The 228,389-nt window shown below is 39.9% G+C and overlaps 7 protein-coding genes across 13 annotated transcripts; 3 read left to right on the forward strand and 4 right to left on the reverse strand.

Moving 5' to 3' along the window:
* The first annotated feature begins 20,868 nt into the window (after nt 1–20,868).
* Nucleotides 20,869–50,901, forward strand: LOC119728278 (exosome RNA helicase MTR4-like). Its single transcript, XM_038200451.1, has 23 exons — nt 20,869–20,978; nt 27,668–27,769; nt 29,508–29,637; nt 31,676–31,788; nt 32,621–32,795; nt 33,382–33,472; nt 33,935–34,059; nt 35,302–35,400; nt 35,632–35,740; nt 36,739–36,953; nt 37,568–37,780; nt 38,749–38,874; nt 39,550–39,700; nt 40,164–40,336; nt 40,951–41,148; nt 41,920–42,030; nt 43,343–43,435; nt 44,544–44,639; nt 45,431–45,594; nt 46,140–46,302; nt 47,476–47,638; nt 47,880–47,984; nt 48,953–50,901. Exons 1-23 carry the CDS (start codon nt 20,872–20,874, stop codon nt 49,003–49,005), a joined length of 3,075 nt encoding a protein of 1,024 aa, XP_038056379.1. The 5' UTR covers nt 20,869–20,871; the 3' UTR covers nt 49,006–50,901.
* A 1,809-nt stretch (nt 50,902–52,710) lies between these two features.
* Nucleotides 52,711–77,449, reverse strand: LOC119728279 (erbin-like). 2 transcript variants are annotated; one of them, XM_038200453.1, is made up of 20 exons: nt 77,346–77,449; nt 73,031–73,226; nt 71,830–71,947; nt 70,954–71,032; nt 70,622–70,768; nt 70,183–70,246; nt 69,094–69,168; nt 68,544–68,688; nt 67,541–67,743; nt 66,616–66,801; nt 65,966–66,068; nt 64,881–64,984; nt 63,984–64,133; nt 63,135–63,236; nt 62,549–62,674; nt 60,396–61,919; nt 58,588–59,407; nt 58,143–58,288; nt 56,920–57,012; nt 52,711–55,832 (listed from the first exon to the last, which is right to left on the reverse strand). In XM_038200453.1, exons 2-20 carry the CDS (start codon nt 73,184–73,186, stop codon nt 55,650–55,652), a joined length of 4,524 nt encoding a protein of 1,507 aa, XP_038056381.1. In that variant the 5' UTR covers nt 73,187–73,226; nt 77,346–77,449; the 3' UTR covers nt 52,711–55,649. The 2 variants fall into 2 exon arrangements, with proteins under 2 accessions (XP_038056381.1, XP_038056380.1); XM_038200452.1 differs by having other exon boundaries at nt 63,135–63,239.
* A 1,784-nt stretch (nt 77,450–79,233) lies between these two features.
* On the reverse strand, nt 79,234–85,966 carry LOC119728282 (TM2 domain-containing protein CG10795-like). The gene is made up of 6 exons (XM_038200462.1): nt 85,890–85,966; nt 84,114–84,404; nt 82,636–82,712; nt 81,809–81,908; nt 80,796–80,961; nt 79,234–79,856 (listed from the first exon to the last, which is right to left on the reverse strand). Exons 2-6 carry the CDS (start codon nt 84,308–84,310, stop codon nt 79,749–79,751), a joined length of 648 nt encoding a protein of 215 aa, XP_038056390.1. The 5' UTR covers nt 84,311–84,404; nt 85,890–85,966; the 3' UTR covers nt 79,234–79,748.
* Nucleotides 85,967–86,157: 191 nt separating this feature from the next.
* LOC119728284 (multiple PDZ domain protein-like) lies at nt 86,158–146,124 on the forward strand. The gene is made up of 40 exons (XM_038200463.1): nt 86,158–86,330; nt 93,879–94,021; nt 96,220–96,799; nt 97,377–97,455; nt 98,236–98,373; nt 98,900–99,052; nt 101,886–102,134; nt 103,525–103,624; nt 103,961–104,052; nt 104,450–104,585; nt 105,819–105,980; nt 107,392–107,471; nt 107,696–107,872; nt 108,345–108,761; nt 109,506–109,751; nt 110,483–110,657; nt 111,443–111,687; nt 112,571–112,832; nt 113,951–114,146; nt 114,948–115,010; nt 115,324–115,502; nt 117,837–117,946; nt 119,196–119,306; nt 129,343–129,477; nt 129,975–130,041; nt 130,539–130,617; nt 130,927–131,038; nt 134,453–134,611; nt 135,039–135,125; nt 135,553–135,654; nt 135,983–136,090; nt 137,021–137,456; nt 138,421–139,166; nt 139,854–139,937; nt 140,689–140,939; nt 141,538–141,685; nt 142,100–142,211; nt 142,707–142,852; nt 143,808–144,052; nt 144,907–146,124. Exons 2-40 carry the CDS (start codon nt 94,006–94,008, stop codon nt 145,175–145,177), a joined length of 7,254 nt encoding a protein of 2,417 aa, XP_038056391.1. The 5' UTR covers nt 86,158–86,330; nt 93,879–94,005; the 3' UTR covers nt 145,178–146,124.
* Nucleotides 146,125–152,920: 6,796 nt separating this feature from the next.
* On the reverse strand, nt 152,921–171,973 carry LOC119728285 (glucosidase 2 subunit beta-like). Of its 3 annotated transcripts, none has more exons than XM_038200465.1 (13): nt 171,706–171,973; nt 168,149–168,265; nt 166,739–166,834; nt 165,798–165,979; nt 165,270–165,333; nt 164,835–164,985; nt 163,441–163,519; nt 162,343–162,435; nt 159,470–159,770; nt 157,779–157,938; nt 155,615–155,689; nt 154,454–154,553; nt 152,921–153,997 (listed from the first exon to the last, which is right to left on the reverse strand). In XM_038200465.1, the coding sequence occupies exons 1-13, from the start codon at nt 171,869–171,871 to the stop codon at nt 153,848–153,850; spliced, it is 1,734 nt and encodes a 577-aa protein (XP_038056393.1). In that variant the 5' UTR covers nt 171,872–171,973; the 3' UTR covers nt 152,921–153,847. The 3 variants fall into 3 exon arrangements, with proteins under 3 accessions (XP_038056393.1, XP_038056392.1, XP_038056394.1); XM_038200464.1 differs by lacking the exon at nt 162,343–162,435 and adding an exon at nt 162,505–162,600; XM_038200466.1 differs by lacking the exon at nt 162,343–162,435.
* A 4,552-nt stretch (nt 171,974–176,525) lies between these two features.
* On the forward strand, nt 176,526–189,910 carry LOC119728286 (monocarboxylate transporter 13-like). Of its 3 annotated transcripts, none has more exons than XM_038200470.1 (7): nt 176,526–176,764; nt 177,394–177,808; nt 183,050–183,346; nt 184,039–184,505; nt 185,396–185,621; nt 186,640–186,786; nt 188,551–189,910. In XM_038200470.1, exons 2-7 carry the CDS (start codon nt 177,661–177,663, stop codon nt 188,712–188,714), a joined length of 1,449 nt encoding a protein of 482 aa, XP_038056398.1. In that variant the 5' UTR covers nt 176,526–176,764; nt 177,394–177,660; the 3' UTR covers nt 188,715–189,910. The 3 variants fall into 3 exon arrangements, with proteins under 3 accessions (XP_038056398.1, XP_038056397.1, XP_038056396.1); XM_038200469.1 differs by having other exon boundaries at nt 176,526–176,710; XM_038200468.1 differs by lacking the exon at nt 176,526–176,764 and having other exon boundaries at nt 176,803–177,808.
* A 15,644-nt stretch (nt 189,911–205,554) lies between these two features.
* On the reverse strand, nt 205,555–216,498 carry LOC119728287 (monocarboxylate transporter 13-like). 2 transcript variants are annotated; one of them, XM_038200472.1, is made up of 5 exons: nt 216,207–216,498; nt 208,639–209,066; nt 206,998–207,223; nt 206,682–206,828; nt 205,555–205,919 (listed from the first exon to the last, which is right to left on the reverse strand). In XM_038200472.1, the coding sequence occupies exons 1-5, from the start codon at nt 216,463–216,465 to the stop codon at nt 205,753–205,755; spliced, it is 1,227 nt and encodes a 408-aa protein (XP_038056400.1). In that variant the 5' UTR covers nt 216,466–216,498; the 3' UTR covers nt 205,555–205,752. The 2 variants fall into 2 exon arrangements, with proteins under 2 accessions (XP_038056400.1, XP_038056399.1); XM_038200471.1 differs by having other exon boundaries at nt 208,609–209,066.
* Nucleotides 216,499–228,389: the final 11,891 nt, after the last annotated feature.

Genomic DNA, 228,389 nt, shown 5'->3' on the forward strand with positions numbered 1-228,389 from the left:
GATAATTCCTTTCTCGTTACCGATTTATCTTTGAATTCCGGATTTCTGCGAAAAGTTATCACGGTAACGCGGTATCGAGGAACAGGTATCGCTGAATTCAGGATTTCTGTGATAAATTATCACGGTAACGCGGTATCGAGGAATACGTATCTTTGAATTCTGGATTTCTGTGATAAATTATCACAGTAACGCGGTATCGAGGAAGAGGTATCTCTGAATTCCGGATTTCTGTGATAAATTATCACGGTAACGCGGTATCGAGGAAGGGATTATCTTCCTCGCAGTGCCGCGCCTGGCCGCACATCCCCACCGGCCATCGCCACGGTGCACGGTACGGCCGGCCATCGGCACTGCCTTTGGCAGTGCCGCGCCTGGCCGCACAGCCCCACCGGCCGTCGCCTTGATGCACGGCCAGTGCAGGCCAATGATCTCTATATAAAGACTGGATAGCGGATATGCATACAACATTCACACAGTAGACTTTGCATATTGACCAATTCGCCCCCGGTCTCACGAAGATGGCCGCGTATATACGAACGTTCTACGCGTAAATACGCGCGCGTTGTATCAACAGTTGACGCGCATTTTGGTCACGTACACATATTATGATGTTCTAAAAAGGACACATTTCCGTGGTGGTTATTATTTCAAAAACGCCGAGAAAGTGATTTGCGGCATTATAAAAGTAATCACGACGTTAGAAAAATTGTAGTAAACCTTGGTCAGTTGGTCAGTGGTGGTGGCCAAAATATAAGTCAAGTGAGTGAACCGCGACGTTACAAAAGAAATCATGCTGTCTATAAAGATGGCAACTTGTCCTTTGTAGATCACCAGCCGGTCTCACCAATATGGCGTCAAATTCGTACATTGTGCGGCTCTTTATTAGCTATCCAGTCTTTATATAGAGATCAGTGGTGCAGGCCGGTGACAGTGCCGCACACTATGGCGTGTCAAACGTTGCAATATTCAATGTTTTACAATATATATATATGTTGGATGTTCAATATGTGTTTATCTTTTACATTTATGTGCGATGTTCAACATAAGTGTGTGATGTTTTTCATTATGTGTGCGATGTTTAATATATGTGTGCGATGTTTTACAATATGTGTGCGATGTTCAATATATGTATGCGATGTTTTACATTTATATGCGATTTTCAATTGATATGTGCGATGTTTGACGATATATATGTGCGGGAAAAAAAAACTGCGATGTTTTCAATATTATGTTCGATGTTTTGCATTAAATGTGCGATGTTTTTCGATACAATTGTGTGTGATGTTTTGCAATATATTTGCGATATTCTCAAATATGTGAGCAATGTTTTACAAATATGTTCGACATTTCGAGCTATTTGTATTCGATGTTTCATCGGTATGTTTGCATTCGATCTTTTGCAATATGCATTTGATGTTTCACTTTTCATTCGATGTTTCGTTAAGAGTCACATTCTGGTTACTAGACCGCGAAAGTTTGACTATTTTGCCTAAAGTCAGTGTATGAGACGTCAGGGGATCGCGTAAGTAATTAGAGCCAGACCTAAACGGTAAAAACCGGAATTGTGGGTAATTCGGCATACGCAATGCGTTCATTATTGTTTGGGCAGTACCCCTAGCTGTGCCTGTACTACCCATAGTGTTATGTGCATCATCTATGCATTGAGGAGTGCATGACATGATGGTCTGCTCCAAGGCCGATGTCCACCTGTCCCGTTTAATGATCCAGTTTCATGATAATTTGTTAGCATAAGCTGATAGGCAACAAACGCAGTTATGTAATTCATTGGCTTATGTGGCACACGATGGAAGTTGTGTGACATTTGGGCCGAAGATAGATTTTTTTTTTTAACTTGACAATATTAATATTCAGTGCAAGTTTAGTGAAGTACCAATTTAGACTTATCCTCAAGTTGCACTCTTTTTTTATAGTACAACATGTCGAATATCCGATCGACTGTTGTAAATTCGAGCCGGGAACGGCACTGAGAGGGATTATAAGGCCATGATATAATACGGCCGATACTGACTACAACCACCAAAATGTTAATATGTCTGAAAAATTTCATCATTATGATTGCTTACATCATTAGCAAGGGGCTCTGTGCCTATCGGCAAAATGGGTGCGTTTTGGGCGAGCACTGTGTTCGGGTACAAACCCTAGTCCGTTTGCTATTTTTGCAATATTTTCCCGTCCAAAACAATACTAGCTGAACCCGTTATCGGCCGCCGCTGCCTCATCAGACCTCGGCGGTGTGCGGGGCGCAACGAACGTACGTGCACTCTGATCAGCGGACCGCGCCTGTCAGCACGGGCCGGGCACTCTCATCTCTGGGCCCTCGGCCTCAGAACGTGGCCCTTCCGGACCCAATTGCACTGTGGATTTGAAGGAATTTCAAAAGGGCTTGCCACTGCGTCGATTTTTTCGGGGCAGGATTCTATTTCATTCCCCTTTCGTAAGATGATTTAACAAAAAAAATATTCCTGGATTTTAACCTCAATATGAAATTAGTTGGACTGAGACTGTTTCGATACCGAATTATTCGGGGCGCTAATAAATTAAACTTTAGATGTGCCTTAACCCATCGATCGAATCTGGACATTTCTGAAATTAGCGATGGAACAAAATCGTCTGACTGAATTACTGGTTTTCGTTTCACCCAATGGCAGTGAATGTTGAAAAAGCCGAATCTCCGTCTCATCATAGGCTAAAATTAATCGGGCTGGGTTTACCAATGCACCGATTTTCTCAAGGCACTAATACATTCTTTTTCCTTCCCCTTTCGTAAAATGATTTAAAAACAAATTAAAATTGCTGTCATTAACGACGGACCAAATTCATTCCAAAGCCGGAAATCTGTTCTATCCGCGATGAAAAACGGGTGTTCAAGTGCATGGATGTAAGCCTCGATGTGAAATGAGTTGGGCTGAGACTGTTTTGATACCGAATTATTCGCAATTCGGGGCGCTTATAATTGAAGTTTGGATGTCTTTTCTCTATGCTTTACCCATCTATCGATTTAGTGAAATTTTGCAGATATAGGCCTTATGGGAATTTTCTTTTCTTTGTCGGCCGTATAATGGTCTCAATCCCTCTCGGCGCAACCGTAATCCTCCCGGCTCGAATTTACAACACTCGGATATTCGACATTTTGACATTTTACCCTTTTGTACTAAAAATGACTGAGAGTAACTTGAGAAGAAGTCTAAATATGTATATTTCACTCCTTGCACTAAATATTAATCCGTAAAGTTTTAAAAAGAAAACGTTTTTTTGCCAAAAAATATATCCTCAGTCTCTCACCATAGAGCAAGGAAGCCGGCCTCGCGTGCCACTTTTAAAGCCAACGAATTCTGTAACTCTTTAGGCTAAGCCGTGTCAAGCGAAAAACATGGCAAAACTGTACTACTGGAATTGCTGAATACCTCACGTGACAGGCACAACCTCGTATGTCACGTGTCGTCCACCTCATCCAAAAAAACCCCGACAAAACCACGGTCATCTTTGTGGCTTCCAAAACTGCAACCTGTCTTTCCCAACAGCATATCAGCTGGCAAAACACAAGAAAACTGAAGGTCACCAGTGCAAAAGAGGAAGACCGATAACTTCACGCCGTCACTGAACTAGACACACATGTAGGGCCTACAGGGGTATATATGTCCATGTTCAAGTATGTATGCAAGTGCATGTACATGTACATGTTCAGTTTTTTTTATTAATCGAAATTAGGGGTGGGTGGGTGGGTCAAAATAATTTGGAAAAAAAGTCGAAATTTTAAAACATTGAAAATTCTGAATGGCCCCTAAGGGGTGAACCTTGTATATTTAGCAAAATTTGTCAATATCAGATTTGTATGAAAAATCTAAAATTGTAAGGAATTAACCTTGCTTTTTTAGCAAAATTTTGTGCATATTTTACTAAAATTGGGCAAAATCAGATGTTTCTCAAAAATGGTCTCAATCCCTCTCGGCGCAACCGTAATCCTCCCGGCTCGAATTTACAACACTCGGATATTCGACATTTTGACATTTTACCCTTTTGTACTAAAAATGACTGAGAGTAACTTGAGAAGAAGTCTAAATATGTATATTTCACTCCTTGCACTAAATATTAATCCGTAAAGTTTTAAAAAGAAAACGTTTTTTTTTGCCAAAAAATATATCCTCAGTCTCTCACCATAGAGCAAGGAAGCCCTCGCGTGCCACTTTTAAAGCCAACGAATTCTGTAACTCTTTAAGGCTAAGCTGTGTCAAGCTAAAAACATGGCAAAACTGTACTACTGGAATTGCTGAATAGCGCCCTCAATAGACAATTAAAGTCTAGTTGGGCTCAGCCCACCTGCCTTGATCGATCCCTGTCACCAGTCCCGTGTAGTGCTAGTTGAGTAGGTATTGGGGTGACCCCTACATTAAAATTCCCATAGACACTGGGGTTTACTTAAAATGCCTATACTTTTAAAAAATACTCAGATCTCGCACAGGTATTTAAAGGGAATATACATCATTTGCTTTTGCTGTAATTTTCAGAAATGGATGGAATTGGGGGATTGGAAATATAAAGCAAATATAGTTACACTGACTTTTTGGAGGTTTTGGGTTCGAAAATGCTATAAAAACCAAGAAAAACGATCATTTACCTGTAGTCTGGTTCCCTGACTCCATATAAGAAGAAACAGAGCAGTTTACATACATTGGGGAATTGTAAGGTCAGGGAACCAGTCTAGCTGGCTCGTACCCGTTCATAGGTTTGTAATCGATTGCAAACAAGTGCAATAGTCAATTGGGGCCAGTATTTGAAAAAAAGCCAGTTGTTTCCAACGCTGATCGGCCGATCAGCGTTGGAAATTGATACAAAAATACCACTCTTCTTGAAAATGACAGTATACCAGGTGCCATAATTTTACAGGATGCTTTAGACTGTCATTTACCAACGTCCTATTAAGGTATTTCGCAAAAACTTGGTAGTTTTATTTTTCGATGTTTGCAAATGTTGTATATTCCCTTTAAGCTGCACAGCAAAATGATGATCAACATGTCATCTTTCATTTTCTTTTCATTTTTTGTTGGGTTGACCATTGACTTTTTGAGGAATTACTACCCAAAGAAGACAACCCCTATTTTTCCCAAAGCGGAAAAGTAGCCATCTTGAAAAAACGATCCCTCCACAACTTAAAATAGTGCCACTTTCGAACCCAATAATGCATCCAAAGTGCTCAGAATTGGAACCCCCAAGTCCGTGCCAGAAGTTCATTGCCACAATCTCCCATTCATGGCTCTCAGAACTCTCTAATGTAGAATATTTTGACGGTACCGGTATAATATGAGGTCGGCGGATGGGTTTAGGACTATTAACCGGTATGCGCCCATAGGGGGTGTTGGGGAGGGCGCTCTTTGGCACGCCCTCTCCAAAAACATGTTTGATGAATATTCTCTGGGACCATTAAACCAGAAAAGCACTGGTACGCTAGTTTTCAACAACAACAACAACAACAACCGAATGCTAAATTTTGGCAAACCTCGGGATGGCCTGGGCTTTAGTGGTCAGAATTTAGAACGATGCTGTATAGGTACATTGTTTACTACGCATATGTCTACGCTGTCCTTCACAATATATTATTAAATGTCAAAGGATAACACATTTGCTATTTTAGGCTTCAAATGCTTGTGTATTCGTCCGAATGTGACAAGTTATACTAAGCACAAGCGGCTCACAAACATTTTTTTTTATCAAAAATACTTGTGAAAACCTCTTCACCAAATAGGTTACTTTCTGCCTCCAATTAAATCATACAATAATTCGTGCCCATGACTGCAGCGATCGCAAAGCCTCAAATCTCAAATCGGTGTTTTGAAGTTGCTGTCCTCGTGATTAAAACAATTTCTTTTTTTTCCCTACGTACCTTCACTTTATTTAGTTTATAAAACAAAAACTAATTTTTTCCCCCTATCTGTTGGGCGTCTACATCCCTTCGTAACAAGTATTTTTTTTTTCATCCAACTTGCACGTGTCCGGATCCTCAAAAAAACAAAAAAAACAAACCCGGACCCTTTGAATTGCGCCCTCAATATTATGTATATATGCGGTATCTTAATGAATTTTAAAAATGTGTGCCTTTATATGTGTCTGTAACATTTTCGAGCCTCCCCCCCCCCAGTATGAGAATATTAACAATCCATCAGCTGACATGTTCGGGCGCCTCTACCTGGGTCTGGGGGCAGGGTCTCCCACATCCCATTTTAAAGCATGTACTTGCATTTGTATGAATAAAAAAATGAACCAAGAGTATTTACTTTTACTTGTCAGCTTTTACGGGCTATGAACGCGGGGTTTTGGACAGCGGTGTTTACTTTTTACATTTTTTCTTATTCCCTCTTCCTTTCCCCTTCCTTCTCCATTCTTCATTTTCTATTTTGCCGAAAGCACCATGATTTAGCCGACAAAACTGACAAGGACAATTTGAAATTTTTCATAAACATTAAAATTTTTCCCAACTTTGCTAAAAAAAATTACAATTTGTTTTTTTTCATGAACAACTAATTTTTCCCAATCTTATTCAAAAAGCAAGGTTAACCCCTTACAATCTGCAATTTTCTAAAAACATTTGATTTTTTTTCCCATTTTCGCTTAAAAAAAGCAAGGTTAATCCCTGACATCTGAAATTTTTCAGAAACATCTTATTTTGCCCAATCCGATTTTTCCCAATTAAGCTGAAAATGCAAGGTTAATCCCTTACAATCAGAAAAAAATTCATAAACATCTCAATTTGCCCAATTTTACTAAAAAGCAAGGTTACTGCCTTACATCTGAAATTTTTCAGAAACATCTGATTTGCCAAATTTCGCTAACATATGCAATGTTCACCCCTTACAATATGAAATATTTCATAAACATCTAACCCCATACAATCTACAATTTTCCAGAAACATCTGATTTTTCCCGATATTTCTAAAAATGCAAGGTTAACGCCTTACAATTTGAATTTTTTCATAAACATTTCTTTTTGCCCAATTTTGCTAAAAATACAATGTTAAGCCCTAACAATCTGCAATTTTCCAGAAACACTTGATTTCGCCCTATTTTGCTAAAGAATTAATGGTTAATCCCTTACAATTTGAAATTTTTCATAAACCTTTAAATTTTTCCCAACTTTGCTAAAAAAAATGCAACCTTAACCCCTTAAAAATCTTTTTTTTTTAAATATGCAATGTTCACCCCTTACAATATGAAATATTTCATAAACATCTAACCCCATACAATCTGCAATTTTCCAGAAACATCTAATTTTGCCCGATTTTACAAAAAAAAAACAAGGTTAATCTGTTACATCTGGAATTTTTCAGAAACATCTGATTTAGCCCAATTTTAGTAAAATATACACCAAATTTTGCTAAAAAAGAAAGGTTAATCCCTTACAATTTTAGATTTTTCATACAAAACTGATTTTGACAAATTTTGCTAAATATACAAGGTTCACCCCTACAATCTGCAATTTTCCAGAAACATCTGATTGTGCCCTATTTTGCTAAAAAAGAAAATGCAAGGTTAACCCCTTACAATTTGAATTTTTTCATAAACATCTAATTTTGCCAATTTTCACTTAAAAAGCAAGGTTAATCCCTTACGTCTGAAATTTTCCAGAAACATCTGATTTTGCCCTAATTTGCTAAAAAAATGCAAGGTTAACCCCTAACAATTTGAAATGTTCATACACATCTAATTTTGCCAAATTTTACTAAAAAAGCAAGGTTAATGCCTTAACTATAATTTTTTTTAGAAACATCTGATTTTGCCCAATTTTAGTAAAATATGCACCAAGTTTTGTTTTGAAAGCAAGGTTAACCCCTTACAATTTTTATTTTTTCATACAAATCTGATTTTGCCCTATTTTGCTAAAAATAGAAGGTTAAGCCATTACAATCTGCAATTTTCCAGAAACATCTGATGGTGCCCTATTTTCCTTTAAAAAAAAGCAAGGTTAACCCCTTACAGCTTGAATCTTTACATAAACGTCTAATTTTGCCCAATTTGGCTAAAATATGCAAGGTTCACCCCTTAAAATTTGAAATTTTTCATAAACATTTCTTTTTGCCTAATTTTGCTAAAAATGTGAGGTTAAACCCTTACAATCTGCAATTTTTGAAAAACATCTGATTTTGCCCTTGTTCGGCAAGGTTAATCCATTACAATTTTTGATTTTTCATTTAAATTAGATTTTGCCCAATTTTGCTAAAAATGCAAGGTTAACCCCTTACAATCTGAACTTTTCCAGAAACCTGTGATTTTGCCCTATTTTGCTAAAAAAATGCAAAGTTAACCCCTTACAATCTGAAATTTTCCATAAACACCTGATTTTGCCCTATTTTGCTAAAAAATCAATGTTTAATCCCTTACAATTTGAAATTTTTCTTAAACATTAAAATTTTTCCCAACTTTGCAAAAAAAAATGCAATCTTAACCCCTTACTAAGGTTAATTCCTAACATCGGATTTTTTTCAGAAACATCTGATTTTGCCCAATTTTGCTAAAAATGCAAGGTTAACCCCTTTCAATCTGCAATTTTCTAGAAACTTCTGATTTTGCCCTAATTTGGCAAAGGTTAACCCCTTACAATTTTTGATTTTTCATACAAATCTGATTTAGCCCAATTTTGCTAAAAATGCAAGGTTAACCCCTTTCAATCTGCAATTTTTTCATAAACACCTGATTTTGCCCTAATTTGGCAAAGGTTAACCCCTTACAATTTAAAATTTTTCATAAAAATCTAATTTTGCCCAATTTTGCTAAAAATGCAAGGTTAACCCCTGGCCTTTCAATCTGCAATTTTCTAGAAACTTCTGATTTTGCCCTAATTTGGCGAAGGTTAACCCCTTACAAATTTTGATTTTTCATACAAATCTGATTTAGCCCAATTTTGCTAAAAATGCAAGGTTAACCCATTACAATCTAAAACTTTTTCATAAACACCTGATTTTGCCCTATTGTGCTAAAAAATGCAAGGTTAACCCCTAACAATTCGAAAAGCAAGGTTAACCCCTTACATCTGAAATTTTTCAGAAACATCTCATTTTGCCCAATTTTGCTAAAAATGCAAGGTTCACCCCTTACAATTCGAGATTTTTCATAAAAATCTGATATTGCCCAGTTTTGCTAAAAATGCCAAGTTAACCCCATACAATTCTGCAATTTTCCAGAAACATCTGATTTTCCCAATTTCGTTTAAAAAAATGCAGGGTTAACCCCTTACAATTTGAAATTTTTCATAAACATCCAACTTTGCCAAATTTCACTAAAAAAGCAAAGTTAACCCCTTTCAATGTGCAATTTTCCAGAAACATCTGATTTTGCCCTAATTTGGCAAGGTTAACCCCTTACAATTTTTGATTTTTCATACAAATCTGACTTTGCCTAATTTTGCTCAAAATGCAAAGTTAACCCCTTACAATCTGAAATTTTCCATAAACACCTGATTTTGCCCCATTTTGCTAAAAAATGCAAGGTTAACCCCTGACAATTTGAAATTTTTCATAAACATTTAAATTTTTCCAATTGTACTAAAAAAGCAAGGTTAACCCCTTACAATTTGAAATTTTTCATACACATCTTATTTTGCCAAATTTCACTAAAAAAGCAAGGTTAACCCCTTACAATCTGAAATTTTCCAGAAAGATCTGATTAAAATATGCAAGGTTCACCCCTTACAATTGTTTCATAAACATCTAACCCCATACAATATGCAATTTTCCAGACACATCTGATTTTTTCCAATTTTGCTAAAAATGTAAGGCTAACTCCTTGCAAACTATTAAATCAATACATGAAGTGTCCCATTTGACTTTTTTTAAAACAAATTATATTTCCAGTTTTTAGGGTAAAGGAATTTTCTCTTTTTCCTTTCTCTTTTGTTGTTGCTATATTTTGCGAATTAACTCATTCGTATGGAATGCTCATAGTCAATCAAAGAATATTTCACACATAGGGGCCTAAATTATATTTTTTTTAAATTTAATAGAGACGCAATGATCGTGCTTTCATATACCATTCTATTACTATTGCGAATTACTGTATTGTTTGGAATGCTCACAATTAAAGACACGTTATTTGAAAAATGTATATATAATATTTATATTACAATGTACATCTTTATTCTTTCCCGGTATAATTTATGGCGTTTCTTACGTCAATTGGCAATCGCGTCATTATAGGCCTATAATGATAGTCAAATTGATCAAACGAAACTCCGCTTTGATTATAGTCAATTATGAAATATTCATTGATTTATGACATACACCTTTGTTTCAATTTTGATACTACCCGTAGACCTGCCGAGCAGCTGTAGATATCAAACTAAACCAACGTATAAAAGATAGAGGGTAAAAAATATCAAAAAGTTATGTGCTAGTCAAGCTTTCAGGGATCGGTCTGAGCCATAACAATGCCCCAGCCGATCCCTTAGTTCTCTTCCGTGGTCTCGGCGTCCCCGACCAATACACACTTCCTTCCCTATCCATCCATATAACCCCGGAGGGCCAGGCACCATGTAAAAGCAAAGAGCTAAGGGAGGAACAGGGCGGCCCCTAAGCCCTGATCCTCCGAGTGGACCACATGCCCTGAACCTGTACGAAGGCGCCAACCTGGAACTCGCGGACAGTACCAGCAGCAGTGCTTACCGATTAAGCTAAGGTACTGTTGGTACTTTACGACGGGAAATTAAATCTCTTATAGTAAATGATTGAACTCATACGTTCAAAACCAAAAAGACACCAGCGGGATTCGAACCCGGGACCCCGCTAACTGTGGACGACGAATCGTAACCACTCGGCCATTTCGTGACCTTAGAATTCTCTTTAAACTGAGAAAAGTTGTCTTTATAGGTGAGCAAACGCGCCAGGAAGATTACTGGGTCCATTTGCTTTAGCTCCATGGGCGAAAACAAGTCGAGTATTTGAGGAATAATGAGCCCAGTGTGTTTGATTTGTTAGGAAGTTGTATACCGCAGCCTAATGTGCAAAACAACCGTGTGCTAGGCGGATCATTACACAACAATGAACACTGCAATTGTGTATTTCAAAAGGCAGGCGCGTAGATTTTTACTCTTTGTATCTCGGCACATATAGATTCTCACCTCCGCCTTCAACTACTTCGACTTTCTTAAAAAGAAAAATATAGACTGTCAGCGAATCTTCGGGAGTTCGATAGACTCAGACTCAGTAAAGTTCGACATCGGGCTCTTTTTCAACAGCTGTTTTCGCGGAAACTTTCGATTAATATTGTCAGAGGAGACGAAATTAACAGTTTTTTATGATGAAAAAGTTATGCAATAGTTTCACGGACTTAAAGCATGCACACGCAATACGTCGGCATAATGTATGCCCAAGACTGTAATTATGAACATGCAAGGCTGTCCAGCCCCCCCCCCCCCCATCCACCCCTACCCAACCCCCGCGCTTTTCGAATTGGCAATATTAGTCCGGGAGAGGTTTAATCATAATTTCGAGTGCAAAAGGTTTGAAGTGTGGGATATGTAGGAGTGACTGAGACAACTGCAAAATGGGATTTCTTAAGTTGCTTAAGTTCTTAAGTAAGATTCACGGACTTAAAGCATGCACACGCAATACGTCGGCATAATGTATGCCCAAGACTGTAATTATGAACGTGCAATCATGTGTTTGTCCTCCCCCCACCCCTACCCACCCCTACCCCACCCCGCGCTTTTCGAATTAGCAAAATCAGAGCACTAAGTTTATGACTATTATATCGTCATGTTCCCCTTCTCTACACAAATTTACGCCACTGCTTGATTTAGTATAGGCATGGGCGTCGCCAGGGAAAAGCACATTTGCTCCCGAAATACCTGTACTCTTCCAGCATATTCTCGAGTTATCATTTTTCGAGGGTGGGCAGGGACATTTACCCCCACGCCCCCTCCGAACCAGTTAAATAAACTGCAGTATGACTTCGCGTCTCTTTTACTGATCTTTTTCTCCTTTCTCCCACTTCGGTTGCCCGTGCCCCCGGATGCCCCCCCCCCCCCATTTGAAACCTTGAAATGAACAAAACATTATACACCGCGCTATCGAAATAAGCGCTTGGACTATATGCACACGTAGATTGGCCTTTATGAGTCCAAAAACGAAAAAGGCAAGCGGCAGTTTTTCGTTGCCCTCTCGAACAAATGTGTGCTTGCCCAGGTTTCCCCCAGATGTTTCACCCCAGTTACGCCCCTGCCCCCCTTGCCCCCCCCCCCGCGACGCCCATAGGTTGTACAAGGGCTCTACCTAGAACGTCACATTATATGAACATGACGGAGTCTGTCAAAAATGTTTGTTGTAGTGGTCGTTCGTTGTAGTGATTGCGAATTATATAGGTTTTCCCGGCTATTTTAAAACATGTTTCATTCAAATTCACCAACTGTCACATTCAATTTCGTCCGAGAAAAAAATAGCACGCTTTTTGCAAACCAATTTAGTCATTTGCCATTCAATTTCAAAATTTGGTCACCCTCTTTAGTCATAGGGTCGCAAATATTCGTCATTACAGATCAAATTCGTCTAACATTTTCTGAATGGCAGCATTCAGAGATCGAATTCGTCTTAGCCTGTATAAATCAATTAGACGAATTTGATTTCTGAATAACAAGGTTTGGCGTAGGCGAGACGAAATGGAATACTCCGGGACGAAAACGTGTTTGAATTTGCTTGAAGTGCATTTGAAATTGTCTGACAAAGGACGAAATCAAACATTGGAAGTGCACTAAATCGATGTTGATGGATGCATTTGAATATTTGAAACGGTGAATTCGAATGATAAACATTTTAAAATAGCCTGGAAACCTATAAAACAATTTAATATACACATTAAAGGGAATGTTTGTGGTAGCCACATGATTGTTATAGCGGTGTTCGTTGTAGCGTAGTTTTACTGCATTATTGTCTGATAATTCGAAATTTTCAAGTAGGTCCAGGCCTATATAATTATCACAAAACTAATCATGAGGGTAACTTTTTGATGTCTCATTGAAAGGGAAATGACGTTCGAACTTCTGGGAAAAGAAACCGCAGGAAAAGGGTCATACGATGATGGGTGGGTGTAGTTACAAGTAATACACTTATTTATTGCCATAATTACAAAACACACACCAACAATCCAAGGTTAACCCCTTACAATTTGATTTTTTTCATGAACATCTCATTTTTCCCAATCTTATTCAAAAAGCAAGTTTAACTCCTTACAATCTGCAATTTTCCAGAAACATTTGATTTTTTCCCATTTTCGCTTACACAAATGCGAGGTTAACCCCTTTCAATTTGAAATTTTTCATAACATCTAATTTTGCCAAATTTCACTAAAAAAGCAATGTTAATCCCTTACATCTGAAATTTTTCAGAAACGTCTGGTTTTGCCCAATCTGATTGTTCCCAATTAAGCTAAAAATGCAAGGTTAATCCCTTACAATCAGGAATTTTGCATAAACATCTCATTTTGCCCAATTTTACTAAAAAAAGCAAGGTTAATGCCTTACATCTGAAATTTTTCAGAAACATCTGATTTTGCCCAATTTCGCTAAAATATGCAATGTTCACCCCTTACAATTTGAAATTTTTCATAAACATCTAACCCCATACAATCAGCAATTTTCCAGAAACATCGGATTTTCCCCGATTTTCCTAAAAATGCAAGGTTAACCTCTTACAATTTGAATTTTTTCATCAACATCTAATTTTGCCCAATTTTACAAAAAAAGTAAGGTTAATCTATTACATCTGGAATTTTTGAGAAACATCTGATTTTGCCCAATTTTAGTAAAATATGCACAAAATTTTGCTAAAAAAGCAAGGTTAATTCCTTACAATTTTAGATTTTTCATACAAATCTGATATTGACAAATTTTGCTAAATATACAAGGTTCACCCCTTAGGGGCCATTCAGAATTTTCAATGTTTTAAAATTTCGACTTTTTTTCCAAATTATTTTGACCCACCCACCCACCCCTAATTTCGATTAATAAAAAAAACTGAACATGTACATGTACATGCACTTGCATACATACTTGAACATGGACATATATACCCCTGTAGGCCCTACATGTGTGTCTAGTTCAGTGACGGCGTGAAGTTATCGGTCTTCCTCTTTTGCACTGGTGACCTTCAGTTTTCTTGTGTTTTGCCAGCTGATATGCTGTTGGGAAAGACAGGTTGCAGTTTTGGAAGCCACAAAGATGACCGTGGTTTTGTCGGGGGTTTTTTGGATGAGGTGGACGACACGTGACATACGAGGTTGTGCCTGTCACGTGAGGTATTCAGCAATTCCAGTAGTACAGTTTTGCCATGTTTTTAGCTTGACACAGCTTAGCCTTAAAGAGTTACAGAATTCGTTGGCTTTAAAAGTGGCACGCGAGGGCTTCCTTGCTCTATGGTGAGAGACTGAGGATATATTTTTTGGCAAAAAAAAAACGTTTTCTTTTTAAAACTTTACGGATTAATATTTAGTGCAAGGAGTGAAATATACATATTTAGACTTCTTCTCAAGTTACTCTCAGTCATTTTTAGTACAAAAGGGTAAAATGTCAAAATGTCGAATATCCGAGTGTTGTAAATTCGAGCCGGGAGGATTACGGTTGCGCCGAGAGGGATTGAGACCATTTTTGAGAAACATCTGATTTTGCCCAATTTTAGTAAAATATGCACAAAATTTTGCTAAAAAAGCAAGGTTAATTCCTTACAATTTTAGATTTTTCATACAAATCTGATATTGACAAATTTTGCTAAATATACAAGGTTCACCCCTTAGGGGCCATTCAGAATTTTCAATGTTTTAAAATTTCGACTTTTTTTCCAAATTATTTTGACCCACCCACCCACCCCTAATTTCGATTAATAAAAAAAACTGAACATGTACATGTACATGCACTTGCATACATACTTGAACATGGACATATATACCCCTGTAGGCCCTACATGTGTGTCTAGTTCAGTGACGGCGTGAAGTTATCGGTCTTCCTCTTTTGCACTGGTGACCTTCAGTTTTCTTGTGTTTTGCCAGCTGATATGCTGTTGGGAAAGACAGGTTGCAGTTTTGGAAGCCACAAAGATGACCGTGGTTTTGTCGGGGGTTTTTTGGATGAGGTGGACGACACGTGACATACGAGGTTGTGCCTGTCACGTGAGGTATTCAGCAATTCCAGTAGTACAGTTTTGCCATGTTTTTCGCTTGACACGGCTTAGCCTAAAGAGTTACAGAATTCGTTGGCTTTAAAAGTGGCACGCGAGGCCGGCTTCCTTGCTCTATGGTGAGAGACTGAGGATATATTTTTTGGCAAAAAAACGTTTTCTTTTTAAAACTTTACGGATTAATATTTAGTGCAAGGAGTGAAATATACATATTTAGACTTCTTCTCAAGTTACTCTCAGTCATTTTTAGTACAAAAGGGTAAAATGTCAAAATGTCGAATATCCGAGTGTTGTAAATTCGAGCCGGGAGGATTACGGTTGCGCCGAGAGGGATTGAGACCATTATACGGCCGACAAAGAAAAGAAAATTCCCATAAGGCCTATATCTGCAAAATTTCACTAAATCGATAGATGGGTAAAGCATAGAGAAAAGACATCCAAACTTCAATTATAAGCGCCCCGAATTGCGAATAATTCGGTATCAAAACAGTCTCAGCCCAACTCATTTCACATCGAGGCTTACATCCATGCACTTGAACACCCGTTTTTCATCGCGGATAGAACAGATTTCCGGCTTTGGAATGAATTTGGTCCGTCGTTAATGACAGCAATTTTAATTTGTTTTTAAATCATTTTACGAAAGGGGAAGGAAAAAGAATGTATTAGTGCCTTGAGAAAATCGGTGCATTGGTAAACCCAGCCCGATTAATTTTAGCCTATGATGAGACGGAGATTCGGCTTTTTCAACATTCACTGCCATTGGGTGAAACGAAAACCAGTAATTCAGTCAGACGATTTTGTTCCATCGCTAATTTCAGAAATGTCCAGATTCGATCGATGGGTTAAGGCACATCTAAAGTTTAATTTATTAGCGCCCCGAATAATTCGGTATCGAAACAGTCTCAGTCCAACTAATTTCATATTGAGGTTAAAATCCAGGAATATTTTTTTGTTAAATCATCTTACGAAAGGGGAATGAAATAGAATCCTGCCCCGAAAAAATCGACGCACTGGCAAGCCCTTTTGAAATTCCTTCAAATCCACAGTGCAATCGGGTCCGAAAGGGCCACGTTCTGAGGCCGAGGGCCCAGAGATGAGAGTGCCCGGCCCGTGCTGACAGGCGCGGTCCGCTGATCAGAGTGCACGTACGTTCGTTGCGCCCCGCACACCGCCGAGGTCTGATGAGGCAGCGGCGGCCGATAACGGGTTCAGCTAGTATTGTTTTGGACGGGAAAATATTGCAAAAATAGCAATCGGACTGGGGTTTGTACCCGAACACAGTGCTCGCCCAAAACGCACCCATTTTGCCGATAGGCACAGAGCCCCTTGCTAATGATGTAAGCAATCATAATGATGAAATTTTTCAGACATATTAACTTTTTGGTGGTTGTAGTCAGTATCGGCCGTATTATATCATTGCCTTATAATCCCTCTCAGTGCCGCTCCCGGCTCGAATTTACAACAGTCGATCGGATATTCGACATGTTGTACTATAAAAAAAGAGTGCAACTTGAGAATAAGTCTAAATTGGTACTTCACTAAACTTGCATTGAATATTAATATTGTCAAGTTAAAAAAATATATATATCTTCGGCCCAAATGTCACACAACTTCCATCGTGTGCCACATAAGCCAATGAATTACGTAACTCCGTTTGTCGCCTATCAGCTTATGCCAACAAATTATCATGTAACTGGATCATTAAACGGGACAGGTGGACATCGGCCTTGGAGCTCAGACCATCATGTCATGCACTCCTCAATGCATAGATGATGCACATAACACTATGGGTAGTACAGGCACAGCTGGGGGTACTGCCCAAACAATGATGAACGCAGTGCGTATGCTTAAAGAATTACCCACAATTCCGGTTTTTACCGTTTAGGTCTGGCTCTAATTACTTACGCGATCCCCTGACGTCTCATACACTGACTTTAGGCAAAATAGTCAAACTTTCGCGGTCTAGTAACCAGAATGTGACTCTTAACGAAACATCGAATGAAAAGTGAAACATCAAATGCATATTGCAAAAGATCGAATGCAAACATACCGATGAAACATCGAATACAAATAGCTCGAAATGTCGAACATATTTGTAAAACATTGCTCACATATTTGAGAATATCGCAAATATATTGCAAAACATCACACACAATTGTATCGAAAAACATCGCACATTTAATGCAAAACATCGAACATAATATTGAAAACATCGCAGTTTTTTTCCCGCACATATATATCGTCAAACATCGCACATATAAATTGAAAATCGCATATAAATGTAAAACATCGCATACATATATTGAACATCGCACATGTATTGTAAAACATCGCACACATAATATTAAACATCGCACACATAATGAAAAACATCGCACACTTATGTTGAACATCGCACATAAATGTAAAAGATAACAAACACATATTGAACATCCAACATATATTGTAAAACATTGAATATTGCAACGTTTGACACGCCACAGTATGCGCCCGGCCGCAATAAATAAGTCTGTAATCGTAAGGTCTAGGATGTCACTGACAGTGGGGTGTGGGTAGTGAATAACGGCAAAGCAGCATTTAAATATTTTTCATGTTGGGCCCTCTGTGGATTTCTTCCTCCATGGTCCACGCAACCTCAGCTCAGCGGGCGAAGGGATGGGCCGCCTAAATACTATCGGGATGGGATCGCCTTGTTACGGAGCCCCTAAAGGGACATCCAAAATTATTTTTTTATCTCGTGCGCACGACATAATATCTCGTGCGCACGAGATAATTATCTCGTGCTCACGAGATAATTATAAGTATTAACGGAGCTTGCTGCACGTGCAGCGGACGAGTTTGTGTGTAACGAAAGCAGCGTGTCAGGCACTATAAGCTATACATTTCAAGTCATATCAGTTAAAGGACGGGGATGGGTTTTTTAGGGGGGCCCACCGGTGATTAATTTTGTCAAGTTTTGCCTTTTTCTGAGAGAGAAGTGTTTTATGCAAAAAAGATCCGGTACGTGCTGGCAAAAATCAGGGAATCGGTGGACAATAACAAGAAAATTGCCAACGTGAATTAAAATTGATTTAAAGGGGAAGGAAATGAGGATTTTTTTATCAGCATCAGCAGTTTGAATGGATGCGAGTCAGACGGACTTACTCTCCCTCCCATTTTAAACGAAGTCTCATTATGAAGAATGAGTGGGAAGTAGCGAAGGATGGTCGACCTTTAAGGTTTCTAAGGGTGGGAATAAAGCTAAAGCCCCTGCCCAGAGCAATCAGTTCAATGATTGACAGCTTTTTAACCTTCAGCAGTGATTTTCTTTGCCTCATTTTTACGCTTTTTTTGCAAATTACGGGACTGGTCAGATCTTTCTCCGGCTGCTTTTGGTTGGCTTTTGTTGATTCTCCTCGCCATGCCCAAGCAGACTCTGATGGGTGTGTTTATAGTGGGGCTGCTTAGGTCCATTTTTTGGCCCGATTCGTGCACTTTGTTTTAAAAGCATGGAATTTGGCATGTGGGGTCAAAATGGGCTAGAAATCATTTTAAGGGTGCAACCTTGTATTAAAATTACCATAGACACCAGTGCTAAATGCCCATAATTCAAAATTCTTTTAAAAGTACTCAGAGCTCTCACATGTATATAAGCTGCACAGAAAAATGATGATGAACATGTCATCTTTCATTTTCTGTTCATTTTTTGGTGGGTTGACCATTGACTTTTTCGAGACATTCTCACCCAAAGAAGACGTCCCCTATTTTCCCCAAAGCGGAAAAGTAGCCATCTTGAAAAACGATCCCTCCACAACATGGCAAAATAGCGCCACTTTCGAGCCCAATTGCATCCAAAATGCTCAGAATTGGTAACAAGATTTGGAGACCTTTTCGAAAGATTTTTCCACGACTTTTAGGTCAGCTTTACCAGTGACCAGTATTGACGTTTCGGCATCAATAACTCGGAGGATATTTTTTTCACAGACATAAAGTTTAGAATTTCTTCTTCTGTTATAATTTAACATTTCAATCATACTAGCAGAAGTAAAAAAAACAAATGTAGCACTTTAATGACTGACTAAAGAAAAATTTATGCATAAGCTTTCGTAGCACCAACCACTCCATCAGATGCAATGAAGAAAAAATACTGGTAAAGCTGACCTAAAAGTCGTGGAAAAATCGTTCGAAAAGGTCTTCAAATTCTGAGTATTTTGGATGCAATTGGGCTCGAAAGTGGCGTTATTTTGCCATGTTGTGGAGGGATCGTTTTTCAAGATGGCTACTTTTCCGCTTTGGGGAAAATAGGGGACGTCTTCTTTGGGTGAGAATATCTCAAAAAGTCAATGGTCAACCCATCAAAAAATGAACAGAAAATGAAAGATGACATGTTCATCATCATTTTTCTGTGCAGCTTATATACATGTGAGAGTTCTGAGTATTTTTAAACGAATTTTGAATTATGGGCATTTAGCACTGGTGTCTATGGTAATTTTAATACAAGGTTGCACCCTTAAAATGATTTCTAGCCCATTTTGACCCCACATGCCAAATTCCATGCTTTTAAAACAAAGTGCACGAATTGGGCCAAAAAATGGACCTAAGCAGCCCCACTATAAACACACCCATCGGAGTCTGCTTGGGCATGGCGAGGAGAATCAACAAAAGCCAACCAAAAACAGAAAGATCTGACCAGTCCCGTAATTTGCAAAAAAGCTTAAAAATGAGGCAAAGAAAATCACTGCTGAAGGCTAAAAAGCTGTCAATCATTGAACTGATTACTCTGGGCAGAGGCTTTAACTTTATTCCCACCCTTAGAAACCTTAAAGGTCGACCATCCTTCACTACTTCCCACTCATTCTTCATAATGAGACTTCGTTTAAAATGGGAGGGAGAGTAAGACCGTCTGACTCGCATCCATTCAAACTGCTGATGCTGATAAAAAAATCCTCATTTCCTTCCCCTTTAAATCAATTTTAATTCACGTTGGCAATTTTCTTGTTATTGTCCACAAATTCCCTGATTTTTGCCAGCACGTACCGGTTCTTTTTTGCATAAAACACTTCTCTCTCAGAAAAAGGCAAAACTTGACAAAATTAATCACCGGTGGGCCCCCCTAAAAAAACCATCCCCGTCCTTTAACTGATATGACTTGAAATGTATAGCGTAAAGTGCCTGACACGCTGCTTTCGTTACACACAAACTCGTCTGCTGCACGTGCAGCAAGCTCTCTTAATACTGATAATTATTTCGTGCGTACGAGATAATTATGTCGTGCGCACGAGATATATGTCGTGCGCACGAGATATTATGTCGTGCGCACGAGATAAAAAATAATTTTGGATGTCCCTTTAGGGGCTCCGTACCTTGTCACAAACAAATGCAATCTTTTTGCGTACATTTTCCCGTAGGGACCGAGCTGGTTACGGACCGAGTTGGTTACGGACCGAGTTGGTCACGGACCGAGTTGGTCACGGACCGAGTCGGTCACGGACCGAGTCGGTTAATACGGACCGAGTTGACTCGGACCGAGTTGGTCACGGACCGAGTTGACCTGAAAGCAGCCTAGGCATCGTAAAGACAAGTATACTGGTTTCCTGCCTCATATAGCTCATGGCACACGGGGCGGCCCTCTCGTACGTATCGTGACACCAGTTAAAAATCTCGCCAATATTTTACACACGTGTGCAATCGGCTCGACAGTTTTTACTTAGTAAAATTTTTAGTCATGGCAGATGCGTTCGGAGGGGATCTTTTTGCTGTTTTCGAGGAACGTGATGACCAAAGCACAAAAAAACGGAAACACAACCCAGCATCTAATGATCCTGAATCGAGGTAAAAACATAATTAAGGCGGTTGCGGTATTTTAAGATAACTTTTAATAGTTGTACAGTAGGCCCCTACCTGTCGTGCCTGTGTAATGCGTTGCACTAATTTCATGAGAAAGAATAGCCATACTTTAATGGCAGTGTATATTTTGCCGGAGACGGCAAACCTTTAGTAAACGTTAGTTTGCCGGATATGCACTGAACATGCGCAGTTACTGTTTTTTTGTACTTGAAACATTTTCCGGTGACAAGTTTTAGTCTGGCTCCATGCCAAAATTATCATTGTTACTTCATGTACTTCGTATTCACAAGATGGGATTCAGACCATTTTATAATTTCGGACTTTATTTCCCTTTTAAAAAAATCCTCCAGAGCCACAAATCTGAAAAAGAAAATGTAATACTCTGCAAAAAATGTTTCAGACATGTTAAAATAATAAAAGAAGAATATTCTTATTTATTTGGGGATGAGAAAAAAAAACTTAAAAATGTGGTGCGGTCGGAATCGAACGCGAGTCATCCCGCTTACTGGAGCCTTTGCTTAACCATTACACCAAACGTGCTACACAACTTTTGGTGGGAATTTAATACATCTTATAATTCAGCCCTATTTTAAAGAGTACAGCGCCCTCTGTTGCTATGGATTGCCGCCGGCAAACCTTTAGTAATCGTTAGTTTACCGTCATTACCTCCGGCAAAATATCCACTATCTACTTGAATACAAAAGTACAGTCGTTTTCCCGGTATTTGGTAATCCTTATCTTTAGGACACCTCTATTTTTACGAGTTCTGTTCAAAACTGATTTTGCAGATGACTGTCCAGTACCAAAGTGGGAGCAACTATAGAATGCAGGGCCACGCCGGAAAAGGTTTTTTTTTGTAGTTGGATGTGCCCCAAAGTGACTTTTGCAGGCTAAAGCAGTCTCTGTTCTTCAGATAAACTCATGTTAGTTGTAATTTGTAATTTAAATCAAAGAAAATGTGACTTTCCTACCTTTTTTGCAGTTCGCCATCTTCCTTTTTTATTATATTTTCTGTTCAGTCATCATCGTCTTTTACCCCTCATAAAGCCCTGCCCTCTTTCCACAAAATTAAACGTGCTGATATTCAAGAAGGTGTCATTGCCAACTGTTCAAATGTGTCAAGAAATATCAGAAAGAATGTCACTGTTGAGTGTCATTTTAAGTCGGCTGTTTTGGTGAGTCTTTATACAGGAACGGGGTCCTAAAGATAACGCAGTGGCTATTGTTACGGCAGCCGTAACGCATTTCCCATTTTCTATCATTACGGTAGACTGCAACTTTTATAAAAACATGACAAGAAAATATAAAATTAGAAGGAAAAAAGTGCATTTGAACTTTATGAAATTCGGACTTTATTTCCCTTTTAAAAAAAATCCTCCAAAGCCTCAGGTTAGAAAAGGAAAAAATTCGAGTGCAAAACTGAGTTTTGAACCCGCAACCTCGCGGTGCAAAATCCTACCCTCTATCGACTGAGCTATCGCACTGGTCGCTAAAACGCGTGGAAACAAATAATTATATACCTGCGTGCGTATAAAAAAAGTATCGTAGAGGGCGCTAAACAACGACTGCTGTAACAATAGCCACTTCGTAAAGGTAAGGATTACTGTTTTCCTTGTTCCGGATAGCAAACTTTCAGGCTGCAGCTGCTTTTGGCTCAACTGCTCCACGAATTCAAGTGACATTGGTTAAAAAGTTTACCTTGAGTGATGCAGATACTACAAAATAATTTTCTAAATTTAAGCTCTTTTTATTTTGACTTTACGACGTCAAAACTACTGATGCCACTTTTCCTTGTTCCGGATTGGTTCAATCAGTTCCGAATCGATCAAAAACTGCTTCACGCGAAAAAAAAAAAAATCACTCGAGAAAATCAATTTTTCAGCCAGAACCATGACAACTGTGACCCACTACCAACTTGGACCCACTACCAACTCGGACCCACTACCAACTCGGACCCACTACCAACTCGGACCCACTACCAACTCGGACCCACTACCAACTCGGACCCACTACCAACTCGGACCCACTACCAACTCGGACCCACTACCAACCCTCTTTATTAAAGCGATAGAAAATTAGTCCCCCCTTTTTCAGACGTCCATTTTTTATGTAATTTCTTGTTGGAATTTAGATACGCTAATATGCAAAAATGAACATGGAAATTACACTATATACATGAGAGAATATAGATGTCTGAAAAAGGGGAGACTAATTTTCTATCGCTTTAGGCCAAATAAAAAAAAAAAAGTTTAGCTTCCCCGCCCACTTGCTTTTTGGAGGCTGCCTCCTTTTTATAAAAAAAGAAGAAAAAAAAGAGCCAAAAACAATTATACATTTTGAAACAGTGACATCATTTTGGCCTCTTTGTCTGTTGCATCTAGCCCATATAAAGCTGGACTGTCATTTCCTGAGTCAAATGGCAGCGATTTAACAAAAAAAACTGGCGGCCATCTTGAAAAATAACCTGGTCAGGCGGCCATTTTGGAGAAAAAAAAAAGGCCTCTTGCTTCCTTTTTTTTCAAAAATGCAGGACGCTAAACCTGTTTTTAAATTTTTTATTTGGCCTTAAAGAGGGTGAGTGTGCTCCTAAAGCGTAAATAAACTACAAACAAAGTCTAAATGTGAAAATAAAAACTTGATGAAGTTCTACATTTTCGGGTACATGTTCCAAGTGTGGCCTTTATTTATGGAGGTAGTCCAGTAAACTGGCTACATTTATGGGGCTAAGCCCTATATTGATTCAAGTACCTTTATTTGCTTTCATTAAAAGAATTGCAACATCGTTCATGCCATCTTTTCTTAATTTAACAACAATCTGAGATTAATCAACTGTAAACATAACAAAAACACAAATATACATGTAGTTAGACCCTAATAGAAAAATGAAATTGGAACTATGAACACTGAAATATATACAATTCCAAACATATTATTATTAATCTTACACATAATACTGCATACAAAAAATACTATTTAGACAAATTTAAAGTCAATAAATCATTGTTGACTCTTGAGTTGGTCATTGTTGGGTCGGAGTTGGTAATGGGTCTGAGTTGGCATGGATCCGAGTTGGCAGTGGGTCCAAGTTGGCGTGTGTCCGAGTTGGTAGTGGGTCTGAGTTGGTTTGGGTCCAAGTTGACCTGATCCCCGTAAATAAGTGCCACACTTGGAACATGTACCCAAAAATGTAGAACTTTGTCAATTTTTCATTTTTACATTTAGACTTTGTAGTTTATTTACGGCGCTTTAGAAGCATACTCACCCTCTTTATAGCGATAGAAAAGAAGTCCAGCCTTTCTCAGACGTCTAATTTTCGTGTAATTTCCAGGTTCGTTTGCACACATTTGCATAGCTAAATTCCAACATCGAAAAGATCACACGCTTGCTTGATCATTTCTGCTGTCAGTCACGTAGACTTGAGTCAAGGGCGCACGTGGTAACCCGGACTTTATGAACTTTTTATGCCCCGCGGCGAAGCCGAAGGGGCATACTGTTTCCGCCTTGTCCTTCCGTGGGTGGGTGTGTGGGTGGGTGTGTGGGTGGGTGAGCTTGTCTTACATACGCAGTGTGGACTTCCGAACAAAAGACGTCCACATAATGTAGGTAGCACCGACGTTGTGTGGACTTACCCCACGTCCACACAGTGTTTCCCCATTTCTGGAAAACAGGTTTAGAGGCATTTTTGGGTTAGGTTTATCTGTAGCAGAATGAAGAGAAACACTAAAGGGAATCATAGAAAAAAAATTGGGTTGAAAGAGTTTTCACAGTTTGAGAAAAATGAGTTTTTTCACTGGTTTTTCTTAACTACACGAAAGCAATGGAAAGTCCACACTAGTCATGTGAAACAAGTATGGGTGGGTGTGTGGGTGGGTGTGTGGGTGGGTGGGTGTGTGTGTGTGTCCGGACAAATCTTGTCAGCGCGATAACTTAAGAAATACTTAACATATGAACTTCAAATTTGGTTTGTGGATTGTTCTTGGTAATCCTAAGAAGCCTTTTGCATTTGGGGCCAAAAGGCCAAAGGTCAAGTTCACAGTGGCTAAAACAATAGAAATCTTGTCAGCGCAATAACTTGAGAAATACTTAACATATGAACTTCAAATTTGGTTTGTGGATTGTTCTTGGTAATCCTAAGAAGCCTTTTGCATTTGGGGCCAAAAGGCCAAAGGTCAAGTTCACAGTCGCTAAAACAATAGAAATCTTGTCAGCGCGATAACTTGAGAAATACTTTACATGTGAACTTCAAATTTGGTTTGTGGATTGTTTTTGGCAATCCTAAGAAGCCTTTTGCATTTGGGGCCAAAAGGCCTAAGGTCAAGTTTACAGTGGCTAAAACAATAGAAATCTTGTCAGCGCGATAACTTGAGAAATACTTTACATGTGAACTTCAAATTTGGTTTGTGGATTGTTTTTGGCAATCCTAAGAAGCCTTTTGCATTTGGGGCCAAAAGGCCTAAGGTCAAGTTCACAGTGGCTAAAACAATAGAAATCTTGTCAGCGCGATAACTTGAGAAATACTTTACATGTGAACTTCAAATTTGGTTTGTGGATTGTTCTTGGCAATCCTAAGAAGCCTATTGCATTTGGGGCCAAAAGGTCAAGGGTCAAGTTCACAGTGGCTAAAACAATAGAAATCTTGTCAGCGCGATAACTTGAGAAATACTTAACATATGAACTTCAAATTTGGTTTGTGGATTGTTCTTGGTAATCCTAAGAAGCCTATTGAATTTGGGGCCAAAAGGTCAAGGGTCAAGTTCACAGTGGCTAAAACAATAGAAATCATGTATTTATTCTGAGATTATAGGGATTAGGGATTAATTCATATAAAACCTACAGAAGACACTAATGCTGTCAATGAATGTTCCATGTGACCAAGGTACATGTAAGTTGATGTTAAAAGAGTGGTGTTATGTCATGGGAACTGTCACCGTTGCGGGGCATTTGTGTTTGTAAACACACCTGACTTGTTTATATTAAGTTTTCGCGATTTACCTTAATAAATGCAGTAATTTTTGCGCAGAGTTATTTGCTTTATAATTTCAAGGTTGCCCCAACCCAGCCTTGAAAAATGACGAGTGCATATTTGAAATTTGAAGCATTTACTCCTTTTTATTCATATTAAACGAGGTAAACGATTATTAAATTCTATATTTATTTCTGGTAATGAAACCAAGGATTTCTCAATAGTGCATGCCCCATTTACAGGCACCGTAGCTCGCAAGCCAGAAGAAACCTGTGGAGAGAAGACAATGAGAAGAAATTACAGTTTTAGAGTTGGGAGGAAAACCAGAAGAATAGTCTGGGGAAAACCCACAGAATCTCATCTGGTAGGGACTGAAAACCTAGTCTAGGGGCTAGACGTTGTTATGGTTTGATACGCGATAACCCGCCGCCGCGATAACCCGCTGCCGTGAGAGGGCGTTATCACGACCAACCAATATCACCCACGAACCTGTTGAAACAACGTCCAGGAAAATGGGGGAAATTAGTGCGCAGGTGCTACTTCTGGAGGAAAATGTGATTTCAAAAATCATTGTCACAATTGTCTTCAAACATCACCAGCGATAAAACCTCAATGTAAAAAAGTAAAAAAATTTCAACAAAGTCCTTTTAAAGGCCTGTCTTTTAAAAAAAGTGGATTTTATAAATCATATTGTTTGCCTAACCAGGGTTGTTAATTAATAAAGATATACTGCAATACAGTTGTTGAAACAAGTATTCTGTGTCATTTTCTTTGTTGTTCCAAACAATCGGAATACACAAACTTTTTTTTTGGACGAAACAGGTTTTAGGGTCATTGCGTTTAAATGGTGATATTCTTTGAATGGATTGAGCAATTTCAGTAAATTTTCTTCATCTAAAAGTAGCTTATGAAATTGGCTTTCCAGTCATTATTATTTTTTTGGTGCTGCATATTTTTTTAAATATGAAATATATTTTTTGGGGTTTCAGTTCCGCTTTCTTTGACTCACCCTGTACAACCAGTTTTTCTTTATAACCGATTACATGTGATTGTCTTTTCTTGAACACTAGTTCAATGCTACTTGTCAAGTGCTGCACTTAATAAATATGGAATACAGCTTTTGCTTTAGGCTGTATTTGCACGACACAATTTTGATATTCTGACAAGAAGTCGTTACACCACAAATTACGAATACATACATTTTATATCAGTGTCGCTGGATAATGAATACATGCTATTTAGTGTTGGACTCTGTAAGAGAACATACATGTACACTCACAATGAACGGTAAATTTAGTTTGAAAGGAACATGACAAATCAGGAGTGAACTTCTGTACATGTACAAATGTATTTAATGAACGGCAGCTTTGTGACAATTGAAGAGACAAATTTCATGCAAAGAAGAAATCAGTAAATTGCACGCTTGGGTAAGTGAACCTAATGTGGAATATCGGGTTGCATGGTGGCCGTTTAAAAAATGAGAAGTTTTACATCTTTTTGTACACACGTGTATGGCCAAGGTAAAGGGGATAGTTTAGTTGCTTGGCCTTTGTTTGGGACTACATGTACGTTCACACAAGCATTGGTTTATTGTGGAAGAATTAATCAATGCTGTGTAAAACCCAAAACTTCTACCTCGGTGACATCAGTCTATTCTTACTAGTACACAGTGACAACATGAAAGTATGATGGTTATTTTTGTTTTGTTCAGCACTTCAGATAGTTCTAAGCACCCTCGAGGAGATGATCATGAGGTGCCAGAGTACACAACAGGAAAGAAGCCCAAACTTGCCCTCACAGCAGATGAACTCAAGTAAGTCAATACAAACTCCAGCTCCACTCAGTCATTTCTTGCACACTATATTTACCAAGACTTGCTGGCATAAATTCAGTGTACCAGTAGGTTAACAAGATGCTGAAGATTTAAGTTGGAGAATGTGAACCAATGTAAATGCTTGCTTAAGAAAAATTGTTTGGAAAAACACCTATGCGCTTTGTACTTTTAGCATGTTTAGACTTAAAGCCAGTCCATCATTTGCAGCTATCCAAAAAGTAACTGGCCTAATTATTGTTGAAAAGCAAACTTGGTTGAAAGATAGTAAGGGGCTAAACTCGCTGTGAAATTATTCTTTCTGGCAAGCTGTCATTTTGAAGAAATCAAGGAAAGAAGGCCTTTCAACGGTGCTTCTTAAGAAGCACCGTAGGAAATTCAAATTAGTCGTTCGTTTTGTTATTCGGCAAGCGGGCGCAAGCATTGGCACGACGCACACGTGTGCGCGATTGCTATCATTCGTCTGATCAGTGCGCGACATTGCATAGCTGCAATCGGCTAGTGAGAACGTGTCTCAGACGCTGGCTTCAGGCCCAATTCAAAACATGATTCAGCAACTTTTGATTTGAAATCGAGATCCTAGAATGTTGTTTTTCTAAAAAAATGCAGCTGAAGCTAAGCTGAAACTTCATCAGATTGGTAGTTCAGCATCTTTCTTCAGGTATTGAGCACTTTTGTTGCTTCAAACGAACAAAATGCACAAATTACAAATGATGGACTATACCTTTAAACTGACAATGTTGTCATGGTTGTCAAACAAAGTTAGTTTTCCTGTGAGATTTAGAGGCCCAAAACTGTCGCTTGTATGTGTTGGTTGTTCATTTCTTCAATGAAAATCAGTGATCCTATATTACTATACCTCATACATATTCATGATCGAGAGCCGAATTCTCACTGGTCCATTCACCATCACGTGCCAGATGCTATTTTTGCAGTTTACCAAGCGCGCGTACAAGTATTCACGCACAGGGTATTCACGCACATGCATGTAGGCTGTTGCACAGGTTACCTGTGCGACAGTCTACTACGCATGTGCTTTACAAAGCAATCGTGGAACTGTTGCACGGGTGTAGTACTCTACACACGCACGAACATCACCCTAAAGTTACTCAATGATGCCAAACTGGAGAATATTGTGAACAATAAAGATGCCTCCTCTACTGAAAAAAAAAGTTGTGTACAATGCAGTATAAACTCGTAGAAGTTAATGTATTGCAAACAAACTAAAATTGTCTGAGGTGGAACAATAATATTCTTCTGGTGAGCTGGACAAGTTTCTCCGAAGATTTTATGCCCGCGAGGTGCATACTGCAAAGGGAAAATTCGGCAACTGAATATGTATGAGGTATAGTAAACAAATATAACATGGTTTATTTTGGGTGGATTCGCCTCAGGAACCTTGTCAACTTCCAAGTTTGTCAACTTCCAATACCGAAGGGAGCTCATATCAACTATGCACCCTCAAACCATGTTATATTTGTAAATTACTTCATTCATTGTGGGTAGCAATGCATCACTTACTTGTTGCACTACCAGGTTGTAAAAAAGATGCCTCGTGCTTCAACTATGTGTCCATAGTTCATTTTTAAATTTGATTTGTAATGTGTTGTCTAGTATATTCAGTACTTTAATTAAAGCAATTTTTTATAAGGACCCACTTGCAATAAGCCCTATGACATGAAATGAAGTGACCTGTTTTCTTTATCGCCATGAATGTTAGTCTTGCAGAAATCCTACCACAGGTGAAGTCTCAGACAGTAGAATCCATTGAAGGTTGTACCCATGAGGTGGCAATACCACATGATGAGGAGTATGTACCACTCAAACCCTCAGGGAATAAAGCAGCCAAGGTAAGAGTGGCAGTCAGGGTGCTAGACAGACTACTTAGAAGACATTACTGAGGGTGGTACCTAAATAGCATGTGAGCAATTCCACACTAATGGGCCCAAAAGTGTGACATTTGAGAAGACCTTTAAGTTTTGATGATAAAAGTACGATCTTGGTCTCTTAGTTTTTGCTGTAAACATTGCAAGCTTCGAACAAATGAACCTCACCTGCAATATAGTGGATATTGTTTTAAAAAGTGTTATGTACGTAACGAAGGACAGACATTTTAGATAAAGTCACAAAGTAAGCATAAAATTTCATGATCCCCTAATGTTGACTTATTTAAGAAGATGTACCCTGGAGGAATGCTGTCAGTCAAAACCTAGAAAACTTGGAGTCAATGTGAAGAATTATTTGATATTATATAATCACGATTCATACGTACGAACAGACTGGACATTTATCACAAAAAGTTTGTCCCTGTTCGTTCGTAACCCTAATCACATAACTTTGAAGCCAGTGTGAAAACTGTTATATTTTGGTTCAATAACAATGTAAAATGGCTTAATAATGTCACTGGAAGTGCCTATTAGAAATTGAATTTGTCCTAAGCACCCTTTTCATTGCAGTGTGTCTGTCCATGTTACATACATATCACACAGAGAAGATGCCTATTATGTTCTCCCCCCAAAAAGATGACATCTTTTGTCTTGTCTTGTCCTAGTCACTTTCAACCTAGCAAGGTATAGGAAAAAACAGAAGAAAATACTAGCTCATCTTTTACCCTCAATATGCAACATCCATAAACTCATCTAATTGGCCCATTAGTGTGGAAGTGCCCACATATATGTACCTGTAACTGTCCGTACTGCTTCTGGCAGTAGACATTCGTCATTGGGAGCATGGTGCATGGTGCCACTGCAGTAATGTCTTTGAAAATACACTTCTTGGATTAGTGTGTGGACTCAATGCATGAAAAGAACATGGCTGTTCAATACCACTCATGAGACCTCCCGTGTGCTGGTTGGAATGCATGTTACATACATATCAGATACCTCGGCTGCGACATCTGTTCCGAAGGTCACTCTTCTCCCGACATTCGCCGATGGCTAGGGCTCGCCTCTTCAACCTTTGGCCAGTTAGATCGTGTGTGGCGGAACAAGCGCCTCAACCTCAAAACCAAGTTGAGGGTGTACACAACATGCGTTCTCCCCGTCCTACTCTACGGGTCAGAAACCTGGACACTACTGGTAGAAGATGGACGTAGGCTTCAAGCATTTAATACCAGATGCCAACGGCGGATACTCGGTGTCCAATGGTTAGACTTCGTCTCCAACGAATCAAATTTTGGAAACCACTGGTCTCGAGGACATCCGTGTGACCATCTCGCGGACGACGCCACTCCCTCTTCGGCCATATCCGTCGACTCCCAGAAGACACCCCAGCTCATGCCGCCCTCAAGCTGTGCGTCGATGTTCGAGGGGGACTCCCTCCTGGCCCTGCCTGGAAGAGACCCAGAGGACGACCACGCAACACCTGGATGCGCCAGCTAGAAGCGGACCACGACTCACCGGCACAACAGCTGTGGCAGTCTGACGGACCACAGAGAATGATGAATGCATATAGTGCAAATAATTGTATTCTGAATGTGCACAAAGTCTTGGTGTCTTTGCTTGAGTGCTGGGCATATGGCAACAATTTGTTCTTGAGTGCCACCTATGAAACTCCTTGTATTTTGATGGGGGGGGGGATACTTATGCACGATGTTCATAAGGTCTTACAATTACCCTTACACATTAGGCAGTATGGCTGCAGCTTCTTTTCGTTGTACATAAATAGGGAATATGCGTGTAAAGAGGACTGTTGAATTTTGAATGAAATTGTCAATTGTTAGGACACATAACATAAAAGAAATATCAGTCATTTATTTGAGAAAAACGTGCTTTCATCTGGCCAATAATATCATATTCATAAGATTTCATGCAGTTTCGGTTGGGCAATTCTATTTGTAAACATACACATGTATGTGTGAAGTGAATGTATTCTTCCTTCATGTTGTAGGAGTATCCATTTATCCTGGATCCCTTCCAGAAAGAAGCGCTGAAATGTCTTGAGAATACCCAGTCAGTCTTGGTATCTGCTCACACATCTGCAGGGAAGACTGTGGTGGCTGAGTAAGTACTTATCATGGGTAATAAACAAGTATTTAATAATCTCAAGGATAAGATAAAATAAGATTTCAACAACAGTTGCAGAATTAGAATGTGAATTAGAAGCGAATGTGACATAAAAAAACATTTGCTGCTTTAGTTAAAATGTGTTCAAGTTTTGCGAATACATGTAGTGACGTCACAAATTCGCATACGCGTTTGCTTTCGCGCTGAGTTTTTGTTTGGCCTTGAGGCACAGTAAATTCAGAAAGAGTGTGATTAGTCCCAAACTTACACGACTCTGAAAAAAAGGCTTGCAAACAATGTCACTTGCAATACTGTATTATCACCACAGCAACCAGCAATGCATAATGGACAATGTGCTAGTAAGCAAGCAACGGTTTCCCTCTTGACATGTTTTCGCTGCCATTGATTCATTACTACAAATGCTATTATTATTACTAGTCAAGCAGTTGAATCCTGTTTATGCATAAACAAGACAACCTTTGCGACATAATCGTCTGGTTTTGAAAATGATTTCCTACATAGAATCCATTATATACATGTATTTTATGTTTGGTGAACCGTGCATGGCAAATATCATTTTGCTGTCTGTAAGATTGACACAAATGAATGTTTGCTTTGAGTTAGACCATTTTATATGAGTAGAGGGACGAAAAAGTCCAGTGGGACCATTGGTTTAGAATAAACAAGTTTAATATTGAACACTGTTGTGTTTTATGTTTCACCATTTAATCGCAGGATTGTAGTCAGGTTAACACTTGGTGTGTTCTACTTTGTTGTTATTTAAACAGTGAGGTAGCTTAGCCATGTATTCTTTTGTATTGCCATACAGGTATGCCATTGCAATGTCACTGCGTGACAAACAACGTGTTATCTACACCACCCCAATCAAGGCACTCAGCAATCAGAAATATCGTGAGATGTATGAGGAATTCCAAGATGTAGGATTGATGACGGGTGATGTGACCATCAATCCTACAGCAAGCTGTCTCATCATGACTACCGAGGTCAGCTAATTCAATACTAGACACAGATACCTTTCATGTTGAAGGATGCCATAATCCAAAACTTACATCTGTCAAGCCTTTCAGTACTTGGAATCATGCCTCTTTGTTCAAATTCCTATCCATAGACCTTATGCCGTAAGGTGAAGATTGAGGGCAATGAATTTGTATTGCTAGGTCAGGCATGAGAAAACTTTTGCATTCATTGTTAATTAAATGCAATAACAAAATACCTCCCTGGATTTTGTTAAGACTGGCATGGTATCTGTTTCACAGATTTGTTATGTATCACACTCACACTACATTTTTACATCACCGTTATACTATAAAGTACAAAAGGTGTGTGTGTTCACGCGTTGTTCACGAGTAGATTGCGCGCAGTGCGAGTAACTTGACTGCAAAGCCGGCAAAAGACCCTGCGTAGCGTGCGAGAAGAAGCCTTATTTATATTATTGTTGGACAGGGAGAGATAATGGTGATAAATTGGCATAGTAGGTCACAGTAGATTGAACAGCTACTGTGACCTCCTGTATTAAAGTTTAATATCATTTTGTATGACAGTTTATTTCAATATTTCTCTTTCTTAAAGATTTTACGGAGCATGCTGTATCGTGGCTCGGAGATTATGAAAGAAGTTGCATGGGTTATATTTGATGAAATACACTACATGCGAGACAAAAGTAAGTGCATCATTGGTCAATCTATTGGACCCATTACAATCAAGGAGGTCCTTTATGACAGAAAAATGACAGAAATGCGAAATTCAATCAAAGGTTGTGTTAAATATTTAAATGTGTTTACGGATCCAGAAAACTCTAGAACACATTACCAAGCATTCAAGCCTGCTATTGGGAGTTTCCCTAATTGGTTATTGTCTTTGTTCATGAGGTACTATTCAGAAGCAACTGGGCTGGATAGCTCAGTAGGGACAACACTGATAAAGTGATCTAGAGATTTCAAGCACAAAAACCTTGTTGGTACTCGAGACCTCGCAACTTAGAGTGACCATATCTCCAGTGTTGTCTGGTCAAGAGTTGATGTTGTGTCCCTTTGAAAACATCTTTTCCATTTTGACAAGTCCAATCTTTTAATTTTGTGTAGATGACCACAAAAAATATATATTTTTAAAATGTTGTATCCAGACAGAGGTGTAGTGTGGGAAGAGACTATCATTCTTCTACCGGACAATGTTCACTATGTGTTCCTATCAGCCACAATACCCAACGCTAGACAGTTTGCAGAATGGATCTGTCACCTACATAAACAGGTCAGTTAATACAGAAACATCACAAATACAGTAGTGTTCCATCCATTGGCAGAAATGTTCAGAAGTTTTACACTTAGGGGTCTCACCATAGAGCTATATTAAATTACTAGAGTGCTGACTCATGTAAGTGATGCCTGCTGGGCGCATCCATGTTTGTACGGCTATCTGCATATCTGCGTTTGTATTCTATACAGGTGTGTTATTGAAGCCAATACGCCCAAAACCGAAACGCACGATCAGCAAATGAGCGTGTCATTTTGCTCTACGCGAACAGCGGAATGTGTGCACGTATCCACTGGAGATGGTTACTGTCACGTGTTTTTTAAAACCGTAATGACACGCTTAAGGTGTTTGCGTACGTTCTACTTGCATGTTGCATTTAGAGTACACTTTCACTTTCAAAATTCCATCCATCTAATTTTATTATGTTCTACAAACACGCACATGAATTCAAAATGTCTGTGCCCAGGACGGCTTCAAAGCATCTTCGCGCGCAAGAATGAGACCCATATAGCTCTAGGTCTCACCCAGTTTAGTTTTATGATATGTTTGGAAGTATTTCTCAACCAAAAAAAGCCATTTGATTTGGAAGTGCCACTGACTACTTGTCTATCCACCATCTTGAATAGGTACTTATTAGGTACATATCTCAATTCAGTTTGAATTGAGCTATAAACGTTTATTTACACATTGACATCTTAAGTGACAGTACATAGCAGTTAAATTCACAAAAGTATTTCACATAAAAATTATTGAAATATACAAGAGCTCAAGAATTTAATTAAATTCACCAAGGGGAATGAACACATAACGACGCTAACCCAAAGATAAGATGTAAACCACATTTCTTTATTGTGCAATAATTTGACTGGTCATTGCAAATGGCTTTTAGGATTTCCTTATCCCTCGGGGAAATGTACAGTTTATCTTAAACAAGACATGAATGTCTGAATGAATATTTGTAAATACAAATTTATGCTGATTAGTTCAAAGGTAGTCACATTTTAGTTGACCTTTGCTAACCAATCTACATCTGTGGTTGTTTGATGCTGAATTTTACCCACGTAAAATGTTCAACTAGATAATTTATTGTATGTGTATCACATTTGTCATTGTATCACAAGAAATATAATGGGGTAACATTGTGTAGGTGCTATGCGTCCTCAGGGGTTAGAAACGCCATCAAGTTGATTTGTTGGAGTGATGTATAATACAAGCATTTCTTGTCTTGATTTCTTGCAGCCTTGCCATGTAGTGTACACTGAGTACCGACCTGTTCCTTTACAGCATTATATCTTCCCAGCTGGTGGGGACGGACTACATCTTGTAGTGGATGAAAAAGTCAGTAGCAATTCCATCTTCAGTTTATGCCTAGAGTTCTGTGTACTGAATTTGAAATGAAGATGAGTGAACAGGAGGAAACATAAGATATATCTAATTGCTTTCTGAATTTATAAAAATGTTTTGTATGGACTCTGAATTTTCTATTTTATTTGATCTACACCAGAGTTCTTACATGTTTGAAAGGGGAATATTAAAAGAAATGTATATTGACTTTGTTTGAATACACAGGGAGAGTTTCGTCAGGATAACTTTGGGGCGGCAATGTCTGTCTTGAGGGATTCTGGTGATGCAGCTAAGGGAGACTCGATGAACAGAGGAAGAAAAGGAGGAACTAAAGGTAGCATGCTTCTTGCTATTGGAAAGACCCAGGCTTATTGTGTATGTGTTGAACTGTTATACCTATGACATTAGCTCTTTGCTCAAATATATGTATGTCATTGCCTGCTGAATGATGAACAAACGAAATGTTAGTTGAGTTACTTGTAGTTGAGGGCATATAACTGTCCTTTCCATCAAGCACTCAAACACAGTTCTTTTCCTGTCATTCATGTGTTTGGAGTTACTTTGATATACTTGATTGTAAGAATTAGACCATTGCACCCTTGACAGTCCCTGTATGGATCCTGTAGACAGTACTCTAGTAAAATGACATTGCATGATAAACACAAAATAATTGTTGTACAATTTTGTCTGTTGACAAAGTTTGGCATATGTTTATGATTTTTGTAATCATAGTAGTGGGAGAAGTAACTAAGGAGGAATTTTGAAATGACAGTTTAAATCTTGTACTCGAGTGGCTGCTGAATTTCCAAACTAAATGTTGACTTTGTTGGTTTGAACTAGGAGCAAAAACACAAACTACATGTACTTTATCATCTTACACACACACATTTGTTTACATTATTTGCTATATTCTGCTAACGCTTAGCTCACATAATTTGAAAGCATTTAAAGAAGTGAATAGCAGTGTTGACGCTGAGCTTTGACTGTGTTGGTGTGTTGGTATGCAGTGTACAAGTGCTATGTTACATCATGAAGGAGGAGTAGGCCAGTTATGAGCGATTTTTTTTAAATTAAATGTATATATAATATGTGGTACTTAGCTGGAGGTTGCTGACACTACTCTTGCACTGTTCCACATGATACAGTAACCTCTGAGGAGTACTGAAAGTGTTATAACAAAAACTCAGTATACTGGCCATTTTTTCAAATTCAGCTGACAAATGACACACTCACTGTTTTGTGAATGGAATATGTTTAAACCCCTTTTAATTAATTGATCCTTGTATAAAATGTAGCTATCAATTATATTGGATTCCTTTCATGTTCCTGCAGGTCCCTCCAATATCTTCAAGATAGTCAAGATGATCATGGAGCGCATGTTTCAGCCTGTGATCGTCTTCAGCTTCAGTAAGAAGGAATGTGAGGCTTATGCCTTGCAGATGTCTAAACTAGACTTCAACAGCTCACCTGAAGAGAAAGCCATGGTGACTGAAGTCTTCAATAATGCGATTGATTGCCTGTCAGATGATGATAAGAAATTACCACAGGTAAGGGTTTATTGAAAGTAACTTAAATGGCAAAACTTAGATTTCTGTGAAGATTAATTGCTTGAAATTGATAACAACAACATTGGACTACTACATTTTGAATATTCATGTATGCTTACAAATCAGTATAGAACAATCTTAAGCTGTGTCCGAATTACTTGGCTACAGCTTGAGATTATACAGGGGTCTATGAGAAATGACTGCAGTCGCTACCATAGACACCTGTATAATTTAAGCCGTAGCCAAGTAATTCGGACACGGACTTACATCAGCATGTCACAAAGTAGGCCCCATATGTCTAAAATGATACTCGTTTACTGGCCCATATTCCATGGCAAAGTGAAGCAAATATTGGCAATTTGCATGCTCCGTGTTCATGGGTTTTCAAAAACTGTTATGTTTGAAAAGTCTTCTCTCATTTTGCTAAAAATAAGTCTTTACAGATATTTAATTTCTGTTTAAAAGTTATAGGCCTATAACATTTTGAGGTTTTTCTTTTGTCATTGGAAATAATAAGTCAATGATCCTGTGGGCCATAAGAACATGGAACTTCTTTTTGATAAGTTTGTAGTGTTACAATGATCTGTATTGTAATGCCTCATCTTTATTTCCAGGTGGAGAATGTTCTTCCCCTATTGAAGCGAGGTATTGGCATCCATCATTCAGGCCTTCTGCCAATCCTCAAGGAGACCATTGAGATTCTCTTCTCAGAGGGTTTGATCAAGGCATTGTTTGCTACAGAGACCTTTGCTATGGGACTCAATATGCCTGCCCGCACTGTGGTATTCACCAACGCACGCAAGTTTGATGGCAAGGATTTCAGATGGGTACAAGAAATTGCTCTTATGTTGGCTTGGGCTTTTCTAGGCCTGAGCATTTGCGAATAATTTAGTATTTGATATTCCAACTAGGACTTAATAGAATATTCAAGTATTTGATTTTGAAACGCACTGATCAAGTTAAACATGACGCCAATCAGGATTTGTGTGCACCTCCAATTGTTGAAAATTCACAAAGGGCTTATTTAAATAATAATGATGGACTACAACACTGACCAGCAGTGGCAGACTGAACAACAAACATGGGCTTGTGTACATATAAGTGAGATTCATTAAACTACAGTTGCCTTTTATTTCTGGTGAAATTTCATCACTATCACAGAGAGAAAAAAATGTTTCAAATCATGTTCAGGTTCTTCTGAACATTTAACAGATTATAAAAGCCCATTTGTAGTTTCTAACCATTTTGAATAAGCCTCTGTACTGATGACGTCACACTTTGTTTACATGTGCACTTTCCTATGGAGCCAGTGGGGGCCCACGGTCCACTGAGCACCATAGGAAAGCACACGCATAAACAAAGTGTGACGTCATTAGTACAGAGGCTTATTCTCCTGATAACGAACAGAGCACACTGTTTGAAACAACTGGCTCTTCTCAGAACCAAACAACTCAAAAAGAGATGTTATTCACATGGTGTTTTGCAAACCTTCCATTCATTATTTTTTTATTGTATTAAATATTGTACTTTTTAGTGTAGCAATTAGTATTTTGGGTAGGTGTCCCTCTTACCAGAGAGAACACTGTTTCATTAATAGTTCCCCTGAAAAAAGGGACAAAATTAGATAAATCTATTAAACTGTTGCCTTAAAATGGAGCTGATCTCACAAAATTCTATTAAACTGAAGAATAAACTGAATTCAAGGGTTAAGGACCAGAGACTTTGCTTGTCATGTTACCTACAGGGTCTTGTACTATGTTAACATTTCTGGGTTTTATCAAATTGTTTTTGCCAGATTTCATCCGGGGAGTATATTCAGATGAGTGGCCGAGCTGGCAGACGAGGCTTAGATGACAAAGGTATCGTCATCTTGATGATTGATGAGAAGATGAGTCCTGGAGTAGGCAAGAACATCCTGCAGGTAAGACCAGGATTCAAATCTCCTCCTTCAACAACATACTTTCAAAGGAATTTTACAAGCTGCTGTTCATAATGGGAATGCTAATAATAATAATAATAACTGAGTCTTATAGCGCACATATCTACCAACAATAAGGTACTCAAGGCGCTGGAAATTATTGCTATTATTAAAGAAAGGTAAATAAAGTATATGAGAAATAAGAGACCCATTATGTAGCACCTTATAAGGGTTGACAAGGTGCTGCGGCGCATATTACAGCCACTGCCAGAAACACCGGGGCAAACCCCTTCTGTTAGCGATAAGTGTTACTGGGTTCTTTAACGTGCATTACACAACACACGGGACCTACGGCTTTACGTCCCATCCGAAGGACGAAGCAATAATGGTAAAGTGCCTTGCTCAAGAGCACAAGGACCATGTTCCCACAGTCGGGATTCGAACTCATGTACCCGTGGCACACAAGTCGAACACCATAATCATAGGACCAAAGCACCCCACGTGCTAAGATGTGTAGCTATGATTACAGAAGCACCGATGGTACATATTCACTGCTAGTGGTTCATTGTAAGCCACAGTAATATCTATCCTGAGAAAAAGACTTGGAAGAACCAGCAAATGTGGGAGGCTATATGACAAGGATGAAATACAATTCCATTTTCTTGTTTGTCTATGTAGGGCCAGCCAGATGCACTCAACAGTGCCTTTCATTTGACATACAACATGGTTCTCAACCTACTGCGAGTGGAGGGTATCAACCCTGAATACATGCTGGAGAGATCATTCTATCAGTTCCAGAACTACTCTGTCATCCCAGAACTCTTTGAAAGTAAGTTTGTTGTAATTATGACTTGTAGGTAAAAAACAAAATTGCAACCCAGATTGGATGGCACTTATGTATTTGTTACAGGGCTTTGCTGAGAGTCTTTCTTCTTTTTTCCCAAAACATAATGGACGTTAGATACAAAGTCGAAGTGAAAAAACATACATAATGCAATGGAAACAAGACACATAATCCTGTAAATATCTGGAATACGAATTATCTACCTCATAATCTTTTGGTCATACCATATTTTGCGACTGCTAATGTTCAAAGGGTGATTTACTTCATATATAGTCCCAGTATACATACCTGGTTTGTTGTCTGTTTTGGCAGGCTCTTGAAGCATTTCTTTGTAAACGTGATGACTTGAAGGTGCACTCATTGGTTTAACATGCTCTATTACTCAAGTGTCTTTTTTACATGGATTACACTGTTTATATTTTCATCTGGTGTTTTTTTTCAACTGCAGAATTGAAGAGATTGGAGGATGAGTACAACCAGATGGAGATTCCTCAAGAAGAGAGTGTGGAGGCATACTATAAGATAAGACAACAACTCAACAAGTTGGGTCAAGAGATCAAGGCATTCATTACCAAGCCTAAGTACGCCTTGCCATTCCTGCAACCTGGACGGCTGGTCAAGGTCAGAAATACAGGCTCATTCATGTCCCTAAAGTATTGAAACATGGCAGCTGAGACAGTGGACTCACTTCACCCTTATGTGGTCTGCAACAAATTACAGTATTTTGGACATATTGAGAATCATAAATGTGTACAATATTGATCAATAGAAACAAATCGTCCTCAAACATGGTTTTAATATTAAATGGAAGGGGGTTGTATCTCCATTTTGAGCCCTGGCAATAAGATTCTGGTTTTGACAGAATACAACATAAATACCAAATAATGTCAAAACCCAGCCTCATGCTTCATATACCATGTTCAATTTCTGATTATTAAAAGATTTTGAACATATGTGCTGAGTCACGCATGTGTTATATGCAACGTTACATGTGCTTACAATTGCCCAATCAGAATCATGTACTTTGCCACACAATTTAATATCAGTAGACCAATCAGAAGGTCTAAATCTCGCTTTAAGTACTTCAGAAATGTTCATGAAAATGTGACAATCCTGATATCTTTTTATGCTATTTGACGGGATAGTCAACCATTAACCAACCTGTGTTAGTCAATCAAATTTGCTGTTGTATTTCTTGTCTTAGTGTCTTTGTACTGTCCTTTACATCCCCTCAGGTCAAGAATGAAGATGATGACTTTGGATGGGGTGTAGTCATTAACTTCAGGAAGAAGGCAAACCAAAAGATGAACACGCCAAGGGATGACCCGCTCTACATTGCAGAAATCCTGCTGAATTGTTCCAAAGAGAGCATTAAGAATGCTGTGACTGAATCTGCCAAGCCCCCAAAGACAGGAGAAAAAGGAGAAATGGCTGTAAGTCGTAAGCTTGAAATCAAGTCTTGATTTGATTATTTGAAATACTCTGCTTACATTCATCTAAAACTCCAGAGTCCTCCGAAATCAACCACGCAGTGATAAGGGTTAACCTACACGTGGTTCTTTAACAGTGCTTAAAGCCAAGACTCTTTGCAGTATTTTGATGGAATGTAGATTACGTAGTCTGCAAACCATTGCTAAACGGTGGGTTTCAAATCCCAAGTTATTGTTTTCTTATCAGCTAAGCTACAAAGATTGTGTAGTGACTTTTTGAATAATGGTTCAGGAAGGTAGAGTGCTAAAATAGCTGAGGTAAATGTCTCGGGCAAATGTCAAGGTTTTCAAGTTAATAGCAATAGTGTGATGTTTTAAATGTGAATTTGAAATCAAACAAATCTATTATTTAATTGTCGTCTTTCATTGCCTGTGACATACTTCCCTAAATCGTTTGATTCCCTGTCCTTAATAAATCAACTGCATGCCTTTGTATATATTTTTGTCATTCTCTTTCCCCCTACGTTTTCTTTTTGTAGTTTTCTTTGGCTTAACATGCTTAAGGGCCTTTCAGCCTTTTCTACCCTGACAATATTAAACATATGTTACTTGGAAGAAAACCGTGAAAACTAAATTTCCTCGATAAATGTCAACACCCTCAAATATTCCTTCTACCAGCAGAGCTATGTCTTTTGGCCCATGTACATAGGGCATTGGACGTTATGTTTTAGTCTGTTTTACATACTCAGCAATTCTTTCCTTTTATTTTTACAGGTTGTTCCAGTGTTGCTTAATTTAATCACACATCTGAGCAGTGTGCGGTTATACTTGCCCAAGGATCTCAGACCACTGGATAACAGGCAGAGTGTGGGCAAGTCAATCCAGGTAAACATATACTATGTCATGGCAGGGTCTAGGTCGTAGAATCTCTGTATTGTATGCAAATATTAACCACTTCAAGTGATGTTGTATGCCTTGCCAAGAAAAGAAGAGAATGCTCCATGGATTACCAAGGGAGGCTAGTTTTACTATACCACAAGATAAAGCAGTCAATATATGTTTTATAGTGCCTCACATAGAGATCCTGCTAATTGTTATCCCCCTGGCTGTAAGCCAGAGGGGGATATTGCGATAGTGTATTCCTTCTGTGTGTATGTCTGTATGTCTGTGCGTGTTTATGGTGTAAATCGAGGACACACACGTGCCACATCATCGATGAATTGAGGACAGGAACTAAATCGAGGATGACCTCGATTAGAAAACCTTTACAAAACCAATGAGAGCTGTTGCAAAAAAAGTTAGAGTATAAACAAAGGAAAAGGGAAGAGGAACAATAGAAAATCCTCGATTTACACCATAAACAAATGTATTAAGCACGTGTGTGTTATGTTTTGGTTAGGTTAACCCTTGTCAGCATGATAACTTGAGAAGTACTTTACTTAGGAACTTGAAATTTAGTTTGTGGGTTGTTCTTAATAGTCTTAAGAAGCCAATTGATTTTGCGGCTGACAGGTCAAAGGTCAAGGTTACTATTGCTAAAACAGTAGAAATCTTGTCAACGCGATAACTTGAGAAATACTTTACTTGGGAACTTGAAATTTGGTTTGTGGGTTGCTCTTGGTAGTGTTATCAAGCATATTGATTTTGGGGCCGACAGGTCAAAGGTCAAGGTCACAATTGCTAAAACAATAATCTTCCAATTTGGTTAGGGACACTGACTTTATTTAAAAAAAACTGCCAGAATGCCAGGGGGATTGCGCAAGTCTCACTTGCAGTATTTTTGAGATATCTAAACCAAAATCCAATGAAAGTTGATTGCTATTTCAGTATGAAACTGTGTTTATCCTAGCTATTCCTTCCTGTAATGTGCGTACTTCATGCTGTAGTGTGTGAGAACAGTACCGCATTGTACACACCCGCATGCACATACCCGCATGCACATGCACATTGGTTACTCTGTGTACGGTCCTTTTTTCACAAGAAGGCTGATGTATCATAGGTTAAATAGTCATAAAAGCGAAAACCATTTGACGCACTCTCGGCCAATCAAGAGACAGAATCTGTGTGTGAGATGTCATATGAAACATCACAGAGCAACATGCATGCTATGATATATTGCATTATTTTTGCATAATTCATATTTTCTTCAATGATGACTCATTCTTGCAATACGTATCTTCTGTGTTATTTTTCATAGGAGGTTCAAAGAAGGTTCCCAGACAGTCTTCCCTTGCTAGACCCAATCGAAGACATGGGTATTAAAGATGAAAATCTCAGGAGAGTTGTAGAGGTATGTACTGTCTCTCATAACCCCATGCATCCCATATCCATTCTATCCACAACTATTTGAAGATGTTTTTTCTCAGTCTAGGAATAAGTTCTGTCAGCAGCCATTGGTTAATCATCAGTTAGTCCTTCAGTTTCCACGCACCACCACCAATCCTCCCAGTTCCAATGACCACAAGTCAAGTTGTAGTAAAACGTCATCATGCACGTAGCCCCCTGCTGTACATTGCAGTTTATACGATGCCTGAATAAATCCCTGTCATCTGATTGGTGGGTCGTTGATCATGTGTCATTGAATTATTCATCCCAACGCATGGCGCAGCCACATAGCAAACAGAGAAGTTCCATTCAATGATACTTTGTAAATGGAAGTTGCATTGCACGGTCACACTATTGGGGGCTCTGACCAATCAGATGACGAGGATTTTTTTCAGGTGTTTTATAAAACAAATAATGAATGTTTCACATTCGTGCAATGGAAAGAATTATTTCATTCGGTAACAGATAGAATGTTTCATTCCACTCGGCTTGGCGTGGTGGAATGGAACATCCATCTGTCAACTCATGAAATTACTCTTACCATTGCACTCGGAAACATTCATTATTTGTATTACATGGGCTGCTAGCACAAATGCCCCCTCAACAGTAAGAATGGGTTAGTAGGGGAGACCACCGGGAAGGACATTGAATGCATTTCTGAAGACGCCTGACACTCACGCAAACATATTATGGCTAACTGTACATTCTGAATAAAATTAGTTGTGCATACTTCGCACGCATACGTGCGCGAACCAGTCCACTCAAGTGGAGTGTCGCATCTTACTGAAGCTCTCGAAAGTGGTAAAAACACGGCCCTCTCTTGTTCACGCACGGAGCCCATAGAGCTGCTGATGACTAGATACATGATCAACCCTATGGGACTGGTTCCGGATTGTCTACTTGACTCTTCTTAATGGCCCCATCAAAAAAAGATCAAATGTATATTTTCCTCTAACTGTTATTCATGCAATTTTGAAGCGCATTGCTGATTTTCATGTGTCATTCATGCGTAATATACAGGCAGTGTGCATCGTATGCATATGGTCAGTACATCTTGTTGATTTTTATTGTAGAAAGTGGAGGCATTTGAGGAGAGAATGTACAGTCATCCATTGCATAAAAGCCCTGATCTCCAGAAACTTTACAGCCAGTATGAACAGAAAGCAAAGGTAAGAACATTGAGATTGTACCTACAGTCTTAGACGACGTGCGTGTATAGCTTGCGTATCCGTGATGCGTACTCTGAAATCCATATGTACTTATTTCTACACATACTCGACAGACTTAAAAGCTCAAACAGAGAGCACGCAGCAGTTTTGCGGGTAGAAAAATCAAGTCTCAATCAAATTTGGATTAACTTTGTCAAAGTATACTTTTTACAAAATAAACATTGACAAGATTAACTTCTCAATAAAATACAAAGGGTATAAATATTCAATGTTTTATCAACAGAGGATTTGAAAATTGTGATTGATGCAGGCCCTAGTTTGTTTCAATAAGATTCACATACAAACTGCTTCATTTTAAAGCCAACTATAAATAGTTATCTGTGTACCCCACCACTACATAAGAAAACCCTTATGAGGTGTGGTATGTGTCATCCGTTTTAATCGATACCCAAAGTGTACAAAAGTTCAATGGATAGCGCAGTTTGAAAACAATACATGGACGTATGACCGTTGCTTTTCGAACAACTGATTTTTTTCAACATCACTCGGTGCGCACTATGCTTAATGCATGACGGACACGTGGATTTTTGGTCTTATCCACGCCGAAATAATGTCATATGATCATCAGATGACTGCATACATCACTTAGAATGTACCAGAATCACAACTAATAGCTACATGTTCATTTTTACGGGTAACATTACTTGATGTACTATATTGAAGGTGTCAAAAAAGTCCATACACAGAAGGAAAAGCCACCAAGCACCTGCTTGTTATAAATCTTTCCCCAGATTGCGTCGGAGGTCAAAGCTGCTAAGCGTGAGCTGAAACGAGCTAAGACTGTGATTCAATTGGAGGAATTGAAGTGTAGGAAGCGAGTCATACGTAGATTGGGCTATGCTACAGTAGCTGATGTCATAGAGATGAAAGGAAGAGTAGCATGTGAAATCAGCAGGTAAGCTGTCAGGGTCTGGGCCTAATCCCAGCAAACTGGTTTGCTTTTAGCAGAATCTTTGGCATGTTTACTTCAGAGGTTAAAAGCACTTCAAATAGCGATCAAAGTCATCCAACAGTAGACATTTTTATCAATGCACATTGAGTAAAATAGGGCAATTTTTCTGCTTTGGTTAGCAAAGCAATGGCCCACATACCATGTATCAATGTGTGCGCGCCTTGTCTTTAAGAACGCATGCAGCATGCACGTGAGCGTGGGACCACTGCAGTAACAGCTTCTAATTCTGGTCGCCAGATTCCATATAAGCTTCCATTCACAAATTTGATGTTAGCAATAAACAACGTCCTCAGTTGATTCTGTTTTTCTACATCACCACAGGTGGTCATATTGGTGTTAAACCAACGTTTGTGGTCAGCATCTCATATGCATCCTTCTGCTTTTGTACCTAAACAGGATGATTACAATTGTTTTCTTTGATTTAGACAACACCTTTCATTCAAGTATCTGATATTGTTAATTAGTTAACTCTTGTTGTTTGTTCTCAGCGCTGATGAACTACTTCTGACTGAACTCATCTTCAATGGTGTCTTCAATAGCCTGAAACCTGAGCAGATTGTTGCACTCCTGAGCTGTTTTGTATTTGAGGAGAAGTCCAAGGAGACACCCAGGCTATCTGAGCAACTGTCAGGCCCACTCAGGCAAATGCAGGTAACATCTCTAGACATGCAGCATTCATTGCATTAGCTCCTGGTCATCAATGCCAAACACTGGATCAGTTGTTCTGCATCTTGGAGTTGATTGTCTTATTTACTTGCCGAGATTCGTAGTTTTTTATCTGTTTGAATAGGATTCTGTATGAAGTCATAAATCTTATTAGGAAAGGAAGACTTCCAAGGGAGATTATAATTAAAAAGATTAAAGATTAAACAGTTTGGAGGTGTTTCAATGCTTGGTATGCACATGGTTCTTCAAGAAAACGCTGAGTTGAACATAGTGAAGGATCAAGTAATGTGTGTGGTTGAGATGGGCACTTCCTCAGCTTACACTGCAGATGTCTCTGCCCAGTGTTGCTATGTAGTCCCTTGTGGGAATAGTTTGTGTTCCTACTTAGAATAGGCAGGTACTGTAAGACTTTAAACACACCATTAACATTACCCTGTTAAAATAAGTTATGAGTACATTCATGTAAATGTATACAATTCATATGATGTGAAGTGGTGACATATTGTGTTAAGTACTGCTAGTTGTGACATTGCAGTAACCTATTATCAAAGTTGTATTTTTTGATGACAAAAATATGCCTGGGTTTTCCATTTTGCTCAAAAGCATAACATTCACTTGGCTGAACTTTAATTGGGTATGTTTTTAAGTTGCGTTTGCCCATGCTATTTTCGAGTTTCATCTTGAAAATAGATTTTCGGGAAAAAAATTGGCCCATGTTTAGTAACTGAATATTTCTTTTATATTGAATTATTACAATTTCGAAACTACTAGCTGCCAGACAATAATTTCATTCTTGCAGGGTAGGCTGGTTCCTGCCCCACAATCAGTATCGATAATGTACTGACAGGGAGCCAGTCTGCTCACAAAGCGGCTGTTTGTTCCCAAACCAAACCCATTTTTTTCAGAGGGTTGCAGACGTCCAAAAAGGAACATAGAGGGTTGTTTTGTTGAAATAAAACCTACAAGTTGAACATTTATTAAAAGATAAAACAAAATCAAAGTTGTTGAAGAGCATGGGGAATGCAACTGTAACATTACATCCCCCATTTTGATGCTGTATTGAAATTAAATAAAAAGAAATTCATGAAGAAATTATTCACAAATTTTAGGAATATTGTAAGGCTTAAACTTGACGCATTTATGTTGATGTTTTACCAGGACTCAGCTCGTAGAATAGCCAAAGTCAGTAGTGAGGCCAAGCTAGCCGTTGAGGAGGAAGACTACGTGGAATCCTTCAAGCCACAGATGATGGATGTTGTCTTTGCTTGGGCTAATGGTTCAACATTTGCAGAAATTTGCAAGATGACTGATGTTTTTGAAGGTAAAGATACACAATGTTCCACGTAGCATGGAATTAGAACATGAAAATACCAACTTTTGACTGTTTCATCAATGGTTGAATGAAGTGGAAAATAAGACAATTTTGTCTACACAGTGCACATACCTAAACACAGTATATCAGTCAATAACTTGAGCATCCAATTGGAAGTCTTTATTCAAGTGGTTACTTTTTATCCTGTCAAACATGCTAGTCTGTTTTTGCCTTTACCATGCAATGACAGGCAGTATCATCCGCTGCATGAGAAGACTAGAAGAGCTGATGAGGGAGATGTGCCATGCTGCCAAGGCCATTGGAAACACGGAGCTGGAAAACAAGTTTGCTGCGGGTGAGTGGGCACACCCTAATGATACTTCATTGTGCATCTATGGAAACCAAAACGGCATTACGATTTTCAAGATGAATGACAAAACAAGTAAAGCATGCTCTTTAGTGAGCTTATTATAGATTTCAAATGATAATTTATAGGATGACTTTCAGTTACTCCACAACAGATCAATTAAAAAATTGAGAAATATATTATATGTAAAGACTGGATACATTTAAAACACCTTGTGTGAGATTATTCCCTCTGACATCTGACATGCCGTCATTTAGAAGATACTTGAAGTTTATGTTGAAAGTTGACTTGTCATATATACTGCAATCAGTAAAGGTAAAGTGCAGCTGCCCCTGGATTGAGTGATAGATTCAGATGCAGCACCATAGTAGCTTTGACAAATACTAAGTGGAAGCTGCGTGGTGTGTTGATGTTTGATGAATCCAGTACTGAATCAGTTTCACATGGAAAATATTGTTAATGGGTTTTTCACGATTTCTCAGAAACTGAAGCTTCTGTTGGTTTGAACTTTCCTTAGGCTAAGTAGGGCAAAAATGCTTTGTTCCCTATAACTTAATTGACCCTCAATTGTTAGTGTTAGAATTTATAATTATGTTTTGTTTGTTAGTCTGTGTTTAATTTTACATATTAGTCAATTTTTAAAATTCAATTTGTATGTTTTGTTAAGTTAAAAAATTAGAGACAGAGACTGGAATAAGTATGAAGGAAGTAAGAGAACAATTATGTCTGCCTGTTCTCCAACATGTATATGTAAACAGTACCAGTACCATACTTGCTTGACCTTTCTGGAGGGCAAAGTTACCCGAAACACATTTGGAGTGGCCTTTTTGACATTTAAATTTGAATGCTGTTACTTGAATCCGGGAAGAGTAAATGGAATGCAACTAATCAAGCCTTTATATCTCCCCTTTCAATGAATACTTTTTGATAGAGGAAATATCTCTCTATTGTTTCAGGTATTGTCAAGATCAAGAGGGACATCATATTTGCTGCCAGCCTCTACCTGTAAGATGATTTGAACTTTGACCTCTGATCTTCACTTCACAATTCACCAGCAGACTTATCTGGCTGACTTTGGCAATCTGCTGCATTGCTGGTATCTACTGTTTGCGCCAAAACATTTGCAATATCCTGGTTTAAAGATGTGTAGAAAGATGCCACATGTGTGTACTAGGTGTGTGTGCAAGAACACTGGAGAGATGGCCTGGAGAGGAGACTAACTACTATGTATGTGCTATTGGACCTATCAGCAAGAGACATGGTTTGCATTTAGACTGGATGTCATTCAACATCAAGCATTTGGTGCAGTCTTCAACATTAACATCACATGAATGACAGTGACTAGTCTAGGAGAGTTTATGTACACAACTTGTCTCAAAATGAAAGAACAATCAAAGTAACAATCTATAATGCGAGCACAAATTTCAAAGAGTCAAATTGTAATTTCCGAAAGAAATGGCTTCACCAATGCAGTGTGTCTTTATTTGGAAGAATGTAAAGGGATATTCAGACTTATTTGATAGATCTTCTTTGTAACTGCTATCTTTGAAAGTGTTTGGTGCAGTGACAATGATGCACAAAAGGTCTTTTCATGCCTTTCCCATTAAAACAAAAGCAATTCTCCCTTGTGTCAAAAGTCTGTGGGATGAGGGTTCCCCCCCCCCCAAAAAAGACTGTTTCCTGAATCCAAATGAATACATAGAAAGGGATTACATTATTAGTTATCCAGCTAAAATGTAGAATAATGTAGTGCGTCTGTGTCCCACACTGGGGGACACAGATGCACTACATGTTCCACGAGCGTGAGTGGGATAACAAATTATCTTCAATCAAACTTGACACAAAATTAGTAAAGATGGAATATGCACCGTGGGCTGTACAACGTGCGTGCAGCAGGAATGGCACGGGCATCTTGGAATAGCGCGATATACGGAGTGCGGTATGGACCTTGCTACATGGGATAATGTAGCCAGTTTGTTTCCATGGATCGACCAATCAGCATCGCGGATTCAAGTTTGCTTGAAGACAATGTCATCATATCCTGTCATTGTGGTTTCCTTGTAACTTTTCCTTTTAAGATATAATTATTTTTTTATGGTTTTAAAGTTATTTGTGAGTTTTGAATGTAGAGCTATATAAAATTGCTAGAGCGCTCGCTAACTTGCAGTATGCACTATGCAGTGATGCTTGCTGGATGCATCCACGTTTGTGCACAAACCTATGGGATAGTTGTATGGCTGTTAAGTAGCAATTTGTTTCTGCATTTGTTACCTCTAGAGGTGCATCTAAAAGCACACGAGTGTTTCCTTTTGGGTTGTGGAAATAACAAACACATGTGCGTATGCACTTCTGATGTTTTGTTTGATCATACTAGTGGACAATGCCCCTATGCTGGCTGGGTTTGTTGCACTTGTGCACTTGGAGCATATCATGTGAAATGCCTCTCCATTTCAATATATTCTACGCACATGCACATGAATTCAACATGTGTTCTGCACAAGGAAAGTAGGAGTTGGCTCTTAAGTAATTCTATATATAGCCCTATATGTGAACCGACCTTGCTGTTTCAGACACCATCATTTTTCAGTTCAGAGGAGAAGTAAGGAATGAGGATATTTGTGATATTTCATGTGTCCAACGTATGTTTAATTTGTAGATATTGGTTAACAGTGTGTGTCTATTTTATCACCACCCTCTAGGTGCCCAGTGCATACTGCTTTTAGCAGAAACATCCTGTGAATAAATTCACACTTTTGAAAGCAAAAAAGTCTGTTGCAAGTGTATAACTATTTTTACTGGGACATTTTCATTTATAGACCGTCACACTTGATACATTGGCTTCTGTGGTAATGTGATGCCAACTTTCACTGGATCAAATCAAATACAAATCAAGCTGTATTCTACATTGAATGTGTATCACATACTATGACTTCAAATCTGGGTGGGTATATTTTGAAGATACAATGTGGGGGATGAGGAAAAACATGTGGCTTTTACTCATCTCGGTGTGATAGCAATGAAAATTGAAACTTTGAATGTTGATCTTTATAAATGTCCCATTTACATGCACCCCACTAAAAAAAATTGAGCAATTCTGTAGCCTTGACAGAGAAACAAAATGCACAAGGAGGCAGTGGCGTAGCCAGGAATTTTTCAGTGGGGGGCGCTGGGGGAGGGGGGGGGGGGTCATGTAGATCAATGATAATTTTTTTAGAAACTCAAATTCTCAGTGGGGGGGGGGGGGGGGGGGCGACAAGGTTTCATGGAAGGGCTGTCGCCCCTCCCCCCACGCCCCCCGTGGCTACGCCACTGCAAGGAGGTAATGATCTTATGCACTCTTAACAAATGAAAGCTTCACAACTTGAACAGAATATATTCTTGCCTTCAAGCTAAATAGGGTTCATATTCCAGGGCTGTGCAAATACTGGTCCTTGTCAAAGATTTCAAATTACATTGTACAATGTACATGTATTTTTCTCGCCTCCATTTTGACGAGCTGAACAATTTATGAATGTAAATACTTCAATTTCCATACATAAAATAAAAATCAACAAATTTTTTACAAATGTAGTCAAAGAATGCACAAAGATGGATTCACTTCACAAGTCAAAAGCGTTCATTTTTTCTTCAATATTTGGATAATAATACTTGAATACAAATGTTACAAAATTATATGAAAGTATGAAATTCTGTACATGAAAGAATATACGTTTGGTTCTTTTAATATAAATAACTACATTTACCTAGAAGTGGAAGGTTAAGTTAAATAAATATTTATCAGAAATGGTGGATTTATTGAACAACTTTGCTCATGGATTTTGCTTTCAGCCAATATGGCTGTCAATAATGGTCCAAATACTTGACTAAATGTCATTTATAACAATTCAAAATGTATTTCATATTCTTGGTAAGAATTAAAGAGAAAACATCATAACACCACAATCACACATAATCAGCCTTTGTACATTCAGCAGAGCAGTAATTTCAGCTTATGTGCAATGGTGTAAATACATCAAACAATGAACAAAAATATCAAATAAACAATGGAAAACTTGAACAGGTTTCCTTTATAAATCAATATAAGCTTAAAGGGAATATACAACATTTGCAAACATCGAAAAATAAAACTACCAAGTTTTTGCGAAATACCTTAATAGGATGTTGGTAAATGACAGTCTAAAGCATCCTGTAAAATTATGGCACCTGGTATACTGTCATTTTCAAGAAAAGTGGTATTTTTGTATCAATTTCCAACGCTGATCGGCCGATCAGCGTTGGAAACAACTGGCTTTTTTTTCAAATACTGGCCCCAATTGACCATCGCACTTGTTTGCAATCGATTACAAACCTATGAACGGGTACGAGCCAGCTAGACTGGTTCCCTGACCTTACAATTCCCCAATGTATGTAAACTGCTCTGTTTCTTCTTATATGGAGTCAGGGGACCAGACTACAGGAAAATGATCGTTTTTCTTGGTTTTTATAGCATTTTCTAACCCAAAACCTCCAAAAAGTCAGTGTAACTATATTTGCTTTATATTTCCAACCCCCCAATTCCATCCATTTCTGAAAATTACAGCAAAAGCAAATGATGTTTATTCCCTTTAAACGAAGAAAACTACTGTTGTAGGATTTGAACCCATGACCTAAGGACCACCATACTGGTGCTCTACCGACTGAACTATCAGCCCTTTGGCAGTCTCCCAAGTTGTCAGTGTCTTTGTTAAGGAGGTGCTTAATCTGAAGCCATAAACACATTTATAAACACATCTCTTGATTCTTTTATCATGGTTGGCTAAAACACAGATCTGGTACACGGTACCCTGTGGAGACATGTGCACAATAGGGAACAGAAGATTGTATACGTCTCCACAGAGCAATTTCTATAGGTGAATACGTCTCCACAAGATTATCATGAAATAGATACCCCGGTATATGGATTTTACTCAAAAGCTAGGCATTTCCAAGGTGTGTTGATCCGTCGCAAATTGAAATATTTTATGTAAGAGAACAAAGAAATGACTCCACAGGGATACAAATTCCAGTATGGGTGTTCGGTGGTGTTCACTAATATAGTCTAGTACATACATGTAAAATGTGCATCAAGCATGATCTAGCCTGTGCATTGATTTCCCCTTATTTGCATTTTTTTTTTAAAGTACATGTATAGTGCCTGTTCAGGCACTGTATTCAATTTTGATTGGATACAGCATCCAATGCAAGTCATCGAGGCTTATTTGTCATAACACACAAAAAATGGGTGTTATAAAGCACATATTCACAGGCATGATTAGGTGACTAGTGCATGCCAACTCACTATGCCTCCAGCCTATGAGTGTCCTGTGAGGTGCCTTTTCTGGTCACTCACAGACCCCTGGGTTCATAGATGTACACTAGTGACCTCGTTACCAGTTAATATAAGATGCCATGTTGCCCAAACTCTCTTCTCATTTTTTTTTGTTTAGTCTTTGTTTTTGCATCCGACTCGATTCAGTAAAAAAAAGTTGATACATATATTACACGGCCACACAGTATTATGTCAAAAGCCTCTTGTACATGTACATGGCAATGTATACTGATATCTTGCTCTGAAACTAATACACAAAGTAATAATGACAATTTACATCCAAATACAACCTGAAGCCACATAGCAAAAACGGTTCATTCTTAATTGGTTACATTGACAATCTTCCATTACTTATAGCACACTAGGCACATGCATGCAAAGGACAGCTAATTGTGTGATAAAATGGAAACAAATGGATTTACCTGTCTTGGTCGTTTCAGCCACACCCTTTCCCAAAGTTACAGCTACTCATTTGCGGCTACTCGGAAAGAAAAGAGTGCACAAAAGCTAGTATAAAAGTTTGCATAGATCATAACATCTTGAATGACCAACTATAAAAATGTAACTCCTAAACAAAATCAGAACTGTTCTTTTAAATACATGTATGTTACATGACTAACTGATCCTTATTTGAATACATTTCTAGAAATTCTTGAGTTGGACAATATATCATTTGTAAAGCCCAGGGTCAGATGCACTTACGGTATAGAATATGTGCAAACAAACACAGTCAACAGTCAAAAATGTTGCATTACCAACCATAATGTCAGCCTCTGGCACAGGACTTGAGGTTAAAAAGAGGTTTGGCAGTTTGGACTCTTTTTGTTTGTTTGTTTGTTTATAAAAGTATTCTCTCTGTGATAAAAAATCTTAAATTAGCCTCATTGCAATATCATGCAGCATATCCTCAATATTTGATCGGATGGAATACATGTATTAGCAACACTTTTATTACAGTTAGTTGTGAATACATTATGACTCTTTTGTTAGGCACCATGTAGAAATTAGATTCAGGAAAGGGGAAAAGTTGTCCTTTTTTTATAGAAATCTGCAAAACTATTTGTTCTTAAAATTTCAAATTGGAGAAGAAACCCTTTCATTTTAATTGGATGTTATGAAGATTGTTAGGGTCAAGTAAACTGTTAACTGTTTAACATGAATCATGACATACAAAATATGTCCTCTTTGTGTTTAATTCTTAAATATTCTACGGGGGGGGGGGGGGGGGGGGGGATGTCGCTTGGGTCCTGACTCCCATTTTGGTTCACTTCTTTTACCTTTTCACAAAAGTTAAAGTGTCCTGAATATTTGTTTTTGTGTTGTACATCTAGGCAGCACCGTTATGCATTCAAAATTAAGGCCCTTTTTTTTATAATCTAAAAAAAAATATAGTTTACTAGTTGTGGCAGCTCCCGTTTCTCAAATCCAGGATTTATCCCTGCTCTGTGCACATATTAATTTATGATACGGCAAAAATACCAACTTTTTCAAAGATTCTACATAATACATACTTTTTTTTTTCTTTCACGGTGATTTCTTCTGTAGGAACAAAAATAGTACTTAAATGTCAAAACCAGTTGAACTATTGTTTAAGAAGACTGTAGAGAAGCTTGAATACTGTCTAGCATCAATCAAAGTGTAACTGTAGAATCCTGATTAAAAAAAAACAGTGGTTTTCGAATGAGTGCATATCAACTTTTAAATTCAAATTTTTTTTATTTTATATTTAATAAACAAATCAAGATATTTCATAACCAAATTGATAATTAATACAAAATAGAGTTCATTTCAGCTTTACATTCAGCACTGTTTGATAAGCTGTTTTGTTGTTGTTTTGTTTGGAAATACACTATGTTTACAAAAGTCAAGATTTTATAAAAGTACGGCTGGTTGGTTTTACCTCTTTCAAACCAGAAAAAAACAGCTTTGTCTGTGGTTCTGGAAGCATTTGTAGGCTTTCAATGTTCAAAAGAAATGAAAAATGCCAAATGTTGGCCATGTATAGATGCACATTTGGAAGCAAGTACTGTGCTCCATGTGCATGCAGCTTGGCTACAATGCACGACAATTCGTCTGTGCAAATAAAGTGGCTCTAATTGTCTCTCCTGAGTAAGCCCACACTACCCCTGACGCTGTCTATGTCTGTATAGGCTAACTTGTACTGTCTGTCAAACCTTAAGGTACTAGTAAAGGTATTGTTTCTTAAAGAAAACTTCTACTATTACAAAGTCATGTCCATGCATGTATCTACCAACCATCTTACTACCAGTGTAATAGTTTGAATGCAAGTGATAAATCTCTACTCATCAGTTGTCAGCACTGGTCCGATGAACCACTATAGACACTGGGTTGCTTTTGCGTAGCAATTTGACCGCATCATCATGTAGGATACTGTCAAAGCTTCGACCGTTGACCTCCAGGAGTTTGTCCCCAGGCTTCAGCACACCATCGGCAGGTCCACCAGGCTGAATCTTGGTCACAAAAATGCCCTGCATGACAATAAAAACAATGATTAGTAGTCACACAACTTTCGTCTTCGGCATCAAAAAAGTGAGTAGTACATTATGAGTTTGTTTGAGTTACCAGAACGTTTTTCAATGACTCTTCTGTATATGGGCAACTCCACGCAAAGTGGACATGGCTAAAAAGTGGAAAATTGATGAAATATTCAGAACTACAAGAATCACAACCTCAAATGTGGTACCAAAACAAAAGGGGCAAGACCTTTTATTTGAGTTGTGCATCAATGACATAGAAAGTGGTTAAATGTATGTTTGTCAATAAAACTTTTTTTTGGGGGGGGGGCTAAATTTATAAATTTTAGGTTGTCATATTGGAATCTTGTTTTAAATGCAAAATGCAAGTGTTACTGTGAGGTTTGATTTTTAAGGCAAAGAGGAAGGTTGATATATTTATAAAAATAACACACAGAACTTATAATATGATTAAATATTTTTTTATCATGTAGGTGAAGTTGATTTCAGACATGTAACATCTGTAACGTTTTAATGTAACATCCGCCACAACAAAAAGGTACTTTGATGTTTCCACAACATCAAAGTACCTTTTTGCAAAATGTCATTGTTGTTTTTAGAGAGTGAAACCAGATCTACCACATCATATTTATTTCATTCTTTTATCATTGCGTACTTATTCAGCTAACACTACATTAACAATCTCATGTACATTAAGACCCAAGCTAGAGTTGCGCCAAATATATAAAACTTGCTTTTGCTGCAAGTATTTTATGTTGTTTGAAATTGGATTTTAGCTCTGAATTCAAAGTCCGTAACGGTGGAATTGCCCACATAAAGGTCTTAAATCATCTGCTTTAAATTGATGATTTGTTTGAAGATCACAATAATAAGATCACAGGATACGCAAAATGAATGGCTAAGTTTGTCCACACAAGGACAAATGTACATACGTACAATGTACACCTACTGTGCACTCCTTGGAATGTGTTGTGTTGGCCGACTCACATGTTACAGACAAGCCAAATACAGATGATAATGACATGAGGAGTATATTTTAAGAGTAAAAATTCTCAACATAACACATTTTTTTTTCACTCACCCAGTCAAATGGTTGGAAGGGGTTGCCAGGGGCATCTTTACCTCCAGTGATGCTGAAACCAAGGCCTGGGTTCTTGTAGATGACCACAGGAATCTTGGGATGGAGGAGAAATAGAACAGACACTCATAAGAAAACAAGAGCTATGAAATATAATCAGCTGCTAATTATTAAACAGCACAACCCACACTGTAATCCTCCTAGCATATAAAATGATTTAAAACCCCAAGAACGACCCATTATTTGGTAAGACAGACTGCTTCATGCTCTGTACCTTAACCATACTTACATCCACTACAGGTTTGTATTCTTATTCAGTTGAAAATTAGTTGCCTGTAGTCTGCACCACAAGTGTGAGCAAAGTAATGCAACGATCAATAGAATGGTCTTTATTCTTCATAATAATGAAACTGAATAAAATTGTTGCGAATTGCTTGCTGACTGGATGGACCTAACATACACAAATCAAACAAAATCAAAGGCAATATACACATGTAATTACAAAAATCAGTTCATGTTTTCTCAAAACTGACTTAATCTTTCAAGTTGATCAACTCAAAATTGTCAGTCAAATTGTATGTAATTTGCAGTCAATTCAGACCATGGTCAATTAACCAAACACAGGATAACAAGATAAAAAAAAACCCTGTCTTTCTACCCTCTACTTCCCAGTTTGCGCCACAGTGTTTACAGTCAACTCTCGTTCATAAAAACCTCAGCCGTACCTAGCCAAAACGTTTGTTATATCAGAATTTTGTATTAAGTGGAGTGCCTTTCCTGTTCACTGTGCACATAGAGCACAGTGGGGACCGAGACTTTATGTTTGCTATAACCAGAATTTGTATTAACAGTCTTTGTATTAACACAAGAGTTGACTGTAAATGCCAACATTAACCCTCCTGATGTCTGAACAGTCACAGACAGACAACAAAATCAATCCTCTTCCCCTGCCATGCCTTTTACAAAGGCTAATCACCAACAGTCAGATCATATTTCAAGCAAGCACTGTGAATATTCAAACTCCATCAACAGATGAAATCAGGTTACTTATAAATCACCTACAGTCAACGCAAAGCTTTATAACACAGCCAGTCAATCCAGCTTTATGTAGGCAGGACGCTCTTAACTGTTAAGAATTGACTGACTTGACCACTGGGATGGCTTTGCTGAACTTGCCAGTCAAAAGGCGGGGGGTGGTTAAAGAGACAAAACTGAAAGCCTTTTACCCTTTTAGCCGGCGGGGGCTGGTCTTGAGGATCTGATGAGGGATGTCTGGATCGGTGATTGGGTGGAGTGATATCAAAGCCTGGTCTCCACAATGGTGGAGAGGATGGACCTTGAAAGACAGAGGATGTAGGCGTGCTGGAAGAGGCTACAGGAAAGGAAACGGGAATCATGCAAGATAGGTCAGGGAGTTACTTGCACAATAAATCACAACATTTTAGGAAACTTGTACTGGTACTTTAGTACAATAGAGTGTCTCCTAGAAGAACTGAATGCTAAAATAGAACACAGTTCGTGAGTAAATCAGAGATGCAAAAATTCCATGTGAAAAATGACTCTGTGCATCCTCATGTCTCACAAATTTCCTGATTTATATTGGTTGAGAATGAACAATTCTAACCCATGAGAGTTAAGTGGCTGTGTATAATCAAGTAGCTGTTTGCTTACCTCTCTTCCATCCCAAATCATTCTGGTCGCTGGCATATCCTGAGGAATCCTGAGGCCATAGATCTGGGCCGGGTACACTAGATGACTGACTAGATAGACCCTGGTACTGCATGGACCGTGGGTTCAGCTCAGGAGTATAGATATTGTGCATAGTCTGATGCTGGTTAGTACCCACTATAGGAGTAGGTAGTGCCCCACGCAGACTGTCTCTCAATCGGCTGTGGTAGGACATAGGGGCATTGCTTGGCTGGCCAACCTTTGACTGTTGTGCCATGAAAGAATCTGAGCCCCTGCGGTTATAGTTGGGTTTATCTGAGGCATAGTCACTGTTGTACTGCCTTGCAAGTGGGCGCTGTGGGAGCTTGTTGAGCTTGTCAAGATGACCATTTCTGAAGTCTCTGTGCCGGTTTGTAGGATTGAATGATTCATTTTCAGAGAAGTGGTTTGGTTGCTTAGATTGAGATAAGTCCGTTGGGGAGCCAGGTCTACTTCTACGATGGACGGTGTTGATTGGACTATGAGGTCTTGAGCCTGTGGGGCTCTGTGGTCTAGAACCACCATCTACACTAGGTGTAGATGAGGTTAAACCATAAGGGAACCTGAAAGTTTCACCTGAAGGACCCTGATCTCGGTTCTCAAAGACTGGACTGTGTGACTGTCTTCGTTCCAGCGTCCTATCCCTGGGGTGTCCAGTAGGTCTATAACTGGGCTGAGCCATGGGCGTTCCTGTGGGATGCTGTGGTTGGTAAGACTGTCTGAGTTCTGGCTCTGATGCATAGTTGGGTGCTCCTCCATCCAGTCTCATCTTCATTTCACTTCTCTGATTAAAGAGACAGAAACATTTAGAAGTTAAGATAAACATGGAATCACATGATTCAAAATGACAATCTAGAAATTATAATTTTGTGAATCAGGTTGAGGCGAGAATGAATGATTTTCCTACAACATGGCATAAAAGAATAGGGAAATGTCAAATAGCATCATTTGCAAATGCACTTTTCATTCTGATTCAACGCACTCATATTTGAATGTAGAACATTTTCAAAACTAATATATATTGCAGTTTCAGCTCAGTGAATATTATACAAAAAGTTAAAACTCCTGCAACATATTTTTTTGGAAAAACATTTTAATTTTCGGTGGCAGCAAGTTGAAGCCGACATTGTCATCCAACACACTAGATTCAAATCTATCTCAGTCTAAGACTAGAGTCAGCTTCATACAGACACATTACCAAGGTGGTCCAGATGGTAGCTTGATTTGGCATTTATTCATTGATAGCAGTGCCAGACCTTTTCCGAGACCTCGCATATTGGCTAATATTATGGAATGTCAGATTTGAGTCAAGTTTTATTGACTCTCAGGAAAGACTCAGTGCCTTGACTTTGAACATACTCAACTTTTATTTTGTTTGAATATTATCGTAGAGTTTGAATTAAACATTTTATAGGAAAATTTAACTTTAAAAGGTCTCAAAAAGCTCTCTGACAAATGTTGACTCTCAATAAGGCATATTTAGCTGTACTTCAATGTTGATCTCCAAAAAAAATCTCAGCCTTCTTTCATCAAATAATGACACTTAGTAGCACAGCTATTTGACTTATTTTGTCTCTGAATATTTAACTACTACTTGATAAAACGAGTGAGGCCTTGGAAAGGTCTCAACTACAACACTGATTGACAGTTATATTACTTCTGGCAAACTTCTTATTTTCAAAGTAAAATGCAATTTATTGTATTCTAAATGTCAGCATACAGCCATAACAACTAAATCTGATAAATTAGTTTTAAAGACTACATATACTTACTCTAGTATTTGTGTGACGATCAGTCAAGGTGTCATGATCCCTGTCTCTTCTGATGCCATCCACTACAGCCTTGTAACCTTTAACCTCTGATCTTGGTAGAGAGGATGATTTCGGCTGGTTACCGGCATCACGGGTGGACGCATCACTAGGTTGTTGCGGGTGACCAGCCACATCTCTAGGCAGGCTGTGGCTTCCTCTTGCATTGAGATGTACTGATGATGGTTGTTGTCTGTCTTCATGTGAGTTGACATAGTCTTGGTTGCCATCTTCTGTCACCAGTGTCTGCCAGTTTTTCTGTTCAGGGAGAGGTCTATTCCGAGGGTCTGTTAGTTTCTGATGTTGCTGACTCGACGGCCTCATGTTACTGGTTGATGTGAAGTCTACTGACCTGGAGGATTGTTGGTTGGAATCAGAGTATGGTGCTTGGGAAGTAGGAAGGTGTTTACTGTGATCAAACACAGGGGAGTTCCTCTGTCTACCCTCATGGAGTAGTCTGTCATCTCTTTGCCTGTTCTCCCCATCACTTTGGGCATTTTGCTGGTCCTTATTAACTTGCGATACTCTGTCATTACTTTGGAAACTTTTCTCTCTTCTTAGTTGGTACCCAGACTCGGCATGCTGAGTGACTTGTTCCTTGCTGTTGCGATGTCTGTCAGACTCTCTTTGATATGGCTCTACATACTTTGGTTGGTCTCTTCTTGGACCCGATGTCAGTTCTGTATCCGAGTAAGCAGATGGATGACTCCTGTTTCTCATTGGTGGTGTCCTGAACGGAGGGTTCCTACTTGATGATTTGGATCTGAACTCTGTGTTTGGATCATGGTTTGTCTGAGGTCTAGCAGATACAGCCTCAGTCTCTGGTGTGGAAGGCAACTGACTATCAATCCAGCCATAATCTTTCAAACTTTGTGGTTGATCTTTGAAAGGGTGTTTACGTGGCACAGACCTGGACTGAGCACCCATCCTCAGTTGACGCACTCTGTAGTATGGAGGAGGCAACATTTCATCTCGTTTCTGTTTTACATTAGCCATTCTTGATTGTCGATCCTCCGAGGGTGACATTGTGTACCCATGTTCAGGGTCAGTACCATAACCAGAACTACGCTGATGTGACAACCGCCATGACTGGCGCCCATCCATGCTGGTACTCGCTGCATTGCAGTTACGGTTCTTTTCCAAATCTGTTTTGGTTCGTGTTTGTACGTATGCATCAAGTGGTGACCGGTTTGTACAAACTTGATCTGACTCGTAGCCTCGGCTGTATCCTACGCTACTGCTCCGTGGTGCCTGACTGTGACGTACTTGCATCTGAGGCACTTTCGGGGATCGGATAGGTGTCCGGGAATTGTCAACTTGATCGGACTCATACCCTCGGCTGTGATTCTTGTTAACAGGGCCAGGTGACTTTGTAACATGATTCTGTACAGTCCGTTGTTTGTTTGTGTTTATTCCTCCAGTGTGGCTCCAGACTGGGCTCTGTATCAATGCTTCTGCGTCACTCATTGCTGCTCGGTCCATTCTGGCCTGCAGTTGAGACAAGGAAAGCAAATCTTGAGACTATTTACTAATGTAACTAACAATATGAAAAGTCATTTCAAACAAACAATGCTTACACAACTAATCAAATAATGGTCCCTAATTAATTCCTGTTGAAAACAAGAACCAGCCTTAAAGCACAACAAAACCTGTCAAGTGATTCTGTAGTTGCTTCTCTTGTGTCACCTAAGACCGGTTCTGAAAACTGGGGCTTTTTGTTGAATTGATAATTTGCAAGGCAAAGAAAGGTTTTGTTAAGAAACTATAGCCACCAGTTATAACGTTATGTGATGTTAATAATGCAGTGTGACTGCTTTCCAGCTTAATTTGTGCAGCAAGAAAATTTGATCGGTAAATATTTTATTCCAATAATGTAGAAAATGTGCCTCTGGTAGGACAACTGCTCAATGTCCATTGTGTTGCTAAACATCATTTCTGTCTTCTGTAGTATTGATCTGGGAGTGTTTCACCAAAACTTTCAAATAATTAATCTTAGTCGTCAACCTTAAGTCAGAGTCAACCTTAGGAGGATACATGCAACTGATAAGATTCAATGGAAATCGAATGATGGAAGATTAATTGTTTTGAAGATAACATTGCATAGAGCAGTTTGTTACCCTCATTTCTCTTCGGCCAACAACTCTCTCCTTTGTAGAGGATGCTACAGACTCAGTGTCACTGTCATGACGACTGACGGATGACATACTCCCTCGCAGACGAGCTTTATCCTTAGCCATCTTCTCCTGAAGGACAAAATAGCACAGCAAGAGGCAACTATTAGAACAAGGATTGAACATGGGATGACCCAATCTTTCCTAAGTATAGAATATATAACAAGTGTAAGCTACATTACTTAGAGATGGCACACAACATACTGCATTCCTTGAATATTGTGTCTCTGATTTGGTTCCTTAGCAAAGATCCGAGTCAAAGGAAGCCAGTGTAGTGCATTATAACTTGGGAGAAATGAAAAACAATCAACACAACCATCTTATGTTGAGAGCGTATATAGAGTACTACACAGTGTGAGCTGTTGGCAGACTACTATGCCTTGCAGTTGGGGGCAGGGGATGCATGCACGAGGGCTTACTGACTGGACCTAGACTAATTAGCCAAGTCTAGTATAAAGGGTTTGTACCTATATCAATTTGTAAACCTCTGACATTGAAATCCTGTTACTTAGGACAAGAGTAGAAATCTAACCTTGTCTGCTTGGAACAAGTGTAAGCTGTCTGCTATAGGAGAGCCGGGGGATCGAGGCCGTCGAGACTTGCTGTCTCTTGGACTCCCTGGTTGACTATGTCTCTGCTGAGATATAAACATCACAATCTCTCAAATCACTGATATTGAAACTTGGTGTTGACAACACAACCTGAGATCACACAAAAACCTGTATTCATAAATATCTGAGACAGTTTACCCATTCCTATTGGTCGAGAGCCCGTCACGTGGCCGGTCTTAAACAGATGATAAAGATATGGCTAGCTGCTCTTAAACACCTTTCCAGTGTCACATGTAATTTGGACTCCTAAAAATCCAGTACCTCTTACCGTTTTATTGGTTGAACGTTCACAATCCTCACGTAGGCATGCGCAATACTACCAGTGAGCCAGTATTTTATAGTCCTAAATTCACAATGCATGCCCCAGGTGCATTCTGCACGACATCGCCTACGGCTCGGGTAATTATCAGCACCCAGACTCCAAAGCGGTCTTAAACAGAGTGATTAAAACTTCCCAAGCACACATTTATTCCCTAAGGAAAAATCCTATACGATAGCACTACCTGGCTTTCTTCACCAGCCAACAACAAGGCTAAGGATGTGTCCGAAATACTTGGCTATGGTTAATCAAATTACTCACAAGTCTATGGGAAGTGGCTGCAGCTGCCTTCCATAGACACGTTTGTAATTTCAAGCCGTAACCAAGTAATTCGGACACGGCCTTAGTTACAAGTGACAGTCAGTCAATCAGTCAGTCAGTCAATCAGTCAGTGAGCTAAGTACAAAGAGGACCTTTGGTCCTCTGAGACCAGCAAATCCAGGTCACTTACTGAAGTATCTACAGATGGATAATTAGGGAGAATGTTGCTTGCTTGACTACGTGATCTACTGGCCTTGCCGCTACCCCCACGAGATGTGGCAAGGATCTTCCTTTTGACGCCTTCCTTGGGGTAGGGGGTAGGTGTTCTTTTCTTCTTGTGCTGTATAGAATGGAAAGATAACAGATAACTTGTCAAGGATTTCTGAATTATATATGACTTGAAGCTTTGCATGGCGGATGCGATAAATTGTAATGTTTGCGGGTAACACCATGTGGAAAGATATCTTTTTGGAAGAAGTGTTGTTCTGAAAAGAACCGGTTGGTTGAGTGTAGAACTCGACGTTTTGGATATTGTGCTCTATCCGTCCTCAGGAGGTTGATTTCTGAATTAGCAGTGTAATGGATTTCTAAATTCACGTCTGGTCCAAGATCAAGAGCTGCAATGAGTTGAACTCTTGCCAGAATTGTTTAAATTACTTCAATATGACGTCTACACAAATGAAGTTTGGAAGTTTTGCAAAAACAAGTTCGGAGAAAATTGGCTTTACAGTCAAACATATCCAAACCACGGACAAAACATGTTTGTTCTTTTCAGTCTTCTAAATAAACAGCCTTGGCGTATTTGAAATCCTGAGAACTGCAGGCCCAATGGCCTTGCCTATAATGTAAGGTTTAATGCCTGATACATACATTCACCTGAATGTCATATCCTATCATTAATGAACTTGAAAATGTGCAATTCATTTGGATTTATCTATCCAGTGATCCTATTCACAACTATAATACCATTCAATGCCAGGAAAAAAACCTCCATCAAAAATGGACACTAAGGACTTTCTGTTAGCATCATTAGGGGATCGCTTCTCCCAAAACATTTAGTCTATGTTATCTACAGTTCCATGCATACCTCAGAATCAGACTCGGACACATCAAAAGCGATCTGCCTGCGACTCAGTCTCTGTTCCTCCCAGATAGAAGCATGGAAACTCTCTCCATCACTCTGATAGACAACTACAGATGAGACCCAACAAAAACAACACTCAAAATATTGGAAGCACTAGGGGACAAGAACTAGAAAGTGAACAAAATGCATAATGTTTGCATGCTTCAAAAACTGACTGGTGGCTCAGCTTGACCAGTACCGCGAAATAATCTGTAGTTAAACCAAGCATATTGACTGCAGTGGGATTTGAATGTGCACCCTTTACAATACCCTACCAGCTCTACATGTGTATGTATGTTTGCCGTGTCTAAATTCGTACGGGGATGTAAGTTAACAAGCTCGATCGGATCTCGGAAGCTGCGGGCCAACGAATGCTTGTTCATGCATGAGTCAAGTGATTGTGCCATGTAATTTCTGAAAGTAGTGTTTTGAGTAAAACAAAAATCAGCTTTTTGACCCCAGTGACCACATGATGACCTTTGACCCCAGTTTGGTCATGTGACATGTTGGGGCTGGGCTACTGATACTTTTGACAAAGCTAGGTTGAAATCAGTCTAAAGATGTAGGAGCAATAGACAATGTCAACGTTTGTTACTAACTAACGAACTAACGGAGAGACATGATGATTTGTTGAGCTGCTATCCTGCAGGTAAAAACTACTTAAAAACTGTATTAACTGCCAGCATGGACTCCATACATGAACAGTAAATGGCGCTACATTACCATCCGTGAGATCTTCATGGATGGCAACAGTGTGTGCACCCACTGGTTGCATATATACATATAGTGTGCTAAGTAACCACAAATAAATTTACTCTGATTTTACTTGTGCACAGTGTCCATAGGTTATGTACATGCAACCATCTCATAATATAAACATAACCAAAACATTTGGGAGTACCACGCATCCTACCATCCCACCATTTAGTTCATCTATTTTATTCCTTTTAGGAACTGTCTCAGCTATCCAGACACATATGCTGAGGTATTTCTCTTTTATGGATTATTTCCTCTTGACAAACTTTCCTGATGAGCCTGCAATGGTTTACCTTCATCGGGATCTTTGTGTTGCTGTGGAAACAGGAAGCAGGTCAGTACCCTCTTACCGAGGTCTTCTCTCATCTCAGACTGGAGAGGAATCAAGGGCTTAGACTAGGGCAGAAAGAAACACACACAGACAAAAGCAGATGAAAAACCTAATACAAGGGGGATGCTACAATGATGTCATGTTACAATATATTCCAAAACCACCTTAGATCTTGTAAATTGAATCAAACCCATGAAAACAGATGAAAAACTTAATACAAGGGGGAAACTACAATGATGTCATGTTACAATATATTCCAAAACCACCTTAGATCTTGTAAATTGAATCAAACCCTGCACAAACCAGGTCCATGCCACTTTACACATGAATTCATTATATTCAGATGATGCCTCATCATTGAGATTCCTTTTAATGTTAGCCAAGACAGTCTGGTTCCTACTTTCTCACTAACAGCAGTAATGCATGCAAGCTAACTAAGTCTAGAGTTCAGTCCGGGAGTCCCTATACATTAACACATATTTCTCCTCAAATAGGACAATAATATATTAAATTCTGCATTAACTATGGCAGCATGGTTCATGTTCATTGCTGCATACTGATCCCCATGTCCACAAAAAAACACAAGTAGCTGCATTTGACATTATTGCATACCTGGTTTTCTGACAGCCAGAGTGCCTGAAGCTTCTTGAGTTTGGTGAACTTGTAAGGAAGATACCGTAGCTGATTGTTGCAAAGATTGACGACAGAGAGGTTGCTAATGTGACCAATCTCATCTGGTAGGGTCATCAGGAGGTTGCTGTGAAGGGACAGAAGGCTGATGGTGCTACAGCTTCCAAGCTGAGTGCAAGACGGAAAAAACAAACAATGATAAACGAATCTCAGCAATAAAATTAATGTTATCATTTTGCAAACTTCAATTAAATGTCCCAAACTGCAGTATCTGCTGCTACATTGACTTTGATTGGCCAGTTGACCCCTGCAGCAAGAGCAATGGTCAGTCGGTTCAACATTCCTAGTATGCAGGCAATCATGGGTATACCTCACAATTGAACCAATTTGTAAAGTGTTTTTGTTCTCACAAGCTTCCTGAAAGTACTGAACACACAGAATTAATATTAATATTCAACATTTTCCAAGTAAAAGCTTGTCATTCAGTATTATTTACACCAACCAACGAATAATTTGGATTAATCCTTAAACGTTTAGGTATTTCTGCACAGAACAATTCTGAATTCTCCCAAATCATACTTACACTAAACATGTCAAGGCCATATAGAGATCTTGGCTTGTTTGTGTAGATGTACTACCTTACCCAGGCAAGTACATAAAGGTTGTGCAGGTCCTTTTTTTCTTCTGTTTATTTTTTCATGAGATGTACATGTAAGTATCAATTTTTTTTTTTTTTTTAAGGTATGATTGCAGCTGGAGTCATTGGGTTTATGTCTAACAAACAAGCGGGAAAGTGAATGTAACTGACATACAGGCTTGCATGGTTTAAGTGGAAAAAGTTCCCATTATAAATTGAAAAATAGATATCAAAGTGCTCTCTGGAGACAAGTATGAGTTTGTGACTCACCTCCGACGGTAACTCAAGCAGCATGTTCTCATCAACATTGAGATGAGTGAGTTTCCTCAGAAGTCCAATACTCGGAGGTAGCTCCTCTAGATCATTATAGGTGAGTATGAGTTCCTCTAATGAGACCAGACCACCGATGGAGTATGGCAGGAATGAGATCTGATTGTAGTCTAGCTTCAGGTTCTGTAAGGTGCTCAGTTGTCCTGAAGAGGTCAAAGTAAGATGTCATGATACATGATGTGCCTCTTAGGCTGAACAAAAATAATTGTGTTTACAGCAGCCCGACCTACCTATGTTTCTTGTGGCCAAATTGCCGACCTCCAATTTTACAACCACATTTGGCCAAAAATTAAAAAATAAAGTATATTTGAAAATAATATAAGTCTTCCCATGTGAGTTTTTGTGTGTGTTATTGGTAAATTAAAAAATTAAACAATTAAACAGTTCAATAAACAGAATACCGTTAAGTTACCCTGAAGTTAACATATTAAGTGTAATACACCAACACACAAATACCAAAAATAGTTACAAAACAAAACAATTTTCCTACCTAACAAGTATGCGCATCACATACTAAACGCATCATTACCCCATTAGTGCAAGTGGATCATGGAAATTGACGTTGTACTATGACTAGGCATGTGGGATACTGACATACAGATTTCACACATTTCAAGAGTGTGTGTTTACATGAAGATTTATCTTCAGCAAACTTGTTTATTACAATTTTTGTTTGAATAAGAAAGAAATTGATACTCATTGTGGAGAATATAATCCAAGGCAACTGTATGCCATTCTGACTGATTTTAATACCGAAATAGCTGTCAAATTGAAATACATATTGAATGAATTTTTTACATTATCTTTCCTGTACCATTGAAAATCATTTTTGTATGAGACATTCCATTTTAACCCTGTCAAGATGAGCCAACCATTTCGGAAGAATAGCAAAGGATCTCATAGTTTGTTTGTCCAATGCCAGACTCTTACATTGTAGCCTTACCAATGGTATTAGGAAGTTCCTGCAGGTAGTTCTTGGATAGATGTAAGTCAGTCAGGCTGTCTAAACTGTCTATCTCTGATGGTAAACTCTCAATACGATTACACGATGCATCCAAGTAACTCAGCTCCTTCAAGTGGCCAATGATCTGAAGCAAATTAGTGGATGATGCCTAAAACTATCAGGAACAAACTCCTCATACAGGAAACAGCATGGAAATGCAAGGTTTTCACATATACTTGCCCCTGCATGGCAATGCTCATCTGAGAATGGATAGATACAGTTGGAACCCCTCAGGAGAGTTTCTATCGCCAAAGCACTGTGTTTCCTCATGTAATGTTTGCCTCAGATAATAACCCATTAGTCACTGTAGGGCCCCAAACTGACCTGCCTATTACTCCCTGTGATGCCCAAAACTGCCCGAGCACTCTGTGGTTTTATGGTTTCATTCGTGAATAAACACAATGTAATACAATGAAGCGCAATTGCTAATGGGTTAACGTTGCTACTTCTTCCAATACGCTCCAAATAAATGTGTCAACCATTTTCTTACCGGAGGAATGCAAGTCAGCTTGTTTGAATCGAGCCATAGCTCTGTCAGTTTAGTGAAGAACCCGATCACTTCAGGCTGCAAAGATAAACAAAAACAGAACCAAAAAATACATTGTGATCTCACAAAAGAAACTTTATGACTTCAGTGGTGTTTCATTCTTTACACACAACAGCTGAATTATGTGTTCATGGAATAGCCCTGCTGTTCAATGTCAGCATAAATTCATTGAAGCTCAAAATGATAAATTCTACCTTCAGCAATACATGTAAGAGAGGTTATGGGTTGGATACAGGGACTATATAGGATACCTGACAATACTAGGGCTGTCCCAAATATACCGAATATCAATCCAATATTCAAATAGCTTTGTGCCATTTTGAATATTCCAAAAAAAAAAAACACCCCAAAACTACGCATGCACACACACGACTGTCATGTTATTGTAATCGTAAGTTGCAGCACTTTATTGTCAGATGTCACTTTCTTGTCAACAGTGGTTCACTGTTCCCATCCTTTTAGCAGGTTAAAGCCGTTGACAGTTATAAAACACTTGCTGCAAAACACTCCTGCTAACCATAATATCGATTGCTGCACGCACATTTTGACTGGCGCAGCACGCAGTTGCACCTGGGTCATGTAAAACTTGATCGGAGAGTTTCAACTATTTGAATATTGGGTCAACTGCATTTTCAAATATTCGAATACTAAATGGACAGACCTAGAAAATATGCTAAGAATGTAATTTACATATGCACATCAGGCATAAGCCTCAGCTACTCCACTACACAAAGATCATTCATTTCTGGACATGAGGCGTAGGTAGCAATGATGACTGTTTTCAGGGTACTTCCTCGATGCTGATGAAGCATACTGACTGATTTATGCCGTCAACAAATGATACACATCTAATATCCTACTGGGTGATTATAAGACCAGCGTCCCCTTCTATCTGTCTCAGAGGAATGCACCTAGATGTGGGTTGACAACAGAAAATGGTGCACAAATGCCCTCACCTGGGAGTCCTTTTGCATTTTTCACTGGTTCAGGAAAGATTCCAATAGAGAACATAATATCAAACAAGACACTTACCACCTTTCTGAATTCATTCATCCCAAGATCCAATCTCTCTAACTCGGTCAGCCTGGCCATGGACCTGTCCGTTGCAAGACAATCATGTCATTCAATGGTTATCAAGGAACTCAGTTCCAGTGAAAAGAGTTTCAGTTTACAACTAGGAAATACTCATTTATTAGAATTCAGCCGAGTCTGTGTGTTTGTTTGTAATGTTGGCTGTTCAACTGAGCAAAGATGGTATGCCCATACCCAAACCACCAAAGAAAACTGTTTGTAGGTTAATACTGCATGCTGTATTCCTACTACTACATGCAGTGTTTCATTGCAAATACTGCAAATATCTAATACAGAATATTTATCTTGACAATTTGACAACATGCTTTTCTCCTCAAGTTTGGAGGGGCAAACATAACTTGTAGCATTATGTCTGTCAACTGTCAAACCATGTACGTACTTTGGTAATGCCTTGAGTCTGTTCTCTCTCAGTTCTAGGACAGTCAGCTTGACTAGCCGGCCAAAGTTTGCTGGTAGATAATTCAGAAGGGTGTCATTCAGATATAGCTGGGTAAGGTTGACGAGCTGAGTGAACCCTTCTGGTAGCCTGCAGCAAACAATGGGAGAGAAAACATAAACAAATCGGTGTTTTATTAACTAGGCCCAATTCTGCATGTCATGCTGGGTAAGCATTACAAATCTGAGTATCTAAAACTTCAAAACAATGGCAAAAAAGTACATTTATAACCAAAACTTTGTCAAAGACAAAAAATATATTATACTTGCACTTACTTTCCCAGTGGGTTGACGCTGATTTCAACCATGCTGAGGTTCTTGCAGCATTTAATGCTGTCTGGTAACTCAACAATACCTGTTGGAAATTTAACATCAATATTACATTTTGACACAGACAGTCAAAAAAACAATCCTCTTCCCCTGCCATGCTTTTTACACAGGCTAGTCACCAACAGTCAGATCATATTTTAGGCAAGCACTTTGACTAGTCAAACAAATCAAGGAGTTATCAAAGCAAAAGTGAGTGTGCTGTCTTTAAAATTCAAAAATTAAAATAAAAAAAACTCTTCAACTCACATCTTGACTTTAATCAAAACAATGATTTTGGGTAATTATGCAAAACCTACATGTAAGTTGAGTCGATGGTGATGAAGTAGGGGTGTTTGAATGTGTTAACAACATCTTACACTTTGTGATTAAGTGGAATCACTTGATTTAAATGATTAAATGACCCTCAATCAATTTATTTTACTAAAAAGTGATTTCAATCATTGATTTAAAAAAAAAAATCATTTGATTTGAATCGCGATTTAAATCAGTGATTTAAATCAGCCTACCCTGCCAGCATAGGTATCTCAACAATGGTGAGAGATACGAAAAAGAGAACCTGATAGAATTTTGGAATGCCACTGTCACTGTGAATCCCAAGCTATGCACAGATGCTTTGGGTTTGCACACATTTAGCTGACTAGTAGTAGTGCATACTTGGTGCGAACCATGTGTGAACCAGGATGCACATGCAGTCTTACAATGGATGTTACACATCTACTGTTCTCCAAGAGTCCATAAGCACAGGGTTGGTCTAGTACAATTTTTTCTACAGTTTACAGGTTCAAACCATGTTCAATTTTTTTTTACACAAAGTATACTTGCCATTTTTACTGATGTCAAGTTGTTCCAAGTTGACAAGAGTTGCCACAGCACTTGGTATGGCACACAGGTCATTGTCACAGATGCTAAGCTTCTTCAGGAACTCACAGTGAAACAGCGACTGAAATGACACAGAAATGAATGCCCAAACTTAAAGCTTTGATCACAATACACCCATCACTATTGATGTTATGCAAAGGGAAGAAACAATTGCAACACTTTTTACAGGTTTCAGGTACATCAGTAAGGGAATACATTATGTGCTTGACCAGTATTGAACAAGTACGTTTAAAACCAACTAGGGGCCTGGATGCGGATAATGGCCCGAGCCAAAGGTGAAGGACATTATCTGTGTCCAGGCCCCAAGCCAGTTTTAAACATATTTGTTTAACCCCAACAATCCCCATCCAGTCAAACTCCAACACCAGGGTTTGTTGGAATCTGTTAGAGTGAGTACTGCACTAGCAGACTGATTATGCTTTTACATGGTGTCAGGCATACCAATTACCACAATAATCACAGTCCAAAAGTTTGGGTGTTGAGTTTACCATATGGTGTTGGAATTTGCAAGAGTGTGGAAGGTTCCCAGTAAATCACTCAAGGGGGATTAGGGTTAATACCGGCCAAGCACATATTTATTCCCATTCATAAATACCTTTTGGTGAAAAAGTCAAAACAAGTCAAAAATTCACAAATTTCAAAAAATCATTTTGTTCAACAATTTTACTGCATGTTTTGTGAAACACCCCTCTTGCCAATTGCCATGTCTTAGCGGTATGTGCCTCGCGACCGTAGAATTCCTAAAAATCTCCATATATGAAAATTGGCGCATGTGGCGTGTACTGCACGAGGTGGTGTTTTACCGGCAAGTGATGGGCTCTCGACCAACTAGGAATGGGCTGTCTGTCTCAGGTATTTATGAATGACGGTTTTTATCAAATGGCGACTGTTTATAATTTCCAATGATTTACACTAAATAAAATGTGGTCACTCTTTTGCAATTTCAAGTTGAGCAACTTTTGCTTTCCACCCATTTCCTTTCTGCCATACTCCTTTTGACCAATTTTCTTTACTCCATATACTATTTCTCATATTCATAATGTGTCAAGTAACTTATATTTAAAAAAATATAATCCACATGTGGCCTTTTTCATGGAGCTTTATTTAATATTAGTGGGAAATATTGATCCAAATGTCTTATTACCCTTGGTAGATCTTTGATGTTGTTGGAGTCCAGACACAATTCCTCCAGCGTTTCCTCATACTCATAAACCTCTTCAGGTATGAAGGCTAGACTGCAATGTCTGAAGTCTAAGGTCTTGACGATGTCCTTCTGCAGACGAATGCAGAAGCATGACATGGCTGCTGCTTGCTAGGCTTTCATGGAAACATAGAAAAACCTATGGAAAAAAAAAACCGAGGGGTACATTTATGAATTTCCCTGCTCGGGTCATTGAAAAATGGAAAGATTTCACTAAGATACCCCTATACATAGATCACCTTGTGTATGTTGGTACACTCAGTCTAACTTTCACATTTTGTCACCAAAAAAAATTTAAAATTCTTTTCCCCAATATTTGCAAAATGATAGACCTTCAAATTGGTGGAAAAAATCTTGGAAAAAGTTTGGTTACACTTGATTTAATTTTTATTTGATCAACAAAAACAAGTCGCGCTTTATCAACGACTGTTTTGTGTAATAATACGTGGCTCTGATCTGTGCTGTACTACGGTATGGGCACTGAATATCGGAGCACGTATCATTACACAAAACAGTCGTTGATAAAGCGCGACTTGTTTTTCTTTGATTGAGCGACGACGGTCACGTCATGTCAAGCGACCTCATTCATCAACTCGGTGCAAGGGACTGAGCAACACGGCAAACACATTGAGCGGTGAGTTTTCAGACTATTTTGCTGTTTTTTTTCCAAAATTGTCGCTGTTTGGGAACAATATAAGGGGTCTGATGGAATGTCATGAATGTGTAGATCTATCCAGGGTAGCTGTCTCTCTCTTTTGGATTCTCTTTAACGTTTTTTTTGGTCTTTTGTCCTTGTTACGCCCCAACTATCGCATCGGTCCCAACTATAGTTGGGACTGTCCCAACTATAGTGCGGCAGTTGGGTCGGCCCAACTATAGTTAGGACTGGAGTTGTGCCGGACGCTCGATACAGGGTGTTAATGTTCCGCGGCGCTGGCACCCGATGTATTCGTGCATGCATGCCGCAGGGCTGGCCGGCCACGTGGTACTGCCTTGTTGGATGAGTTGTCCAGCTGGGTTTTATAGTCCAGCAACATTTTTTATGCAAAATTCAAAGATTGGCGTGGCCCAGCTAAAGATGGGCCCCACCCATAGCTGATTTCATTGACATTGGTCCCAAGTAAAGTCAGACATGTATCAGAGCTGTCATGGCTGTAGGGAATGTTTTGTACATTTGTAGTCGTACAGTAGCGTAAACTATTATTGGGACTGCAAAATAAAAAGATTGCCATGGCCCAACTATAGATGGGCCCCACCCATAGCTAATTTCACTAATAGTTCCAAGTAAAGTCAGACGTGTATCAGAGCTGTAGGGAATGTTTTATGGTTGTACATCAATGTAAACTATAGTTGGGACCGAAAAATAAAAGATTGGAGTGGCCCAACTATAGATTAGCCCCATCAATAGCTAATTTCAATGGTCCTAAGTAAAGTCAGACGTGTATCTGAGCTGTAGGAAATGTTTTATAGTTGTACATCAATGTAAACTATACAATGTAGTTGGGACACTGCAAAATAAAAAGATTGGAGTTGCCCAACTATAGATTAGCCCCATCAATAGCTAATTTCAATGGTCCTTAGTAAAGTCAGACGTGTATCTGAGCTGTAGGAAATGTTTTATAGTTGTACATCAATGTAAACTATAGTTGGGACACCGCAAAATAAAAAGATCGGAGTGGCCCAACTATAGATTGGCCCCATCAATAGCTAATTTCAATGGTCCTAAGTAAAGTCAGACGTGTATCTGAGCTGTAGGAAATGTTTTATAGTTGTACATCAATGTAAACTATAGTTGGGACACCGCAAAATAAAAAGATTGGAGTGGCCCAACTATAGATGGGCCCCCTTGATGACTCCCAACTATAGTTGGGCCAGCCCAACTGTGGAACTACAGTTGGGACCGATACCATAGTTGGGGCGTAACATCCTCGCGTGGGTAAGTACAATTTGCTACCGTGCATCCGTCACCAAAGTATGGTAAATCGGTGGAGCGTTAGTACGGGGGGTGCCGTAGTTCAACGCTCCACTCAGTAGAGCTAAGTTGGAGGCACCTGGCCATAGTGAATGCAATACGTCATTATGAATATTTAATTTCTCCTGAAAATTTAGTGTATTTATTATTCGTTCGTCTTATTTCAATGGATACTTCAAATACGTCCAAAGATTGATTATTGCAACAGCGATCGTGCACGGCCTAGTGGTAAAAGTCTTGTGTTTTAAACAAGAGTCCGAGGTTCGAATCTTGATGAAGTAAGTGACTGATTAATAAATAGGAATAAAGGAAAGGAGAGGGTGAGAGTAGAGGAGGGAGAAGGGGAGGGAATAACCATAAAGGATCCAACTTTTTTGGCGTTTGAAAATTAATTGAAAAAAGTGGTGGCCCAGTACTACTAGCCCCATTAACCCTTACCCTACTAGACCCTCCAACGCATGCCAATATGTGCCTCAAGAAAATCTCCTATGTTTTTTGCATGGCCCTCCAATATCTGCCATGTCATTTCAAGGGTAACTGGACAGGCACTCCAATACATGCCACAGAGAACAATGAGAGTCCTCTGATAACAAAGTGAGTGCCCCCAGCTGGTCAGTATCAGGCACCCTCCAGGGCCTCCAACTCCTGCCAATTGGAGCCTTCACTGTTAAGACAAACTATCTGCCAATAAACTGCAGCTGGAGGGCATTGGCATAACCAACTGACATGCAGTAAACTACCCTCAGAGATAGCCCGACTGCGTCTGGCCGTACAGTACTATCGCAAGCTCTGTAGTACGGCCAGACGCTGAATGCTTCCAAAAAGACTGAATTTTTTTGGCCGCTGATGTAGCGATTTTGCTACATCTTTTGATCGAGATTATCTTTTCATCCAGGACAAAAATTTCCACAGTAAAGGTTCTTAGTCGTAGAGCAACTCATACCTTTTCGAAAAAAACGTTCTTTGGTCTCAATATTTTCATCCATCTGGCCAAAAGACGACTTTCAGTCATCATCTTCCACAAATATCGTCCCGAAAATGCTCCCCCATGCGATTTCAAAATGGCGGCCGCGCTGTAACTCATGAATATGCATAAACAGTCTGTGACGTATGACCTCGTGTTTTTGGACGTGCGTGCGGCGGGGCCGTACGTACATATGTACGTGCATGCACACCGCCGCGCGGACGTACGTGTGCATGCACGTACTGGGCTGTTGTCTACAAGTAATATACATATACGTACATGTACGTACGGCGCCGCCGCACGCACGTCCAAAAACACGAGGTCATACGTCACAGACTGTTTATGCATATTCATGAGTTACAGCGCGGCCGCCATTTTGAAATCGCATGGGGGAGCATTTTCGGGACGATATTCGTGGAAGATGATGACTGAAAGTCGTCTTTTGGCCAGATGGATGAAAATATTGAGACCAAAGAACGTTTTTTTCGAAAAGGTATGAGTTGCTCTACGACTAAGAACCTTAACTGTGGAAATTTTTGTCCTGGATGAAAAGATAATCTCGATCAAAAGATGTAGCAAAATCGCTACATCAGCGGCAAAAAAAAATTCAGTCTTTTTGGAAGCATTCAGCGTCTGGCCGTACTACAGAGCTTGCGATAGTACTGTACGGCCAGACGCAGTCGGGCTACCTCAGAGAGTAAGGGTTAATGTGGCTAATATTACTAGACTACCTCCGTAAATAAAGGCCACACTTCCACCATGTACAAAAGCATGTCGAACTTTGTCAAATTTTGATTTTCACATTTAGGCTTAGTTTGTAGTTTATTTTTGCTTTAGAAGCATACTCACCCTATCACTAGTATCAGCCTATAGGCTAATCAGAAAGTGCTGCCTTTTTCAGATGTCTATTTTTCGTGAAATTTCCAGATTCATTTGCACACGTTTGTGTATCAAAATTTCAACATGAAATTGCACGAAAACTAGGCATCTGAAAAAGGCAGCACTTTCTGATATTATAGCCTTTATTAAAGAGGGTGAGTAGGCTATGCTTCTATTTCTAAAGCAAAAATAAACTACAAAGTAAGCCTAAATCATGTGAAAATCCAAAATTTGACAAAGTTCGACATGTTTTTGTACATGGTGGAAGTGTGGCCTTTATTTACGGAGGTAGTTCAGTAAATTGGCCACATTTATGGGGCTAGCCCAGTACGGAATTTTTTCCATCATATTTTATCACGAAACAGATTCAATGGTACACCAGTTAGATTGTAATGTAAACAATGTCATCGAACGTCTTCCTGAGAATGCATTAATTTACGTACCTCTCCCGCCAAAACGACCAATCTGCATCCCTCGAGAATTCCCGCGGAATCTTTATAAAGATCCTGTCATTACAACAAAATCATTCAACAGATGTGTCTAAAAAAACCCAGATAAATTCCATGCGACTCCAAAAAGTCCAAGCTCCACAAATGTTTGTTCAGATTTCAGATCCAGATGCGACCGCAGAAATTAAATAGCGCCACCTATTGGTGGTCGTTATAAATTCCAATTTACCACATCACAGACGATGCCGCTTGTTTCATTCTTTGTAATACTTGACATCCACATCCCCATGAGATTACTTAACTCAGTGACTCATCACTAAGTCAGTCCAGTCAGTGACTTAGTCATTCATAGCACCATCGTCTGGCTCTTTGGGTCCAGTCCCCCCCCCCCCCCCAAAAAAAAATAAATAAAAAATAAATACTGAAAATGTTTTAATAGATACAATGAACTACTTGTGTACTCTTCGAAAAAAAAATCAGCATAAATTAAATTTTATATATTGGTAAAATCTATTCAACTAACTTGTTAAAATACCACAAAATAAAATGAGGACACAATAACAGCCACAACCACAGGTTACCATTTATTTCCTTTATTAAGAGATTGTTTGCAATACAGTATAATACTTTATAACTAAGTTTGTCCAAAAATTTGAATAGGTGAGAATTGTGCAGACTCCAAATTGAATATTCAATCTTTTTTGTAGAAACAGGGAGTCGGTCGGTGACCATATCCTCCCCCCCCCCCAAAAAAAAACCAACAACCTAAAAACTTAAAAGGAATGATCTGTCCAGTCTCATCAAACTTGTCAAGTATTCCCCAAAAAGCAATTTTACAAGACATGGCCCTCCAAACTATATACATGTATAAAAGCCCCACTCTTGTAATCTACAAATAGGGTCTATTACCACATATCTTGGATTTTGTATATTTATATATTGCTCAAAAGCTGTTGCAAGCTTACAAAATACCATCACATGGCCACGTCTAAAAAGAGATGAATTCAATTTAAAATTCAGCCCTTTCTCTTTCTAGAAATTCTCTGTTTTTGTTGAAGTATTGACCAGGGAGGTCTGAATTGATGAGGAGCATGAAACTTTGATCCAACACGTGATATGGAGGTTCAACTGCCACTTCAGTTATTTTAGTAAATACTGCAACCATTTTCTCTGATACATTTACAAGTACTGTACTTTACATTCCACTTCGGCACCATGGATTAAAATCATATGTACAGGGTGGTAAAAAAAAAAAGGACACCCAAATTTGACAGCCATTTTGACCTATTTTTAAAAATTATTTTTAACTGTTTACGAGTAGCTATTAAAGTACTGGCCTTTAAGCAAATGTGACGAAAAAATCGTTGCATTTGCCATTTTGTCATTGAGCTATGCTAATTTGACCATTTCATGTGCCAAACCTGTTTGTCCACGGAGGTATGCATTCCCTTCGCTTGACTGAGCTCAGCTATCGGAGCTTTATTTGAAAGGGCATGACATTTGATTATGTTATGTAATGTTATGCAACAATGAACTTAAGCTGACAGCTCATTGAGTAAATGATCTTAACACTGACATGAATAATTTGACAGCTTCAATAAAAGTTACCAAGGCAAAATATATTTTGGTGGGAAGGTTTTTAAATTTTTATGAACTACGAAAACGTCCAAATAACCTGTGGACAAGACTGATTTTGGTGACTTGTATTCAAATTAGCATAATATCACTATTTATGCGACTTTTACTAAGCTTTTTTCACCATGCATGGTTAAAGGCCTATACTGTACTACTACCGGTATAAGAAAAAAACATTTAAAATGAGTTCAATAAGTAGGTGAAAATTTCTGTCAAATGTGGGTGTCCTTTTTTTAACCACCCTGTATGTGGATATGACTGAGCCCCAGTCTGTCACTGTGTGGAGGTCATGGTTTCACAGGTAGCACTTTCATTGGTTTCACTGCAGCAAAATGGGTTCAACTCCTACTCATGTCACTCAATCCTTTGTTCATTGCTGATCATGCCTATATCAAGATCACAATGTCATCAAGTTCTATGACAAAGATTCCAATCTATCGTGGCTCATGGGCTAAGCTGAAGTTCAGATGTTCTCATCTTCAGACAAAATTGTCCTTGTTGTCCACACAGGGCCCTCTTCAATGTTATTCCCCAACTGAAGATCTTATCCTCCATTGTATTGTTCTGAAGTTTATTACCTTGAAAACTCAAAAGCGTGTCTTCTTTTTTTCACAAATATCTCTTATCATTCTCTGTCCTGTTGGAAGTTTTTTTTCACATCCCAAACACAGAGGGAACATCACCATATGGAGGAGTCTTGAAAATAAGACGATGCAGTTTCCATGCCATCCTTGGCTAGTTTCCTTGACATGTTGGCACGGTTCAGTCAGTGTTAGGCATGTAATATGTATAATTGTCCAGATTTGATTTCTGAAGCACAGGTCCATAATAATCAAGGATGTAATCTGAGCCATCAGCCGGGCCTACAACCTGCACAAACAAAGAAAGGCAACATTATATTCAAACATTGTTATAATTAGTTTCAACTTCAGGCATATTGCACATTTTGGTAAAGGAATGATGTGTAACTGAAAATAAGTGCCAACTGATGCTAAAAAGTGATTTTTGTGTGTGTGAAATTGTGTAAATGTTCATGGAATATACAATTTAGGCAACTCCCCTGCTTTCTAGTACAATTATCAATTCTTTTTCAAAAACTGCCCAATTAAATTAAGAAAGTAACTCCCTTTACAAAATAAATTCTCACTGTGCGAATGAAAGCAACAGAATTAATCTGACTTATGCATGAACATGCTCTCAAACATTTGATGCTCAGACATGTTAACGGACATTGTGATTTTTCTATCGCATATTTTTTTCCTGCATTGATGACAATGATTGATGACATTGATTGTGTGCCAAAATAACATATGCCTTTATTGGCACAGAAGCAAATGCCAACATAAATTGGAGATTGAACCCAGTATTTGTGCTGAGAATCTGCAAAAGTTGAACACATTTAAACTCCAGCAAATTTCACATTTTAAAATTATTTTCAAACTTTTAAGATGTCAAATTTGTGATGTTGCAGAATGTATTTGCAGGAATTAGGAACCAATCTTTCTGCAGTTAGACCAATATTGTGAGAGCTATGATTTCTGAATTCAATAATAGAGAGGAGATTAGATAGATGCAATTTTATCTACAGAAGTGTCCAACATCATGTACCCTCCCTCCAAATAACATCCAAAGCGTACAATCTATTGTGCCGTCTTGACATGGGATTCGACGTGGCTCATTCGTTAGCCAGTTGGTCCTAGGCTTTGGGTGTGATTCAGAGAGCCTCCTATTAAAATCACATCTACAGTTCTTCTATTTATTTAAGAGTTTTATAGTGTCACTCTATGGGATGGATTCAGGGATACATACCTGCAAAGCTATAAGTATGACATCTAGGAAATGGCCAATGAAGAGAAGACCCACAGTACAGAACTTGAGTAGAGCTAGGGCAGGATAGCCTAGATACAGACGATCTACACCAAACATGCCCAGGAATATGGACAACAGCAGCGAAGTATTGTAGGAGTAACCAGTCCTAGATAGACAGGACGAAAAGGGGATACTATAACACAGGCTGACATCACATCGATGCACAAAATCTACCACATGCCACTCAGCCAACCATCCCCTGCATCCACACAGCCAGCTGAAGTGGTTTGATATTAGTAAGCAGTAGGTCTTGGATGTCAATCTTGCATTGTCTTTGATGAGATTTGCATCTAATCCCAGTAAATGTTCCCATGAGCATGCATTATCAATGTAGGACGGTGAAACGTGATTGTAAACATAACATCTAAAAATAATCAAGTGTATACATCAAAGTAATCATTTAGAAGTTTGAGGGAATCAAAAAGCATTGATCCCAGTTTTATTCAACAATGAGGAAGATATTCAGAAACTGTAAGGATGCCTGGACAGATGATGGGGAGTCAGGCTGGCGTAGCAGTACTTTCCTCGCTTTCCACCGCTGTGACCCGGGTTCGAATCCCACCCGGGCCAATATGTGGATTGGGTTTTCAGTCCCTACCTGATTCCGTGGGTTTCCCCCAGAATATCCCTCTGGGCTTTTCATCCCACCTCTAAAACTGTAACGTCTTCTCATTGTCTTCTCTCCACAGGTTTCTTCCAGCTTTCGAGCTACAGTGCTTAGGGCACTTTTGAGGAATCCTCGGTTTCATTACCAGAAAGAAATAAAAAAAAAAAAAAAAATGATACAGGGAATAACAACATCCCTCCAGCTTCACATTACTACTACAGTGTAAAATATGGATATTGACGGCCCAGCCAACATTATGAGTAACTTTGTTAAACTAAATCCCATTTCATAAGTCCCAAGTGAACAGGGTATGACAGCATTGTACTTCAGATACATCATGACTTACGTGTATCGACAGGGAACCATTCTCTTTAAATCTGGTGCAACTGTCGAGCCATTGTAAATCTCCCCATCACATTGGGTACCAGCCACTGGCATGCAGCTAACTGTGGACACAAACCAAAAAGTACACACTTTACTGTTGATTGCTATAGCCTCAAATGAATCCATTCAGAATAATAAGTTGAAAGTGTTGAGCTTGAAACAGGATTCTCGGGTGAGTAATGTGGTGCTGACATATGTACATGTACCTTATATTCTTTTACAATGACTGACATACAGAACAATACATTCCTATATCTCTTTTAATGAAGCAGTTGCTACTTCCATGTGATAAAGCTAAAGAAATGAATCATTCTACCAGGTCTACTGGGAAAGCAATCCTTATCTGCAGCCTGGCATGCTTCAATTGGCAAAATCAACACACATTTCTGGCATCAGAACAGGGTTGAGCTAGCCTGCATGGCATCCAGCCCTATCCTACTAGTGTGACCCTAGTAAGTCAAGCAACCACATCCCTAGGTCTCATGATCATCCAGATCTATCTGATCTTGAACTCTAACTTTAGAATGAGAAAGACCATGTACATCTTTGAAGAGGGAAAGTTGTGGCTTTTTGGCACACACTGATCAGATGCTCAAGTGACATCAGTGTGTGGGCCTTTCCTCTAGGGAAGAACTTGGTGTAATAATGCATAAGGTCTAATTCATGCTACTGGCCAGAAACATTCATGCCTCTAGTTTAAAATACATCAAATGCATGTAGACCCCCAACCCCTTGTCATTCTCCTACCTCCCTCCCCCCCCTCATGGTAATAAATCTACACCCTTGTACCTGTGACTAGCCTCTCTGGAAGACAGTTGACTGCAGCTTGTGTCTCTGGGTCTATGACTGGATCCTCACACACATACCTTGCAATATGTCAAGGAGAAGACATTGACTGTTGGACTGTAAATTAAAGCTATACTGCCATAATCTGGGGAGTAGTTGCAGCTCATAAAATTAGATCCTGTGGTCAGCACTAGGTTGGGACAGATACGCATGTACAAGATACCCAACCAAAATGGTGGGTACCTGGTCAAGGTTGAATTACCTGGAACCTTCTTGCAGATTTCGATACAGCTTTTCTGAAATTGGGGACAAAAAACCTCTTATTGATAGTTGCTGGTAAAAACTAAAACCCGACCGTTTCAAATGGTCAAATTACAGTTGATAGTATTCTCTGATAGTGATAAGTTTAATGCAGGTTTCTATCGTTTTTGAAGTAGTATTCACCAGAAGAAGTAGGGAAAAATACACTATTCAATACACATACTTGGTGAGGCTGTGATGAACATTGGGATACAGAGAAAATCACAAGAGTAGATGAACATGATGAAACCGAGGGGAGCTCACCACTGCTTGGTTGGAAAAAAAACTCACTTCCATTTTTTCAAGATTGGGAAAGAATTCCATACCTCGACATCACTTGTCACTCTGTGCACAAACCCCATGAGACTGGTCTGAAAACGTCTAAGTGTTTTCTCAGTAAATGCTTCAATATTTTCCCTGCTAAATTTTCAGGACATGTGATGGCCAGGTATGGGAATCTTTCCCAAGCTGGAAAATAAGGTACCAAGTTCCACAAATACCTGTAAAGGTCAACTCCTAGTAAAAACATGCAATTCAATCGAAGAATCTACTTCAGGCAGAGCTGTGTATACATGTAAACTGTGCCAATTATGTATTCATTCTAGTGTCATTATAGGTAACGGACACCCATGGTCGGCACAGGAAACACTTTTCTTGCCTCTAGTGTATACATGAAAGTCAGTGGTTTTGGGCCAAACTCAACTCATGCAGATTCTGAGCAAATTTCAAGATCTGTCCAGAATTGTATTCCCCCCCCCCCTCCATAAACCATGGGTCAGGGGTCAACAATAATACAAATGTGACCAACAGTGTAACAAATCCCGTAAATTCATTTTCTCACACAAAATGTTCTCGATGCGCATGTTGAAAACAGGCATGATCATACCTGAGGTAACCTTTTTGGGAAGAATTCTATACATGGACATCTCTACTATTTCCCTGCGGTGACCTACAGGTATCAGCCGTAAGAAAGTGATACAATGTCCCAAAAAGTCAAATTTAGCAGGGAAAAAACTGAAGCACTTACTGAGAAAACACTTGGAATTTTTCAGACCAGTCTCATAGGGTTTGAGCACGGGGTGACAAGTGATGTCCAGGTATGGAACTCTTTTCAAGTTTTTGCTCATTTGGAAAGACTCAAGATGCACACAATTTTCACTGATTGTTTTGAAAAAGGATACTGTCCTATTTGGAGATTGTTGCACTTGACATTATCTTCAGAGCCTTCAGCAAATGAACACAGGAACAGCCCCATCATAAAGGTTGCAGCAAGAAATTGTCTGTATATCAGTTGAACACTCATGGAATTCACACCAAAGTAAGGTTCAGCTACATGAACAGTCTTCCTTCTGACATGCTGGATATCTAGTGACTCCATGGTAGCACATTTAGATGAAGAATAACCAGTTGCAATGAAATATATCTTGATCACTGATGCGTGTTAGTGAAAAATGCAGCACACAACTCCACACCTGAAATGAAAAAAGTCAAGATTTAAAATTTAGGCCTTTACATGTAATTTGGCATTTTTTCCCACACCTTTTTCTATGTAGTACAGTACAGTCGAGTCCCATAATGTGGTGCACTTTGATGTTTCCCACATTTTCCTCAGGCAGTGTTGCCAAAACTCTTTGTTGAAAAACTTCAAATTCATTCAGATAAACACTGGTACTATAGTATTTTATATAACCTACATACATATCCTTATCATTTGATTAGTGGAACTCACATCACGTGACATTCGTTATTGATCCTTGCGCAATTTTCGAAAAAAAAAATCTTCCAAATTGAGCACACATTCTTAAGAGTAGTGGAAAGAATTCTGATTTTTTGGGATAACAAAAGGGGGGGGGGGGGGGGGGGGGGGGGGGGGGGAAGGGGGGGGAACAATGGTGTTAAAGGAAAACACTACGAGAACCTATGGAGAACCTAAGTGCCTTCCATCCACACAGAGTGATAAATATTTGTGTTGGGGTGCGTGATGTTATTGGTTGAAATACGATGTAAAATATGCGAACTGCCCTGGTTTGCATATGATGCAGGGTCTAGGCTAAACAAAGCACTTTCCAGACTAACTAGGACTCTACTAATCGCCTTTTTTAACATTTAGACATGGGCGGGCGATAGTAGAGTCCTAGGTACATAGCCTTATTGCGTTACTAATAACTTTTTTTGACCATTTTCACTCGTACCCCCAATCAAAATCTACAGTCTTCAAACTGCCTGATGGACCCCTGTAGGCTTCAGTGGGAATTGGAGAGTCCTAGTTTAAAACTCGGACTATTTCCAGACTAGTTCCCAGTCCTCCGTTATTACAAAACTTCCCTTGGGGGAGGGGGGGGGGGGGCAGAAAAAAAGCAATAATAACAGCTTTAATTTATCGTCATCGTCAGACCCCCTGAAGCTACACAGTCCTCTTTCTACGCATTCACCTTAAATTTGTGTGTGATAATGCGTGCGCATTGCAAGCGTTACCTCCGCAGATTATGGAGGGTCGAGGATAATTCAAATTATCATATTTAAACGCGTACAGAAGCATCTAGCCCTAGGCCCTAAATCATTTTCTTTTCTCTTTAGGCTAATTATTTCCCCAGGCTTTTTTTAATATTATAGCAATACGTTTATGCCGAGCAATGTTTTCAGATTGCGCAAAATTCTTTAATTGGGCACGTCATATGCCCACGCAATCTTAAGAATGAGCACACAATCTTAAGAATGAGCGCGCATTCTTAAGATTGCGCAAATTGCAAGAAAGCGCACAACATCGAAATCACACGTTCATTGCTGAACTAGACTATGTGTGCATCACATCAGCTAGGCCTAAAACCGTTACGTTCGTTCAGACGAAGATTTGATCATTTGATGAAATCAGGTAAGGGATTACCATAAAACGTTCAGGAAAAAGTTAAGGATAAATACACTGCAAAAAAAGTTAACGTAATCAATCGCATGGATACCTGAATGGTTAGGTGTAATGTAGTCCCACACCTGCATGATTCATTGACCGGGAATGTTTACACGACTATCTGCCAATGTCTGCCATACTATTTAATTTTCACCGTACACGACTCCAGATCAGCTAATCGATATCTTAGTGTATTCGGTCTTCCGGCATCGACAACGTTAAAGTATGACCATTGGTAGCGATTCTTGTTTTTAATCGGCTACTAGAATCGAAAGTACAATAAGTCGATACCGGACCGGAGCTACTCCCCAGCGGCTAGATCGCGTAATTTGCCCCTCAGTCAAGCATTTCCTTCTATCAGTCCATAGGCCACCGATCATGCCGATTGCGCCCAACATTCAAATTGAAAATTAAATTGACATACACAGACCGACGACTCCGAGTGACATTTACTATCTGATAGTCAGCCATAATAATCTGCTGGCAGTAATTGGTAAGTTTTGTTTTGAAAATGTTGAACTTGTTCCTCCCATGGAGGAAGGAATTCCTCCTATCTGCCTAAGTATTTGCGCAGATAAGGCTTTGCAACCAACATGACCAAGAAGTAACTAAGCCCATAAATGTAACCAATGCAATTTACTGGACTACCTCCGTAAATAAAGGCCACACTTGGACCACGTACATGTACCGGGACAGGAAAGAATGTTGCAACCTGACGCTGCCTTTTTCTTCATAATCATATATCATCTCAATGAAGGTCAGTCATAGCAAAAATGATGATAAGACATGAAATGAACCTGGGAGTGGACTGAGAAACATTTCCAATTTTGTTTGGAAATACTTAGATAATTTTCTTGACTCTCCATTGACTTTGTACACAACCACTGAAGTAGCATCAGGTTGCAATATTCTTTCCCCCGAACATGTAGAACATGTAGAACTTTGTCAACTTTTTATTTTCACATTTAGACTGTATTTGTAGTTCATTTACACTTTAATAGAAGCACACTCACCCTCTTTAAAGCGATAGAAAATTAATCCCCCCCTTTTTCAGACGTCTGTTTTTTGTGTAATTTCGTTTCGGAATTTAGATATGCCAACGTGCGCAAACGAACCTGGAAATCACACGAAATATAATTTTCTTGACTCTTCATAGACTTTGCACACAACCTCTGAAGTGGCGTCAGGTTGCAACATTTTTTCCCGATTAACAATACGAAATCTCTTTATTTGTGGCGACAAGCGGGGAATTCCAAAGCGTGCAGTTTTGGCATTGCAGAAAAATTCCTGCCTAAATCTAGCTACGCAGTGGACGCTTCATGCAAAATCTATGGTGTCCGGGCCATGCAACTCAGTACAAAATGTTTTTATAAATGAGTTAGACTCCTTGGTTTTAGGAAAATATATTTCCTTGAGCTTTTCAAACATATTTCTTTTTTTTCCCTTTCTTTTTTTCAATGCCAATTGATACTCTTTTTCGTAATTTTCAAGATTAATTTCATTATAATGGTTGGATCCTCAATAGATAATTGTTAATAATATATACAAAGGCCTATATAGTTTACATAAATTCAATTTAGATATACCTATTAACCCCCTAGTACATGCAGTTCCTCAGGACTACCCTGCTAAATCCAACAGAGTCCAACCGGAGTTTCCTGTTCAATCCACTGTGCCTCATTTTCAGTTGTCTGCTGAACCCAACGGAGTCCAACATGGTGTTATAATGCGGTTCAGTTGCCTGCTGAATCCAACATTTTGTATCAGGAATGTACACAAGGGGTTTACTGCTCAATCCAACAGGCTCCATCGGGTATATGACATAGTTGGATCCTGTTGAATTCAGCAGGCCCAGAAGCATCCGCCTGCATTTGTACTTAGTTATTAGATGTAAAAAAACAGATTTTTTTTTCATTTTTTGCCTGATTTACTGGTAAAACATTCACTTTCCTCATTTTTTGGGCTGCTGGTTAAAAGTTCGTGCATTAAACTCAAAGGATACGATCCAAGTGATGGTACGTCATACGGTCATTTGTAAGACGCACGCGTTGCAAAATTCAAATTAAAGGTGAATGCGTAGAAAAAGTTGTAACTTGTAGGTCTAATCTAGCTTTCCACTCCAGCTCCAATGCTCATCAGGTATTCGACATATAGATCAAATTCCTGATGAGCATTGGAGCTGGAGTTACCGGTACTCAAGCTAGGCCTTACCAGCTTACAGCTAACTTAACATTATTCCCCCCCCCCCAGGCTGCCCCACCCAAGACATTGGGATTGTTAAAAGTTAAATGACAATCTCTGACATACATGTATCGTCAGACCCCCTAAAGCTAAGCTACCTGCCCCTACCGGTATTTCTACGCACTCGCCTTCATTTTTCAACGCTTGCATCCTAAAAATGACGTACATGTACATGTACTTTCACTCGGATTGCATCCTTTGATGCACAAACTTTAACCAGCAGCTGAAAAAATGTGGAAACTGGAAAGTGAAGGTTTACTAGGATTTCAGGCAAAACATGAAAAAGTCTGCTTTTACAGCTAATTACTAACTACAACTGTAGGCTGATGCTTCTGGACCTGCCAAGGTAGAAAACATGACCGTACAGTGCAGTGACCTTTCTTAAGTGATGTCCCACTATCGTCACTTCGTCAGTATTATAGTTAATGTGTCATTGATAAAACTTTGCAGCTCCTACATACTAAAACTTACAGTGCAAAAAAAAGACACGTTTCTTATATTATTTTTGAATTTTTTCCCCATAACTATTAAAATCTAACATCTTGACAGTTGTCACTGCTGATTGGGATGATCAAAATAAAAATATAAAAGTGGAATCTACATTAAATAGGTAAAATGTATGTAAATATGCCTTTGTATAAATTAACAATTATCTACAATGTATTGAGGATTCAACCATTATATTGAAATTAATCTCGAAATTATTAAAAGTGTATTGGTATTGATAAAAAGAAAGGAAAAAGAAGGAAAATATGTTTGAAAGCTCAAGGAAATATATTTTCTTAAAACCAAGGAGTCTAACTCATTTATAGATAAAAATGTTATGGCCCAGACAGCAAAGATTTTCCATGAAGCGTCCACTGCGTAGAGTTAGACAGGAATTTTTCTACAATGCCAAAACTGCACGCTTTGGAATTCCCCGCTTTTCACCACAAAGAGATTTCGCTTTGTTAAATAAATCGGAATGGTGGATGATTGTAAGCCAACAATAGCCTATAATTTTTGTTGAGAAAAAGAGTGGTTGCTTTGCTATTTTCAAGCTATTTGGTTGTAAAGCCTTATCTGCGCAGATATCCGGTTCGTTAGTGTGACGTCACCTCCAGCACTTTCTGCACGATTGGAACCGGAAGTTAACGCAGCTCGAGCGTTTGCAGCCAATGGGCGCTAGTAATCAGTGGTGTGCGCGCGTGTATGACGTTTTTACTAATGAACCGGATAGGAGGAGAAGAGGATACATACATGTACGTGAACCGGGCACACTCACTAGTGATTGCCTTTCCAATACATGTACGCCAATGGTAACAGTTTTATTAAGTGACCGAAATCCCCAACCTGGGGCATGAATAAACGTGACCCAACCCCGACATTGGACCTGTGGGGGGGGGGGGGGGGGGACATCTGATAGACACATAAAAGAAGACTTAGCACACTTTACCAAGGTCCACCCTAAAATGAAATATTCTAATGTTTTCTTGGAAGTCTTTTGGGAGTTAGCCGCAAAACTTGCCTGCAAAGGCTACAAATGTTTTATGCTTCAGTCTCAGAATCAATGCCCATGTTGGCCGATTTTGGTGTAGTGCCATTTGATATGGCCGTAACTTGGTTTTGTTTTAAAGGGAAAATACAACATTTGCAAACATCAAAAAATAAAACTACCAAATCATTTTGAAATACTTTGCTGGACTGTTAGTGAATGACAGTGTAAAGCATCCTGTAAAACCATGGCACCTGGTATACTGTCATTTTCAAGAAAAGTGGTATTTTTGTATCAATTTCCAACGCTGATCGGCCGATCAGCGTTGGAAACAACTGGCTTTTTTTTCAAATACTGGCCCCAATTGACCATCGCACTTGTTTGCAATCGATTACAAACCTATGAACGGGTACGAGCCAGCTAGACTGGTTCCCTGACCTTACAATTCCCCAATGTATGTAAACTGCTCTGTTTCTTCGTATATGGAGTCAGGGAACCAGACTACAGGAAAATGATCGTTTTTCTTGGTTTTTATAGCATTTTCGAACCCAAAACCTCAAAAAAGTCAGTGTAACTATATTTGCTATATATTTCCTATCCCCCAATTCCATCCATTTCTGAAAATTACAGCAAAAGCAAATGATGTATATTCCCTTTAACATAAAGTGTTCAGTCTTCTTTTAGCCAACTGAAAGCTGAACAATGGTCGTAGCCAAATCGTTCTATTGGCATGGTCTTCTGAAAGCAGGAATGCAAATGGCCTCTTTTCGGCCGCTTAACATGCTTAAAGTAAAATCTGCTTTTCCAGTGTCTGAAAAGCAGAAATGTACTACACGGTTGTCAAAATGTTTGATCTGCTTTCTGCTTAAATTCTAAAATGAGAAAGTAGTTTGAATTGATCCAAGGTGGGAGTGTTTTTGATATGGTTGAGGAAATCATTCTGGGAGCAGTGAATTGGAAGGCATGTTGACCACATGATTTGGTGATATAACTGGATATGGAGTGAGAAGATCTCCATAATGTCGGGAAAAGATACATCTCCTAACTCAGCACTCCTAGAATTGACTCCTCTGCCCATGATTAATTAATGAAGGAATCTCCAGTGCCCCACCCCTCCCTTTCTCATATAGGTTGACTCACATTTTCAGCTCTCATTTACTTAACAGACAAGATTTATAGCATGCAAAATGTGGTATGGTAATACACCACGTGCAGTTTACACATATGTGTGCATTTTGTATGATACATCTGTACCAGCTGGTATCATGCACTCTCTGATTTGTCTTTGAATTGCTAATGCTGCTGAGCCTCCAAACTTAATCATGATAAGATTACAGGGCGGTGGTCCTGTAACTAGTTCAAATCTCACATGATCCAGCCAGGATTTAGTCACCATCCTGAGTATTTCCCATCCTATGAGAAGAGGATGTTAAGCATTGATCACAAGTGCCTTTCAGTGGGTTATTTATGCCATGTTCAACTTATCTTTGTGTTACCTACATGTGAACTTTTTTGTAAAACATTGTGGGGCTAAAAATAATGAGTATGAATAATGTTCAGGCAAGGCTTACACTCTAGGCTGCATTTTATTGAACAAAAATAATTATCCTAAAGTTTTCAATCCATTAAATTAATTTCTTGTTGAATGCCATCAGGGTTTGTGTGCTTCCCTAAAACCTGTATCTTCTGCTAAATTAAGTACATGTACAGGTGGGGGGGGGGGGGGGGGGGGGCAGAGAAACATTATGTAGCATCAAGAAAAATTGTGACTGGTTTACAAGCCAATTAAATAAACTACTTTTAGATGAATACATTACTTCAATTGCTCAATCAGTTCAAGTTACCGGTATATAAGAAATGACCCTAAAATCTGTTTCGGCAAAAAATACGATACCAAAAATTGTTGTTACAATTGTCTTCAAACATCACCAGTGATAAAACCTCAGTTTAAAAGTAAAAATATTCAACAAAGAAAGGCAAGTGCACAATAAGCTCTTCCCTGGTTCCGGAATGTCTCACTTCATATGTGCAAAATTGACGCGCATGCGCATCGATCGAGAGGACTTTTTTCTGCTGGTGGTAATGATAACGTTGTTTATTTGTTTTAAAGTTGCATTTATTTTAAAAAAAATTCAAAAATTCAAAATTAGTTGTTGGTGTTCTTCTAATATGCCTTAGTTCATGTGGTTATCCTGCTATTACCTTGCTAGTGCATGAACACATTATGTACATGTTCCTAGTTTTATTACAAAAGTCAATACAATGGACTCTACTTAAGAACAAGAGGGTACATGTAGCAAACATTTTGGGTGGGATGGACGCAAACATGTACTTCACTGTTCATATGCGGGCTCAAGTATCATTGGGTAGACTAGTCTCCAGGGGCCGTATTCACAAAACGACTTAAGTCATAAAAAAGCAAGCACCCCACTTAAATATGCGACTTAGACTAGTTTTACAATTTAAGCAGTATTCACAAAGCATTTTCACTAAGCGTCCCACTTATTTTCATGACTTAAATCTAAGTGCGGTCGGACCTGTCTTAAGCCAAGTTAAGTGGGGTACTAGGGTGTCATGGCGGCTTTATTCCTTTCCGTTGGTTGGTATTTTTAGGCACAAAATTGGACTTTCTAGGGGTAGAGGGAAATATCGTCAATAACGAATGATTGTAAAAGGAAAGGCAAGTTGAAATTAATGTGTGACAACCCTAAGATTGTAGTTCGTCGACATTCTGACAGTCATTTTCGAACGATTTGTTGATTTTTATGCGGGCGGCACGGGTACGATTGTCGAAACCAATGTAATGGCATGCACAGTCCTACCACGTGACTGCCGAAAGGCTATTAATTCAAATGAACTGTCTTACCTTCCAGCGCGTATCACATAAATCATCATGACAATTTCTTTCATACTCGATAGTAAATCAAATGAACAATTCACTTGTAGTTTAGTTCAAATGACCGTAAAAACTATGGGAAATAACTACATGCACTGAGAGCATACGATGTGCATGACGAACTAGGTGGACGCGCGCGTGACGCAGAAAAAAATTTGTGTATTAAATTGGGCTTGGAAACTGCGTCGCAGAATATGCGCACGCATGATTATGTTAAGGAAGCACGCACATTATTGATTGAACTGCTGCTGCGTAGGAACGTTTATGACGTACATATTTTGTGCATTGAGCAAGAGTGACTGTTTTGAACACTTAAGTTAAGTTGAGCACTAATATAATTGGGGTGCTTAGATCTTTCGTGAATACCATATTAAGCGTCCCACTTAAGTTAGTAGGGTGCTAAGATTTAAGTCTGGCTTAAGTTATCTCTTAAGTTTGAGTTTTGTGAATACGGCCCCAGTCCCTCCTTTATATTGTGACTTATTTTTGCAGGTAGACTCATGTATGTTTGAACACTCAGTCTGTTAACACCCACATTGTGATTTGCAGGCAAAGTGACATTTAATGGTTCTCTTTGCCTCTCTCTTTGTAATTGTTGTTGATGAGGGGTTGAAGATGTGTATTTGTGCACAGAGTCCATAACCCTTAGCTTTGCTCCGGTATGTAATGTATGTGCTAAACTATACCATGCAAGCAAAGTTTTGTACAGTTTATTTGTAGTATTGAAAAAATCGATATCAAGAGATAAAAAAATACTGTTTTAACCATAATAGGCCTACATGTACCTGCTTCCAACAAGATCCAACAGCAAAAAAGATTTGTTGGATAATTTTATAAGGTGAAAAGGGCAAATCCCTAACTCTGTGGGTTTTTTCATAAAATGTTGTCAATGCTTAAAAAAGGCTTGACCACATCATGGAGGAACCGTGTGTCCACGTTGAAACAGTCTGCATGTACATTGTATATTAAATGGTCGTGCACAAGTGTACATCTTATTTGAGTGCTCATGCTCATGCACTGCAGAGTGCTTTCAACACTGCATTTTCTGAGCAATTGGGTGAAGTACCTGGGCCATCAACATTCATGATATTCTTGAACCTGTGATATATGTATAAACTTCAATACACATGTGATAGGCCTGTGCCATCATACTGTTTTCAACCAATGAAAAAACAAATGGTAATAATGTGTTGAATAGCTGCATGAATAAGCCATGCAGTAGGATGTCACCTGACTATGGATAGTTTTTTCATGAGTGTGCTTATTGCTCGCTCTCCTCTCTACACAAACTTCTGACAATCAATGCTTACACATAGATGGCAAGTGGCCAACATGGATGAAATCTGACTGGAACTTCAGGTCTATATTTTCTTAAAGATGGCACTGGCAGTAATAAGTGTTAATCTGCTTTTGTTTCCTATTAAATACAGGTACATGAACAACTACAAGACTTGAGGTGACTGCAGACGCCAACTGCATGTGCCATCCAATGATCAGCCTCAGATGATCTATTGAGGGATATAACTAGACGTCATTACTTTCAGCTTTGTAATCAACATGGCACTTGTTGCAGGTAGGATGTCATTTTTTTCACCCAGTTGTGCCAGTTGATATTGTTTATAGCGAAAGTTGGTATTAGTTACTGGTATCTCGAGACAGTGAATGAAGCACAGAATGATGTAGTGCATCTGTGTCCCATGTGTTCAATTTACTCTTTGTGGGTTTTCCACAAGCATGAGTGGGATAAAGTATCTTTAATTTAAGTACACCTGATGGTCATTACATATTCCACACGTTTTCCTATTGCATGTATAACATGTATAACACAGCATATACGATGCTATGTAGACAGTGAAATGTTAAATATTGGATGGCTTTGAGGGGATACAAGAATATATTGCACGAGCTATGACAACATTGTACGAGTTGAAGACGAGTGCAGTATTGTTATAGCGAGTGCAATATATTGCACGGGCTATGACAATATTGTACGAGTTGAAGACGAGTGCAGTATTGTTATAGCGAGTGCAATATATTCTGCAGCATCTCAAAAATCCGTTGATAGTGTCCTCTCGGCTGGATTCTCGGAATATGCTGTCATCTTGGTTGCTTTCAAGTTATTTTCATTATCTTAAGATCTTTAATTTTATTGAATTATTCTTCGCTTACCGCTCGAAGCTGACTTTTTTTGTTTTGACAAACAGTGTGTACATGTACGTACCCTGCGTGCGCGTGCAACTACACCCCACTTCATTCTGTTGAGTTTCTACACTCTTGAGTGGGAACCAGCAAAATGTGCGTCTTGACCAATTATAAAAATTCCTTTCTTTATATGTCAAAAACATGTAAACGTGTAAAGGACTTTGCTATTTACAAATTGGAGTTGAATTCCAAAGTCAATATCGGTCATGTGTGTTTATTTAATGGGAGGTTCCAGCATGTTGATGTTTATGACATCTAAAGTGATGTTGGACTTGTTTATTGATTCATTCCATCGAGGCATTCATACATGTACATAGTATACATGTATTTCTGTAGCACTGAACTTTGGTCTTGCAATCAAAGCTCCAATGACTGTTAACAATGTTGGTGTTCCCATTTTGCCACGTCCTCTACAGTTAAATGTTTGGCATGTCTGTGGAATTTTGATTGGTTAAACTTTAGTTCCCTTGATAACAAATTCCAATTTTAGAGAGATGTGTGTAAGCCAGTAATATCTCAGTACTATGCAGTTATATCTTCAGATAATATAAAATTAAAGGTACATTGTATTTTTTACTTCAAAGTAACATTGTCAAATTTATTCATACGATGTATTTAATGCAGTTTACTTGTACATATATCTTGAAGAAGTTATACCTTAAATTTTCTTAAATTTCCAGAAATTGTAGTGCTCTTTGATTTTATAAGCAATATTCTGGCAAGTTATAACATGTAGAATAAATGTGGCTAAACAAATTACATGTTCTTAAGCCAGACAGTCCGAAGTCTTCCAATTTTAATATGATTTTGCAAACACCTGTTAATTAAGAGTCCTTAATTTTTGCTGTATGGACTGACCAAAATGTTGAAAGATGTTGTGTTTGTAGGATATGATGCATTGGTGTATTGGAATGGCAGTACCTGGGTGCCAATGAAGGCACAACAGGAAGAAATGCAGCAAAGAGGAATTACAACGTAGTTGGTACATTATTTCCATTGGACATTCTAGGACTAGGGGGATGCTAATTGCTGAGTAGCCTACACCCGTATGTGACCTGCATTCTTGAGTCATGCTGAATCAAATTACATGCAGTCTTAAGATTTGAATATATTCTGATGTTTTAATCAGTGAGCTGGTGAGGAGTGACTGCATGCGTAAGTCGTCGAACATTTGACTGTTTCAGAATGACTTCACAGTCTTGTCAATGGAACATTTATACCAAGTTCACTCATCTGAAACCCAAATCTATTAGGGTTGATCAGAGTCACTCCTAAAGCATTTTGGTTTGGTGCAACTTTGGAACACATGTCCGAACAGGTGTAAACCAAGACTGATGCAGTATGTTCTTTTTAGCATGCATAAATCAAATCTTTACTTCTAGGTATAGTATACCTAGAAGTAAAGATAACGCCATGATATAAATGTGTTTGTTTGGAAGAGGTTAGACATTTTAAGATTTTAAGAATTTTTAAGAAGGAAGAACATTTATGATTCCCTGTTGAGATATTTTCTTAATTTCCTTTTGTTGAAATTACTACCAACCATCTATGTTTCTTTACTTTGGTCAGATACCCAACATGCAGTGGAGCTGCTGCATAGCATGCAGAATGAGCTGCAACAGAAGGGAGACATGGAGCTAGACCAAGATCTGACTGATATGATTGCTATGATGGAGAGTCCTCTCTTCACTCAGCTCTTGACCCTTCAGCAATCTATGCGTCAGCTGAGAGATCATGTAGAGGCCACACCCCCAGGACAACCTATTGGAGAGTTTGACTTCACACCTAGTGGAGAGCTCCTGATAGAAGAGCCAGCCAAACCTGAACCAGGGTCTCCCGATAGCAGCCAAGCAGGCCATCCATTTGCCTATGAGAATAAGATTGATTTGGAAGATGAAGCTATTACAGTCGAGTCAGCCACTGCAGAGCAGAGTGCTCCACCCCCTGCCCCTCATTCAGACACTGATGAAGTAGACACTCTGCTGGATTCCATAGCAGAGTTGGCTATGGGCAGAGAGGTGCGGACAGTCAAGCTAATGAAGCCAGAGAAGGGAGGTCTGGGGTTTAGCGTGGTGGGGCTAAAGAGTGAGAACCATGGAGAACTTGGCATCTTTGTTCAGCAGGTTCAGCCTAATGGGGTGGCAGACAAGTGAGTTAGACTGGCAAATCCATTTGTTAATACATCCAGGAAGTCTAAGTGGCTAGGCTAGTTTCTACAGACTTTGGCATTAACTCAACTACCGGTATGGCATTAAGTCAAGCAGAACTTACTTCTGCAAACACATTTTAAAAGTAAATTGTGCTTCTGGACTGTTACATGGTTGGACTGTTACGTGGTTGCCCGGCCTCCACCTCAGGTAACCCCAGTACAAATCCGAGAAACGATTTTCACGCTGTACCAAATTGTGTGTGTCATATGCACTCATAGTTCTCTTTCAGCCAATTTCTAAAATTGATATTTGTCTATTCTCCAAGTTCAGAAAGGGACATGTATGGTAAAGTACTTTTTTATTGTACATTGCTAAAACTTTGAAAATCAAATTCTCGTAAGTTTCGTTTAAAAATGCTCTGCTTGTAACCACATCACATCGTATCTTAAAAAGTATGATGTATTTTTCCTATTAAATTTAAAAGTATGAATGTATTAGATATATACTGTATTCAGGAGCTTGAGGTTTTTTTCTCTCCAAATTCACATTACTTTGTTTTGGCTGTGTGCATGACAGGAATGGTGACCTTCGAGAGAGTGATCAGATCCTAGCCATCAATGGACATTTACTGGATGCTAGTGTGTCACATCAAGAGGTACTGTATGTTCATATGACATCACTTTTATAAATATTAGTCTTGCAACCAAATGCAAACTTCACACTTTTCTTTCTTGATCTTAATCATTCAAGTCATACCCCGGTAGTTGTCCTTTCTCTTGCAAACATTTCGGTTAATTGTTTTCATAAGTAGAGAGAAGATTAAAAGGACTGTTTTTTTTTTCTTCCAATTTTGGAAAGCAGTTTGCCTTGGCTCAGAAAATCTGTGTCCATACTCCTTTTCATGTCAGGCTTAACCCTTACTCCCTAGCATGATTTACTAGGAACCATACCCATCTTGGCACATTCCAAAACCATATATGGGAAACTGCACACACATATTTCTGACTTTTTCCTGGAGGTGTGCCAACCCAATGTAAAAGACTGTCAGTTTAGGGGCACTGTACCCATCCTGACAGATTCCAACAAAACGTTCCGTTGGGGTGTGATGGGTTGAGTTCTGTTAGTGTTAATTCATGTACATGCATACTTTATGACAAGTAAACATGGTTCACTTCTCACCAACATAAGTTTGTGGCTAGAACCAAATGCCTTTATTGTTAGAGTAGGCAAAATTATAGATAATGCCATCCCATAAGATACCGCAAACAGAAACCACAAGAATTCTAACTTTTGAAAAGAAGGTCTTCGGTTTGTCTTTTTGGAAAAATTTCAATAAGGAAACGCCTTTGCAATCAGATTGCTCATTGCATGGCCAGGTGACTTTGCTGCATTTTCAGATAATTTTTGTTTTCTTTTCCTTGCTTGATGCCACCAGGCCATAGTGATGCTACAGAAGGTCAGTGGTCTGGTGGAGTTGGTTGTAGCCAGGGGTGTCTTCCAAATACCTGTGGGTGCTAATAGTAGTAAGGACTCGGCAGAGAATCAGAACAATGAACCACACTCTGGCCCAGAGGTAAGTAACATACTGCACATCTTCATTCATCACCAGTGGATCTATGCGCAGTCACATTCAATTTTCCTTTATCGCAATCCTACACAATTGAACGTTGGGTAAATTAATGTCGATTGCCCAAATGGGTTAAACTGGCCTCCTCAGGTGATCTGTGGAACCATTCTATTTTTATAAGGTAAAACAATGGAAAACAGGATGTTTTCATTTGACTATTGACTATGGGATTCTGGTTGAAATGTAAACGTTCAGTCAATATTTGTTTTGTAATTTTCTCCAACAGATTCTAATTCTAAAAAAATTTAAGAGATTAAACAAAGGTGCATGTACAGCAATGGATGTGGAAAACTGGTGCAGTTTTAGCCCTTTGAGTTTGAAACATAATTTCTTTTCTTGAACATGTCAACAAATTTAAAATTCAGGTCCATTCAAATCCTGTTTGCTCCTTTTCATCTTGGTACAGTACTACCTCATACAAACCCACACAAATTGTTCCTAACTCATTCATTTTGACTTAATGTTGGAATAGCCAATGATCTCTGAGGATGATGCTGAACCGCAGCACAACATTGAGCAGATCGACCTGTACAACGATGGGTCTGGCCTAGGCTTTGGGATTGTAGGAGTTCAGGATGTTGGCATCGTGGTGAAGACCATTCTACCAGGAGGTACTGCTGATAAGGTGGGTTCCTATCATATTGGTTGCTGAATCAAAAGACAGTTGCACTAATAATAAGACTGACATCTGATGTGCATGCAGTGCACAAGTTGACCTGACTAAATGCAGAACAATTGCAGGACATCTACATAAATGTATATATCCAAGCTGAAACATATGCATCATCCTTTTTTCTCCTCTTTTTATGCCCCGCGGCGAAGCCGAAGGGGCATACTGTTTCCGCCTTGTCCTTCCGTGGGTGGGTGAGCTTGTCTTACATACGCAGTGTGGACTTCCGAACAAAAGACGTCCACATAATGTAGGTAGCAGCGACGAAGTGTGGACTTGCCCACGTCCACACAGTGTTTCCCCATTTCTGGAAAACAGGTTTAGAGGCATTTTTGGGTTAGGTTTATCTGTAGCAGAATGAAGAGAAACACTAAAGGGAATCATTGAAAAAAAATTGGGTTGTAAGAGTTTTCACAGTTTGAGAAAAATGAGTTTTTCCACTGGTGTTCCTTAACTACACGAAAAGAAAGGAAAGTCCACACTAGGTATGTGAAACAAGTCTGGGTGGGTGGGTGGGTGGGTGTGTGTGTCCGGACAAATCTTGTCAGCGCGATAACTTGAGAAATACTTAACATATGAACTTCAAATTTGGTTTGTGGATTGTTCTTGGTAATCCTAAGAAGCCTTTTGCATTTGGGGCCAAAAGGCCAAAGGTCAAGTTCACAGTGGCTAAAACAATAGAAATCTTGTCAGCGCCATAACTTGAGAAATACTTAACATATGAACTTCAAATTTGGTTTGTGGATTGTTCTTGGTAATCCTAAGAAGCCTTTTGCATTTGGGGCCAAAAGGCCAAAGGTCAAGTTCACAGTGGCTAAAACAATAGAAATCTTGTCCGCGCGATAACTGGAGAAATACTTAACATATGAACTTCAAATTTGGTTTGTGGATTGTTCTTGGTAATCCTAAGAAGCCTTTTGCATTTGGGGCCAAAAGGCCTAAGGTCAAGTTCACAGTGGCTAAAACAATAGAAATCTTGTCAGCGCCATAACTTGAGAAATACTTAACATATGAACTTCAAATTTGGTTTGTGGATTGTTCTTGGTAATCCTAAGAAGCCTTTTGCATTTGGGGCCAAAAGGCCAAAGGTCAAGTTCACAGTGGCTAAAACAATAGAAATCTTGTCAGCGCGATAACTTGAGAAATACTTTACATGTGAACTTCAAATTTGGTTTGTGGATTGTTTTTGGCAATCCTAAGAAGCCTTTTGCATTTGGGGCCAAAAGGCCTAAGGTCAAGTTCACAATGGCTAAAACAATAGAAATCTTGTCAGCGCGATAACTTGAGAAATACTTTACATGTGAACTTCAAATTTGGTTTGTGGATTGTTCTTGGCAATCCTAAGAAGCCTATTGCATTTGGGGCCAAAAGGTCAAGGGTCAAGTTCACAGTGGCTAAAACAATAGAAATCTTGTCAGCGTGATAACTTGAGAAATACTTAACATATGAACTTCAAATTTGGTTTGTGGATTGTTCTTGGTAATCCTAAGAAGCCTTTTGCATTTGGGGCCAAAAGGCCAAAGGTCAAGTTCACAGTGGCTAAAACAATAGAAATCTTGTCAGCGCCATAACTTGAGAAATAATTAACATATGAACTTCAAATTTGGTTTGTGGATTGTTCTTGGTAATCCTAAGAAGCCTTTTGCATTTGGGGCCAAAAGACCAAAGGTCAAGTTCACAGTGGCTAAAACAATAGAAATCTTGTCAGCGCGATAACTTGAGAAATACTTTACATGTGAACTTCAAATTTGGTTTGTGGATTGTTTTTGGCAATCCTAAGAAGCCTTTTGCATTTGGGGCCAAAAGGCCTAAGGTCAAGTTCACAATGGCTAAAACAATAGAAATCTTGTCAGCGCGATAACTTGAGAAATACTTTACATGTGAACTTCAAATTTGGTTTGTGGATTGTTCTTGGCAATCCTAAGAAGCCTATTGCATTTGGGGCCAAAAGGTCAAGGGTCAAGTTCACAGTGGCTAAAACAATAGAAATCTTGTCAGCGTGATAACTTGAGAAATACTTAACATATGAACTTCAAATTTGGTTTGTGGATTGTTCTTGGTAATCCTAAGAAGCCTATTGAATTTGGGGCCAAAAGGTCAAGGGTCAAGTTCACAGTGGCTAAAACAATAGAAATCATGTATTTATTCTGAAATTATAGGGATTAGGGATTAATTCATATAAAACCTACAGAAGACACTAATGCTGTCAATGAATGTTCCATGTGACCAAGGTACATGTAAGTTGATGTTAAAAGAGTGGTGTTATGTCATGGGAACTGTCACCGTTGCGGGGCATTTGTGTTTGTAAACACACCTGACTTGTTTTGAATTATTTTTCTTGCTGAAATTAGCTGGGAATTAGCTGGGAATTTTTTGCTTTTTGAATTTCATTTCAATATGCCCTTGTAACCTTTACAATATCTAAACAAATTTATGCCATTCTGTTTCCACTGTTTTACAATAGTAATACAATTTGATGTGACAGGACAGCGCAAAGAAAAAAAACCCCAAACCACCAAAAACAAAACTAATTTAACAAACAAAAATGACCTGCGAAATGCAAATGCCTCAATTCCAATTTGCCGCCATAATCAACATTTTGTTAAGTAGCCAAGGAGTCCAAAAACTTTGTATGAAATATGCTCTTGGGGTTTTAGTTTAGCTAAATTACAATGTGTTCAAATGTGAATATGTTCTCCCAACTACAATTAACTTATGAAATAAACAATCAATAGGCGTTTTCACACCCATATTGACAATCTCAGCAATTCCCTTCTCTTCAATGCAGGATGGACGCCTACAAAGCGGTGACATTATTCTCCAAATCGGTGAGACGCCCCTGCAAGGCATGAACTCTGACCAGGTTGCCATGGTACTCAGACAAGCTGGTAGCCATGTGCATCTGACTGTAGCTAGGGGGACATTTCCTGCCCAAGAGCCTGTGACAGACACCCAGAGAACTGCCCAGCCGGAACCTATGATACAGGCACAGCAAACATCAGAGGTGCATTCTCAACCGCCACCACAATATGCCGTGGTTCGTACCAAAATCCCATGAATTCCATTAATCACAGCTATGGGCTCTTTGCACAAGCACCCCATCAACAGCCAGAAAAGGCGAGTTGGGGGAGACGTAGACTGGTTCCGGGTCATCCACTGCGTATTTCGAATGATCCATGTCGGCAGGGAATAGTCTGGGAGACCATCGAAAGAGAAATTTGAATGCATTTGCGCGCCGATGACGCCTGACGCTCACGCAAAGAGGCTGTGGCTAATAGCTTTGGCTAATTCAGGGAGTCGTGTGTACTTCTTGCGCAAACCAGAGCAGTACGCACACGTTGTGTGTCCCGTCCGCAGGCCTCTCAAAAAGGTTAAAAAAGCGCCCTCATTTGCTGACACACGGAGTCGATACAGTAAAGTCACTTTCTGTGTGTAAGGTGTATGTTGAAGGTCATCACTTGCTCATGTAAATGAGGCTGCTTTACTTAATTTGCTTTTCCATGTGTATGGATTTTCCTTTAGACTGAAGACTTGGAACAAACCTTTACCTGTGGACAATTACCCTGAGGTCCCAAGCCCCAGTTCATTTTTTTTTTCATGTACAATGCTTGTGAGATATGTCAGGAACAACTTCAAGTCGAAACAATAGGAATGAAATGATGGGAACAGTCAGTATCCGCTTCGTTCACAAGTACCCCCTCACCGGCAAAGAAAGTACAGTTGGGGGTGACCGACCGATGCCATCTTTCCTGACTGCAATATTTTGTTGCGAAGCGCAGCCACTGCGTGTTCATAGTACAAATCCCCTGGTGTACTTGCGTCACACACAAGGAATGGTGAGCGCGTCAACCAGCGAAATGTATGTGTCCCGCCCATGGGACGTCTTTGCTAGGTAAAAGGGCGCCTTCTTTTGTTGGCGCACAGAGCCCATAGGTCCTCAGTATTGTAATTGACAAGACTGATGTGTAGTCCTTTATGTCTGAGGACTTGGAACAATGGGTTTCCTGTGGTAACAATAACCAGAGGACGTGAGCCGAGTTCTCAGGAGCTTTTCGTGTACTAACCTCGTGGGACATGTTGAGAAAAAGTCAAACAATAGAAACATAACTTAAGTATAGGATAGCATGACTGGGTGCATGTATGGGTTTGTTTGCATTCAATAGTGGATGTTGAACAATAGAGGACAATAATCAGTTCTGTAAATTATTGAAACCAATAGTCTTCTACCATATAAAGCTCTAATTTTACAAGATTTAAATTTAAGTGATTCACCCCAAATGAAGTACTGCATGTTGGTGCATTCCTTCTAATGCTTGCAAAAATATATACCCAAATTAATTGTCTTAGACAAGATTGGTGAAGCGACATTTCTTCTAAGAGACCTATAAGATATCTTGGTTGATGAATCCTTCTTTTCTTGTCCTCAGGACGAGGTGGATGGCCTGCAGGTATTTGATGTTGTCTTAGAAAAAGGAGCAGAGGGATTGGGATTTACCATAGCTGGCTATGTGCGGGATCTCGGCACAGGTATGCAGCACGGCTGTCTTAATATGTCTTGCACAAGACTATGTTATGTCTGGCTTTTTTAAATATAATTTCCAAAGTTACAACCTATTTCTTATCTGATGTAAAAAGAAACTGCAGTGTAGTTAACCAAATAAACTTGTCCTTACTAATATCTTCTGACTTTAACAGTGAGTGGATTAACATTGAGTGTTTTCACTAGTAATGAACGTACACTTATAATGAAAGTGTTACAATTTTCATTCAAAATTACTTGTCACCAAAACAATATGTAATACCTATTGTTGGATGAAAGAACTGACCACTGCATTTATTAACCAATTGAATTGATTTTGACAGGGGAAGTGTCTGGGATCTTTATCAAGAAGATTGCAGAGGGAAGTGCTGCTGATCGCAATGGCAAAGTCCAAGTCAACGATCAAATTATTGAGGTAAAATTTGATTGAATTTGACCATAGGTTTCGGTTGATGTGAACTTTTAAAAAAACTTTTTAAAACATTTAGAAATTTATATGAAAATCTCGATGAAAACGATGTGTGTAACTTGATGACATGGCAAAGTCTTTTCTAAGTCTGCAACAAATAGTGGTTTCAAAGAAAGATTATCATCATTCTATCTTGGCTTTACATTTGAAACAAATTTCCCTTACAAATTCCCTTTCAGAAACATTGAATATTATCAACCTGGCCAATGAAACATATGGGTAGATTTCTACAGAAATAATTTTTTTGAAACAACATTGTTTTCCTGTAAAATAAATGATTCCAGTCATTTGAAAAGAAGAGTGATTTAAAAGATATTGTGCTTATTTGTTTTTTTATTGTCAGGTGGATGGGCAGAGCCTTGAAGGATTCACTAATGTTGAAGCAGTTAACTTACTTAAAAGCACTGGGAGTGTAGTTCATGTCAAACTAGCCAGGCACCCACCTGGCACTCTGGATATTTCAAATGTCAGCATGGACCGTAAGTTCACAATTCATGGTTTATGAAAAGGGTTTCATTAGGTTTCATTACTTTGTAACACGTTCCATGAACTTGGATCTACAGGTTGAGTCAAAAAGAAAGTAACTGAATTAGACAAAAATATTTTTAAAATATTTGGCTCGCTCTATTTTATAAAAAATAACATAGGGATAAAATACATGTTTTTGACTAGTAACTGTGAAAATTTCACTTAATTTGCGTAATCCAGAGATGCCAACGGGAATTCCGTTGGTTTTTTTTAAATCTCACAAAATTCTGGTTTTTCCAGCTGTCAAAATAAACCGGAAAAAGAGAAGAAAAATTGTAGAAATGCATTGATTTTTACCTCGTTAACGCTCTCAATTTAGTACATTTAGGCGCATGCATGGCACAACGTTGTTCGTTGAAGTAGTCTTAAAAACAGTCTTTGTTGTTGCCGAGCCTGCATGCGATACGGGCAGCCAACGTACTTGCACGCAGTATACAACGGCGCCTCGCGTGCTTCATAGCGTGCGGGCGGTGTTGTGCACTAAGCACATGAAGCAATCAGCCTGGAAATCAAGTCTATCATTTCAAATATCGGTGGTTCCTGCAGTGATATATGTGAATACAAAAAACGCCGGGTACCAACCATGTTTTCGTCGAACGCATCGCGTAGTGCAAAGGTCATGTACACTGACAGTGTTGTGGGATCGTCCATGTTTCGTGTCGAATATTACGTTGGAAATTTGGGTAGGCAGAATATATAATACATTTGTAGGAATATGGAAAAAGTCAAAGTGATTGAACGAACTGACAGCTTAAAAGGCCATAGAAGCAAAATTAAAATATAAACGGAACTGGGCTTGGCTACAAGATAAAGATGACAACGGGGACTTTGCATGCTTTGTGTCAGACTCCGAGTGGCTTTTTCACACACAAAAAAGTCCCGTTTTTTTTTTCAAGCAGCCGTTCCGTTTTTTTCAAGCACACCCAGTTCCGGTTTTTTTCAAGCAGACCCTGTGGCATCTCTGATAATCTATTTCCAAGTTATGACTATTTTAATTAAAATGTTACAAAATTCAGTTGTCCACCACTGATCATTTACCGTTCTACGAACTGATGAATACCCATTACATACACTGTACAGTGAAACATGGACATTTTCCCACCTCCATGAATGAACGAAAACTGGTTATTTATTAACTTTTTTTTAAAACAAAACTGATGATTTCTTTGTAATATCCTTTGTAGATCCAGATATTGCTGCTGCAAGAGATGCTGAGGAACACATTGAACCCCAGCATATTGATAATGAAGAAGAAGCCCCACCCATAGCGCCACCTGCCTACCCACCCCCTGCTGGTGTCATACTCATGGAGCCTGGCCAAGCGGATACTATGAAGGATAAATATGGTAAGCTCAACAACCTGCTACAAAAAAATGTTTGTAGTTCAGGTCAGAAATTCCAGACCTTCAAGGTGCAGAATAATTGTTGCTACATTTGTCAGTGTTGTGTTTGACTTGATGTCCTCATACTAGACAGTAACAGCATATAGGTAGACCTTTATGCTTACAGGCCCGTGTCTAAACGTGACTTGAGCCCTGGCTCTAGCCAGGAAGTGATTGTGGATTCCAGCATACCTTTATGAGGTTCTAATTGTTTAAGTACACTGTGTCCATGCTAAGTCCAAGCCCATCATGACATTATAAATACAGAATCTACATCCAGATTTGATCAGTTTTACCAAGACCTGTATTTTTTGGCCTCTAATAAGTTGGATCCAGCTAAAACAATGACACTTGTGTGCATCTAAGCATGCATTCAAACAAACATCACAACTCAGCACAGACAGGTTCACTTGGTTGATTTTGCTCTCAGTTTTCTTCAGTGCCATCATGTGTTTGTTTGCTGTCGATAACATGTACAGGCCTATTGAACTGTGTATGACACTGTGCTCATTCGAGTGCCCATTCTGGTCACATTGGTTCATGCGTATAAATAGCAAGGAGTGCACAAGATCTATTTGAATCTGAATATGCGTAGTATATTCAGTTGAGAGGAATGCACCATTTCCATTGTGTACAAACACAATGGAAATGGTGCTAACCATTAATAGCCGTTATTATAACACCTCACCCACAGATTCTGTGTCTTGATTGGCTGAGAGCGAGTCACATGGTACTTTCTATTTTTGCTATCTTTCAGTGCACGGCCAAAAGTACTATACCCGTAGCAACCAAAGTACTATACCATTAGCAACCAAAGTACTATACCCATGGCACGGTATTTGTTTGCAAATGCATGCTGGTGTGCACGTTGAGCGTATTGTTCCCAAGAGAGCGCGCCACAGAGTTGGGTTCAACAATTTCGTGAAGGGGTGGTTTTGAAGAGAGAAATAAATTTCCCACCAATTTTGTATTGAAATTGAAGTTTATTTTAACTGTGTTCAGATTTAAATAATTTAAAATATTAAAACCAAGCAGAATCTGTGGGTGAAGTGTTATAAAACAAATATTGAATGTTTTATTTCGTGGTGAAGTAAAACTAGCCTCCCTTTGTGATCCATGGAGCATTCTATTTTCCCTCGGCTTCGCCTCGGGAAAATAGAATGTCCATGGATAACCTTGGGAGGCTAGTTTTACTACACCACTCGAAGCATTCAATATTTGTATACTATTAATAATACATAAATTAAGCACAGTGTCCATTTCAAAGATTGTTTATAGATTTGTGGAGGAGAAAACCGGCCAACAGTTTTCTCTGAAAGGAAACACAACACAGTGTCATCATGCAAGAATGTTTTTCCTTTGATGTTCATTCTAGAAGGTGAGCTTGATCCAGAGACAGAAGCCTCCATCGTTGATTTATGGCAAGATATTCTGGGAATGGAAGTCATTATTGTGGTGAGTGTTCTCCATTGAGCTATGTACAAAACACTTATCAACAGTTAGGTTATATTCAAATATATTTTGTTCACAGATATATATACAGCTAAAGTATCATAACTTAAGCTTTTTGTAATTATTATCTTCTTTTAATGGAGGACATTTTCAAATCTACTTTGTTCTTAATATAATTGTCAACAATTGTTATGCAAGTGCTTTCTTCAACCTTGTTCCCATCCAAGGTGGCACAGTTGAGCAAGTTCCGTGAAGGAGGTGGGCTTGGTATAAGTCTGGAGGGTACAGTAGACATAGATGAAGCTGGGGATGAGGTTAGACCTCATCACTATATTCGCTCTGTCTTACCTGGTGGACCGGTGGGACAAAATGGCCGACTTCAGAGTGGAGATGAGCTATTGGAGGTAATCATCGCTTCAAATCCTAACATACAAACATCCTCATTTAGTAATATAACTGACATTGGTCTTCTGAAGGTTCTTCATACATGAACTGCAGCATTTTTATCCAAATAGTTACGGCAGGCACTTATTTTCTAAGTAAATAATACAAGATCATTTTATTGAAAAGGTGATCAAGTTCCATGGAGGCATATGTACACAATGGAACAATTCCTGTGGCCAGGTGTCATCAAAGCAAACTTCCTTAAATATCACCAGGGGCCAATTTCTGGCAAATTCAAACAACTGGTCACATATTAAATGGTACTTATAATCAGTTCATATAAATTGAACCACATGAATTCTTTGTATTTGTAAATACTTAAGGGTGTCAAAAATAAAGTACATTCTTCAGTTCAGTTTTCTGTTCATTATAGAATTGGACATATGCATCTATGCCTTGTATTTTACTTCATTGCGTGCATTGTCTCCCCAGGTGAATGGAGATAGACTGCTGGGTCTCAACCATGTGGACGTTGTCAAAACTCTCAAGGAACTTCCTATGCATGTACGGATTGTGTGTGCACGTCACCCTCACCCTGTCTTCCCTGAGACACAGGCTGGTGAGGAAGCTCAGGTTGCCTCTAGCCCACAACAAGACAGCCCTGATGCCATAGAAGAAGTCATCGTATCCAATGAGATCAGCCTGCGGGAATCAGTTCCCTTTCCTGAGGTAGCTGTTGCTGGTGCTACGTTGGTGGTACCTGGTGAGGATGAGGGTACAGGTGATGCCACAAGATCCTCACTGTCTAGAGACTCTGTGAGTGGTCTGGCTGTATGGGATGACCAGCTACAGACAGTGGAACTCATCAAAGGAGATAAGGGACTAGGCTTCAGTATTCTGGATTATCAGGTGAGGGAAACTTTATGTATGACTGGCTTTCACACATTAGCCATTCAAAATCTCCCAAATCTGGTCTGAGATTTTAAATATTGTTCACCCATTTGCACCTATACTACATTGTATGACATAGTGTTTATTCACTAATGAATCCTAAAACCATAAGAATGCGTGGGTGGTCTCGGGCACTACAGTGAGTAATAGGCAGGGCAGTTTGGGCTGTACAGTAACTAACAGGTTAAGTAAAGCAGCCTATCAGGGATGGAATGTTAGTCTTGTAATTGTTGGAATTATCTGGACTTTAAAAACAAATAAATTGTAAAAGAATGTCTAAATGATTATACAAGACTACCAAACTCACATATTGTGGTTACAGGGCAGCCATAGCAATTATTCTCAAAGTAATAACTGCTACTTTTAAGGAAGCCTTATGTGTTTGTTGTATGAGAAAAGAAAGTTGTATGATTAAAGAAAGTAATGAAACTGAGTAATGAGCTCTCCCAACCTATGCATCCACCACTTGTTTAACTGACATAACAGTTTTGCATCCCATCCTATCAAAGACATACGTTTAGTACAAGGAACATCAGTGATATAAGGCTTTTGAATATATTGGAATGCTTGCCTGCTCAAAAGGTCAGTTCATGCTTTACATGGAAAGTGAAAGCGAAGCAAATTTGGTAACATCGCAAATTAAGTTTCATTGTTTAATTGACTTTCAAATGGACATTTGTCTGGATTTATATCTGTTCATAGGATCCCCTGAACCCTTCCAAGACGGTGATAGTAATCCGTAGCCTAGTACCTGGTGGTGTGGCAGAGCAGGATGGTACGCTGATCCCTGGTGATAGACTAGTCTTTGTCAATGACAGTAACTTGGACAACTGTTCCTTAGAGATGGCTGTACAGGCCTTGAAAGGAGCACCACAGGGTCCGGTCAAACTCAGAGTTGCTAAGCCGTTACCCCAACCTGCAGATGATAGTGCCTTTGATGGAGAAGAGGTTTGTTTGATTCTTTACTTTGAATGACCCCCTCCATCCTAAAAACCTCCCTGAGATGTTGAATTTGGTTTTGGTTTGTGTTGCTGTAAAGTCTATATGTAACTCAGCAGCACAATGCACCAATTTAATCTGCGCCCTCGCTAATCTTTATGCTACCAGACCCAATGCAGCTGACCTGGGGCACCTTTATTTATTATGATGTAGTAATATGATGTGGTGTACATGGCTGTCTACGTTTCTTTAAATTTAACACATTCGGAGATGTTGGATTGTACCTTTAAGTTTTCTTTACTCCCAGTCACCTTAAGATGTGTCAATAGTCATAGTCTTCTATACCCCAAATATTGCAATTTACTTAGGGTACTGGTAGAGTATATAATGTAATCCGTTTATTGCATTTTGAAATTCTCAAGTTATTCCAAGTTGCCTGCATGTTCAGATTTCGGTAAGATCAAATGGCTTATTGCCATATTTCAAGAGCGAGAATTCTTGTTGAAGTTAACTTTACTCCAATTTACCTTAGTTAGGATTTGTCATATTAAGTCATATTAATTTATACCCCTATACATGATATAATGCGATTTACTAAGGGCACTGCTAGGAGAAATAAGATAAAATCCCTTTATTATTCCATGTGTCAAATTCTAACATCATTCCAAGTTTTCAGATTTAGGTAATATCACATCGCATAATGCTATATTTTGAGATTGAGAATTGTTTTTATTCCCTAGCCCATGATAATGGCACAACAGGTATCGTCAGTCCATCAAGCCCCGCCCTCAGGCTTCCAAGATATCTCCGCCTATGCTGAGGAGCTGCAGCAACTTCAAGAGATGCAGAAGGCACTTGAGAATTCTCAGAAACCACCGTCTACCAAGATGGCTCCCACGGGACCAATTGTAAAAGGTAAAGGGTGTTGCAATGTTGATGAATTCCCTTGCTTGCTAGCTCAATAGTACTCATAGTGTTGTGGCACTCCTCTTGCCAACTATCCATTTGGAATCCTTCTGTAGGCAGCTTTTGGATTTGTACCTGGTTTCAGTTTGGAATCCTTGCATAAATAAGATCAGGTGTTTTGTGGCCATTCATGAGATCTCCAGTGTGTGCCCTGGCATAGAATTCTGCATCCACACCCTGGTACAGCTCGGAATAAACGCAGATTTTTTTTTAATATGCACAAGCAATGGTCAAATCTGTAAATACTGTAGTAAGTGACGTATACGGCAGCAGGGATGCCCAAGAGTCTGCCTAGCTGCCATCGTTGAGGGAGTACTTGTGTAGGAATACTTCTTCCGTAGGAATACTTCTTGTTTGTGAAGTGATCTGCGAAAAACTTTTGAATGCTGAAAGTATTTTCATAATGCATGCAAGCTTAGACTTCAGCTCTCCCAGTAGTGGTTTTCTTTCTATTCCCCTGAACTTCCTTTACTTTGAAGCTTTGACTTGAAGCAAGAAATACCAGGTGTAAAAGCCATTTTCTCAAAGCCTAAATTTACCATGACGGCTAATCTTTTGAGGTACTAGAATCTCATTTATTAATGCCAAAGCGTCTCATTCCTGCCAAAGAGTAAGTACATGCTTGTCATCATTTACAGATCTTAGAAACTTAAGCATTCATTTCAATTTAATGAGACATTTCATCTTGAGGAAGACGGCCTTACTCCTAGAATGTGCATGTTTTGACTTTTCAGAGGAAGCTATTAGTGCCAGCATTGTTGCTGATGTAGAATCCAGCATGGATTTTGGTCAGATACTGAGTGACAGACCAAAGGACACGCCTGCCGAGAGCAAGACCACGCCTTCTTCTAGCAAGACCACGCCTTCTTCTAGCAAGACCACGCCTTCTTCTAGCAAGACCACACCCCCTGACCTAGTGCTGGCTTCATCAGTTGCATTGCCTGCATCAAAGCCTGCAGAGACTGTCACTGCTACACAGGTAGGTAGAAAAGAAGGATGGGGTACCAAATTTACAAAGGGTTGTTTGCCATATCAAGTCAAGGTGACTGTTAGACTTAAAATTGTGGCTTTTTGTTCTGCTACTTTTCAGGCACAGTTTTAAAAAAAGGCCACGAAAAAAAGTATTTGTGCCTTCTCCAGTAATTAACATTACATTAGCCATATAAAGACAAATTTGTTTTTGTCAGGTTTTTTTTTAAAGCATTTTTATTCCCAGAATATTAGCCTTTCTAAAGTCAAAGTGCAGTGACCTCAAAAGGACATCAGACATCTCCTCTTGAGAGGGTAAAGTTATGGTCCAAAGCATTGGATAGATTCTTCTCATTTAGCATATTTGATCGGACAAAAAGCAGAACTGTTGCCTGACCAATTGTAGAAATGACGTATGAACGTGTTCAAAGTCCTGGTGGAACAATGTTTCACCTTTTGCATTTTTGTTTGTTTTCATTTCCTTCTTTTTGCATTTTATTTTGGCATTTCATTGGGTTTTTGGACTTGACTTTTATCTGACACTGTCCGTGACAGCTCATGTTACTTGAAAAATGGCAGGTCAAACGTTGATATTGGCAGGAAAAAACTGATTGTGCCACTATTTTTTTTTGTGCCAGCAGTTTTTGGTCTTGTTTCACCCTTCAATTGAATGCAGGTGTCTCATCAAAGATGCTTCATGGCCTGGAGTTAGAGTTGAAGTTAATTTTTTAATCCTAAACATTCATCCAAAACAAGTTGGACTTTCTTTGAGCATTTGTGTTGTAACCTATGTGCATAGTGGCATTGTAAACCTAATTGTAGTCACAATATTCACCTTGCTAGTCTGTTCTTTGATGTGTTCTAGTCTTTGCTGTGTGTATCTCATATTTCAGGTGACTGCAGTCAAGAGTATTCCACCTGAGCCTAAGCGTCAGCCGCCTCCACCCCCACCCAAACCCAAACCCAGTCCACGTAACAGTGCCGTGATTGCAACCACAGCAGCCGTAGTGCTAGCCAGTGGAATATCTGAGTCCAATGACCCTCGTATCACAGCTGTCTCAACAAGCCATTCACCATTAGGGAAACGTGGCTCAGTGATACTGCCTACCAGCTTGGAGAAAAGGATTGACCTGAAAAAGGGAAATGCTGGCTTGGGTAAGATCCTTGTGGACAAATGCTTGTTGTATAGGCACTGGATATTATGCTAATTTGTATGGCAGGTAAAGGCTTACAGTGCACCAGAGTTGTAATGACTCGAGTCAATGACTCGACTCGAGTCAATGACTCGACTCGAGTCCGACTCGAGTCACAATTTTTGGTGACTCGACTTGACTCGAGTCCCTAAGGGTAAATGACTCGACTCGACTCGAGTCACTGCGAGCAAATGACTCGACTTGACTCGAGTCCCTCATCAGAAGACTCGACTCGACTCGAGCAAAGGCTAATAAGACTCGAGTCCCAAAAATAAAAGCACAACTTTGCGAAAAGTATTTGCAATGACTTACGGTGCAAAAATTATGCTCACTTCACTTTACAAATAGCAGTCATGTATAAAATATACAATGTGTCACAGACTCCCACCTCATGGTTCTAGAAAGGACAAAATACTATCCAGGAACCAGATTGTTAAACACATTTTCTAATTCGCTGTTTCATCATTGTTTTGGGGCGATTTCTTGTAAAGCTCTTGGATTCGAACGCTGGCTAAACTTATGGCCTCCTTTTATAAATTTTGGTAAAGTGTTCAAATATTCGTGACTCGAATTGACTCGAGCTAAATATTTGACTCGACTCGACTGCACGTGTGTGCACTGCAGAGTTGTAACGAGTCACTTCTTTAAAATGACTCGACTCGACTCCAGTCACTTCTTTAAAATGACTCGACTTGACTCGAGTCACAAAAATCAGTGACTCGTTACAACTCTGCAGTGCACACGTGCAGTGTAGTGTGTGCAATCAATTATCGGAGGCATGGGGACTAAACCATTCATGGGGACTAAACCATTGGGTATTCATGCACACGAAGAACACAAAAGAGAGTTCTGAACTCAAGCCCAGCCATGGCGTGTTGTTGCTTGTATCCTTGAGCAGAATTTGCTGAAATTGGAAATGTGCATGCCGTATGTGAGAGTTGCTTATTGTGTTCAGTTAATTACCAGCAAATGCAGACACTAATATATTTAAAAAAATCATTTTCATGTAAGTTACAGGAGGTATATGTCGTGTTTGACCTTATGAATATTCATGTTTCATTTGAATGTTTCGTTCTGCAGGCCTGACTGTCAATGCAGACAAATCCAATGGTGTAGTGGTTAAGAGTATTATCCGTGGAGGCGCTGTTCATCATGATGGACGCTTGGCTGTCGGGGATTACATCACATCAGTCAATAGTAGTTCCATGCGTGGTATGACCAATGCAGAAGCGAGAGCCATGCTTAGGAGGGCCTCTTTGGTAGGAGATGAAATCAGGTATTCCTGTGTTCTCATTGTAGTTGGTTCAATTTTATTTCCCCAAAATGACAATGCAGTAGTTCTGCAGCCAGAATTTAAAAAAATGGTAGTAGTATTACAGGTGGAAATTTGGAAAATCCTATAAAGTTTAAGCCCGAAAGAGTGTTTACCACGAACATCTCCAGGGCCCAATGTCATAGCACTGCTAAACAGCCGATGTGCTCAAAAAGCTTCCATCTATTTCATAGACCATTAAGCAGTAAGCACAGCAAAAGTATGCTTAACCCCAGAAAAAAACTTGCCTATATCAATGACTTCACAATATAAATATCCTTCGCGCACAACTGTGAAACCATAAAATAGTGTTTAAGCAGCAGATTAATTTCTGCTATAGTAAGCACAACTTTTCTGCTTAGTTTTTAAGCAGCGCTATGAAATTAGGCCCAGATGGCCAAAGGGTCATACAACAGTAAACTTGTGTCAACCCTGACCCAATGGCCTGTTTCTCTTAATGTTTTGCCAAGTCAGAACCATTTACCTTTCTCTTATTGGCCATCATTTTCAAGTAGCACAAATGAATTGGCTCAGATCTCAAGTCTAATGCACATTTTGATTGCAGTGTAGCAGGTGATGTCAGCATTATGTGACTATCATTGGCTCTTGTGTATTTGGCCACCCAGTGCCATCCACAGTTGCTGCATTGAGGTCATGATGGCATCCATACTATGACTCCTCATGCATGTTACCCAAATGTTTATACCTATGTTACTATTGGTCAGTGTCTTGTACATTTTTGTGTTATTCCCCCACTGTATCTAGTATGACTTACATCCCTGCTAGCGAGGCATCAGCTTACCGTGATGACCACGCCAATCAACCAAGGTCAGTTCTGTCTTCAAGTTCACAAATATTTCCAGTTAAATCTCCTGCCACAAATCAATTTTCTGATGTCTCTGATGTTCATGACAATTGACAATCTTGGTAGATTCAGAATTGTTAAATTTAATTATAAATTTCTGATTTGTAGTTTTGCATTTTAAGTGATCACTGCTTTTCAGTAGATACAAGTTTAGAGGGCTGTTAAGTCTTTGAGAGAGATGCCAGGACTGAAGTGTTAGGACCTCTAACTTCAAATGATTCAAGCAAATTATTATTTGACAGCAGTTACTGATTTGTATTTTTATATTTCCTACAGCTCCCAAGATGATAAGTTTGCCTTGCCTCTCAAAGACCAACACACCGAGTCTGTCAAGCTTGCTTCTGTTGCACTGTCCCCTGTCAGTGTTGCCCCAGGGAGTGATAATGAACAAGAAGTACGCACTGTACGACTTACTAAGGAACCCAATAAGAGCCTGGGCATCAGCATCGTTGGAGGTGAGCACTGAATTACTATTTACTCATGTCACTGGCTCTGTTTCTGGCTACTCGCATGGTTCCCTTCCAAGTCTCCAACCTATTGTGTTCCTTTCCTTCTCGATGGTTCGCCTCCACGTTGTTGTAGGGCGACCAAGTTTTCTCCTTCCCTCAGGCTGCCAAGACAATGCTGTCATGCAGTGACTGTTAGTGAGCATTTCTCCCTAACTTGCCAGGAAAGTAAAAAGTAAAGGCCTTGCCACGTGAAAACAAACAGAAGAAACAAGAACAGCATTTGCTGCAGGCCTTTCTGGGTGAAAGGTTTCAGTGCAATAAACTTGGAAATTATAGTGACTTTTTTTGATAGATAATCTTATGTTAAACCCAGGGTGGACATGGTGAGTGAGATTCATCATTACTGATTAGGCCCACCTATTCTGCTGAAAAGCGGTGCTGCATTTTTGATCAGTAAACCAGTCCTCTTCAACAACAAGAGTGCCTTTTCGCAAAAGAGCCCTTAAACCTGGATTTCATTTGACTTGGGAGTTGAACTATACCTGGGATATGGCAAGATAGTGATGGTTCACACTTGTGCATCTCGAGGCAGGAACTTTAAACACATGTATGTTCTTGAAAAAAAAAAATAACTTGAAGGAGTTGAACAGCTCTTCCACAATTTGCCAACCCTAACCCTGCTTGAAGCAACACAGTGCATCAGGTGTACAAGTATGTGAGAACTTGCTGCATTGAGCCATCAACACCAGTGCAGGAATAGCCAATGCTGAAACAATGAGAGATGGTCCCATTGAGCAATGCCTCAGTTGTATCCTGCTGCAGTTGGTGACTACAGACCACTGATCTCTATATAAAGACTGGATAGCTAATAAAGAGCCGCACAATGTACGAATTTGACGCCATATTGGTGAGACCGGCTGGTGATCTACAAAGGACAAGTTGCCGTCTTTATAGACAGCATGATTTCTTTTGTAACGTCGCGGTTCACTTGACTTATATTTTGGCCACCACCACTGACCAACTGACCAAGGTTTACTACAATTTTTCTAACGTCGTGGTTACCTTTATAATGCCGCAAATCACTTTTTCGGCGTTTTTGAAATAATAATCACTACGGAAATGTGTCCTTTTTAGAACATCATAATATGTGTACGTGACCAAAATGCGCGTCAACTGTTGATACAACGTGCGCGTATTTACGCGTAGAACGTTCGTATATACGCGGCCATCTTCGTGAGACCGGGGGCGAATTGGTCAATATGCAAAGTCTACTGTGTGAATGTTGTATGCATATCCGCTATCCAGTCTTTATATAGAGATCAGTGCTACAGACTCTGAGGCAGTATGGACTTGAGAGACTTTTGACCTGTTGCATGTTGCTGTGTTTAGCAGGGTTTCTAGCCAAAATACCCTAGGGGTTAGTGTTAATACTCTACACAAGCAAATCAAATAAAAGAAAAATATTTTGTTCTTTTATTTCTTATTGTGTAGTATCAAGCAGACACGGTTAGTATTCTCAATTTCTTTTCCTATAAAAGAATGAATTATGCATAGGAATGCTGAAATGTTTAATTTAGTTTGATTTAAAAACTTTGTTTCTGTTGTCAATTGCATTATTCAATAAGTTGTTTCTTTGTTTTTTCAATTTGTTAAACTCATATTTTTCTGTTTTGAATTAAATACTTAAGTTACATTAATACGTTTGTTTTGGTTGAATCCAAACATTCACTCGCCAACACTTGTTTGTTAAAATGCTTGTTGATTTTGATTTCATTGCCATTTTGATTGTATATGATTGATTGATTGATTATTGGCTGATTGTTCAGTTTGTTGAAATTGCTTAACAACTTATCCTGTGTTTATTTATTAAGATATTTATCATGATAACACTATGAACTCCATGCATGCACAGTAGATTGGGCTTCATTATAACTCAGAGCTCCAATGGGAGGGACACATCATGTATGTTGTGAATGTACACAAACCCATAGTGTATTCACGTGAACATCAAGTGCTGCAGCAGCGAGCTCAAGAGTCATTCCTAGTGCTCCCTCCTAACTTTCTGGCTTACTGTATAAAACTGTCCTGAAATTGATTTCTTTTGGTCAATTCAGCCTAATATAAATAATTATCATAATATTAGATCGCTTTTTGGGGGATACAAGCATATATTGCACTGGCTATAACAATATTGCACGAGTTAAAGCTCGTGTAATAAATTCTTGTATCCCCCTCAAAGCCATCCAATATTTTATAAATATATCCTGGGCATGTGAGGGAAAGGGTTAAGGAACTGATAATGAACCATCTTAATACATGAATGTTATTATTGGCTTATAGGACGTGCTAGTGATGGTCAACCAGTGGAAGGTATCTACATCAAGCATGTCTTGGATGATAGTCAGGCTGGTAGGACTGGGGCACTCAAGACAGGAGACCGCATCTTGGAGGTTAGTCATACATTCATGTACACAGCTACATGGTCAGTATTGACTCTGTGCTTGGACAGTAGATGGCACTTTGTGACCACTTTGAAGAGCCTCAATTTGGAGGGATGCAATGCGGCACTGGTTCCCGTACACACTGCTTCACGCATGCACTGAGTGAAGTACTTTGTAATTGTTGAGGCCAAGGGCGTGCTTGTGCACAGAGTCCATACAAGTGTCTTACATGCAGGCATCCATTGAAGATAATCAGACATTGTTGTGCTGTTCAGTCAATCGATATTTTCCATCTTAGCCAAATTCCTATGTGAAGGAAATGTATTTTTCACTGATTCTCATAAAAACAAAATCATTCATGCACTTTACAAGATCAAAGGAATTGAATGGTAAATGATACCTTTTTTTGACATCACCTTCATGTTACATTTGCTGGCTAACAAACCTTGTTTTAACACCCCCCCTCCCCCCGTTTAAACAGGAATTCCTGTTTTTTTGTTGCCCAAATTTCCATGTTTTTATTTGTTTTATGCCTGTTTTGGTTTTTTTTTGCCTTATTTCACATCTTTTTTGCTGTTTTTGCACAAGTCTCCTGTGTTTTTTTTTCCATTGAAATTCATTCGCATGCCTGACAGACAAAAGCAGGTGCCTGGTAGGTACAGCTGGCTTATAAATCTCCTACAGTCAAAGCATAGCTGTATCGAGATACCTAAATAGTCACAAATAGTAAATCCTGCTTTATCTAGGCAGGGAGCTCTTAACTGTGAAAAACAGTCACTTGATTGATAATGACAGCTGGGACGGCTTTGTTGAATTAGCCAGCCAGAGAGGGAGGGTTAATGTGATCAGATGGAATTTTGCGTCGGGTGATATAAATCAATTGAGGTTTTGCCCTTCACCGACGTTTAAACACTGTATACTCAGTGTGTTACCTCCTGAGTGAGAGTTGGAAAAAATCACTCGGGTGGGACTCGAACCCTCGACCTCCTGCTTTCTAGTGCAGATGTCTTACCACTCCACCACCGAGCTAATGGGATCGGTTGGCTGGTACGAATCTGATTTACATAGCAGCGGTGTCGGGGTAATATCAATCAAAGTAGGTTTTGCCCTTCACCGACGTTTTACACTGTATACAGTGTTTAAACGTATGAGTATACAGTGTTTAAACGTCGGTGAAGGGCAAATCCTAATTTGAGGGTTAATGTGTATAGCAACTTAATAATGGTCAGCCCATGTAATAAGTTGGTATTGTGTACAGGTGAATGGATGTGATCTACGAGATGCTAGTCATGACTATGCTGTAGCCATCATCCGCAATGCTGCTAGTCCTGTATGTTTCATTGTGCAGAGCTTATCACCTGGAACCAATGTAAGTCCACCAATCACCAGTCCGGTCCGACCGGCTTTTGCTTACAGTAGTCGGGTCAAGCAGATTAGTGGGCTCTTTCAAAACTCACAGAGTTAGTCTCAGAGTGTGCTTCATTAATATGTATTCCTTATAGTGGGCTGTATTAATCAACAACTGAAAATGACCACGTCCAAATCATACATCCGATTTGTATTTCTTTGGCATAGAGCTTTTGTACTTTGAGTACAAGAGCTAATGCGAATGCGAATTTGGAGTAAATTTGACATCAATATGTACGAGAGTTGCAATTTGTTTGACTTCTGCAAATTGACAATGGAAATACTTATCACACATTCGCAATGTGTTCACACCAAGTATGAACAAGCATGATGATGTTATTGCCAACTGATGGAAAACATTATATTTATTTAACCTGATTTTTTTTTTTCCGAACCCTTGCTTCAAGCCATTATTCATGGGCCTATGTCTAGACTGCTGAGAGTTTTTTTGGGAAAACCACTCCAGAATAAGTCTTAATTGATGGTGTTTTAGCCATGAACCCTCTTGGCCTTCGGTTGAAACTGTTTTCTTCAAAGGAAATAACACATAATTTCACTTGGTCATTTTCAGTTTGAAACAGTGTGAATTTAAAAATAAATCCAATGGTGATGGGTATGCCTTAATACATGTTCATGCCTCATAGTTTGCCAAAATGCTTTGAAAGTCCATAATCATTCAGTGGTAATGTGTGACATTGACAAAACCATTGTAGAAAGAATTGTTTGGTGTTGTGTGGGAGTGTCATTAATTACTTTGCTGTCATAGCTACATTTACATGCTGGTCTGATTCCTAGAAGAAATATCATTGTGAACTGATCACCTGATCCTTGGCACCAGCTTATGTCTTACAATTTAATATGATGGAAGTTGGTGTTTTGGATATGTAAATTTAGCATTGTTTTTGCCCTTCACCAATTAGCTTTATAATGACTGTTTTCTCAATGCTGTCCAAGCACTTGGGAGGAAAACATCCCAAGCTTGCCGTGGTGGGACTCGAACCCACTTCACCTGCTTACTAGTGCAGACCTCTGCATGGACTTTAGTGAAGGGCAACATGCAATATTACATCTGACCATGTGCCTTTGTTATCCTCAAGGGTGGACTTAAATGTAAAAATATTCAAATATCACTATGAATTTGAAAAAAAAAAATTGAGTTCATTCAGATATGAATCCAATCAAAGCCAGAAGCTAAATCATGATCCAAGTTCATAGCTTAATGGTTTAGTAGGAACGTCTTGCTAACTATATCAGAAAAATTGTGCTCACCTTAAGCATATTTCATGGCGTAATGGCTAACTATAAGCTTATATGGCCTAGAGCTTAATGTTTATGGGTCTCAGTGAAATGGAGGAAGTAGCAAATGTTGTACCTAGCAGCACCATGGAATGTGGCCCTGACAAATTGGAAAGCTCTCGTCAAGAAACAGTCAATTTCTAAAAAAACTTAAACTTAACAGTCAGTATTTGTTCATATTTTCTCAGAACAGTAAAACACAGGGATAAATGATGTGAATAACCTTATTAAGACATCACTGGCTAGTAACAGCTACCATACTAATACTTCTAGATATATGTACATGTATGGGATCACATCAAATGGGCAAAGAATTGTATTATTATGTATATATAGTTAAATAGTAACCACAGGAATAATCCTTTGCTGTTTTTGACATGAAAGTGTGTTTTTGAAAGTCGCAGTGAAACTGGTGTCCTGCCTGATATTAAGTATTAGCATGATAGACCGGACACCAACAGGACACTGAATTTTGAGTGCCTTTTGAGTGTACATTTGTATAAAAGTGTATACTTTTTGCATTTTCATAGATGACAAAATTGGATTGGTGTTTTGACACAGAAAAGACTATTTATTACAATGTTTAACAGAGTTTCGTAACAATTCTTTTGTGACGACAGCAGCAGGCCTGCTTCAGTCTTTGTTAACGTGTTGGTGTTTGAAACATTTTTCCTATTTCTAGTTGCAGTGCTTAGATTGCTGAAACTGAAAGGACAAACATACAGTTTCATCAGACTCAAATCTGAATCACATTGACAGTAATGTAGGTTAACTTTACAATGAGTCCTAGACAGGATCTTTGGTAAGGTGATGTATTCCTCCTATGTCAAGTGCTTTACTGGCAGGGTTCCTTGGTCAAGTATGCTCACTGTTGCAGACACAACGTTACAGCAAGGTCAACAATGACCAATCTCTCAGGTTGAGCATTTTCATCCGGTCAGTTTGCTTTCTTACATCCTAATAGTCACAATAAACCCATAACATGAATGTGTAAAACACAACTTGGAGGTTTTTGGAATGTGTAGTGGAGACAGTGTCAGGAATGCAGTTGGGACGTACTAAGTTTGATTATTTCTCTCTACATTTTTGTGTGCAACTATTTAAGTTCTACTTGTCATTTAAAACTACATCCCAGTTTTTGGTCTCATGGTTCTGGATAAATTTCGTTCAGTGAAAGCAAATCGGAAATTGACCTAAGAGCGGCTTTAGAAAGCTCTCTACAGACATGCTTTTTTTGCAATAGGTCCTCAGTGCTAGCAAGGAAGCATTATGTGTATATTAAAGGAATGTTCATTTCATTCAAGCAGAAATTTCATGCACTGATGCAAATGGAGAACTCGGTGCCAATAGATGAAATGCAGCGTCACAAATTGTACAGTAAGGAAACTGTAGGTTATGGATGTAGATGGCACTATTCGTGAGACTCAATCAGGAGGAATTTAGGATGGGTGCACAGGTTTGTGCACATTAATGGTGTAGTGTGCATGTATCAAATGCCCACTGCATAATCAATGCATGAATAATATGAATGGACCCTTGCAGCTTAAGTATAAATTTCATCTCATGTCACATGTATATTTTGCCCAAAATGCATGACCTATAAACTGATGATGTACATTGCCATGCTAGGGATGTGCTGTAGGGATGTCATTTTAAATGGAATTTGTCAACCACATAAAGCCAAAGACTATTCTAGATGGCGACTACAATGAAGGATAGAGAGTAACATGCTAATGAGAAAGAAGGATTCTGTGGACAATTGGCCTAAACTGTGATAAATAGCGCAGAGGGGAGGCATGATGTTTGCAAGGGGGATATTGTCAGATTGCAGCATCTTAGAAACGTTGATGCCAAGATTTCATATCACTAAATATTGTTGTTCACTGTGTTAGGATTGTGATATTTTTAAAAGAGTCCTGATTAATAATGTAGAGCGATTGATAAGGAGCTAGCATCTATGGCATCTGGACTTCTTTTAGTGCTTTGAATTGCAGGAATCAGGCAGTAAGCAATAGCTATCATCCAGTACTGTCATTTGATCAGTCTGTATAATGTTATGGAATGTGGCAGTTGGCATGCATTGGTTGCATAACATCGATAGCGTCTGTGCATGATTCATGGGGATAAGATGTCCAGGACGTTACACCCTTCTACAAGTTATTCAGAATGTCTTGTCTTATATCCCTGTCATTAAAAATCTGTGGATTCATCCGTTGATTCATTCTTGTGAGGTTTGCAGTATATTTTTGACACTACACCAAGTTTCAGTGCAGTAAGATGCAAAATATAGAGGAGGTGGTGGCAGTTTTTACTGACGATGCCATATTTCTACCAATTCGCCATCTCCCAGTGGTCCCTTTGACTGCCATTTGACTACTACTGCAGCCTTTCCCTGAATGTCGTTCCATAATTTATTTCGCTTAACATCTGTACATGTAGCTGTTTGCCACAGCATATCTAACAGATAATTCTAGATACTTTAACTTTATGACTCTTCAGTTCAAGCTTTTTCCTTGCGTTAATAATCATGCAGCACCCATCGCTCATTGACATTTGACTTCTTTTTGTTGTTGTGTGTTTGACTTGTTTACTTTATTTCTCACCAATAAATAATTTATTTCCTCTCGGATGAAAAATCTAAAAGAACTTTGGTTTTGAATTTGTATACATGTGTAAACATTGTTATCTTCAAAAATGATCTAGAAAACATTTTGAAAGTTACTAATTAGTCAATCATAACCATAACTTTCCCTGTTTTTTTCTGTCTTTATTTTATCAGTAGTTTGTAAATGAAAACGCTGATTTATAATATTTGCAATGCTCCATGAATAATTGGCCGTTGTACTTCTTGTTTGTAATTGCAGCCATACACCATTGACACCAGCACGAATCAATGATCTCACATGAATGTCTTTGCATGACCAATCACTCACATTTTGTTCGTGGACTTGTGGATTTTGTTGGGTCTACATAGACGTGTATGTCTCCCTGCATGGTGCATGTGCATTGGTCATTGTTGATTCATTCATCTGCTTATTAGATCTAGATATTTGATGGAGACAAGATAATCTCAATTTGCACACATGCTTTATTTAAAAAAATATTTGTTGTTGCATGCATCTCATGACTGATATGGCTAATAATGCCTGTGTATATATTTAGCTGTAGTTTAATGTCAACAACATTCTATGGTTATCAACAAATTGGTGATGGGTCAACACATGTATACTACAAAGACTTATTCAAATACTGACTACCGGGTAGAAAATGTAACTAGTGAATAAGAATGAATATATATTTATTGATAAACTGACGCGTCCAGAGTTCACACTTAACATCCACCTACTCAGTCAGCCATCCACTACCTCATATCCCACTAAGTATTTCAACAAATCAAATTCATAATTACTACCTAGTCTTACAGTTTTTATACAACGTCAGTCTCAAATGGCTTTTTTTCACGCACCAACATGTACTGCCTGCTTGCATTAGTTCATGATCACCAAATACATTTCGAACATTCATTTCATCCACTTGTGGTGGACTTGTGTTTTTACTGTAGTTCTCTATTTCAACCAGTTAATATGTGGCTTCTTGAAACCTTAGTTTGCCTTGAAAAAAGTTTAATAACAAACTAAATTAGTCATCATTTTGTCCACGTAAAATGCACTTTGCACTGTGAATTAATTATGAGTTTGTTGGATTTGGTATTGTTGTATTAACTCAAATTTCAGCTCACTTTTTATGGAAAAGTTACTTCAAAATGCTCAAACCATTTTTAAACAGTATAATAATGCCTTGCAAGTTCTACCTCTGTTTTTCTGTGTATACTTGATAACTGCATTTCACCGTTGTGGGCCCAAAATTTGATAGAACAAATACATGTGTTGTCCCTTTCTAATCTTTTATATCCAAAGTTATTTGAATTTGTACATGTACGTGCAGTTGTCATTCAGAGATCAGTGTTTCGAGGTAACCCACATTTTGGTCAGTTTCATATCGTTACTATGCACATATCCACTGAAAGGTTACCAGTATTGATAGTCAACATTATACAACACCTGAATAAATCCCCGTCATCTGATTGGTGGATCGTTGATCACATGCCATTGAATTGTTCGTACCAACGCACGGCACGCGCGTGGCGCGCAGCGCACAGTGCAATGGAAGTTCTATTGCACGGTGAATAGAACTTCCATTGCACGGTGTCACTGCTGCTGGTAGTGGCACTGTTTTAAATCGAGATAAATTGAATATGATTGTTCTCAACCTGTTGAACAGTTTGCATTAATAAAATACATATGTATGATGAACTTGTCGAACTTTTTAAAAGTTTTTAACCTTAATAAATTGGCTATTAAAAGTCAACCAACCAGATGACAAGGATTTATTCAGGTGTTATATAAAACAAATAATGAATGTTTCACGTTCGTGCAATGGAAAGAATAATTTCATTCGGTGAAAGATGAAATGTTCCATTTCACTCGGCTTCGCCTTGTGAAATGGAACATTTCATGTGTCACCTCATGTAATTATTCTTACCATTGCACTCACAAACATTCATTATTTGTATACTAGTAACCCTCCAGAATGACTGATTCAAACCTGTTGCCCTTGCTAAGGGATATTTTTTGCATACCAACTGTAAGAAATACGTCTCTCTTAATTGACATCACTGCCAACAGATTGTCACATGCGTCGGCATTTTCATGATGCGCATTGGCTGTGCCGCGCCGTATTTTGAAAAAATTTCGAGCAACATTTTGCACACTGCGTGCACACGTACCTGATGGCATCTTATGAGAGGGGTCTATTGTGCCATGTCTCAAAACTACACACAACTTTCATTTCAGTATACAGCTATAGATGTATATAAAGTAATTCTGTAACAGGTGTTAAGGATGCACGGGATTGTAATGCATACAATGTATGTACATGTATTCATGAATTACGTGATGTGTATTCAATTGAAATTCATTATATTACTATTATATCTTCGCATTCATTATACAGGTTATTGTAGATATAAAAGGGGTTTACTTATGCATTTATACTTGTATGAATTAATGTTTTCCTTACATAAGCAAGATTCTTGATAATGTGCCAAGCCGTGGATGAGATTATAGCACTTAGAAAAATGAAACTCACCTCCTGAGGTCAAGTCTTTGGTGCAGGAATGTCTTCCAGTTGAAAGTATATTTTATTTATTAGCTGGGTAGATGAACTGAATGTGTATAGATGTCTTACACAGTTGATGGCATCAATAATTAATTTTCATTTCATTAATCTTATTTTATTTGATATATTGTTTGTTTACACATTGGTTTAAATGTACTTGAATCACACTATGTACAGTGTTCCTGATCACCCTGCTGCGTATGTATGAGGTTTAGCGAGAATGTCTGTGGCTATTCAGTTGAAATGATTCAACTTGATGCGTATTATTCATTCAGTGGGCTATGTTTGTAAAGATTGCATTGAATAAATGCATTTACCAATTCATTTGTTATTACATGTATCGCGTGTCCATATATTCTTCATTTCATTCATTTCTTGAAATGACAGTCTACTAGCAGAGTTCATAAGCACTTCCTTAGTAGATGCAGATGTAGAACAGTTTGGCTATGCTGTTTAGCGCATATTTCTATACTAAATAGTCCTTACTCTGTGCTTTTTGGACTACTGCCAGGATTTTATTCTTGCGTGCAAGCCTGCAGTCTTTGACTATTCACATTAGTGTGTTTGTGATGCTATCTGTGAAACCTTTCATGTTGTGATAATAATCACTTCTGGATTTTGTGTTCATTTTAGGGATGAGTTAAGCTACATGTCTTTCTAGAAGTGTTTAAAATCACTCTAATATTTCTGACGTGTTTGATCAAATGAATATAGTTCTGGATAATTAGGTTTAATAAAGTTGATTTACTTGTTTAAAGTAAGCAAGAAGACAAACAGAATCAAGACGAATTCACATACTGTTACAAAATTAAGTAAAGGAATATTCCACAACAGTATCAAGCACATACAAATAAACCAGTTTCTTGCTATTGCTAACTTGTAATTACGTTTACTGAGATCATGGATTATTGATCCGTAGTAGACGTTGCACCTTTCAAGTTTCATACATTGAGCAAAGTCATTCATTTATGGCCCTTATACATGAACTAGTGTCTTGGACAAATAAGCTTTCATATCACAGTCATATGACTGGATGAAGCAATATTACAAAGGAAAGTCAGGCAGCCTACAGAACAGACAAACCTAGCATTGGTAAGTGAATGCCTCATCCATTTGTCAAATTCATGTTGTTTTTATTCAACATGTTGATTTGGACAAAATCTGCAAATAGTGTAAATATATGTAAAAGAGATTTTTAAATATTTTCTTTAATAAACTCATCAACATTTCATTTTTTAAATTGGTTGAAAGCTACAAATTATGTTTACAGTTACATTAGTTAGTATAAGAAAAATTGTGGGTATATTTTTTTCTCAAATTCATGGAAGTTAAATCTTTAAATTTGCAAATTCACCGTGCTTGTATTCCTAAATATTGGTTTGAGTTCATTGTCACACTACATATATATTCTTCATTTCACTCCAGTTTATTATCCTTGTTCTCATTTTCTTTTGCCTAAATATTCCCCAAATGAGCTACCACCTTTCCTTGTACAAGATTTAGTTGGTTGTCTACATGCAGCACATGAGATCTAGTTTTAGCCCACGGATGTTGAGTAAGCAGTGATGATGGCACCCTACCATCTGACATGCCTTCATCAGTCTGTCATGCTACACCGCCATCTTTGTAGTCTTCTTCTCTCAGTACTCGTAGCTTCTGGTAGGATGTCACCATTTTTTTCATTTTGCTGCAGTTGCCATGGTGCTCCCCTCTCCAATGAGTTGCATGTGCATGCTTATTTCTCCCTAGCTTGAGCTATTGCTTAGCTTTCATGGCTTTGCTGTCATGCAAGTGGCTGCTTATGTTGTGTGCTGATGCTGCTCACTGCTTTCACCATTTGGCATCCTGGCTCCTGAGTTTTCACATTTGGCATCCATAGGATTGCAATATTTGTGTTGTACTCGTTGGTTACTGTTTTTGTCAGCTGTTTTCCTTTTCAGTTTCTTGCCTAATTGATCAATAACTGATCAGTTATTTTGTATTTTGACATTTTGCTATTTTGCTAACTTGTTGAGTTCTCTTCTTTGTGCAGTACCTATTGGGAGCACCTTATTATTTGTACTTGCATGATGTAATAGAAAGTCCAGTAAAATGTTTGTGTGTGTGATTTGATGTACTTACTTACTTGGTTGTTGTGTAGTGTTGTTTATGGATACATCTATTTATAGGATGAATTTGCGTCGGGGTGACGTAAATCAATATAAGGTTTTGCCCTTCACCGACGTATAAACACTGTATACTCAGTGTGTTACCTCCCAACTTTCACTGGAGAGGTGGTAACACACTGACTATACAGTGTTTATACGTCAGTGAAGGGATTGCCTTCTGGTCAACATCAGAAGTACTACCTTTGTCATTAACACATTTTGCATTTTTGTTTAGGATTGCTTCATACAAAATATGCTTTTTAACCATTATTTATTTTTTTTTGGTGCTATTTTTTAAGAATGTCAAGGACGTGCGTACAACTAATGACTTTCTTTTGGTTTAGGCTTTTAATCAGATTTACCATGTATTGAAAATGAAAATCCAGTGAGTGTAAACATATTTTAATATATATACTGGTGAATAGAGATGCTTACAACCAAGATAGGATGTTCTGTGATATTTTGGTTTGATTTGTTTTACTAATTGGATATTTTAAGGTGTTTGCAAAAAAACATAAACAAAATTGTTTTTAGTGAATAAATCTTTCTATTTTTAAAAATGTAAATGAGTCTAACTGTATAAAACAATTATGAATTGTAAGTGCAGGGAAGCTTTCTGGCCATGAATCTGGTGGAATTGCAGGTCATTTATTGGGCATGGCATGCTGAATCCCACCCTCTTTGGTAGACTTGCCACTGGTCCTTTGTTGTGTAGTTCTCCAGTCAGTAAATACATACTTTCACATTAAGCATACTGGATGGCTGATTGCTAAAACAAATGGTTACTCCTTCAAGAAACAAATGGTATAAATGCGTCAACACAAAGACATGGAATACCATAATTGCCATGTTTAAAATGTGAAGGTAGGCCTGTCAGAACAGAGGCATGTGGCAAGTCTACTTTTTTGGGGAAGAAATCACCCAACTTTCTCAAATGTTCCAACTAATATGCAAGTCCCCTATATCTGCACTGTATTGGTATCTGGCCTTGCTTAATATGGGCTATTTCCTGGACATTGCACTAATCAAACATTCACACAGGTGGTGACACTATTTTAAGAAATTTAGCATTTTAAAAATTATTTGATGAGTAGTCATTTTTGAGAAGGTACTTCTCCAACTTGAAATGGAGAAGTGTTTTACAAGCGCTATGACATTTACGACATTACTCAAATTATCAAGTCGTCAAGTTTTGAATACAAATTAATTTAATCCTCTTACTGATGTGAAGGTTTTTCAGAGTCCTGAGTTGATAATCTGGCCAAAACTTAACGAAAAAAGCATGGGAGATTCTATGTTGTAATTTAAGAATTCATTTTGAGCTGCGTAAACTCAGACATTGATCTAGTCTGGAACCAATTTATTTTCTTTGAACAGATGCCAATGGGCAAGGTCTCTGTCATTCCAGCTGCAGAAGAAGAGATAGTTGCCAAAGTTACCAAGGAGACAGAGGCAGCCCCTACCTCACTGGATGTAGCTGACAGTCATCTGGTTCCTCTGTCACCTCTCAAGGTAAAGTGCAGCTCAGAGTCTTAGAAAGTATCACTAATTGTCATCTATGTGACCAGCCTTTGAGTTTGGCTTCAATTTGACCTTGATATTATATAGTTGATGGCAATTCAATGCAACTGCCTTTGTTTAAGAAAGAGAGACAGAAAAAAGAAAGATACAAAAGCAATCAGGCAACACTGGTCATAGGCTGTAACAGTGAGGAACAAACTCCCATAATTGGCTTTGACATTCTTATTCATTTATTTTAATTAATCTATATGCTCAGAGCACATTTGTTACAAATAGAATAATATGAATATGTCACTCCAGTATTATTATGTCAAATCCCAAAATCTCAACTTTTTAAGCTCTTGATGGAATGTCCACATACAATCAAACAACATAGAATAAATGTACTCTTGTAGAATCTACCCAAGTCTCATTGGACTCCCCTGCCAGTTCCACTTGTAGCTTGTAGTGAGTACCTGTTTATACTCCATTCATATTTTCTGTTGCAGCATAAATTGTCTCTGAGTGGATCTGAAGATGAGGATACGCAAAGCAAAGACGGAAGCTCCAAGGAATGTAAGTTTTTCTGCAATTGGCTTTTCTCTGTGGTTACGGAGTGTTTCCAAACTTGGAATTCTTAAAATGTTCCATTTGGAATATCCACTGTCCTTCTTTGCTATGCTAAAACCCAGGAATGCTCAAGAGTGTTCTATTTATAGAAACAGTTGTCAATACGTCTTTAGCTATATCAAGAGCAGCCTTGTTCCAGCTGGGACTAATAAGATGAGAACTATACTTGTGCACACTTGAAATGCACAGTGTTCCTAAATGAGCATTTTGAATTCAAGAGGCATTATTTAAATCCCTGTATACAGAGCCAAAAAAGGAAGTACCAGTATGCATAGTACATGATATTTATTATAATGATGACTAATATCACATCTGAGTCTTTTGGAACTGTGAAGAAGTTATCCATCAAACATTGGTTGGCATTTTCTATGGATATTGTTAATATTTGCATAGACGTTGATTTTCTACTGAACCGAATGGCCTGGTATCTGATTGTTTTTCAGTGGACGGTAACTACGCTGGACTTGCAGGAGAGATCTTTGTCATCCAGCTGACCAAGTCATCACAAGGTCTTGGCATCAGGTTTGTGTTTAAACAGTGGCAATACAAATGAGATTTGATGAAGAATTGATTAAGAATTAATGCATTCAAGTAATGTAAAATATATAGCACAAAAACTGGAGTAAGTTTTTCAAAGTATCTGTTTCAGTGTATCACGTTAAACAGATAAAAAAATTAATATTTGTTTTTTCACTGATTTTGAAAAGGATACATTTCCTAAAAATAAATCTGGATAGTTAAAAAATGATTGTAGGGAGCATGAGTTTTTGTGCACAATTTGTTCAATCTTGTTAACATTTGAAACTGTGAATTGCTTGAATCTTGTTGTAGTTTGGCTGGTAATCGTGACCGTTCTAAGAGAAGCGTGTTTGTTGTGGGTGTGGATCCCGGTGGTGCTGCAGCACAGGATAAACAACTTCAAGTTGCTGATGAGATATTGAGTGTAAGTCATGATCATAAAGTACCCTGCCATGTATCTGTAGGAGCTTAGCCTTGTATAATATTAGGCATATGAGATCCTTGCGATGCTTGTGGTAATGGTACTATTACTGAGTGTGAGTCTTGCCTGAGTGTTAGCTGAGTTTCTTTGTGAAACCGAGTCTTATAGGAGCTTGATGGCTCTCGTCCCAAAATGGCTCCCATAGGAAAGCGCCAATGTAAGCAAAGCAAGACATCATTATGATTCAGATATATTAACTGTACCCACAAGCTTCACCATAATTCTTCCAGTGCAAAAGTTGATACCTGCTACTGCTATTTTTCATTTACTCTCCCATGACACTAGTTCTTATATCTTGAGCTGTGGTTGCTCATTCAACCATGGATCAAGGGTAATTGCAAATGGGCAATTCCACGGTTATTCACGTTACATTTTTGATGTACTTTTGAGTTTCCTTGGGCTGTAATTACCTTACTGAAAAGGTTTAATAACTGTTATCCCCATGGTAGATAGAGTAGACCTAGACCTACCTAAGCACCAAAGATGACATCCAGAAAAATTTGTTAAGTATGATAAACAAGACGCACAAAATCGGTTACTCGCATTACGAAAATGTAACGTGAGTAACCGATTTTGTGCGTCTTGTTTATCATACATAACACATTTTTCTGGATGTCATCTTTGGTGCTTAGGTAGGTCTAGGTCTACTCTATCTACCATGGGGATAACAGTTATTAAACCTTTTCAGTAAGGTAATTACAGCCCAAGGAAACTCAAAAGTACATCAAAAATGTAACATGAATAACCGTGGAATTGCCCCTATGATCTCAAATTGTTGTAACTACACTGATAGATCAATTAACTGTCATTATGTGGATGTTTATGAAAGTAGGAAGTGCACAGAATAGCCACAAACCTAAGTGTGCTCACTGACAGTTGTGTGGCAAGAACTTGTGATAAGATTGGTCCTGGTATGTTGGTAAGGTTGGTCCTGGTATGTTGGTAAGATTGGTCCTGGTATGTTAGTAAGGTTGGTCCTGGTATGTTAGTAAGGTTGGTCCTGGTATGTTGCTAAGGTTGGTCCTGTTATGTTAGTAAGGTTGGTCCTGGTATGTTGGTAAGGTTGGTCCTGGTATGTTGGTAAGGTTGGTCCTGGTATGTTGGTAAGGTTGGTCCTGGTATGTTGGTAAGGTTGGTCCTGGTATGTTGGTAAGATTGGTCCTGGTATGTTAGTAAGGTTGGTCCTGGTATGTTAGTAAGGTTGGTCCTGTTATGTTAGTAAGGTTGGTCCTGGTATGTTAGTAAGGTTGGTCCTGTTATGTTTGTAATGTTGGTCCTGGTATGTTGGTAAGGTTGGTCCTGGTATGTTAGTAAGGTTGGTCCTGGTATGTTGGTAAGGTTGGTCCTGGTATGTTGGTAAGGTTGGTCCTGGTATGTTAGTAAGGTTGGTCCTGGTATGTTGGTAAGGTTGGTCCTGGTATGTTGGTAAGGTTGGTCCTGTTATGTTAGTAAGGTTGGTCCTGGTATGTTGGTAAGGTTGGTCCTGGTATGTTGGTAAGGTTGGTCCTGGTATGTTGGTAAGGTTGGTCCTGGTATGTTGGTAAGGTTGGTCCTGGTATGTTGGTAAGGTTGGTCCTGGTATGTTGGTAAGGTTGGTCCTGGTATGTTGGTAAGGTTGGTCCTGTTATGTTGGTAAGGTTGGTCCTGGTATGTTGGTAAGGTTGGTCCTGGTATGTTGGTCCTGGTATGTTGGTAAGGTTGGTCCTGGTATGTTGGTAAGGTTGGTCCTGGTATGTTGGTAAGGTTGGTCCTGGTATGTTAGTAAGGTTGGTCCTGGTATGTTGGTAAGGTTGGTCCTGGTATGTTGGTAAGGTTGGTCCTGTTATGTTGGTAAGGTTGGTCCTGGTATGTTGGTAAGGTTGGTCCTGGTATGTTGGTAAGGTTGGTCCTGGTATGTTGGTAAGGTTGGTCCTGGTATGTTAGTAAGGTTGGTCCTGGTATGTTGGTAAGGTTGGTCCTGGTATGTTAGTAAGGTTGGTCCTGGTATGTTAGTAAGGTTGGTCCTGTTATGTTGGTAAGGTTGGTCCTGGTATGTTGGTAAGGTTGGTCCTGTTATGTTAGTAAGGTTGGTCCTGGTATGTTGGTAAGGTTGGTCCTGGTATGTTGGTAAGGTTGGTCCTGGTATGTTGGTAAGGTTGGTCCTGGTATGTTGGTAAGGTTGGTCCTGGTATGTTAGTAAGGTTGGTCCTGGTATGTTGGTAAGGTTGGTCCTGGTATGTTGGTAAGGTTGGTCCTGGTATGTTGGTAAGGTTGGTCCTGTTATGTTAGTAAGGTTGGTCCTGGTATGTTGGTAAGGTTGGTCCTGGTATGTTGGTAAGGTTGGTCCTGGTATGTTGGTAAGGTTGGTCCTGGTATGTTGGTAAGGTTGGTCCTGGTATGTTGGTAAGGTTGGTCCTGGTATGTTGGTAAGGTTGGTCCTGTTATGTTGGTAAGGTTGGTCCTGGTATGTTAGTAAGGTTGGTCCTGGTATGTTGGTAAGGTTGGTCCTGGTATGTTGGTAAGGTTGGTCCTGGTATGTTGGTAAGGTTGGTCCTGGTATGTTGGTAAGGTTGGTCCTGGTATGTTGGTAAGATTGGTCCTGGTATGTTAGTAAGATTGGTCCTGGTATGTTGGTAAGGTTGGTCCTGGTATGTTAGTAAGGTTGGTCCTGGTATGTTGGTAAGGTTGGTCCTGGTATGTTGGTAAGGTTGGTCCTGGTATGTTGGTAAGATTGGTCCTGGTATGTTAGTAAGGTTGGTCCTGGTATGTTGGTAAGGTTGGTCCTGTTATGTTAGTAAGGTTGGTCCTGGTATGTTGGTAAGGTTGGTCCTGGTATGTTGGTAAGGTTGGTCCTGGTATGTTGGTAAGGTTGGTCCTGGTATGTTGGTAAGGTTGGTCCTGGTATGTTGGTAAGGTTGGTCCTGGTATGTTGGTAAGGTTGGTCCTGGTATGTTAGTAAGGTTGGTCCTGGTATGTTGGTAAGGTTGGTCCTGGTATGTTGGTAAGGTTGGTCCTGTTATGTTAGTAAGGTTGGTCCTGTTATGTTAGTAAGGTTGGTCCTGGTATGTTGGTAAGGTTGGTCCTGGTATGTTGGTAAGGTTGGTCCTGGTATATTGGTAAGGTTGGTCCTGGTATGTTGGTAAGGTTGGCCCTGACACCTGTCTGATATCTTTGAAGAGGAAATCTTGATACAAATGTTGCAGGTGTGTTGGCACTTACAGAAAGTCAAAAGATACTATTGAGAAAGTCTTCACGGCTAAGATTCAGCACTGTTAATTCAAGTATACACTAGGGAATAAATGATTCATTTGGTTTGACTGATTAAAATTGGAAAACTTTGATTAATTTCTTTGTTTGAATTTCCTCTGTCCATGACAGATCAATGATGTGTCAGTTTATGGCAGATCTCACCAGAAAGCATCAGCCATCATTAAGGACATCCCTAAGGATGGAAATGTGCAACTGATTGTCAGACGCCACCCCCAGGCAATAGATCAGCTGGCTGTTACGCCTCTCACACTTACCCAGTCTGATAAGGTAACTTCAGTAGTTTGTAGAATATCATGGTCCACAGTAGGATGCCATGCAACAAGTGATTCATCACTCACATTTGTGATAACAACATCCACCACAGTTTCCACCTTGCAGAGATAAGTGTATGAGCATATCACCTGCAGAATTGGAGTACTTACTAATGATATTATGTGCATTCAAACCCATGTACCTGCCAACATTTGACAATTAGATCAGATGGCTGTTATGCCTTTCACACCTACCCGACTGATACAGTGGAAATCTGTCATTCACAGTTACATCTGTCATTCACAATGCAAACAAAAAACGAGTTATTTTATATTTTGAACAGTTTCATATTTTCGTTTACGTTAAAAAAAGGCATTGTTTTCTTCAAATTTATAGGAATTGTTATTTTTCAGACCATATCACATTTGTTGAAATTTTACAGCAAAGACATTTCCAGTTGCCAGACCTCACCCAATCGGAAAGTGAATTTTCTTCCTACCCAAATGTGCACACCATCACTATCAACAAGGTAATGTCAAAAGTAAATGTTGGTCAATTCTACACAATTTATTTTCAGCAGTAATAAGGCTATGCAGCTTGTTGTGTTATTGTGTAAATAGCTCTTGGTTTTCCAGGCATGCAACAATAGAACTTATGGCTATTGCATCACAATACTATGTTGAGAGTATACACATATTTTCTGCTTTGAGTGATTCAGTGCAATAACTTTGAAAGCTCATCTGCAGGGTTTTTTTTCTGATGGAAAATAGAACACTCCACAGATCACTAAGGAAGGCTAATTATTTCATTTATAGTATACCTCACAGATAAGATCAATGAACTTGTATTTCAATGTCAAATTTACTGACTGTCCACCACACAATTGTCTTAAGATTTCCAGGGTTAACTAAATGTGTGGCCATGAGTTATTGGCAGTGTTTCTTCCCTGTGTGCAGGGTAAGAGAGGGCTTGGCTTTGCTGTCTATGAACAACAAGATTCCATGGGAAAGTGTGGCATCTTTGTCAGAGATGTCACCACGGGAGGAGCTGCTTATGAGGTGTGTGTGTAGTACAGATTAGTCTAATGTCCGCTCCAATGTACTTTGTAGTCTTCTTATAGTTATAATTATTATAAAATTAAAAAAAAAATAATAAGTGGCGATTACTAGTGCAAAGTTGATACATCCCTGATTCAACTTCGAATAGCTTGTGTTTACCATCTTAACTAGCAAAATATGGACCTTAAGATTCCATTGCTAGACCTGATTGTGTTTAGAGTGAACTTACATGTAGTAGCATAGGCCTTGCATCTGCCGATGACTTGCACAGGATAATTATGCAATATTGGATATAGTATGAACAGTGATCTATGTCTACTCATATCAGGAGGGAAGCCTACGTACTGGTGATCACGTCTTAGCGGTCGATGGAAACAGCCTTGTTGATACCAAGAAAACTGAGGCTATACTGGTGCTCAAAGCCACAGATGGACAGGTAGGTTGGCCAGGTTGGGTATGAGGTGGGGTGTGTAGAAAAATGGATGTTGGAACATGGAGTCATATTATTGTCAATGCTAAAGTTCATCCATCATCGTCATAACATTTCATGCAGTGTGTGTTTAGTGATTTATAGGTGGTCCTTGTTAGAGAGAACTTTCCAAACTTTGTTGAATTGGGACTCAAACCCACAACCTGTGTTATATCACTTGGCACAATATTTGATTAAATTTCAACTTATTCTTAAACCACTGTTTTACTTGGATGGTCAACATTTTTTAAAAATGAGTTCCAGGAGGGTTCTTGGACTTTGAATAATTGTTTCTCCATTTCCATGTGTGGTTTCTTTACTGATAATTTGGATAAACTTTAGGATTGTAATTTGTTTTATGACATGTAGAATGTTATTACTTGTGCTTTGGTTTTTGGTCTCTCAGTGATACATAAAAACATGTTAATCCATCCAGAAAAAGCAGCCCCATTCCCCTGTTGCAAAATCACTTTGATTGTATGTGTCATCTTGCAAAAGCTTGTTCAATTAAATGCTTTATTTCCTGGAAATTCCACAAGCAATGTCCTGGCATAACGGATGTGATCTATGAAAAGCCTTCACATTTGCAATGTGAAAAGTAACATGTTGAGATCGTGGCCTTCAGATTTGGTTTTCTGTTTTCGAGCCATTTCATCACAATGGAATCTTTCATCATCAACTCATAACCTTTGATGTGGAAGTTGTTAAAGAATGTAAAAAAAAAAATTGTGGAAAGAATCTGAATTATAGCTTTACTGCTCACTGTATGAAAAAAAGAAATTTAGTTGACGAGACATGAGTATTTTCAAATATTCCAACTCGTATTTATGTGGAGGAAAACGTTTTGCTAGTTTTCAAGTGATTAAGTAAGAAATTTCAACAAAATCTGTTCTTTAGGTTACACTGACCGTCAGCTCAGAGCATCCCTTCATTCAACCTCAAGCTACTGGAGAATTAACCAAAGTTGATCATCAAGATGGACCAGTTGAAGATGTCATTACAGTGTCAGCAGTCAGTGAAGAACAGTCTGCACCTCCATGGTTGATGGAAGACAGTCCTGCGCTGGATCTGGCTGCAAGAGGTGGTAGTAAAGAGGTAAGGCACTCGGGAGAAGATGAGACCAACCAGCAAGAGGCAGCGAAAGATGAAAGGAAACAGTCTGAGGAGAGAAGAGATGAAAATGAGAAAGATGAGGTGTCAAAGGATAAGGAGGAGGGTGCAGATGAGGTTAGAGAAGTTGAAGGAGGCAAAGATGAAGAGAAGACAAGGAAGGATAAAGACAAGAAACAAGATGAAGTCATCCAATCATCTGTGGCGGAGAAACAAGAAAATGGTAAGTCTGGTCCTTGCTTTGGGCCATATGATCATTTCTTATAACTTCATATGTGTTTGCCAGTTATGACAAACTATATCACAGTAAAAGAATTTTGTTAAAGTTACTTTATTGTGAAATTTGCATTTTTTGGGCAAATCTACAGGGTTCCTATACCCATGTTTTTGTGCAAATAAAACGAATCTAAATTTTTTAAAGCGAACTAAATTGTGAGTACTAAAAACCTATAGGTCATGTAGAATTGAATCCCTGTGACAAAAGCACTCAGAATCTTGTGTACAATGTTGAAACAGTTTTCATCTTGTGAGAAGGGAATTAATAAGTGAAAAGCCTTCTTATCACTGAAAGGTAATTTCATTCATCAGTAGAGGCATTATCTTAACTAGCAGTGCAGTAAAGGTAGTTGCTGGACCACAGATCAAGAATCCAATTACTGGCATCGTTATGTGACTAGATAATATTGACCAGGATAGGGGCAGACTAAGTTTCAATATAAAAAAATTCACACTGCTTCTGAGTGACAGCATGTCAGGGAGAAACATTCAGCATTGCATTTTGTACCAGTCCTAAGAAAACTTTTCTTTGACACCCAAAGAGAAGTTTGTTAATACTTCAGTAGTTTATGGGGTCATTGCATGGACAAGAAAGAGAGCGCTTTTTTACCACTTTTTGAGAGCCCTGAGGACGGGAAAGACCACTTGCATACTTGTTCGTGCGGGTATAGTGCAAAGTTTGCATGACTAATTTTATGCTGAATGTGCACAAAGCCATAGCGTCTTTGCGTGAGCGTCAGGCGTCATTGCCAATGCGTTCCAATGTCTCTCCAAGTGGTCTCCCCCAACTCTCCCTTTCTTACCATTGAGGGGGTACTTGTGCACAGATGCCCTTGCAAATGATTCCATGGAGTAAAAAAAAACACATGGCAATATTGAACTAGTCACCTTATAAAACCTGTTTATTACAGAACCCACCAAGAAAGTCCCTGCACCAGACCTGCTGCCTTCAGATACCCCTTCAGCCCCTGTCCAAGCTCCTGAGCCTGCACACACTACTACCCCTGCACCCACTACTACCCCTACACCCACTACTACCCCTACACCCACTACTACCCCTGCACCCACTACTACCCCAGCACCTACTACTACCCTTGCACCTGCTACTACCCCTACACCTGCCACTACCCCTGCACCCGCTACTACCCTTGCACCTATTGCTACCCCTGCACCTGCTACTACCCCTGCACCTGCCACCACCCCTACACCTGCTACTACCCAAGCACCTGCTTCTCCCCCTGCACCAGCTTCTACACCTGCACAAGCTTCTACCCCTGCACCAATTACTGCCACTGCACCTTCTACTACTCCTGCACCCACTGTTAGCCCTGCACCCACCGTTACCCCTGCACCCACTGTTACCCCTGCACCCACTACTACCCCTGCATCCATTTCTACCGCTGCACCCACTACTTCCTCTGTACCCACTAGTACCCCTGCACCCACTTTTTCCCCTGCACCTGCAACTGCCCCTGCACCCACTTCTACCCCTGCACCCACTTCTACCCCTGCACCCACTTCCACCCCTGCACCCACCCCCAGTGGGCCTGACCCCTACACATGCCCCATAGTGCCTGGTGCACAGACAGACATCATCATTGACAAAGGGAAGACAGGTCTTGGACTGAGTATTGTAGGAGGAACAGATACACAGCTGGTAAGCAAACCTTATGATTAGATATCAAGTGATTTTAGGACAGTATGGGGGAGTGGGCTACAAGTTTGGCTTTGACCAAAAGCCTTTTGTAGTTCGCAAATACATGTACTTGCTCAATGTCATTAAATGTTTGGAACAATATTAAGATTCTAAATTTTTATGGAGCATTCCAGAATTTTGAATGCCCGTCATCTGAAACCAAATTAAAATGTAATACATCATTGACTTTTTTAACTAACTAGAAATTTTTCTGGGTTCTCTACATTTCAATACTTTGAAGTAATCCATTTTTACATTCATTGAACTTTACCAAAAATGGAACATTGAGCTTCGTGTCATGCAGTTGAGTCGAGGCACAGAGGTCCTGAATTCAAATTTAGGTTCACGATTTTGCAGATTTTGAGAGTTGGGCCTAATTTCTTTTTAGCATACAGGCAATTCCAGCGTCATGTAATGTCCATGACACAGCTTTTGAAAACTCAGTGAATGAACTAAAAGTGTATTTTTGAAATCTTATATATTCATCATCTAGTAATGATCAAGAAGATACAGACTATGAGTTTTGGATTGTTTCTTTGAATTTTAGATATCCTATTTAATTGGCTCCATCATGGACATTCCTTTCATAATGCTGTAATTGCCCAAAAACTGATCATGATAATCCATTTGCCCCATTTTATCTTGTAGAATATCGTGGTGGTTCATGAGGTGTATGAGCATGGAGCAGCCGCAAGAGACAACAGACTGTGGCCTGGAGATCAGTTGATTCAGGTACACCAATAAGTCATGATAATAAAGTGTGCTTATGAAGTGCACATATCTACCATTATCATCAAGCAAACTTGGTCGATCCATGGCAACAAGCCGTGCTACATATAACCATGTAGCACGGCCACGGTCCATACCGCACTCCGCGTATTGCGCTTTTCTAAGATGCGAGCGTCATTCCGTACAACACGCACGTGCAATAGGATAACCGCTGAAAAGTTTGTGTACTGCGTGCGTGTTCCATCTTTACTGTCCGTCAAGTTTGCTTGAAGATAAATTCGTTATCACGCTCGTGTTCGTGGAACACGGAAAATGTAGTGCGTCTGTGTCCCACATTCGGCCTCGTGGTATGTGGGACACACACGCACTACATTTTTCCGTGTTCCACTCGCGCTTACGGGATAACTTATGATATTGGTGCACAGTGTGCAATGCTATCATTACCCCTGCTCATCAGTACTTTTTAGCATTCCCAAAGACAAGTTTAGCTCACAAAGTATACAGTTAGTATACATGTACAGCTCAGGGCTGCTGTGTTAGCACTAGTATTTGAAAAGTTTAGCCGTGCCTACCTTCACAGGTACCCATCATTGCTGGATGGAGAAAAGTCAGAAGGGACAGAGTGTCTAGCCCATGGGTACTCCATGCATTGCAAGGAATACTACTTTGATTGGACTCATAACTCACAAGATTTAGATTTGAAACTTTTGGACTTAAACATGTTTTGAAATTGTTTTTTCCGTGTATGCACCAGGTGAATGGTATAGATTTAACTAACACAAAGCATGATGGTGCCATTGCTGCACTGCGCCAGTCTCCTAACCATGTTTGCCTGAGAGTGTTCCGTGATCATCAAGCTATCAGTCAAGGAGCAGTAGATGAGGACGGGGAGGAGGAAGGGGCGGAGTCAGAGGAGAAACCGGAGGATGAGTATGATGAGATGCTGAGTGTGGAACTCCAACATACACGAGGAAGGAGTCTTGGGCTGAACATTGTAGGCAAAACGTAGGTGCATAGGGGAGTAAAGTATAGGGTCCAGTGGATCCAATGTTAAGATATCGGGTTTAAACTTACTATGTGAAAAGGCAAGAGTAAATTTGGACATGATGTTAGCATTCTCAAGATGTTAAGCACGTATGCAAATGAGCATGTAACAACCCAAATACCTTATACAGGACAGCCATTTTAGGGAAATTTATGATAATTTTCAATTTGAATGCAACAAGTAAATAAAAAGTCTACTCATTTTATCATAACAGAAAAAAGCATTCAGCTCTTGCACGACTGCTGTGTGTTGGGTCTGTTAAACTTGAAGATTTCCTTAGAGTTATACCACCTATTTGCTGATTAGTCCAAACGGGAATAAAGAATCTGCAGTTTACTTCAGACTTTTGAGCAATACCATTTGACCAAATTAATCAAAATATTCAAATGAACAAAATTGCAACATAATGTAAAATATGTATGTTTGTAGTAATAGTGCTTCAGGTACAAAGACATACAGCCCTTACTAATGAAATATTGTATGACCGGTCATCGTGAGGTCAGTGATATTGAAGCATTCTTTTTGTAATTGTGTGGATTATTTTGCTTTGGTAATCAGGTCAGGTCGAGGTGTAGTGATTTCCATGATTCTTAGAGGCAGTGCTGCTCATGCTGAGGGTTCAATGAAGGCTGGTGATCATATCTTATCTATCAATGGGCAAGATGTACAGGAGGCTACACGGGAAGAAGTAGCTGCAATACTCAAGGTCAGTAGGAGTTATGCTGCCACATTATGCTACTAAGATCTGCCATATGTGACATGATGGTTTGGTTGGTTGGGGGGTCTGCTAATTGGACAAACCTTCATACTCCAATCTGAAAATGTCATTTTAAAATTCAGAACAGTAGGATTTCAATTTATTCAGCAATTTGGGCCTAGAATTGGATATTGCTTCATAACAGGAATAACTAATATACCACCCCTCCCCCCAAAAAAAAAAGGGGGGGGGGCAAACTTTAAAACCCTCAGGAACAAACTGTAATTCACTTGTTTTGCAGACAGACAAAATAACATTGAATTTCAAGAAGTAGGTGGAGTGTAACAGAAATTAACTGATACAAAACTTGCAGTTTTTTTCAATCAAGTCGCCACTGACAGTAGAATATGTTTGATATTACAGGCAACTGATGGCCATGTGCTGTTTGAAATCGGCCGAAAGAAGGATTTGGGCAAGACAAGCAAACAAGAAGATCAAGTCGCTAAGACCAAGAGCCAATCAACTTCCAAACAAGGTGACATCACGTTAATCATCTTCTATATCCTTCATCCTCGTCCTCCTCTTAAATCCTCAACACCACACAATCTCGTGGGGGAGTGTGGCCGAATGGTTTAATAGCGTTTGTGATCATGATCAAGGGTTCAAAGGTAACCCCATAAAATGCTCTACCAAAAAGCTATGAAATATTGCTGATGCTCTCAAGCCAAAGCAAAATAGTCTGGGTTGCCTTGACAACCAAAACCTCACCTCACAATGCACTCAGTGCCTGAAAGGGATATTTGCATAGCAGCATCATTTATGGTTCTTACCTCATGGGCTTTTTTCCAACCACAGTTATCAGTTGCTTAAAACTGTTTGTGAATTTTGCCTGGAATTATATTGAAGGAAACATAAACAGGCAGGTACTGCAGGCAAATGGCAAGGGTTCATTAACATGGCTGGGTAGGATGAATGCTTCAAATCAAAAAGTCTACTCCAAATAAAGAGTTTTGTTTATTCTTTTTTGTAGTGCGACATGTGGAGCTGAGGAAGGTACCAGGAGAGTCCTTAGGTCTGAGCATAGCTGGGGGTAAGGGCAGCGATATGGGAGACATGCCGCTCATTATAGCCTCTATCAATCCTGGCAGTCAGGCAGACAGGAACAAACAACTCAAGGTAACTCTTTAGTTGGCTGATGTTTTCAGGGCTTGCAGCCCTTTATGTCCATTTTTATGGTCAGTTTATCCAAATTATCCCTCACATTGCTGTGAATCTGGCAATCTTTGCCTATTTGCCTTTCCTCTTGACTATCAGACTTTTTGTAAACTTTCTTTGTAAAACATATATTTCTTTTGTTTTCGATATGTATAGATTTGTGATTATTTTCAAGTTGCTTGTTGGCTGCAAGGTTAGATCCCTGACCTTGGCAGACCTTTGAATCATTGTCTACATAAAAAAATGAGACTACTACTCATCATATTGTACTTAAAGAGGTAGAATTTATGGCAGTCTTCAAAGTTGTGTTTTGGATGGTGCTGCAGCACCAGATGAACTGAACAACATGTCATTGAATGTGGCACTTCTGAGCAATGCATATTGTAGCACTGCAGATGTCTGTTAGCTCGACCTACAATATCAAAACTTGCACATAAAATTATCAAACTTGTTTTCATTAAAAGAAAACAATAGTGAAGTTTGTCAATACTAACAACAAATGAAGGGACTTTGTATGTTATGGACATGCATATTCATTAACAGCCAGCACACTATGTGATGTCCTGTATTAGCATGCTCGGCCTGGGTGACTAGCAACCATGTGTATGAACTGGGGAGGCCAAGCAGAAAATCAAGCAGCAGAAACACTACAAATCTGAGTTTCATACTTGAAAAACATGAAAACAAAAAAGACAAGAATCCAGTTTTGTGAAATGTTCAGTTTCAGATTGTTTCAAACCATGTTTGGAATGATGTTTGCCTCACATTTGTGTAATGCTGTCATTGCCAAATAGGCTGGTTCCTGGTAACCCAGTCGTCCATTACCCACTTAACTGTCATCGTCAATTCAGCAATAACCAGTCTACTTGTCTAGATAATGATTCAAACCAGCGTTACGTTCTGTCTTGATATCCAGGTGCTGGATTGTATTGAGAGCATCAATGGCCGCAGCGTGGCTGGTCTGAGTTACGCTAGTGCCATCAACCTCTTGAAGACGTCGCAAGGAGTGATTCAGCTGGATGTGAGTGAGCTCAGCCCTAGCAAGAAGGACTGGTATCTGAGAAACCAGAGGAGTAGTAATCCTGCAGATAGTATGGTAGCTGTCAAGGCTAGTGTCAAAGCACAGCCTGCTATACATGCAGCTAGTGTGGAGGAGGCTAGGTGAGTAGCTGATATATGACCTGCTGACTGCTAGATGTGGAAACATCCTACCCATGTCTCTGTAGGCTGTTAGTATTTGCCACTTCTCACCAGAGGTGCATTCCAGTCATGTGAATATCTTAGGTTGGTAGCTAGGCCCTGCAAGCATGCCAACCTCAAATGGAACCATTATTCTATCGAAAAAACTTTTGACAAAATTGCAGAGCCTCAGTATGCCAACCCTGGCATGACAAGTGTCATCGTTCGGATAAAATCCTCGAAAAATTGATTGTGACCAGAAGTGAAACGTTTCCAGTATATGAACTTACTTGGGATGTTATAAATACAAATTGCAGCCCAGGTAGGATCATTACGTTTAATAACTGTTTGTGTCTGCCATTTTGGAGAACATAGCTAACTATTCAGGGAGACCATTATCGTTTGTTGATATTGTTCGCCAACGGTGGTGGCAAACAGTCAATCCCACTTGCTCAAACAATGCCAATGTTGGCAAGATTAGCAATGTTTGCATAAGTGGAACGTACCCCAGTTATAGCCAGTGCTTCTGTTCCTAATGGCATAGTGTTGTCATGCTGCATGTCACAGTGTTATCTATTAGAATCTCTTTATATCTTGTAGCTAATTATCACAAAAGACTTTAAACAATTTTCTCCCTCACAAATTTCAAACCCTCTCCCCCCCCCCTCGCCAAAAATAATGGTCTTTTGAATAAGAAAATTGAGCAAAATATGACTTTTTGTAGAGTTCACGGGCATCACAGTGTGACCTCAAATAGTATTGAATACAAGTGCTTATTTTCAGCCTTGTTATATTACTAAAGTGTTTCATTGACTTTGTTGATTCCATAACTGCAGTGCTGGACGTCTGAAGCATATTGAGTTGCAGCGTGGATTGGATGGCCTAGGCTTCAGTATCGTTGGTGGTCATGGCAGCCCTCATGGTGATCTACCTATCTATATCAAGACAGTCTTCAACAAAGGTGCAGCCGCTGTGAGTGGTGAGCTCAAGAGAGGAGATCAGATTATAGCAGTCAATGGAGAGAGTCTGGAATCAGCTACTCATGAACAGGCTGTGGATGTACTCAAACGAGCTAAGGGAAAGGTGGTCGTTACAGTCCTGGCTTGAGCACATGACAGGCTGTATTTACTTATCCAGGAATAAGTACAATACATCAGTGTGTGACAGTGTTTTAGTTGATTCCATCACACGTTCATCACAAGTCACTTTACAAATCCAGTCATACGTAAAGTAAGAATGCACAAATTAAACAAGCCAAACCTTGAGGTTCAACCCCAAGGCACCTTGTGAAACCTCGTAGCACGTTAAGGTGAACCACGAGTTACAGCCTGTTTAATTTCACAGTCTCCTCTAACAGGGAATAAATAATTAACAAATGCTTAGTCACAGTTCATTTGAATAGCTTATGACTTGTCTTGAGACTGAAGGACTAGTGATGGACTTGTGATGGAGTGGACTCAAGACTGGTGTGTGGCTTCAGATGAGAAGAAGAAGAATTTATGTCTTTGGCATAACTTTAGGGGCAATTAGGTTGTGGTTTTTGGTTCAGTGGCAGTCTAGCCAAAGAACAGAAGTAGCCCAAAAGAAATAACGTCTTTGTTTAAGAACTTGAAACACTTTGAGATCAATAGGCCTGTGTTTCTTTTCCATTAATAAAAAGCTTTGTTTTTTTGTGGCTTGTTGAATTTCTCCTTGTAGCTTCTCTCCTTAAAAAAAAAAAAAAGCTCCCCCTCGAAAATATTTTTTTGTGTAAAACATGAAGAAGGGAGTTAAAGAAAGAAGACAAGTGCCATAAATATGTGCAGTTGTTGCATAATGTGCATTTTAAGATTTGAAGTTTGTACATTTGTTTATGGCTTATAGTAGTTCCAATTTGATCAGTTGCTGTGAAAGATGATTATGTTTAGATTTTAACGTACTTAGAAATGAGCAGTGCAAATTTAAAAATGGTCACATCAGCTAACAGTGTTTTAATTTTAAAAATATGTTTTAAAGCAAGTGATTTTAGCTTTTAAGTTGTTATTATGATGTTGTTATATTTACTATTGATTTAAGAAAATTTAATTGATTTTATGTCGAAATAAAACTAATGATTAATTCTTTTATTAATTTTAAAATGTTTTTGTAAATATTTCCATCATGTTAAGGATTGTAAATCATATGTAATATTTTTACTAATTTTCAAAAAGTGTTGCACCTTGATAAATTATTTTTTTTCAACTGCTAAAAATGAAGGGATTTGTTAATCAGAGTTTGTTCAATCGCTCTTAATTGAAGTAATGACCTGTTCTTTCATCAAGCAGACTTGTTTTAAAAGTAGAGTCCATCATTTGCAGCTATCCAAAAAGTAACTGACAAAATTATTATTGAAAAGCTTACTTGGTTTAAAGATGGTAATGGTACTGAACTCCCTGTGAAATTATGCTTTCTCGCATGCTGTCATTTTGAAGACAACAATAAAAGAAGGCCTTTTCCAACGATGCGTCTAAAGACACATTTTTGAAAATTTCCTTTAGTAGTTCGTTTTTAATTCGGTGAGCCATGAATGAGTGCGCGCAAGCATTGACACGACGCACACGCGCGGTTGCTATTATTTGTTAACTCATCTTGTAGCTGCAATCGACTGAATGAGAACGTGTCCCGGACACTGATTTTGGGCTAAATTCAGCACATGATTGGGAACTTTTGAATTGAAATGGAGATCCTAGAATATTGTTTTCTCAGACTAAACAGCGTACACTGAGACTAAACTTCATCAGGTTAGTTGTTAAGCACTCACCTTTAGATTTTGAGCACTTTTGTTGCTTCAAACGAAAAAAAAAGGCACAAATGACAAATAATGTACTCTACCTTTAACCTAGTATAAGATTTACTGTTTGTTAAGCTGTTCATAGAGTAGAAATGTGGAAATTGTTACAGAACTCATTTTTTTAAAACTAAGCGATATTGTCTATGAAATAAGAAGGTGCTATAGCTTGTTGATCTTTTCTATTTCAGCAGTAGTTTGTTGAAGACAACTTAGCACTAACAGTTGCCTAGAGAATGCCTACTTAACTATGGCATATTACATGTATTTAACCACCTGACTAATGCACTTATCCCATAGGTTACTGGGAAGAAACCTAAATCATCTGTGTGTTAATCAAATGGTGAAAGAGCATCGTGTACAACATGTACAAGAAATAGTATGACAGTGTTGCTGTCCATACAAAATAGCTGCTCCTGCTTTGACACTTGCTTAGAAACCGGAGTAATTGATTAAAATGAAGGTGTCTTCAGGTCATAGACTAGATTCTTTCTCATTGCCACAGTGCTTCACCCCTTTAACTATGGTCAACACGTACTTGGAAATGTGTATAAGGTTACGGTCTATAGTTATGTTTGAGTTATTCCATCGTCTATACTTTGTTCAAATTGAACAGTTGAAAACCTCCGCCACACAGGCCTTTTTGAAATCCCAACCCTCGAGGTATTTATAATGATAACCTCCCTGAACCCCCCAACCAGCCATCATAGTCCAGTAAAGACAATGTGATATGTCACTGACACCTAAGTAAGGTAGCTGAGCTTCACAGTTTTTAATCTATTAACACGATGTCGATGGATTTTGGGTAGTTACAGTACATTTTCATACTGATGTGCATGATATTTAAGTCTGCATGTTTTGTGCATCACTGAAATTTGCATCAGACTCGTGGAATTACATGCTAAAATTGCCTTACACGGTTTTTTCATACCAACTCTAAAAAGTGAGCAGCTCAAAAAATTCTTCAAGCTGCCCAAACGTTTTAAGAGCTTTGCCTGCTTTGTTCACCAAGTTAAAATTATTTGGTGAATACTTTAGTCGCTTAAAAAATAACAGTGTGTTAATCAATCATCTTGACATGTTTTCTAGTAGTCTATGGAATTGGTCAACAATGAACAATAAGTATTATTGTATGATTCTTCTGTATATTTCTGGAATGATAATCTGTGAATAAGTAGAACAACTTTAAATATTAAGTGCCTTTGTACTTGACATTCCCTGCTTAGTGGACATATATTTGACATAGTAGTTTAAGAAATGTACCAGTTATGAAATCCATGCACTTGCACCACCTTTATGACAAAATTGACAGTGGACAAATATATTGGAAGATCTTTAGCTTTCGGGATTTTCATTTAAAAAATCATTCAAGTGTGAGTCAGAAGACATTTTAGAAGAAATGGTACATATGAATCGATTGCCACTTTTAAAATTAGAACATTTCTGTATATTCATACTGACAACACTCCAAGTTTTGTAAATGGGGTGTACTATACATTTAAGTCCAAAGTGCGACATTTTCCTGTCCATGTTGCCTTGGTACTTTGTACTTGGCCATTCAAGTATCACCAAGAATGACTTCAAACAATTTTAATTTGTTGTGTAGGTAGGGTGCTATTCATAATCACTCTTGGAGGAAGACTGCATAAAGGGATTGCATCAGAATTAAAAAAAATCATAGATGTTTAATAGATGTAACAGGGACAGGGAAAATGGTGGATACCAAATGTATAGAATGACCCCAATCTACAGGTGTATGTGGAATAGATGGATTGCATTCAACAGCCATCTTGAAGGTGTGATGGTGTGTTTAATTCATTAACAATGAACGCACGAGAGGTCTACTCAGTGTGTATCCCTGTTGAACAAATTCAAAGATGGCTACAGTGTCAGTTCAACTCCTGCCAACACTGAAACTGCTAAAAATCATCTGAGACTAAATTTGGCATCATATATGGCTTCAAAAACGGGGTAAAGGTTTCATAAACATTAAATCTGACAGAAAGCCAGATTAATAACTTCAAGCAATACAGGAGACATGTAGAGTACGTAATAAAATAGAGTTTATTACAAGCCAAGAGGATATCGAGTGAATCTGTTACAAGTTTATCCATCTTTTATGAAAGCTTTACGTTAGTCATTATTAGCAATTACATTTGTCTGCATTAGGGGTCATTATATAGAGGGGGTAATTATATGAAGAAGGTAGCATTTTATGGGTGAATTCAAGTCTGGCTAAACCGCCCACACCAAACAATAAATTACTGCCAAATGTGTGAATATCTCAGATAAAAAGCAGCACCGAGGTCATATTGCCCCGGCTCCAACATAAATACACAAAATCAATAAATTGCTAAACTATCTTGGATCAAAGGGTGAGCTGCTCTTATTGATTTTGGTCCATGTGCTATCTATCCGGTTCGTTAGTGTGACGTCACCTCCAGCACTTTCTGCACGATTGGAACCGGAAGTTAACGCAGCTCGAGCGTTTGCAGCCAATGGGCGCTAGTAATCAGGGGTGTGTGCGCGTGTATGACGTTTTTACTAACGAACCGGATAGCAATGAAAATACATTCGTAAGAGGGTCCCTCCCTCCCTGACTTAGTACAAAATTATATCACAATGCTCTTATAAGATCATTAACTAAAATAAGGCTGGAACCATATTTAATTGCAATTTTGAATTGCATTTTTGTATCATAATTACGTCTGTTTCATTTGGTCTGAGGTTAGATTGGAAATTTGTAAAGCCTAGTTGCCATATCGACATAAGAAACACAGACATATGGAAACATTTCATCCGGAAATGTCACCGACAACCCAGAAAGGCTATCGGCAGACGGTTCTGTGCACTGTGCACAATCTGCATAAGCTTAACGTTGATATAGAAACTAGGCTTAACATTAACCTAACAATTCCCAACCCTTCAAAATCCAACTGCATTTTTTGTTGGAATCTGTTGAAGTGAGTAAACGGATTATGCTTTTACACAGGCATGCAACTCTGAATTAAAAATAAAAATTAAAAAACGAGGAAATTCCAAACCACACAAGACTTTGTACAGTGTTTTTCAATTTGTAATGGCATTCATGAGAAGTACAAAATAAGGATATCAGCGGCTACAAAGAAAAGTTGCATGCCTGTTTACATGGGGTGAGGCATACCACCATACTCGGAGTCCCAACAGTTTGGGTGTAGAGTTTACCATGGTGTTGGAATTTGCAAAAGTGAAGAAGGTTTCTAGTAAATCACTCAAGGGGGTTAGGGTTAAAAAGCACAAGAACCATCACCAACGATGATAAGTTAATATTTTGGTTTATCTCGGACTCCTTTTTTTGACGTGGATATTACTTTAAGTTACTCTCCCTGTGCTATTTTCAAGTTTCAACACAGAAAAATAGATTTTGTTTTTTAATTACTATTTTTCTAGCAATAGAAAATGAAATCACTTTAATGAGCAAAAATAAATTCGCCCCAAAAATGGAAAAGTAAATTCGCCTCGAAAATGGAATAATAAATTTCAGTCCGACAATTATTTTCAGTCCGACAATAATTTCGTTGATCTCTTTTTTTTTTTAAAATGTATTATGAGAGCAAAAGCACACCAAAATAAAAGCATATTCTCAGAGGGGTGGAAAGGTCCAAAATAGAAAATTATTTTTAAATAAACAAATAGAAAATTCATCAGGAGAAAAAAAAAAGGAGTATGCTTCAGACCATGGGTGGACCATGGGTGGACCATGGGTGGTCCATGAATTGACCAATTTTATGAAGAATAGAAATTACCCGAAAGTACAGAAAATCATAAAGAAATACTGACATTTGTGTAAGCTAGGCTATCAGCAACCTGTTCAAACATATGGAGAAATCGCACAATGAATAAGTAAATATGCAGTCATGTAAACCCCAGAGTTGCTGACTCGAGTCATGTGACTTGGACTCGAGTCGGACTCGAGTCGCTATTTTTGTGACTTGTGACTTGACTTGTAAATACCAGCTTTGACTTGTGACTTGACTTGGACTTGCAAACAATGACTTGTGACTTGACTTGGGATTGCAAAAAATGACTTGTTACCAACCCAAGTCAGACGCTAGGTCTGCTGTTTGTAAAATATGTGGATCCACTGTCACTGATGGCCCAAACACAACGAGCAATTTCGTGCGGCACCTTAAAACCCACGATGAGCGGTGAGTAGTCGCGCTGTGACTTTTTTTTCGGGGGGGGGCTTAACCGCGAATGGATTTTCGGTCATTCTGGGCTGCGTACAAACTCTTGCTTCATATGGCTATTGAATCTAAATAACTTCTAGCCTCTAGTACTTGCAAATCTGTCCTAGACAGAATGTGATAAACTACAAGAATAGTAATTGCAACACACTGAAAAAGGGGAATTAAGGAGGCATGTTCAAAATAACTCTTAAGTTGACGCCAGGTTCTTTTAGCTTATTACAGCTGAACAAAATAATGTGCAACTTGACGTGTTCTTGGACAAAGATACTTGTGACTTGACTTGTGTTTAGACCAAATGACTTGTGACTTGACTTGTGACTGGACCTAATGACTTGTGACTTGACTTGTGACTGGACCTAATGTCTTGTGACTTGACTTGGACTTGCAAACAATGACTTGTGACTTGACTTGGCCTTGCAAAAAATGACTTGCTGCCACCTCAAACCCCCCCCCCAAAAAAAAGACGTGACTCTACGATGTCCACCCTCAACTACCCTTAAGGGGCCATCCATAAAGTATGTATGCACGAGGGTGGAGGGGTGGAAGAGGGAGCTTTGTTAACACTGCGTACACCATGCGTACAGAGGGGGAGGGGTGTCCAAGCCAATGTGTACACACGCAGAGCAATAATGTGCTTTTAATAAATTGTCTTGAAATCAATGTACTTTCTCACATTTAATGCCTACCGGGACCAGCTTTCATGCATCGAAAAGCATCATAACACTGTTCCCTTCTGCCACCATTTAGATTTGGCCAATGCCACTGCCAGCCAACGCCTATAGAGGTCATTACAATTCAGAGACATTGACATTACTAAATAAAAGACTGCTTCAATTAGCCGCTGTGGTAAGCGAAGCGCATTCGTAATGCTTTGTAAGGTACATGTACAATACATGTACATGTACGATACATGTACATGTACATGTACACCGGAAATGTACAGTGTATGAGAAGTGGGTTGAAACTGTAGTACATACAGGGGGAGTCTACAAAGTCAGCATTTTGGTATACATACTCTATGGATGGCCCCTATTAGACTGTGAAACTAACTAATGATTCCTAATGTGTCAATGTCTAGATTGAAGAATTACCATCCAATCTAAGCAAATCAAAGCAATCCCAAACTGGACTACAATGCAACGATTTTCAATGAAGATAGAAATACATGTATTGCAATACAAAATTAGAAAAACTAATTTACATGATTTAAGACACTTACATATTCACATTGTACATGTATTTTGAACATCCATTTAGTGTCTAAAAAAATCCTTTCACATGATGAGACATAAACATTTTCAAATACATGTAATTTAGTAACGGTGTGCAATTCAGCCTTTAAGTAGACTTGACTCAAGTCGGAATTGCTTTAAGTCGGTATCTTTAAAAAAAAGTAGCAAAAATCACTTAGTTTACGTCTTTCCAGATGCCCAACAAGGTACACTTCAGCGCGTGTTCCACTTCAGTGCCGTATAACAATGCGCACACACTGTATGTACACTGTACAACACGCGTATTACACGTACATGTGTGTGCATGTATTGCAGAATATGTGCATACATGTGGTGCAAAAGTTAGCAATTGCTGCATCACTTGAAAATAACATGTACATGTACGTTTTTAACATGATGGTCCGGATTCGACGCATGAGGGCGCGCGTTATGTACTGTAAGGACATATGCGATATGCGATGTGAGTGGATTTAACAGACCGAGCACAACCCAGACTTGGCCAAGTCTAGCCTTTAAGCTGAATGTAGATGGGTCGTTCTATAAATTTTAGGTCTAAAGTGACATTTTTCCTGACCCTGTTACCTTGGCACTTTGCCATTCAAATATCACTAAGAATGACTTCAAACTAGTGTAAATTTGTTGGGTATTACTTTGCTATTTATAATCACTCTTGTAGAAACTACCCATGTAGGAGTGCATCCCAACTTTACAGAAGTCTACCAATGCCAAGAAAATCTTCAGCAACTGGACGGCTATTCCCAGGCACCATGCCATTCAAGACAGGTCATCAATCTTACCAGAATTCGGACTCGTAGCTTAGCAAGCTGCAAGTTCTTGGGTCATGGTTGTTTACACATGGGATACAGGGTATTAACCAGTTCACGTTGGATGACATGTATACACACACAAGTTTTGCGGTATTCGGAACGGATGACGGATAAACACACAACGAGCGAGGCCAGAAATATATGTCTGCGACCTGCTCACAGCGAGCGAGGCCAGAAATATCAGGGTGTGCTACCCCCAGATGATGACCTGAGCCCATCTGGCACCGAGGTTTGTGAAAAACAATCCTGTGCCTGGGTCCGGTCAATGTCAAAATAATCCCAGCGCGAACTGGTTAAAAATACAGAGAAAATAACCATTGAATGCAATGTGAAGGTTCAGAATTACAGTTTTGCTTCGCAAATCCCAGCAACTCACTTGACAAACCTTAAACGACACCCCATTCCAACTGGTGAATATAGCTCATTTAACCTTGGGTACATTCCTCAGCCTGTAAATCTCCCATTGCCAACTTTTTCGTTCGCAAATAAGCCTCAATATCCAGTCCTTGTTTCTTCCATTATCAAAGAGGCTAATCAAGTGGGCCAACCAATCACCAAAAGCTCATAAAATAACCCCTAAAATGATTCCAAACACAGGCACGGGATATCAATTTCAACAAGTCTAAGGACATCTAACAATTTCTTTACACCCAGACCCCCACCCCGATTGACAATACCCATGGTTATAGCTCATCATGGCTATCTATTTCTCCTGTCTCCACGTCTGTTTTTGTTGTGCATAGTGATGGAGTTTCAAACTGAAATTCATAAGTGCAACGTTCAGGTTCACTGGCTGACACAAGCTTATTTTCCAAGCCGCAACGTAGAATGACCTGTAAGGAAAAAAAATGAATTGTAAGCGGCTGACATAATACATGTATTGTACTGGTCAGGAGATGACAGTGAAGCACCCTGATCATATGTGATTGGAATCAGCAAGCTGAATCTAGAAAACTTGGTGGGGAAGAGGATCGTGGGCAGGGATGCAAGTCTCACACAAGTCAGCTTAAGAAGCTGTAGCTTTTTCTCACAAGCTACTGAAAGTACTGGGCACAAAATCCTTGTATTATTCCAATGCAATTCATTCAATGATATTGTGACCACCAGAAAGGATAGTGTGTCCCTCAGCAGGACACTTTACTGCATTTGCTTCACTCTTGCTCTAGTGACCTTAAAAAGAAATGTTTCAGGAGGAACACATACATCAATAGTCTGAATTTCTAACATTACCTATGCAAAACTCAACAAGCTATAGACCTGGTTCCATCAATATGTTGAGTGAATCTTACCAGTGTGGACCTATCAGGGCCATTCCAGCAATTCCTGCCCCTAGTATACTTCATCTTGCTGTATTTATTCTCATCAGGCCCTTCCCACTGGCCCCAGTTCCTATAAGGAAACCAAAAACAATATTAACATAGGTATGCTTGAAAATCTGCCCTGCCATACTGCAGCTGTGGGGATGTCTTCCGTGAATCAGTGTTATTTTTTTAGACTTGTTAATTTTTAATTCTGTGGTTCAGTAAGACCAGCCTAACATAGCTAAGTAAGGTCAAACTTCAGACTGCAAATCAGATGTAGTTAATAGTATGCAATACTGATTTTGCATAGCAGTTGCCTATCTATGCATCCAGATTTGTGTAGATGCAACTGCCCATACATGCACTTATGAAAGAAATGTTCAGTTGCTCCAATCTTTACTAGCTAAAAACCCTCATTACCCATCTTTAGTAAGCACCTAAACTTAAAAGTCTTGAGCACAAACAAGTAGAAAGGAAAAGGAAGCCACAGTGTTTTACTCTCATTAATTAATACATGACAAAGTGGACATTTATATAAGTTTGTCATTTGGGAGTGTAATGATAAGTTTGGATGAAAGAAAGTGTAATAGTGGAGTCCCCAACAATGATTTCCCTGATTTTTCTCAAGTATTACTGCCAAACTTCTTTGTTGAAAATATTCATTGAAATGTGTTCCCACACATGGGGATGTTGTCAGACAAACTGTCAAATTGCATTGTCTTTACCCGTCTCACGTCCAAAACTTGTGGCATGTGCAGAAAAACCAGTAGGGGGAAGAAGTTGCGTGTTACTCCATACTTGACACACGGATCCTCTACACAAGGACAAACGACTCATCTGAGCTTGTGTACAAAATGTACAAAACGGTTTGTCTACATGCGTGATATGCCGTGTCCGCACATAGAACATGTAGAACAATGCGCGCGCGCCATGATCGCCAACAGCTGGCGTCCTGACAGAAATTTGACCACTGAAAGACTGCAGTTGTGCGCCAAGTCTCGCGCACGCACGATGCGAAAGTGCCATATCACACCTCTAACCAAAAATTGGAGGAAGTTGTTTATCCTTGTGTAGAGGATCCGTGCTTGACATAAGAATGACCAACATGACAAAGTTGACTTGGCATACATACATAATTATGACACTTACCCTAGCTGGGTTTCTGAGCCCCCAGCTTTAGGCCGCTGTGATGTTTTGTCAAATGGACATAATTTATAAGTATACCTAAAAACAGAAAGCAGAAATCAATACATTGTTAACTTTGCATATAATTTAAGTAACACAAAATTAAAGATTTTTGGTCACATCGCATTAAATCAATTATACACACTTTATCAGATTATCACCACACCTTATTTCCATACTAGTTGAACATGTCTGCATGCGCATTATTTAGTTGGGGGTGTAACAATTACTAGACAGAATGTACCCAAAATGATTTTCAAAAATACTCATTTAACTTTTCTTAATATACAGTTTTAAGTGTGCCAAAAAAAGGGGAATTTTGACTACATTTTGTGCTGAATGGTGTATTTCAGGAGAGATGACATGCAACCTTGTTGTATATAGAAGACATTTTAATGAGGCCCACTTAAAATGGTGCTCCACATACAATAAACTCCGGCTAAACCGACATCGTACAACTCGTCAAATCGCTCAAGTCGGCCATCTGACTAAAGTCCCGATTGTCCGTAATGCATCCATTGAATTTTGTATTTCTAAGTCGGCTTTTATAAGTCGCCATTTCGCTCAAGTCGTTGTGTTACTCTCGATCCCCTTTCCATAAACAGAACTACAAAATCCTTTGTGTAAGTCGGCATTCAACAAATCACGCATTGGCATCGACTTCCTGTACTGCGGTTGGCAAAGTGTCGAGTGAAAAGTGGTTTCGCACGGCCCGTGATTGCTGCATGCATCGGTGTCGAAAAAGGGTGTCCTACTGCATACATCGCATATGCATTGAGAGCATATCAATACCAGTACCCTCTCTAGGCAGTACGCATGTGCTGTCCATTTTGGGGGTCCTCTTATTGAATGACTAGTGCTGCAGTCAATGCGTGCGTGGTATATACCGGACCACGCACGCATTTAATTTGTTACTGTGCACGTGCATATGTATCGTGGTCTCCACTATCAATACCCCAAACGTGATGATACAATTCGAGGATTAATTTGCTGGATTCAACTCAAGCATTAAGGAGATAATCCAGGGTAAATTGAAGCCAATTAGTGCAATTAATCATGTGTGCAAAAGGCCATTCATGTAAGTCGGTCAAAATGATGACTTACAGCAGATATCAGCATTCGCGTAAGTCGTCACAAATTCTTGGGTCCCGAGTGTGCCGACTTAGCCGGAGTTTACTGTACTTTATTTGCAGGTTGAAGAAAGTCAAATGGTGTACCTACAGCTTGTCCTATTTACAAACTGATTATCAATGCTGTATATACAGTGCGAGTCAAAAAAACTATACACTTTTAAAATTGGCCATAGTTTTATTCTGTAGCAATAAAGATAAGATATTTTCATATGTACTTTTAGAGTAACTCTTCCTGCTTCGTTTGGTGACATTTTCACTGGATTAGTTTTCATGCATGACTGCACAGGAGACAATTAAAGGGGTCGGGTGAAATCTGACTTGCGACAACTAGTCAGGGCTGTATAAGAATGAGACACAAGCATTGCCTTGGTTCTGGTCATGGAATGCATAATCAGTTCAGATTTGTGGATATTGCTTGCAAGAGTTTCAGTAGGCAAATCTGGATGGCCTCCAGGAAAGGATAACTCGTGAAATTGACATTCTCAGACAAGACAGGGAGGTGATCCGCCGTGCTGTTGCAGGAATGATGCGCCGAGCCCAGCTGTGCATTGAACGAGATGGTGGCCATGTTGAGGACTAAGCCACCGTGGAATTCAATTGCCTTTTTAATTTAATTTAAATGTTTTAAATAAACACGAAGTTTAAAAGCTAATAAAATCCTGTTTTGTCTCTTTGCTAGACAATAGTTGTGTTCTTTAAAATTGTCTCTTTTTTATCCAGCCCTGACCAGTTGGCGCAAGTCAGATTTCACCTGCCCCCTTTAACTGTCTCCTGTGCAGTCATGCATGAAAACTAATCCAGTGAAAATGTCACCAAAAGAAGCAGGAAGAATTACTCTAAAAGTACATATGAAAATATCTCATCTATATTGCTACAGAATAAAACTATGGGCCAATTTTAAAAGTGTATGTATTTTTTTGACTCGCACTGTATAATGAACACATAACTGCTTGTTTCTGCTGGTTTCACTCATGGAATCTACGACTAGGACTTACTCTCTATCTGTGTACTCATAACATTGTTTCTGTAATGGTTCAAACTCTTGCTGTGGGCCCAGGTCCACGTTCATCAGTTTTTCTATATCTTCAATTGATTTCTTGAGGTCGTTGACTTGCTTCTCAGCCTCCTTGAATTCCTCTCTGGCTGCATCCGCAACTACAGGGGAGAAAACAAATAAAACAAAGTAAATCACTGAAGCTATATGTAACCTAATGAAACTCATTTTTGTATCAACAAAATTTACAAAAAAAAGAGCTTGGTTTTCTTATTCACGTTGCAACACGTTGCCATGTTTTATCAGTCCATGATAAAAATGGGAATTATGTAGGTAAAATGTCTCAAGTATTTGCTCCAGTCCAAGGTGATATGTCTTAGCAAATCGTTACACATATTACTTTAAGTTCAAGGTAACATGGGTTTAGGATAAACTACTTCTAGTGAGAAATTGCAGGAAATTGTACAGTTACTGGAAATTGTACATTTACTGTGACATTGCTATCAACATTTTAAACTTTAAACCAGATATCAATTACAAATTCAGTCCTCGTATCAGTCTACACAGCCATGGTACTACAGCTAACAGGCCCCAAGAAACCAAATGAAGGAACAGTGTGGGGAAATGAGGTTGGAAGAAAACCCCTTACATAATCACTCTTGAAAACCGAATGCATGAAGGAGTACATCCAGCATTTTGTAAAAAAAACATACATGTCAGGTGTAAAAGGGACAGAACAAACGTGGACCCCAAATTGATATAATGACCCATGTGCACATGTTGCGCAGAGTACCGCCAAGTATCCGCACAACTCTGTAATGTCAACCTGTGTGGGTGCCTGGCAGCAATGACACTCAAGTTTCCTTTTTCTCTCTCACATTTTCACAATCAAGACCAACATTACAGATCAAACACAAACATATAACAGTGAGGATTATATTAGAGAGTCTGTGTATAACTACACCCTCAAGCAAAAATGCCAAAACGTCACTGTAATTGAAGGACACTTGAGCACCATGTCACCTAGTCCGAAAATCAATACTGTGTGTCCCAAATTTCAGGTATTGAAAACATGCAACACAAGAAAATAGACTGGCACATGAAACAACCAGTCCAACACCCTTTAGTACTGCATCAGTCAACTGTTTCAAAACTAACGTCTGGTACCTAGCTCTATTGCTACACATTCTCTATGGTCATGCCACCAGACTACTGAAGGGTCAATCTTTGCAAGAAGTTGAACATGCACCAGTCTAGTCTTTATCTTCAAATTGAAATCACTTGGCTTCACTCCCAGGTGCAAGATATTAAAGAAAAGTCTCCTTTAAAAATTGAATAGAGACCCCAAACTTGGCTGGTGAAATACTGAGGATCTTGTCTTTGCCTCATGAAAATTTAAAAAAGTTTGTTGGCTAAAGAGCAAGTACAGTTGGTCTGATCTTGTTTGCATGTTTTTTTTTTCTGCACTCAAGGTCCAGTCTACATGTCAAGCGCGTACTTTAATAGGTGCAATGGGATCACCCATATTCTGTTATATAATAGATCGTTCTGAAATGACGTCATTTCCTACAGACCAGCCACGTGCATCAGCATTTTGAGCGTCAACTTGCATAACGCGCATCTTGCATAGTGCCATCCAAATTTCCTGTGAACGATCCATACTACTACCAGCCCTTGACCACATTCAGATACCTTCTATAAGTTTCTTTGTGGCTTCATCATATTCTGGCATTTCTTCTCCATCCTCCCCTTTTCCCTTCACTTCTTTCTTCTTCTCATAATCCGCCCGATGCTTGGCATATTTCTCCATCAATTCTCCCTCATCCAGGTCATCGTCAAATTCTTCATCCTCATCATCCTCATCAGCAAAGTCCTCTTCGTCTTCATCATTCATGTCGCCATGGTCACCCATGTCTAGATCCTCCTCTGATGCATCACCCTCATTGACATCTTCTGGAGGTGAGGGGACAGGGGATGGCTCCTCTGGGGTCACCTATGGCAGGCAAAGTTAGACAAGTCTGACGTGTATGAAGTGTTCACTAGGCTTTACAAACAAACTTGAGCATTCCCCAATGTTATAGTCAAGTCCATCACAAGCCATCTAGTCCCAAGTCAAGTCACTAGCTATTCAAATGAACTGAAATAAAGGCATTCCTTTGTTACTGTTCATCCCCTTACTTGTGACTAGAATTGTGATTTACTTTGGACTGGACTTATGATTGACTGGACTAGAACAGTGCTAAAAATGTGCAATTTACAGCCAATTGAAAACGCTATCACACTGCAAGCTACTCTGTTCAGGGCCTGATTTCACACAGTTGCTACAGTAGACATATTTACAACAGTTCAAACCAGCCCTTCAAACTCAGAAATAATCTATGAACACAAAATATTTTTACAGAAAATGTTTCTCTGCTGAGTGTATCTGGATGCTTTGTAGTATTTTGATATTTATCTCAAATCAAAAAGTGATACAGAATGCTTGTATATCCGGCAAACAGTTTAGATACACATACAAGTGAATTGTACTCAAAGCAATAACATTGGAAGTTTTGGGGATTTGGCACAGTTTCTCGGAGTTAAATTCTTAACAGTGCATTTTCAAACAACAGCACCTTTCAGTTGTCAGAAAGTCAGGGACACAAATTAGCTGCATAATAATGATATTAGTTAGCTACACAAGGATAAACGACTCATCTGAGCTTGTGTACAAAATGTACAGAATGGATTGTCTACATGCGTGATATGACATGTCCACGCATAGAACAATGTATAGAACATGTAGAACAATGGGCGCCCGCCCGACAGCTAGCTGGCGCCCTACAAATTTGACTGTGCAGTTGTGCGTGTGTGCGGGTCTCCCATACGCGCATGCACGACACCCAAGTGCCGTACCACGCATGTAACCAGAAATTTGGGGAAGTCATTTATCCTTGTGTGCAGGATCCGTGGTTAGAGGAATTCTAGGTCAAGCACCTAGGCCAAGCAACGCTGCATCACTGAGCTCAATTCCACAATGAACATTTTCACACAAAACAAGTGTCAGTTGAAAGCCATGAATTAGTGGCGCAATTCTAACAATCTTCATCATAGGGATTCTGAGCCAACTTTCATTTTTACACAAATCCCAGCACAGAATCACTGTTCATAGGAGCCCCGTTTTGGTGGGTACACTCTGCCAGCAGCTGATTTCACAAAACGCAATGACATAAGTCCACTTGCGCCACAATTTATTGTGCAAGATGCACAACATTTCAATGCTGCACAACATTTTAGTCATGAGAATCTCACGAAAGTTTCATGGTGCGTAAGTCTGTGACTTGCGCAAAAATTATGGCAAAACTTGGCAGTCATTTTGGGTGGCATATTTTGGCAATCATTTTGGGTGGCGTAAGTTGTGACGTAGCGACTGAAAACTATCTATTTTACCAGCAAATCTTGATCGTCATGGAGCCTGTTATTGCACAACTTATCAAGGTTGATACAAGACACTCACAGCTTTCTGTCTGAAGTAAAAGAATTGCTATTGTACTCATGACAGAGGTTTTAGAGTTGCCGCACGATTCCAAAGAAAGTCGGACAAAAACATTTTCAAAATGGCGGGTGGAGATGATTCAATAACTGTTTCATGACCGAACAAACTCATACACAAACAGCCATCGTAAATGCTGTTATTATCCTCGTCCAAGGTGTTTAGATTATTTAAAACGTTGCGCAGCTACGCCAAGTTTCATGAAATCGATGGTAAGTTTATTGCGCAGCTATGCAGTACATTTGTTGTGTAAGTCCTAAGCATGGCGTAAGTTACACACTGTTTTCGTGAAATCGGCTGCAGATTTCATACAATACAATCCACTTTAGACCTTCATTCTGAACAACAGCAAGCACAATGCTTTTGCCATTACTGGGGGTGGGGAGCTGTTATGGGTATACACTGATTCTACCTCAAAAGGATTGTGTGCTTTGTGTGATATATATGCAAAAGTTGCAAAATTTGAAAATGAAAGAGCAAAAATATGCAAATGTGAAAAAAGCACAAAGACATGCGGAGGTTTTGAAGAACAAAGATAAAGTGGTGACAACTTTCACATGCGATGATGAGTATCTTTTTCAAACTAGCAAACCATAGCACTACTGCCACAAGCCTCAACATGCTTTCTACTGCTTTCAAAACTTAATGCAACATTCCCACTCCCCCCCAAAAAAACAAATTTATAGTTTGGTAGTAAAATGAGCTTTGTAATGACTGGTATTTGTGCCAAGGAATGGCACTGAAATGTGCAATGAAACTGTGATTGTCAAATTATTCTTCATTTTGACAGGGTGGGGGACATCCAATAGATTAAAGGTTTGCACTTTTGGTTATGGTTGTAGGTGCATGTGGTTCTGAAAATGAACTGACTATCTCAATGTGCCAAACTATGTACTCTGTTGATCTAAAGGAGAAAACAAACAGAAGATATTATGAAAATCAAACTTTCATTGAAGAAGAAACAAACACGTCACAGCATCAGGTTAGTAATGAGACGCGGACACATTAGCAGCCAGATGAATTGAGCGAATACCTTGGGCAGTGATTTGAACTTTTCCTTGATATTTTTCCAGATAGGGCCAATGAATGTAGCTTTAGGCAATCGATCAATGCCGATTAAAACTGCCTGAAATGAAAACAAAAGCCATGCAAACATAGGGGGAAAAGCTTGTAAACTGCAAGAGAAAAGAAATACCTGGTCTTTCTCAGACTTATACTTGTCCTTAATGACAGCCCATACTGACGCAGTGAATGTGGGTTTGATTACTTGATCAACACCACCCAACACAACCTGTAAGTTATTCATATTGTGGAAAAAGATGGTATTATTAGATAGTGGATTGACATGAGTAACATTCTCATAACTAACTTCAATACCATGAAGGCCCTAGGTTTGAATGCCTTTAGACCTGTCTGATACCACTGAATATGCTGAAGGTTTGAGCACATTGAAACGAAAAACAGTTATCTGTACTTCGCATCATATGTGTACGAACCATTGCACGATTGTGGTGTGTCCAACATACTAGAGATGTTATGAGCACACAGCAAAGTTCTATACTGGCAAAACATGATTCTGTGGCACACAATTCGACCATGGCACATCATAAAACTTTCTCCTCTACAAATTAGTGGGCCTGGCATTGATCCTAGTAGAATCACACGGGGGGGGGGGGGGGGGGGGGGGGGGGGGGGGGGGGGGGGGGGGGGGGGGGGGGGGGGGGGGGCCTAACTTGTCTTGCAACCTTTCAAATGTATTCTACTTGGAACCAAATGTCAGTCCTTTTTTTTTAATGTATAAACGGATGTATTTCAGGTCATACCAGTCGGTAATCAAAGTGAAGCAACTTTTTATTTCTTACACTAAACATGAGACCAACAAGTTGAAGTACAATATGCCAAGTGTTCCAAAAGTGTATGCCAAAGTTCAGATTTGGTAGCAGGTATATACCTACAATGCCCAGTGACGTGTACATGCCAGTGATGACTTAAATCACATTGTTCAAACTTGCAGACTGACAGACTTGTTAAAGAGAACAATGACTAAAAGTCAAATGTTAAAATATTAATCAATACAATGAAACTACAGGAAGTGTTTCAACAGAATATCCGAAAAGATTGTTCTGATCACCTTTGCTTCTTCTTCTGACACCTCCCCATCGCCATCCGAATCAAATTCTTTGTGGTCAGCCAGTTCGTCTGGAGTAATCCTGCATAAAGACAATAGAAACTTATTAGTCACTTGTCATAGTCCGGTCTGAACAAACGTAACTGGCACAGAAGCATTGGCTAGTTGGACACAGTGTGAAAGAATACACGACTTGAGCAATATCATTAATGGTATTTTAATCCAATAATGCATACATGAAACAGAATTAAGTTATGTAACTTATCATGTCATAAACTGTAATAATGTGGTGCTTATACAGGGTGGTCAAAAAAACAAACGGCATACTTCCACTACCTTGAGACTCAATCCACCTGTACCAATTGATGGAGAATCCTTTTAGAAGAATTATGATACCAAAATATCCCGATTCGGTCTAGTAGTTTTTACTGCAGAGCCTATTTTGTGAAGCACAGTTCTTTCATATGGGTATTACTACATAACAATCCCTCTATCAATTACAATGTAAGTCAAATTCCCGGGCATGGTTTAGTAATTCATCAGGACAAAAATGACCCCCACCTTGCTTCACTAAATAAGGTCTATAACTAAAACTACTGGACTGAATCAGGCGATCTTGGTTTAACTTTTCTTCTAAAAAGATTCTCCATGCATTGGTAGATGTTGTTTGAGTCTCAGAGTAGCGGACGTATGCCATGTCGGTTTTTAAGGACCACCATGCTTTATACCAAAGGTCTCAAAGCGCTTCACAATTATTACCCCTGTTCATCAGGCCATGAGACCATATTGTTTTTGCTGCAGCTTGAGATCAGGGCTATCTGGTCTCTACCCTCACTGATACCCATTGATACTCCTGGGTGTACAGAGGCAATTGTAGTAAAGTGTCTTGCCCAAGAACACAAGCACCATGAATTGTTCCCCTTGTCAGGGTTTGAGCCCATGTACTGTCACACATGAGTCGAACAACGTAACCATTGGACCAAGGCACTCCACAAACTGTGATCCTACTGATGTAACTACAATACTTTAAACAATGTTTTTGAAGTTGATGAGAATAGGATATCAAGTTGTACCAAAAATGGATAGGCCATCTTTTGCATAAGTGTACGACAGTTTTATGTTATTTGGGTTTTACATGTGAGCAAAGTTGGAATGTTTTCTGGTCTCAGAGTCTTTGTAATTTAGTCTCGGAAATGTATACCACGTGCACCAAGGTTTACATGAGGTTTCTGTTGATATATATCGTTATGTACAAAATGTTGCTAGTCTAAACCTAAGTTTCCATTACTTTCTAATATTTATGAATCTCCACTTTCAGAAAATACTGAAGAGTCAAATCACAAAAGTAAGCAGATGATGACACAATAGTGATGTCTATAGAATAGCCCCCTACTCACAGCCCATTTCTGTCTGCATCTAGCTCATCAAATGCCTCATTAGCTCGTTGTTTGTCCCTTTCTTCTCTCAGGACGGCTTGCTGTGCATCCCATACTGCCTTGTGTGCATCCTTAGCCTCTTTCTCAGGGCTTTCTGCCTCTTGCTTTAACCCTGTTTTTGACAAGAAGTTATTTTATATAAAACTGTGAGGCATCAAATGACAAGTAACCACAAAACACAATCACAATGTGGGCAGTCAATATAAAATAAACAAAAGCTACAGAACTCTTTACTATTTAATACAATCTTTTTTGCAATCTTGTTTGCAAATTATGCCCTTCAAAATCCAAACCTAATTTTAAACACATAAAAATGTCCCTCTTATTAGTGATGCAACTTGTCTTTATAAGCATGTTTAATTCCTGCTGACTTGTCAATAGTTTGGACTGACTTACTCTCTTTTTCATCTTTAAGCTGATCAGCAACTTCCTTCTCCTCTCTGAGTTTTTTAAGTGATTCCTACAAATAAACATTCAGACATATGGAAAGTAAAGATAAAATGGACGTTTTCTGAAATCACTAGTTAATGTCAATTTTTTTAATTTTGTTGAGACAGCACTTGCTCATTTCATTGCATATATTTTATAAAGTATTCTCACTGTGTAGGAGCATATCACATGTAATGGTTAGTTTGGATTTTCTTTAGTTTACATGGAGATACGATTGGTGCAGGGGTTCTGTGATGACTCTGATTCCATTGCTGCAAGAGCCACTATGTGGAACTGTTTTTCCTCAATTGTTTTCGCCAGGGTTTTCCTCATTTAAAAAACTGGATTCAAGGCTCAGACCCGACAGAGAACAGTATTAAAACTAAATCACTGTTCAAGATACCCTGGATAAGAAAGAAGCTTACATATTGAGAAAACCTGACGCAAATTGATACACAATGAAAGAACAATGCTAGATGTTCCGCTGTTGTGTACCTCTCTCTCGGCTTTCTTCTCAATGCCCTGTTTGATGTATTCCTGTCGGACATCAAAGCCCTGGTTCATCAAGATGATTTCCTGCTGACGACGCTCAAGATCAGCTCTACCCAATTCCCTGCAATTATTGCTGCATTGAGTAGCTCCTGGTCCTTTGTATTCATCTGAGGCATCACAGCAGTCTGCACACACACACACATAATTAAGTGAAGACTTTTCTTCATGCTAAACTGGAGGAGGGGGTTAAGTTTACGTCTAATGCTTGTCATCATTATGCAGGATGACATTTTAAGCAGAACAACTTCCCTGACTTGAATTCTGCTTTAGTGGCGCCAAGTTTCAAAGGCCAGTTTATAGCCGGTCACTGGATGGTTGCACATCTGACAACTTGATGCATAATTATCTGAAGTATGGTTTCAATTCAGTGACAGTCACCCAAGGACATTAATGACATCACTACAGAATTCAAATAATCATTGACATGGTTGCTGACTTCACTTTTGCTCACTGGACTTTTAGAACTGCTTGACTGGTAAGAAACAATCGATATACAACTAATGGTGAGAGAAATAATCACGATATTTCTCTCCACCTGGGAGTCATCTCAATAATTATCTCGGATAAGTTGCAGAAAGTTTATCTGCAATAGGCCCATCACATCACGTGTTTATCGCAAGATTCTCAATAATTATCCCCAATTTTCACGTAACCAAATTATCAGTTTGTAAACAATACTGATATCTCTATCGCGGGAAGACTCTAGGGAAATTGTTCAGAATCCTACAAAAAATACCTGATACAATGGGCCTATTACAGATAATTTCTTTCAAAATTTATCCGGGATATTTCTTGAGGATGTTCCTTACTGTGATTTGGCAAAATAGAACATATTGGTTCCAGCACAGTACAAGGCATAGTGCAATGAATGAATAAATACCTACCACAAATACCATCATTTACTCTTGATGAAGGAATGTACTTGGGTTTGAATCCTCTGTTGTTGCAATGGAATTTACCCTGTGGGCAAGCTGAGGTTCCTTCAAATGCAAAGAAAAAATAATTATGTCTCATTATTACAAGTGGTTACTTTGTTTGATTAAGGGAATACATGTAAATGTGGGCTTGGCTGGTTTTAAACACTATGCTTAAGACCGGTTTGGAGTCTGGACGCTGATAATGACTCGAGCCGATTGATTTTGTTGAACAAGTTCACTTCATGTTTTTTTAAACAGCCCTCTAGCTATGTTATGGTATGTGCCTCTCGCAAGTAGTCGTAAACAACTCCTTACATGGAGATTGGCGCACATTGCGCGTACTGCGTGATGTGGTGCCGAACGCAGCTGTGCCAGTGTAGTGTGAATTTAGGGATCTATTATATGTGTAACCGAGGATTTGTGAACGTTCAACCAATAAAAGGGTAAAAGAGACCGGATTTCATAGGAGTCCAAATTTCATGTGACACTGGAAAAGTTTTTAAGACCAGCCAGCCGGTGTTTTATCAACCGTTTAAGACCGGCGACTTGACGGGCTCTCGACCAACAGCAATGGGTAAACTGTCCTAGGTATTTACGAATGGTATTTAAATGTTTAAACTCTAAAGAGGCTGCTGCCTGTCACTGGATATCATTGTGGAGATCCATGGCCTCACGGTAGCTATGTTGAGCTAGGCAAGACACTTTGGCATCACGTCTTCCCTCCGTTCATTATTTAAATGTGTACCTAAAAGGGTAGAGGTGGTTATCAAGTATGTGGCAAAATGACAGCTTTGTACTGAGTTGAAAAGGCCTACAGAGTGTTTTGATGGGCCCAAAAATGTAGTACCTTGATCACCATTATTGCCAGGTACTTGAAATTATAACTAAAACAGAATGTTCTTCACAAAGCACAAATATCAGCAGGTTGCTCAATAGTAAAATGTATAAAATGACCACTATAGTGACCACTATAATGTCCCCTGGGTCACCTTTCACCTAAACCTGCAATAATTTCCTCTCAATAGAGGTGTAATTGACCACATGTGGCTGAAATAAGTCACAAAAATGTAGGAAAAGAGCCTCTTTGCATGTTTTTCATAAAATGGCCACTGCTGACCACTGGCAATGGTGACCTTTGACCCAAATATACAAATAGATATGTGGGGTTCTCGTAGATCAATACTTTCTTCTTTCAAGTCTGGGAAAACTATGTTTATTCAAGAGACTATTTTCATTCTCAAAATTTAAAGTTGGGATAGTTTTTATATATTGATAAGGGAAAATAAGAGTCCGAGAATCTAAGTTTCTTGCAGTGATTCCATTGAAACTACTTTGATCTACTGTTCATGAGCAGAACCCTTGGGTGCAGTAGCTTACCTGGTTCATCTGAGGAATCCATGCAATCACAATAATCATCGTTGACTTGACTTTTAAAGATTTGTCTTGATCCATCTAGGCAAGTAAACCATTGTGAATCTCGGTAGAATGGCTCATCTGGTCAGCAAGATTACAAGGGGAAGGAAAAGAGAAATGGCCTTAATAATGAATACCAAATAGTCTTCAAGCTTCATCTGCAAAATTACATGTATGAGACCATTATGGCCTTAATATTTTTGTAAAATTGTATGGAACTGCTTTTTTTAAAAAGACTTTAACCCTCCTACTTTCTGGTCACACAAAACCAACAAATTTCACTCTGCCAATTTTGCCCATAGGATTAGCAAACACCATACCACCACAGTCCTGTGGCAAGTCCATTGACCATGCGTTGCAGTATGGTCAACAGACTTCACCGTGATGTGCACTGTGTAGTGTATGGTTTTGTAGGGTCAGTATAATCTGCTGTGTAATAATTTGTGCATGGTTTTGTAGGGTCAGTGTACTCTGCTGTCATGGGCGTCACAGGGGGGGGCAAGGGAGGGTGCTTGCCCCCCCCCCCACCTGGAAAACGAAAAAAAAAAAGGAAAAAAAAGAGGGAAAAAAAAGGAAAAGAGGTGTGAAGCCACATTGCTGTTTATTTGATGGGGGAGGGGGGGGGTGTAGGGCAAATGCTTTCCTGCTCAAGCTTGGAAAAATGATAAATTGAGAATAAAATGAAAAAGTTAAGAAATTTTGGGGAGAAATTTGCTTTACTTCCTATCGTCACTATCGAAGAAAAACGAGTTGCGCTGAATCAACGACTGTTGCGTGTAGTGATATGTGCCCTGCGCCGTATGGGCTTTTTGCGCAGAGCACATATCATATCAGAGCACATATCATATCAACAGTCGTTGATTCAGCGTGACTCGTTTTTCTTCAATAGTGACGTCACACGCACTCGACGATCTACCAAAAAATGGATGGCACAACTCGGTAGACACATTTAATTGTAAGTGGTAAGTTTATCAGAATATTTCGTTATTTTTTCAAAATTACCGCTTGTTGGGAACAATTTAAGGGGTCTTTATATGGCATGTCATGAATGTGTAGATCTGTCCAAGGTAACTGTTTTTTTTCATTTGTATTCTCTTTACCAATTTTTTGGGGGCCTTTTCTCGTATCGGTGATGTGTAGTCAAAGTATGCCGATTCGGTGGAGCGCTTGTAGTTGTACGGAGGGTACCGAAGTACCAGCGCTCCACTCAGTAGAGCTAACCTGGGCTAGAGTAGCCCCATATTGTGGCCAATTTACTGGACTACCTCCGTAAATAAAGGCCACACTTCGGCGATCGTGAAGTGCAGGGCCCCTGTTTTGTTTTGATCAAATTAAAGTCAAAATGTTTTTTATTGCTCAAAAATCACCTTTACAATCAAAAGCAGAATTTTCTCAATTCTAATGACGGTTTGTGCCTTGCGATGCAGAGCGCCATTCGTGCTCATGGTACATCGCGCAGTGATCGCCATATTTAGTTTTGGGTCGCGTGTTGTCGTCGTGCTGTCATCGTCATTTTACCCCCAAATTTCCCTCAAAAATCAAAACCCTGCCCTCTATCTATGACATACCTGTTTATTGAGAATGTCGCCAACTAGTTTGGTAGGTCCAATCATTTTAAAGTGGATTTTGTTCCCTTATAGGAACCGGGCCCTACACTACACGATCGCCCACACTTCCACCATGTACAAAAACATGTCGAACTTTGTCAAATTTTGATTTTCACATTTAGGCTTAGTTTGTAGTTTATTTTTGCTTTAGAAGCATACTCACCATAGGCTAATCAAAAAGTGCTGCCTTTTGAGATGTCTATATTTCATGAAATTTCCAGATTCGTTTGCACACGTTTGTGTATCAAAATTTCAACATGATATTTCACGAAAATTAATTAGACATCTGAAAAAGGCAGCACTTTCTGATTAGCCTATAAAGAGGGCGAGAATGCTTTTCTAAAGCGAAAATAAACTACAAACTAAGCCTAAATGTGAAAATCAAATTTGACAAAGTTTGACATGTTTTTGTACATGGTGGAAGCATGAAGTGTGGCCTTTATTTACGGAGACGTAGGCTAGGCCAGTAAAAATTGGCCACTTTTACGGGGCTAGGGCTAGAGTAGCCCCATAAATGTGGCCTATTTACTGGACTGCCTCCGTAAACATAGGCCACACATCCACATGTACAAAAATCATGTCGACTTTGCCAAATTTTGATTTTCACATTTAGGCTTAGTTTGTAGGGTTTTTTGCTTTAGAAGCATACTCACCCTCTTTATAGGCTAATCAGAAAGTGCTGCCTTTTTCAGATGTAGGATGGAACGCCGTATTATCGCGGTACTTATCACGTTTCTCGTTCGGAATAGAGATTGCCCACTAACCTTCCAGAATTTTCCTGTCTTATGTGTAGTATAACTCTTCCTTTTTAAATTAATATAAAAAAATCTGACGGGTGGTGTGGTTTATTCCGTGTACGATGCCTGTATGCGGGAAGTGGTTTTTATAATGATCCCAACTTTTTTGTTCACAGTTTATGTTTGACCAAAACACCCCCTGAATAAAGTCTGATATTTTCCCTGTAACGTTCAAGTTGATTAAAGACAAAATGTCTGCAGGATGATTTCTTAAGACCCTGCCCTTCCCCCGAAAGGAGAACACAAATATTGAGGCAAGTCTACTGATCGGCGATTGAGGGCGCCATTCACTTTACACGGTGTGCCGTTTTATTTTCGCTAACGCGCGGTGCTTATTTTGATCCCGTAAAAGTTGTTACGATTTCCCGCTGCAAATATCGTCGTTCGACTTCATTTTACATTTGCAGCTGAAGAATGGGAACTAGACAATGGAACTTTCATGGACAGAGCGCAATCAAAGATTTATGTTAAAATATAAACGGTACCTTTTAGCAGACACGGTGAGGGAAAATTTTGCAAGTTTTGGAAAACGTTAATATTTATTAAAATTGTTAAAAGTCCCGAAAGACACAACATTTTTAATCGTCCTTTTTATAAAACTCGGTAGAAAATCCTTGATGACTGGTGAACTGGATGAAAATCGCCACTTGAAGGAGTTTTGACACTGTAAAAAGAGAAATTTCCCATGCCGCGATAATAGGGATGCCGCGATAATAGGGAGTCCGACTATATATTTTTCGTGAAATTTCCAGATTCATTTTTACACGTTCATCATTCATGTGACGTTTGCGTATCAAAATTTCAACATGAAATTTCACAAAAATTAGACATCTGAAAAAGGCAGCACTTTCTGACTAGCCTATAAAGAGGATGAGTATGCTTCTAAAGCAAAAAAATCATACAAACTAAGCCTAGTAAATGTGAAAATCAAAATTTGGCAAAGTCGACACGATTTTTGTACATGTGGATGTGTGGCCTATGTTTACGTAGGTAGTCCAGTAAATAGGCCACATTTATGAGGCTATGTTTACGGAGGTAGCTCCAGTAAATAGGCCACATTTATGGGGCTAGTAGGGCTAGATTTACTCAAGTTAGGTCCTATAAAGACAATACTTACTTGTTAAGGACACACCGCGTGGCCGAGTCACTGATTCTGTTACAACTACATCTATAATACTCATTAAGCCAATCAACACCAATGTAATCAGTGATTTCACAGACATTTTCTTTGCCTTCATGTCACTCACGCACGCCGCCATTCTCTCGACCCGACGAAACATCATCCCCGTACGTACGTACGTGCGAACATACGTAAGTGTAGCACTCAAGTTCAATGTGTGTTACAGGCGGGATCGAGGTTTAAACAACGTGTACTGCTGATGACTGGAATAAAGGTCATTTATAGAGGGCGCACTTTGATTTCTGGATTCCCCCCAAAAACTTGCAGAGACTCGGTAGCATAAAATGGCACGACAGTAGGAGCGCGTGATGAATATGCATGACTATGACGTCACTAGAAGCTCATGAGTAATATATCACGCACGGTACTGATAGATATACATGTAGATGCACACTGTTATGTGCTGCATCCACTGATCTCTATATAAAGACTGGATAGCTAATACAGAGCCGCACAGTTGTCGTTTTTATAGACAGCATGATTTCTTTTGTAACGTCGCGGTTCACTTGACTTATATTTTGACCACCATCACTGACCAAGGTTAACTACAATTTTTCTAACGTCGTGGTTACTAAAATGCCGCAAATATAACTTTTTCGGCGTTTTGAAATAATAATCATTACGGAAATGTGTCCCTTTTAGAACATCATAATATGTGTACGTGACCAAAATGCGCGTCAACTGTTGATACAACGCGCGCGTATTTACACGTAGAACGTTCGTATTATACGCGGCCATCTTCGTGAGACCGGGGGCGAATTGGTCAATATGCAAAGTCTACTGTGTGAATGTTGTATGCATATCCGCTATCCAGTCTTTATATAGAGATCAGTGGCTGCATCCCACCGATGATATCACATTTAACAAGTCCTCTTTCTACTGTCGCGCCGCCACCCTCTAGTGTCGTCCCACTTACCGACGATATCACATTTAACAAGTCCTCTTTCTACTGTCGCGCCGCCACCCTCTAGTGTCGTCCCACTTGATGATCATCAGTTAGTGGGGCAACAGTAGAGGGTGGCGGCGCGACAGTAGAAAGAGGACTTGTTAAATGTGATATCATCGGTAAGTGGGACGACACTAGAGGGTGGCGGCGCGACAGTAGAAAGAGGACTTGTTAAATGTGATATCATTGGTTAGTGGGACGACACTAGAGGGTGGCGGCGCGACAGTAGAAAGAGGACTTGTTAAATGTGACATCATTGGTAAGTGGGACGACACTAGAGGGTGGCGGCGCGACAGTAGAAAGAGGCCTTTCTAAATGTGATATCATTGGTTAGTGGGACGACACTAGAGGGTGGCGGCGCGACAGTAGAAAGAGGACTTGTTAAATGTGATATCATCGGTAAGTGGGACGACACTAGAGGGTGGCGGCGCGACAGTAGAAAGAGGCCTTTCTAAATGTGATATCATTGGTTAGTGGGACGACACTAGAGGGTGGCGGCGCGACAGTAGAAAGAGGACTTGTTAAATGTGATATCATCGGTAAGTGGGACGACACTAGAGGGTGGCGGCGCGACAGTAGAAAGAGGACTTGTTAAATGTGATATCATCGGTAAGTGGGACGACACTAGAGGGTGGCGGCGCGACAGTAGAAAGAGGACTTGTTAAATGTGATATCATCGGTAAGTGGGACGACACTAGAGGGTGGCGGCGCGACAGTAGAAAGAGGACTTGTTAAATGTGATATCATTGGTTAGTGGGACGACACTAGAGGGTGGCGGCGCGACAGTAGAAAGAGTGACGTCATAGTCATGCATATTCATCACGCGCTCTACTGTCGTGCCATTTTATGCTACCCAGAGACTCATAGTCAATCAAATAGACCTTGTCATTTCATTCACTCATGTTTTTTCTTTCTCAAAAAGTTGTTTCAAAAGTAGTTTTGCAATGTGAGAGCGTGAAACAATCACACAATTCGATGGCTTTTATCATTGCTGGAAATACGTGCATGCAAGGCAGAAAATAGTTTCCGCGTTAGATGTAAATACACTTTTGTTTTTAAAAACTTTTCTCCCGGATAAAAATATGACACGATGTCCACTCCTTTGACCCAGACCTTCAAAATATGGCTAAATAATCTGAAATAATATGGGATTTCTCATACTTTTACTGTTGTTATACTTAGTGTACTTTTCACCCTTGCAATAATGAACTTTTAAAAAAATTCCATTAAATTTCAAGTCAATGTAAAACTCCCGTTTGAATTGATATCTTTTAAAGGTGTTTTTTTTTACTGCACCGTTGAACACCTGTGTTAATCGATTCCATTGTTTTTAGCGCTAACCTGAAATCATGTTTATTACTCTCCGTTAAAGAGGCACTGTCGACCTGAAAGTACCCTCTTGGGCTCTAAAACCGTGCGTTTCTCACGCGGCATGAAACTGTCACATAACCAAACCTGGACAATCACGCATTTTTTTTCGGAGTGTGCCACTAGTTTTTTTTTGGTTTAGTTAATTGTTTAAGCAGGTTGCCGTATTTGTATTGCCACAGTATGCATTTCATTTGTACAATATTTAGCTGCGTTGATGCGATTCTAACCGGTGTGATCAAGCGAGAATTTCCATGATGTCAACAATTAAAGTTCCATCCATGCCATTGTGACGTTCGCCGTTACCCTAACGCATTGCTTTAACTATTCATGATGAACCGGCGGAGTGACACGCTCAAAATTCGATGGCTCATTCGTCATTGGCACAGCGAAACAGCTGCTGCGTCAGATGCAGACGACATCAAGTGGGTTTTTTCCCCCATAATTTTCTCCTTAATGTAAGATATTTTATTTTACTTGGATTTTGGCTGACCTTATTGGCTAGATAACAATAGATTCTGAAAACAGTTAAATTTAGCAGAAAACATTTAAACTTTCTATGGTATACGGGGCGTTGCGCTGATACGGGTTTCTTCTTATCTCGCCAACAGGCAACAATTCACTTCCTTCAAAAACGTCAAGTCCTCGTGCCAAGAAATTCGACATGGGGTTCCACAAGGCTCCATTCTCGGTCCACTTCTTTTTCTGCTTTACATTAATGACTTACATTTTTCATCTCCACTTCTTGCTGACGACACAACTATTACTTACTCTGACTCCAACCCTTAATCTCCAATAGATATCATGAATGCCGAACTCACCAATGTCTGTTCCTGGTTTAAAGCCAACAAAACTTTCTCTTAACCACCATAAAACTAAATTCATGCTCTTCAGCAAATCTTCTCATCACCCAGACGGCACTGCTACTCTTCACATCGATAATCCTCCTATCACCCAAGTTCACTCCTGCACCTTATTATTACTATCGACGACTGAGAAGCTATCTTGGTCTGACCACACCTCTCCCATCACTAAAGCCATTTCACGAAACACGGGTGTCAGTGTCTAAACTTCGCGCTTTTCTTCCTCCTAAATCATTAATCTTACTTTAAAACTCTCTCATTCTTCCATATCTTAACCATTGTAATATCGTATGGGCACGAGCTTAATAACAAACTCCATTCACTAATCATCACTCAAAAAAGAGCTATTAGGATTTGCACGTCACATCCCCGTGAGCACACTGCACTCTTTTCCATCAGTTGCATACTTTAGCACTTCCAGAAATAAACCAGCTTCATACGGGCATCTTCATGAACAAATTTACCAAAAACCTATTACCCTCCCCCTTTTCTTCTTTACTTCAGTTCCGATATCCAACCAGTTCGCGTAACAAATCACATCTTTATGTACCTATATTACACACGCACATCATACTCATGAAATACACTTCTTCGTTTCTGCGGGCCTCGTCTCTGGAACTGAATGCCGTTGACGAATCTACGAAATATCTTTCTTTTGTACGTGGGTCGCTTCAAACATGCCTAGAAAAGAGCTCTCATCTCTCAATATGTAACATAGCTTGCTTCTCATTTGGTTTTTCAGCAGTTGTTGTGTGTGTGTTTTTTTTGGGGGGGGTTCTCTCTTAATAGTTACGTTCTGTTCTAGTTCATAAAGTTCATGATAATAGGTTCTGTCTCGGTCCAACTGTCCGTGTGTATTTGTTCTTGTTTCTGTTTTGTGTTTGTCCGTTCAAGCCATCTCGCCACAAGCCTAGGCTTCCGGCCAGAAGATGCCTCCATACCTTTCTATATTTTCACCTTTTTGACAAACTCTCTTTCTTGATTTATGTACTTAATCGTGTATTCTATGCTTGTATTTATCATTTTGGTATGCGAAATAAATGTGAGTTTTGAATTGGAATTGGAATTTGAACTTGCGTCCAGCTGACCCTAGCTGTATAGCTAGTCAGCTGGGATGCAAGTTGACTGAGTCACATCCGACAACAGGTGCCTTTACGGTGTATGCTATGAAACGCAAACCGTATTATTATGCGAGGGTCCGGACGAAAGTCACTTTAATGTTACAAAGTTCAAAAGGGTAAAACGTGTACATAAAAACAGTTACTGCGCATATCGTACATAGTTATAGTGCAAAGTCCGTCTTATATACAACTTGACAATGTTGATAATTATTATTTGTAGGCCCTACTTGCCCTTGGTACCTTGAAATGCATAATAGTCACGACTCTGTTATAAAAACAGGCGTCTTGCGTAAACAAAACATGGTTGTAACGTAGCCATTAAGATATAGTTATCACACATTCTTTGTTGATTTACGGTCGGTGTTTATTTCAGTCAAGCCATATAACAACAGATAACATATCTGCAAGGCTTGAATGGCTTTACTGCGTAAAAAAATTAACCCACTACTTTTACCACGAATTATAGAACTGAGCTAAAGAATAGCCAGAGTGGAATTCTGAATATGAAGCGCACACTTACTGAGCATTCATACAGAGCTACCGAGGAGGGCGGGCTTTTAGTAACGGATGGTGAACGGTCGTACTGTGAACTCTGAGATGAGGAACACACTGAGATTGCGTTGATTGTGGAGTGAATAAGTCAGGTAGGTATCGCGACAGTGCATATGCAAATCAAGATATAACGATTTTCACATCAGGTGAGCTATCAGCTGTTCTGTAATCTGTAAACAAAGCGATGAGTAATAATATGAAAATAAATTCCTTGACATGCACAGGGAGCCCTTGGAGCCCCGCGAAAATCCGATGCGATGAGCTTTTAACATAAACATGTGTGCAAAATAATGTCAATCAATAGTTGATCACTAAACTACAGTACAACAAGAGCAAGGATCTGTATCCGTTATACAACAAAGGAGGAAGGACAACCACAGAGGAAGTGTTTGTGTTTCATCCTCCATCCACGGAACAGCAACAGAATGACTTAACATGGCGCGCTAAAATTCAGTATAGCCTGCATGCATTGTACTATTATGTGCGAATGCACTGTATATACGTGAACCGGCTAGCGCTGATATCTTCACGTCGATATCGCACAAGGGCAGTTCGCGCAGTAAACATCATTATCAGCAGGGGTCATTTTTCAATGACTGATATAGAGCGATATGGTCACGATCGTGACCGCTGACCTCTACTGCCTATATGTAGCATAATGAAAACAAAGGCTATTTTACACGACGCACTTGACCCTTGCAAATCGTCTCTGTTTCGCGTACAGAGTCTATGCTTGTATACTTCAATGAGGTTTAAATCTCTCTTGTCACTTTAGGTCACGTATAGCATCATCATCATGGTATCAGTTGAACCATAGATCTGTTCCTTGCTTATCATGGAACTAATGAGAATATACCACTGCCGACTATAATTAGTATTTCCATGGAGCTATGGATAAACACAGGTTTGGACCATGCTTGCAGCACATGTATCAAAGCAACCAGGAAATATCGGCACCTGTGCATTAGATCATCATTGATGTCAGTCGCATGAGGAGTCGAAGCATCTTCGTAAGACGAGAGGAACACAACCACATCGACAAATGATTCGTCTGCGAGTTTGGTGGTGGCGCTGGGTCATTCCTGTTGTGGTGTGCCTACAGTATTGTCTGACATATGGGATTTTGTACAACTACAGCATTTTATTCGTGAGTCTGCTGAAAGAGTTTAACTCCACAGCTGTACTGGCAGGTAAGGGAATTATCTGCACTACAAGGTTTTCTTAAAAAACAACACATGTGATATACCAATGAAGTATGTCTTAAAATTAGACAATGCTCTCCCTCTCATCTGAGTTAAGAAAGAATTACTGAAATGTATCAGAAGTTATGCATGTTTTCAAAGAACCTGTTTTCATAGCTGTCCATGCAATGCCATTGGAAGCTATTGTGCTGAGTGAGAATTACAAATTACTCGACGTCACAAGTGATGTCGCAAAAAAGCAGCCACTGCGTACACCACCAGCTTTTCCTTAAAAAAATGGTTAAAGTGGTCAGAAATTGCCTCGGATTGCACCATAGAACATCTAGAATCCAAAAAATTCAGGGACCCTTAAGCGGGCCCCGAACACCACGCCGTAAATTTTTGGACCCACTTTTTTGGTGACCAAAATTTTGTTTTGCCCCCAAAACAATTGATCCGCCCTTGGACATTGGAATTTTGAAGGACATGTACAGTATAATTGGATTTCTCTAATCATTAAAACTGGTGTTTGCATTTTTTTAAGACCTTGAATCACCAATTTTGTGTAAAAATAAATGAAAGGTGGTCACTTGCTGATAAATAATAAATAATATTTGTGCTTATAGCGCTTTCCATCGTATCAACAATCTCAAAGCGCTTAACAATATTATTACCCCGTCGTTCATCAGGCCATGGGACCACGCGGCAGCCGATATAAGCGCTCAATCGGTCTTCGACCCTGGTCTGAGGTACCCATTTATACCCCTGGGTGGAGAGAGGCAATTGTAGTTAAGTGTCTTGCCCAAGGGCACAAACACCATGTTCCTGGCAGGGTTCGAACCTTAACAAACGCACCTTCGTACATGAGTCAAACACAGCCCGTAACCACTGGGCCATGGCGTTCTGATCCATGTACACATTTTATCCTTCAACAAATTATGTACCTTTCGTTCCATGTCACCTCTCTACACTTTACCATACATCTGTCCTTGCGACTTTTTGTAATGGGCCTACAGCCTTAGTCTCTAGCTGCATCAAAATATGACTTGCGAAGTTATCTTACGTGAAATTTCACGAAATTATACATCTCAATGCAAACACTAATAATTTTTTTTTTTAAAGTACCACTAACGAAAAAGTAATATATTTTTGGAGCGTAATATTATCCGTATTCTATTGAATTAGAGTTTATTTCTAAAAGTTTGTGACAGTTCGGCTGTTACTTGCAATACAACTGAAAAATTAATGTGAGGCCCTATTAGGCCAAACCGAAGTCTGCGGTTTCTGGTATGGAGCTTGCCCCAAAAGTGGTGCGGCGACGCGTTTTTCCCCCTTTGCTTTTCTTTTCTTCAAAAAAGGTGTGTGTTTGTGCTATATATTAATATGTGACCTTGCTTGAGATGCACGAATAAGCCACTTTGTAATAATGAATAGATAACTGGTGGCATATAAAAAGAGTAAGATTAATGGTGAAAATACACATGTACAGGCATCTATTGTTTGTTGAGATTGATAAATCAAAATTGCCAAAGTATGATCTGTCTCAAATTAGGTTTTGCCCTTCACCGACGTTTTTTTAAACACTGTATACTCAGTGTGCTACCTCCCGAGTGAAAGTTGGAAAAAAGCACTCGGGTGGGACTCGAACCAACGACCTCTTTTTTTCTAGTGCAGATGTCTTACCACTCGACCACCGAGCTAACGGGATCGGTTGGCCGGTTCGAATCTGATGTGCATAGCAAAAGGGCAAAACCTAATTTGATTTATATCACCCCGACGCAAAATCCCATCTTATGATCTGTCTCTTGTATACTCTTTATTTCACAAGTTTGGGAAACTTTTTGAGTTGAAATGACAAGACTGAAAATCAAACTTGCATGCAAAAGTAGGAATATTCCTAATCCTATGGGGTGAAGAATAAGATATTTTTCAATGTCCAACAATTTGTTCACCTCATAGTAATATTATTTGAATTGCACTCCACAAACTGAAACATAAATATTCCTGGCAATGATATGCAAAATGGGAACCCTTTTTTGAGTTCAAATGACAAGAATGAAAAAATTAGAGAAAACGGTAACGTCAGACCATACAGACATCGACATCATGTGCTGCCAGGCTGCGAATATTTCATTTACACAACAGAACAGGGTTTCCATTTTTTCAGGCGACTTGAATCAAGGTTATAGGATTGTAGAGCGCCGCGTAACCTTTTACCTACGCGCGCGCGTATACTCTCTCCACATTGTGTGAAACTGTATATAATTTATGATTATTGCAAGGTTTGGTCAAGCACCGCCGTTGCCTAGTGGTTGTGCATGCTGGCTAATGATCAGAGGTCTCGAGTTCGGTTCCCCGCTCTGCACCCTTAAGATTTTGCTCTTTTTTTCCAGCAATTTAAAGTTTTATCGTAAAAACGTTATTTTTCAGTCGGATACTACTTGTATAGCAGCAATTTTCTTTTTCTTTTCTGATCGGGCAAGGCTCTGGAGGATTTTTTTTAAAAGGAAAATAAAGTCCGAAATCCGTACCAAGTTGAAAAATAGTAGCCTCCACTCAAGCCTGGTTATTATATCCATGCCCCATAGGAAAGCGCACAAAGTACCCCAGATAGTTGTGTAAAAAAATATCGCTGCCAGGCTGGTCGTTAGTCTGCGCCCTTACATATTGCGCTCGTTAAAAAGCGTTTACAGTATCCAGATACACGACCATCGCTCCCTCGGTATGGCTTCCAGACGCATAATCACAAAATTACAACACCGTCTGCAAATGGTGCCCGACTAAATTTAGTGCAAAATAAATGGGAGCCCAGAGAGGCCACATAAAGCTTATACTCGACACGTTAAAAACACGCTAGAATTATGCAGCAGCAGGATTTTAGTCAAACCAGTGAGTTTGGCGGTTTGAGACATCATCTTACATTGAAAAAAAAATAATTAATTTTGGCGACGCGCATGCCTACAGTGATGCGCGCAAACCAGAAACCTGTGACTTTTTTGGCCTTAGTACATAATACATTCAATTTGTGTAAGTGCGTCCGAAACTATGGTGTTTCGAGCCGATTTCTACTATATTGTACATCAAAAAAGGTTGGACGAATCATTGTAGTAACTAACTGATACTTTTATTAGAATAAATATCCACGTTATGGTTGCAACTATAATAAATTGAATTGCCCAAAGTACGTCCGACACCGTGGAACTGCCCTGATCACAGTTATCTCCCGCGGAGATAGTCCCCGCACCCCCCTTCTACACGACCCCTAAGTATATCAGAAGTCCAAACTTAATTCCTGAAAAAAAAAATATAATGATTCCGCGGGGTTAACGAATAACACATTTTCTACGAAATTGGAAGCGCCAAAGGGCTTATTATATTATCATGTCGGATCCGCTTTGAATTTCACTACATGTATTATATTATTGTTGAATGACTGTTTAGTTCAGTCGCAGGTCTTTGCGGTTTTTAAAATCCTTAAGTTTTCTGAAATTTCAAGATTTTTCTTTTTACTTGTGGAAGTAGTTAATAGAATTATAGCACTGAGTCACGAAAGCAACACTTGCCTGAGGTTGAATGACATGTTTGGTTCAGTCGCAGGTCTTTGCGGTTTTTAAAACCCTTAAGTTTTCTGAAATTTCAAGATTTTTCTTTTTACTTGTGGAAGTGGTTAATAGAATTATAGCACTGAGTCACGAAAGCAACACTTGCCTTATAGCCTTGGTCAATGCTCTCGTCGTTATTTGTCCCGTACGCGGTCAATCGTCGGCATATATCCTCACGCGCTATGCACATGCATGTAAAAATACAGCGCGAACAGCGACCTCACGCGGCCACTATTTTTATGCAAATCAGTTGGAGACGATGTCGAGCCTTGGTTCAATCGTCGGCCAAAGCTTATGTTTTTCTTTACTTTGCGCTAGATTTCCAGCGCACGACCTCGTATGCGAATACAGATAATGTAGGCGGGGCTAATATGTGGAGTGTCCAATCACACCTTGGTAAATCCGGACGTCATCAAATTATTTGCAGTTTTTCCGCCTTTTGCGGACGTGACAGGAACCACAGTTTTTGTGCATTGGTGCCGTGTGCAGAGACACACAATGTGTACGTGTATGGACTATGTACGGCGCTACGTTTCACTATGCAAGTTTCCACGCAACGATCGACTAATAAGAAAACGACATTTAAGGTCAGCTAAGGCTATTAACATAATGAGCACCACCCCCAAAACCTCACATGGACGATTGAACCAAGGCTCGACATCGTCTCCAACTGATTTGCATAAAAATAGTGGCCGCGTGAGGTCGCTGTTCGCGCTGTATTTTTACATGCATGTGCATAGCGCGTGAGGATATATGCCAACGATTGACCGCGTTTGGGACGAATAACGACGAGAGCATTGACCAAGGCTACAGCAAAGGCCTTTGTATAGGAGTTTATATTGCTGACTTTAAATGACCAAGTGCGTAGAGAGAATACACTTAAGTCCGCTTCCTGCGGCCAATTGTGTGTCTGCTATAAAAGTTTAAGGGCCCATGAAGTGAATTTTTTTTAGGAACGCATTTTGTGCAAATTTCTACTCCTTTTAAATGTACAAAAAATATTTGACATCCTTTTTGGTTAAATTTATGGAAAAGTGCACTTCTTTAAAGGTTTACAGTTTTCCATGCTTTTCCTGACAACTGGGGCGCGGTTTGGGGGTTTCTGTTCAATTGTAAACCATTGAAAATATTTGTGAAAAAGGTTTGCTCATACATGTACTGACACAAGTTCATACAGCAACGACTCATCAAAAATTTACGACAACGAAATATCAGAAATTCTGGCAACCTCTGATGCTGAAATAGCTATAACATGAGGTTTTTGCCTGAAATCACACTTCTGCTCATGAATATGGAAATTTGTATGAGCATAAAAACCAAAAAGTCACCAAAATACCCTTGAAAATGGCAAAATGAAAACTTAAAATAGGGTAAAGAGGGACACAAACATGCATTTCCAAGGATTGCATTAAACAATTACATTGTATGTGCCCTATCAAGCATTTTATCCAAATTAATGTCCATCTTATCTAAAATGAAATCCAAATGCTTAAAGATTATCGTGCTCACAAAATACCGGCAACTTGCACGGACACCTTTATCTTTATGCATGGCTCAGAGAAAATGAAAATCGAACGAAGGTGTTCAACTCAATTTATTCCTCTTACAATTTTAGTCGTATTAGTTTATTTGTTACTTTATTGCTCAGGTTGGCCAGGATCACTTGGCAATGCTTTGGCCGGCCTGGTGAGCCCCCTGACCGCCCTTCTGATGACGAAGATGAAATTTCTCAAAGTGGTCATCCTCGGACACGTCATCATATGCGTTGGATATCTTCTAACCTCCATCGTTCCTGCGCTAGGCTACGCCGTGTTTACCTTCGGTGTCATGGGTGGAGTTGGCGTTAACATCGTGATCCACGCGGTCACGGGGTTGGTTTTGGAGTGGTTCCCCAAGGACAATTTCGGTCGAGCAAATGGCATTGCTGTTTTAGGATCTTCGTTAGGTATACCTTAAACCAATCCAATCTATTGTTCAGGATAACCGTCATGGAACAGTTGCTCTGTATATAGCTTGCACAATACTTTCGCCATTGAAGTGCGGCTTTAAAATATTTAATTGAGGTTGCGAAGACAAATAATAGTCTTAAAAATTAACTCTGTTATGTCTTATATGGGATTGGTATAAGGTTATAGTGTACTATATAAGTATAATATCTCATTCTATAAAACAAAATGTCCAGATTGGGGGATGCAATTTGTATTCATATAGATAAGCATACCCTCTCAGAAAACAGTTGTTTGGCTTCGAACATTTTCCTTATTGTTTATTTGGTCATTGCAACGTTCTTAGTTTTGTCCGCAAGAATCAAAATCATTTTTTTAAAAATTGATTGGAGCGGTTTTCCTGGCTAGTGATGGCACATACGGGTGCACCCATTTTGTCAAGCGCCAATGAAGAAAGATATTGACAAACTGGGAAACCGTCAAGTTTTGGCTGGATATCTCAGTTGTAGAGCACTGGCACGGTAATCCGGAGGTCGCAGGTTCAAATTCCGCTCCACTCAATGTCTTTGTTCAACTGTTTGTTAATCACTTTTCTGTAAACAGTATGATTTATCGCATTCACTGTCCCCACTATGAAAAAAAACCCCGAGGTACTAAATATAATGGCTGTTCTCTCGTTTGTGTCTTGTAGGCATGTTGGCCTTCAGTCCTTTGTTAAGTACTTGCATCACTCAGTTCGGATGGCGACGGGCTCTGAGATACATCTCTGTGGGGACATTGGCGTTAGGTATCATGGTGAGCTTCTTTCTGACTGACCCACCGACGGAGGACGAGGGCAACAGTGAAGGGGGAGATGAGGGAAAACCAGGGGTAGACGAAAGGGAACGAATCGCCCTAGAGACAGTTGAAACCTTGGATCCGGACCACCCTACAGAAAGAACACTGGTGGGAGAGGGCCAAGGAGATGAAGAGGAACCCCGTGAAAACCACAAACAGAGGATCCACACGCCAAGCTGCGAAGTTAAAGGCAGCAGTAAAGGTCGTAGCAGCTTCGCTGTCTCAGAGGTATTCCGGATGATAACTGATGTCGAACCATGGGCGTGGACTATTGGAGCTTGTATGGCCATGATGAGCTGGACATTTTTCGGCATCAACTTTGTGAGTGTTATCAGTCCTGGACAAAAATTCCCAACACCAATGTGGAAACACGTGAAATGACCTCCTCTGCCATGTTCACCATACACAGGGTTTCTAAAGCTGGTCACTTATACATGTACTTTTCATACCAATCAAAAACCAGATGAACCCTCGGGGATGCTATAAAACCAAATGCTCCAAATATTGCAATCGTATTCCACACTCAGTGGTAATTACTTACTGGATTTCTCCCCAATATCATCAGTGATGTGTTTTTGTTCGTTTGTTGAATCGTCACACGAGAGAAAAAGATATGCCCATTATCGCTCTTAGGGAACCCTGATTTCTGCTAATTTGCTGGTAGCCTGGTACAATATTCCAAATATAGCGAAATGCAGCCGGACGTTACACAGGAAAAGTCAATTTTGAATCTATTTCAATGCAGCAGATCTATTTTGTTGCAAGCCCAACTGCATTGATGCTAGTTTTTCTGCCTTATTACTTGCTGTCTAAAAACAAAATGCAATTGTTAAAGTAGCTTAGAGATCTCTCTTTCGTCTATAACGCTAAGCGTCAATTTGTATGGGCTGCAACAGGGACATAAATTTAAGCCGTGGTTGGCAAAACAAAATTAGGAAAGATTGCAGATGAACACCCACATCCTGTAAGAAAGAGGCGTTTTTAATCTTTAGTTATCGTTTGTTGGTTATTTTGCATTTTCTGCAATCCGATGATACCCTTTAAAAATTAAAAACTATTCTTTATTTTTGCAACGTAGACCTTCCACTTTACAACCTGTGGTCGGCAATTGAGTGCCAACCACGGGTTGGAGAAGAAAGGTCTCTACTCCAGTATTAACAGTTCGATTCAAAACCTGATAATGTTCTCATATTCGTGTTCGAATGTTGCAGGCCAGTTTCATGGATGGCCGCGGTCTTAGCAGTGACCGCATAGCTGTGGTTATCATGTTATTTGCTATTGGAGAAATTGGCGGGAAGATTCTTATCAGCGTTGTTGGAGATCATCTACCGTGTCAACGGATCTACTTTCTGGCCTTCTCCGTGCTTCTAGGAACAGTTGCGCTGGGCGTTATGACGGTGGTTCAGACCTTTCCACAAATGATGGCGCTTTCAATATGTAAGTCAGAGACGGTATAATTTGTTTTCTTTTTATTTTATTCCTCAGGGGGAAACTTATTTATTTAGAAGAAACGTTTCTCTTGCGTTTTACAATTAGTATAAACAAATAAGAACTTAATCATTACATAAAAGAAAGAATGGATCCCAATTCGCATTAAATTTAGCAAGATTACCATTTGTAGTAAATATGAATTTTTCTGATACATAGTATCATTTTTGCTCATTCTTAAATACTAAAAGAGACGGTTTGCTAACATTCATCTTCATTTTGTAAATATGGTAACGGCATAGGAGAAGATGTAAGTTAAGGGCGCTCCAACTTTTGTTCAGTATGCCAAATAAAATCATCTCCTTATCTATACAGGCACATTAATATTCAAGGTCTTCCTAATCCAATCTGGATTTCCTAATCCAGTGCTGGTAAGGGGTGCCCCCTTTTGCTGATCTCTCTTTTTATTCATAGTCACCAATAGAATGACCACATACTGACTTACCCTTCTGCAGTCACCTTGTCAGAAAGGAGCGTGTTTTTCAATACATAGGCCTACAGCTTTTAAATTGTACATTACGGCCTTCAGTATAAATTGTATGCAGAACACTGGTAATTTTTAAGGGGGGGGGGGTCGGTCCCACAGGCGCCCATTCCCATGTGGCTTAGCCATCATAACGTTGACGCAGATGCCCAAACGCAGACTTTCGGGAAAACTTTTCTAATCAAAATTAAGGTGTTTTGTCGTTATGGCTTTTCCTAAAGCAAAACAGAATACGCCACCTCTATTGAATTTCATTGATGGTTAGCCATTTTATTGACATGTATGGGGTAATTTGGGCTTGTTTTTTTTAACGTTCCCGACGTTCGCGTGAGTGGAGCCCAACCCAGATTGTTTAGTTACCTACTGGATAGGTTATAACACCAGATGGCGCTCGTAAGTTCGTATTGATCATCAACATGCCCGCGAGGTTATATCTTATTCTTTAAAAACTGTGAATTCATTTCTTTTGATGTTTTTCCATAGTTTCGGGCTTTCTTCGGTCGGCATTGTATGGAGGCTCGAACGCAGTTGTCGCCGACCTCTTCTCCACATCCTACAGCTCTGGTTGTCTCATGATCCTTGCATTCTTTCCGTACGGTATCGGCGCACTACTCGGCGCTCCATTGTCAGGTACAGATAGATTGGTGTCCGAGTCATTGGTAACGTGCATTCAACCATAATTCAAAATGCTCATAGGCCTATGTATGCCATCCGCTCCGTTCACAAGTACCCCCCTCACCGGCAAAGAGAGTACAGTTGGGGGTGACAGCTCTATGGGGGTGACCGACTGACGCCATCTTGCCTGACTGCAATTCATTTGCCGCGAAGCGCGGCCATTGCATGTACATAGTAAAAATCCCCTGGTGAACGTGCGTCACACACAAGGAACGGTGCGAAACCAGCGAAATGTCCCGCCCATGGGACGTCGTTGTTAGGTAAAAGGGCGCCGTCTTTCGTCGGCGCACGGAGCCCATTTGACAGTTATCTCAGTGGGATCTAAGGAGCCATGAAATGAGTTATGCACTAAAATGCGTTTTAAGTGCACCACCTTAGTATTCACAATTTTTTTAATGACATTTCTTCAAAAAAAAAAGAAGGGCACTGTTACAATGCTGTCACTTTAAGTGTTCACTTATGTACAGATTTTGGCTGTTCTGTACAAATTATAAACCTAAAATGAACCTCATGGTAACAGCTTGCTACATACCAAAAAAAAAGAAACTCTTGCAATTATTTGTGCTCAAATATACAAGCCTGTGCACTAATCAAATAGATTAGATATACCTAAAAAACAAACCATTTCAGGTCACATCTCATACCAACATGCATTTTATGGTATTCGACTCTAAGAAAGACTCTACCTAAGCAAAACGTCTTGAACACTGAGCAGCACCTTGTGTTTGTTGTAATGGTGTCATGGTATACAAACTAATATTGAGTGGCTCAGAATGAAATGGGAGGAATATTATCGAAAGGTAAAATCTGGACTTTTCCATTTTACGAGGCGAAGCCGAGTGAACTGGAAAAGTCCAGATTTTACCGAGTTTGTATATAACTGACATATGGATCCTTGTCATTTGATATATTTGAACTTTTATTTCAATACAAATTTAGTGGAAAATGTATTTCTCTCTTCCAAACCACCCTTTCACGAAAATGTTTGAACCCAACTCTGTAGCGTAACGCTGAACGCGCACAGCAGCATTTTAAGTTCTATATCTATGGCATGCATTTGCACACACTATTAATACCGCGTCATGGAACAAGAATGATCCTAAGGGCGTGTTTTCGCGACCTTGACCAGAACATGTTTCGGCTTTGGTCATTGGTTGAGCGTTTTTGTGACTTCGGTTGGCTGGAGTGACGTTACTGTTCCGACCAAAACCGAACCAAGGCCAAGGGTCGGTTACGGAGTGCATTTCAAGATGGCGGAAAGATAAACACACGACATGTAACAAAACAGTGTTGGGGGAAAATAAGCTTGTAATGCATACGTACATAGTCAGTTTGTACATTTTAAGTGGCCTGTAATAAAATGTCTATACAAATTATCGATGTTGTCAAAATGTCCGCCATGTTTGTTAACAACCTTTTGACACGGTTTTCGGTTCAGCGTTTTTGTGCGCATGTGTAAACATGTCTGGTTATCAATTTGACGTCGCAAACATGTTTCTGGTCGCGGTAGCGAAAACACGCCCCTTCCCATTCCCCATGGGAGAATGGGACTTTTTGAGCCCCGGCGTGAATGGGAGCAATAACGAATGTCACGTGATGTGAGTTCCACCAATCAAATGACAAGGATATGTATGTCAGTTATATAAAACTGAATAGTGGCCTATTGTCATCCATTATGTTTCATGGTTTGCTTGTTTTATTTCCGCTTTTTCCCTGCAGGTGGACTGTATGACATAACAGGTGACTACGTACTCAGCCTTATCGTCATCGCCGCCATCTTTGTTTGCGCATCGCTCACGTTCCTGTCAATCCCATTTCGACGGAGAATGAGGTCACGTAGTATATGTTGCTACTCTGGCAAGACTCGACCTGTTCAGTTATGAAGTGAATGTCTGAAAGAGAAACGGATACCTTGCCCCGTTTTGAGGAAAGCTAGAGTTACATTGTGCTTGATCCTCCTATAAGGATTGGAGCATATAACCTGTGTTTGAAATCGGGATTGGGATCAACTAATAGGGTTACGGACACTTGGAAACATGAGCAAACTGCACTGCAGTGACGTTGACCCTACACAAATCACGACGACATTTTCGACACTTTTTGTCGAGGTCACTTTCTTAGCAGTGATTCACCTTGGCAACTAGGCATATACATCTGCGCCATTCTAAATTTGGTGCGAAATAATTAACATTTAATTTTACCATTGAAGTCGTGAATTATCACCTAAGAAACAGGGCCACAATTATGCTAGTATATAGAATCCTGTTTAACCATGAACCTATTGTCAAGGAATAGGAGCGGGTTGACTGCTGCCAAGGTGCGGGCCAGCGTGGACTCCATTCACCTCGGGGTTGAGGGTGTGTACCTTGGGATGGAATGACAACTCCGGACTGCACTGATCTTGTACTTGATTATCTCATTATTTAATTATATCTGTTCATCTCTCATCGATCATCGATTAACATTGGCACATGGTAGAAAAGTACCGTTAGAAAAGAAACCCCCAAGCGGCGTGCTCTCACTCACAGCTGCCTATTCTGGCATCCTGTCAGGATGCCTATCATCCCCCAATAGAGAGAATGTCGCCCGTAAATTCCAGCGACCATCAAAGTCTTCCGGGTCTATCGGCAGCGAAAAGCGTAGACAGCGAGAACCCTGACGAGTAACGCACTCGCGTCCTGAGCGGACTTATCATTCCGCACTTAAACTAAAATATTCATTTTAGTTAACAAAAAGTACAAGATGCCCCATAAACTACCCAGACAGAATTAATAATATACATGTATTATGTAAAGCCTATATTTCAATGGTTGAGAATGTATACTGGTTTACATGTGTTAAGTGTCATCTGCCCAGATACAGTGTAAATGTACTTGACATTAAAGGGACTTCTTAATAATATAGATACAAAAGATGAACTGTACACAACCCTATCTGTCAAAGGGAAAAATACCCCGTTCTCCCATGGCACACTTTCCCTGTTTAACGAACCATGTGACCTCGATTGGTTTAAACCTATTTTTGATTCCAGAAATAATTTCACAGGAAATCATAGACATTCACAAATGCGAACAATAATTCTTCTGGGAAAACATACTTTACAAAGGTTAACAATAATTAATATTAACTTCAACAATACAGTTTCAAACTGAAACTAACAAGTCATAAAAATGTTAATAAAACACAATCCTTTTACAGACTGTTGTCCCAGGTTCAAATTTTACTTAAGCTAGAATGACACGAATTTTATTACACGTTTTTCATGTCGAAAGATACTAAGATAGCATGATCTGAAATTCACCCCAACAGATTTTCTGAAAAGCATTCAACTTGGTTTAATTAGGTTTCAATGATTTTAAGCAAATTAATAATTTTCCTACATACGTGATTTACGTTACCATTGTAATTATATAATCGTTAAAATTTACAGATTTAGACCAATATAAATAAAGCTGGCATTATGAAATTAGTGTAAACATCCTTTACTTTAGACTTAATATTAATGGATGACTACCAACGAAAAAAAAGCAAAACCACTGAACCAACCAGAAATGTCAACTTTAAAGCCCTTTGCAATTGAGTTTAAAACATGTGCATGTGTTTGCATTAAACACCCCATGCAAAAGACACATCACTAAATACATTGTGCAAATCTGGTTGTCAGTTGGCATAGTGTACATCTTGCAATAGAATACTATCTTGAGGACCCTTGTCATGTCTTGATGGTTACAATCACAAGGTATCATAAAAGTACATATTTACATGTATATCAAACAAAATCTTAAATAGCATCAAGGAAATCCTCTACTACTGTATCAGTATACAGCTATTTCGCTGCTGTTTGAAACAACTCAAGTTGTATATATAAAACAGTACATATTTTTCTCCGATGGACAATATCTATAATTATTTGTCTCAAGGTGCAGGGTGATGTAGACCCCTTACTTTTCAGCATTGACCGAAGAACAAGCACCACTAAATCTAAAGAGAACAATTACCTATCAAGCAAGTTATCAGTGGCACCCACCAGAAAATTTAGGGTCTAATCTTTGCAGCTAAAAACTACCTCTAGGAGGCCCTTGCAATACCTAATGAGGCCATCGTCAGTGAGATGGCCCCATCTCCTGAAATGTACTGAGGGTGATTTGTTTTTCGCTGATAGTACATCTTTACAGTTGGGTGATGCTTCCCAAGCTCTTTGTTCAAAAGGGCGTTGTATCGTTTGACCCTGTGATTAAATGTGGTGACTGAAACCTGGCCAGGTTGGTCAATATGAGACCTCCTATAATCACGGACAGGATTACGAAATGAGTGGGACGCACCGCTTGGTCTTCTAACATTGTTAGAAAACGAAGGGGTGTCATGTACAACAACGGCAGGGGTACCCCTAGGTTCCCATGTTGCATCTATGACTCAAGTTTGGTTCCAATTGAACTTCAACTTTTCAAATGAGACCAATTTTACATTTTCAGGCTATTTTACAACTTGACCTCAGATGACCTTTGACCTTGGTATGTGAGCTTTGACATCATTTTCATATGAAGTTGCCATGTTGCATCTTTGATCTGAGTTTGGTTCCAATTGGACTTCAACTTTTGAAAAAACCCCCAATTTTTCGAAACTTTAACCAAAATACCACACATACACTCAACCAAAAAAGAAAGTCCCCCCTTCCAATACTTTTTGTCTAACTCAAAAACTACTGAGCATCTCTCGCTCAAATAACGACTAATCAGTACAGAAATTCCTTAGCAATCCAGCCATATTCTTTATTTGGCTCAAAACAGTGATAATGTGTACGAATTTATGACAAATGATACCGAAAACAGTTGCACTTTTGTATACGTGCAAGTTGTGGTTCACACTCACCTTGCACGTATACAAAAGTGCAACTTTTTTTCAGTACTGTAACGTGCGTCGCCTAGTCGGTCCCTTGCCTCTCTGGCCCAGTCCCGATGGAGTTGAAGCACCTGCGGTTGGAGGCCACAGCACCAAGTGACGAACAGCACTCCCAAATCTGCTCCACCAGGGGGAAAGCGCTAACTCAACTTGTGTTTGGGATTTAGGGAATTGGGTGGATTAATCTGTGGTTTTGGGTGGATTAACCTATGGTTTGGGTGGTTGACCGGTGGCTCTGGGTGGCTGACCGGCTGACCAGTGGCTTAAGTGGCTAAAGTGGCTCAAGTGGCTCGAGAGGCTCAAGTGGCTCAAGTGGCTCAAGTGGGGGAGACTTACACCCTAATTAGTGACAATTAGACAATAAAACAGAGACAGGAGACTTCTTTGACTTCTTTGGTCCCACCAGGCGAAGAAGTGAGATTTATTCTCTCAAACTGTGCCTTTTATAGGCCAACATGGTCATATACATTCACATACAATAAATGCCCCTCATTACTAAAGTACACAGGGTGCCTCAACCAATGAAAATGCAGTATTGCTTAGTAGATGACTTAAGCCACGCCCACTAACAGCGCTGGCCAATTAAATGCTGATGTTCTAGTATGAGTGACTGGGCACTAAAGAAAAGTCACTATACAGTTCATGTTAATGTATAAAACGTATAGTTGATGATTCATCACATGACCTCCCCCCAGAGTTTTCAGTCCCTGAAACTGTTAAGTCTTAATTTATTAAAGTTTCCACACAACAACATTTGAAAACTTAAGATTTTGAATCAGAGCCACATCCTTCATTCAGTATTCTTATATAAAATTTACAATCTTTGCAGTTGACAAAGTGGGTTTAATAAATCTCATAAGCAGCAGTATTTGTGCACACAAACCTAGTTTAACAATCATCTTAGAACAACTCTAAAATCGAACGATTAATCCTTTTTATCAACACATGACTTTATATGAAATAGATGACTTTATATAAAATAGATGGCTTTATATAAAATAGATGGCTTTATATAAAATAGATGAGCAACACTTTCAAAATACCTCTATAAAAGTCTTCTTAGTACATGTACATGTATAACAAAATAAAGTGGTTCATATTAAACCAACTCCTTTAGAAATAACTTGGTCCTCAACTTTTAAAGTTTCAAAATTAACTGTAACTTTTATAACAACTGAACATTTCAAACTTTAAAACTCTGTAATTATTTGGAACTTTAACTTTAGAAGTAAAAATCTTGCTTTGCCTCTTTCTGGGAGTGCAATACTCCTCGGCGGAATACCCGGGTGATGGTCGTTACTTCTATGTGATCTGCCATCTCCCCAGCTGGGTCTTCACTTTCCGTGGAGGAGCTCACTTGGGGCACCATCTCAGTGTGAAGCTGCCTAAGCAGCTTCAATGACTTTCCCCCAGTCTTGGGGTGGCCAGTAGCAGTGGAGGTTGAGGGGGAACCACGTGGGGATGGGACAGGGAGGAGTTGTAGCTCCGGCTCCGGTGACATGATGGACGGAGAATTGGGTGCTCGAGGCTTGGCTGAGGTGGAGCAATCCTTCCCACCATAGTGCAACTGGGACTCGGCATGGCGGTGCAAGCTGGTATTCCTGGTGAACCGCTCCCCGCACGTGCTGCAAGCGAAGGGCAAGGCCTCCCTATGTCTCTCCTTTTCATGTCGGACCAGGCTGGCTCGAGAGGTGAATTTCTTCCTGCAACCACCCACATGGCAAGGGAAGGAGGTGGTGGCTGGCGGGCGTATCACGGAAATCGTGGCCTCAGGCTTCTGGGGATGGGCGCTTGGTGTTGAGCTGCTCTTGTGATGATGACTGCTCGTTCTATATCTAGGGCGTTTGCTGGCCCCGTCATCCCCCGGTCGCTTCTCGTCACGCCGCTTGCCGGCCGATGGCTTGTCACCATGGTTGCCCCTAGGCATGGTGGACAGTGGTACTGTACTACTGTAGGTTGTGGAAACGGCGGTGGCTGTGGTGGCTGTGGTGGCTATAGTGGCTGCGGTGGCTATAGACCGCTTGCAGACGCGTTCGATAATCGACGCGCGAAGGCGCGCGACGCCATGTTGTGGGACAGGCGTATATCAATTCACGCACATTTTGTCCCATAACATGGCGTCGCTCACCTTAGCGCGTCAATTATCGAACGCGTCTGCAAGCGGTCTATAGTGGCTGCGGTGGCTGTGGTGGCTATAGTGGCTGCGGTGGCTGTATACAGTGCGATATGTGCGGTCGTAGTTGTGGACGGTTCAAGGTTCAAACACAGAATGAGCTGAGGCATGTACGCGCGCCGTATAGCGTACGCGTCACACGTCCATGCCACGCCCACCCGGACCCATCCGGTTCGTTAGTAAAAACGTCATACACGCGCGCACACCCCTGATTACTAGCGCCCATTGGCTGCAAACGCTCGGGCTGCGTTAACTTCCGGTTCCAATCGCGCAGAAAGTGCTGGAGGTGACGTCACACTAACGAACCGGATACATGTCTCGCACGCACAAACGGTACACGCTGTGCGTGGTTGCTATGCAACCACGTGGTGTCTGGTTGATTCCCTCAGGCTTTCAGCACACACATGAAGTACAGGATACCAGTTACAAGTTGCGGCAACGATGACCATTTTAGCAGATTTTTCTTTCTGCTAAATCCTTTTCTTTCTTGTACGGGCTAAACATCGTAATCCTGTAGCCTAGTGGGACGTCGTCGCTGGCGTTTTGGGTACCGCCCGACGGAAATTTGGGTATTTGATGCTGGTTCTTGCTCTTCGTCTGGAATTAGGCCCGTTGTGATATCTTCACTGCCGTTTCCTTGGACGGAAATTCGTTTCCCTCCCGCCGATTCTTGTTCTGTCGATCGTTCAACAGAGGGCTCGAGGTGAAGTGGGCATTCCCCAATGTTGTCTGTGGTTTCTCCAAGTGGATCATCGGCCACCAAGTGAACACCATCTTCATCAGTTGGTGGAAGTTCCTGCTCATCCTCGGTCTCCGGCTCCACAGGAACGCTATCTCTCCCCTCGGTTCGCCATTTTCTTCTCTCTGGGCCCGTGTAGATCTTCAGTTTGTCATAATGCACAACCTTCAGCTTTGATCTTGGTTTCTCCTGTATCCGGAAGGTCACATCTGATAACCTCTTCAGGACTAGATACGGGCCAATCCATTTGAACTGCAGCTTGGGAGACAATCCTTTCTTGCGTGCAGTGTTGTGCAGCCATGCAAACATTCCAGCTTGTATCTTGCTACCCGAAACATGGCGATCATAGTTGCGCTTTTGCCTCCGAAGATTTACTTTCATTTTGCTCCGAGCTCTTTGATGTGCCTCACTCATTTTCTGTCGGAGATTTTGGCATAGTCAGTCGACATGTGGTCATCACTGTCGTTTGGTAGTTCGGTAAGCGCGTGTAGTGGTAGTGCTATCTCCCGCCCCATAAGCATGGTGCAAGGTGACTCTCCGGTGCTTTCTTGAGCCGTACTTCGGTATGCCATCATCGAGTATGCCAACTGGACATCCCAATCCTTCTGGTCTGGCTTTACGAACGGCCCAACCAGATTCACCAAGCTTCGGTTGAATCTTTCAATGAATCCGTCGGACTTAGGGTTCCATGGGCAAGTCCGCGTCTGGTCGATCCCCAGCAATCTGCAAACTTCTTTGAATATGGCAGACTGGAAGTTTGTGCCTTGGTCACTGTGGAGTTCTTTTGGACAGCCATATCTGCAAATAAATTGCTCCACCAGAGTTTCTGCTATGGTTGGTGTCTTCTGGTCTGGCAGTGCGTACGCCTCAATCCACTTCGTAAATGGATCTCCCACAACTAGTACATACGCGTTGCCTCGGTCGCTCCTGGGCAGGGGGCCCATAACATCCAGAGCGATTCTCTCCATCGGTGCGCCAACCGTGTATTGTTGAAGGGGAGCTCGGGGTTTCTTGCCCGGTGATTTCCTCCTTGCACACACTGTGCATTGTCGAACCTTGGAACGCACATCGGCCGATACTCCTGCCCAGTAGTACCTTTGTCGGACCTTGTGTAGGGTTTTGCGCACTCCTTGGTGACATGCCGTTTTACTATCATGGAGTTCATCCAGGACACTTTCCCGCAGGCATGACGGCAAAATTACTTGCAACTTACATTGCCTTCCGTTATCTGTCTCAAAGCGTCGGCATAGAGCTCCCTGTTGCATCTTCAGCTGTTGCCACTGGGCCCAATATGTTTTGGTTGCTGCTGACTCAGTGGAGAGAGATTCCCACTCTGGTCTGTCCCCTCCATTCTCCTTAGCTCTGACAATAGGTCCAATCGTAGGATCACCCAACTGTTTCTCCCTCAGTTCCTTCAGCGTCCATTTTGGTGAGAGACTTATCATTCTAGTCCCACGATCTGCATTCACCCCTGTCGTCGGTACGTTTTGTTGGCCATGACCTTCCCCTTTTGTCTCCTCCTGTTTTCCCTCGTTCCAAGGATCGCCAATTGCCGAATCTTCTGGGCAACTAATTCTAGGCATCTCCACCTGGTCCTTTTCGTTCTGCTCTATACCTCTTCCGCACTGCTTGCATGGCATGCGGGAGAGTGCATCTGCATTCTGGTGGACTCGACCTGGCCGATGTTGGATCGTGAAGTCGTACTCACTCAAGATCTCCATCCATCTAGCCAGTTGTCCTTCTGGGTCACGGAAGTTTAGCAACCATCTCAAGGCTCCATGATCGGTTCTGATTACAAAGTGTCGACCATACAGGAAATGCCGGAAGTGCTTGACAAATGTCACAACGGCCAGGAGTTCTCGCCTCGTGACGCAGTAATTCCTTTCTGGCTTTGACATAGTGCGGCTGGCATATGCAACGACTTTCTCCACACCATCATGTTTTTGGGATAGCACATCTCCCAGGCCTGTGCTACTGGCATCCGTGTCTAGTACAAACTCTCCTCCTTCTTCGGGGTAGACTAGTATGGGTGCTGATGTCAACTGTGTCTTCAGATTGCGGAAAGCAACCTCGCAGTCCTCTGTCCACAGGAACATCCGGTTCTTTTCCATTAGTCGGTGCAATGGTTGGGCAATCTTGGCAAACCCTTGAATGAACCGTCGGTAGTAAGAAGCCAATCCAATGAAACTCCTTACATCTTTGGTGGACCGAGGTGTTGGCCATTCCTCCACAACTCTCACTTTCTCGGGGTCCGTGGCTACCCCCTCACTAGATATCACATGTCCCAGGTAGGCTCCCGATTGTTTGAAGAGGCTACATTTCTTCGGCTTTAGTTTGAGATTGGCCCGTCTCAGCCTCCGGAAGACTTCCTCAAGTCTCTCTATCTCCTCATCCACCGTCTTGGCGAAGACCACTATGTCATCTAGGTACAGTAGTAGTGTTTCCCACTGAAGCCCGGAGAGAATCCTTTCCATCAGCCTCTCGAATGTAGCCGGGGCGTTACAGAGGCCAAAAAGGCATGACCTTCCACTGGTACAGTCCTCCTCTGGTAACGAAAGCTGATTTGGACTTGGCATCCTCATTTAGTTCCACTTGCCAGTATCCACTGGCCAGATCTAGGGTACAAAACCACTGTGCCCCTGCTAGCGAATCTAAGCTGTCGTCCACCCTGGGTATCGGGTATGCATCTTTCAGTGTGTGTTCGTTGAGAAACCGGTAGTCCACGCAGAACCGGGTGGATCCATCTTTCTTCTTCACTAAGACGACTGGAGATGCCCATGGGCTATTTGATGGCTCGATTATCCCCTTCTGTAGCATGTCTTGTACCTGCTCATCCGCCTCAGCCCGTTGCCAGGTAGGGAGACGTCTGGGACGTTGGCGTATGGGGGCTGTATCATCTGTCCTGATCTCATGACGCACCAGGTCCGTTTTTCCCCAGGTCTCCCGTGCCCTTTGAGAAAACGTCTTGATACTCGATGAGTAGCTCCTTCACCTTGTCTCTATCTGGACTCTTCAGTAAGTTCTCAACACTCTGTTGGTACAGATCGGTGAGATGTTCTGGAAGCTCTTGACCAGCTTTGTTCTCTGCTGTTTCTTCCCCTCTTTCCATCATCCTAATCGTAGATTGATCATCTTTCTGAATGTCCTTATCAGCCGTGGATGTGATGGTCCCCAAGACACTTCCTCCACTTATCATCACAATTGTAGTACTTGGGTTGAACACTCGAACCGGGTATTTATCTGCAGTGGCATCCACAAGTACCCTCGCTACCATCAGACCTCGTTTTGCCACCTTACTCCTGTCATTTGGCTCGATGATCCCCCATCCATGGAGGTCTTTCTTCTCGTCCAGGACACCAGTGATGATTGCTTCATGCCCGGGTGGTATCCTTGTAGTCCTGTCTGCTCGCACTCGACAGCTGAAAATGCTTGTCTGATCTTTTCCTTGTAAAGGAATTACATGCTCCCCAATCTTCAATTGCCGATGCCTCAAGTCCAGTTCACTGCCAGTGGTCAGCAGGTAATTCATGCCGAGTATTCCTTGGTTTCTGATGGATGCAACCAAGACTTCCACCTCCGCTTTATATCCTCCAATTTGTATCTCCATCTGGGCACTTCCTTTTACTGGGAGTGGCTTCCCATCGGCTTGGCGGATAACTTCATCGACCGGTGTCAGTATAGGTCTGGTTTCTCGATCCATCAGGTTGTACTCTTTTGTGTCTATCAATTTCTCTGACGACCCAGTGTCTATTAGGAATGGCAGTGGATGTGTCCCAATTTCACCCGGCACGAATACCCCATATGAAGCAACTTCACTTGGTAGTGGTACTGGGCATGGGCGTCGCGAGGGGGGGGGGCCAAGGGGGGGCACTTGCCCCCCCCCCCCTGGAAAAGCAAAAAAAAAAAAAAAAAAAAAAAGGAAGAAAAAAAAAGAAAAAAAAAAAAAAAAAGAGGCGCGAAGACAAAGTGGTGTAAATTTAATGAGTTGGGGGGGGGGGCAGAATGTCCCTGCCCCCCTCTACAACTGATAAATCAAGAATGTGTTGAGAAATACAAGCATTTTTTGGCAAAAATTTTTTTTGCCCCCCTCTAGAAAAAATCCTGGCGACGCCCATGGTACTGGGTGGAGCTGCTTCCTTGGAAGTTCTCCACCATCCTCTACTTTTTCTGGATCTGTATCACAGGTTTGGGGTCTTGTGTTGCCGACCTTCTCACGACCCCCTGGGTTGGTCCGGAGTCGTTTCCCGACGGTGCGCTGTTCTTCAGTTCAGGGCAGTTTCTCTTAAAGTGCCCCGTGTTTCCACAGTGGTAGCAGGCTAGTTTTTGACGCTTCTGTTCGAAGTCGGCTTGTTCAGGGCGCCGTGTGTCATTCTGCATTGCTTGAGTTAGCCCGGCCAACATCTGATGCACCTGCCTCAGTTGCTCCGACATTGCCCGTGTTTGCCTTTCAAACTCATCCCTTGAGACAATCTCCACTTGTCTTGTGACTCGATTGTTTCTGTCTGGGCGACCACCCTGGTTTCGCTGCCGTTGTCTCTCCGCTTTCAGAAAAGACTCGGTCTCCAGCGCAGCTCTGATCGCCTCATCCAACGTCTTAGGGTGTGCTCTGAAGATTCCCGCTCTAATTTCTGCATCGGGTATGGCATCCACCAGATACCCTCGTGCCAGACGCTCTCTACTATCTCGGGGCAGCTCAGGATACGCCAGCTCCGTGAGTCGACGTATTCCCTGCCCCAGCGCTTGCAAACTTTCGTTTTCTGTCCTTGTTCTGCTCCTAAGCTCGGCTAGGTACGTTTCGGCTTGCTCACCAGGCCCATAACGTCTTTCTAGTCTTGCTGTGAGTTCCGCATAGGTCAGCACTTCTCCTGTAGCCCTGTCTCCCAGCACTTGCTGTGCTTGACTCTTGAGACTCGCTGCCAGGAAGTAAGCTTTGTCCTCTGCCGTCCAGCTATTAATAACTGCACATGACTCAAAATGAGATTTGTAGTCTCTCCATGGCACCACCCCGGCGAATCGATCCGGCACGATATTTGGCTTCCGATGAACTCTGCTGGTTCCTTCTGCGCCTGCCACGGCTGCTCTCTTGGGTGGATCCTGCCCCTTTTGTTCAGGCAGAGTTTTCTTTTCTACTGATCCTTTCTCTCCCGGATCCACTGGTTTCCTCAGGTGCTGCCCTGTGCTCCTGACTTCTTCCACCACCCGCTGTGGTGCTGTGCACGTCTGATGTCCAGGCGCCTCTCCCAACCGCTGCTGTAGATTACACCTCGCATCAAACGCCGACTGTGCGGTGTTTATGCTACCTGGCATTTCCCCTGGAGCCTGCATCCTTGGCCGGAACATCACTCGTTCCAGTAGGTCTCTGCCGTCGAACCTCTGCTGGTTCTACTCCACCCCAATCAGTCAAACTCCAGTAGACTGGCTGCTCTACCACCCCCGGTCCCCATGTCACTGGTGTTGACATGAATCTTGCCTGAGGAAAGGCCTCTGCTGTGCCGACCGTAGGTGTCATCACTTCCCCAACTCTTCCGGTCTGTTGGAAGAGCTTTTGTGCCGTCACTGGCTCCTGCGCCCTGATGCCAACACCCGGCATCCTCTCGGCAGATCTTGCCGGTGTCAATATAGGAGGCGATGGTGTTACCGCAGGGTGTAGCCTAATGCTTGCTCTGCTGGTCACCCTGGCCGGTGTCGTCTCAAAGTATCCCACACTTTCTTCCAACATCCCGTCTCTGCTGTCCATTGTTGCTGTGACTAGTGGTTCTCCACTTCCACCGCGGAATTCCGTTATCCTCAAATCACTTCTTCTGGTAGATCGATTCAGAACACTCTCACCCTGTGGTTCCTTTGGCTAGCTGTCCCGTCACTCTCAGTGGATCCCACCGCTGCCACCAATGTAACGTGCGTCGCCTAGTCGGTCCCTTGCCTCTCTGGCCCAGTCCCGATGGAGTTGAAGCACCTGCGGTTGGAGGCCACAGCACCAAGTGACGAACAGCACTCCCAAATCTGCTCCACCAGGGGGAAAGCGCTAACTCAACTTGTGTTTGGGATTTAGGGAATTGGGTGGATTAATCTGTGGTTTTGGGTGGATTAACCTGTGGTTTGGGTGGTTGACCGGTGGCTCTGGGTGGCTGACCGGCTGACCAGTGGCTTAAGTGGCTAAAGTGGCTCAAGTGGCTCGAGAGGCTCAAGTGGCTCAAGTGGCTCAAGTGGGGGAGACTTACACCCTAATTAGTGACAATTAGACAATAAAACAGAGACAGGAGACTTCTTTGACTTCTTTGGTCCCACCTTTTATAGGCCAACATGGTCATATACATTCACATACAATAAATGCCCCTCATTACTAAAGTACACAGGGTGCCTCAACCAATGAAAATGCAGTATTGCTTAGTAGATGACTTAAGCCACGCCCACTAACAGCGCTGGCCAATTAAATGCTGATGTTCTAGTATGAGTGACTGGGCACTAAAGAAAAGTCACTATACAGTTCATGTTAATGTATAAAACGTATAGTTGATGATTCATCACAGTACCATTTGTCATAAATTGCATAATTTTGTACACGTTATCACTGTTTTGGGTCAAACAAAGAGTATGAATGGATTGCTAGGGAATTTCTGTACTGATCAGTCGTAATTTGAGCAAGATGTGCCCAGTAGCTTTTGAGTTAAACAAAAAAGTATTAAGGGGGGACTTTCTTTTTTGGTTGAGTGTACATACATACGTACGGACGTTCCAGCCAGACGGAATTGTGGGGTGATAGCATTGTGTTCCCATTATCCCTTTTTCTAAAGATTCCCTTCTGGGGTGATGTTTTTCTATTGTGAAAAAAGTGGGGTGATGTGTCCTGAAAGGAACATCACCCCACAAGGGTGGTATGGTCAGAACGGACAGACGGACGTACGGACAAACACGGTATCTGTCCTGAACTTCGTTCAGGTGAGACAAAAACTACAATTGTGGGAACAATGAGTAGGCCCCTCACGAGCGCCTCTAACAGTCAGGTGGCTTAAACCCAATTTTTGACAAAATCGTGACCGACTGGTCCAATTTCCAAAGCGCCAAACTTGGCAGACAGATTCTTATATAGCCCTAGAGAAGATATTTAGAAGGGGCGATACCTGACATTCTTTTGGGAAGGGTGCCTAATTTGCATAAATCGCAAATACCTGCCGTGTATGAGTTTGGGAGGGGGCACCACCTGAAGTACCCCCCCCCCCCGATATATCGCGCACAAGCACCGTTCGTTCCAACGCGAACAAATAGTACGATATTCGATTCATTGGATGATGATCAATAACTTAAAGGGCCCATGAAATTTAATTTTTTAAATGCAATCCTTGAAAATGTACCTTTGTGTTCCTTTAAGGTTATTTTCAATTTTCATTTTGCCATTTTCAAGGGTATTTTGGTGCCTTTTCGGTTTTTATGCTAATGCTTATTTCCATATTCATGAGCAAAAGTGTGATGTCATTTCAGGCAGAAACCTCAATGTTGCAATTAGTTTATGCACAAAAAGTTGCCAAAATATTGGATATTTCGCCGCGCCGCCGTGAACTTTCTTTTCAGTAGTGATTCGTTGTTGTGTCAGTTCGTGGCAGTAAGCCAATGAGCAAACTTTTCTCAGAAATGTTTTCAATGAGCATTTTTTGGGGTTCACTATTTCAACAGAAAAACACCTAATATGAATAGTGTCTCCCTTAAAATGACATCACGAAAACAGCGCCCTCAGTTGTCTGGAAAAACATTGACAATTTGAAATGTTAAAAGAAGTGCACCTTTCAACAAAATTAACCAAATAGGAATATCCATTAGTTTTCATACACTTAAGAAGATTAGAAAGTAGCACAAAATATGTTCCTCAGAAATATTCACTTCACTAGCACTTTAAGGATGATGAATCCCGTGCATTCCATGCTTAAGAATTGCCTGCTAGCGCTAGTTTTTGCCGTGAATTAGAATTTTGAGCACAAGAGCAAACCTTCACTAAAGACTATAATGCAAGATCCACAACTTAAGAATGCTTATTCCCGTGTATGTTGTGCTTAAGAACGGTATGGGTTAAAGGTCAATTATTGCCACGCGCTATAAGGAATTAATATGTTTGTGTTTGATTAGAATATTGAGCACAACGATCATTCCAACAAAAAACGGTATCGTAGGAGTCAGGTTTTTTTTAATTTCGTAAATAGCAGCCATGCATGATATTTATTCCCATATTTTAATAGATTTTCAATTTTTCGTATTTTTGGAAAGTATATTTTTGGGATTCTACTTACATATCCTTATAAGTGCGGATTACACCATGTGGAAAGATATCTCTTCTTGGAAGAAGTGTGGTTCTGAAAAGAATCCATTGGTTGAGTGTATAGAACTCGACGTGACAGTGTGCTCTATCCGTCCTCAGGTGGTTGTGGACGGACAGAGCACACTGTCCGAAACGTCGAGTTCTATACACTCAACCAACGGGTTCTTTTCAGAACCACACTTCTTCCAAGAAGAGATATCTTTCCACATGGTGTTACCCGCAACCCTTATAATTTATCTCATCCGCCATGCAAAGCTTCAAGTCATATATACATATCCTTACTTAAATAACTTTTTCCAACGTATACAGGCGACTGGATAATTAAGATTACATATTGAATGATCCAAAATGGCTATCATTAGGCCTATACCCTAAAGTTAAGCGCATTTACCTTAACCTCACATTGGGCCTAATTAACCTCCGTATTGATAACCTTTAAATTCACAAAGTTACCTACTGGCACAGTTACCCTAATAAAACTATATGGAAATTCATGTGAACAATGATTACATCATAACACTTAGCCCGGAAAAAAGGGGGAAGGGGTGTCCGTGAGTTATTTGCATAATGCCTCAGGTACTTGTTATACAGGGTGGCCCCAAAAAGTTTACACTTTTTCAGACGCAGATTTTTCAAAATTTGGAGACATATCGAAAATGTTTTAAAATATACCTGAACTACAGGATCTTGGTGGTGTATGGGGAAAACGGCATTATAAAAAAAAACTTAGCCTAAAGCAATAAACTTTGAAAAAGGTTTTTTTCCCGGATCTCATGGCGCGACGAATGGATTCTGTTTTAATCTTAATTTTCATCGGGGGCTCACAATTTTTTAATTTTTTTTAAAGTTTAATTTTTTTCAATCAATGTTGCCCAAAATTGTTGGCCGCAGAATAATTTTTTTGGGGGAGGGGGGGGGGGCTATTTTGACGTTGGTGGCGCCACTTACACTCCTTTTATACTACTGGAAAATAGGCGACATAAAATCACCGAGGTCAAATCATGGGACTAAAAAAAAATTACATAAAAAAAAATTTACAACCTCCGCCCCCCGGGTGCGCCACTGTAGAAAACACCTCCACGGTCAATGCAGGTAATTAACCCGTTCAATACAAGGGGCTCCTTTTGGCAGCAAAGTTCGACGCCACTTCCTTACCGTAATCCCTTTTGGCACCAAGCCATTTTGCATTTTGCGCAATTGTGAATAGCGCTCCATCTCGACGAATAGTGTATCTCACATATGCGTAGATCGTAATTGTCGAAACATGTCAAACAGATTACTGAATTATGTGGATATTCATCATTGTTTTCTTCCCTCCCCCTCCCTCCCTCGGGCCCCCTGCAATGTTGGTAGGGGCATTAGCCAGTTTGCTTTAACTAATAGTTACATATAGATTGGCGCTTAAAAAAGGGGTAAAAAAGAAAGGAAAAAAAGGAAAGGAGGTGTGAAGTCACATTTGCTATTAATTTCATACACCTTTAACAAAATGGGCGTCTGCAGGGGTGTCAATAGGGGTGGAGTGGGCAAATGTCCCCCACCCCCTCCCTGAAAAACGTATCAATTGAGAATATGCTAGAGAAAGTAACTTGAACGATTTGTTCCCCCCCCCCCCATCCAACAAAACATCCCGGCGACGCCAAGTATAGCATTCTACTCCATAATTATAATCCCCATTACAAATACTTTAAGCCCATTAGTCCCACACGATCGGAATCCCTCCATATGTTCGTGGCTTTTACATTGACAACACCAATACAGCACCAATGTCTGAGGTACAATTTGATAAATTTACATTTTTGCTAACACTGGAACCTGGATAATAAAGTCCTCTCCCCGCAAGTTGATGTAGCTAGAATAAACAGGCTGTTACATGTATATTTTCGGACGAAATAATTCTTTAAAGAGACAACAGGTTAAACTGATATATATGAACGGTAAAATGCAGCTCCCAACTTGAAAATGGGAGGGGAAAAATAAAAAGAAATATGGGTTTTTTAAACTGATTCTTTACAATGTCTGATGTGAAACGTTTCAACGCCACGGGTATTTTACCTCCTCTCCGCAGCTCCACAAAGCTCCATCAGTTCCAAATCTTGTAGTCTAATTCAATAAGACTATCTGAGATGCAGTAAGCATCATTAACTCAGGCCCGGATTAAGTGTTTCGTAGGCCCTAGGCACCAGGGTTCCGTAGGCCCTACTCCCTAGGCACCGGCACCAAATTCACGCGTCACGTTGAGTACAAATCATGCCAGGCCAAACTGGTATCCTAGCTCCATGTTGGCACCAAGGGCGTCACTAGGTCCTCAAAAGTGGGGGTGGTACATTCGTACGTACATACGTTTTATGTTGATAAAAACTAATACGGTCGAGTGTGAAGGCTGAACGGCGTTGCGTTGGGGGCCCGCTGAAGGGCCCCGGAAAAAAAAATGGGATTCTAGACGCTCTAGCTGTGGTGCTATCTGAGGCAGTTTCTGACCACTTTAACAAGATCAAAATTCCAACATCATTTTCGTTCGGATTTGGAGGTATTGAATCAGCTATTCTGAGCTATAGAATCAAAATTTGTATGCTACAACTTTTTTTTTATTCGGGGACGGGGGGGGGGGCATTTTTCGTAGGCCCTAGGCACAGTGCCGTGCCTATTGGACAATCCGGGCCTGCATGAACTATTTAAAACATACATGCACACAGCATTCTTGAACCTTGGTGACGAAACTGTTCTACATGCTTCTTAGTTGTAAGGGTAAGCTCGGCTCTTCCTAGGCCTAAGAAAGACGTGCCAAATATTGCAATAATAAGGTAATCACAACAACACAGGACGATTCTTGCCGGAGGAGAAGCAACAACAATCTCGCGATGCCAACCGCCGATGAAATTCGATGGTCAAAAATGCGAATGCTGCGCAAAAAAAGATGGCGGCGATGACGACCAGGCTAAGGATGTAGTTACCCGTGATGTCATACAGTCCACCTGGTTATTAAAGGGAAATTAAAATAAGAAAATGTTTGTCGTGAAATGTGTGGAATGTTTTTTCCTTGTTGCTCTTGTTGAACGAACATATGTTTTGCCCAAAGTAATATAAATCACAACAACCACAACCACAACAACCATAACCACAACAACCACAACCACAACAACCATAACCACAACCACAACCACCACCACTACCACAACCACCACAACATTAACCACTACAACAATAACAGCAGCAACAACGACGACGAAAAAGACGACGGCGATAACGACATGATGCTTAATCATGCATGATCAAGCATGAAGCTATAAAAACGGACTGTGTTTGTTCGAATTTTAATGTACAGACGGTCTTATTTACATAAAATGGCCCCGCCCCATTGCTACGAAATGACCAAGACGTTATGGAGAGCAAGTAAAAACCAATATTATGCAAGGGCGCTCAACACCAATGCAGCTATCGCTCTTGATCACTGACGAGGCTTAGGCCAAGAGTAAGACTAGGGGACCGACTGATCAAACGATCAATCCTTGGATCCTGATTGGTCTATCAATGGCAGCAACAGTTGGGTATAATCCCACGTTTGAGGGGAAGTATTGCGAACGTACTGGTCCCTCGGTGTTGGTGCGTATACTTTTCACGATGGAGGAATTCAGGTGCAATACACATCCGGATCAGTAATTTCGCACTGCTGCAGGCTCTCAAACCATGTTGTTATGAAGTTATCGACTGGCAAATAATCGACTAAACGTACGTACCTGACAATGGGGCACCGATAAGTGACCCGATGCCGTAAGGAAACAGTGCTAGAATCGCCACACCATTGGAACTATAGGTTTTGAAGAAAATATCAGCAACAACTGCATTCGAGTGTCCGTATATCAAAGATCTCAGGAATCCGGAAACTGAAAATAGCATACATTTGGGAAATAAGGTGACTTGTAAGGAATAAAATAGAGGTAACAGAATTCGAATGCACATGTGATATTTTTACTTCTGAGAAACACAGTTATGGTGTGCATTTTCTTTCAAGTCATAAATCTGCCAATTAGCCTAAACGAGCGTTTAACTTACATATTGACAGCGCCATCATTTGTTGGAAGGTCTGTACCACCGTCATGACGCCCAACGCAATGGTTCCTAAAAACACCGAGGCCACCAGGAAGTAGAGCCGTTGACACGGCAGATGATCCCCGACCACGGTGAAGAGAACTTTCCCCCCAATTTCTCCAATGGCGAAAAACATGATGACTACTGCTATGCGGTCACTGCTAAGACCGTGGCCATCCATGAAACTGGCCTGCAACAACACCCCAATCCCGGAATAAAGGAAAAATACAAAAAAACAAAAACGTTCATTTCAATCGTTTAAATCGACCCCCGGATTTGACCTCCCGACAGACTCTATATGCAATTGCAATACTCCACTGACATTGGTGTGTTGAACACGTCCGTTCTCAGAGTAGTGGATTCAACTCCTAGTACACCAATCATCCACAGAAAGTGAGGCAACGGAGTTTGGTAAAGGTAAGGGTGCTTGAAACAGCCCCAGCCATATGGTTGCAACGGCAAAGCGTCGGTCGTTGTCAGGGAAAGCAAATCCGATTACGTACTAAGACGCTTTAACAGAGCACTGAAATTCGTAAACGTTGTGTTTCTCAGAAAATATGCTCGGTATGATTGAAATGTCACATTCTAACTGAAGAAGAAATTCTTAACTTCATGTCAGTGAAAAAAATCGCCGTCATCGATGCCGAAACGTCTATACTGGTTACTGTCAAAGATGACCTTCAAGTCTGGAAGAAATCGTTCGAAAACTTCCCCAAGTTTCACAAGTTGTTGAACGCTTTTATCATCTAAGTATATTTCGAATTTCAGCTTAATCTGTTGTTGTGGACGCTAGTTTTACAAGTGGAACCATCTCCATGGAAAATTTCGAAGAGGATCAAAGCAATCATTTTTCGACCCAACCCATTTGTATTGTTCAGCAAAGCGCCGTAGGCGCCACGGCTGATTTCGGCCAATAATGACGGGCATATTGGCATATTCATAAGCGTCACTCGGCGTGACATGGCGTGGGTCTCGGTATCGACCAATGGAAGCCGCCAAAAAGGGTGATATTTGTTAATTAACAACTCGTGAAGAGGGCTTTTATGCAATTGTTTACTGCACGCCGTAATGGATATGAACGTCATTAATATTCGTGACGTTTGAAAAGATTGATAGATATTGTGCACGTCTGTGTTACAATTTTCAAAATTGCACGTAGCGAGGCATATTTTTCCAATTTCAACGAAAAGTAATGAAAATATTACAACGACTTTTAGCACATACTTGGATCATTATAGGGGAAATAAATCCTGAAAGTTGCATGAAGATACGGTCTTCCAAACTGGAGAAATTAATTTTCAAAGATTTCACCCGCCAACGTAAACATGTCTGTGTACATGTAGTTATATTCAAAATAAAGTGTTAAGTAACCTTTAGAAATCGCCCTTCGCAACCATATGGCTGCTTTATGTCGTTCTTTGATGAACCAGGCGGTGTGCTTAAGTGGGAACCCGACTAAAAATCTATTCATATCAACCGCACATCATTTTATTCATTCAACCCAAAAATATTAGTAATGTTAGTCATTTCGACAATGCAAACCCCCCTCCCTCGCCCCGATGTTATGGTACTTACAAAATTGATGGTGAAAAATGTCCAACCCACCATGGCCAAACAAGCTCCTATAGTCCATGCCCATGGGTCAATATGCGTTATCATGTGGTACACCTCCCAGTCAACGAAGCAGCTACTACTGCCTTTAACTTCGCAGCTTGGCGTGTGGATCCTGTCTTCGTGGGTTTCACAGCGTTCCTCTTCATCTCCTAGATCCTCTCCCACCAACGTTCTTTCTGTAGGGTGGTCCGGATCCAAGGTTTCAACTGTCTCTAGGGTGATTTGTTTCCTTTCGTCTACCCCGGGTTTTCCCTCATCACCCCCCTCATTGTTACCCTCGTCCTCCGTCGGTGGGTCAGTCAGAAAGAAGCTCGCCATGATACCTAACGCCAATGTCCCCACAGAGATGTATCTCAGAGCCCGTCGCCATCCGAACTGAGTGATGCAAGTACTTAACAAGAAACTGTAGGCCAACATGCCTACAAGACACAAACGAGATCAGTATTCACCAACATTTTCCCCATAATATCGTGATCACTTGCAAGTGTACAAACCATCGCTTACCTGCAAACAATTGACGTTAGCTCGAATATAACTCCCGTCAGGTATGCTCGCAATTTTTTCGGGTCAGATTGCCAAAGTTCCCAAGACTGGATTGATTTGATTGATGGCGCCCTCTATATACCGTCGCGGCGGCTTGACCACGCTTGCAAATCAAAGGGGCCGGACGCGATATTTTTTCCGTACGCATGGGCGTATTTCGAAGTACATTGAGTTGCAAGTCAGGTTCTCGGACTTTATTTTCCCTTGAAAAAAAATCCTCCAAACTACATATTGGTAAAAAAAAAATGTTCCAAATGACTAACAAACCTTTTTAAGATAAAAAAAGAAGTAAAGAAGAAGCATAAAAAAGCATCCAATGGGAATCTCAGAGCCCGTCGCCATCCGAACTGAGTGATGCAAGTACTTAACAAGAAACTGAGGGCCAACATGCCTACAAGACACAAACGAGATCAGTAATCAGTATTCACCAACATTTTCCCCATAATATCGTGATCACTTGCAAGTGTACAAACATATCGCTTACCTGCAAACAATTGACGTTAGCTCGAATATAGCTCCCGTCAGGTATGCTCGCAATTTTTTTCGGGTCAGATTGCCAAAGTTCCCAAGACGTGCATAATGTTTATAGACACATATACAAATAAAATACATTACAAATACAATACTGTGGCGGGGATCTCCCCGGGCCAAACCTAAGTTCGTTGGGACCAAGTCTGACACCTACTAGACTGTAGCTGATCTTCCCGAACCCAAGCTTTCTCAAGACGAGAGACCACTCAGAGCGACCTCAAGCCTTAGGGAGCAGGTCCGTTTTGGAGGAAATATTCCGCCGATTATGATGATTGTGATTACCCTCCGTTAATTGCACAATAAGCCAACAACAAATACACTTGGACAATAGGATTGTCGGCACAACAAATAGCATCGTAATGTATTATACAATAATCAAGAAATATGCAGTAGTGATTGAGTCTTAATTGTTAATTACCAGGGTCACTTAATTACACTTGGGAGTTACCTGACAGCTCGCCTAAGCAGCAACACGCACAGCTTGAACAATGTGCCCAATGTAAACATTGACTAGAGGAGTAAGGCAAAGTTGCCCGTTATCACTCTTTCTCTATATTTTAGCAGTTGAACCGTTGGCAGAAGCTACTCAGAGGAACAATGACATTAATGGTATTCATGTTGATGGTGACGATCTAAAAATTTCTCAATTTGCGGATGACACTACTATTTTTTGATGGGTCTGAAAACGGACAACATTAAACGCACTGTTTTATTTACTAATTTTGATCAAGGAGGTTTGAATATGATCAATTATGAGCAGCACATCTATGCTTTAGAAGCTGCTTGAGTTAAGAGACTCCTTAGGGGTAGCGGGGTAGCATTTATTAAGGGAATAAATGTGTGCTCCGGAGGTTTTTATCACTCGTTTAATACCGCTTAGAGTCTGGGTGCTGATAATTACCCGAGCCGGAGGAGTCCACATTTTATTGTGACACTGGAAAAGTGTTTAAGACCAGCTAGCCATGTCTTTATCATCCGTTTAAGACCGGCCACGTGACGGGCTCTCTACCAATAGGAATAGCTAAACTGTCTGAGGTATTTATGAATAAAGATTAATAAATGCCTTGGAGAGTTGATGGTTTCTGATTGGTCGAGATTCGATCACGTGGCCGGGCATTAACGGTGATAATGGACCGGCTTCAAAGATCAAGCGAATAAATGGCCCCTGAACCAGCATTGATCAAGCCCCGTTCAGCCCCATGCAAGCCAATGATTGGTCAAAATATAGTAACAGTCCTGCGGTAGCTTGTAACAATAGAGCAATGCACATGCGCTCAACCCCCATCGCGTGAGACTGACGCGCGCGTACGCAACACAGTTGCTAGGGATGCGTGCGTGCGCGCGCGTAAGGAAGTTTTGAAACGACATCGTACAGCAGTGCAGTATATACTGAGGATGTTTACGACGAAAGCGTAGATCAGTACGATTTATTTTCTTTGAACACTTCACCCACCGACATATTTACCTTTCCTAAACCAAGCATCTTTGTAATTCCGGACACAAGGAATGTGTAAACGAGATTTCAGCTTCCTCCATCAGGTAAAGATATGAAAACATTGTTGTAATTTGTTTCGCTACGGCAGCAGTTTCTGCTGAGTTTACGTCGTTATAGCTGTTAAGCTAAAATATGGCCCATGAACATGTACACAAAAAAGTCTGGAAATATCGCCGAAAGAAAGTCACAAAATTGGAGCATTTTAACTGTTTATTTCGTTAAAAAGGTATTTATTAATGGGAATAACAGTGTGAAAATCCGGTCTTCACTGCGTGATAATGACCGGGTGTGGGGGTGACCGCTGTTAATGGACCTCGACTTCGTCTCGGTCCATTAACAGCGGTCACCCCCACAACCGGTCATTACCTCGACTTCTTCTCGGTCCATTAACAGCGGTCACCCCCACACCCGGTCATTATCACGCAGTGAAGACCGGCTCCTCACACTGTTATTCCCTTATTCTACATCAGGGTGTGGTCGTCCCTTCAAAAGAAAGCCATAGCTTCCATTCCACCAACTCTTCATGCAGAACTTGGTATTCAGCCTTAGTAGCTCCATCTAGCCAATCTTTTAAATCAACTGTCCATAATTTGTTCCTTTAACATGCCCTATGCTCATAATCTATGAACTTTAGCTGTGGTTTTTCTACTAGCTTTATGTTCTCTTGAGGAGGGCCAAAATAAAAAAAAATTAAAAAAAAAGATCAGGAAAATACAGGTACTTTTGAAAGTGTCGTCAATTCGGAGGCCTCAGTTTATTTGAATGTAATTTTTCATCTAAATTTGTTAAATCGCTCCATCTGAACTCCTCCACGTTAAACGACATTTTGTTAGCTTGGAGCTTAGTAACTTACAAAGAGTCCAGTTACCTCAGAAGAGTGTTTAATCCGAGTCTATGGACATTTTTTTTTATTACCACACAAGGTCAGCCTCTTTTTTTTTTTTATAGACAATGATTTGAAGCGGGTATTCTTACAATTAATCACATGTTACTCCGACTGGTACTTTTCTTTCATACAAAGACCTCTGCTTTAAAAATAAATTAAAAACGTTCATTCGGTATTTTGGGTAGTTAAAAGCTATTCCTTGGTCTGGAAAGCTGAATAAAAATAATAAGGATTTTCAACCCTCAGTTAATATTGAAGTTAATCCGCTCCTAAAGAAGAAGCATTTTGTTAAACATGTGTATAACAAGTTAATGGACAAGGCTCGGTATAAACCAGTGAAAGTTATTGCTACATGGAGAGATTCTTAAATTATTAACTAAGAGGACTGGAATTGTATCTCTCTGTCTTACAAAATACAAATGTACTATAGATATCGAAACTAGAATTTTCCAGTTCATGTTTCTTCACAGGTTAAAAGTGAATAATGTGTTTTTGCACAAAATTAGGCTTGTTGATAGCCCGAGCTGTACGTTTTGTGAGACAGAGAAGGAACATGTTTCTCACTTATTTTTCAATTGCGTCTTTGTTCTACCAGTTTGGGGCCAGGTATACAGGAGTGGCTGTCCTCTAAACTGAAGGTCAATATAGTTTTCTCTGAATTTTCAATTATGTTTGGGTACAACATACGTATATCTATAAAATGCAAATATGATGAAAAACCTCCTGTTTGTAGTGCCTTCAAAAATTTGGTCATGTTAACAGAGAGAATTGGATGCAATATTGCTCAAAGGAGAGACAAACTTGACATTCATAATCTTAAGTGGCACCATTTTAGTGAAAAAAACCAACAACATAAATTTGCTTATATCCTTACTGTATTTAAAATGATGTGACCATTTAATGTCCATTCTTTGTTTATCCTCTTACTATTTTGTAATAAATTTTACTTTGTTTCTTTTTTACTGATTGACTAAATAAAAAATTAAAAAAATGAAAAAATGTGATTTAAACAAAGAATACACATGCACAGAAAATGAAGAAGCCATTGTGGTTAAACAAAAAATGAAAAAATGAAATCGTTTGTCATGTCCATACTTATTGTCTATGCCGTCATATAGGAGAAGTGACGTCATCGCCACCGCCTTAAATAAATCTTTATTCTATCTATGAATAGATTGCTAACAAGAACTCAGAGGAGGAGGAGAAGGAGCTGGGGAGCCCACCAGTGTGAGGCGTATCATCTTCCGTTGAGGGTCAAGTTGTGGATCCACAATTGATCCACAACTTGATCCTCAACGGGGGATGATTTACGCCACACATAACTACTGGCCCCAACTTAAAGCTTCATCAATAATATAGGCCAATAACCCCCAAACATTTACAAAAGTTCACCTGAACAACTGGACTACCAGCGATACTTACATTAAGGTTAATACTGCAGACCTTTCGTTTAGTTCCAATGAGCATTGATTTGGTTTTGCTGGCGTTTATTGTAGGTTTGTTCCTGCTACACCAATCGTATATTCGTGCTAGGGCTGTATTCAGATTGTTCTCTATCTCATCAACACTGGTAGAACTACACGTTAATGTGGAGTCGTCAGCATACATGAACAAATTACACTCTTTAGGGATACAAAGCGGCAGGTCACTTGTATAAATAATAAATAACAGTGGACCTAGAATTGATCCCTGTGGTACGCCAGTGTGAAGTGGCAAGGCATTGGATATGTTGCCCTCAATATTCACAGACTGACTGCGTTCACTAAGATATGACTTCAACCACTTGATTACAGAGGTTGACATATTCATCTTTTCAAGTTTATTTAGGAGAGTTGCATGATTATAAACAGAATCGAATGCTTTACTTAGATCTATAAAAAACAGTGCCTGTTATTTCCCCACGCTCCATGAGCCTGAAAACATGTGTTCGTAAAATCATGTAAGGTGGTTTCAGTTGAGTGTGAGGGCCTAAACCCTGTAGCCCGTGGGACGACGCCTTTTTTCGCTCGCCACGCGGTCTGGTTTGCCGAATTTTATAAAACTTCACAGACATGTAGATTATGGTGTACCATATCGAAAAAAACTTTGTTCCCCGATCCACAGTTTGTTTGGGAATGAGAAAATCTGGGATAAAAACGCAGAAAATTCTACCTGAGAAAAAAACATAAGAAACAGCGCCCCCTATTGACACAGTCAGAAACCTTTTCTCACGCAATGGCTGTCCGACTCCGAGTTCGGGCGGTCTGTTCTCAACTTGACGCGAGTATTTATTATTGTTCTCGCGCTCGACGGCGAGAACACGACCCACGAGCACGTACTGCACTCGGAGCAGGATCTCACACCATGCCCCTATAGCTATCCGTCGTTGTTTGCAATAATGATATACCCGTGTCAAGAACAAGACCCGCCCATACTCGGCCAATGAGTGCTTGCTAGATGACACTTCTTTCATATTATATTCTAGATTTTTGTTATTTCTCATCGGGATACCAAAATATTTTTGTTACAGTTTTGTCCAACATGAAATGATCACGCTTTAAATTTAAGATCGAATGTTTACATTGTTATGTATTAGCTGAACATCGATTGGTATATGGTTAAACCACAGATCAGAATAATTTTGTGCACTCTTATCTCTGCAGGGTAACATGTTTTCAAAAATAATATAAGTGTGTGGCATTTGCTGGAGCAGCTGAACTTCTAAAACATCTTTAAGAAATGATATTACTGAAATTTTAAAAAGTAATACAAATTTGATGCAGCCTCAAAAAGGAGGCGGGTGGGCCGTTGGGTTATTTGTGGTTTCACGGAATGGACAGAGCAACAACAAAATATCGAATCGGTTCTTAAAACAATATTCACAATAATAATATCGGTAAAACGGTTTCAGCTTAAACAAATATGCAGTGGTAATGCTGCCACTCACAGCTTCCGAATAGGGGAATATACATTAATTTTCTCGTTTTAGAAAAGTTTGCAAACAAAAAAGTGGGTCCTTCAATTTGATGAGACTTTTGATATGTTATACAATAACTATCTATCCCGCCGGTACATGTGCTCATAATCTCGTTTGGTTAGTTCAAAATAAACAAGTTTAATGCTCATTCAGTACAGATTGAAGAAACCTATGTAATCTGAATACCATTCTGCTTGTTTCCTTAACGGACTGTGCAGGTTTAAATCCCCCCCCCCCAACAAAACGAATAAATAAATAAATAAATGGATTAAATTACATTAAATAGGTTTTCCCGGCTAATTTAAAACCTTTATTTACCGTCTCTAATATTCATATTCGCCCATCACCGTCGATTTAGTGCTCTTCCAACGTTTAATTTCGTCTTTTGTGTGACAATATAAAACTCAGTTTAAGCAATTACAACAAGTACACGTTTTCGTACCGGAGTATCGATTTCGTCTACTATGCCAAATCTTTTCAGTCAAGAAATTTAATTCGTCCAATTGATTTATAATCAACGAATTCGATTTTTGAATGCTGCCATTCGGCAACAGCTTAGACGAATGTGATCTGTAATGATCTTCTAAGGGAACTTGAAAGAAGTATTATCTGGCAAGCACTCATTGCACGCGAAAATGTTTCTGACTGTGCCAAAAGAGGGCGCTGTTTCTTATGTTGTTTCTTATGCAGAATTTTCGGCGTTTTCATCCCAGATTTTCTCATTCCCAAACAAACTGTGGATCGGGGAACAATGTTTTTTCGATATGGTACATCATAATCTACATGTCTGGAAAGTTTTATAAAATTCGGCAGACCAGATCGCGTATCTCGAAAACTAAAGCGTTTTCCGCCACTCGTCCCACGGACTAGTACTGACTGACAGCGTATGGATTCCTTTGGGGAACTAACCCACCGGGCCGGTTTTTATGTGCAACCATGAGAAAACACGGCGAAAAATCATTAAAAACGGGCCCTGTTTCACATCTGTCGCCACCACTTCATTTTTCGACAGAGTATAGGCCTACCTTAGTTCATACTACAGTATGAATGGTATGACCCTAACAATATACTCTTTCAGAAAATGAAAGAAAAACTGAATAAAACACTGATTTTCAAAAAAAAACCACCCGCCAAGGGTAAGGCTTTACCTGTTGATGTTCCCGTTACAGAAATGCCATTTGCTCGACTGAAATTGTCCTTGGGGAACCACTCCAAAACCAACCCCGTGACCGCGTGGGTCACGAAGTTAACGCCAACTCCACCCATGACACCGAAGGTAAACACGGCGTAGCCTAGCGCAGGAACGATGGAGGTTAGAAGATATCCAACGCATATGATGACGTGTCCGAGGATGACCAATTTAACAGCTTTCATCCTCATCATCAGAAGGGCGGTCAGAGGGCTCATCAAGTTGGCAAGACTCGATGCAAGAGAGCCTGGCCATCCTGAAGAACAAATAAATAATGGTGATGTGACAGGTTATTCCAATAGTCAAATACGGCAGCAATATAAGACGTAGGGCTACACTCGAACCATTATATAGGATGCGCGTTGCTATTAACGGGGTTACGCATCCGAGTCGGCAGCATCCCTATATGGGCGTTCATGATGCAAAATGACTAAATTGGTTGCAAAGACGTGAACAACCCCAACGATAACCTTGGTAAAGGCGTTCGTCGTTTATATTCGTCCGTACGCGGTAATCAATCGGCGGCATATCGTTGCAGCGCGAACAGCGACCTCAAGCGGTCACTATTTTATGCAAATCATTTGGATCCGACCGAACGCCTTGGTTCAATCGGTTACATCTCTACTGTCCGACTCGTACATCTCAACGGGGCCTGACGTCCTATTGGACCGACGTCACATTGGCCGATGATTTTATACTGCGTATAGTTCCACTGCAGGTTCAGGTTGACTAATCCTAACCTAACCCAATCTATGCTCTAACCCTAACCCTAACTCCAACCCTTACCCTGGGATGTTAGTGGAGTATGGGACGTCGGACCAATATGGGACGTCGGACCAATATGGGACGTCGGGCAAACTTTGTGTCTGACCTACTTGACAACAAAGGTGCTTTTTTGAGCTTGGAACGCTTTATGTTAAAATTCAGTATTAGGACTAACTTTCTAGAGTATGGTGGAGTTGTCGAGGCCGTCAACAATTCTTTTCTTAAAGGGGTTAAGTCAAATATTTGCTTTCCTTTTATCCCATTTAATTTTGAGGTACTTTTGTCAGATAAAAAAGGTTCTACCCGTATTTATCATATTTTTACTTCAGTGAAAAAGGTTGCGAGTAAGTTCATTGACAAATGGGAAACAAAATTGAGTATCAATTTCCCTGCCACTAAATGGTCGGTTTTCTGCAGTATGCCCTTTACGATTACTTGTGATACAAAATTACGATGGTTTCAATACAGATTGGTCCATAGAATCCTGGGCGTCAATTCTTATTTGGTAAAGATTGGTAAAGGGGAGAACGACTTGTGTTCCTTCTGTCGTGTAGAAAAGGAAACTCTGATTCACTTATTTTGCACTTGTGAGATTTCTTTATCGTTCTGGACTCAAATTAGTGATTGGATTAAGGAGACTTTGAATATTAATGTGTTTGTAGATTACGAGATGATTTTATTTGACATACTTAACAAATACTGGAGCGCCCTTAATTTATGTCTTCTCCTATGCCGTTACCACATTTACAAAATGAAGATGAATGGTAGTAAACCGTCTCTTTTAGTATTTAAGAATGAGCTAAAACGATACTATGTATTGGAAAAATATATATTTACTACAAATGGTGATCTTGCTAAATTTAATGCGAAATGGGATCCATTCTCTCTTTTATGTAATGATTAATATATTATTTGTTTATACTTATTGTAAAACGCAAGAGAAACGTTTCTTCTGAATAAATAAGTTTCCCCTGAGGGAAAAAAAAATCTCTGACAATCTGAGGGCTTGACTAAGTGGGTGAGTGGTGTAATTAAGTTGACTTAACTGCCAGTCTTAACTGCGAGCCTTATGTAAAAACTTGTTGGCATACCTATAATTAATATATCATGGTTACGAAATGGCCAGAGAAAACCCTGTGTAATGCTGTGCAGTATTGAGTGCTTTGTATTTTTCTACTTTAAGTATAATTGCTTTCAGATGTAAAATAAGACGTAAGGTTAATAGAGTATCAGCATTATTTCTACCGCCTTCTACTGCAGAAAAACATGGGAGAACTTTTGTTTTTAAAAGTAAATTGTAAGTCTTGATTATTTATACCTGAAAGAATTCACATGTAAGGACCTGATGAAATTCGTTTTAGAATTGGCTAAACTGAAAAATAATGTTGTCAATTTCCACAAAGTCAATTCTTGAAAACCGAACACCGTGTTGTAAAAGTTAAAAAAGGATTCGAATATTATACTTAAAAAAAATTGCTGGTCAAACTTAAACTGTCGAGCCAAAAATGTATTGGCCAAACAATAGCAAACAATAAGTTCACGCCTTTTTCATAAAGTTGTGCGTGTCTACCTTTGTATGCATGCATTTATCAACACATTTCTATTTAAGGGAAACCTGTTTGTACCTTTTTGTAGTTACATGTTATCAGATTCTAGTCTTTCATTAGTATATTTGCAAGTATAGACGTCTTTATAGATGCATTATATTGCAATGCGCGTTTACTAGAGGATATAGCCTAGATGGAACAATAGTTTTGGCTGTAAACTGTATGGAAGATGTTCATTGTGGCATAAGATTAAGATGCATTTTCGGAGCGCCATCTCGTCCTCTATAAGGCACGATATGCTTTCCAAAAAAAAACTACAGCAATTTTCCGAAATCACACACATCACATCATTTGGCCGTGGCATGTGGGGCTTGATGTTTGATTCCTATAAACAATAGAGAATCAAAGATGATAGTGTCATTTACATCTATAAACCCTAAACTTGTGAATAGTTAAAAAAAAATAAAAAAAAATAAAAAAAAATATGGGACGTCGGACCAATATGGGACGTCGGACCAAAATGGGACGTCGGACCAAAATGGGACGTCGGACCAAAATGGGACGTCGGAATAATGGGACGTAGGACCGTGGGACGTTGGACTACAGAGACGCTTTCCTCTGTCTGTAAACATTGAACCACGGCGCTCCAAACACGGTGTTGAATTAAAGGAGGACCCTTCAACGGCAAAATCGTTATGACAGTTTAAATACTGTACTTTTATTTCTCCATGACCCCGACCCGATTATCTGACTAACAGATGGCATAATATCTTGGCCATATTGAAGGGGACCTCTATGGATGTACAGTGATAGCGGGCTCGCGGAATGATACTTACCAGCCAGGACAGCCCCTGAGTCGAATTCCTTCTGCAGACTGACGAATAAAATGCTGTAATTGTACAACATCCCGTATGTCGCTATTTGCTGCAGAAATGCGCTAACGGCAATGACCCAGCGCCACCACCACACTCGTAGGCGTAGCATTATTATGCGATAGTCTGGTCACACTTACTGTACTCTACTCTACTAGCCTCTTTCAATGAGCTGATTTTTTCCTAGAGAGGTAGATACACCATGGAGGCCTACCAGCCAACAGCCAGTAGAATCTTAAACAGCCAAATTCTGTATAAAAAGCCTTGGTTTGCGACTAGCCTCGTGTAGTAAACAGATTGAATTTGCCATGATGAATAACGTGGTCCTCGGACTCCTAGGCCTACTGATTGATATTTGGCGTAATGGTGCATGGCCCTGAATAGATGTTCGACCACTTGACCTATAACCCATACAAACATTACACAATCTACACTGAATGCATTCCTTATCGCTGAATAACAATGCATGTCCTTTTATATAGTACGGCGATCCATGAGTGCCATCCACTTTAATATTTAGCCCTACTGAGATAATTTATCACGTCATGTTGCATGTATTAAAAGCGACTTAATCACATAAATCATCTCGCCAAGTCGACTTACGGAAATCGAGATGGCAACTTGCCGAGATATGTAGCATATTAGACAAGATTACTTGGTAAATATTTTTGTAATATTTTTCTTCCTCCATGGTCAATGTAGCTTATTAACAATGCATGCAGATCACGATAGCCATGTGTAGTCCCACACGATCGGAATCCACCGTACACCAAAAGATACCAATGTTTGAGGTATTGTGCGGCTAGTAGTCCGTGTTTTAGCTTCTACACTGACCTTATTAGCCATGTGGTTGCAAATACTTTAATCTGAATGGAACAACATGCACATAGACATGTGGATGTTCGCGGGCAAAATTTATATTTGAAAATCAATTTCTGCCGTTTGGAAGACCGTATCTTCATGCAACTTTCAGGGTTTGTTTCCCTGATAATGATCCAACTATGTGCTAAAAAAAGTTTTGATAAGTTCAGAACTTTTCATTGAATTCGAAAAAATAGGTCTGGTTACGTGCATGTGTAACCGGGGAGAGTGGGATTTATTAGTTTTAAAATGTGGCACTCTCCTTACAACCGAGTGGTTCCACTAAAAAATGATTTGGGTAGAGCGAAGTTTTCTGTTGTCTCAATAATATCAAATGTTTTATTTACAGCACAAATATGAGACAATATATATATACAAATGATTAGGTATTTACAAAAGATTTACAGTATATATATGAACTTTGGGTATATCAAACGAACTTTTTGGGTCTATAAAAACGACAGTCAAAAAGGGAAAATAGGCTAATGAAGTTGCTCCAAGGATAGTATCACTTGGGATGGTCTACGTTCATGCCTTCTCCGTGTCCGATGTTAAAATCGAAGATCAGCAGTTAAAATAGATGAAAATATTGTACTGCTATCACAAGTATCAGGGAGCCTCACTCAAAATGTGCAGATATAAGTGGAGAGTGTAAGAGCTCGCAAAATGATGGTCTGAACGCAACAATTAAGGTGGATCGAAATCAAAGTTATTTCGCAGCTAGCCTTACAAGAAAACTAACCGAAACGCCCGGAATGTCAGCTATTTTTCTTAAACAAAGCGCGGTGGAATGCAAAACTCGCCTGCTCGCTACGCCCATTGCATAGTTTAGCAAAATTCTAGGCGGCGCGAGCTGTGCAAAAAAAAGTTTAGTTGGCCGCGAGAGGGCGCTAGGCAAAAAGCATGATCGCAATGGCTGCTCACATGTCATGCGTGTGAAATAACACAACCACGAAATTACAAAAGTTATGATATGAATGCTGGAGTAAGGAACCTGTCGGGTAAAAGTAAGTACTGAAACCCGACCTGGTTACACATGTTTAAAAGTTGTAACACTGGTGTTTGCAATATCTGTCAATCTGTGCAGGCCTCACGAATATTAATAAGGTTCCTATCAATTATGGTGTGCAGTAAAAATTGGCAGTATCGCCTCCTTCACCAGGCATTCAACTTTTCCTCGGATCAGCTGATTTCCTCTTTTTGTACTTCCCATGTGTGCCATTGAAAATAGAAAAACACGGTACAAAGTCTTGGAAAGATTTGAATTTCCTCTTTTTTTGTGACTTCCCAGTTGCATGCTGACTTCACGAGTTATTAATTAATAAATATCACCCTTATTGCCAGCTTCCATTGGTCGATACCGAGACCCACGCGAAGTCACGCCCAGTCACGCTAATGAATATGCTAATACATGCGCTTCGTCAGCATTTTGTCGCCCCAAAATCGGCCAACCTAAAAACCATGCACGTGAGTTTGGTCGGCAAAAAATCCTCGTCGAAATTTTTTTTGGAGATAGTTCAGGGTGTAGCACAAGCGTTTGCAACAAGATTACGCTGAAATTCAGAATATACTTACATGATATTTGTTCAACTACTCGTGAAATATTCTTAGAAATTGAGATAAATACATAGATTTGGGGTCGTTTTCGAACGATTTCTTCCCGACTTTAAGGTCAGCTTTACCAGTAACCAGTATTGACGTTTCGCCATCGATGACGGCGATTTTTTTTCACTTACATGAATTTCTTCTTCCGTTATAATTTAACATTTCAATCACACTGAGCATATTTTCTGAGAAACACAACGTTCAAAAAGGCCATGTTTTTTGGGTGCATGAATTTAACTGCTCTGTTTTAGTGTCCAAGTACGTAATCAGGTAAAATTTGTTGAACAACGGCGACACTAAGGCCTTCGCGCGGCTTATAATAATTGACCTAAGTACCGTTCTCTTAAGCACAGAATGCACGGAATAAACGTTCTTAAGTTGTGGATCGTGCATTATAATCAGGTTAATTAGTCTTTAGTGAGGGTTTTGCTCTTGTGCTCAAAATTCTAATTCAAGGCAAAAACTAGCGCTAGTAGGTAATTCTTAAGCATGAAATGCACGGGATTCATCATCCTAAAGTTATTGATTATAATGAATCGAATATGACCGTAAGTTGTTCGCGTTGGAACCGGTGCGTGTGCGCAATATATTCTAATTTAAAGTCAATTTTGGGGGTACGAGGTGGCGCCCCCTCCCAAACGCACGGGATGAAGACGGTTCTAAAGGTCAGACAACGGCCCCCACCCTACTCACTGCCACCATCAAACCTTGTCTTGTCTTGGTGTACGGTGGATTCCGATCGTGTGGGACTATTATGTACTACAAAACAGTTGACGGAGTGATTTCTTTTTTGTTTAGTCTAGTGACTTACAGATCTGGGAAAATAGTAAAAAAAAAACTTTTGGAGAATTTTGACTCAAACACACACAAAAACACTTTGACGATATTTGCATTAGTGGAAGCTGCATTGTGATATGATGACCTTTGGATATCTGGCTGGAGTGACCTGATAGCAGAGTACCGAATGCAGTGTTTGCATGTACCTAGGTCTAGTGGTCCAACGCATTTGGAGCACGTCCGTTCAGAGCCACCATTACGCCAAATATCAATCAGTTGGCCATAGGAGTCCGAGGACCACATTATATATCATGGCAAATTCAATTTGTTTACTTAACACTAGGCTGTCGCATACTTTGCCAACAGCCAAGGCTTTTTATACAGAATTTTATGGTTTGGCTGTTTAAGATTCTACTGGCTGGTTTCAGAGTTGTAACGAGTCACTGATTTTTGTGACTCGAGTCGAGTCGAGTCATTTTAAAGAAGTGACTCGAGTCGAGTCGAGTCATTTTAAAGAAGTGACTCGAGTCGAGTCGAGTTATTAGGTCGAAAGGTCGAGTCGAGTCGAGTCGAGTCGAGTCAAATATTTAGCTCGAGTCAATTCGAGTCACGAATATTTGAACACAATATACCAAAATTTATAAAAGGAGGCCATAAGTTTAGCCAGCGTTCGAATCCAAGAGCTTTATAAGAAATCGCCTAAAGCCAATGATGAAACAGCGAAAATCTATTATAAGATGGAATTTTGCGTCGGGTGATATAAATCAAATTAGGTTTCCCTTCTTGCGTTTATACGTCGGTGAAGGGCAAACTAATTGATTTATATCACCCCGACGCAAAATGCCATCTTACAATAGTTTATGCGGTACCCGCTGCTATGTACATCAGATTCGAACCAGCCAACCGATCCCGTTAGCTCGGTCGAGTGGTAAGACATCTGCACTAGAAAGCAGGAGGTCGTGGGTTTGAGTCCCACCCGAGTGATTTTTTCCAACTTTCACTCGGGAGTAACACACTGAGTAAACAATGTTTATACGTCGATGAAGGGCAAAGCTAATTTGATGAAGCGAAAAATCTGGTTCCTGGATAGTATTTTGTGCGTTTTAGAACCATGAGGTGGAGTCTGTGACACGTTGTATATTTATACATGACTAATTCGCAAAGCGAAGTGAGCATACATTTTGCACCGTAAGTCATTGCAAATACTTTTCGCAATGTTGTGCTTTTATTTTTGGGACTCGAGTCTTCTAAGCCTTCGTTCGAGTCGAGTCGAGTCTTCTGACGAAGGACTCGAGTCGAGTCGAGTCGAGTCATTTGCTCGCAGTGACTCGAGTCGAGTCGAGTCATTTACCCTTAGGGACTCGAGTCGAGTCGAGTCACCAAAAATTGTGACTCGAGTCGGACTCGAGTCGAGTCATTGACTTGAGTCATTACAACTCTGGCTGGTTTGGCTGGTAGGCCTCCATGGTGTATCTACCTCTCTAGAAAAAAAATCAGCTCATTGAAAGAGGCTTACTAGTACAGTAAGTGTGACCAGACTATTGCATAATGATGCTACGCCTACGAGTGTGGTGGCGGCGCTGGCTCATTGCCGTTAGCGCATTTCTGCAGCACATGGCGACATACGGGATGTTGTACAGTTACAGCATTTTATTCGTTAGTCTGCAGAAGGAATTCGACTCCGGGGCTGTCCTGGCTGGTTAGTATCATAATAATAAAATAATAATAATGGAGTCTTATATAGCGCACGTATCTCAAGGCGCTGGAAATTATGTCAATTATTCAAGAAAGGTAAATAAAGTTTATGAGAAATATGAGACCCATTATGTAGCACCTTATAATGGATATCATTCCGAGCTCGCTATCACTGTACATCCACGAAGGCCCCCTTCAATATGGCCAAGGTATTATGCCATCCATTGCAGGGGTGGATCCAGGATTTTCCAAAAGGGGGACGTGAAATGTAACATGCAGCAAATTTGTGAAGGCAAGTTGTGGCGCCTACGCCGAAGGCCATAGCAAAGGAGGGGGCATAATGTGATTTATAGTAATGCGAACTTCATTACTTTGCGCGAAGCCCTAATTACATGAATTTTACGGCCTGAGAGTCTTCCTAAAAAGTACAAAGTTCCTAAAGAGTACAAACAAAAGAGGAACAACAGGACGTCCACGATCGACGGTGGTTTCCGTGTGTGTATGTGGGGGTGTGCGTGTGTATGTGGGGGGGGGGGGGGGGGGCATGTCCCCCGGTCCCCCACCGATTGACGCCCATCCCGAAGGCGTTCCCGTCATGATAGAGGGTTCGGGTGCATGTTAATTCCTGTAATCTACAGCATATTTTACAGCAAAGGTCTTCTCTCGCTCGTCAATGCCTTCTTGTCTCGTCGCGCGCTGTCGCGTCGCAGTTCTTGGTCCCGTCGCTTTTTAATTTGATGAAAAGTATGACGGACCCAGAATAATAATAATGTGCAACTAATCCTAGCAGACGACTGTCCTACGTAATCTCCCCTATTAATTTTGTCTCTCCCTGTGTTTTCTTCTCTTTTTGAGTCTCCCTCTCTATATCTTGCTTTATTTTGCCATCTTCCCCACACTAAAAAAAAAATCATATTTTTATTTCGTAATCCTGGTTAGGATCACGAAATAAAAACATGAATCATCTTTTTTTCTTCTTAATCCTCAGGAGGATTTAAAAACCATGAATTTATTAAAAACATGTGCGGTACACTTTCTTTCAAAAACGGCGTTTCAGTAGAAATCTCAAAATACTGCATTTGAGATATTTCCCAAAATGGAGCCCATTTAAGCTGCTAATTAGAGATGAAGACCTCATTAAAACAAGCCTATACTGAAATGAAGTGTGGGGAAGATGGCAATTATGAAATAAACATATTAATTTAGAAAAGCAATGTGCAGCCTACTTTTTTATCAGAGGCAATCGCGCTGAACACAAAGTAATCGGCTTCGAAAAAACCTTCGAAATGGCTCCTCCTGAAACGACAGGCGCGGATCGCGTAATTTTTATTCCTAGGAGGGTTAGGGGCAATGTCATGAATAATTCATGTTATCCATGAGAACGTACAATGACATCAACAGCACTGTTGTTAGTTACTCAACTAGTTACAATACATTAAAGCATTTTAAAGAACGGTTGTCGTTGAGCTACCACACAGTAGCCTAGTGGATAGCGAGATGAGCTATGGATACAAAGATCCCTGGTTCGAGTCCACGTCGTCGCTGCTCATTTTTCTTCTCCAAATTTATCACTGAGATAATTTTAAATTAAGGGGAAAATAGAACGAGAACCTAAGTCTTGCAACGATTCAAAGGAAAAACTGAATTATTCATGACATTGCCCCTAACCCTCCTAGGAAAAAAAATTACGCGCGCGGATCCAGAGAGAGGGGGGGGGGGGGGGGGGTTCAACCCCCCGGCGCAGCTCTGACACCAAAAACAATTTATGTTCAACACGTCTTTTATCCAGCTTATCATGCTTGAACACCTTTGGATTGTAACTCATGACTGGTTCGAACGCCACTAGGTTTGGTGGGCAATGATTTATAGAACTTACAGAGGTGGTCGCCACAAAAAGTGGAATATCAGGACGCTTGTCCCCTGTTCTTTGTCTAAACCTCTCCGAAGATCTGAATGTGGTGTTCGGGAACAGTAACCTGGTGCAGATCTCCATGACTGGAAATCTCAAATCTCCCTCGCGACTGCGTTTTGCTTTGTGGAATGTACGCTCTATCAAAGCCAAATCAAAGTCTGCTGCTCTTTGTGACTTCGTCATACATCACAACTTAGATGTTCTTGCGATTACGGAAACGTGGCTGACGGGCAATGACCGTGACGATCGTATTATTGCTGACCTCAAGCGGCATTTGCCCAACTTTGGTTTGCATCACGTACGTACCTCGACTAAACGGTCGAGCAGGCGGAGTGGCTATCCTGGTACGACTTGGTGTTCAAACTCAATGAAACACCGAGCTTCACGTCATATGAGTGCATGGATGTACAGCTTACAACATCCTCAACTTCACTACGTCTGTGTGTCATCTACAGACCCCCGCCCAGTAGGAAGAACAAGTTCACACCAATGATGTTTTTGAATGAATGGAGTGCTCATCTCGATGCGGTTGCTATAGATCAATCACGCTTGCTGCTGACAGGTGATTTCAATATTCATGTTGATCGGAAGGATGACCATTTTGCCGTAGCTTTCAGGCACCTTCTGGAGACTCATGATTTAGTGCAGCATGTCGGTGTCCCTACCCATGTCAATGGCCACACCCTCGCAAGGACAACAGCCTGATCCACTCACTATCTACCTGTGACGACCTTCCATCTAATCACCGAGCCGTAAACGCCCTGCTTGATATGTCCCACCCTTAACCAACTACGAAACAAATCAAATGCCATAACATAAACAACACAGATATGGATAGTGTACGACATGACATCAACGATTCATTCCTCCTTCGGCAGCCAGCCGATGGAGTCGATAATCGTGTCAACCAGTACAGGAGCGTTCTTCGAGACATATTAATTGATGATCATGCTCCCCTTGTAAACCGGAACATCGTCCTACGCCCCCATGCCCCATGGTAAACTGAGTCTATTCATGCTGCAAAACGAGAAAAACGCCGAAGAGGGCGCCTTTTTACGCATTCAGGGCTTACCGTTCATAAGCAGTACTACCAGGAACAGTGTGATCTCTAAAACAGTGTGATCTCTAAAACGCTCAGCAATGCCAAATCTTCTTATCATTAACTGGAAATCAAACAGGCTGACCAACATGATCTTTTTCGTGTTGTGAACAAGCTGACGAAACCGAGTCTGGACCCTGTGCTACCTGATCATAGTGATCCAGGCGACTTAGCTGATCGCTATATGGACTTTTATCAGCAGAAGCTGAGTGACCTGGGTGATCAGCTCGTCAGCTTGCCTGATATTGACAAATCAAGATGCGCCAAGCCAAATTGGCAAAAGTAGTGGTCTAGATAACATCCCTGTAGAGGTGCTGAAGAAATGCTACATAGATGACATCACTCTCAAAATGTGTAACCTCGCCCTCATGAAGAATGAAAAAGCTAGAGCAGTGGTCGATGTCAAACATGGTTCCGGTTTGTCCGGTTCCAAAATCAGGCGACCTCTCAAATACTGATAACTATCGAGGAATCAGCCGCACTTGTGTCATTGCTAAACTCTACAATCGCATGATTCTGAACAGGTTAAGAAGTGCCATAGACCCAAAACTCCGTATGGATCAAAATGGCTTCAGGGAAAGGAGGTCCACTGCAGTTCAGTATACTAGCTTTAGGATCATTGAAGAGGCGAAGAAGAACCGTCTCCCTGCCATCGAGGCAAAATGATGGGAATCCTTAAGGCCTATGATGTTTACCGAGGTAAATCTGTCCCATTTCAGGTAAATATGCCAACCCCCCCAACCCCCGTTCAACGTTGTGTCCCCCTGGTATTTGTTCCCGGGCAGCGATATTTTTTCCGTACACAAACATTCGTTATGGGCGTATTTCGAAGTATGTTGAGTTGCAAGTCAGGTTCTCGGACTTTATTTTCTCTTGAAAAAAAAAATCCTCCAAACCACATATTGGTAAAAGAAAAAAAGAAGTAAAGAAGAAGAAATTAAAAAAAAACATCCAATGGGAATCGAACTCACACCATCGGATTTGTAATCCGATGTAGTATCCATGACAC

This window comes from Patiria miniata, unplaced genomic scaffold (assembly GCF_015706575.1).
Source record: "Patiria miniata isolate m_02_andy unplaced genomic scaffold, ASM1570657v1 HiC_scaffold_20, whole genome shotgun sequence".
NCBI classification, from domain to species: Eukaryota; Metazoa; Echinodermata; class Asteroidea; order Valvatida; family Asterinidae; genus Patiria; species Patiria miniata.

What these genes read in the sequence shown, in the direction of transcription:
- LOC119728287 (XM_038200471.1), bottom strand. Translation starts at nt 216,465, where the DNA reads ATGAGCCCTCTGACCGCCCTTCTGATGATGAGGATGAAAGCTGTTAAA. An exon ending in TGTAACGGGAACATCAACAG is followed by an intron (nt 209,067 to 216,206) that starts GTAAAGCCTTAC and finishes TGTGTCTTGTAG; the next exon opens with GCATGTTGGCCTACAGTTTC. An exon ending in AATGATGGCGCTGTCAATAT is followed by an intron (nt 206,829 to 206,997) that starts GTAAGTTAAACG and finishes TGCTATTTTCAG; the next exon opens with TTTCCGGATTCCTGAGATCT.
- LOC119728278 (XM_038200451.1), top strand. Translation starts at nt 20,872, where the DNA reads ATGGCAGATGCGTTCGGAGGGGATCTTTTTGCTGTTTTCGAGGAACGT. An exon ending in GTAGCATGTGAAATCAGCAG is followed by an intron (nt 45,595 to 46,139) that starts GTAAGCTGTCAG and finishes GTTTGTTCTCAG; the next exon opens with CGCTGATGAACTACTTCTGA. An exon ending in GGAAAACAAGTTTGCTGCGG is followed by an intron (nt 47,985 to 48,952) that starts GTGAGTGGGCAC and finishes CTATTGTTTCAG; the next exon opens with GTATTGTCAAGATCAAGAGG.
- LOC119728286 (XM_038200470.1), top strand. Translation starts at nt 177,661, where the DNA reads ATGATTCGTCTGCGAGTTTGGTGGTGGCGCTGGGTCATTCCTGTTGTG. An exon ending in CATTTTTCGGCATCAACTTT is followed by an intron (nt 184,506 to 185,395) that starts GTGAGTGTTATC and finishes CGAATGTTGCAG; the next exon opens with GCCAGTTTCATGGATGGCCG. An exon ending in AATGATGGCGCTTTCAATAT is followed by an intron (nt 185,622 to 186,639) that starts GTAAGTCAGAGA and finishes GTTTTTCCATAG; the next exon opens with TTTCGGGCTTTCTTCGGTCG.
- LOC119728284 (XM_038200463.1), top strand. An exon ending in TTGGTAGGAGATGAAATCAG is followed by an intron (nt 114,147 to 114,947) that starts GTATTCCTGTGT and finishes CACTGTATCTAG; the next exon opens with TATGACTTACATCCCTGCTA. An exon ending in CTGGAGATCAGTTGATTCAG is followed by an intron (nt 139,938 to 140,688) that starts GTACACCAATAA and finishes TGTATGCACCAG; the next exon opens with GTGAATGGTATAGATTTAAC.
- LOC119728285 (XM_038200464.1), bottom strand. Translation starts at nt 171,871, where the DNA reads ATGATGTTTCGTCGGGTCGAGAGAATGGCGGCGTGCGTGAGTGACATG. An exon ending in AGAAGAAAGCCGAGAGAGAG is followed by an intron (nt 165,334 to 165,797) that starts GTACACAACAGC and finishes GTTTATTTGTAG; the next exon opens with GAATCACTTAAAAAACTCAG. An exon ending in GCCCTGATAGGTCCACACTG is followed by an intron (nt 153,998 to 154,453) that starts GTAAGATTCACT and finishes TTTTCCTTACAG; the next exon opens with GTCATTCTACGTTGCGGCTT.
- LOC119728279 (XM_038200452.1), bottom strand. Translation starts at nt 73,186, where the DNA reads ATGTCATGCTTCTGCATTCGTCTGCAGAAGGACATCGTCAAGACCTTA. An exon ending in ACTTGACATCAGTAAAAATG is followed by an intron (nt 71,033 to 71,829) that starts GCAAGTATACTT and finishes AATTTCCAACAG; the next exon opens with GTATTGTTGAGTTACCAGAC. An exon ending in ACTTGTTCCAAGCAGACAAG is followed by an intron (nt 62,675 to 63,134) that starts GTTAGATTTCTA and finishes TTTGTCCTTCAG; the next exon opens with GAGAAGATGGCTAAGGATAA.
- LOC119728282 (XM_038200462.1), bottom strand. Translation starts at nt 84,310, where the DNA reads ATGGAGTCACTAGATATCCAGCATGTCAGAAGGAAGACTGTTCATGTA. An exon ending in AACAATCTCCAAATAGGACA is followed by an intron (nt 82,713 to 84,113) that starts GTATCCTTTTTC and finishes ACATATTGCAAG; the next exon opens with GTATGTGTGTGAGGATCCAG. An exon ending in TCCAGAGAGGCTAGTCACAG is followed by an intron (nt 81,909 to 82,635) that starts GTACAAGGGTGT and finishes TTGTGTCCACAG; the next exon opens with TTAGCTGCATGCCAGTGGCT.